The following is a 220,867-nucleotide window of genomic DNA, read 5'->3' as shown; positions in this document are numbered from 1 at the left end:
TCCTGCCAGGAGCCTCTGCATCTGAAGGTGATTATTAAGAACTGTTGTAATGCAGAGGTTACTTCATCCCTGGTAGTGAAAATGGAGGGAAATTCCCAGGACTATAACTGAGAAACAAACAGCTCAGTCAGGCAGCAGCGAGAACACGTGCTTCCCAATCCCTCTGATTAAAGCCACGGAGTAAAGAGGTCTGGGTGCCTGTCAGTCTGGATGGCTAAGGTCAGGCCCCTCCCTTAAGGCTTCAGTAGAGCAACTAAAAAAAAAAAAAAAAAGAAGAAGAAGAAGAAGAAGAAAAAAGAAAAGTGCCTTCTGAAAGTATTTACATTGTCTGAACTTCTGCATTCTTCACCGGCTTCTCTTTGGTGTGCAGGCTTCAAACTGCTGAGTTTTTAATTTCAAGATGCCTTTGTCAAAACTGAGAATCCTGTGGCCAGTTAGTTCTCTAGTCCCCACAGGGGTGACCAGTTTAATTCTCTGGTGTTGGTTAATGAGCCACAGGCTATGAGGCCTTCCTCAGAGCACCTGGAGCTGCACCTCCCAGGTCCCGGGTCCATAGCCAACCCCGTCCTGGTTCCACTTTGGCTTCCTGGTCAGCCCAGGGCCCACGTGATAAGGAGCTGAAGTCACCAACAGGAGCCTTTGGCTCCTTTCTTCTCCCATCTGTTCAGTCTGATTCTCTTTCCAGTTATTCACTTCTTTGAGGTAGAGTGAGGGCTCGGGTTAGGTTAGGGTTAGAGGTCACTCTCTCCTCTCCCTAATCCTAAGGATTGAAGTTTTCTACTCTTCTTCTATCTGCGTTGTTACTCAGTCTTTCTTTCACTTTGTTTGTCTGCCATTCCATTTCTCCTCTCTCTCTCTCTTTCACACACACACACACACACACACACACACACACACACACACACACCGCCAGTATTCATTGCCCTGTGCAGAACTTGGTCCCCTCCGTTCATGCCCAATAGCCACTGGCCCTCTTCCTAGGAGGCAGAAGCTGAGTCTCTAGCCTGGGCCAGGAGTCTTTAGGATGGAGGTAGGTGCCCCTTAGCCAGGAGAGCATAATGCCCAACAACTTCACTGATGTGAAGGCCTGTCTGCTGAATCTCTTTGAGGCCCCCTGGTCTCAGGCAACTCTCCTCTGCACACCGAGTGTTCTCTGAGCTCATATCAGCCCAGCATCAGGGCTGGGTGCTGGGCCAGCTGAGCTCCCTGAGCCATACCAGCTCCTCTCTGCAGGGCACCATCATCTTGTCCAACCTGGCCTCTGTGTTCTATGACCCTGAGTGTTGGGAGACCCCCAACAATTCAACCCTGGCCACTTCCTGGACAGGAAACTTCCTGGTCAGTGAGGCCTTCCTGCCATTCTCTGCAGGTACTGGACACAGCACTGGGTCATGGGTGGTGGGTGTGACAGGACAGGCACAGGGACAGCTGCCACCCTCTGACCTTTCCTTCACACAGGGCATCGGTGTGCCTAGGGGACCAGTTGGCTTGGATGGAGCTCTTCCTGATGTTTGCCACCCTCCTCGGGACCTTTTGGTTCCAACTGCCAGAGGGGAGCCCAGGGCTCAGGCGGGAGTACGTCTTTGGGGGCACTCGGCAGCCCCGGCCCCAGAAGATCTGTGCCGTGCCCCATCTGAACTGCCCCAACCCAGGTCCTGGAGAGGAGGGCGTGTAGCCAATGGCGGGGCGCGGGGGCGGTCTGGAGACTTGTCCCCCACAAAGACCTTCCTTAGTCTCTTTCGGCTCCTGAAAAGTTGAAGAAGGACAGAGGTTCACCAACTCAGCTGCCTGTGGTTCCCCCTAACACAGGCTCTGGTGAGTGACATTGGAGAGTAGACGTATTAAGGACTCTACAAAGGTGGCTCAGTTTGGGTAGCTCAGTTCTTAGGATTTTACAAGGTTGGTTAAGAGGTTTGGCCTTGAATCACTTCACAAGATTAATCTGGGGAGTCAAGCCTCACAAGGCGGCAGCTAAAGAGGTTCAGAGGGAGAGGCGTTTGAGAAAAACTATAAATACAGTAGTGCATCCAAGTATTATCCATGCTGGCCCCTGATAGTCCAAAAACTGGGAAGCTTATTTTCTGTCCTCTCCTGCCCTCTACTGACTGGATGCGAGAAGTGCAGGTCCCTGCCAACACGGGACAGGGAAAGATCTTCCCGACTCTCTGTATCAGGCAAAGCCAGCAAATTAGGATGCCCCAAGGTTTGAAACGCCGTGTCTCCAGACAAGTCTTGCTTATTAAAAAAGAATAACTTGTATTAAGAAAATTCAAATCAAAATGAGATACCACTACACACCTATTTGAATTTCTGAAAACAAAGCCCTGAGCCCAAGTACTGGAATTCTCACACAGTGCTGATGGGAATGTAAAATGGTACAACCACACTGGAAAACAGTTTGGGAATTCCTGGTACAATTAACATTATACTATACAACCCAGCTGTCTCACTCCTGGTATTTAACTAAAAAAGATGAAACTATATGTTCACAACAAACCATACTATCTGAATGCCATTTTCTGTGATATTCGAAAAGACAAAACTATAGGACATAAAACATAACTGGTGGCAAGGTCTAGGAGTAGGGTTATGGGTTGACTATAAAGGGACACAAGAGAACTTTCTGGGATGATGGAAATGTTCTGTATCTTGATTGTGGTGATGGTTACACAACTGTATGTGTTTGTCAAAAATCATTGAACTGTTACTTAAAAAGGTGAATGTTATTGTGTATAAATCATATCTCAGTAAATCTGACTTCTAAGAAAGAAATGTCTTACCTTTCTCCTTTGATTTATTTAAAAGATGTACCTGTGAATTGTAAACAAATAGAACAAAGCACAGATGTAGAAAACAAACTTATGGTTACCAGGGGATAAGGGCAGGGGAAGGGATGGGAGATTGGGATTGACATATACACAGTACTATATATAAAATAGATAACTAATAAGAACCTGCTGTATAGCACAGGGAACTCTACTCAGTACTTCGTAATGGCCTGTATGGGAAAAGAATCTAAAAAAAAAAGATATATGTGTATGTATAACTGATTCGCTTTCCTATACACCTGAAACTAACACAACATTGTAAATCAACTATACTCCAATAAAAATTAAAACAAACAAACAAAGGGTGTCACTCATCATCCCCTTATACAAAGGGTTAAGTTGCAACCCAGTTACCAGTGGTAGTGTAGTCACCCATGACAATGCACTCTGAGGGGAATTCAGGATGGAAAAAACAGGTTGAAGCATTCTGTATTTTGGGTATAAGGCCCCTTGATAGTTAAGATGCTTACCTCAGGAAGAATTTCAATGACCCCCAGATTCTTGCATTTTCCTATGCATAGATAGATAAGCACTAAAATCATTAACTTTGTGATTAGCAGTAACCTTTTTAATGCTTAACTACATGTATTTTCCACCAAAAAATTCATATACATACTGGCCCCTCCCCTCCCTCTTTGGAGCAGTTCCTCAGGGCTCTCTGAGAGGCTGTCTCCCGAGCTACAGTCCTCAGTACAGTCCCTGAATAAAACTGAAACTCACTGCTCTCGCTCTTAAGTTGTGTGTTTTTTCAGTGGACAGAATGAACCAACAGTTCTAATTAGTAGGACATCAGTCATCACTGTGATGAAATAAAATTCATATTTTATGGCAAGACAAGAACAAATTTAAAGAAAAGTTTTCTTTGCCGGTTTGGGCCTCCTCCCTCCCCTTTAGTGTGTGTCGTGCATCTGCGTTAACCAGACCTTCTTAGGAGATAACCTTCCTTCTTAACCTTGTAAGGGGCCATGATGACACATGACCCACTATTCGCTTTATACGTGCAGATCTGGATTGTGTAAATTGTCAATAATGCATCATTTGATGTATATTTGTCTCAAAAACATACATAACTGTGCTTTGACCTCTAATGGGTGGAACAGTCCTCAGAGCTTTCTGAAAGACTGTCTCCCAGGTTAGAATCCTCAGGTTGGTTCCAGTAAAATTTTCCATTTCTTTCTTAGATCGACTATTAATTTTTTCATCCACAACTGCTACACTGAGCTGGGAAAATTCCAGCCAGAAATGAGGAAACTTGTATTAGTTAGCCTCTGACCTTTTTGCAAGCAAATGTACAGTTCTTCTAGGCTTTTTTTTCTTCTTTTTTTAAATTGAAGTATCGTTGACATACAATGTTTCAGGTGTACAGCAAAATGATTCAGTTATATATGTGTGTGTGTGTATATATATATATATATATATTCTTTTTTAGATTCTTTTGTGAAAAAAGGTTATCACATTATAGGTTATCACAAGATATTGAATATAGTTCCCTGTGCTATACAGTAGGTCCTTGTTGTTTATCTACTTTATATATAGTTGTGTATATATGTTAATCCCAAACTCCTAATTTATCCCTTCCTCCCCCTTTCCCCTTTGGTAACCATGAGTTTGTTTTCTATATCTGTGAGTCTATTTCCATTTTGTAAATAAGTTCATTTGTATCATTTTTTAGATTCCACATATTAGTGATATCATATATTTGTCTTTCTCTATCTGACTTCGCTTAGTATGATAATCTCTAGGTCCATCCATGTTGCTGCAAATGGCAATATTTCATTCGTTTTTATGGCTGAGTAATATTCTCTTATAGGCTTTTAGAAATCTTGAAGCTTTCTCACAGACACCTCATTTTCTGTGTGGAACCATACCCAGGGCCTGGGGAGTCCAGAGTGGGGCCCTCTGGGCAAGCAGGGTCCCAGAAAGCAGCAGAAAGCCTAGGGTTCTCTTGCCTGGGTGATCCCCTCCCAGGGCTGGCAGCCTCTGGTGACCCAGGCAGGCTCTAGTGTGGAGAAAATAAAGTGGGCCCTGATACAACTACTTCTTGCCTCACTCTCCTAATCCTCTGTCAATTCTCTCCCTGTTAGAGCCCCTGTGGTATAATAAGAAATGCATCTGGTCTCTGTCCCTTGTTCCTGGCACAAAGCTCCTCAAACCCTTGGAATTTCCCAAGCAACAGGAGTGCCTATAGCCTGTTGGTCAGAGGCACGGGTGATACCCTGAATTTGTGACTGACATCACAATTGGGGAATGGGAGCAGTCCTGCGGGACTTAGCCCATAACCTGTGGAATCTCCAGGTAGATCATGTCAGAATTGCTTCGTGGTGTGAAAAACATGCATTGGAGCCACTGTCTCAAGCTTGCAGCACCCTCTAACACCCACCCCCACCCCCATCCAGCCTCCTGTCTTTGAGCCTGCCTGTCCCCCTGCATGTTACTCCTTTCAAAGGCCAACTTTTCCAGGAAGCTTTCTTTCACATGGGGTTCGACCCGGGTTGAAATCTCAGTTTTGCTATCAATAAAACTCTTGTGTGCCTCTATTTCCTCATCTGTCAAATGGGATGATAATAGGAGTTCTCCCTTAGGACTGTTGTGAATGCCAATGTTCAGCATAGAGCCTGGTACATGATAAGTGCTCAGCTGTTGTTGATGGAGATCTCTTTCCCCCATGCACACACACACATAAGCACTACATCTTCATTTATGGCCCTAAAATGAAAATGATGATGAGAGGCGCCCTTCCCCTGTGGATGGGCTTCCACTTCAGTTTCTAATATCTCACGATGATAGCTGCTATATGTTTATTTTGTTGTTGTTTTTGTTTTTGTTTTTTTAAATGGGCTTCTATCTTACAGGATGCAGTACAAGCTTTGAATCAGAGGACAATGTTGTGATATATCTCATAAGCCCAAGAGTCCAGAGGTTGTAGTGGGGAGAAAAGAAAAGTCTCCTGTTATTACACCTAGTAAACTGCTCCGATAGCTTTTTTTTGTTTTTGAATTTTTGAATTTTATTTAATTTACTTTTTTATACAACAGGTTTTATTAGTCATCAATTTTATACACTTCAGGGTATACATGTCAATCCCAATCGCCCAACTCATCACACCACCACCACCCCCCGCCACTTTCCCCCCTTGGTGTCCATACGTTTGTTCTCTACATCTGTGTCTCTATTTCTGCCCTGCAAACCAGTTCATCTTTACCATTTTTCTAGGTTCCACATATATGTGTTAATATACGATATTTGTTTTTCTCTTTCTGACTTACTTCACTCTGTATGACAGTCTCTAAATCCATCCATGTCTCTACAAATGACCCAACTTCGTTCAATTTTATAGCTGAGTAACATTCCATTGTATATATGTACCACGTCTTCTTTACCCATTTGCCTGTCAATGGGCATTTAGGTTGCTTCCATGACCTGGCTATTGTAAATAGTGCTGCAATGAACATTGGGGTGCATGTGTCTTTTTGAATTATGATTTTCTCAGGGTATATGCCCAGTAGTGGGATTGCTGGGTCATATGGTAGTTCTATTTTTAGTTTTTTAAGGAACCTCCATCTGTTCTCCATATTGGCTGTATCAATTTACATTCCCACCAACAGTGCAAGAGGGTTCCCTTTTCTCAACACCATCTCCAGCATTTGTAGATTTTCTGATGACGCCCATTCTAACTGGTGTGAGGTGATACTTCATTGTAGTTTTGATTTGCATTTCTCTAATAATTAGTGATGTTGAGCAGCTTTTCATGTGCTTCTTGGCCATCTGTGTGTCTTCTTTGGAGAAATGTCTATTTAGGTCTTCTGCCCATTTTTAGATTGGGTTGTTTGTTTTTTTAATATTGACCTGCAAGAGCTGTTTATATATTTAGGAGACTAATCCTTTGTCCATTGATTCGTTTGCAAATATTTTCTCCCATTCTGAGGGTTGTCTTTTCATCTTGTTTGTAGTTTCCTTTGCTGTGCAAAAGCTTTTGAGTGTCATTAGGTCCCATTTGTTTATTTTTGGTTTTATTTCCATTACTCTAGGAGGTGGATCAAAAAAGATCTTGCTGTGATTTATGTCAAAGAGTGTTCTTCCTATGCTTTCCTCTGAGATTTTTATAGTGTCCAGTCTTACATTTAGGTCTCTAAGCCATTTTGAGTTTGTTTTTGTGTATGGTGTTAGGGAGTGTTCTAATTTCATTCTTTTACATGTAGCTTTCCAGTTTTCCCAGCACCACTTATTGAAGAGGCTGTCTTTTCTCCATTGTATATCCTTGCCACCTTTGTCATAGATTAGTTGACCATAGGTGCGTGGGTTTATCTCTGGGCTTTCTATCCTGTTCCATTGATCTATATTTCTGTTTTTGTGCCAGTACAATATTGCCTTGATTACTGTAGCTTTGTAGTATAGTCTGAAGTCAAGAAGCCTGATTCCTCCAGCTCTGTTTTTTTCCCTCAAGACTGCTTTGGTTATTCGGGGTCTTTTGTGTCTCCATACAAATTTTAAGATTTTTTGTTCTAGTTCTGTAAAAAATGCCATTGGTAATTTGATAGGGATTGCATTGAATCTGTAGATTGCTTTGGGTAGTAGAGTCATTTTCACAATGTTGATTCTTCCAATCCAAGAACATGGTATATCTCTCCATCTGTTTGTATCATCTTTAATTTCTTTCATCAGTGTCTTATAGTTTTCTGTATACAGGTCTTTTTTCTCCTTAGGTAGGTTTATTCCTAGGTATTTTATTCTTTTTGTTGCAGTGGTAAATGGATTTCTCTTTCAGATTTTTCATCATTAGTGTATAGGAATGCAAGAGATTTCTGTGCATTAATTTTGTATCCTGCAACTTTACCAAATTCATTGATTAGCTCTAGTAGTTTTCTGGTGGCAACTTTAGGATTCTCATCTGCAAACAGTGACAGCTTTACTTCTTCTCTTCCGATTTGTATTCCTTTTGTTTCTTTTTCTTCTCTGATTCTGTGGCTAGGACTTCCAAAACTATGTTGAATAAAAGTGGTGAGAGTGGACATCCTTGTCTTGTTCCTGATCTTAGAGGAAATGCTTTCAGTTTTTCACCATTGAGAATGATGTTTGCTGTGGGTTTGTCGTATATGGCCTTTATTATGCTGAGGTAGCTTCCCTCTGTGCCCACTTTCTGGAGAGTTTTTATCATAAATGGGTGTTGAATTTTGTCAAAAGCTTTCTCTGCATCTATTGAAATGATCATATGGTTTTTCTTCTTCAATTTGTTACTATGGTGTATCACATTGATTGATTTGCATACATTGAAGAATCCTTGCATCCCTGGGATAAATCCCACTTGATCATGGTGTATGATCCTTTTAATGTGTTGTTGGATTCTGTTTGCTAGTATTTTGTTGAGGATTTTTGCATCTATATTCATGAGTGATATTGGTCTGTAATTTTCTTTTTTTGTAGTATCTTTATCTGGTTTTGGTATCAGGGTGATCGTGGCCTCATAGAATGAGTTTGAGAGTGTTCCTTCCTCTGCGATTTTTTGGAAGAGTTTGAGAAGATGGGTGTTACCTCTTCTCTAAATGTTTGATAGAATTCGCCTGTAAAGACATCTGGTCCTGGACTTTCGTTTTTTGGAAGACTTTTAATCACAGTTTCAATTTCATTACTTGTGATTGGTCTTTTCATATTTTCTATTTCTTCCTGGTTCAGTCTTGGAAGGTTATACCTTTCTAAGAATTTGTCCATTTCTTCCAGGTTGTCCATTTTATTGGCATAGAGTTGGTTGTAGTAGTCTCTTAGGATGCTTTGTATTTCTGCGGTGTCTACTGTAACTTCTCCTTTTTCACTTCTAATTTTATTGATTTGAGTCCTCTCCCTCTTTTTCTTGATGAGTCTGGCTAATGGTTTCTCAATTTTATCTTCTCAAAGAACCAGCTTTTAGTTTTATTGATCTTTGCTATTGTTTTCTTTGTTTCTATTTCATTTATTTCTGCTCTGATCTATATGATTTCTTTCCTTCTGCTAACTTTGGCTTTTGTTCATTCTTCTTTCTCTAACTCCTTTAGGTGTAAGGTTAGATTGTTTATTTGAGATTTTTTTGTTTCTTGAGGTAGGCTTGTATTGCTATAAACTTCCTTCTTAGAACTGCTTTTGCTGCATCCTATAGGTTTTGGATTATCGTGTTTTTGTTGTAATTTGTCTCTAGGTATTTTTTGATTTCCTCTTTGATTTCTTCAGCGATCTCTTGGTTATTTAGTAATGTATTGTTTAGCCTCCATGTGTTTGTGTTTTTTTCCCTGTAATTTATTTCTAATCTCATAGCATTATGGTCAGAAAAGATGCTTGATATGATTTCAGTTTTCTTAAATTTACTGAGGTTTGATTTGTGACCCAAGATGTGATCTATCCTGGAGAATGTTCCGTGTGCACTTGAGAAGAAAGTGTAATCTGCTGTTTTGGGATGGAATGTCCTATAAATATCAATTAAATCTATCTGGTCTATTGTGTCATTTAAAGCTTGTGTTTCCTTATTAATTTTCTGTTTGGATGATCTGTCCATTGGTGTAAGTGAGGTTTTAAAGTCCCCCACTATTATTGTGTTACTGTCGATTTCCTCTTTTATAGCTGTTAGCAGTTGCCTTATGTATTGAGGTGCTCTTATGTTAGGTGCATAAATATTTATAATTGTTATATCTTCTTGGATTGATCCCTTGATCATTATGTAGTGTCCTTCCTTGTCTCTTGTAACATTCTTTATTTTATTTATTTATTTATTATTATTATTATTTTTGCAGTACGAGGGCCTCTCACTGCTGTGGCCTCTCCCGTTGTGGAGCACAGGCTCTGGACGCGCAAGCTCAGCAGCCATGGCTCACGGGCCCAGCTGCTCCGCGGCATGTGGGATCTTCCCAGACCGGGGCACGAACCTGTGTCCCCTGCATCGGCAGGCGGACTCTCAACCACTGCACCACCAGGGAAGCCCTATGAGTTTGTTTTTGTAGTTCCTTTTCTTCTCTTGTGTTTCTCACTTAGAGACTTTCCTTTAGCATTTGTTGTAGGGCTGGTTTGGTGGTGGTGAATTCTCTTAGCTTTTGCCTGTCTGTAAAGCTTTGGATTTCTCCGTTGAATCTGAATGAGCTGCTTGCCGGGTAGAGTAATCTTGGTTGTAGGTTCTTCCCTTTCATCACTTTAAATATATCATGCCACTCCCTTCTGGTTTGTAGAGTGTCTGCTGAGAAATCAGCTGTTAACCTTATGGGAGTTCCCTTGTATGTTATAACAAATTGTTCCTTTCAATAATTTTTTCAATAATTTTTCTTTGTCTTTAATTTTTGTCAGTTTGATTACTATGTGTCTCAGCGTGTTTCTCCTTGGGTTTATCCTGCCTGGGACTGTCTGTGCTTCCTGGACTTGGGTGGCTATTTCCTTTCCCATGTTAGGGAAGTTTTCGACTATAATCTCTTCAAATATTTTCTCGGGTCCTTTCTCTCTCTCTTCTCCTTCTGGGACCCCTATAATGCGAATGTTGTTGCATTTAATGTTGTCCCAGAGGTCTCTTAGGCTGTCTTCATTTCTTTTCATTCTTTTTTCTTTATTCTGTTCCATGGCAGTGAATTCCACCATTCTGTCTTCCAGGTCACTAATCCGTTCTGCCTCAGTTATTCTGCCATTCCTTCTAGTGTAGTTTTCATTTCAGTTATTGTATTGTTCATCTCTGTTTGTTTGTTCTTTAATTCTTCTAGGTCTTTGTTAAACATTTCTTGCATCTTCTCAATCTTTGCCTCCATTCTTTTTCTGATGTCCTGTATCGTCTTCACTATCATTATTCTGAATTCTTTTTCTGGAAGGTTGCCTATCTCCACTTCATTTAGTTGTTTTTCTGGGGTTTTATCTTGTTCCTTCTTCTGGTACATAGCCCTTTGCCTTTTCCTCTTGTCTATCTTTCTGTGAATGTGGTTTTTGTTCCACAGGCTGCAGGATTGTAGTTCTTGCTTCTGCTGTCTCGCTACTATACGTTGAGTTTCAACAATGTGCACCTGGCCACCTGACACATACAAAGTCATTTAATCATCAAAATGACAAGGTAGAAGTTATCTGAATTCATAGAAATGAGTCAAAGTGTCAGATTATCAATAGCCTCAGTTTTCTCACGTGCAAAGTGGAGATAATAATGCTAACTCATTTGGTTGATATTAAGATTAAATTAAATATGACAATGTATGCAAAATACCCATCACAGTACCTGGTACATACTAAGTGCACAATAAATGGCAAATAATAATAAATACTCCTGTGCCTGGATTATAGTCACCACACCTCCATAGATCCTTCCCACTCATCCTGACTCCTGGCTGTCCCCTGAGGACCCTGCTTCTGCCGCAGACTTTGAGTTGAGGCTGCTTGTTCTTCCTCTGTCAGTTCAGGTTCTCACCAGAAATAGCAGCCTCACTCAAAGCAATGAGGAGAGCTTAAATAACAGAACACAGAGGCAACCCGTGTGGATCAAGGAGGAAGAGAGTGGATGGAGTAAGTGCCTTTCTCCTCCCATGCTCCAATCTCCTGTTGGTGCCTGCAATTGGCTGAGTCCAGCTGAAAGCCAGAGGGCAGGGGAGCCCATTGATCTGGTCCATAAAGGTTAGTCTTGAGGAGCCTGGAGCAGGATACAAGAGTGATCTGGAGGAGCAAGTAGAGAACATCCAGCACATCCCCACCTCAGAATCTCAGAGGAGGTGGACCACATCCTCCTCATGCCCTAATGATTCTTTCAGATCACTTGTCCACAGATCACCTGGAGCTTGTATTTATCCTCTGTTGACACTCTGTCCTCTATTTCTAGCCGTTCATCAGCACTATTAATCTTCTGGTCACTGCTTCTCTTTCACTGAAGCCTCAGGATTCCTCTCCAAGTCCTGCTGTCATCCTGGTGACACCAAGTTAATGTGAGTAGCCCAGTCAACATCCAGGACTCTCAGTTTCTAGGCTGCCTCATCTTTAGTGACTTCCAGCTTCCTTCCTCTTTAGCCATCAACCGTATGACCACACCCAAATTCTTGTTAGCAGCTAGAGGAGCTCCCCCTAGGAAATGACAAATTCACATATCCCTATCAAGAACTGTGAGGGCTCTGAACAAGTTAGCCTGACACAGTTTTATGGATGCTGGTAGAAAACACAGAATCTTGGGTCAAAGATGAAGTACAACTTATTAGAGCAATAGCATTAGCCAGAAATATCAACATTTTTGTGTTGATTCCCTGGGTTCCAATTCCCATGGGACAATGCAATGAAGGCTAAATGACACCTGCACACTGAGTGGGTTGCATTATAGGAGAGGAATGCTGAGTTTAGGGAACTGGAAACTTCTATAATGGGCAGTAAGCATGCCCTTGCTCTGTCAAGTGATACTAATCTCTATCTTCCAAGGTGTTACGGACCGAATTGTGACCCCCCTAAAATTTGTATGTCGAGGCTCTAATCCCCAGTGTGATGGTATTTGGAGATGGGGACTTTGGGAGATAATTAGGTGTAGATGAGGTCATGAGGTGGGGCCTCCATGATGGGATTAGTGCCCTTAAAAGAAGAGACACCAGGGAGCTTGCTGTCTCTCTCTGCCACGTGAAGGCAAAGCAGTAAGTCAGCCATCTGCAACCAGGAAGAGAACTCTCACCAGAACTTGACCACGCTAGTGCCTTGATCTCAAATTTCCAGCCTCCAGAACGGTGTGAGAGAAGTTTCTGTTGTTTAACCCACCCAGACTATTGTATTTTCTTATGGCAGCCCAAGTAGACTAAGATGCAAGGCTATAAGCAAATATGCCCCTTTGCTCTGGAAGAAAATGCCTTTATCTCAAGGTTGTTTGCTTGCTTACCACTTTTGTTCGGCTGAGTAAATTTGAAGATCTCAATTAGATCTTTATTTAATGATTCATGAATTGGACAGTATCCCATCTTAGCACTTAGAAAGGAGCTCTCAGGACCCGTCCGAAATGGAAGCTTATTATAGGCAGAAGGGGGAGGAAAAAGAAAGCTTCTAGCAAAAGAGTGGATTGTTTCAGGCAAGGTCACCTTCATTTGGGGGAAGCTGTGGGTCTATCAGGCAGATTACCCAACTAGTGCTGACCAGGTAATTCCAGATTGACTGGTTAAAAGACACATTCCTGGGAGAGGCTGAAAATGCAATTAGGTTACGTATTAAGTCTTGTTTTCCTGATGTGAGGCTTAGCACAGGTGACTCCATTTTGGCCTTGTTGTTTCTTTCTTAATGCTATTAAAATGGTAGATACCCCAAGCTCAGTGTTCTTCAGTTGAGATGCAAAACCACTGCATGTTCAGCATCCACCTGGCCCTGTAGGACTTGCAGAACAAGGGCAGCCCCTGCAAACACGATGCACATGATGCTTGTTGTGCTGTGGGTAATAAAGTCTTTTCTTTCTGACCCGGGAGTCTCCTGTTTTCTGCCACCATCTAAACTAATTAGCTTGCAAATAGGGTAAAATCAAATCTCATAGTTGACACCTATGACAGAGCCAAAGTTAATTTATTTTAGTTTCTCAAAGAAGTCATGCCCTGGAAGACATCACAAATGCTACTTTCTCTACCTAGAACATTTCATCCCTTCTCTTCTCCTGGTAACTACCAGCAGTTTCTCTGGGAAGCCTTCTCCCCTGCCTCCCGTTCCTTATCCCTTGACAGCATTATTTCCCCCTCCTCCAAACCCCCAGAGAGCCTTCTGCTTCTCTGACCATAGCACTTCTTCCAATGTATTGTAATTGCCTGTTTATTTACTTGGTCCCTTCTTCCCCTGTAGAGTAGGATCTCTGTGAGGACAGAGATGGTGTCTTCTAAAATATATCCCAGATCTAGTACATTGCTGGGCATAGTGTAGGTGTTTAATAAGTATTTATGGAACGAATGTGGTGTTATTATACTGATATGCATAAAGCAGTATTAAAACACAGATGAAGGTCATCTAAATCAGCGTGAAGGTCTAAGAGGAAAGCCTTAAAGGGAACCAAAATGTCACCCCCAAGTATGACTCTGACATAAAAGTTATTTTGAGCTGAAGGCAATCAAGAAGCAGTAAATGTGGAAAAAGCTCCCCCTTTTCTTTCTAAAGGCAGGAAATAAATGTTTCCTTTCATGGAGACAGTCATCAGCCCAAAGACTAGAGACCAGTGTAAAAGTAAACTCAAAATGGAGTCGGTGTTGCTAAGAGAGCCCTCTAAAATACAGCTGGGAGATCATTGAGGAAGTGTGACTTATGCACATCTCAGCCTGGATGGAATCTGACCTTTTGACCACTTATTGTCTTAACACCGGCATCCAGAATATCTATCCAGTGTTCCAGAAACTCAAGATAATTATTCGACTCACCCTAAAATTAGCTCATGACAGCCTACCTACTTATTTGACCCTTACCCTAGAATAACTAGTGAGAGCCTGTCCCTTAAGGAATATTGCCCTAAGGGATTGCCTGAGAGTCCAACATAATTCTTTTTTTTGGCCATGTGGCTTGTGGGATATCAGTTCCCTGACCAGGGATTGAACCCAGGCCATGGAAGTAAAAGCCCAGAATCCTAAACTCTAGGCCACCAGGGAACCCTCTAATTCTTGAACAACCTTGTGGCTTTTGCCTTTATAAGCCCCTGATTCCTTCTCTTCCCCGGAACACTCTTGGTTTTACCCTAATCTGTGTCTCTGAATTGCAGTTCTTGAGACCCTAAATAAAGGGTCTTTTCAGCTGCGATATTATTATGAATACTAATTATTAATATTATTATTGTTCAACAAGAGACACTGGTGTAATCTGCAAACAAGCTTTGTTAACCTCTCATCTTCCTACTTAAGGAAGATAAGCCCTAGTTGGACTACTCCTAGTCCAAGCCCCATTGTCTTGTCAATTCTTCACAAATTGTTTCTTTGTAGAAAAGGTATAAAAACTTTCTGCTCTGGTCACTTCTTCTGGTCTTCATTTTCTTTCGAAGACTCCCATGTACATGTAAAAAATCAATAAACTTTGTGTGCTGTTCTCCTGTTAATGTCTTTGTCACTACCTTTCAGACCTGGCCAGGGACCCTAAGAGGTTGGAGGAAAACTTTTTCCTACAGCTTCCTAGAGGAGGTGACGATTCAAGTTGGTCTGGAGGACAAATTTGTTAGTAGGCAGAGAAGGGAAAGGCGTTTCAGGCAGTGAGGATGGTATATGAACTCGGGAGAAGTAGGGACTGGAAAAGTAGTGCCTTTCAGAAACTGCGGGGACTTCCCTGGTGGCGTGGTGGTTGGGGGTCCGCCTGCCGATGCAGGGGACACGGGTTCGTGCCCCGGTCCGGGTAGATCCCACATGCCGCGGAGCGGCTGGGCCCGTGAGCCATGGTCGCTGAGCTTGCGGGGCCTGTGCTCCGCAGCGGGAGAGGCCGCAGAGGTGAGAGGCCCGCGTACCGCAAAAAAAAAAACAAAAAAACTGCGTATGTTTCAGTATGACTGCAGCTAGGGTCAGAGGGAGGGATGGAGTGGCAGGAAATAAAGCTGACGGGTAGGCAAGGGCTGATCATGAAGTTTGAATTTTATCTAGAATCTAGATTTTCATGTCACGCTTGGACTTTTTGTTAAATGCACATCCTCTTCAGTGTATCATAACGTGAAATGGTGGGCAGAAAAAAGAGTAGTAATTTAAGAAAACTTGGGTTGCAATATTGGTTCCTCCACTCACTTCTCTCTGGGCCTCAGAACCACGGTAAAAAAAAAAAAAGCAGTAATAACATCTATCTTAAGAGTTTTGCGAGGATTAAATGCAGTAACTTAGGTAAAGGTACATGGCATCATTCAATAAATTCGTTTTTCCCCCTCTTTTTCCTGTGGGTCGGTAGGGTGGAGGCCTGGCCGCTTTAGCACGCCCCTCCCAGGTCGAGGCTGGGCACTGCCGGGAGAACTGCTGCCGACCGGACTGCTGCCGACCGGCGTGTCCCTCTCCCTCAGGTTGGTCCGGCCTGGGATCGGCCGCACGGGGGCGCGCTAGGCTGCCCCTCGGCACTCTATGGTTCTGCCTTTCGACCCGGAAGTGGTTCCGGGCGGGGTTTGGTAAGGTCGGGCCATGGTGGGGCAGAGGTTGGGAAGATGGCGTGGCGAGGCTTGGCGCAGAGAGGCTGGGGCTGTGGTCAGGCGTGGGCTCCGCCGGCGGGCGGCCGCAGCTGCGAGGAGCTCACTGCAGCCCTGGGTCAGCCGCGGCTGCTCGGGCGCAGGTAATGGTCGCGTCTCGGGGCTTCTCGCCTCTCGTGCCCTCGGCTCCGGCAGCGCATCCTGAGGGGGCGGAGGCCGTGCGGTTCTCTTATGCTGCCCCCGGCTCACCCTCTCTCTTCACCAGCCCCTCCTCTCTCCCTCCCCCTTTACCCCTCGCCTGCGTCCAGTCCTCGCTTCTTGCCGCGCCACCCTGCCCGGGTGCACAGTGACCAGCCCCGGCCCAACTCTCCGTGAGCCCGCGGTGGCCCCTTTCCCATCCGGAGGGACGGGAAAAGTAATCTGTGAGGGCTGATTGCGCACCACGCCTCATAATCCTGCGAGCAAGAGTTAACACAGCTGGTAGAATGGCAGGGCTGAGATTTTATTCTGTCAGTCTTTATAAAACCTTTGTTTTACTACAAATTACCTTCTTTATCGTTTAGAGAACTCTGTAAGGGAAGGCGGAGTCAGAGGAGGGCATCACTTTGCCTCTTGCAGAGTTGTAGGAGAGGCTTTTCTGTTAAAGAAGTTGGGAAGTGGAGTATTTGGTTTCTAGATGACTTGGAAAGAAAAGTCAGTTTTTCCCGAGTAGAAGCTGTATGAAGAGTACGGTCTATCAGTATTTGCTGCTTTTGCATTAGAGTAATTCAACTCTAAATTGAGAGAAGAGAGAAATCCCTGAACTAATATTCTGATGTGTATTTGGCTCTGAAATTTCTTCCTGTTCTTTAACAGAATTTCAGCTCTGCCAGTTTCTGACTTGGTTAGATGTGTGCCTGGAATCCACCTGACTGATAGTAGCAAGGAACATGAAGTGTTTATCAACATGGGGATTAGCCAGTGGTAAATAATTGAGGCCCCAATATGGTGGAGCCATCCTTAATTTTAAAATCACCTGGAGTGTTTTTAGACTGTATTTCCCAGGCCCTATCCCAGTCCTTCCTGTCATCTTGCCCGGTGCTGGGGGGCGGGGAGTGAAAGAACCTGCAGTTCTAAACAAGCACTGCATGTGTGTAGGATCAGAGATTTGTGGAAAACTGGCTTATATTGTACCTTAACTTCATGATACACTGGAATATGGAGCCTCAGGCACTAATCTTAAACTCCTGAGGAGATGGAGAATGAGGTCAGGTGGAGGTGGTGGTTGATTTCAGTGGTCCTGATTCCATTTCCACTTTACTCCAAATCCCAGACGAAATTGCATGGTTTGAGGGGGAGGAAAAGTGAATACAGTTATTAGGAAGCAACAGGTGTTAAATATTCAAGATATGTGTTAGGAAGGGAAAGGAAAAGAACTAACTTGGTTAATGAGGCCATTTAAAAAAAAATCATGTGATGTTGAAGATTAGCATCACCATTTTTTAGTTTGTCATTTATGTGCAGAGTTTGAAATTGACATTTTTTGTGGTGACACTGAAAAATGTGCATTACAAGAGATTGTAGGTAAGCCTGAAATATAATAGAATATATGTCTACTTTCCTCTAGAAAGCATGAGTTTCCTTGTATATAACTTTATTAGGTCTGCTTTCACTTCTAGTGGTTCTAAAATTAGTATGTGGAGGAATGAAGTCATGGATACGGTTAAAAAGCAGAGGTCTGGGCTCAGTCCTTGTGATTTTGATGTAATGGGCCTGAAGTGTGGCTGAGAATTTGCATTTTTTTCTTACAAGAACTACAGGTGGTGATATTCCTCAAAATTTCTGCAAACAATAGCAGGCCCAAGGCAGCCCACCAGCCAAGAATGGTTTCAATGTCTTTAACGGGTTGCAAAACGAAACACTATGCCGCAGAGTTTTAAATTGTTCTTCACAAAGACTAAAATGTTTATTGTCTGGCTCTTTACAGAAAAAAGAGACTATTTCACTTAGGGTTTTCAGAAACTTTACCATGATCAAACTGTTGGCAGCACTGCTGAAAAATGGTTTGGGTCTGAAAGAAGTCTGCGTAATTTGTCAGTTGTATAGAACTAGCTAAGAGAAGAAAATAGTTGATTGTAGCACTTACACGGAGCTTAAATCTTTTAGATTAGGATAACAATCTTAAGATATCTTTAGGTTAAATACCTGACAAATTAGTAAATCAGGTATATTCAATTATTTTCCCTGTTTAATTCACCATGTATTAACTCAAGATGAGTTTTAAGAAAATAATTGTGGCATGCAAGAGTTTATGCCCCTTCCCCTAAATACAACTATTTTCTTTTAAGTGGGATGAGTCTGTTGTGTGTGTGTTTGGACACGTCTTGTCTCCATTTGCACAATAGGCCACTTCTACTCAGTTTATTCACACAAATCTATAGTAACATAGACATTAGTGCTGACTTGTACGATATCTAAGTGGCATTGTCTTTATCCTCACACTGTTGAAAACAATTCACTAGACTGTGTTATCTCACTCACCACTAAGGCAACAGATATATAGACATGACTTTTCAATTTAAAAGTTACGGGATGATACTAAAAAATGGAACCATAACAATTGTGTGGTTAGTGGTAACTCAAGCATTCATAAGATCTTCCCACTTTGAGCACGTTACATTGCTTTCACAAATCACTAGTTATTGGCAGAAGGACCAAAGCACAGAGCAAAAAGGCAGGCCTGTCCTCATGAGTTGGTATATACCTCTTGTGACTCTTTCTTCCCATCCCACCCCCATGCATTTTATTGTGTTGCTTCCTTTGTTTTCCAGACTTATTTCAGGTCATTTATTTTTCCATATTACCTACCCATATGAATGGTTAGAGCTTAAGAACCTAGGCCTTTAAATATGATATCAAACATTTGCAATTGGAGACATTTATTACACTTTTCCTGGTTGGTTTTACTTTTAAGAAATGTAAAACAAAAGCTCACTAAGGACAGAGAACGTACCTTGTCATATAATGTGTGGTGAAGTACTTATTACATCTAAAAACATCCTTGTACCAACAGCAAACCCAGCTCTAGCTGACCTTAATAATTAGGGGAATTTATTGGTTTATACCGTTAAAAAGTCCAGAGGTGAGCCTGGCTTCTGGGTGAGGCAAGATCGTGTTTCAGATTGTCACCAGGACTCCATTTTCCTCCATGGCTTGGCTCTGCTTCCTAAACGTTGGCTTTATGCTCTCAGTATGCTATCTCCTTGTTGTAAGATGGCTGTCAGCAGCTCTTGGGGCTATATACTTGTAGGTTCAAGTCCAGCAGAAAAGATTCTCTTCCCCAGTATTACAAACAAAATCTTGAAATTTGAATTTCACTGGACTGGATTGGCCTAACTTGGGATGCATGTTCATCTTTGAATTCCTTAAAGTTGCCAGGGATGTGGGACGTGTAGGTTCGCTTAAGCCAGTCAGGAGCTTGGTGTGCCTCCCCAAACCAAGTGGCTGGAAATTCCAGGGTACCCTTAGGTGCGGATGCTAGGATTGAGCCAAAAAAGCTCACTGTCAGTCCTAGTGAAACTTTTGTATTGGAATACTTTGGTTACAAATCCTAATTTTAAAATTCTAGTCAGATAGGATTAACCTGTAGATAACCATTGTAATTTAAGTAGAAATGTTGTTGGAAGGATGAGGGATTAGATTCTAGCTCCTGCTGTTCAAAGTGGTTCATGAACGAGCAGTTCAGGACAGGGTTTGCCAAACATATTTTGTAAATGGCTCGATAGAAAATAGGGCCACGTAGGTCACTGTCAGATATTCTTTTTCTTTTAAACAACTCTTAAGCAATAATAAATGAGACAACTGAGGAAGCTGCTACCAGATCAGGTTCTGCTAACCAAAGTAAGAACTATGCTGTCTCCACCGTTATTTTCACTAGCAGAAGTCATGCCTCGTGTGCTGCCTCTCACTCAACTCAGTTCTGACTTCAGGTGTTGTGCTGATGTATCTGATTAGCAGGCCCTGATCACATCTCGAATCCTAACCAAAAGGATACCTGGGAAATAGTTTTTAGCTTTCCAGTCCCTGCAGCATGTGAATGTACCATAGGTGAAAGGAATAGGTGTTCAGTGAGCCAAGTCATAGTACTTAATTCTATACAACAAGTTCTGTATGTCCAACTCTAATTCCCAGTGTATGTATTCCTAACATGTATTTTGCATCTGAACTGCATCTGGGGCCAATTTGTTCTTGGTGTCCTCAGTCCCACACTTAACTTCTGTTGAGATTCTCAAGGTAAATATTCTAGGCAAAAGGTCTGGCTTTGCGTCAAATCCAGATTCCCAACCTGGTGTATTTGTATTCCTTTTCAAGTATTGTGCTTCAGAATTGTAAATGAGTTGATGAGCTGTAGAAGAACTGATTGAGTACATATCCTGGAGTATTAAGCTGTTGGAGATATAAAGAAATCTCATCCTTCATATTTCTTGGTCTAAAAGGAAGAAAATGTGGCCTACTGGTTGGGATTCTGGGTTCTCACTGCCGTGACCCAGGTTCAATCTTGGTTGGGGAGCTGAGATCTTGTAAGCCACGAGACGTGGCCAAAAAAAAAAAGAATACCAGAAACCAACAACATTGGGTTACGATTTTTTTTTAACTTATTTATTTATTTTTGGCTGCATTGGGTCTTCGTTGCTGTGCGCAGGCTTTCTCTAGTTGCAGCAAGCGGGGGCTGCTTCATGGTGGTGTGCGGGCTTCTCATTGCGGTGGCTTCTCGTTGCGGAGCACGGTCTCTGGGCACATGGGCTTCACTAGTTGTGGCTCGCAGGCTCAGTAGTTATGGCTCCCCGGCTCTAGAGCGCAGGCTCAGTAGTTGCGGCACATGGGCTTAGTTGCTCCATGGCATGTGAGATCTTCCCGGACCAGGGCTCGAACCCGTGTCCCCCTGCATTGGCAGATGGATTCTTAACCACTGCTGCCACCAGGGAGGCCCTGGGTTACAATTTGTAACCATTTACAGGGAAACATTTAAAGGAAACATATTCCTATTACTTTATGTCACATCTTTGGGGTTTTTGGCCCAAAGTGGTGTTACTTGTAATTTATTTACTAGACCTAGCTCTAAATTACTTTGGAATATTTAATAAAAATCAAATCCAATTGCAAAGGATTAACATCTGCCACTTTTAAAGCTGTTATCAGTCAGGAATGCATTTGGCTATAAGTTAATTGTTGCTTAAAGAAACGAGAGGAGTATTTAGCATAAAATGATTGGAGGTAGGTGGCTATTGTCTTTGCTCAGTGGCTCAAAAAAATGTTAAGGTTAGTTTCTGAAGCCCTTGGCCTTTCTCTGGGCATTCAAGATGACTGCCTCATCTCTAGGAAATTGCGTCCTTTTTCAAGGCAAAAAGAAGTGGGAGGGATGTGACATTAGTGATACCTCCAATTTTATCAGATAAGCAAAACCTTTTCAAGAGGTTTCTAAACAGTTAAGTCTCATTTTGTCAGCACTCTGTAATATGGCCATCCCTAGCCATAGGAGAAACTGGTAAAGTGAAGATATTTATCTTTCCTAGGCTCTGCAGAAAAAGCAGGCAACAGAACAAGAACTAGAAATAGATTTGCAATTAGCCATTCAACAGTTACTTGCTAAAGGATATTCATAAGACTGGAAACAGGTTCTGAAGTTCAGAGCCATTCAGAGCAGCATTGGCATTGTTTGACTAAGTGTACTGCTTTCCAAAATAGATTTTGTTGAAAGAAGTAGCACTTATTTGTTAGTACAAATTCTAAATTATTAGAAGTTTTAAGGTGAATTACTTTATCATCATCACCCATCCTCACCATGTGATGTCTGAGAAGTTGAACTGTGGCGTAGACTCAGTGTTGAAGACAGAGCATTTTAGGTGAGTAATGGTAATAGTAGCTATACCATTTTTCTGAGTTTCATGTTTCCAAATGCCTGCTAGACATCACCTAGGTGTTCTACCAATGCTAAAAATACTTCATTGCAATATAATTTACATGTAGTAAAACATATAAATATTACGCATACAGCCCATTAGTTCTGACAAATGTATACACCTGTGCAACCATCACCTAAAAATAAAGATACTGCCCATTATTCCATCAAGTTCCCTCTTGCCCCTTTCCAGTCAAGTCCCACTTTATGCAACCACTATTAATTTTTTTAAAAAATTATTTATTTATTTATTTTTGGCTGTGTTGGGTCTTCATTGCTGTGCGCAGGCTTTCTCTAGTTGCAGCGAGCAGGGGCTACTCTTCGTTGCGATGCATGGGCTTCTCATTGAGGTGACTTCTCTTGTTGCAGAGCACGGGCTCTGGGTGCACGGGCTTCAGTATTTGTGGATGAGGGCTCAGTAGTTGTGGCTCACGGGCTCTAGAACGTGGGCCCAGTAGTTGTGGCGCATGGGCCTAGTTGCTCCACAGCATATGGGATTTTCCTGGACCAGGGCTCAAACCCGTGTCCCCTTCATTGGCAGGTGGATTCTTAACCACTGTACCACCAGGGAAGTCCACCACTATTGATTTTGGTCACCACAAATTATTTTTGCCTGTTCTTTAGCTTGATATGCATTAATGGAATCACACACATTATGTGCTCTTTTGTGTTTGACTTCTTTTACTCAGCAGTGTTTTTCAGATTCATCTGTGATGTGTGATCAGTAGTTTTTCACTGAGTGATACAGTTGGCCCTCTGTATCTCCAGGTTCCTCATCCACGTATTCAAACAACTGTGGATGGGGAATGTCACTGTATTACGTCATTTTATATAAGGGATTTCAGCATCCCGAATTTGGTATCCGCAGGGAGTCCTAGAACCGGTCTCCCGTGGATACTGAGGGACCACTGTATTCCATTGTATGAATATTACACAGTTCATCCTTTCCCCTGTTGATGGAAATTTAAGTTCCAATTTTTACCTGTTAGAACTGAGCTGCTGTGATTGCAGGCATTTTAAACAGTGCCCAAGATGGAATTATTCCTCTCTCATTTTCCAGTTTCCTATTTTGGTGCCTCTGATTTTCCTTGTCTTAGTGAGTAGTACCACCTTCCTTTCAGTTATTCAGAATAAAACCAATAATCATTCTTGACCCCTTCTTTCTTCTAACATAATTATTGACCCTTTCTTTATTAGGAACTGGCCTTGGTGGTGGAGATAAAATGAATACAGAAGTGATAATCTAGTTATGGTACAGGCAATAAATGAGACAAGTATAAGAGTACATACAGGATGCTTTAGAACTCTAGGAGTACAAAGGAGACACCCAGCCTGCGAGAGTTTAGGAAGGCTTCCTGGAGGAGGAAATAAATGAACTGAATTTTGAAGGGCACGAAAAAGTTAAAGGGAAGTAAGTACCGCAACAAAGGAGTAGCATTGCTGAATCTGGTGGGGTGATGAAAAATTTACTGTGGGATTTAAAGCAGGGGAATGATAATATATTTGTGCCTAATAAAATGTGAAGGATGAATTGGAGTAAGGCAGTATTAGAAGCAGTGAGATCTGTTAGGAAATGGTAGAGTATTCCAGGCCAAAAGGGATGAACTAAGGGATTGTGTGGGAATTAGGGAGAGAATGTTGGCCCTCTAAGAGGGCATTTGAGGAAGTGTTGAATGTTTGTGGAAGAGTGATATGAGGAAAGAAGAACATGCAACATGTTAAAATGTTTGAACTTAAGTCAGCTGTTGCTGTTGTTTAGGCATGGGGTACGGGACTAGATTAGGAGTGAAAAAAATATTTGACAGATTTGGTTTTAAATTAGATGGTAAGAATTAAGCAGAGAGAACTCCATAATGACTTCTAGATTTTTAATCTTAGTGATTAAGATAACTGTGGGCCCACTGAAAGAATAAAGAAGTCAGAAAATGGAGCTTGTAGAAGGGGATGAATTCCCTTCTGAATATATTGGTTTTAAAGTAATAGGGAGCATATCCAAGTAGAATTATTCAGTATATAGTTGGAAATACAAGACAAGAAAATTGAGGCTGGGACTAGAGACATATATTTGAATCATTTACTTGCTTAGAAGTCATCCGGGCCACAGAAATGAACTTTTTCTTTTATTCAACCAAAGTGTTTCAAGGCCCACGTTACAAAGGTGAGAAGACCTGTCTGACTGGCAGACAGGAGTTCTATGAGTCTGAAGGATATAGTGTGATTAGAGTACAATGAGAACAAACAGGAAGGGGCCTCTACATGGTCTACCTGGGGTTACCATTTTACAAAAGAAAAAAACGCTTCACAAATTTATATGGGTTCAGTTTGAATGGAGAATGTGTAAAGGAACTATTAGAGCCTTTAAGCATATCTGTCTTTATGGGATAGGAGAAAGGGGGAAGCCGTTAGGAAAGCAAGTTTGAAGAGCAGGGAGTGCAACCTTACAGGCGCTGACAGGTGTGATCAGTAGTGTCAGATGTTTTGAGGAGGTCAAGCTATAAGGACTCAAACAAGAAAACCCTTTATAGAACATCTAGTTGGGTGTCCCCCAAACTGGTAGTGAAGTAAATAGGGAGCAAGGTGGGGAAAATCCGCCAATTTGTAATGGTTAGTACTTATAAAAGGAAAATCATTATTTGATTTAAATGTTTGGCCAAACTTCAAAAAAAATAAAGCTATTCTGTGCTAATTCAAACCACAACTTGTAGTTCTCCAGCTTTTTACAGGATTGCAGACTGTGTGGGGGATGGATACAAATTATTCTGTTGATTGATGCACAGTAATGGCGCAAACAGATGCCCTGTAAAGCTGCTGTAGTTTATGTCTCTCCTTTTTCAGAAGGGCACAGTTCATTGTTTTGACTGAATCCTACCTGGGAGTAGGAGTGGCTTTGGGGCTGCATAGTGAGAATAAACTGAAATAAACTGAAATGGTGATGATGCACGTCAGTTGGGGAGGCTCGTAGAGGTTGATGTTTGCAAGATGCAGCTCTGTTTCTTCCTTCCTTCCCTCCTTCCTTCCTTCTTTCCTTCCTTCCTATTTATTTTCCTTATTTTTTTTGGCTGCATCGGGCCTTAGTTGCAGCACACGGGATCTTCGTTGAGGCACACAGGATCTTTAATTACCACACTTGGTCTCTGTTGCTGCGCTCAGGCTTCTTACTCGTTGCGGCGTGAGGGTTTTCTGTCTCTAGTTGTGGTGCGCGGGCTCCAGGGTGCATGGGCTCTATAGTTGTGTTGCGCGGGCTCCAGAGCACAAGGGCTCTGTAGTTTGCGGCACGCAGGCTCTCTCATTGAGGTGCGTGATCTCAGTAGTTGTGGCACGTGAGCTTAGTTGTCCCGAGGCATGTGGGATCTTAGTTCCCCAATCAAGGATCGAACCCACGTCCCTGCAGCTCTGTTTCTAATCTGTTATTTTCCCCTATAGGTTTAATGTTTTTATTCAGCAAAAATGTGGATTCAGAAAAGCACCCAGAAAGGTTGAACCTCGAAGATCAGACACAGGAACAAGTAGTGAAGCATACAAGAGAAGTGCTTTGATTCCTCCTGTAGAAGAAACAGCCTTTTATCCTTCTCCTTATCCTATAAGGACTCTTGTAAAGCCTTTGTTTTTTACTGTTGGGGTAAGAGCTCACGTCACTAGGAGTTACCTGCCTTGCTGCAGGTGTAGTGTTAAAGTATCAATACTACTTGTCCTATTTGGGCTCCCTTAAAGACAAGTGGAGTGGGATCAAAAGGATCTGGGGTCATGATTACAATAGAACATGAATTTAATAATTGCTGTTAGAGTATGGGTCATTTATGTAAGCCCTGGAGAAGAAACTCATGGGCCTCTTATTTGGTATAACAATGCAAGTGATACTGAGTTGATATTTTGAATTTTATTGGAAAAGTTCTAACTGTAAACAGGCCCCAGGGTACTGTAACGTTAATAAAATGGGAAACAATTAAGTGTTCTTTTCACCTAGTAAGTTTCAGTGGGCCAGATGTTCCTTATGTTTATAAAAAGCAATGAAAATGAAATATCATCCTTGGAACTATGTATAGATCTATTTAAAAAAATTTTTCTTTTGTAATATATTTATTTTATATAGTTTACAGGCTGTGCATTTGGATCAGCTGCCATTTGGCAATATGAATCACTGAAATCCAGGGTGCAGAGTTATTTTGATGGTATAAAAGCTGATTGGTTGGATAGCATAAGACCACAGAAGGAAGGAGACTTCAGAAAGGAGGTAAAGATAAACATGGCATTTTTTTTGTTCTAGTTGATCAGTTTTTGAAGTCTGGTTATTTATGAAGTGTTTTTAGTTAATGGCAACATTAGATCAGTAGATGTGAAGTCATTGCAGTTAATATTCTTCTTTAGAGTCATTTCATTGTAGTAAGTATTAATGTTTCGTATGTCTGGCAACGTTGTATTTAACAGTGTTCCAAGAAGTTTGTCCCTCTACCCACATATCAAGAATCACCACAGATAGTTGTTAAAAATTAATGTTTTGGAGCCTCTTCCAGCTCTACTAAGGGCCACTGTTTTACTTTTACAGTACCTATTAGAATCACAGGGAGTTTTATGCTTGAGGGGTAGAGATACTATGTGGGTTTTAAAAAGCTTCTCAGTGACATGATGTTTATATATCTCTGATAAATAACCACTGTTGATGTTTTTTCTAACTGTGCTCAGGGGATCAAGATGCAAGAAAAGGGTACAAATATAGAGCTTTTAGAACTTTTCATTATTTCATATGCAAGTTGATGGCCTTCCTTCCACCTAACTTATTTTCTTAAAATGTTGCCTTTTAGATAAAGCGTATATTTTATTTCATTTGCCAGTACTTATTGAGCAGAGACCATAGGCTAATTTGTGGATCCAGGTCCATTTATTTTTCAAGCACCTCCGTATTTTTTTATGACACACTGCTCTTCCAGTTTGGAGAGAGTGTTGATATCCTCTTCAGTTTTCTCCTTCCTAGGAACTTCTTATATCCTGGCTAGTGAGAGAGCAGCCTTGGGTTTTCTTTTTCCTAATGATAGTTGAAGGTTCCTCTAAGTAGGGAGAAGGATTCATTCCTCCTTGTTTCCCCATAGACACAAGAAGCATGAGCCCTACCAGTTCTAGAGAGGCTTTATGTCAGAAGAACAATGGATGTAATATTTGCAGGTAAAACCTGCAGTAATGAGCAGTGGTTTTTATTCAGTACAATATGTTTGAGAAGATAGTAACACTGACATATTCCACAGTCCTGGATCCCTTGAAAGCTACAGGCTTCTGCACTATAAAGTTTTGATACCCAAATTGTTCCTTGGAATGGTGAAAATGACACATGCAGTATACATAATCTTCATCCAAAGATGGATTTGTTTAAAGTAGTTAAATGATAAGAGATAAAATATAAAATCCATGTTAAAGAAAATTGAAATAACACAGAAATATATCATGGGAAGTGAAAGTCCTGGGAACCCGTGCCCCACTACTACATATGCAGTGAGTAAGGTCTGAGAGTTCACACGCATTTAAATTGTTGTTGACCTTGAACAACTCAGGGGTTGGAGAGCTGACCCTCCACGCAGTGGCACACGTGCCTGTAACTTTATAGTTGGACCTCTGTAACAGTGGTCCCACATCTGTGGATTCCACCAACTGCGAATGGTGTAGTATATTGTAGTACATATTTATTGAAAAAAATCTGCATATAAGTCCAGTGCAGTTCAAACCCCTGCTGTTCAAAGGTCAACTGAATTACAAAAATGGAATCATTGTTGTGCATGAATCAAATATATGTTGATCTGTAACTTTTTTTCTTTACCTTGGGTTTCTTTCTGTATTAGTATACAAAGTCTGGTTCAGTTCCATCGTTAGAACATAGTTTTTTTTTAATTAAAAAACTTTAATCATGGAAAATTTCAAAGGTAAAGTAAAAAGAGTGAAGAGAATAGTATAATGAACCCCTATCATCCAATGTCAACAATTATTGACACATAGCCAACTTTGTTTCCTCTAGTTCCCCTTCTTTCCCTTCCCTCCCCACCACTGATTACTATAAAGCAAATTCTAGGCATATATCATCTATAAAATTTCAAGGTGTGTCCCTAAAAGATTAGCATTCTGTCTTTTTCTAAACCTCAATCTAGTATTATACCTTTAAAAAAAAAAAAGGCAATTTTAGTAGAAAATATTCTTGGTTAGAATTTTAAAACTAGATTGGGTCTTGGTGAACAGTCACTTGATAGTGTGCTAGGTACTTTATGTTATTGATATTCCTCACAGTGGTATTGCTATATATCTGTTACTGTCTCCATTTTATATATAAGGAAACTGAAGTTTAGAAGTTATTTGAGGTCACAGAGCTTATCAGTGGCTTTGTGTAGAGAATGCAGGCTGTCTGACTATAAAACACCTGTGTTTTCCACTCTATCACATATTTGTTATGTCTGTTGTTCAGTAGAGATTTTTATAGATGAGGACTCTTTCATTTATGCACAAAGGATTTTCTTTCTTGCTTTTCATTTACATAGCCTGAAATTATTTACCATATGGTGATATGCAATTTTTCTTCTGTTTTAGATTAACAAGTGGTGGAATAACCTAAGTGATGGCCAGCGGACTGTGACAGGTTTGTGTTAGCTTACACGTTTTAGCCATTCAAGGGAAGAGAAATCAAACCAAAAGGTACAGTATGTCATAGTCAATGGCTTTTGTACCATGCTCATCAGTGGTTTAGAAGACAGAGTTTCTGTACCTTCAGGCTAATGTAATGGTTTGAAAGTAGTGTGGCATAAAGGTATACATGAGGCTCTGGGTCAGTTATTTTCTAATTTTGATCTAGTATGATACTGATCAAATGATCTGTCTTTGTTGTAAAATCCTAGCTTGTGAAATAGGTTATGAGTAATTATTACTTTCCCATTAAAGTAACTAAAGGGGACATTGATTAAGTACCTTCTTTATGCAGCATGCTTTATACATATTCTCTCTGTACCTCACAGGGTTGCTTACAGGGTAGTTATCTCCCTTTTTACAGATAAGGAAACTGGCTTTCAGAGAAGGAACTTTTCGAAGGTCACACTGCTAGTAAGTAAGAGCTGAGTTTCAAAACCCAGGTCTGTCTCATCCTAAAGCCGGTTTTCTCTTTTCTATACCATGCTGTTTATAAAATCCTCTTTAAATGTAAGCATAACATGTATATCACCATGATAATTTGTTTTTTTAAATTTTTATGGAAGACAGATCTGGCTCTTCAAGGTAACACGTGCAATATACTATGGACTTAGTTATTTTGAGAAATTTGGGGAAATGGATTTGTAAGTTCTTTAACAATTGTGCAGATAGGGAAAAAAATCTTCCTAGAGAAATAGCAAAATACTGCTTTTTCTTAAATATGGTTAGACTTAATGGTACTCTTAATTTTCTATACCTACTTAAGTGGAGAAAAGGTGCTTATGTTTCTTCATTCAGACTGTCCGGAAGGTTTAATTTTTCTCTCTCCTTGGTGGAACCTGATCCTGTCTTCAAGCTTATGGTTTAGACATTGCTTCCTGCAGGAAGTGCTTTTTTTCTGAACTCATTGCACTTTTTAATCACTTATAACACAGCCTGCCTTATATAATTGTACATGTATCATCTTTGAGGACAGTGATGAGATTCATTTTGCTATAGCTCCTAGCACATACCTGGCACACAGTAAAGGCATTCAATTAAAATCTATTGAGTGAATGAATGTCGATGAGATCTTGAATCAAAAGATTGAGATTTTTCAAAGTATATTGCCATACTGTATAATTGATTAGTTAGTGAGGTCTTAATAAATATGATAACTTCAAAAATAGCTATGTAATAACACATGTTTCCATTGGAATTAATTGGGATTTTTGGTTTGCTTGTTTTCTGAAAATTAATAGCCTTTCCTTAGGGTAGCAAAGTTTTGATTTTTTTTGATATTTTCGAAGTATCTCACAATTAGTTGATACTTAGTGTTCTTTGAAGATTGTGAAGATTTTGTCATTTAACATTAGAGGGAACCTGGGACCAGAATTTAAAACCTTTTTCATGCCAGGAAATGGTTTATCCAAAGAAGTTGGTATTTGGAGATAATTAAAAATCAGAATTCTTTCCCTTAGGTGACGTTGCAGTGTAACTAGCAGCTTGAGTATAAAGTACTTCGAACCACATAAATGTGAATGGTCATGCTAAAGACCTTAAATACTTATTGTCAGGTTAGCTAAGTGACTTTTAAAGGCTGAGGAAATGCTCTTTGATCTGTTCAGTGTCATCTCAAACTCCTTCAGGAAATAATTATTCTGGTAGCAGTGAATCTAGCCTCACTGTTGGTGGTGCTTTATAATCAGTTAGCTATGTACTGAAATTTCAATGGTTAATAAACTTGTGCTTTAGTTATATCTTGTCTCTTTTCAGAGGTGCCAGTTCATTCCACTGACCTTGCTTAGCCCCTCGATTGCTTCCTTTAGGCTGATTCTAAGTGAGGTTGGCTCAGCTCCTGGCTTTTATTGAGGATGGGGTGACAGATTCATTCTGTGCCATATTTTCCTTGGATTTTAGCTGTTCTCTTGAGTGTTTTTCTTTTTGTATTTTGAAAGAACTTGACAAGTCCTTAGGCCACTGACCTAGAAAGTTTCAAAGCTCTGTGAGACTAGTGTGCTTCTTTGCTCTGTAGTATTCACACCTAGACACTGGCAGCTTGAAAGCTGTAGCAGGTTAAAGATTTTGCAGTTTTACACCAAACATTTCATGTAAGAATTCCTTGCTATCTGAACCTAATGTGCTCATGGATTTGGATGGCAAGATTTTGGTTATAGCAAATTCAGACAGCAAAATGTTTTATCCAAATGCATTTGTTTCCTGAGCTTGAGGTGTAACAAGGGATATCTCAAATTTATCCGTATCTCTTTTGAGTCCTAGGTTTGGATAAGAACAGTTGAAATCATAAGGGATACCTGTAATTTACTTTATCTTTAAGGTGGAATCCAGTGGTGAGGTGAAAAACCTCCCTTAGAGCTGATAGCAGTTTTGGAGTCCCTAGTTTTTGACTCTTCTAGCTCAATCTGTCCCTGGAAATCACTTTGTCAAGGTCTACCAGAGAACTGGTCTTAATCCCTTAATCTTTTTTTTTTTCTTATCTGGTTTAGGGATTTTTTTTTTTTTGTCTTAATCGTTACACAGACATATCTCCCCAAACTTCACATTGCTCTGCAGAAGTTGTTACAAGTTCACTTGGTGTTTGTAGGATGAAGGGGGAGCAGCAAGTAGCATTCTTCAAAGTTAGGCTTGTCCCTGGTACTTTTATATTTCAGCTAGTCTCCTGTATTGTCTTGCTCTGCAAGGCTTTTTTTTTTTTTTTTTTTTTTTGCGGTACACGGGCCTCTCACTGTTGTGGCCTCTCCCGTTGCGGAGCACAGGCTCCAGACGTGCAGGCTCAGCGGCCATGGCTCACGGGCCCAGCCGCCCCGCGGCATGGGGGATCTTCCCGGACTGGGACACGAACCCGTGTCCCCTGCATTGGCAGGCGGACTCTCAACCACTGTGCCACCAGGGAAGCCCTCTGCAAGGCTTTTAAGCCTGTAGTAGAGGTCCCAGGCAACCCCCAAGAAGAGTATTTCCCCTACATTTCTAGCTTTTAGAGATGCCTATGAGGCACTCGTCATAGTTTTAGTTATTTCTGGGGAAAGGATAACAAAACTAATGCTTGAGTGCCAGCTAGGCTTCAAGTACTATGTTAGGTACTTTACGGACACACATATTATTGTTAATCCTTATTATTAATCTTCTTAAAAAATAAATTATTTATTTATTTTTGGCTGCGTTGGGTCTTTGTTGCTGCGCGTGGGCTTTCTCTACTTGTGGCGAGCGGGGGCCACTCTTCGTTGCGGTGCATGGGCTTCTTATTGCAGTGGCTTCTCTTTGCTGCAGAGCACGGGCTCTAGGCATGTGGGCTTCAGTAGTTGCAGCACGCGGGCTGAGTAGTTGTGGCTCGCTGGCTCTAGAGTGCAGGTTCAGTAGTTGTGGCGCATGGGCTTAGTTGTTCTGCGGCATGTGGGATCTTCCCGGACCAGGGCCGTGTCCCCTGCATTGGCAGGTGGATTCTTAACCACTGTGCCACCAGGGAAGTCCTTAAGAGCCCTGTTACTGGTATCCTCATTGTTCAGATGGGGTAAGTGAGGCTCAGAGAGGTTAAATAACTTGTCTGAGATCACACAGCTAGAAAGGCTGGAGATGGGAAACAAACTCCTTAGTTCAAATAATATGCGTTTTATTACGTCCATTCACTTTCTGCTATAGCAAACCACCACTAATTACCTTTCTGATAAACCACACTGCCTTTCCCCATCTCAGGTATCTGAGTGCTAATTCATAGACCAAATTGCAGCAAATTGTCCCAAGGCAGCAGGCTGGCATTCAGTGAAGAAAGAGGGACGTTTTTGGCTACTCGGTTTATAGTTTGTCATTGTAAAATGAATAAATGTGCATAGTAACATTAAAATAGAGAATATGTAAAATAAAAAATAAATCTCTCTCACTGTAGACGTCCAGTTCCACCCCCATAACCATTGCCTTTTTAGCTGCTTGTGTATTCTTCCAAAGCACCTGTTTATATATAGACATTTATATCTGTATCTAACTATGGTTTAAACACAAACGGTAGCATGTAATGCATACTCCTCTACACCTCCACACCTCCTCTACTCCTCTACACCTTTATTTTTTTTCACTTAGTATTTTAAAGGACATTCCATATCGATACAAGTAGGTCTATTGTATGCTTCCCCCCCCGCCCCATATGCGGGCCTCCCACTGTTGTGGCCTCTCCCGTTGCGGAGCACAGGCTCTGGACGCGCAGGCTCAGCGGCCATGGCTCACGGGCCCAGCAGCTCCGCGGCATGTGGGATCTTCCCGGACCGGGGCACGAACCTGCGTCCCCTGCATCGGCAGGTGGACTCTCAACCACTGCGCAACCAGGGAAGCCCCTGTGTGCTTTTTAGAAGTATTTTATTGAAGTATAATATACATAGAAGAACATGCACGTGTCAGATGTACAACTGATTTTCACAAACTGAGCACATCCACATAACTAGCACCCAGATCAAGAAATGGAAATTACCAGCACGCCAGGGTCATTCTTTTTAATGGCATTGCAGCAGTTCGTGCAAATGAATACTATTGTAACAAGTCTTCTATTAATGAATACTTAGGTTGTCTTTAGTCTTGCTTTCATAGGAGGATGGAAGATGGATAGTCTCTTTGGATTTCCTCTCGATTTCAGGAAGCTGTGGAACCAGTCCTTAACTTGTTTTGTGGATACTCCCCAGAAGGAGAAATTATAGCCACTGTGTGAGGCCGACAGAATGATCCCAGTGCTTGTAGTCCTGGCTCCCAGGGAACCTGAGGACCGCTTGAACTCAGTTGTTTGGCTGCTGTGGGTGTGTGTGCTTGTCATTGTCTGGACTAGCCAGGTTCATTCAGATAGAGGAGCAGTGGAGGGGTGAGCTGGCCCACCTCAAACAGAGGGGATGCTGTACTTAGCTGTTAGACTCCAACTGGGATAGTCTTTTTTTTTTTTCTTTTTTAGGAAAAGAGAGAAAGAGATTGTACCCCCTTCCTTGGAGGAAAATAGGCTGAAGTTACTGAACCCCCAGTAGTGCTTCCCAAATCAGTGTATTTTTTTTTTTTAAATCAAGGTATAATTCACATGTCCTAAAATTCATCATTTAAAAGCACAGTTGACCCTTGAACAATGCAGAGGTTAGGGTTGCTGACCCTCCACACAGTTGAAAATCTGTGTATAACTTTATAGTCAGCACTCTGTCCACTGTTACGCATCCGTGGATTCAACCAACCGTGGCTCATGTAGTACCGTAGCACTTTAAAAAAAAAAACTTTGTAAGGTGGACCTGTGCAGTTCAAACTCATGTTGTTCAAGGGTTAACTATACAATTCAGTGGTTTTTATTATATTTACAAGGTTGTGCTACTATCACCATCACCTACTCCCAGAACATTTTCATTACCCCAGAAAGAAACCCTATAGCCATTAGCAGTCACTCCCTATTCCCCTCCTCCCCTCAGCCCTAGACACCTACTTTCTTTCTCTGTGGATTTGTCTGTTCTAGACACTTCATAAAAATGGAATCACATAAATATGAGGCGTTTTGTGGCTGCTTCTTTCACTTAGCGTAATGTTTTCAGAGTTCATCCATAGTGGCACGTGTCAATACATATTTCTTTTTATGGCTAAATAATATTCCATTATATGGATACATCACATTTTATTTATTCATTCATCTGTTGGTGGACATTTGTTTCTACTTTTTGGCTTAATATTATGATAATGCTGCTATGAATTTTCATATATATGTTTTGTGTGGACATATGTTTTCATTTCTCTTGCTAATATACCTAGAAGTGGAATTGTTGGGTCATATGGTACTCTGTTTAACTTTTTAAGAACTGTGGTAAAAAAACACATAAAATGCACCATTTAAACCATTTTTAAGTGTATAGCTTAGTAGAGTTAATTATATTCACATTGTTATGAAACACCTCAAAAACTCTTTTCGTCTTGTAAAACTGAAACTCTATACCCATTATACAACAATTTCCTTTTTTTTCCCCTTCCCCAGCTCCTGGTAACTATCATGCCACTTTTTTTTTTTTTTTTTTGCGATATGTGGGCCTCTCACTGTTGTGGCCTCTTCCGTTGCGGAGAACAGACTCCGGACGCGCAGGCTCAGCGGCCATGGCTCACAGGCCCAGCCGCTCCGCGGCATGTGGGATCTTCCCAGACCGGGGCACGAACCCGTGTCCCCTGCATCGGCAGGCAGACTCTCAACCACTGCGCCACCAGGGAAGCCCTCATGCCACTTTTTGTTTCTATAAATTTCAGTACTTTAGATACCTCATATAAGTGGAATCACACGATACTTGTCTTTTTTGACTGGTTTATTTCACTTAACGTAATGTCCTCAAGGGTCATCCATGTTGTAACATGTGACAAGATTTCCTTCCTTTTTTAAGGCTGAATAATTAATTCCTTTGTGTGTATACACCACATTTTGTTTATCCTTTCATTCTTTGATGGCCATTTGGGTTGCTTCCACCTCTTGGCTATTGTGAGTAGTGCTGCTAGGAACATGGGTGTGCAAATCTCTTTGTGTCCCTGCTTTCAATTCTTTTGGATATATACCCAGAAGCAGGATTGCTGAACTATATGGTAGTTCTATTTTTAATTATTTGAGGAAGCTCCATACTGTTTTCTATAGTGTTTGCACCATTTTACAATCCTACAGCGGTTCTGATTTCTTTGCATCCTTGTCAGCACTTGATATTTTCTGTTTATGGTTTTTTAAAAAATGGGTGCCATCCTAATGGGTGTGAGGTGACACATTGTGATTTTGATTTGCATTTCTCTAATTAGCTGTGTTGCTCATCTTTTCATATGTTGGTTGGCCATTTGAATATCATCTTTGGATAAGTGTTCAAGTTCTTTGCTCACTTTAATCAGGTTGAATTTTGTTGTTGAGTTGTAGGAATTCTTTATATGTTCTGGATATTAACCCTTTATCAGATAGGTGACTTGCAAATATGTTCTCCTGTTCTGTAGGTTACCTTTCACTCTGTTGATTGTGTCCTTTGCACAAAAGCTTTTAGGTTTGATGTCCCATTTGTCTATTTTCGCTCTTTTGGTGTCATAGCCAAGAAATCATTGCCAAATCCAATGTTATGAGCCTTTTCCCCTGTGTTCTTCTAGGAGTTTTAAAGTTTTTGGTCTTACCTTTAGGCCTCTAATTAATTTTTAGTTAATTTTTGTGTAGGGTGTAAGGTAAGAGTCCAAGTTTATTCTTTTGAGTGTGAATATCCACTTTTCCCTGTTTTCTTTCTGAAGAACGCCAAATTGTTTTCTAAAGTGGCTGCACCATTTTATATTCCCTTAGGCAGTGTATGAGGATTCCATTTGTTATTGCTTGTCTTTTTCTAATATATCATCAACTACAATTTCTTTGGTATTTTTTTATTGTGGTAAAATATACATAACATAAAATCTATCATTTTAGCCATACCATAAAGTGTGCAATTCAGTGGCATCAAGTACATTCACAGTGTTGTGCAACCGTCATCACTGTCCATTTCTAGAACTTTTCAGCATCCCAAACAAACTCTATACCCATTAAACAATAACTTCCCATTTCCCCTGCCCCTTAGCCTTTGGTAACCACCATTCTACTTTCTGTTTCTGTGAGTTTGCCTGCACTTCATATAAGTGGAATTATAAATTATGTTTTTGTGTCTGGCTTCTGTTGTTCAGCATACTGTTTTCCAGGTTCATCCACATTTTAGCACATATCAGAATTTCATTCTTTTTTAAGGCTGAATAATATTGCATTGTTTTTTCAATTATTTTTAAAATTGAAGTATAGTTGATTTACAATGTTACGTTAATTTCTGCAATGCAGCAAAGTGATTCAGTTATATATATATATATACATTCCTTTTTTAAAATATTCTTTATTATGGTTTATGGTTTATCATAGAATATTGAATATAGCTCTTTGTGCTATACAATAGGACCTTGTTGTTTATCCATTCTATATATAAAAGCTCACATCTGCTAACCCCAACCTCCCACTCCATCCCTCCCCCAGCTTCCTCCCCCTTGGCAACCACAGGTCTGTTCTCTATGTCTGTGAGTCTGTTTCTGTTTCATAGATAGGTTCATTTGCGTCATATTTTAGATTCCACGTATAAGTGATATCATATATTTGTCTTTCTCTTTCTGACTGACTTCACTTAGTATGATAATCTCTAGTTGCATCCATGTTGCTGCAAATGGCATTATTTCATTCTTTTTTATGGCTGAGTAGTATTCCATTGTATATATGCACCACGTCTTCTTTATCCATTCATCCATTGATGGACATTCAGGTGTTTCCATGTGTTGGCTATTGTGAATAGTGCTGCTATGAACATAGGGGGTGCATGTATCTTTTTGAGTTATAGTTTTGTCTGGATATGTGCCCAGGAGTGGGATTGCTGGATCATATGGTAATTCTGTTTCTGGTTTTCTGAGGAACCTCCATACTGTTTTCCACAGTGGCTGCAAAATCTTACATTCCCACGAACAGTATAAGAGGGTTGCCTTATCTCCACACCCTCTCCAGCATTTGTTATTTGTAGACTTTATAATGATGGCCATTCTGACCAATGTGAGGTGGTACCTCATTGTAGTTTTAGTTTTTTATTTTTTATTTATTTATTTTTTTAAACATCTTTATTGGAGTATAATTGCTTTACAATGGTTTGTTAGTTTCTGCTTTATAACAAAGTGAATCAGTTATACATATACATATGTTCCCATATCTCTTCCCTCTTGCATCTCCCTCCCTCCCACCCTCCCTATCCCACCCCTCTAGGCGGTCACAAACCACCTAGCTGATCTCCCTGTGCTATGCGGCTGGTTCCCACTAGCTATCTATTTTATGTTTGGTAGTGTATATATGTCCATGCCACTCTCTCACTTTGTGACAGCTTACCCTTCCCCCTCCTCATATCCTCAAGTGCATTCTCTAGTAGGTCTGTGTCTTTATTCCCGTCTTACCCCTAGGTTCTTTTTTTTTTCTTTGCGGTACGCGGGCCTCTCACTGCTGTGGCCTCTCCTGCTGCGGAGCAAAGGCTCAGGACGCGCAGGCCCAGTGGCCACGGCCCACAGGCCCAGCCGCTCCGCAGCATGTGGGATCTTCCCGGACCGGGGAATGAACCCATGTCCCCTGCATCGGCAGGCAGACTCTCAACCACTGTGCCACCAGGGAAGTCCGCCTCTAGGTTCTTGATGACTTTTTTTTTTTTTTTTTGCTTAGATTCCATATATATGTGTTAGCATACGGTATTTGTTTTTCTCTTTCTGACTTACTTCACTCTGTATGACAGACTCTAGGTCCATCCGCCTCACTACAAATAACTCAATTTCGTTTCTTTTTATGGCTGAGTAATATTCCATTGTATATATGTGCCACATTTTCTTTATCCATTCATGTGTTGATGGACACTTAGGTTGCTCCCATGTCCTGGCTATTGTAAATAGAGCTGCAATGAACATTTTGGTACATGACTCTTTTTGAATTACGGTTTTCTCAGGGTATATGCCCAGTAGTGGGATTGCCTGGTTGTATGGTAGTTCTATTTTTAGTTTCTTAAGGAACCTCCATACTGTTCTCCATAGTGGCTGTATCAATTTACATTCCCACCAGCAGTGCAAGAGGGTTCCCTTTTGTCCACACCCTCTCCAGCATTTATTTATTTATTTTATTTATTTATTTATTTTGCGGTATTCGGTCCTCTCACTACTGTGGCCTCTCCCACTGAGGAGCACAGGCTCCGGACGCGCAGGCTCAGCAGCCATGGCTCACGGGCGCAGCCGCTTCGCGGCATGTGGGATCCTCACAGACCAGGTCACGAACCCGCGTCCCCTCCATTGGCAGGCTGACTCTCAACCACTGCGCCACCAGGGAAGCCCATCTCCAGCATCTATTGTTTGTAGATTTTTTGATGATGGCCATTCTGACTGGTGTGAGATGATACCTCATTGTAGTTTTGATTTGCATTTCTGTAATGATTAATGATGTTCAGCATTCTTTCATGTGTTTGTTGGCAATCTGTATATCTTCTTTGGAGAAATGTCTATTTAGGTCTTCTGCCCATTTTTGGATTGGGTTGTTTGTTTTCTTGTTATTGAGCTGCATGAGCTGCTTATAAAATTTGGAGATTAATCCTTTGTCAGTTGCTTCATTTGCAAATATTTTTTCCCATTCTGAGGGTTGTCTTTTGGTCTTGTTTATGGTTTCCTTTGCTGTGCAAAAGCTTTGAAATTTCATTAGGTCCCATTTGTTTATTTTTGTTTTTATTTCCATTTGTCTAGGAGATGGGTCAAAAAGGATCTTGCTGTGATTTATGTCATAGAGTGTTCTGCCTATGTTTTCCTCTAAGAGTTTGATAGTGTCTGGCCTTACATTTAGGTCTTTAATCCATATTGAGTTTATTTTTGTGTATGGTGTTAGGGAGTGTTCTAATTTCATACTTATACATATAGCTGTCCAGTTTTCCCAGCACCACTTATTGAAGACGCTGTCTTTTAACCACTGTATATTCTTGCCTCCTTTATCAAAGATAAGGTGACCATATGTGTGTGGGTTTATCTCTGGGCTTTCTATCCTGTTCCATTGATCTATATTTCTGTTTTTGTGCCACTACCATACTGTCTTGATTACTATAGGTTTGTAGTATAGTCTGAAGTCAGGGAGCCTGATCCCTCCAGTTCCGTTTTCCTTTCTCAAGATTGCTTTGGCTATTTGCGGTCTTTTGTGTTTCCATACAAATTGTGAAATTTTTTGTTCTAGTTCTGTGAAAAATGCCAGTGGTAATTTGATAGAGATTGCATTGAATCTGTAGATTGCTTCGGGTAGTAGAGTCATTTTCACAATGTTGATTCTTCCAATCCAAGAACATGGTATATCTCTCCATCTATTTGTATCATCTTTAATTTCTTTCATCAGTGTCTTATAATTTTCTGCATACAGGTCTTTTGTCTCCTTAGGTAGGTTTATTCCTAGATATTTTATTCTTTTTGTTGCAGTGGTAAATGGGAGTGTTTTCTTGATTTCACTTTCAGATTTTTCATCCTTAGTGTATAGGAATGCTGGAGATTTTTGTGCATTAATTTTGTATCCTGCTACTTTACCAAATTCATTGATTAGCTCTAGTAGTTTTCTGGTAGCATCTTTAGGATTCTCTATGTATAGTATCATGTCATCTCCAAACAGTGACAACTTTACTTCTTCTTTTCCGATTTGAATTCCTTTTATTTCTTTTTCTTCTCTGATTGCTGTGCCTAAAATTTCCAAAACTATGTTGAAAAAGAGTGGTGAGAGTGGGCAGCCTTGTCTTGTTTCTGATCTTAGTGGAAATGCTTTCAGTTTTTCACCATTGAGGACGATGTTGGCTGTGGGTTTGTCATATATGGCCTTTACTATGTTGAGGAAAGTTCCCTCTATGCCTACTTTTTGCAGGGTTTTTATCATAAATGGGTGTTGAATTTTGTCGAAAGCTTTCTCTGCATCTATTGAGATGATCATTTGGTTTTTCTCCTTCAGTTTGTTAATATGGTGTATCACATTGATTGATTTGCATATATTGAAGAATCCTTGCATTCCTGGAATAAACCCCACTTGATCATGGTGTATGATCCTTTTAATGTGCTGCTGGATTCTGTTTGCCAGTATTTTGTTGAGGATTTTTGCGTCTATGTTCATCAGTGATATTGGCCTGTAGTTTTCTTTCTTTGTGACATCTTTGGTTTTGGTATCAGGGTGATGGTGGCCTCTTAGAATGAGTTTGGGAGTGTTCCTCCCTCTGCTATATTTTGGAAGATTTTGAGAAGGATAGGTGTTAGATGTTCTCTAAATGTGTGATAGAATTCGCCTGTGAAACCATCTGGTCCTGGGCTTTTGTTTGTTGGAAGATTTCTAATCACAGTTTCAATTTCAGTGCTTGTGATTGGTCTGTTCATAGTTTCTGTTTCTTCCTGGTTCAGTCTTGGAAGCTTGTGCATTTCTAAGAATTTGTCCATTTCTTCCAGGTTGTCCATTTTATCGGCATAAAGTTGCTTGTAGTAATGTCTCCTGATACTTTGTATTTCTGCAGTGTCAGTTGTTACTTCTCCTTTTTCATTTCTAATTCTATTGATTTGAGTCTTCTCCCTTCTTTTTTTTTTAATTTATTTATTTATTTTTGGCTGTGTCTGGTCTTTTTTGCTACATGCGGGCTTTCTCTAGTTGTGGCGAGCGGGGGCTACTCTTCGTTGTGGTGTGCGGGCTTCTCATTGCAGTGGCTTCTCTTGTTGCAGAGCACAGGCTCTAGGGCACACAGGCTTCAGTAGTTGAGGCCCATGGGCTCAGAAGTTGGGGCTCGCGGACTCTAGAGTGCAGGCTCAGTATTTGTGGCTTCTGGGCTTAGTTGCTCCTCGGCATGTGGGATCTTCCTGGACCAGAGATCGAACCCGTGTCACCTGCATTGGCAGGCGGATTCTTAACCACTGCGCAACCAGGGAAGCCCTCCCTTTTTTTCTTGATGAGTCTGGCTAATGGTTTATCAATTTTGTTTATCTTCTCAAAGAACCAGCTTTTAGTTTTATTGATCTTTGCTATCGTTACCTTCATTTCTTTTTCATTTATTTCTGATCAGATCTTTATGATTTCTTTCCTTCTGCTAACTTGGGGTTTTTTGTTCTTCTTTCTCTAATTGCTTTAGGTGTAAGGTTAGGTTGTTTATTTGAGATGTTTCTTTTTTCTTGAGGTAGGATTGTATTGCTATAAACGACCCTCTTAGAACTGCTTTTGCTGCATCCCATAGGTTTTGGGTCATCGTGTTTTCATTGTCATTTGTTTCTAGGTATTTTTTGATTTCCTCTTTGATTTCCTCAGTGATCTCTTGGTTATTAAGTAGTGTATTGTTTAGCCTCCATGTGTTTGTATTTTTTACAGATTTTTTCCTGTAATTGATATCTAGTCTCATAGTGTTGTGGTCGGAAAAGATACCTGCTATGATTTCAATTTTCTTAAATTTACCAAGGCTTGATTTGTGACCCAAGATATGATCTATCCTGGAGAGTGTTCCATGAGCACTTGAGAAGAATGTGTATTCTGTTGTTTTTGGATGGAATGTCCTATAAATATCAATTAAGTCTACCTTGTTTAATGTATCATTTAAAGCTTGTGTTTCCTTATTTATTTTCATTTTGGATGCTCTGTCCATTGGTGAAAGTGGGGTGTTAAAGTCCCCTAATATGATAGTGTTGCTGTCAATTTCCCCTTTTATGGCTGTTAGTATTTGCCTTATGTATTGAGGTGTTCCTATGTTGGGTGCATAAATATTTACAATTGTTATGTCTTCTTCTTGGATTGATCCCTTGATCATTATGTAGTGTCCTTCTTTGTGTCTTGTAATAGTCTTTATTTTAAAGTCTGTTTTGTCTGACATGAGAATTGCTACTCCAGCTTTCTTTTTATTTCCATTTGCCTCGAATATCTTTTTCCATCCCCTCACTTTTAATCTGTATGTGTCCCTAGGTCTGAAGTGGGTCTCATGTAGACAGCATATACTTGGGTCTTATTTTTGTATACATTCAGCCAGTCTTATGTCTTCTGGTTGGAGTATTTAATCCATTTACATTTAAGGTAATTATCGATATGTATGTTTCTATTCACATTTTCTTAATTGTTTTGGGTTTGTTATTGTAGGTCTTTTCCTTCTCTTGTGTTTCCTGCCTAGAGAATTTCTTTTAGCATTTGTTGTAAAGCTGGTTTGGTAATGCTGAATTCTCTTAGCTTTTGCTTGTCTGTAAAGGTTTTAATTTCTCCATCAAATCTGAATGAGATCCTTGCTGGGTAGAGTAATCTTGGTTGCAGGTTTTTCTCCGTCATCACTTTAAATATGTCCTGCCACTCCATTCTGGCTTGCAGAGTTTCTGCTGAAAGATCAGCTGTTAACCTTATGGGGATTCCCTTGTGTGTTATTTGTTGTTTTTCCCTTGCTGCTTTTAATATGTTTTCTTTGTATTTAATTTTTGACAGTTTGATTAATACGTGTCTTGACGTATTTCTCCTTGGATTTATCCTATATGGGACTCTCTGTGCTTCCTGGACTTGATTAACTATTTCCTTTCCCATATTAAGGAAGTTTTCACCTATAATCTCTTCAAATATATTCTCAGTCCCTTTCTCTTCTTCTTCTGGGACCTCTATAATTCAAATTATGGTGCGTTTAGTGTTGTCCCAGAGGTCTCTGAGACTGTCCTCAGTTCTTTTCCTTCTTTTTCTTTATTCTGCTCTGCAGTAGTTATTTCTACTATTTTATCTTCTAGGTCACTTCTCCGTTCTTCTGCCTCAGTTATTCTGCTGTTGATTCCTTCTAGAGAATTTTTAATTTCATTTATTGTGTTGTTCATCGTTGTTTGTTTGCTCTTTAGTTCTTCTGGGTCCTTGTTAAACATTTCTTGTATTTTCTCTATTCTGTTTCCAAGATTTTGGATCATGTTTACTATCATTATTCTGAATACTTTTTCAGGTAGACTGCCTATTTTCTCTTCATTTGTTAGGTCTGATAGGTTTTTAACTTGCTCCTTCATCTGCTGTGTTTCTTTCTGTCTTCTCATTTTGCTTAACTTACTGTGTTTAAGGTCTCCTTTTCTCAGGCTGCAGGTTCGTTGTTCCTGTTGTTTTTGGTGTCTATCCCCAGTGGCTAAGGTTGGTTCCGTGGGTTGTGTACGTTTTCTGTTGGATGGGACTCGTGCCTGTGTTCTGGTGGATGATGCTGGATCTTGTCTTTCTGGTGGGCAGGTCCATGTCTGGTGGTGTGTTTTGGGGTGTCTGTGGCCTTATTATGATTTTAGGCAGCCTCTCTGCTAATGGATGGGGTTGTGTTCCTGTCTTGCTAGTTGTTTGGCATAGGGTGTCCAGCACTGTAGCTTGCTGATCATTGAGTGAAGCTGGGTCTTGGCATTGAGATGGAGATCTTTGGGAGATTTTTGCCGTTTGATCTTATGTGGAGCTGGGAGGTCTCTTGTGGACCAGTGTCCTGAAGTTGGCTCTCCCACCTCAGCGGCACAGCACTGACTCCTGGCTGGAGCACCAAGAGCCTTTCATCCACACTGCTCAGAATAAAATGGAGAAAAAATAGAAAGAAAGGTAAAATAAAATAAAATGAAGTTATTAAAATAAAAAATAATTATTAAGAAAAAAATTAAAAAAAAAAACAGACGGACAGAACCCTAGGACAAATGGTAAAAGCAAAGCTATACAGACAAAGTCACACACAGAAGCTTATACATACACACTCACAAAAAGAGAAAAAGGGGAAAAAAAATATATCTTTGGCTCCCAAAGTCCACCTCCTCAATTTGCGATGATTCGTTGTTTGTTCAGGTATTTCACAGATGCAGGGTACATCCAGTTCATTGTGGGGATTTAATTTGCTGCTCCTGAGGCTGCTGGGAGAAATTCCCTTACTCTTCTTTGTTGTCACAGCTCCCGGGTTCAGGTTTGGATTTGGCCCCGCCTCTGTGTGTAGGTCGCCTGAGGGCGTTGTTCTTTGCTCAGACAGGACGGGGTTAAAGGAGCAGCTGATTCGGGGGCTCTGGCTCACTCAGGCCGGGGGGAGGGAGGGGTACAGATGCAGGGAGAGCCTGCGGCGGCAGAGGCCAGCGTGACATTGCAATAGCCTGAGGCGCGCCGTGCGTTCTCCCGGGGAGGTTGTCCCTGATCACAGGACCCTGACAGTGGCGGGCTGCACAGGCTCCTGGGAGCGGGGGTGTGCAGAGTGACCTGTGCTTGCAACAGGCTTCTTGGTGGCGGCAGCATCAACCTTAGCGTCCCATGCCTACGCGCTGATTGCCGCGGCTCACGCCCGTCTCTGGAGTTAAGCGGTGCTTTTAATCCCCTCTCCTCACGCACCAGGAAACAAAGAGGGAAGAAAAAGTCTCTTGCCTCTTCAGGAGGTCCAGACTTTTTCCCGGACTCCCTACCGGCTAGCCGAGGCGCACTAGCCCCCTTCAGGCTGTGTTCACGCAGGCAACCCCAGTCTTCTCCCTGGGATCTGACCTGCCAAGCCCGAGCCTCAGCTCCCAGCCCCCCACCCGCCCCATTGGGTGAGCAGACAAGCCTCTCAGGCTGGTGAGTGCTGGTCGGCACCGATCCTGTGTGGGAACCTCTCCACTGTGCCTTCTGCACCCCCGTTGCTGCACTCTTCTCTGTGGCTCTGAAGCTCCCCTCCTCCGCCACCCGCAGTCTCCTCCTGCGAACAGGCTTCCTAGTGTGTGGAAACCTTTCCTCCTTCATAGCTCCCTCCCAGTGGTTGAGGTCCCGTCCCTATTCTTTTGTCTCTGTTTTTTCTTTTTTCTTTTGCCCTACCCAGGTACGTGGGGAGTTTCTTGCCTTTTGGGAGGTCTGAGGTCTTCTGCCAGAGTTCAGTAGGTGTTGTATAGGAGCTGTTCCATGTGTAGATGTATTTGTGGAGAGGAAGGTCATCTCCGCGTCTTACTTTTCCACCATCTTGAAGCTCCCGGTGTAGTTTTAGTTTTGATTTGCATATCTCTAATAATTAGCGATGTTGAGCATCCTTTCGTGGGTCTGTCGGCCACCTCTATGTCGTTTTTGGAGAGATGTCTATTTAGGTCTTCTGCTTTTTGTTTGTTTCTTTTTTTGGCTCTGCCATGTGGCTTGTGGGATCTTAGTTCCCTGATGAGCAATTAAACCCCAGCCCTCAGCAGTGAAACCACTAACCACTGTTTGTTTTCTTGTTGAGTTGTATGAACTGTTTGTATATTTTGAAAGTTAAGCTCTTGTCAGTTGCATTGTTTGCACATGTTTTCTCCCATTCTGTAGGTTGTCTTTTTGTTTTGTTCATGGTTTCCTTTGCTGTGCAAAAGCTTGTAAGTTTGATTAGGTCTTATTTGTTTATTTTTGTTTTTATTTCTATTGCCTTGGGAGACTGACCTGAGAAAACATTGGTATGATTTATGTCAGAGAATGTTTTGCCTGTGATCTCTTCTAGGAGTTTTATTGTGTCATGTCTTAACATTGAAGCCTTTAACCATTTTGAGTTTATTTTTGTGTGTGGTGAGAGTGTTCTGACTTCTTCAGTTTACACACGGCTGTCCCACTTTCCCAACACCACTTGCTGAAGAGACTGTCTTTTCCCCTTTGTATTAAGGCAGAATAATATTGCATTGTATGTATACACTGCATTTTGTTTATCCAGTCATCTGTTGATGGGCATTTGGTTTGTTTCACCTTTTGGCTATCGTGAATAATGCTGCTAAGAACATTCACTGTAAGTCTGTTTTTCTGTTTTAAGTCCCTACTTTCAAATCTCTGGAGTATATATTTAGAAATGGAATTGCTGCATCATATGGTAATTCTATGTTTAACTTTTTGAGAAACTGTTGAATTGTTTTTCACAGTAGTTGCACCATTTTACATTCCCACCAGCAGTGTATCAATACAGGAGTTCCAGTTTCTCCATATCCTTGCTAATACTTGTTATTTTCCTTTTCTTCTTTTTTTTAACAATAGCCATCCTAATGTGTGGCAAGTGGTATCTCATAGTTTTGCCTACGTTTCCCTAATGACTAGTAATGCTAAGCATCTTTTCATGTGCTATTTTCCATTTATTCTTTGGAGAAATGTCTGTTTAAATCCTTTGTTTATTTTATTTTATATTTTTGGCTGTGCCACATGTCAAGTGGGATCTTAGTTCCCTGACCAGGGGTTGAACCCACGCCCCCTGTAGTGGAAGTGCAGAGTCCTAACCACTGGACCACCCAGAAAGTCCCACTTTGTCCATTTTTTGAGTTGTCTTTTTGTTGAGTTGTAAGAGTTCTTTATATATTCTGGATACTAGACATTTATTAGATATATGATTTGCAAATATTTTTTCCTATTCTATGGGCTGTCATCACTTCAATAGTGTTCTTTGCAGCATGAACTTTTTAATGAAATCCATTTTATCTTTTTTATTTTATTGTGCTTTAAGTGTTATATATCAAGGAAACTGTGGCGTAATCCATGGTCACAAAAATTTACACCTATGTTTTTTCCTAAGATTTTATAGTTTTAGCTTTTACATTTAGGTCTTTGATTCATTTTGAATTAACGTTTGTATTCAGTTTGAGGAAGGTGTCCATATTCATTCTTTTGCTGGTGGATATCTACTCTGGCACCATTTGTTAAAAAGACTATTCTTTTCCCATTGAATTGTCTTGGGACCACAGTAAAAAAAAAAAAAAAACCAGCTGACATAGATGTATGGATGTACTTCTGAACTCTCAATTCTATTCCATTGGTCTATATGTGTATCCTTATGACATACTGTCTTGATTACTGTAGATTTGTACTTTTAAGTTTTCAAACTGGTAATTGTGAGTCTTCCAACTTTGTTAATATGGACTATTACATTGATTATTATATGTTGAACCAATTTTGCCTTTCTGAATAAATTCCACTTGGTCATTGTTTATAATTTCTTATATTCTGCTGGATTTGATTTGGTAGTATTTTCTTGAGGATTTTCCATCTGTGTTCATAAAGGATATTGGTCGTTTTCTTGTGATGTCTTTGTCTGGTTTTGATGTCAAGGTAATACTGGCTGCATAGAATGAGTTGAGAAATGTTTCTTTCTTTTCTGTTTTTTGGAAGAGTTTGAAAAGAATTGATGTTGATTCTCCTTTATGTTTGCTATAATTCATCAGTTGTAGTTAAGTTGAATAGTGTTCCCCAGAATTCATGTCCACCCAGAAACTCAGTGTTATTTGAAATAAGGTAACCCAGAAACTCAGTGTTATCTTAATTGAAATAGTGAGATCATACTAGATTAAGGTAGGCCCTAAATCCAAAGATTTGTGTCCTTATAACAAGAGAATAGGACAAAAAGGCACATGCCGAAAAGGAGGCCCTGTGAAGAGATGGAGGCAGAGACTGGAGTGATGCTGCTATAAGCCAAGCAATGCCGAGAGCTACCAGAATCTAGGAAGAAGGAAGGAAGGAGTCTTCCCTAGAGTCATAAGGAAGCATGACGTAGCTGACAATTTGATTTCAAATTTCTAACCTCGAGAACTGTAAGAGAATACATTTCTGTTCTTTTAAGCCACTGAGTTTGTGGTAATTTATTATAGCAGCTCTAGGGAAGTAGTATACTAATAAAGCTATCTGGTCTTGGGCTTTTCTTTATGGGAAGTTTTTTGATTATTAATTCAATCTCTTTACCTATAAAAAAGGCCTATTCAGGGCTTCCCTGGTGGCGCAGTGGTTGAGAGTACGCCTGCCGATGCAGGGGACATGGGTTCGTGGCCCGGTCCAGGAGGATCCCACATGCTGTGGAGCGGCTGGGCGCGTGAGCCGTGGCCGCTGGGCCTGCGCATCAGGAGCCTGTGCTCCGCAACGGGAGAGGCCACAGCAGTGAGGGTCACGCGTACGCCAAAAAAAAAAAAAGGCCTATTCAGATTCTGTATTCCTTCTTGAGTCGGTTTCAGTGCTTTGTGTCTTTCCAGAAATTTGTCAATTTCATCTATGTTGTTCTCATTTGTTGGTATATAATTGTTCATAGAATCCTTTTTTTTTTTTTTTTTTTGGTTTTTTAAAATTTTTCTTAGAATCCTTTTTATTTCTGTAAGGTAAGTGGTATCATTCTGCTTTCTTTCCTGATTTTAGTGATTTTGAGTCTTTTCTTCTTTTCTTTGTCAGTCTAGCTAAAGGTTTGTCAATTTTGTTGATCATTTCAAAGAACCAACTTTCAGTTTCATTGATTTTTCTCTGTTTTTCTATTCTCTACTTCCTTTATCCAGACTCTTTATTATTCCCTTCTGCTTGCTTTGGGTTTACTTTGCTCTTTTTTTCCTCCTAGTTTATTAAAGTGGAACCTTAGGTTATTGCTTAGAGATCTTTTTTTTTTTTTTACATCTTTATTGGAGTATAATTGCTTTACAATGGTGTGTTAGTTTCTGCTTGACAACAAAGTGAATCAGTTATACATATACATATGTTCCCATATCTCTTCCCTCTTGCGTCTCCCTCTCTCCCACCCTCCCTAGCCCACCCTTCCAGGAGGTCACAAAGCACCGAGCTGATCTCCCTGTGCTATGTGGCTGCTTCCCACTACCTATCTATTTCACGTTTGGTAGTGTATATATGTCCATGTCTCTCTCTTGCTTTGTCACGGCTTACCCTTCCCCCTCCCCATATCCTCAAGTCCATTCTCTAGTAGGTCTGTGTCTTTATTCCTGTCTTACGTTCTTCATGACGTTTTTTTCTTCTTAAATTCCATATATATGTGTTAGCGTACGGTATTTGTCTTTCTCTTTCTGACTTACTTCACTCTGTATGACAGACTCTAGGTCTATCCACCTCATTACAAATAGCTCAATTTCGTTTCTTTTTATGGCTGAGTAATACTCCGTTGTATATATGTGTCACATCTTCTTTATCCATTCATCCAATGATGGACACTTAGGTTGTTTCCATCTCCGGTCATTGTAAATAGAGTTGCAATGAACATTTTGGTACATGACTCTTTCTGAATTATGGTTTTCTCAGGGTATATGCCCAGTAGTGGGATTGCTGGGTTATATAGTAGTTCTATTTGTAGTTTTTTAAGGAACCTCCATACTGTTCTCCATAGTGGCTGTATCAATTTACATTCCCACCAACAGTTCAAGAGGGTTCCCTTTTGTCCACACCCTCTCCAGCATTTATTGTTTCTAGATTTTTTGATGATGGCCATTCTGACTGGTGTGAGATGATACCTCATTGTAGTTTTGATTTGCATTTATGTAATGATTAATGATGTTGAGCATTCTTTCATGTGTTTGTTGGCAGTCTGTATATCTTCTTTGGAGAAATGTCTATTTAGGTCTTCTGCCCATTTTTGGATTGGGTTGTTTGTTTTTTTGTTATTGAGCTGCATGAGCTGCTTATAAAATTTGGAGATTAATCCTTTGTCAGTTGCTTCATTTGCAAATATTTTTTCCCATTCTGAGGGTTGTCTTTTGGTCTTGTTTATGGTTTCCTTTGCTGTGCAAAAGCTTTGAAGTTTCATTAGGTCCCATTTGTTTATTTTTGTTTTTATTTCCATTTGTCTAGGAGATGGGTCAAAAAGGATCTTGCTGTGATTTATGTCATAGAGTGTTCTGCCTATGTTTTCCTCTAAGAGTTTGATAGTGTCTGGCCTTACATTTAGGTCTTAAATCCATTTTGAGCTTATTTTTGTGTATAGTGTTAGGGAGTGATCTAATCTCATACTTTTACATGTATCTGTCCAGTTTTCCCAGCACCACTTATTGAAGAGGCTGTCCTTTCTCCACTGTACATTCCTGCCTCCTTTATCAAAGATAAGGTGACCATATGTGCGTGGGTTTATCCCTGGGCTTTCTATCCTGTTCCATTGATCTATATTTCTGTTTTTGTGCCACTACCATACTGTCTTGATTACTATAGGTTTGTAGTATAGTCTGAAGTCAGGGAGCCTGATCCCTCCAGTTCCGTTTTTCTTTCTCAAGATTGCTTTGGCTATTTGCGGTCTTTTGTGTTTCCATACAAATTGTGAAATTTTTTGTTCTAGTTCTGTGAAAAATGCCAGTGGTAGTTCGATAGGGATTGCATTGAATGTGTAGATTGCTTTGGGTAGTAGAGTCATTTTCACAATGTTGATTCTTCCAATCCAAGAACATGGTATATCTCTCCATCTATTTGTATCATCTTTAATTTCTTTCATCAGTGTCTTATAATTTTCTGCATACAGGACTTTTGTCTCCTTAGGTAGGTTTATTCCTAGATATTTTATTCTGTTTTTTGCAATGGTAAATGGGAGTGTTTTCTTGATTTCACTTTCAGATTTTTCATCATTAGTGTATAGGAATGCTAGAGATTTCTGTGCATTAATTTTGTATCCTGCTACTTTACCAAATTCATCGATTAGCTCTAGTAGTTTTCTGGTAGCATCTTTAGGATTCTCTATGTATAGTATCATGTCATCTCCAAACAGTGACAGCTTTACTTCTTCTTTTCCAATTTGCATTCCTTTTATTTCCTTTTCTCTGATTACTGTGGCTAAAACTTCCAAAACTATGTTGAATGAGAGTGGTGAGAGTGGGCAACCTTGTCTTGTTCCTGATCTTAGTGGAAATGCTTTCAGCTTTTCACCATTGAGGACGATGTTGGCTGTGGGTTTGTCATATATGGCCTTTACTATGTTGAGGAAAGTTTCCTCTGTGCCTACTTTCTGCAGGGTTTTTATCATAAATAGGTGTTGAATTTTGTCGAAAGCTTTCTCTGCATCTGTTGAGATGATCATATGGTTTTTCTCCTTCAATTTGTTAATATGGTGTATCACCTTTATTGATTTGTATATGTTGAAGAATCCTTGCATTCCTGGAATAAACCCCACTTGATCATGGTGTATGATCCTTTTAATGTGCTGTTGGATTCTGTTTGCTAGTATTTTGTTGAGGATTTTTGCATCTTTGTTCATCAGTGATATTGGCCTGTAGTTTTCTTTCTTTGTGACATCCTTGTCTGGATTTGGTATCAGGGTGATGGTGGCCTCGTATAATGAGTTTGGGAGTGTTCCTCCCTCTGCTATATTTTGGAAGATTTTGAGAAGGATAGGTGTTAGATGTTCTCTAAATGTGTGATAGAATTCGCCTGTGAAGCCATCTGGTCCTGGGCTTTTGTTTGTTGGAAGATTTTTAATCACAGTTTCATTTTCAGTGCTTGTGATTGGTCTGTTCATATTTTCTATTTCTTCCTGATTCAGTCTTGGCAGGTGTGCCTTTCTAAGAATTTGTCCATTTCTTCCAGATTGTCCGTTTTATTGGCATAGAGTTGCTTGTAGTAATCTCTCATGATCTTTTGTATTTCTGCAGTGTCAGTTATTACTTCTCCTTTTTTTCTAATTCTATTGATTTGAGTCTTCTCCCTTTTTTTCTTGATGAGTCTGGCTAATGGTTTATCAATTTTGTTTATCTTCTCAAAGAACCAGGTTTTAGTTTTATTGATCTTTGCTATCGTTTCCTTCTTTTATTTTTCATTTCTTTCTTTTTTCTCTTTTTTTTTTTTTTTTTGCGGTATGTTGGCCTCTCACTATTGTGGCCTCTCCCGTTGCGGAGCACAGGTTCTGGACCCGCAGTCTCAGCGGCCATGGCTCACGGGCCCAGCCACTCCGCAGCATGTGGGATCTTCCCGGACCAGGGCAGGAACCCGTGTCCCCTGCATCGGCAGGCAGACTCTCAACCACTGTCCCACCGGTGAAGCCCCATTTATTTCTGATCTGATTTTTATGATTTCTTTCCTTCTGCTAACTTTGGGTGTTTTTTGTTCTTCTTTCTCTAATTGCTTTAGGTGCAAGGGTAGGTTGTTTATTCGAGATGTTTCCTGTTTCTTAAGGTAGGATTGTATTGCTGTAAACTTCCCTCTTATAACTGCTTTTGCTGCATCCCATAGATTTTGGGTCGTCGTGTCTCCATTGTCATTTATTTCTAGGTATTTTTTTATTTCCTCTTTGATTTCTTCAGTGAGCACGTCGTTATTAAGTAGTGTATTGTTTAGCCTCCATGTGTTTGTATTTTTTACAGATCTTTTCCTGTAATTGATATCTAGTCTCATAGCGTTGTGGTCAGAAAAGATACTTGATACAATTTCAATTTTCTTAAATTTACCAAGGCTTGATTTGTGACCCAAGATATGATCTATCCTGGAGAATGTTCCATGAGCACTTGAGAAAAATGTGTATTCTGTTGCTTTTTGATGGAATGTCCTATAAATATCAGTTAAGTTCATCTTGTTTAATGTATCATTTAAAGCTTGTGTTTCCTTATTTATTTTCATTTTGGATGATCTGTCCATTGGTGAAAGTGGGATGTTAAAGTCCCCTACTATGAATGTGTTACTGTCGATTTCCCCTTTTATGGCTGTTAGTATTTGCCTTATGTATTCAGGTGATCCTATGTTAGGTGCATAAATATTTACAATTGTTATATCTTCTTCTTGGATTGATCCCTTGATCATTATGTAGTGTCCTTCTTTGTCTCTTGTAATAGTCTTTATTTTAAAGTCTATTTTGTCTGGTGAGAATTGCTACTCCAGCTTTCTTTTGGTTTCCATTTGCATGGAATATCTTTTTCCATCTGCTTACTTTCAGTCTGTATGTGTCTCTAGGTCTGAAGTGGGTCTCTTGTAGACAGCAAATACATGGGTCTTGTTTTTGTATCCATTCAGCCAATCTGTGTCTTTTGGTGGGAGCATTTAGTCCATTTACATTTAAGGTAATTATCGATATGTATGTTTCTATTCACATTTTCTTAATTGTTTTGGGTTTGTTATTGTAGGTCTTTTCCTTCTCTTGTGTTTCTTGCCTAGAGAAGATCCTTTAGCAGTTGTTGTAGAGCTGGTTTGGTGGTGCTGAACTCTCTCAGCTTTTGCTTATCTGTAAAGGTTTTAATTTCTCCATCAAATCTGAATGAGATCCTTGCTGGGTAGAGTAATCTTGGTTGCAGGTTTTTCTCCGTCATCACTTTAAATATGTCCTGCCACTCCCTTCTGGCTTGCAGAGTTTCTGCTGAAAGATCAGCTGTTAACCTTATGGGGATTCCCTTGTGTGTTATTTGTTGTTTTTCCCTTGCTGCTTTTAATATGTTTTCTTTGTATTTAATTTTTGATAGTTTGATTAATATGTGTCTTGGCGTATTTCTCCTTGGATTTATCCTGTATGGGACTCTCTGTGCTTCCTGGACTTGATTAACTATTTCCTTTCCCATTTTAGGGAAGTTTTCAACTATAATCTCTTCAAATATTTTCTCAGTCCCTTTCTTTTTCTCTTCTTCTTCTGGAACCCCTATAATTCGAATGTTGGTGCATTTAATGTTGTCCCAGAAGTCTCTGAGACTGTCCTCAGTTCTTTTTATTCTTTTTTCTTTACTCTGCTCTGCAGTAGTTATTTCCACTATTTTATCTTCCAGGTTACTTATCCATTCTTCTGCCTCAGTTATTCTGCTATTGATCCCATCTAGAGTATTTTTAACTTCATTTATTGTGTTGTTCATCGTTGCTTGTTTCATCTTTAGTTCTTCTAGGTCCTTGTTAAATGTTTCTTGCATTTTGTCTATTCTATTTCCAAGATTTTGGATCATCTTTACTATCATTATTCTGAATTCTTTTTCAGGTAGACTGCCTATTTCCTCTTCATTTGTTAGGTCTGGTGGGTTTTTATCTTGCTCCTTCATCTGCTGTGTGTTTTTCTGTTTTCTCGTTTTGCTTAACTTACTGTGTTTGGGGTCTCCTTTTTGCAGGCTGCAGGTTCATAGTTTCCATTGTTTTTGGTGTCTGTCCCCAGTGGCTAAGGTTGGTTCAGTGGGTTGTGTAGGCTTCCTGGTGGAGGGGACTAGTTAGTGCCTGAATTCTGGTGGATGAGGCTGGATCTTGTCTTTCTGGTGGGCAGGTCCACGTCTGGTGGTGTGTTTTGGGATATCTGTGGACTTATTATGATTTTGGGCAGCCTCTCTGCTAATGGGTGGGTTTGTGTTCCTGCCTTGCTAGTTTTTTGGCGTAGGATGTCCAGCACTGTAGCTTGCTGGTGGTTGAGTGAAGCTGGGTGCTGGTGTTGAGATGGAGATCTCTGGGAGATTTTCGCCGTTTGATATTATGTGGAGCTGGGAGGTCTCTTGTGGAGCAGTGTCCAGAAGTTGGCTCTCCCACCTCAGAGGCACAGCACTGACTTCTGGCTGCAGCACCAAGAGCCTTTCATCCACAGGGCTCAGAATAAAAGGGAGGAAAAGTAGAAAGAAAGAATTGGTCGAAGAAGAAAGAAAGGAAGAAAGGAGGTCGGGAGGGAGGGAGGAAGGAAGGAGGGAAGGAAGGAAAAAGAGAAAGAAGATAAAGTAAAATAAAATAATATAAAATATGAAAAAGTTATTAAAATAAAAAATTAAGGATAAAAAACAAAAACGGACGGATAGAACCGTAGGACAAATGGTGGAAGCAAAGCTATACAGACAAAATCTCACAGAGAAGCATACACATACACATTCACAAAAAGAGGAAAAGGGGAAGAAATCATAAATCTTGCTCTCAAAGTCCACCTCCTCAATTTGGGATGATTCGTTGTGTATTCAGGTATTCCACAGATGCAGGGTACATCAGGTTGATTGTGGAGCTTTAATCCGCTGCTCCTGAGGCTGCTGGGAGAGATTTCCCTTTCTCTTCTTTGTTCTCACAGCTCCCAGGGTCTCAGCTTTGGATTTGGCCCCGGCTCTGCGTGTAGGTCGCCGGAGGGCGTGTGTTCTTTGCTCAGACAGGACGGGGTTAAAGGAGCTGCTGATTCGGGGATTCTGGCTCAGGCCGGGGTTGGTGGGGGGAGTGCGGGGCATGGAGTGCGGGGCAAGCCTGCGGCGGCAGAGGCCAGTGTGACGTTGCACCAGCCTGAGGCACGCCGTGCGTTCTCCCGGGGAAGTTGTCCCTGGATCCCGGGAACCTGGCAGTGGCGGGCTGCACAGGCTCCCCGGAAGGGGGGTGTGGATAGTGACCTGTGCTTGCACACAGGCTTCTTGGTGGCGGCAGCAGCAGCCTTAGCGTCTCATGCCCGTTTCTGCGGTCCGCGCTTTTAGCCGTGGCTCGCGCCCGTCTCTGGAGCTCCTTTAAGCAGCGCTCTTAATCCCCTCTTTTGGGAGGTCTGAGGTCTTCTGCCAGCGTTCAGTAGGTGTTCTGTAGGAGTTGTTCCACGTGTAGATGTATTTCTGGTGTATTTGTGGGGAGGAAGGTGATCTCCGTGTCTTACTCTTCTGCCATCTTCCCGGAAGCACCCGCTTAGAGATCTTTTTTAGTGTAGGCATTCACAGCCCTGTTTTTGCTGTATCCTGTAAGTTTTAGTGTTGTCTTAGTTAGCTTGATCTGCCAAAACAGAATCCCATACATCAGGTGGCTTAAACAACGGAAATTAATTTTCTCACAGTCTGGGGGCTAGAAGTTTAAGATCAACATGCCAGCATGGTCGGTTTTTGGTGAGAACTTTATTAGCTTGTAGACTGCCACCTTGCTGTGTCTTCATATGGCAGGTAGAGAGAGCAAGAGCAAGCTCTCTGATATCTGTTATGAGGACACTAATCCCATCATGAAGGCCCTACCTCAGCCTCCTCTAAATCTAATTACCTCCTAAGGCCCCATCCCCAAATACATCCCATTAGGGGTTAAGGCTTCAACATATGAATCTTCGGGGGACACAGTTCAGTTCATAGCAGGTATGTTATATTTTTGTCTTCATTCATCGCAAAGTACTTCCGAATTTTCCTTGCGATTTCTTCTTTGACCCATTGCTTATTTAGGAGTGTGTTAATTCCACATATTTGTGAATTTTACAAATGTATTATTGACTTGTAATTTTATTCCATTGTTGTCAGAACCTACTGTTTATAATTTCAGTTTTGAAATTTTCAGTTTGGAAATTTATTGAGACTTGTTTTGTGGCTGAACATATGGTCTATCCTGGATAATGTTCCACGTGCACTTGAGAAGACTGTATTCTGTTGAGTGGCATGTTCTGTAGGTGTCTGTTAGGTCTAGTTTGTTTATAGTATTCAGGTCTCTCCATCTTTGCTGGTAATCTAATTTTATCCATTATTACAAATGAGGTATTGAAGTCTCCCAGCTATTACTGAGTCATTTATTTTTCCCTTAAGTTCTGTCAATTTTTACTTCATATATTTTGGGTTTCTACTGTTAGAAGCATATATGTTTGTAATTGTTATATCTTCTTCATGGATATCAGGATTTTTTTTTGACCCTTTTTTCATTATATAATAGCATTCTTTGTCTCTAGTAACAAATACTGTCTTAAAGTCTACTTTGTCTTCTTGTGGCTTTCTAGATCCCAGAAATATGTTGGAGGTTTTGTAAGCCCCTATGGACATCTCACTCCTCATATTTTCCTTTTAAGATTTTTGTTTAGTCTCTATTATCCATCACCTCAGGCAGCTGCAAACTTAAACACTTGCCTGTAATTGCTTTTGACAAACGCCCCCTGGGGAAATGAATTTTGTACTTAAGCTCCCAGGCACGTCAAATACAGACATCCTTGCAACTGGGGTCTTCTAAGAAACTACTATCAGATAGGCCAGATGATGATAATTCTTTGGGAACAAGGCTTTGAAAGAGATTCAGCTCCATTCTGCTATCTCTGGTGGCTGCCAGGGAAAGTGTATTTTCATGGCTAACATATCTGGAAAGCGGGGGGGTGGCACTAGGGCAAGTCAGAATGCCTCAAAGCTCACTGTTCTTATCAAGATTTATCCATTTTTCTTAAAAAAAAAAAATGCTGGGGGCTTCCCTGGTGGCGCAGTGGTTGAGAGTCCGCCTGCCGATGCAGGGGACACGGGTTCGTGCCCCAGTCCGGGAAGATCCCACATGCCACGGAGCGGCTGGGCCCGTGAGCCATGGCCACTGAGCCTGCGCGTCCGGAGCCTGTGCTCCGCAACGGGAGAGGCCACAACAGTGAGAGGCCTGCGTACCGCCAAAAAAAAAAAAAAAAAAAAATGCTGGTTTGCAGCAAGCCTTTGGCTAGTTACCAGAGTTCTAAAAAAGTAGATTCTAACATTTTTTGCCAATTTTTTCATTGCTTTTATGAAGGACAGAACTTTTGGTGGTCTTTACTCCATTATCCTTGCTGATAGAATCCAGTGCATCACTTTTGGTAAAGGTAGGCACTGAGGCAGCAGCGACCTTCCCAAATCAGTAGTGCCAAGCTGGTCCAAGACATGATTGAGTCAGGAGGAGGCAAGTAACCCTCCTCCTAAATGGAGATACAAACAGAGATCCTAAGCAGTTCTACCTCTCAAAGGAGAAGGAAGGAGGGCAGGGAACCATTTTCTTTGAGCATCTACATACTAGGTGCATCTACTATCTATTTAAGCCTCACTACAACCTTTATGATGTATAGCAAGTATTATCCTCATTTTACAAATGAGGAAACTGAAATGAAGGCGGTGAAATGCCACATGCCACAAAGCTTCAAGTGACATACCTAGGATTCAGACCTGAAAAGGCCATTCCCTTTCTACCATATTTTTATTTATTGAGTTGTCTCTGTGTGACCACTACATGTAATCATGCTTTCTCATTTAATCATCACTCAACTCTTCGAGGTTGATTTTATTACCCTCATTTTACAGAAGAGGAAACAGGCTGAGAGATTAGGCCTCTTGCCCAGGTTATAGTGTAAATAGGACAGAGTCAGTCCTGTTGGGCTCCTTCACCCTTACCTTCAGAGTGTGCAGTGCTTCCTCAGTAGGCCTACGATTGTCACGCCTCCTGCTCACTCGCCTCTGGGGACCAACCTATGCTGTTCCCTATATAAGGAGCCCTTGTCTGGTATCTGAAGTCCTAGAGTGACCAAGGTCAAAAGAAATCCCCTTGGCTACCCATGTCGCTGTCTAGTAGAAAGAGCACTACATTAGGAATTCTGGCTTAACCACTGAATTTGGCTCTCTGAAAACTTGTGTCTCTTAGAGCCTCAGTTTTCTCATCTATAATTGGCCTTCAAAATGGGATAACCAGGGAAGAAAATATCTGCATTTTACTTTCTCTCTTCTTTTGTTAGTGTATCTCATAATGAATAATAGTTGTTCATGTATATAATTTGGGTATATACGTTCAGCTGTTTACTGATGGGTTGCCTAATCGTAGATCACTGGTCTATGAAGTGAGGGGTTTGACTGCAGTGTGTTCCAGTACCAATATTCTGTCAAATTTACCAAAAAGGCCTCTTAGGTTTCGGTTGAAAATTTGGCAATGTTAACTCTTTGGCTACTGTTAACCTTGATATCTTTGGTTATCTTTCCCTTCAAGTCTTTTCCCTGGTTGTAATTTCTTCAGCCAGAGATGCTCTCTACTTTTCTACAGTGGTGTAGTGCTTGTAGTTTTTGGAATTGAGTGCTGTGTGTCACCGGTTTCAGGAAGTGGCCTGTGGAACTGGCAGAATAGGCAGAGTAGTTGCCATTTTTCGGCAGGCAGGATGGGGCCCCATCTTGCTTTCTTTGCAGTGAACCATAACTGGAGCAAACTGCAAAGCCCTGACTTATCTTTATGACCATGGAAATCTGGGCCAAACTATTCTCAAGTCTTTTTTACCCTGAGATGCCAAACACTATGTACAACAATCTAGACCTAAGAGTCTCTGGGTTAGTAAAGATGTTTAACTCTGCAAAAGAAACTAAAGAACCCCAGGCAATACTCATCACTGCTCACTTCTTTTTATGATAAACACCTGAGATCTGTGTCTGCAGCTGAGGAGGCCCAGCCCACCTTCCCTGCCCAGGGTTCCAGATTCCTCATTGGGATGTACACACAGTGCTCTTACTTAACTTATTTATGATCCCTTTCCCCATTTTTTAAAAAATAAATACTGTTCCTCACACCATCTTGGAAAGAGTTGTAGTTATTTACTAAAGATGGTAAAATAGGGCTTCTCTGGTGGCGCAGTGGTTAAGAATCCACCTGCCAATGCAGGGTCACGGGTTCGAGCCCTGGTCTGGGAAGATCCCACATGCCACAGGGCAACTAAGCCCGTGTGCCACAACTACTGAGCCCGCATGTCACAACTACTGAAGCCGTATGCATAGAGCCCATGGTCCAGAACAAGAGAAGCCACCGCAATAAGAAGCCCGCGCACTGCAACGAAGAGTAGCCCCTGCTCGCCGCAACTAGAGAAAGCCAGTGCGTAGCAACGAAGACCCAACACAGTCAAAAATGAAAGAAATTTTTTTAAAAAGAAAGATAAAAAAAATTTTTTCTAAAGACAAATGGTAAAATAGCTGTCATAATCACAGTCACAGTCCTCACTAGTAGGGCATCTGATAAAATTGATAGGATCAGTTCAGTTAAATGCAGTAAAACACCATTCAGTGTGCTATGAAGAAAGGAAAGATACTACCAGTTCATTGGACACACTACCAATTGTAAAATGCATCCTGATTTCAGATATTAAAATGGGAAAAAATGTCTTTGGAAAGGAAACTACCATTTTTCATAGATTCTAACTCTTAAGTGGAAGAGCAAAAACTAGAGAGACTAGGAATACCAGTGGATGGCTGAGAGTCTTACAGAGTGCAGAAATATGGGAGCCAAAGGAAAACTCCAAGATGTAGCAGCTGGCAGGGTCTGTTACAGTGAATATCTTCTAAAATAAATTATTTTACCAGAATGTTGCTGGAATCAGTCCTTATTATCATTGAAGAAGTTGAAAGGGCTAGTTGCCTGTTGCCTAAAGAGACAGGATGAGTGAATACACGTTTAAATTTCTTTAATTCAAGTAGATAAGTGCCTACTATGTGTAAGGAGTTGTGGTACCTAAAATTAATGTATCTTTTTAAAATTTGTAGTTTTTAAGAATAACTTAATTTCTTCCCTAAAATTAACTATTTAGTCACATTTTAGCAGTAAATAAACTTACTCAATTTAGTGGTAGTTCTAGCAACATCAGTTCTTGCAGAAAAATAAAAGTCACCCAACTCCTACATGTAGACATATTTTCAAAAGCAGTTGCAAAAGTCTTCCAGACTATTACTGAATTCTTATCTAATGAGCATTTTTCTCAGACATGTGGATCTTCATCTTCACAGATGACTTTTTTGAAAAAGTTTTTTGGCCGTGCCGAGCAGCATGTGGGATCCTGGGATCCTAGTTCCCTGACCAGGGATTGAACCCGTGCCCCCTGCAGTGGAAGCACGAAGTCTTAACCGCTGGATCACCGGGGAAGTCCCTATATGGATGATCCATAGGTGTTTCCACAAGCTGTCCAGAAGTTAAAGAAACATACCATTCCCTGTGGAAAAAGAAGTGATGTTCTGTAGCTTTTTGACTCTTGGCCAAAGAACCTAGTTCTGTACATTACTTCTGTCTTTGCCTTGGCCATTTTCAAGCAATAATTATAGATCTGATTATTTATTGAGAAGAGTGAACTTGTTCTGAAGGAGTAAAATATGGATCTGAGTGAAGGAAGTTAGCTCCTAGAGCATTTTCCAGGAATTTTCTGACTTTACCAACCTGCGACAGTTTTGATACTCAGAAACATTGATTTCACTTACTTTTCTTAGCTTACTTCCCCCCAGCCCCCCCAAGTATATAATACTCTTAAATAATGTGGTAGAAAATCTTATTTGGGTGGACTTCTTTTTTTTTTTTTAAGTTTTTTTTTTTTTTTTTTTGATGTGGACCACTTTTAAAGTCTTTATTGAACTTGCTGCAACACTGCCTCTGTTTTATGTTTTTTGGTGTTTTGGCTGCGAGGCATGTGGCATCCCAGCTCCCCGACCAGGGATTGAACTCGCACCCCCCTGCATTGGAAGACGAATTCTCAACCACTGGACTGCCAGGGAAGTCCCTCGGGTGGACTTTTTTTTTTTTTTTTTTGAGGTACGCGGGCCTCTCACTATTGTGGCCTCCTGTTGCGGAGTACAGGCTCTGGACGCGTAGGCTTAGCGGCCATGGCTCACGGGCCCAGCCGCTCCGCAGCATGTGGGATCCTCCCGGAGCGGGGCACGAACCCATGTCCCCTGTATCGGCAGGCAGACTCTCAACCACTGCGCCACTAGGGAAGCCCCCTTGGGTGGACTTTTGATCAGACTTTCTTTGCTTTTATTTTTAACTTCCCTAAATTATAAATGTTTATTTTGTAGGTATCATAGCTGCAAATGTTTTTGTATTTTGTTTGTGGAGAGTACCTTCTCTACAGCGGACGATGATCAGATATTTCACATCCAGTCCAGCCTCAAGTAAGTCTAACTTGTGTGATTTTATTTTGAGGTAGAGGTAAAATGGAAGAAATATGCTTTATGGTAATTGAAGTGCTATAAAAAAGATGATTTACTTGTCAATAATTGTAAGCAAAATCCGGAGGATAGGCTGTAAACTCTTGGAGGACAGGAACCTCATTTCTCTTACAGCTGTGTTAAGGCACCTAAAATGTACTTTGCACATAATAGATAATCTAAATATTTTTTAGTGATTTAAGATCTGTGATCACTACAAGTTTACTCTTTGAAGAGACTATTATATACAATTTTATTTCTTTAATTGAAATAATTTACAAATTCTTTTTTCTAACTAACTTTTTCTATAGGACAAGTTGCTTTCATTGACCTGAGAATCTTTATTGGTTGCTTACTAAGTAGAAAATCTCTGAGATTTAAGATAGCATTTTTCAAGTGGTAAAAAGCTGTCTTAAACCATCTTATCCAATCTTTTAACTAGCTCTGGTTTGTTTCTCATGTTTGTGTCATAATAATAATGAAAAAATCTAAAATGGATCATTTTTACTGGCTGTGTGTTCCACAATTACAAGACTTTTTCTTTCTCTTGTAGAGGTCCTTTGTTCTCCAATGTTGCTGTCAACGTTCAGTCATTTCTCCTTGTTTCACATGGCAGCAAATATGTACGTCTTGTGGAGCTTCTCCTCCAGCATAGTGAACATTCTCGGTCAAGAGCAGTTCATGGCAGTGTACTTATCTGCAGGTAACAAGCTTTCATCTCAGGCCCTTTCAGAGTATAAGTGTTCTCCCCTATCTGGAGAAGGGACAAAGGGAATGATTATAGCCGTATTCTATATTCCGTAAGTGCTCAGTACATATTTGTTTCTCAGATTGTATATAGAGAAGGATACAAACTGGTGTAGTGTTTAAGCATGTCATTTTTATCTCCCTAGGCCTTGGTTTCTTCAGCTCAGGCCCATCATTTTATAGATTAGTGGTTCCCAGACTTTCGGGCTGCCTCAATCATCTGGATCTGTGTTAAATAACCTTAACGCTCATTTCCCAAGTGCGTTCAGTTTTCAGAAAACTTTCGATTAGCTATCCAATAAGATTGTCAAGAATTAGTTCATTCTTTGTTGCAAGCATATATTAGCATGGAACCACTCAAGTCATCCTGGAGGTAGCATCATTTCCTTATTTCACTAGTAAATGATAGTGCAGGATTCCCGGTTCCTAGATGCTGCTAAATTGGCAGTTAGTTGATTATATTTTACTTATCTCAAAAAAAATTTTTTTTACTTTGTTTGCAAAATGTACTTAATTCAAACCATAAAGTGTAAAAATTTATTCCTAAAATCCCTTCATTTAAAAACAGTATAGCTGGCAGATATATGTAGTGAAAAGACACTGAGCTTGGAGATGGAAGACCTAGATTCAGATTCTGTTTCTGCTTACCAGCTGTGTGATGTTGCAGAAAAGACTATATATACTCTCTGAGGATAAAACTGCTTACTCTCATGACATGGGGTTGTAGAAGGGATAAAATAAAAGCACCTACCACAAGGCCCAGAGTGGGTACTTAATCAGTGTTAATTAAATACTCACATGCATCTAGTCCTCAGAACAGAAGCTGAGCAGTATCTTTGGCCTAATAAGTTAAGTGTGTAGTTCTTTCCCCTAGCACTAATGTTGTAGGTACAAAGGGTCTGTTTCAAGTGCCATTAATTCCTGCTCTATAGAAAGTTGCTTTTTAAAGTTAGCCATACTCAGTTCAGATGACATTGGTGCCAAAGGGACCTGTAAAGGATCATCTAGTCTAGATCTGCAACACATTCATTTGGCAAGCTGGGTAAAATATAGACTCCCTGGTCCCACTCCAGAGGTTCTGATTTAGTGTTTAGAGTGCAGTCCAGAGAATTCCCAGACAGTTGGTGAGCTTGGGAACTAGTCTTTCTTCATACAGTGTAGTTGAGGAAAATGATAACTACAAGGTAAAGTGAATGACCTCTGTTACTCAGTAAGTGGTACAGTGGGTCAGACTTTGCTTTCCCTGTAATATATCTGAAGCAACAGGCAGGATAAGTATCTATGCCTGCACCTTGTAGTGACCTGGGTAGAAACCCAACATTGTTAGTCTCTGTGGGGTGGAGGTCAGAAATGGAAGCCATTTTTATACCTCACTAAAATTACTGAAATGTGATTTATTTCTTAGGTGTTATTTCCAATTTTGTTAGTTATGTGTGTAAAGTTGCCACAGGAAGATATGGACCATCACTTGGTGCAGTAAGTATTTCTAACTAAAATTTTTTGCTTCATTTTGAAATAATTTTAGAATTACAAGAAAGTTGCAAAATTAGTACAAAGGGTTCCTATATACCCTTAACCCTACTATTAACTACAGAACCACAGTACAACTATCAATGCCAAAATATTAATATTTAAACGATACTATTAACTAATCGACATCTAATTTAGAATTTATACATTTGTAAAGCCTTATAAATTTCAGGTTATAGCTTTTAACCATTGGTCATTTATATATACTTAACTGGCACAGCGTGTATATCATGAGGAGTACTCAAAATAGTGGGTATGCAATCCCCCCATAAACTGGAGAGCCTAATCTAGCATTGGAAAAGTCTAAGTAATTAGAGATTTGAATCTGATACTGTGTCCTCCTCTTTCGTCAATATTTGAGTGCTATGCAGATTAGACTACTAGGCACTGTACTTACTAGAGGCTGAGGATACATCCAGTGAGTAAGATGTCAAAATTCCTGCCCTCAGTTATTTCTGGATGATTTTTAAAAATTACAATTGTGTTTTCTTTTGAGTTTAATGACAGATTTCTAGGCACATGGAAATCTTTACATAATGTTTCTTTAAAAACTACACATTCAATTTTTGCATAGTTACATACACTTAAATGTATTCAATGCACTTAAATGTATTCAAATAGAGAATTTCACATTTAAAGAAACTATAATAAGTTTCAGTTTTGGAAAAGAATCCTTATGTAAAATAACCATTCCATAATTTGTGTGTTCCTCAGATTTGTGTCTACTTAATTTTCCCAATGAGGCCTGTATCTTGTCTTATGACCTTTATGCTTTCTTAACTTAATCCCGCCCCCCCTATTTTTTCTTCGTGGAATGTTTGTTTTCTATATAAAATTTGATGTCAATATAATTTATATATCTCAAATTCTACCTCATTTGCCAACTAAGCACCTGTTTTGTGAAGGCAGTGAAGACCACTAGGATGACTCAGAAATGGTCTCTGACTTTCAAGTTTAGTTTAGTTGGGGAGAAAACATTATACACATCTAATGTACCGTGAAAGGGCTCAGTAGTCTCTAGAGGACATTGGGGGTTCTGAGGGTGGGAAGACTTTTCTCATTACTTCGGAGGATCTGGGAAGGCATTTTGATGTGCCCTCAGACAAGTGGTATTCCCATTTTACAGATAGGAAACTGAAGTTCATGAATAGAGTGTGGCAGCATGGCATTTGGAATTAGACTGAGTTTGAATCCCAGCTCTGCCACTTACTCATGATTTCCAGGACTTATTACTTAACCTCTCTGAACCTGCTTCCCCATATGAAATGGGGGTAACGAACCTATTTCTCATTTGCAATGCAAGTGTGTTTAGAGTGCTTAGCATAGTAAGGAACATGTAGTAAGAAAGGTGGAAATGGTGGTTTCTATTCAGTCATCAAAATCCTATAGAGCCATGGCAGGATAAAATTATTAGCCCCAAATACTTTCATTCATTCTTGGTTAAAATGAAGGAAAACTAAATCACCAGGTATATGGTATTTTTAATGAGAAATCTGGAGAAAAAAATACTGTTGACAAAATTGTGATAGAAAATGTAAAGTATTGGTCTTATTGCCTTTGAAAGATGAAGATTGTTAAAGAATATTTGTCCATTAACAGTGGCACAAAGGAGCAAGAATACTGACTAGATTTTGGTAAGGGTTTTGTTTAGTTAGAGCTCTGCATATTCTGAATCTCATTTAAAAATGGAACTTCTTACTAGTTATTGGTTATTATTATATTCATTCCCTGTGCTATACAGTATGACCTTGTTGTTTATCCTATATATAATAGTTTGCCTCTGCTAATCCCCAAAGTCCCATTCCTTCCCTCCCCTCCCCTGCCTTCCCCTTGGCAACCACAAGTCTGTTCTCTGTATCTGTAAGTCTGTTTTTGTTTCATAGATATGTTGATCTGTATCATATTTTAGATTCCATATATAAGTTATATCATATGATATTTGTCTTTCTCCTTCTTAGTATGGTAATTGCTAGGTCCATCCATGTTGCTGCAAATGGCATTATTTCATTCTTTTTGATGGCTGAGTAATATTCCTGTGTGTGTGTGTGTGTGTGTGTGTGTGTGTGTATACACACCACATTTTTATCCATTCCCCTGTTGATGGACATTTAGGTTGTTTCCATGTCTTGACTGTTGTAAATAGTGCTGTTATGAACATAGTGGTGCATGTACCTTTTCGAATTAGTTTTGTCTGGGTGTGTGCCAAAGAGTGGGATTGCTGGATCACATGGCAACTCTATTTTTAGTTTTTTGAGGAACCTCCATACTGTTTTCCATAGTGACTGCACCAATCTACATTCTCACCAACAGTATAAGAGGATTCCCTTTTCTCCACACCCTCTCCGGCATTTGTTATTTGTAGACTTTTTAATGTTGGCCTTTATGACCGGTGTGAGGTGGTACCTCATTGTAGTTTTGATTTGCATTTCTCTAATAATTAGCAATGTTGAGCATCTTTTCATGTGTCTATTGGCCATTTGTATTTCTCCTTTGAAGAAAAGTCTATTTAGGTCTTCTGCCCATTTTTCAATTGGGTTTTTTTTTTGTTGTTATTGAATTGTATGAGCCGTTTGTATATTTTGGAAATTAAGCCCTCGTCGGTCGCATCATTTGCAAATATTTTCTCCCATTCCTTAGGTTGTCTTGTCATTTTGTTTATGGTTTCCTTTGCTGTGCAAAAGCTTGTAAGTTTGATTAGGTCCCATTTGTTTATTTTTGTTTTTATTTTTGTTGCCTTGGGAGCCTGACCTAAGAAAACATTGGTACAATTTATGTTAGAGAATGTTTTACCTATGATCTCTTCTAGGATTTTTATCGTATAATATCTTTTGTTTAAGTCTTTAAGTCATTTTGAGTTTATTTCTGTGCATGGTGTGAGGGTGTGTTCTAACTTTATTGATTTACGTGCAGCTGTCCAACTTGCCCAGCACCACTTGCTGAAGAGACTATCCTTTTCCCATGTTATATTCTTGCCTCCTTTGTTGAAGATTGACTGTAGGTGTGTGGGGTTTTTTCTGGGCTTCCTGTTTTGTTCCATTGAGCTGTATGTCTCTTTTTGTGCCAGTACTACACTGTTTTGATTTCTGTAGCTTTGTAGTACTGTCTGAAGTCTGGGAGGGTTATGCCTCCTGCTTTGTTCTTTTTCCTCAGGATTGCTTTGGCAATTCTGGGTCTTTTATGGTTGTATGTAAATTTTAGGATGATTTGTTCAAGTTCTGTGAAAAATGTCATGGGTAATTTGATAGGGATCGAATTAAATCTGTAGATTGTTTTGAGTAGTATTGCCATTTTAACAGTATTAATTCTTCCAATCCAAGAACATGGGATATCTTTCCATTTCTTTGAATCATCTTTAATTTCCTCTCTTAATGTTTTGTAGTTCTCAGTATGTAAGTCTTTCACCTCCTTGGTGAGGTTTATTCCTAAGTCCTTTATTTATTTTTTTATGTAATTTTAAAAGGGATTGTTTCCCTTTCTGATATTTCATTGTTATTGTAAAGAAATGCAACCAATTTCTGTATGTTAATCTTGTATCCTGCTACATTGCTGAATTCGTTTATCAGTTCTAGTAGTTTTTGTGTGGAGTCTTTAGGGTTTTCTATATATAGTATGTCATCTACATATAATGACAGTTTTACCTCTTCCCTGCCAATTTGAATACCTTTTATTTCTTGTCTGATTGCTGAGGCTAGGACTTCCAATACTATGTTGAAGAGAAGTGGTGAGAGTGGACATCCTTGTCTTGTTCCAGATTTTAGCAGGAATGCTTTCAGCTTTTCACCATTGAGTATTATATTGGCTGTGGGTTTGTCATAAATACCTTTTATTATGTTGAGATATGTTCCCTCTGTACTCATTTTTGTAAGGTTTTTTTTTATCACAAATGGGTGTTTAATTTTATCAAATGCTTTTTCTGCATCTATTGAGATAATAATGTGGTTTTTGTCCTTCCTTTTTTTGTGGTGGTGTAATCACATTGGTTGATTTGCGTATGTTAAACCATCCTTGTGACCCTAGGATGAATCCAGTTTGGTCATGGTGTATGACCTTTTTTATGTGTTGTTGGATTCAGTTTGCTAATATTTTGTTGAGAATTTTTGTGTCTGTATTCAGCAAAGATATTGGCCTTTAATTTTCTTTTTTGGTAGTGTCTTTGTCTGGTTTTGGTATCAGGGTGGCTTTATAGCATGTCTTTGGGAGTGTTCTTTCCTCTTAAGTCTTTTGGAAGAGGTTGAGAGGGAGCAGTACAAGTTCTTCTTTGTATGTTTAGTAGAATTACCCAGTGAAGCCATCTGGTCCTGGACTTCTCTCTGCAGGGAGTTTTCTTAGTTACAGATTCTATTTCATGTCTAGTGATCTGTTCAAGTTATCTATTTTTTCTTGATTCAGGTTAGGTGGGCTGTATGTTTCTAAAAAGTTGTCCATTTCTTCTGGATTGTCAAGTTTGTTGGCATATAATCATTCATAGTATTCTCTTATGGTTTTTTTGTATTTCTGTGGTATCAGTTGTGATTTCTCCTCTTTCATATTTTGTTTATTTTGGTCTTCTTTCCTTTCTTCTTGGTGAACCTGGCCAGAGGTTTGTCAATTGTTTACCCTTTAAAAGAACCAGCTCTTGATTTTATTGGGTTTTGTCCTATTTTTTTTTTAATCTTTGTTTTATTTCCTCTCTGATCTTTAATGTCTCCTTCCTTCTGCTGACTAGGTTTTTGTTCTTTTTCTAATTCTTTTAGGTGATGGGTTAGATTTGAGATTATTTGAGATTTTTCTTATATCTTAAAGAAGGCCTGGGGACTTCCCTGGTGGCGCAGTGGTTGAGAGTCCGCCTGCCGATACAGGGGACACGGGTTCGTGCCCTGGTCCGGGAAGATCCCACATGCTGTGGAGCGGCTGGGCCCGTGAGCCATGGCCACTGAGCCTGTGTGTCCGGAGCCTGTGCTCCACAACAGGAGAGGCCACAACAGTGAGAGGCCCGTGTACCGCAAAAAAAAAAAAAAGAAGAAGGCCTGTATTGCTATGAACTTCCCTCTAAGGACTGCTTTTACTGCATCCCATAGATTTTGTATGGTTATGTTTGTAAATAGTTTATCATAGGCTGAATTTGCTCACCAACGTTATGATAACCTGCTTGCTGTAACTTCATTGATTTAACTCATCACTGGTCTAACTTGTACATAAACTGAATTCTTGTGCTTAGGAAAGTATCTTCAGTCTCTTACAAGGTTGCAAGTGAAATAAAATGATCACTAGTGCAGATTCATTTGGAATTCCATTTTGATTTATCTATAGTGTTCTGGAGTGTTTCTCTTTGTGTAACTTTTTAGTGGCTGCTCTGGGTACTACAGTCTATATATCACTTACCACAGCCTACTGGTGGTATCATTTTACCAGTTTGAGTGAAGTGAGCCTTACCTTGCTTTTTGTCCGCATACCTTCCCCAAATTATAATCATCTTAAATATTTCCTCTACATACATTTAAAATATCACTGTTGTAATTTTTGCTTCAGCCATTAAACGTAAGTTAGAAAATTCCAAGAGAGAAGGACAGTCTATTGTATTTACACTCAATTTTTACTTTTTCCATTGTTCTTTCTTTCTGATGTTCCAAGATTTCCTTCTTATATCATTTCATTGTTTAGAAAACTTCTCTTAGCCATTCCTTTAGCCACTAGCCAGTTAGGTCTGCTGGTGACAGATTCTCAATTTTTTTTTCTTTTTTCATTTTTTTTCTACCCTTCATTTCTGAAGGATATTCTCATTGGATATAAAATTCCAGGCTGACAGTTCTTTCAGCAGTTGAAAAATGTGCCACTTTTTTTGGCCTCCATAGTCTCTGAAGAGAAATTCTTTGTTGTTCAAATAGCTTTTCCCCTATAGGTAAGGTGTCATTTCTCTTACTACTTTCTAGACTTTTTCCATTGTCTTTAGTTTCAGAAGTTTGACTATATGTCTTGTCATGGATATCTGTGTTTATCTTGTTTGTGGTTCACTTGGTTTCTTGAATCTATAGGTTTATGTCTTTTGGGAAATGTTCAGCCATTTCTTCAGATACTTTTTCAGCCTCACCCTTTTTCTTTTCTCCTTCTGGGACTCTGATGACATGATGTTAGATAGTTTGTTATTTCATGGGTCCCTGAAACTCCATTAACTTTTTTTAAAGTCTGTTTTTTCTCTGTTGTTCAGATTGGGTAATTGCTATTCTGTCTCAAGGTAACTGATTATTTTCTGTCCTTTCCATTCTGCTTGAGCCATTCAGTATTTTTATTTAGGTTATTGTATTTTTCATTCTAAAGTTTACATTGTTCTTGATATCTCCTATTTCTTTGAGCCTTTCTATTTCTTTGCTGTTTTTTACTTATTTCAAGCATGTTTGTAATTGCTTGTTGAACCACTTTTATGATGGCTGTTTTAAAATGCTTGTTAGATAATTCTAACATCTGTGTCATCTTGATGTTGGTATCTATTAATTGTCTTTTCTCATTCAAGTTGAGATTTTTCTGGTTCTTGGTATGATGAGTGGTTTTTATTTTATTTATTTATTTGGCCACGCCTCACAGCTTGCAGGATCTTAGTTCCCTGACTAGGGATCAAACCTCGGCCATGACATTGAAAGTGCCGAGTCCTAACCGCTGGACTACCAGGGAATTCCCTGACGAGTGATTTTTTAAATGAAACCTGGACATTTCAGACATTATGTTATGAGACTTTAATCTTAATTAAATCTACTGTTTAGCAGGCTGCCTCTGACAGTGCTGTGATTGCTACTGCCAGGTGAGTGAGGCAGTCCAGGTTCCCCAGTCTCCTTTGACACTGCGGGGGGAAGAGCTCTTGTTGCTGCAGGGCGGGGAGTTTGGGCTCCCCAGGAGACCTTTACTGATACAGCCCTGGCTAGGAGGAGGAAGAGTGCCTTATTACTGCTGCCTGTGTGACCCCCACTGACACCACCCTGTCAGGGACAGTGGGACACCTCATTACAGTCTGTAAGGCTGGAAGTCCAGGCTCTCCACTCAGCTTTTGCTGATGGAGATGGGGCCACCGTTGTTTCTGTGGTGTTTGGCTGGAGTAAAGTGGTTATTGTCTAAAAGTTTGTGTCTTGCTAGGCTATGCTTTCTTAGTCCTTTGGCTAGAGAGAGCATTTTTTGGTACAGGCCTATTATGTCCGAGTTCATTGGTGTTTCTAGGTTGTGAGCTTCTCCAGAGCCCAGTCTGAGCAGCATGAGGCCAAAAGAAAACCCAGGGAACTCACCACTGTGTCATTCCTTGGGTCCTAAGGTTCCTAGCTGGGCTGCTTTCCTTTCTCAGTCTTTTAGAGTCATCTTATATTTGTTTTACATACAATGCCCAGGGTTTTTAGCTGTATGTAGCTTGTAGAAGCAGAAGGCCTCTTAGAGCAAATTCATTTAAAATTCATAGTGTAAAAAAAAATTTTTTTATATGATAGATACATGAAGGTTATATATTAATAAAGAAAAGTACTTAATGAAAATTGTTTACTTATGAAATAAATAAAAATATATGTGCATATTGATTACAAGTTCATAACCAGTGTACATAAACAAATTATTAGTGGAGAATAAAAGATCTTTACCTCTAATCAAAGAAGCAGACCTCTAGGGTCTACATGGGTTTGGGTTCATGAGTCCCTGAAATTATATCTAAAATATGTATGAATTTTTCTGAGGAGGAAGGGTTCATTTTTATTATATTCTTAAAAGCCTCCTACTAGGAAGGGTGAAAATAATCATGGGGTATGCCAAACATTTGTCTAAAAAGCAAGTTGCAACTTATTCAGACACATAAATATATTTAAATCTATGTAGATATAGGGCACTTTGAGAAAACTTTAGAAGGATAATGGAACTGCCTCCTATCTTTAAAATAATATGATAAGTACAATAAATTATAGTCAAACAGAAACTGACTTTATATACACTACCAAATGTAAAATAGGTAGCTAGTGGGAAGGAGCTGCGTAGCACAGGGAGATCAGCTCAGTGCTTTGTGTCCACCTAGAGGGGTGGGATAGGGAGGGTGGGAGGGAGACGCAAGAGGGAGGAGATATGGGGATGTATGTATATGTATAGTGGATTCACTTTGTTATACAGCAGAAACTAACACACCATTGTAAAGCAATTATACTCTAATAAAGATGTTAAAAAATAAATAAAAATAAAGTCAGAGGAAAAATGAAATTAAAATAAAATTTAATAACAAAAAAACTGACTTTACATAGAAATGCACAGCTAATGAGAATTTTCTTTAATATTTAAATTTCTGTAATGAGTGCTTTAGATGGAGATAATAATCTATTTACCATATGATCTGGCCATTTCACTCCTAGGTGTTTACCCAAGAGAAATGAAAGAACACAAAGCGTTGTACACAAATGTTCACAGCTTTTTTTGTAACAGCCAAAACTAGAAAAAACTCAAATGTCCATCAGGTGAATGAATATACATATTATGGTATAACCATACAATGGAATATTATTCACCCATGTAAGGGAATAAATTATTGATACAACCACATGGGTGAATTACAAAATAACTATACAGAGTAAAGGAAGCCAGACAACAACAAAAAGGAGTATATGCTGTATTATTCCATTAATATAAAACTCAAAGTGAATCTATCTTAACAGAAAGTAGAGAAGTTGTAGCCTAGGAATGGGAGAGGAGCAGGAGGGACGCACTGCAGAGGAGCACCGGGGAACTTTTGGGGATGATGAACTTTTGGGCCACACTCATAATCTTGAGTGTGGCCATGGTTTCATAGGTATTTATGTGTCAAAACTTAATTATAAACTTTAAACGTGCAGTTTTTTGTGTGTCACTTATACTTCAGTAAACCCAACTTGCTTTTATTTTTTATGTTTAAAGATTTGGGAGTCCTTTGTACTATTCCTGCAAACTTTTCTGTAAGATTTAAATTATTTCAAAATAGGATGTTAAAAAAACACCTAAGAGAAAAATTTCTAAAAGATGCACCTATAATTGACTCTGATTGTCCCTATAATTAAAAGGAAAGGTCCCTACTTTTTTATATTAAAAAGGCTATTTCTGGAAAATAGCATCTACCTCTCTTAATTGCCAACTGTTTAGGGTCTTCTGTGTGAAGAGTTGCTTCAGAATAAAGGATTATCTTACATTTTAGGAATTACTAAAACTTTTAAGAGTTATGAGTCCCAGGCATCCCTGAAGTCCGCAACCCTTTAATATATAGTTGCCAGTCAGCCTAAACAGGGAAACCAGCTCACGCTGCATTCCTAGGAGTGGGTTGGGGAAGCTACACGGTGGAAGGACAGCATTAATATTCCTAAGGAGAACCTAAGACATGAGTTCAGGCAAGTGGACAAAGACAACCCAGGGCTTAGGCTAAAAAAATGAAAGAACAAGGAAACAAAGTCAACTACATATTAAAAGGGATAGGCTGGGTGTTGGAGATACATGTTAATTTTGCAGTGGAGGTCAGGAGTCAGAATTCTGTATTCTCTACTTAAGATCAACTGTCTGCTATTGTATATTTACCAAACTGGCTCCTATGTAAGTCTGCAATAGTAACACACGAGGTTCTTCAGAAATCCTGACTTCCCTTCACAGGGCCGTTGCTGCCTTGTGAAGACACACACACATGCACACACAGCCTCCGTAATTTGTTCACTCTTTCGCTGGTTCCCCACTCCACGTCCTTAATGTATCACAGCAGCTTTCAAGGAAGGATATCAGCACTACCTCAGAAGATGGGATTCCCCACAAAACTTGCTGGGTCATGGTTCCTCTAGGGTGCAACATGTTATACTGGCCAAATTTATATTTGTTCTGAAAGATTTGTTTTGGCTAGAACTTCAACATCTGCCACTATAATCTACCAGCATATACTGTATTTAAGCAGAGTGGATGTCAGTGTCACTGAGAATTTGAAAGTTAAAGAGTAACCCTTCACCTTTCAGGCTTTAAGATGTGCAACTTGAGTATCCTAGATTTTTAAATAAAACCTAAAAAAGTCAACTCAACAAAACCCAGAAGAAATCAAGTTGAGACCTTATTTTCTGAGAGAAAAAAACCAATAAAATTATACTTTTCCCCCAAATGAAACAAATATAATTTGGTTAGCTGAATTGAAAGAAGAGCACTGAAATCCTGTACCCTCTAAATTGCTTCTCCGTAGATGATTATATTCTCCATCTAAAGTCCTCATTACAGAAACTTAAATATTAAAGAAATTAGCTGTGCATTATTAGCTGTGCATTTCTCTGTAAAGCCAGTTTCTTTGTGACTATAACTTATTGTACTTATTATACATTAAACATATTTATGTGTCTGAATAAATTGCAACTTGCTTTTTTATTTTTTTAAATGACATTTTATTTTATTTATTTTTTGGTCGCACCATGTGGCTTGCGGGATCTTAGTTCCTCAGCCAGGGATTGAACCTGGGTCCCTGGCAGTGGAAGTGCAGAGTCCTAACCACTGGACCACCAGGGAATTCCCACAACTTGCTTTTTAAACAGATGTTTAGCCTACCCCATGCAGAGATTCTTTATTTTCACCTTTTTTAGTCAGAGGCTTTTAATGAAAATGGACCCCTTTTTTAAAAAAAGGCTGTGGAAATGGTCCAGCTTTTAGGAGACCAAGGAGACATGGCAACTAAATGCAATACGTGGGGAAAAACAGCTGCAAGTGCATTAGTGGAACAATTGATAAAACTGGAATATGTTTATAGATTAAATGAAAGTATAATATATCAGTATAAAATTTCTTGAAATTGAGAACTGTATTGTAGGATATATAAAGATATTCAAGTTCTTAGGAAATACACACTGAAGTATTTAGGGGTAAAAGGGTATGATATATGCAGCCTATGCTCAAATGGTTCAGGAAAAAAAGTATGGATATAAAGAAAAAATGATAAGTGAAATGTGGCAGAATGTTAAAAATTGGTGAATCTGGTTCAGGAGTATTTTGGAGTTTTTTTCAAAGTGAAACAGACCTAAATGTAAAACCTAAAATAAAAACTTACAGAAGAAAACAGGAAAAAACTCTTTGTGACCTTATTTTAGGCAAAGATTTCATAGTTGAGAGACCAAAAAGCACAAATTAATAAATCAGACTTCATGTAAGTTAAAAACTTATACTCTTCCAAAGACACTGTTAAAAGGCAAGATACATGCTAAAAGAAAATATTTGCATGTCAGAAGTCTGATATAGGACTTGTGTCTAGACTATATAAAGAAAAATTCAAGAAGAATGGGCAAAAGGTTTGAACAGACACTTCAAAGAAGATGTATGGATAGCAACTAAGCACATGAAAAGATGAACATCATTAGTTGTTAGGAAAATGAAAATAAAAACCACACTGAGATATCACTATAAACCTATATTACAGATTTAAAAGACTGACCATACCAAGTGTTGGTGAGGATGTGGAGGAACTGGAAATCTCATACACTGCTGGTAGGAAAGTAAAACACTAAAACCACTTTGGAAAACAGTTTGGCAGTTGCTGTGCTTCCCCATCATAACTGATTATTTTTTATTGTTTTTACTCATTTATGTCTTTCATGCCAGTCTGTAAGCTCCATTAAGGCAGGGACTGTCAATTTTGTTCCCCTTTGTATCCCCATCATCTAGCATAGTGCCTGGTAGGACTCAAGTATTTGAATGAATGATTATCATGAGATTTAATGTAAACAAGGGATTATGATCCAATTTCTCAAGTATTGTAGCATTTAGAGGAATTAGGAACATGTGTAACATTAAGAAAGTTTAGTTAAATTATCATAATTTATCCAGGAGATATTTCATAGCCATTATCAATTTAAATTATGAAGGTTATATAGCAATGTGGAAAAACACAATAGACGATAAAACTATACAGCAATTATAATTTCAATTATAACAAGAAATGGTTGACTTACTGGTCATAAGGTTTTTAAGTTTCAATTTTTATTCTCAAATACAAGGCTGTTGGGGAAAGTGCTTCTCAAGCAGGTGGATGCATGTGTATCCCTGGGAGGATGCTGTGATGGGGGGGGCGTGTCATGCAGAGCCATGGGATAAATTTGGCATGCTTTCCTGGAGCAGAACATTTGTCAAACGTTTTAAGGAAAATGTTTAGTGTTATAATGAAGCAGGATACAAATTTCACATGATTTATGGTAAAGCATTAAATTTGGGAGAAATTCCACACGTGTGGGTTTCTTTGGGCAAATTCATGCTCACTCTCTGGTTCGAGGAATTTTGTTTTTGTTTTTTTTAATTTTCTTTCTTTATTTGGTTGTGTTGGGTGTTCATTGCTGCACGTGGGCTTTCTCTAGTTGCAGCGACTGGGGGCTGCTCTTCATTGCGGTGCGCGGGCTTCTCATTGCGGTGGCTTCTCTTGTGGAGCACAGGCTCTAGGCGTGCGGGCTTCAGTAGTTGTGGCACGTGGGCTCAGTAGTTGTGGCTTACGGGCTCTAGAGCGCAGGCTCAGTAGTTACAGCGCACGGGCTTAGTTGCTCCGCGCACGTGGGATCTTCTGGACCAGGGCTAGAACCCATGTCCCCTGCATTGGCAGGCAGATTCTTAACAACTGCGCCACCAGGGAAGTCCCTCGAGGAGTTTTGTTGAAGTTTGAGAAGTCCTTTTTTAGTCATTAAATGAAATGATGCATGTGCCACACATAACACTGTCCCTGAAGTTCATTAACTGCTGACATGCTGGTTGTTACATCTTATTGCCTGTAGTTCAGTCCTTGCCAGGTGGTTACCATATCACGGACTTAGAGTCCCTTTGCCTGATATTTTGTACGTTAGTAACGGAAAGCTTTTTAACTTTGTGCTAACCTAGAAATGTGTGGCTTGTAAGCTTTCTGGAAAAAGTATTTCTACTTTAGACGTTATAGTCACTAAGCAGTTGCACATGAGAGTTTCATTTTTTCCCCAATGTGTTAATTTGCAGTCGGGCGCAATCATGACTGTCCTTGCAGCTGTCTGCACTAAGATCCCAGAAGGGAGGCTCGCCATTATCTTCCTTCCAATGTTCACGTTCACGGCAGGGAATGTGAGTATTTTTATGAAGTGAAGTGCTGGGGACAGTGGTGATATTTTTACATTGACTGAATTCTTGCCCTTAAATTAGAAATGTCAATGCTGGAGGAATCAAAGTTGTATCAGTTCTGTTCTCTTTTGCTGGCTTTCAGGCCCTAAAAGCCATTATTGCCGTGGATACAGCAGGAATGATCCTGGGATGGAAATTTTTTGATCATGCAGCACATCTTGGGGGAGCTCTCTTTGGAATGTAAGTTTGAGCATGACTGACTGTTACACTGCTTTCTCAGCTCATCTCCCTCCCCCCACCCCTAAGGAAGGCAGAATAAGGCAGTTACTTCTGTGATGGAAGCAGGGCAGGTGGGGTTGGGAGGGCAAGGAAATCGCAACATGGTTTGCTTTGATCTTGAGCAGCTTCACCATATGAGATGGGAACGTGAGACTGTTGGCCCTGCCCCTGCCTCGGTCATTTGTAGAGGGAGACCATCTGTGCCTTTACCCTCCCCTTAACCTCAAGTCACCTGAACTCATGACTGTCAAAATTCCTAGTCCTTCATGGAGACTGTTGCCCAGCCCCCTAGTCTGTGCTGTATTCCTTTCCCCACTCTCAAGCCACATCTCCCCTGCCCAGTCCCTACCCTGCTCCCCTACCTGGCTACCACTGACCTCACCAGTGCTGGGCAGACACCCTGAGTGGGTGGATCTGGTCCTCTGCTTGCGATGAGTGTGCAGGTGCCTGCTGCATGACTGGAGTAGAGGCCAGATGGCATAAACTCGTGCTGACTACTTATTGAGCATCTGTTATGTTGCAGGCACTGAGTTAGTTACCTTGCGTTACATAATTATTACCCCTGTTTCACTGATGGAAACTGAGGCTCAGAAGTGATCTTCCCCAGGTCAAACAGCTCTTAAGTAGCAGAGCAGAGATTTAATAAACCCAGATCCAGAGCCCTCCCAGCCTCTGTCACACCACAGTGATTACAGTTACATTGTGGTTACAAGATCTCCCACTTGTGCTTCAGGCAATGGACCCTTGCCTAAAACATAGTAGTGCTGTAGCGACGCTGTCATAGAACTTCCTCAGGGCTTCTGGAGTCCATCTGACCGTGAGAGGCCCTTCAGCAGAGCTGTTGTCTGTCTGATATGCTGCATCCCTGATGGCCTCTCTTTTCTTGCATAATGTTGCCTTTTACCCTTATTTGGTTTTTACTTTATTTCACAACAATGGGAAACCTTAGTTTTTTAATTAAAAAAAAAAAGTAGAAAAATCTATTCTAAGTGGAGCAGTTTTGCCCAGTAGGCGGTGGAACTAAATGCCATTATGCCATTTATAATTTTCAGTGATGATTAAAGAATAGCATGTGTGAGTTCGAGCTTTAACAGCAGCCCATTATAAATAGTAAAAACTGACCTGGTATTACAGTATGAGAAACATGAAGACTGATGAAAAGGGGTTTTGTTTTATGAACTCTAAATTTACCTGGCTCCTTCCATGTATACTTAAAGGATCTTTTCCCCAGCAGTTTTTTATTCCTCTCAACTATAATTAGATTACCTTTTTCTGTTCTGAAAACTGGATCAAATGTATTTTAAAGTCCAGAATCTGAAAGGCAGAGGAATCCTTTCTCTTTGCTGTTTCTAATTTCAACTCCTTTCATTTACTAGATCTTGGTCATATCTAGAATTCATCTTTTCTAACATCTTTAATGGTGAAGATTCCTCAGTCTAGATTAAAGATGTTAGAAAAGGTAAAGATCTGTTAGTAACCTCCTGCACATTGCTTTGACTTTATGTCCCTGACCACATTTTATGGTCTTCACCTTGTACTGCTGCAGTAATGATAGCTAATGTATATTGAGTATTTGCTGTGTGCCTACGCTAAGGAGTAATTTAATACTCTTAACATCCTGTGAGGTAGTCCAACTTACAGAAAGGAAACTGCTTAAAGAAAGGAGTTATCCAAGGTCACACAGTGAGTCATTGCAGAGCTGGAGTTTCAGACTGAGCACTAGACTGTGAGGCTGCTACCAAAAACAAACAGAAAAAAAGATACCTCAAAAATTAGTCAGTTTGAAATATTTTCCTAATTTTAATTTAACCAAATGACCAATTACATTTGAACTTACGAGTATAATCAAAACAAGTACCTGTAAGATTAAAGTGTTTGACTCTTTGCTTGAAATAAGTAGGTTAAAAAGATTTGAGAAGACACTTTACTAATGGAGAGTTCCCGATAAGTGTTTCATTTCTTGTAAGAGTTTTATAATTGCATTTGAATCATAGGATGATCCTTTTTCTCTTGTTTTAAGTTCACCAGAGAACGTCACTCTAAGCCCAAAAGAATTTTGTAAACATGCCTGTTAATTTGCATGTTTTTAAAATGCTTTTTTTCTTTCTGTAAATTTACTGATTATTTTTCAAAATTTTAATGGTGACTTTTTATGATTAAATGTTAACTATATTTAGTGAGAATTAGGATTCAGGTACAATTCAAGCCCTTTGTAATAAAAAAAAAATACATGCTCCAAACATTAAAAAAATGTTAAAACATTAAACTGCCATTCTGATATCAATTAAGTTGAATAGAGCATTTTTTCAGTCAGGTGTCTAAGATGAAAGATCAACAAAATCTAGTTTCTGCCTCAGGGAACATGAAATCTGTTTGGGGAAACCAGGGCAAAAATAAAAGTTTCAATAACAGAAGCTTTTTAAAATAGCGATTCCAAATGCCCCTCCTGCAGGGAAGCTCTCCGGGGAGGCAGGTGCCTTTGAGCTTCTCTCAGCCTGTGCTGCCCTCGGGTAGAGCTCCTGGTCGTGCAGATCCCAGGCCGTGGGCTTCTGATCTCACTCCCTGTGTGTTCCTCAGCTTAAGCAGATGCTCCCGAGAGGCTGAAGTGTAGCACCGCGGTTAGAGAGCACAGGTTACAGGGTCAGATTTGGGTTCTAGTCTCAGTTTGGTCATTCCTAGTTGTGCAGCCTGAGCAAGTTAAATTACTAAACCTCTCAGTGTTTCAGCTTCCTCGGCTTATTGCTTCAGGCTGCTTTTAGGCATTGTTTAGGCATTGTTTAACAGAGGATGGGGATTGGAGCTGTATTTTAAAAGGTGGGCAGAATTTGGATCCTTTTGTGTAGCCAGGCTGAAGGTGAGGAAGGAGAGACATTTAAATTAGTATAGCCATCATTATTAGTAAATTCTGATTCTGACATTTCTTACACTTGACATCATAAAAAGAGTCCAGGCTTAGAATCACTCTGACCTGCTAGTGAGTGCTTGATTGACCACTTAAAAGCTGTTAGCGCCTTGGGCAAATGACTTTCTTTCAGACTTGATTTCTTCATGTTTGTAAATGGGAAAAGTGATACTTGATTTGCAGGGTTGTGGTGAATTAAAAGTAGTGTGTGTGAAGTACTTACATTTTTGGAGCAGTCACACATGGTCCATCCTATTTCCATCTTTTATGTCTTCTGTATATTAAAGGTAAGTCATTGATCTACATTAAATAAATTAATCAGCTTTTTTAATATGCTGGATAGTAAATGACAGTGACATTCAGTTTTTAAAATGTCAGCTTGATATCATCATAGTACTTGGCATTTGTATGTCATACTGTTTGAATGTTGGACCTGGTTTGTTTTTCTTTTCCCCAGATGGTATATTACTTATGGTCATGAACTCATTTGGAAGAACAGGGAGCCTCTAGTGAAAATTTGGCATGAAATGAGGACTAACGGCCCCAAAAAAGGAGGTGGCTCTAAGTAAAACTGGGGTTGGACAATACTGGTACGACTGGTCCATGCTGCCTGAAGCCCTAGGAATGCATCGGCCCTGGAGTGACCACATCTTTGCTCCTGCCTGGAAGACACTGAGCATCTAGCTTTCCCAGTATTTTAAACTATGTCCCCAGTACATGTCTCATTAGAAAATGAATTATGACAAAGTTGTGAAATAAAGGTTTATATCTCTAGTTTGTAAAGAGCGGGTATATGTCTCTTTTGAAGAGCACTAATGCTGCCCTGGAATCTTGCTGTTCGTTGTTATATTTAACATAGTTTGAGTACATGGAAAGGTCTGATTGGAACTCAGAGGTGCTTGTTTTTTAATGTTGGCCTTCTAGCACCTCTGCTAAATATTTACTCTTACTTACCTACCCCTTTCCTTGCTTGGTTAACAGGTAAAAGTTAAGAGCATCTTCTCTCTGGCATGGGTCTGAAATAACAGCTGCAATATTTTCTAAATTTTCCCAAAAAGGTAGGTAACGTTTCGTGGCAGTGAGTGGCATATACAGAAAGACATTTTTAAGTTTTGCTTTCTAGGTTAAAATTGTAGCTAATTAAGAATTAGAAGGAAGTATCTTGGATAAATTCGGACTTGAATCTGAGCCTAATAGCATCTTATGTTGGAAAATGTACATTCTTTGAAGTGGAGCATCATACTGACATAGCAGACAGTGGTCGTCGTCATAGCTTCACTGTAGTGGAACTCGTCCTCGTGATTGAGAATTATTTCTAGGAAATGCGATTTGAGAATTTAAAAGTTTTTCTTGAAAGGATTTATAGGAGAGTTTTTGAGTCTTTTGGTTGATCTCAGAGAGTTACACCAAATTTTGCACCTTGTGCTGGAGAGGGCCGGGCTTGCGTGGTGGCGGGCACAGAGCGCCTGGCTTCATGACAAGGAAGGGAGTCGTGCTCACCTCACACGGTGTTGAGAGCTGAATGGCAGCATGTGCCCAGCACATAGGAATTATCCAGTTATGGTGGTTCTTCATCTTTTTCCCACCAAGCTGGACTCTCCTCTGCTGCAAAGTACCGGTCATTCTTGCCAGGCAGGGGACTCTGTTCTAGTTTAGAATAGTCTAAACTAATGTCACTTTAAGGAGAGAGAATTTTTGTTAACCCAGCCCTCATTTTGCCAGTAAGGAACCAGGGCGGTCGTGTGTGGGAACTGCCCAAGGTCACACTGCTGTGCTTTGACATTTCTGAATATGTAGTTATGCTAAGAACCCTGTGACTTACAGATGAGACAAGAAGTGTTTTTCAGAGATGGGATGGAAGGCTGAGATCACATGGACATTCCATATGGAGTCCAAAATGAAATTCATGTTGTCCGTGGGCAGATCTGGAAAACAGGCAACAAAGACACGTCTGCTCTCTCTGCTTTGTGATGTTTAGAGAAGGAACGTTTGGAAGGTCAAGTTACCTACCTGTGAGAGGCCTTGGGAGGTCAGCACCCAGCTCCAGAAGCATAAGCCTAACTGTCCATAGCTTTGGCAACTTTCCCTACTCTCCTGTTTGCCCACTGGGGTATCTTGCTTTCTCATCTTGGCTTCTCTGCTGGCATGTGAGCACCCCAAGGCTGTGCTCTGCCTGGCTAGCGTGCCTCTCAGCCTGTGCCACCTCCACTGTCCTCTGAAGTGTGGGGTCCCAGGAGTGCACTCTTAGCTGTCTCGTCTCTCTCCATTTCTGTGGCTTCAGTTATCTCTGTGAGGATGTCTTCTGAGCTCTGGACCCACTGAATATCTCTAAGCTGTCACTCAGTACATATGTCTACTTTGTAGACAGTATGGAACTATGTCCCAGGCATAGTTACAGATCCTCAGACCCCACTACAGAGGCACATCAAATATGACTCCTGGCTTAAGCCAGAAACCTGGGGCCATTCTAGATTTCCCTCTCTCACCTCTCATTTCTAGAATCCAGCCCCTTCTCTCCACTCCCAGTGCCTTAAGTTCAGTCCCTTGTCTCTAACCTGGACTGTTGTTAAGATTGTTCTCCAGCTGCTCTCTAAAATGTCCTGTACTTCTCCACAAGGCCACAGAGTGCTAAAAACACTTTAGTCATTTCCTGTTGTCGCCTATGAAAACTCCCTAGTGTGGCTACCAAGGCATTCCGTGGCCCAGCCTCTGCTGCCTGTGGCTGAACCCTTGGCCCCTGGACCCTGCATTCCCACCCGACCCCACTACCCTCCCTCACTATGGGCAGCGAGTCCAGGTCCCTGGCCCTCTCTCCACTGTTGGAAAGCTCTATTACACTGCTTTCCACATCTGTCACCCACTGCACTGTAAACGTCCTGAAGGCACCCAGCATTATTCCAGGCACATTGTAAGTCCTCTTTGACTGTTGTTTAGTGAATGAAGAAATCAAAACAAGAAGGGCTGCTCTTTTTTTTCTGCAGAACGGAGTGTTTTAGTCACCAGTCTCCCAGGTGGCTGACCCAGGGCCTGGCATACATAAGTCACACAAAGCCAGCGTACCCTGAGCAGGTGTGTAACCTCCCAGTGTCTTCACGGTACACAGGCTCCTCTGCTGCTGCCTCTTGGGCCATGGCCTGGCCAAGGCAGCTGAACTGCTGTCACTTGGGGCAGTCGTTGTGTCACTTTACTGTGCCTTCAAGCTAAGATAGGCAGTGGTTTGGGAGAGGAATCTGTATTCTGATGGCCAGGGCTGTACTGCAGTCCTCCCTCTGAGGTACAGGCTGGATGCTGTCCAAGTATATGCTTGAGATGGAGCACTGGGTAATCAGTGCTGTTTCAACAGTGTTACTAGTAATTGGTCTGCAGTGCATACTGAGGGCTAGTGTCAAATATTCAGGAAGCCGTTGCGTGTGGCCAGGGAGCTGTTTGATACCCTGTCCTGCATTAAACAGACTGATCTATGACCTGGAGGATTACCTTTATTTAGCTCTGCACAGGAGGGAGAGAAACTTTTATAGCATAGTGGCCAAAGATTTGTGGCAGCTTTATAAGCAAGCCTTTATGGCCATGCTTTAAAATTAGGGATTTTAGGCCTCAGGAAATATCAGTTGAGGGCTAATGCCAATTCTCAGTGGAAGCTGAATTGGATGTCCCAAATTTGGCATCATAACGGCTGATTCAAACCCGCGTTCTATGGGAAGCGCGGCCCCAAGTCTTCCCTGTGATCCCCTCATCGCGCGTCTCCCCCTGCGTGCCCACGAGCCCCGCGCTGCAGCCTCGCGCAAATCTGGCAGCCACGGCTTGTCCCCTGTCGGCGGGGTCCAACAGACCCTCCGGGAGGCGAGCTGCAGCCTGGGGGCTGGCGGAGGGCGATCGGCTAGGAATTGTCGCCATTCGGCCCTCGGCCTCTGCGAAGCCAGGTCTAAATTATAAGATAGCATTTAGGGAACTCTGGATTAAATTATGAGTCATTCTTCAAGTTGGACACTTGTGCCTCCGGGCGGTTTCAGTTCCTCCAACCCCAGCCCCGTTTCTGCACCCCGCCAGCCTTACCCTCTTCCTTCACCGGCGTCCAGCTCCAGCCCTGCACAGGCGGCCCTGGCCTCGCGGGGCTGTCGCCCAGCCCTCCCTCCGCTCCCTGGGTGGCCACCCCGAGGCCGGGGGGCGGGGCTGCGGCAGCGCCGGCAGGGCCGCGAGGGCGGGGCCGCGGGCGGGGGCGGCGCTGCCCGGAGCGCAGGGAGTCGAGCGAGCGCGAGCGCCAGGCGCCGGGGCCAGCATGGCGTGGCCCTGCATCAGCCGCCTCTGTTGCCTGGCGCGGCGCTGGAACCAGCTGGACCGCTCCGACGTGGCTGTGCCACTGACCCTGCACAGCTACTCCGAACTCGAGAGCGAGGAGCCGGGCCTGGGCGGTGCCACCTCACGCAGGGGCTCGTCCCCCGCAGGCTCGCGGGACCCCGGCCGGGACGTGCCGCTTACTCAGTACCAGCGGGACTTCGGCGTGTGGACGGCGCCCGCGAGGCCCAGAGATGCAACACTGGGGCGCGGGTCGGGAGCGGGCGGCCGCAGGATCAAGCCCCCCGCGCCCTACAGCCGGGGGGTCTACGTGCTCCCCGTCGGCGACGCAGATGCGGCTGCAGCGGCGACCACATCGTACAGGTATGAGGCTGGGGGCAGGGGAGCGCATTGTACGCAAACCACGTGGTCCCAGGAGACTGAGCTGGGGAGCCTGGAGGATCAGGGTGGGCGGGAGGGAGGAGGCGCCTGGAGCCCCCATCCCACACGACTTAGAGAGCCGTGGGTGGCCTCCGAGGTCATCCCCTTTGGTTCCTGGCACTGCCAGCGTCTCCTTCGATGCTCCCCGACCAGACTGGGAGTGAGTGAGCGAGCGAGCACCTCCGTGGCGGCGAGCTCACTACCTCACTCGGTGCTCTCTCGGGCAGTCCTGGCAGAAAGCCTGCCTTCGACCGAGTTAAAATCCTCTTCCCCTTAACTTCCACCAGGTGGGCCTAGCCATAGGAGGGGTGCTCGCAGGCCAACTGCCTGAGGATCGCCTTCTGTGGGGGCGTTGGTGGTGAGGACCAAATGCAGAGCTTCCAAGTGGGTGGTCCCCTAGAGATGCCACTGAGTGACTGAGGGCAGCTGACTTGGCTTTCACTGAGGACAGGCCTGTGTTCTGCCCCTGGACAGCTGAGGGCTTTCTGTCTTCTTATAACAAGTGATCAGAAAAATTGGAAATTACGGAAATTACAACATAGAAAATGAGTATGCCCTTAATCCTACCCCAAACTCGTAGTTCTTTCTAATCCTTAACATGCATTTGAGTGCGTATCTGTTTATAATTCTTGCATAGATTTGTAACTGTACACGTTTTTTTTTTCCTTTCACGTATCGTGGATGTCATTCCGTGTTACTAGATGCTCTCCTACAACATGAATTTTAATGGATGTGCAGTATTTTATCTTATGGATATACATTATCCATATATTGATATATATGTCCACATATTAACCTACTCTCATGTCGTTAAATATTTAGGGTGTTTCTAATTTGGGGCTATTAAAAACACTGTTCCTTTGATCTAGTTACTTCACTTGTAGAAATTTTCCCTACAGGTAACCTTGAACATGGGGTGGGAGCTAAGGAGTATAAGGTACGTGTCAACAACAGTACAGCAGAAAATGGAAACAGTTCCATTGTCCTACTGATGTAGGGGACTGGTTAATTATAGCTCTGCCATAGGATGGGCTACTGGGAAGCCCAGAATGTACTGATAATAGAAGATGTCAAAAAAGATGCAGAACGATACATCTGCTACTATTTGTGTTTTTAAAGGGGTTATTGATACATACATATCTGCTGAAATAAGCGTAGGATGTCTCTGCATGAATGTGTGAGAAAATGGTAACCTTTAGGGAGAGGAAGAAGGGGAAGGAGTTGTGGATGCTGCCAGGGGTGGAAGGAGACTGAGGGACTTTTCACTCTGCCCTTTTGAACCACTGCTTTGTTTTTTTCTTTTGGCTGTGCCACATGGTTTGCAGGATCTTAGTTCCCCGACTAGGGATGGAACCCATGCCCCCTGCAATAGAAGCACGGAATCCTAACCACTGGACCACCAGGGAATTCCCTGAACCACTGCTCTTAAAAAAAAAAAAAGTACATGTATTACCTTTAACAAAAAATTTTAGAGAAAAAAATATCTCTTTTGATCAGCATTCTTGTAGCTAAATCTTTGCTTATACAATAATTTCTTTAGTATGAATTCCTACCTGTGGAATTAAGGGCCAAAAGGTATGAACTTTCTCCTTCAATTTTATTACTTTTAAAATCAACTGTATTGAGGTATAATTTCCATATAGTAAAATTCATCCATTATAAGTGTACAGCTGGATGACTTTTGTATACACCTGGGCATCACCACCATAATTCAGACACGTGGAACATTTTGTCTCCCCAGAGGTTCCTTCACGGGCATGCAGGTTTTAAGGAACTCGATGGGGAGTGGCTGTTTCAGGATGGGTCTTGTGTTCAGGGACGTGTGCTCAAGCTGAGCTGCAGAAATGCAGCCAGGGGTGTCAGGGCAGGGCAGACACTGAGCCGCAGCACTGGGGCCCCAGCCACGCAGTGGACGGTGCCGACTGCTGCACGACGGGGCCCTGAACCAGCTGGAGGGGCCTTGAATGACAGGTCTGGAAGGCCAGAGGTCCTGGGTGTGCAGCGCCTTCAAATGGCTGATGTTCCAGGCACAGATGCGGGCGGAACTTGCAGGGAGATAGCTTCAGCTCAGGGAAGGAAGCACTTTCTAATAATTAGAACTGACTGGGATGGGTAAGGTCACGTGGTGCTGATCTCCTGTTCACTGGAAGTGTCCAAGCAAAGGCTGGACTTTTAGAAGCCATCCCTCACCCTTGCTGAGCAGATGGCAGGTTTGAATGTCCTGCTGGGTCCTTCCAGCTCCAGTGATACTAAAGGTACTAGTTATTACTCTCTGCTTGGCACGTACCAGGCACCAGGCTTAGGACTTCCCACAGATTATCTCCCCAAGACTTCACAAAAACGCCCTGGAATAAGTTCAGTTCTTGCTGTCCCCATTCTATAGATGAGGAACTTGAGTGGCTGGCACGAGGTCACGCAGAGCAGAGCAGAACCCAAGTGTGTCTTGCCTCAGAGACCAAATCTGTGCCCCTAATAGGTTATCATCTCCTAAGATGCTGCCTCCTCTGAATCAGGTAGTTGCTTGACCTGTGTCCGGCAGTGGTGGAAAAGTACCGAGTTGGGCAAGAGTTGGGACTCACTAGAGCTCTCCTTCCTGGTATATAAACTCGGTGGGTCACTTGGCCCCTCTGACCCTTTCCTCATCTGTGAAGCAGAAATAGCAAGAGCTTAGTTGCCTGGGTCACCTGGCAGAGACATAGGACCACTGCTGAACTTGGCTCCCCAGCACCGTGCGAGCCGACCTCGGGGACCCTCCATCTCCCAGCTGTACTACTGGAATGAGCAATTCCATCCCACCTGCCTTCTTGAAAGATGCACGTTACCTAAGCGAACTAGTTAAAGAAATTTACAAAGCAAAGGAAATGAACAGATCCAGAGAGCCCAGGGATACGAGTACTCGTGGCTACTCCTCTCCACCCCAGCAGGTCCTGCCTCACCTGGCCCTTGGTCTCCAGGTGAGAACTGACCTGCCTCTCACTCGGCCACAAGGGCAGCGGGTCCTGCCCACTGCCAGCCTGGGTCCTTCCTCCTGACCAGCTCCTCCCAGAGCCTTCCCTCCAGAGTTCGGTGTGTCAGCACCCCTGGCCCAGTCGTCTCCCTCTTTCCTTCCTGGGTGAGTCAGTTAAAGGGCCAACAGTCAAAGTGCCAGACTTGACTCCCACTTTTCCAAGTGCCCATCGGGAAGGCTTAGGGAAGTTCAGGGATTTGTTTGAAGCCATGTTGGCCTGAGAATCCAGGCCTCAGGACCCTCAGTCTGGTGCTCTGCAATGCCCTGGGTGGCTCCCTGCCCCTCAGCAGGAGGGACTGCGGCCCTCAAGGTCCAGCTGAGGCTCACATGAGGTGGACAGTGGTGGAAACTTCTTGGTGAGGGGAGGCACAGTTGACTCAGCTAGTCCTGTATTATCTCCTCGGCAGGCCATTAGCCTGCCCTCCTCATCTCCTGGGCAGTCACCAGGCCCTGCCGAGTCTGTCTTCAACGTCCCTTCTCCATCCCCACTGCAGGCCTCCCTCTCACCTGGGCTCCAGCACCAGGCCTGTCCCACAAGGAACCACAGGCACTGCTCTAGCCCCTGGCTCTGGTCACCTCCTGCTCTGGGACCCCTGCAGCCACCCTGGGGCAGCAGGCTTGGGCTGCCAGACCCAAGGCTCAGTTCAGTGTGGGAACAGAAGGGCACACCAAGGGGAGGACCTGCTTCCCCAGGAGAAACAGAGTAGCAGATGGCTCGGGCAGCTGGTCTTTGAAACCTTGCAGCTTTGGAAGCAAAAGTTATCCAATAGGGCCTTGGCCCAATTCGCCTCCTGGTACCCAAGTGCTGGCCACAGACAGACACAGCTGCTCCCTGCACACGTGTCATGCCCAGTGGTGCCCAGCTGTGCTGCTAAGGAGAAAAGGCTGCTTTGTTGATCTCAGGGCCTGAAACCTGGCCAGGGCTGTGGATGGGGTGAGATAGGCTGGGCTGGACCCAGCCCAAATATGGAGGCTGCCTCTGGCCATCTGGACCCTTTTCCTCAGAACATCACCTTGGCCAGCGGCTCCTGTGGGCACAGGAGGTCTCTGCCATTTAGTAGGGGAGTTGATAGAATTAAAATAGGTGTTTTTTTTTTTTTTTTTTTTTAAGAGGAACTGAGGAATTGAGTCTTTGTCAAAAGAATGCTACTCTGAGCACTTGGAGCTAGGCCGTGCCAGCCTTGTCACTTCCCTCCAGGTAGCCAACACTTACCCCCTGTGCAGACCACCGTCCCTCCCTGCTCCTGCACATCAGTGCCCGCGGGCACAGCGCCATACAAAAGCCACAGCGCCAGGCTGTCTTTAGTTTCTTGAGATGGTCACTACGACTTATACTCTTTTGTAGGAGTTAATAAGACAAGTTATTAAAAACTAAACACAACACTGAGCCTCATTTTCTTCCTCAGTTGTAACCAGGTATGGAGGACCGTGCAGTATGCTGTCCAGTCCGTCACCTCCTCTGGACATAAGGGCCACCAGCGACGTGGGCTGCAGGCGAGCGACTTTTGCTGGTTCTGGGCCTCTAGGGCCCCTTGAAGTGGCCCGGAGGCAAGATAGGGAGCCCTGGAGGGCAGGGCTGGAACGTGCTGTCTCTGAGGGCCAGCACACGCTGGGAACTTGCAGTTCGGGATGAGTAGGATCCAGTTGTTGACTGAGCTCTCTGCTTACTCCCCGTGCAGCCTGTGCCACTGCTCCCCAGCAGCGTGAGAGAAAATTCCCGCTGGAGCTGTCTGGGGTACACTTCGTCTGCTAGTTCTGCCTTTGTAAGGGGAGAAAGGAACATCTGCAGCCAAAGCAACATCTCAGCAGTGGACATTGGTCAGGAATATTCCAGAAGCACAGGGCAAGGGCCGAGGCCTCTGAGGGGTCAGGGGAAGGGACGGGAGACCCTGTGCAAGGTTGTGATGTGTTCTGTTCCAGACAGGAATTCCAGGCTTGGACTGGAGTGAAGCCATCGAGATCCACAAAGGTGAAACCCGCCACAGTCATCACAACCCACAGCTCTGGATGGGACAGCAGCCCCGGGGCTGGCTTCCAGGTCAGTCCGAAGCTGGTGCTGCAGGGCGAGGGGCTGGGTGCCTGGCTGCAGGGGGTGTGAGGACAGAGGCTTTTCTTCCAGGTTAGGGACTAGGAGTCAGGTTTGGGTGGTGTAGGATGGCATTATGCCAGGGACAGTGGTGTCTCAACACCCAATTGTCACTCGCGAACAGAAAGCCAAGGTGCTGCTTTGTCGTTAGCCACATGTGTGTCCCCCTAGTGCTGACTTCTCTGGGGAGAAGGGTGTCCCCTCCCTTCTAAATCCCGATCTTACCCTTGGCCACTGAGCCCTAGTGACAAGCTGTCCAGGCCCCGGTGTTCATGTACAGAGGAGCTGGAAGGGAGGTGGGGCCGTTCAGCTTCCTGACTCAACCCAAAAGAGGCTTCAGGGAGAAACGAAGGTCCATGTGCTCCATCTGGCCAATGTCCCCTAACGCAGGAACCCCGCGTTAACTGCAGACCCTTCAGGTTAGCAGTCCCAACTCTCAAGGACAAAGAGGGGATTTTTTTCCTGGAGCTGTGGGGAGGGGGAAAGTCGAGGGAAAGGCCCGCTGATCTGTGGCCACATTTCATTTTCCAGGTCCCTGAGGTGAGGAAGAAGTTCGCCCCTAACCCCTCAGCCATCTTTCAGGCCTCAGCTCCCCGGATCCTCAACGTGTGATTGCCCACGGAGAGGAGCGAGCAGCCACAGAGGATCAGAACCCACTGCCCGGGGACTGGGTGAGGTCTCAGGACCAGATGGCCCCTGCTGTCAGAGGGGGAGGGTCCTCCGTTCTCACCGTGGGGCACTACTTCCTCTCCAAGCTGCACGAGGCTGCGGGCAGAACAGAGGCACAGAGGGACACAGCACCACCCAGCTCAGCTCTGGGCCTCAGAGATGTGTGCGGAAGGCTTCAGATCTTTTTTAATTGCCTCTTTTGGCCACCCTTCATTTTTTAAATCTGAAGAACTTGATCAATTCTACTGTGAACTGAATTGGTCGTTGGGGGCTGAGGAATATGGACATAACAGGTCCTTGAAAGATCCAGTAATGTCCACGTTGTTGTTTTCGCAGGCTGCATGACAATTTTATAACCGATGGTAACCCAACGTGGTGTCCTTGGATAGTCCCACCAACGGCCCCACATGTTCAGGCTGTAGAAGAAATCTTAGGTTATCACCTGCATGTGACTCATGATGATGCTAAGTAACCAGGAAGAAGTTTCCCAAAGAAGCAGAATATCAATCATAGGGTTTCAGTTTTAAAGACAATTTCTTTATGGCCAAGACGACCCTGGTTTTAACAAAACATTTCTTGGGATGAGTGAAGTACTGAGTGAATGACATTTACCTTAGTATTACTGACTCCAGTTTTGTTCCCTTAATGTATTGATGACTAGATGGGAACTACTATACTAAGAACTGGGAGCTTCTTTGGGAGAAGGGTGGCATTAGCTTCATTCCCTGAAAGACCTGAAAACGTCATCTCATTACAGGGAGCTCACTAGCTGTTGAGGCAGCTCATTCTGTTTTTGGAAGGCCCTCTCCTTTCTTGACAAATTCCAGCCAGTGCAGCCACCTGGAACTAGCCTGGTCCCCTCTTTGCACAGCAGCCCTCGAAACATTTGAAGGAGTTTGTGTTCCTTTTAGAGATCAGAGGCACAAGCTAAGGACAGTTTCGGTAAGGAAGCTCAAGGATTTCCCTTTGGATCTTTACCTCTTTCCAGCCCTCAGGTGGCTTAGCCAGGTGAGCATTTACTTTCACCACAGGAGGTGGCATTCAGGTTTTAGAAGCAGCTCAGAGCGGAGGCGGAGCCCTGTTTCCAGCTCAGGCTGCGAGGGGCCATCAGTCCCCTCAGAGGTGCTAGCTCCCAGCTCTGGCACATTTCCAGCAAAGGAAATGTTGAGAGAATCATTTTAAAGGGAAAAGCAAAACCATATGCTTACACAAAGGGTCCTATTATTTCAGACTTCATTGGTTTGCATGTTAGATGCTTCTAAGGGAAAAGAGACTGCGTGCTGGGCATTCTGTGAGAAGCAAACAGATTAATGGTACAATCCCAGATTTTACTAAAACGCAAACATATTGTTTCAATTTAACATTTCTTTAAATTAATTATAAACACGAACACCTTCTCATGTCTTCCTTTATCTCCTCTTAGTAAGAGGACTTTAATGTGCCATGGCTACTGCTGCTCTCCCTTGGAGGCTTGTAGATTCTGAGAACGCTGACCCTGGGCTGCAGTCGCACTGCTGTCGTATGTAGTAATATTTAACAGAACCCACGAACTTCCTCTTTTACACTTACCCATTTCCCCCCAACCCCGCTAGGAGCCTAGGGTAAAAGGACTGTCTTTGAAGCTAGTCTTGGGCTCAAATCTTGGCTTTTCCATTCACTAGCTGGGAGCAGTTTAAGCTTCTGTTTCCTTATCTGCAAAGTATGGGTAATGCCACTCCCCTCCCCACCCCCCCTAGAGAATGTGTTTATGTGCAGCGTGCTTAGTACAGTAAATGGCCAACAAAGCACAGCTGCTGTACTTATTCTCTCCTGCCCAAGCACCCCTTCCCGGGAGCCTGCTTTACTCCCATCTGCAGCTTTGGTCCATCTGATGCCACTGACAGGCCCTCTCAGTAGCCCCTGCCTGTGTCACACCACATAGCCAGCCATGCCCATCCCTTCCCCAGAGCCTGGCCCAAGAGCCCATTCACTGAGCTGGGGGTAAAGCAGGCTGCCCCATGCTGGCAGTGTTGGCACTGCAGCAGCAGTGGGAGCACCACTGCCTGAGAGAGGCCTGACCTCTGGAAGGCATCCTGCACACCCAGGAACAAACAGCTTTTCAAAAACACCCCAACCCAACAGCCTTCCTTACTAGACTTCATTAATTATTAGATCTGGATTCTGAAACAGCAGCTTCCTCCCACTAGGTCTTCATAAGGCCTTAACACTGAGATAATAGCAGCCTCAGCCACGTGGTCCCAACTCACCTAGGTCATATGTATGATACAAACAGACGAAGACCGAAAGGAACGCACTGGAACACTGATGGTGGCTATCTTTGAGAAGGGGAACTATGGATAATTAAAAATTTTTTACACCTTACAGTATTTGCTAAAAGTTTCTATATAATTAGCATTTTTATATTAAATTAAAAAGCAGTTTAATCTGCTTGTTAGGTAATTTTAGCCAAAGGAAAGAGTTCAAATTAATTATTCCATGACCAAAGTTAACGCTGCAGTAGCAGCCTTGACCAGCCGTGAGGAGGCCCAACCACAGGGAGGCCCCTGGGTCCTGTCACCCACAGTCATTTAGACCGAGACTGACGGCTCCGTAGTGAGTCGAATTCAGAAAAACCCATTACAAACACTGATACTTTCATCCTTGTAATAACTCCAGGATTTTCGGCCAAACTCCAAAAAGCAGCTTTTGAGAGAACCTTGGCCATGCAGCCCACCCTGGGCCAACGGGGGACCCTTTGAGCAGGATCAGCTCCGCTGGCCTCACTCACACAGGCGCCTTCAGTCAGTTAAGAGGGAGTCCCCGATTAAGGTACTGTGACACTGTCCCGTGGCTCCTGTCAAAACCGTGGCTGACAAAAATAACATTCAAGAAGGGGGCCTAGTCAATGCCCCTATTCTCCTTCCTCCAGACCATCAACTTCGTAAAGGTTGACACTAAGTGAAGCCTGGTCCCAGGAAAGCTACATACTTGGATTGTATTACAGGGCCTCCTCCCCAAAGAACTTCTTACCTTTGAAGAACCAAAGCTTTCAAAGCTTTTAGTTCTTATTAAGGGTGGATATAAATAATAGTCATTTCTGAAATATTTCTGTACTTGCTGTAATTTTTTAGCCACTGTGATAGCAGATGGTCCCAGCAGGACTGGGTCACAGGAGTAACTTCTTTCTGGCTTCAGCACAGACCCATTCTTGCCAGACGAACCAGTGTGCTTCTTGATTGGACAACAGGAGCTGTTTTAATCTTTGCCTTGGCTTTGAGGTAGTTTTCCTTTGCTTCAAGCTGTCAGAAACCACTATGGCCAGGACCAACATGCATTTTTCCAAAACTTTTTCAGATTTTTATATAACTGTAATCCTTATTTTAAGTAGCTGCAAATTCTTTTTGGAAAGAAGTGGAAGAATTAATTCAAGTACACAAACACCTATACCTTTGCCTCATCCCAGCTCTTTTTGACCTAATGTAAGAAAAACCCTACCAAAGTGTAGTGCTCCAAACTCAGAAAAACCCATCACAAATACTGAAAGATTTATTGTAGATATTTTTGTTACACAATTATGTTACATATTATGATACAAATACATTTCATTGCAACATTAACATATATGGGGACTGTTAAATCGCTTACTATTTCTTTTGCAAAAAGATAATTTCTTGAGGCTTTCACACCTGTAATAACTGACTCTGTTCTCATTTGGAGCAAATCTTCATTCTTTAGATCTGAGACACAGTCCACTGCTGAATGAGTCTACACTTGCCCATTAACCTTGCTTGGAGTATTTTATGTATGGAATATCTGAGCCTTTACTACTGAACTGTTTTATTACTAAGCCAGGACATGCCCTATGCCTTACTGAGTAATTTCCCTCTGCAGCTGCTGTCCTCAGATGCTGAATAAAGGGCAGATTTCTTGTAGTTGCCTCCCTGCCTTCTCCTGACTCGAACATCTAAAGGATTCATGAAAACGTGAATTATGTTGCTTGGATAAGTTTCTTTGGCTCTGACTCACAGCTTTCACTTTTTCTTGGAGCAGATTCCTAACTGCTGAGAATAAATTCTTTACTTCTACAGACTGTCGGGAGGATTGGGGTAAAGTGTCTATAATGAAACTGGACATCATGCAGGGCGCGGCTAACTTTCCTTTTTCCGACCGCTTCTGCCTCCCACTGAGATGGCCTCTGCCTATGACACAATCTGTTCTCACTGCTTCTGAGCACTGACATCCCTGTGTCTTGCCTTTGACAGTCCTTTCTCTACCTTTAAGGCACTCACAAGTGTTTAAAACACTTTTCTTCTTGGGAAAAACTCCTGACAGAGAAGAACAAGACACCAAATCCACTGGATAGGTTGAACTGTCCAAGGGGCTGCTTCCCACTGGCCACTCAACGTGGATTCAGCAGCAGAAGCTCCAGCAGACCACGCCAATGGTGAGGAACCAGCTCTCTGCCCGGCACATACTCAAAGCTGGCCTGAGTCTGCCAAGTGCCCGGGCTTTGTGGGTGCTGTCTATGGCTAAGAGCTTCTCAGTTGTAGTCAAACCTTTTCCTGACTTATGCTGGGATCTGTCCATCCCTTGACAATGCTCTGTGACTGGTTGTAGTAATGCTCCTGTGTCCCATGAAAGAAGCATTCTCAGTCTGCAGCCTCCCAGGCTTGTGTGTCTTCCACACAGCATCACTGCTTCCTGAGCCGATGCTTGGGGTCTGAGTGCCGAAGCCCAGCCCTCCTCCAGATGTTATCAGGGTAACTAGAGGGTGGTGGTGGTGGTGCCTGTAACCCCAGCCCACAGAATGGGTGAAATCTCTAGCTTGCCAGACTCATTTTCTGCCTCCTGGAGGGAGACTCAGGCCCAAGGTGCCCACTGGAAAACACGCAGAGGACAGAAGGGCCTGATACATGGGGCCTGACCCTGCTCTGATGGAGACCCTGATGGAGCCTGCACAGAGAGGGAACAGACTCAAGCTGACAGAGCATGCAACCACTCATGGCTTCACTCTAGAATCGGGAAACAAACTTCTCTCCTAAAAGGATTTGACCTGGGACTGAACACTGGTGTTACGAAGTGGAGGCAATGGTTTAGTAGCCATCATACTCCGAGGCACACAGAAAACGACCTTCTCTCCCCAATAGAAGAATCATCACAGTTCAAGACTTCGAATCCTGCTTTCCTAGGGGCATCTTCATTCTGTTCACTGATCTTCATTCAATATCCCCATGTGTTTGTTTGTGAGGAAGTCCAGAAAAGGAGTGTTGCAAATGGCCTGGTGAATATTACTCACTGTAATTTCTTTGGGAATCCTGGTCCAAAAAACAAAGATGTTAGTGATTCTCTCAAATATCTAAATAATTTAACCAATTCAGTTACCGAAAGGACCATCCCATGCACAGGCTCCAGTAGGTGGGGATGATGATGAGTGATAGGCATGGTTCAGGGCCACTCTGGGGATGGGGAGTGGGCAGGTGCCTTCTCTCTCCCCCTCTTCTTTCCCACTAATTCCTTTGACTCTGGTGGAGATGTGGCCTACCCTCTTCCCGGTCAGCCCTATTTAGTGCTCAAATATGACTTCCTACCACAGGCATGAGATGGATTTCAATAAGGTGGTTGAATGATTAAGAAGAAGAAAAAAAAGACTGGGGATTGAGAAAAGAAAAAGGAAGTAAAGCAGAACAGAACGTTATTGCTGTAATTCAGTCTTGGCCGAATGAAAGCTGAGTCAATGCACCACAGAGCCCATCTCTTGGAAAGATGGGAGATGGAGTTATGGCAGGCCAAGTGTGACGTTCAATGTTCTTATCAAAAGCACTCAGGTCACTCTATGTCTTCACATTTGGGACCAGAGAGGCGAGCAGGGGCTGCAGAGGCACTCCGCCCACTCCTGGATCTCCAGCAGGACAAGCAGCAGCATTACTAGAACTCCTTTGTTCCTCATTTTTTGTAAAGACCTCTCTACACTGCCTGATGTGTTACATTCCTGTTAAGTCTGACCTAATCATATTCCTCTGATTTAGGTCTCTTCATGTCCTCAGGTATTCTGTTAAAGTTATATAAATTTATGACAGCCTTTAAGCACAACAGAATAAAATAAATTTGTTTCCTTTGAAAGGAATGCCTGTCTAATCATTCTTTCAGGGCCCAGGAAAAGAGCAAAATTCAGCGTCCCAATCAATGACAATTAGAGAGGCTGCAAAGAGCACTGGTGAGCCTGTGGGTATAGAGCCAGTGAGATCTAAGTTTAAATCTAGGTTCTATCATGTATTTGCTGGGAAAGCCAGGCAAGATTACCTTTCAGAGCCCGGTTTCCTGATTTCTAAAAAGGGAGCATGAGTTCTGAAATGAACAACAAATTAGGTAATATATGCAGTGCCTGGCCCTAAACCTGACACGAAAGAAACACTGCTTTTATCTTCAATGGCAACGAATTGGTATTTGTTCAACCCTGTAACATATGAGAGTCCTACTGAACAGGGTCTATGCAGTAGAGACGGGGAAGATACAGACCTCTCACAACCACGAGACTGTCTCAAAACAACCAAGTAGACCCCCAAGTCTGTCTGGCTCTGAGAATGTCCCAAGCACTGACACCTCCTACTGAACTGACTTAGGTCTAAAACATCATGATGGGCAACTAAACTGTGAGGAAATATCTGTCAGCCTGATACCACCAACTAAAGAGATAACGGTACCTGTTGTGAGATGCTGCCTGGTATCCAACCGCCAAAGCCTGTCTCAGGATGTCACTGACCAGCTGCTCTGTAGCCTACAACAGAAGATGCTGTTACTCTCAAAAGGGCCACCTGCTTGCTGGCAAGAAGGGATGCAGCTGACCCCATCCCATACCCTAAACTTGGCAACAGCTATATCTAAGGATCAAAAGTCCTTAAGGAAAAATTAAAGGTTCGAATAATAGACCACAAATAATAGCCCACAATTACAGAGGCTATGATTCTGAGAAATTATGAAGGGGGTAATTTTCATTAATCAGACATTATTTTTAAGGAGAACAGGTGAGGGCTATTTGTGAGGTATCCCTGCTCCCGGAGGAGATCTACCAGGAAAGGAACTGCTGAGCTAGGATCTGGCTGGGTAAGGAACCTGGTTTTGTCATCCTCTCACCGAGGGATGGGACAGTTGTGGCTACTGTTGTGACATGTGAGTCACCTCTTTAAGCACTGAGACCTATGACTCTCACCTCAGGCTACTTAAAAAGCACTTGAAATGGCACTGAAAGATATCATTAGAGTGACATCAGCACAGACACTCTTGTAGCACTACAATTTAATTCATTTAAAAATCAGAAGGAAAAAAAAGAGAAAACTTTAAGCCCGAATAAGCTGAGAAATTGTAAAGCCTGTCATCTCTGTTCCATTTCTGTCCTGCCTGGCTGGCCCCTCAGCGCTTCAGCCCCTGACGGCAGCTCACGGCCCCTCTGCTGCCCACAGGCACCCACCTTCAAAATCATATCTTCCACCACCGACGCATACACATTCCTATGCAGCGCCACAGGCTGCAGGGTGATCCCAATCTGGAAGAACAGAAGAAAGCCATTTGTTCCTATGTCTTCATGAAAAACAAGCACGCTTCTGACCCAAGATGATGTCCGGGTGGAAGAATAACTCCACAAACGTTCTGGACAAAACTCATGGAGAAGTAACACAGAATATAACAACCCGAAAATCTGTCATCCTACCACTCCATGTTTCTAAGGGATTGTTAAAAATGCTATTATAATCCTGCTCTTACCCCCAAATCTCCTTCATGAGAGAACGTAGGATTGGCCATGAATTCTGACAGTGGGAGCGACATACTGGAAAGCCTGGAATCAGACTCTCAGGCCCTACTTGCAATAGGTGATAAAGATATACTTGGAAACAGCCCCACTTGTCATCTCCTTCTGTAGGTGGAAAAAAAAACTAGTCTTTCATCACTTGGGTCCCAGGCAGCCGTGCAGCAGGCAGATGCTGAAGTGAGAGGCTGTGTTCCACTGGAGGTAGGTAGATAATTCTCTCCTGTACCATAAGGGCACTGAGTGCCACGTCCACACCCTGGCAGGGCACTTGGGAGCTGTTAGTGTCAGGGAGAGCTCATTATGACATGCCTCATGAGGGAAGGGTGCTTCTACTGAGGCAAATGAGAAAAGAGCAGATGAAAAGTAAAAAACTGCCTACATCTAGCTGCCTTTGCTTCAATTTCATGTTCAACGAGCAGCCTCTCTATACATGTAATTCATTTTCCTGCCCAAGGGCCCCGATGTAGGAAGGCAGGTGCCCAGAGAGCAGAGCCCAGGTTTACCAGGCAGAAGGAAATCATACACCTGCTTCACCAGAAAGTCTGGTGTCAGTTTCTAAGGCTGAACACCTTGCACCTTGCACCTGGTTAGGGATCCAGCAGCACAGGCCTTAGTCCCCTACCTTCTGTGTGATGTCACCAATAAATTCAGAGCCTGGTGTTGGTGGCAGGTAGAATTTCATTTCTTCCTGTTTCTCGTCCTGTTCTTTTTTGATGTTTATCTTTAACGGCTCTGAGAGGTTGAGGATGTCCACCTCCTCCTCATTCTCCGGCTCTCTTTTCTGAAACTGCTGCAGGTCCTCCAGTTTCCGGCAGAGGTTGTCAGCAGAGGAGAATGATGATGGGCACTCTAAATGAGAGGTAATCAGTCTTATGACAGCTGTGGTGACAAAAGAAAGGGACTGTCCATCTCCAAGGGACCGATAGCCTGAGACCCAGAGAAGAAGGGTAAGTATCAAGGGAGCTGACCTTCTTTCTGGTTCTAAAATTCTATGAATCTATAATTATGAGAACTAGTAATTCATAAGGGAGACAAGCACGAAGACAGGCATCTTGTGTTAAAACATATGTGCTGTTAAGGACAATCTAAGTCAAAACAGCACATAATTCATACTTATGCCACCAAAAACGAGGCCATCCTCCCACTCCACTAATTTGTTTTCAGATTTTAAATCTGGAGAATTTAGAAATGCACAATGAAGAAATTAAAAATCATCCATGCTCTGCTTAGAGATAAGTACTACTAACATTTTAGTGTATACCATGCATCCAGTCTTTAATAAGTTGATTTATACAAAACCCAACAAAGAGTATTAGAAGTTTAAAGCCAGCAGGCGCTCTGGGAATCTTCTAGTGCATCCCTTTCACTTTATAGATAAATAAGTGAGGTCCAGACTGGGATAAGATGGAGTTAAGGGCAGCCAGCAGGATGGAGGTAGAGCATCCAGCTCCTGGCTTTCTCTGTTTTATTGGCAGGATGCTCACAGATCAGTCAGTCATATTAACAGAAAGCCTAGTACAGGTAAAGTATTGTGCTTTACATACACTACCGGTGAAGCACAGAAGTAATCGACATGGTCTCTGCTCTCCAAAGAGCTTAGATATAAATCTGACAAACCCTCAAGGTTCTGATATTAAATACCACTGGAGATCAGAGAAAGGAGAGGCCACCCTGTGTTAGGGCTCTGGGGAAAGCTTCATGGAGAAAAATGGGACTTGTGCTAAGTCTTAAAGGAACCCCCCCAGACCCTCCCTGTGCTCCAGGTTCCCTCAGACTGGGAGGTGGAGCATCTGTTTTTCTACAGAAATGGGGCTGAGAGGAGAAAACACTCCTTATTCATTAAGGTGAAACTCAAAATATTTTCCCCATATGTCTTTTTTTTTTGTTTTTTTTTTTTGCGGTATGCGGGCCTCTCACTGTTGTGGCCTCTCCCGTTGCAGAGCACAGGCTCCGGACGCGCAGGCTCAGCGGCCATGGCTCACGGGCCTAGCCGCCCCGCGGCATGTGGGATCTTCCCGGACTGGGGCACGAACCCGTGTCCCCTGCATCGGCAGGCGGACTCTTAACCACTGCGCCACCAGGGAAGCCCTTCCCCATATGTCTTTTATACCCAGCTCCCCTGCACCCCTGCCCACATATAGCTCAGTTATTTGTGTCTTTATCATAAAACAATTCATTTTATCTGCAACATTATTAGTTGTTTAAACCTGTGTCTCCAGCACTGGGCAGTGCACTTCCAGGCTAGGTTTTGGAGATAAAGTAACAGATAAGACATCGTCCCCATCTTCAGGGAGAAGACTCGTCTGTGTGAGGGTGGCTATAAGGTCACCAAGGAAGAAGTCACTTCTACCACAAGGAAAGGAGTTAGATCAAGAAGGTCTTCAAAGGAGAAATGATGCTGAGGAAGGGGGCTCCTGAATGAACAGTGTGTTCCTGTTGCGTGTCACGGGCCAGAACATTCCTGGCTGGGGCACAACACTTGGGACACTTGGGCACAAATAGTTCTGTAGGGACCATCCTGGGGGGTGGGCGGGACACCCAGGGTGGGCTCCTGTTCTCTAAGGCAGCTCTTGGAGTCCTCAGGTCCCTTCACCTCAGCTGAAGGAAAGAGCATGGAAAACTGCTGGGGCTGACGTGGCCCGAAAACCATGGAGGCTGACAGGTGACCACGTGCTCCAAGGAAACACCTCTCGGCTGCTGATGGTGCCAGAGTCCCACCAGTGCTTACCTGGCTCGCTGTCAATCTGGGTCAGCACATCCTCGATCGAGTCCCCGTCGCTCCTCAGGCTTTCGGGGTCAGGTGGGGTGTAGCCATGGCAGCGACACCAGTGAGCAATGTGCTTGGTTTTAAGCGGGGTCAGGTGATGAAATCTTGGATTCTTTTCCAGTATTTCTTGTAAGACTTTTCGCATTGTCATCGCTCTTTGCCACTTAAAAAAATTGAGGGGGGAGGGGGAGAATTCTTCAACTTAGCGTGTTCAAATAAATCACCCAACTCTAAACTACCATGCTAACTTGTTAGAATCATTTTTTTCTAAGGAAAAAAAAATCTGATGGTGTTACTCCTCAGTTTTTAAAACAAGTAAAAACTCTTACCTAATGCTTATAAAATAAAACTGAAATTCCTAGGTTTGGCCTACAAGGTGTTTCACCTGGTCTTAACCTGTGATCTCCCACTTCCCCAGCCTTCCCAGCCTTCCCCAAACTCATCACACAGACTTTCTCAAAGCTTCCTAAGCATGCCTCTGTACCTGCTACTTCCCTCTTATAACCTTACTGTCTGGCACAGTTGCTACCACACTGAGTAATAAATACTTGACCTAATTTTAATATAATTCTTTAAAATTTTTTAGAAACTTTTACCAATGCAGGAAAAAGTAGATCTTTCAAAGGCTAGCTACATGTCTTTGGGGAATGAGATTTTTAACTAAGGAAAAAGTTCTACCATCAAATATTTAACGAGGGACTTCCCTGGTGGTCCAGTGGTAAAGCAATCTGCCTTCCAATGCAGGGGACGCAAGTTCGATCCCTGGTAGGGGAGCTAAGATCCCACATGCCACGGGGCAACTAAGCCCTCACGCCGCAACTACTGAGCTCGAGCACCACAAACTACAGAGCCTGCGCGCCACAACTAGAGAGAGAAAACCCACATGCCACAACTAGAGAGAAGCCTGGCACTGCAACGAAGAGCCAGTGTGCGGCAATGAAGACCCGGCACGGCCAAAAAATAAAGTTAAAAAAAAAAATTTAACGAAACATGCTGCAAAATTTATCATTGCTCCATGTGACGAGGTTTATGGAAGCAGCCAGAATGCACATGTGTTTTGGTTATTTTCTCTAATAGGCTCTCAGTGGTGGCCTGCAGCAAACATGGGATTACCTCAGCAGCTCTCCTTTTCCCAATGTTCCAGCCATAATACTGCTCCACAGATTTTGCAGAAAAACAGCTGGCATCTTCACCTAGAATGCACATATCCAGCAAACTCTGAATAAAGTTATGATTTAAATAAAATCTTATTTGCTGGAAGCATGTCCAAAAGTTTCTTTAGACCTCTTTATTGGCTATGTTCCTTAACAGGCAAGTTCAGATGCAACATAACACACTCATTCGTGTGTTCTCAAAACAACAGCCCTCCCTGGGAAATCAGCTTCTCTGGTAGAGAAAGTATCATGGCAGTAGACTACCTATTAAAATAAGTGGAAATGGCACTCCACTGGGAACAGGAGACCTGAGATATAGCCTTGGCCTTGCCATTCACTAAGCTGCCTTGGGCAACCTATATCATCTCTCTGGGCTTCAGTTTTCTTAACTGTAAAATGAGACCACTGGGAAAGACAGTTCCAGAACTGCCTTTCAGCTCTAATATTCTGTATTTGTATCTGAATTTTTTTAAAAATTTTTTTCTTGCTGGGCTAGAAAAATCACTGAGTTTACTTTGAGCTACCTCGAAATGACCCCTTTGAGGGGAAAAAAAATAGTTTCTTTGCTATTACAGCTGGAAAAAATAAACAAGGTAGTCTGTACTTGGCCTATTGTTTCCATATTCCCATGAATGTGAAATGATAATCTGCTTCATCCCTTCCCTCTAAATGTTCGCGGGTGATCTTGCCCGAGAGCCGAAGCTTAAGTATCCACAGGCTGTCGGTCATGCCCTTGGTGAGGGCTGTTGATTCTGTCAGAGCAATTGGGGCTGAGAAGCAAACTGTTCAGTCTTGCTGACAATGGGCAGGGATAGAGGAGACATCACTGCAGGAGGTCTTGACAGTTGTTTATTTCTACAGAGTGAGTGTTAGATGAAAGATAAAAAAATTCCTTCTGCAGATCAAACCGTGCAAATAGTAAGACTAACTGACCAAGATACTAATTCTAAAACCCTGCAAATGAGCTACAGCTGTAGCTAAAACCTCTGTGATAACTACCATGTCAGTATTAATTACAACACCAGGCGATTCAAGTTGACTTAATATCCCAAATACTTCACAGCTTTAAAAAAAATGCATCCATATATTCAGTATTGTCTTACTTTTTGCAGTGATTAAAGGGATCTTCTTTACTACTGCTGTTAAGAGTTGCTGGATAGTCTCTAAATGGTCTATCCTGAGAAGAACAAAGAAAAGAAAATTAAGGTAGGGAATACACAGAGCAGTTTCTAACTGTGTGTGTGTGTGCGCGCACATAACACATATGAATTTATGTATATATTTCTCCTTTCCAAGGGAATTAAAATTTAAACCAACTATATTGGTATGTCCTTCCTTCTATGCATAGCCTTCTTTATAAATGAAGAGCATTCAATGCTTAAAAAGTCAACACTAAGATGAAACCCCAAGAACGACAAATTATGCAAACCTGACATTTCATCTATATTTTAAAATTAAATAGCCACGTAATCTTTTTGCAATGTGATTGTCACTAGAGTAGGGGATTCTATCATACAATGCCTATCTTAGGGTTATTACAGTTCATGCTGTCACCTGTTATATGAAAGTGGCTAAGCTTCTACCATTCCCAGCAGTTTGAAATACTTCAAAATATGCAGTCAGAGATGGGTTCCCAATTCGGAAATTAGAAAATCTCTAGGAGTATTTTTAGAAGAAGCACTGATGGGCTTCCCTGGTGGTGCAGTGGTTGAGAGTCCGCCTGCCGATGCAGGGGACACGGGTTCGTGCCCCGGTCCGGGAAGATCCCACATGCCGCGGAGCGGCTAGGCCCGTGAGCCATGGCCGCTGAGCCTGCGCGTCCGGAGCCTATGCTCCACAACAGGAGAGGCCACAACAGTGGGAGGCCCGCGTACCGCAAAAAAAACCCCCAAAAAACGAAGCACTGAGTCTGTATGGGCCATGAAAAGGCAGCTGTTTAAGATTAGGCAGGTGTGTGGATACTCCGACACAAAATGTATACACACCTGAGTAATTACATCATGAAAAATTTCATACCCAAAGATTCAGCAAAGAAACTTTGTGTTGGTAAGCTCAAATGGAGGGAGATCTGTAATTGCAGCGGAGGCTTTTGAGGCAACAAATCAAGTGCTGCTCAGAGGTCACGTCAAGGGGTTAAATGAAGACTCCTGAGCTGTGCAGCAAATGGTAATACTTGTTCACCACACACAGACAGAAGGTTTCCACCCATCAAAGGGCTTAACTCATACACACAACTCTACACATATGCAGCTGTCTCGGGGATGGTTTTTTAAAAGTACCATAAACACACCGAAAGCACAACTCCCTTAGAGAGGACTGAAATAATTACTTAATGACATAGTTTCCCAGCTCAGAACTTTCTTCTGTTTTCACTGCTGTGTGACCATCCTGAGAGGGGCAGCTTGGCACAGGTGTTTCTGGTTCAGTCTTCACTACAAGGGAAGAGCAACAATGAGAGAACTGTTAGGGTTCAATGATGGAAGGACACGTGCGGGCAGAAACAAAAGCTCTTCCATGGAAACTCAGTGAGGACACAGCTGCTGCAGAGACATGGCCAGGGCGCTGAGACGGCGCCTATCATCACAGGATCAGCAGACAAGGGGAGAACTGTTAGCCTGGGTCTCATGACAAGGTGGGGCAATAAAGTGGCTTTTTAGATATTTCTTAGAGGGCCAACCACAGTGCTATGTGAGATCTCTCTCTCTCACACACACACACACACACACTTGAACAATGCCACATTAAAATACAATGCTGGCCTGTTCTAAGTTCTAATATCCTTTTGCTTATCATCTCTCCAGCTAAGTTTATCAACTTTTAGCATTATCTTAGTGTTCTAAGACACAGGGCAAAAAGCAAACATCAGATATGTTGTGCTTGGAAAAATCCAAGCTAATCACATGCAGCCTTTTAATATCACCAGATCTACTGATGGAAGAGAGCAATGTCTCAGGAGCATTGTCTTCCTTTACTTTCACAGCCTTCTTTGATCAAAATACTGTGAATACACACTCGCTGCTTCTGTATCAGCATCCCTGCCTTCAGTCTCTTCCCTAACAACCCATTTTGTACATGAGCACCAGAAAAATTTCCTAAAGGACCGTGTTAGTGTCATTTTCCTACTCAACATCCTTCAATAGTTTCATAAAAGCAAGGGTCTACAAATGAGATCTACTAGTGCATCTTTCCTTTTTTTTGATGTATAACATAACTTGCATAAAATGCACAAATACTAAGGGTACAGTTTGATAAATTTTACCTACGTATTCATCCATGTACCCATCACTCCAATCAAAATAGAGTATTTCCAGTCCTCAACCTGGCTCCCTTACGCTTTTGGCATTCTTTCCTGCCAAAGATAACCACCTTTTGTCCACTTTAAATTTCATATAACTGGAATCATACTGTGCTACCCTTTTGTGTCAGCATCTTTTTAGCTATTAAAAATAACAATGTAATGGACCTTTGGGTGGACATACACATGCGTTTCCTAGCAGTGTATCTGCTGATAGGGCAGATATATGTTTAACTTTATTAGAAACTGCCAAACTGATTTCCAAAGTAATTATATCCATTTGTAGTCCCATGAGCAGTGTATGTGAGTTCCAGTTGCTTCACATCTTTGCCAACACTTAGTAATGTCAGTTCTTTTCATTTTGGTGATAGAATAGTATCTCACTACGGTTTTAACTTGCATTCCCTTGATGACTGATGAGGTTGAACAACTTTTCATTTCCTTAAGAGATATTTCAATATCCTCTTCTGTGAAGTACCTGTTTACATTTCTTGCTCTTTAAAAAAAATCGGTGTCAGTCTTTTTCATATTGATTTTTAGGTCTGTGTATATTCTGAACAGAACTCCTTTGTCAAATATATCAATTGCAAATTATCTTCCAGGATGTGGCTTGACTTTCACTCTTAATTTTGTCCCTCTAATAAAATGAGGTTCCTAGTGTTAATAAAGTCTAATTTATCAATCTTTTCTTTTATGGCTAGCTTTCTTGTGTGCTCTTTGCCCAAGGTCATGAAGATATTCTCATATTCTTTTAGAAGCTTTATTGTTTTACCTTCACATTTAGTCTATGATCCAATTCAAATTAATTTCTGTTTATGGTGTAAGGCAGGGGCCAAGTTTTGTTTCCCCAAATGGATATATCCAATTAACTCAGCTCTATTTATTGAAAAGAACATCCTTTCCCTACTGAGTCTGCTGACTATATATGCATGAGTCTATTTCTGGGCTCTTTTTTCTGTTCAATTATTCTTTTTGTTTCTTTTAAAAAAATTTTTATTTTTAAACAATTTTAAAGGTTATTTTCCATTTGCAGTTATTACAAAATATTGGCTATATTCCCTGTGTTGTACAATACATCCTTTGAGCTTATCTTACAACCAATAGTTTGTACCTCCCACTACCCCACCCCATATTCTGTCTATTCTTGAACCAATACTACACTATCTCAATTACTGTAGCTTTACAGTATATATATATCTGGTGGCCCAAGTCCCCTGGCTTTTTGTTCTTCAAGACTGTCTTAGCTACTCTAGGCCTTGCATTCCCATATACATTTTAGATTTAGCTTGTCAATTTCTGCACAAGCACAAAAACAACAATGTAGGGATTCTGACTGGGACTGTATTGAATCTGTGTCATTTGGGGGGAGGATTAATAACATATCAGGTCTTTCAGTAATATAATTAAATAATATATTTATAATTTATTATATTTATAATGGTATATCCTTCCATTTATTTAGATCTTCTAAATTTCAGAAATGTTTAGTGGGTTGTTAGCAGTTAATTTCTATATAGAAATCAAAATGGCTTTTGTATGTATACAGACTTGTATTGAGTGACCTCGCTAATTTCACTGTTAGCAATACATCTTCCCCCAACCCCTAGTGATTCCAAGACTTCAAAAAACAAAAGGAAGGCCTCAGAAAAAGTTCAGATACTCCAGTTCTATAGGTGCAAGTATAGTCACTGTATTTACTTATTGTTTGGCCACACTGCATGGCTTGCAGGTTCCTAGTTTCCCAACCAGGGATTAAACCCAGGCCATGGCAGTGAAAGCGCCTAGCCCTAACCACTGGACCTCCAGGGAATTCCCGCAAGTATACTCACTTTAATCTGGCACGCAAACAATTACAAAATTATATAATCAGCATATTCAGGCTGGGATAGCTATTCTACTGGAGAAATGAAAACATATGCTGAGACTTACATATAATAGCCCCAAACTGAAAATAACCCTAATCTCCACTAACAGGAGAAAGGATAAACAAATTATGGTATATCCATCCATCCCTACAATGTGGAATACTACTCACCAACAACATGGTTGAATCTCAAAAACACTGCAGTGAGTGAATGAAATTGGACACAAAAGAACGTATGTTCTTCCATTCACATAAAGTTTAAAAATAGACACAAGTAATCTATCATAATAGAAATCAGAACAGTGGTTGCCTATACGGGATGGGAATTGACTGGAAGGGGGCACAAGGTGATGGAAATTTCTATAGCTTGAATGCAATATTGGTTACTTGGGTTTATGCATTTGTCAAAACTCATCAAATGGTATGCTTAGTATCTTTGCACTTTACACAAAATTTTCCTCAATTAAAATCAAAACAGAGATGCTCTGGCCCCAGTCCAAAATTAATTGAATCAGAATCTGTATGAGGAAGGCCTATGATATATACCTACTGCTGAGAAGAAACGCTGGTCTAGATTAGTATCAATTCTTCCATCAGGACTAGCTAACTTTTCCTATAAGGAACTAATCAGTAAATATTTTAGGTTTTGTGGGTCATATGATCTCAGCTAGAACTACTCAACTCTTGAGGTTGCAGTGCACCTATGGACAATATGTAAATGAATGGGCATGGCCATGTGCTCATTAAAAAACGAGCAGCAGACTGCAGTCAGCCAACCCTTGCTTTGGATGGTCATGCTCTAAGTTCCAAATCCATCTCTTCATAAGACTATTATGAGACATCCTGGCATGCCTGGAAAGTATTTCAAATTCTGACTGTACTGCTTTCTAGTTTTCTAGACTTGGGAAGTATGGACTTAGTATCTCCAAACTTCAGTTTCCTCATTTGCAAAATGGGCGTAATAGCTGTCCTAAAGTACTGTGATAATTAATGATATATATATAAAGCAGCTAGCACAGTGCCTAGTACACTTTAGGCTCTTACACATGGTAGCTATCATTATTGTAGATGTTACAAATGTCAAAATGTGTTAACCCACTGCACTATCTCCATCTACTCAACAGTCAGAAATGTCCCCACTGCCAGCTGCCAAGGTCTGGCCCTACCTACAGCTCCTTTACCGCAACTACATACCCCAGATGAGTCCCTTTAATTGGTCTACTCCCCCAAACAAACCCTCTGAGTCTTTGTCTCTACTGTTCCCTTAATCTGGCATGCCCCTTGACCCCTCCACAGCTAAAAATGCTTCACTCTAAAGTCCAGGTTATAATCCATGTCCCATACAAAGTGCTACACAAAAGTGCTACCCACCTAAACACCCCCAGCTTCCCTGACCAGACATCCTAGATTGAAATACTTCAGCATTCATTTTCCAGATCACTTACCCTGCATGTATCAATCACTGCTTGCTGTCTACTGCAACTCTCTTCAACCTGATTATAAGTTCTTGGAGGGCAGAAATGATGCTTTATACATCTCTGTATTTCCCTTAATGTCAAGTCTATATATAAACACTCTACATATTTTTGAAGTGACCGATTCATGGATGCTGAAATTCAAGGGAGTCATATTACAGTAATGTCTTGCACAAAACTTCTGGGCAAATATACTGTGGGAAACTACATACCTTTTGTAACAGTTGCTGGAGCAGAGCTGGGGACAACTGGAGTTGGGGCAGCTACAGGCAGAATGGCAGGTGATTTGTTGGTAGGAAATGACTGAACCACTAACAGGCAAAAAAGGAGGGGAGGATATAAGAAATATAGAAATTATTTTAATGAAAATGATCTAACTCCCAGGTGGTAGCCCCTCCTTAGGCTACTAGCACAAAAACAATTTCAGTACAACAGATATGGTCCTTTTTTAATACAGTGATTGACAAGGTGGCTGTTTCCTATTAGTACCAGGGTAAATGAGCTGGTATCTTCAACTGTGGAAATGGGAGCTTGTCACTAAACTCAGAAAATAAAAATCCAATTAACCTGCACTCATAAATGCTTAAAATGTAACCCCCCTACTCAACTTAAGAAATGGGCAGTTATTTAGAAGTCAGTGGATCATTTGGGTTTTACTTTCAGTCCTAGAGGTGGTGCCAGGGAGTATGGTGACAGCTCAAGGGCAGGCTAAAAAAGGGAGGAGCGGCCACCACGTGACGGAATACAGACTCTCCCACCAGACAGACCCAGAGACAACCACACCCACAGGTGAAGAACTCACCTTTATTCACAGGCATCAGTATAGTCTGCACACCTCCAGATGTGTTTACACTGAGTGGTTTGAGCTGGCTGGGGATTGTCAGAACAGCCTGCTGGGGATTGGACTGACTGGAATGAATCTTTAACAATCCTAAAATAAGTTGGAAGATAAAGCCAAGCTGAAGATCAGATGCTTCCTTGAAGTTCATGCCCTCTTCAGCATTCATATTTTCTCACAGGAGGACATTCTTAGGACATTTACCCTTTCAATAAAGAAAGAGCTGGAAGCATAAGCCAATGGATGCAGCTGATTTCTCAATGAAGCAATGAGGCAACAATAATGATTTATTTTTACCCTATCATAAAGTAATACAAAAACTTTTGGAAAAGTGGGAATAATAGCAAAGAGAAAAGTCACCCAGAGTCCTACTGCAGAGACAACCAGTATCATCATTTTGAGATAGTTCTTTTCCATGTTTGTTTTATATGACAATTTATTTGTTTTGTATATAGCTGTGATACGGACAAACTGGATGTAAAATTTTGTATTTTGATTTGGGTAACTGTCATTTTCCTACTTAAAAACCTTCTCTGGCTCTGGACTGCCTAGAGAATGTTTCCAAAATTAGTCAAAGCATTCAGAGTCCTTTTTTTTTTTTTTTTTTTTGTGGTACGTGGGCCTCTCACTGTTGTGGCCTCTCCCGTTGCGGAGCACAGGCTCCAGACGCGCAGGCTCAGCGGCCATGGCTCACGGACCCAGCTGCTCCGCAGCATGTGGGATCTTCCCGGACCGGGGCATGAACCCGTGTCCCCTGCATCGGCAGGTGGACTCTCAACCACTGCGCCACCAGGGAAGCCCCCAGAGTCCATTTTAATCTGGTCCTAATTTATCTGCATCTTCTTTACAACAATCTTTACATATCTAATACTTCAGTCTGTCTATTCACCATATCTTATAATTTCCTATCTCTGTGCAGCCTTTATTTTTCAAACCAGATATTCTCCACTTATTTTAGAAGGGGTCATCCTCTCCCACTTTGCTTTAAAAGAATTTCCATACTCCCATTTCCATTATAAAACTATTCTAGACATTCAGAGGGCCAGTAAAAAAAGTGACAAAAAGGAGTACACAAGATACAACACAAACACATATTATAACAACTACTTAAAAACAGCGACAGACAGGACTTCCCTGGTGGCGCAGTGGTTGAGATTCCAAGCTCCCAATGCAGGGGGTCCGGGTTCGATCCCTGGTTGGGGAGCTAGATCCCACATGTATGCTGCAGCTAGGATTTCGCATTATGCAACCAAGGAGCCTGCCTGCTGCAACTAAGACCTGATGCAGCCAAATAAATTAATTAATTAATTAATTAAATATTTTTTTAAAAAAACAGCGACAGAGGCTAAAGATACTTTAAGGCACTGGAATGCAGTTAGCTTGAGTTAAGAAAAGGAATAGTCTTGGGCTTCCCTGGTGGCGCAGTGGTTGAGAGTCCGCCTGCCGATGCAGGGGACACGGGGGCAGGGAAGATCCCACATGCCGCGGAGCGGCTGGGCCCGTGAGCCATGGCCGCTGAGCCTGCGCATCCAGAGCCTGTGCTCTGCAACAGGAGAGGCCACAGCAGAGAGAGGCCCGCATACCGCAAAAAAAAAAAAAAGAGAGAACAGGAATAGTCTTAAATACTTTCAAGAACAAAGCCTTAAATAAACAAGAAAATCGTTCTTTGGAATAGATGAGTGTTAGATCAGTCAAGTAGTAATTACTTAACTGAGATGTGCCCTCCAAGAGTACAACAATGACCTGGTTTCTTCGTATTTTTAAAATTCTTATTTCTATCAAAACATTACATGCTCATCAGTTGAAAAGTTAAAAAGTGCTAAAAGGCATATAACTAAAAATAGCCATCCTTTGCTCCAACTCCCTGTCTTCATCTGGTTCCCCAGTAGTATACACTTTTAACCTTTTGGTGTTTTAATATTTATCTCAGCATTTTTTAAAAGAATGTGTATATTGTAGGCCTTGATTCATTTTGATGTTACACACTGACTTACTATTAAGGTAGATAAGCACTGTAAGGCATTTTTACCCGCTCTTCCCTCTCCTCCAATATTGGTCTCTATCGATCCAAAGAATATCATGATGCTATGACTCGATCTCATTTTCTGGAGTTAATAATTTCCTTCTTTTTCATTTGCTTATTTAGTTCTCCTTCAACATCTTACTAAAGTCTTCCCATGTCCTTCAAAAATGCTATAAATCACCCTTTATACAGCTCTCCACATGGTCAAACCTCCTAAATAATTTACAGTTCCATTTTTAAAATAAGAGCTATCCTTCCTGGGACTCTCTGATATGCTCTAATTTGGACTGTTGCTTTCTAGGCCTGCTGCAAAGCCTTCATTCGGGGAGCGCCCTTTCACAGTTACCCTGGGAATTCCCTTTGCCTTCCTCTCTATTTTTGTCCTCTTTCTTGGTCTACACCTCTTCACTCTGGTGAAACATGTATTTTAGTTATGTTTTGAGACAAGGTCATAGAAAATACATTTGAAACACTGTCTGTCAGAAAATATTTCTACCCTCATACTCAGTAAAGATCTGGCCAATTACAGAATTCTAGACTACAAGAATTCCCCCCTAGAACTTTGAAAAGCAATATTCTAGCTTCCAGCACTGCTACTGAGAAGCCCAATGATAATGTAATTTCTGAACTTTTCTGTTTATTTTTCTGACAGCTTTTCAGATCTTCTCCTTGTCACTGGTGTTCTGATTTCATGAACAAACTGTCCCGTCTTGTGAGCCACCTTTCACTCATTGTGCTGGACACTGTGCCTCTTGAACCTGGAAGTTCATGCCCTTCAATTTGGGGATAAACTGTTTCATTTCTTAGATCATTTCTTTCCCATTATTTTCTGTTTTCTTTCTGGAATTCCGTTTAGTTTCATGTTGCCAGGGCTCCCTAATACATCATCAAAGTTTCTTTCTTAGTGTCTACTTCTTGGTCTATTCCCTGTTTCCACCTTGTGCCCCATAGTTTAGTCTAAATGCTGTAGCCAGTGACCTGTTAAAAGGAAAAGGCAGCTCGTGTTACTCCTGAGCTGAAGACCCCGCAATGGGTTCTCTTGAAGTAAAAATCAATGTTCTTACAGTGACCTACAAAGGCCCTATGTGATTTGGCCCCCACCACTCTGACTTTATCTCCTGGTTCTCTTTCCCTTGCTTACTCTGCTCTAGTCACAATGGCAATCTTGTTCAAAACAGTTTGTAATGCACACAAAAAATTTAATTGAAAAATTAAAGGTTATACCTCAATTAAAAAAAAAAGGATACACACACACACACACAAAATGGTCAGTAGAAAACAGTTTGATTCTCTTATGAAAATAATATAAAGTTTCATCAGCAGTATCTCAGGAAACTAGAACTTAAAGCAAGAGACTTCATTTAAAAATCAGAAAAAAGGAGGGCATTCATTTCTTAAACTAGTAATTCCTTCTATTTCTACAATTTCTACTCCAGTGCTAACCCAGTACCTCTAAACATTCAGTTAGCAGAGAACAAGCACTCCCCACATAAAAACTTGGTCGATTTTAACTGGGAGGTAGAAATCATGGGAAAAATAAACCAGCCTTAATCTTTTGGTCTCTGCCCAAAAAGCAAACAAAACATAGGGGCTTGATTTAGACTCATGTACGGAATCTAGTGATAATAAGAAGAACAACAAGAATATCCACAATCTTTTTTTTTTAATACCCAAGAGTCGTTAAGATGATTTATTTATAGACCAAAAAGCTCACAAGCCTATGCTTTTATTTTAGCAAACTACATGCAGTAACAGTGAAGAATACCCACAACTTTATGCAGAGATAGTAAGGTATGTGTGTGTATGTATTTATGTTTGTGTGTGTATATACATGTGTGTATGAATATATATCATATATATATTAGCAATACTCAGTTATTTTTCTGTATACCAGTGCCAGTTGGTAAACTATTATTAATCTGCAACAACGCAATACAGATACTGAGTGTTCAAAAGTTTTGTAACAGTTTGACTTTGTTGTGATATTTTTATTGTATTTTACAGAAGTATCTGTCTGTACTAGATTATAGTAAAACAAAGTTGACCTTTCAAGTTTGAGAAGTAATGCTGTATATTATATCAGCCCCTGGCATCTGGGACAGTACAATGTAGTCAAACACATTAATATTTGTGGCAAAAGATGAATATTCATATTAAGTAGTATAAACAGCCTGTCAATGGAGGTCAGATTTTGCCCTAAAATTCATTATGGGGAAAAACAACAATAAACAAACCTTTGGTTTTCACAGCTTTTTGGATTTCAGAATTGCAGATAAGGGAATGTGGACTAACAACAATGATGACACTAAAAATGATAACAGCAGCAATTATTTATATAATGGCAACTACATGTCAGACGGTATCCTAAGCATTTTTATATTAACTCATTTAATCGTCTCAACTTTATGAGGTAGGTATTAGGCAATCTGGCTCTAGGATTTGTGCTCTATGTTACCCAAAGAAGTAAAAGGCACACTCTTCCGGGGCCATTCAGGGTGGGCACAGAGAAATGATACATCTTACCAAAGCTCAAGCATGTCATTCTAACACTACCCAATATAATAACTACTGTTAAAAATAGTATCTTGGGGCTTCCCTGGTGGCACAGTGGTTGAGAATCCACCTGCCAATGCAGGGGACACGGGTTCGAGCCCTGGTCCAGGAAGATCCCACATGCCACGGAGCAACTAAGCCCGTGCACCACAACTACTGAGCCTGCGTGCCACAACTACTGAAGCACTCGCATCTAGAGCTCGTGCTCCGCAACAAGAGAAGCCACCGCAATGAGAAGCCTGCACACCACAACGAAGAGTAGCCCCCACTCGCCGCAACTAGAGAAAGCCCGTGCACAGCAACCAAGACGCAACACAGCCAAAAATAAAATTAATTTATTAAAAAAAAAATCATGTCTTGGAGTCAACAATGCTAATTTAATTTTATATACTTTGTTTATGAAAGCAAAAAGAGATGTATGTTTTACCATGAGTTCCATGCAAAACTGCTGATAAATACCCAGAAGAGTTCCAGATGGCTAATGTTTTATTATATCAGTTAAGAATTGTTATTCAATCCATAAGAACATTTCAGACTTGAAAATTTACACCTGGATTTTAAATAAGAGTAATTCATCTAAAAGGCAGCTATATGGAAAATGCTGCCGAATTAATGATTTTTAACAATTTATTATTAAAAACTGTTATTATGTAAGACCTTCCACAAATACTCTAGCCCAAAGAAGGGAGCGAGAAATAATATTATGGTACAACTGACCTGATACTGTGGCCTTTCCAGAGATGGGGTTTGGTGTGGACACCAGGGACGTAGCACTGATGACAGAGGAGGTAGCAGCCTTGCAGGGTCCCATGGTGGCTGGGCTCACACACACTTGTTGCTGCCCAGAAGTTTTCATTACAGAAGTCATAGCAGATGATGAACTGGGAGCTGTTCCTTCCGACTGCTAACCCACAGGACCAGAAATAATAGATATTAAGAAGAAAGTACTATAACTTAGAACAGTGACTGCCATGTAGCATACCCAATAAATATTAGCTATTAGCGGGCTTCCCTGGTGGCGCAGTGGTTGAGAGTCCGCCTGCCGATGCAGGGGACACGGGTTCAAGCCCTGGTTCGGGAAGATCCCACATGCCATGGAGCATCTAAGCCCGTGCACCACAACTACTGAGCCTGTGTTCTAGAGCCCATGGAGCCACAACTACTGGCCCGCATGCTGCAATTACTGAAGCCCAGTTGCCTAGAGCCCGTGCTCTGCAACAAGAGAAGCCACTGCAATGAGAAGCCCGTGCACCGCAACGAAGAGTAGCCCCCGCTCGCTGCAACTAGAGAAAGCCCAAGAGCAGCAACGAAGACACAATGCAGCCAAAAATAAATAACTTAAATAAATAAATTAAAATAAAATGGTGAGTTTTATGGTATGTGAATTATATTTGAATTTTTAAAAAAGTAATATGGCCCAATAGTGTGCCTGATGAATATCTTACATTTTTACTGCTTTTATGCTTCATTATGGTTTTCCACTATCATGCTACTTCTCACCTGTTGTGCAGGACCATTTGCTGAGAGGGCTACAGCTGGGGAACTGGCAGTTGTAATAACTCCTCCTGCTACCCTCAGCATCGTGGTTCCAGGCTTTGAGAGTTGTGAGGTGGCTGGCACAGACTTCAATGTGCTATCAGATATTTTCATTAGAGATGCCTGTGCCCCCGGGGCCGCCTGCAGAAATAAAATGGATTGGAGTAATAAGTTACCCTGGTTAATAGGCACAATTTAATCCTTACCTACATACACCCCCCCAAATACTGCATCCCCAAGAAAGTCTTGCTAATTAAAACTATATGAAGGGGACTTCCCCAGTGGAACAGTGGTTAAGAATCTGCCTGCTAATGCAGGGGACACGGGTTTGAGCCCTGGTCCGGGAAGATCCCACATGCCGCGGAGCAACTAAGCCCGTGCGCCACAACTACCAAGCCTACATGCCACAACTACTGAAACCCGCACACCTAGAGCCTGTGCTCTACAACGAGAAGCCACTGCAATGAGAAGCCCGTGCACCGCAAAAAAGAGTAGCCCCCGCCTGCTGCAACTAGAGAAAGCCCGCGCACAGCAACAAAGACCCAACACAGCCAAAAATAAAGAAAAATAACAAAAATCAAGAATAATCAATACACACATGGGTAAATCTCAGAAACATTCTGTTCAACAATAAAAGCTAACATAAAAGACTATATACTATATAATTTTGTTGATATGAAGTTCAAGAACAGGCAAAAGCTAATCTATGGGGCTTCCATGGTGGCACAGTGGTTGAGAATCCGCCTGCCAATGCAGGGGACACGGGTTCGATCCCTGGTCTGGAAAGATCCCACATACTGCGGAGCAACTAAGCCGGTGCGCCACAACTACTGAGGCTGTGTGCCGCAACTACTGAAGCCCGCGCACCTAGAGCCCGTGCTCCACAACAAGAGAAGCCACCGCAATAAGAAGCCTGCGCACCACAACGAAGAGTAGCCCCTGCTCACCACAACTAGAGAAAGCCCGCGTGCAGCCACGAAGACCCAACTCAGCCAAAAATAAATAAATAAAATAAATAGTTTTTTAAAACATCTAATCTATGGTGACAGAAAAATGGTGATAGAAAAAAACTGGAAAGAGAAATGAGGGTATGTTTTAGAGTAATGGAAATGCTCTATATCATGACTGGGATAGTGCTTGCAAGAGCATACCCATTTGTCCAAATTCCCTGAGCAGTATATTTGTGATCTGTGCATTATTCTATGTAAATTATACCTTAATAAAAGGCAACAGCAAACATCTTAGCTGTGGCAGAACAGAAAGAAAGTCACTGCACTGGCTGCAACATGAGCGGATTAGAAGAAATTAGCTAAGATTTTAAAGAATTCTGGGGCCTCATACCTGTTTAAAACAGCAAAGAGCATCTGACCAAAGGGAAGTTAGTACTCAAGGAAACCAAATGCTGGTAATTTGAAAAGATCAACAAAACTGATAAACCTTCTAGCTAGACTGATCAAGAAAAAAAGAGAAGATACATAACTATCAAAGTCAAGAATGAAAAAGGGGACATTACCAAAGATTCTACAGACATTAAAGGATAAGGGAAAATTATGAACAAGTTTGTTCCAAGAAATTCAACTACTTAGATATAATAAAAAAAATTCCTTTAAAGATATAAACTACCAAACCTCCTTAAGACAAAATAATGTGAATAGTCAGTCTTATCAATATATCTATTAAATAAATTGAAATTGTAGTTAAAAACCTTCCCAATTAGGAAAACTGCAAGCCATTACGGCTTCACTGGTGTATTCTGAACGGTTAAGGAAGAAATAATACCAAGTTGACATAAACTCTTCCCCAAAAAGTGAAGAGGAGGGAGAAGTTTCCAACTCATTTTATGAGGCCAGCATTACTCTGATACCAAAACCAGACAGAGGGCTTCCCTGGTGGTGCAGTGGTTGAGAATCCGCCTGCCGATGCAGGGGAAACGGGTTCGTGTCCCGGTCTGGGAAGATCCCACATGCCGCGGAGCGGCTGGGCCCATGAGCCATGGCCGCTGAGCCTGCGCTCCGCAATGGGAGAGGCCACAACAGTGAGAAGCTCGCGTACCACACACACACACAAAAAACCAAACCAGACAGAAATTACAATGAAAACTACTGACCAATATCCCTTGCAAAAATTCAAATTCAATTCAACAATACATTAAAAGAGGATAACATATCACAACCACGTAGGGTTTATTCTAGGAACGCAGGGTTGGTTTAACATTTGAACAATCAATGTAATTCACCTTATTAACAAACTAAAAAAGAAAAACCATAGGATCCTCTCAATAGACACAGTAAAAGCATTTGACAAAAATCCAATATCATTTCATGCTTTGAGAACTGCTGATCTACATTCAGTCATAAAAAGTGCATTATTTGTTGATATCCACACTGTCTATATCCTTCTACACTTTGTTTCATTTGGTAAGTTTTTGAGATTTAGCTATAGATGATTATGATATCCCTCGCCCAGTTAAAATTCCCTGTCATTATTCTTCCACCTATGCTAAAGACGCTGTAGAAACATACACCAAACTCCCTATAGCATTTACTTACGATATGGATATCGTGGCTGAAATCACCTATAACACTATTCAGAATCTCCTATATGAAGTCCCTCCAGAGAAATTTTAGAATGAAGTGTCTAGAAAATCTTTGTTTCTTCTAAGAAAATATTGTGTGGTTATTTTTTTTCCTCTCACAAATAGTGTGAATTTTATAACTTATCATTGTTCTCATTTTGCTTTGGCAAATTTTATTAAATATACAGGACATTACTGTTTGCATATCTAAACAACTCTCTGGTCTTATCTTCTCATTCTTATATTTTCCCAAATCTTATGATTTTATTCTTATTTTTCTATACTATTTTATTGCTTATTTTCTTAGGTAACAATAATTTCTTTGTGGAAAGAGACAAGCTGTAAATATTTTTGTGTGTGTGTGTGTGTGTGTGTGTGTGTGTATTTACCTGGGTAAACAAAGTGGTTTTTTGTCCAGAGATGACTTTTAACGTTTGCTGTCCTTGTGCAGAGGATGTGCTGACTCCCAGTGTTCCTTGAACCACTGACCCCGTAGTCAGCTGTTTTCCAGATGTCTGGGGTGATGGCTGGCCAACTAAAAACGTGCCCTAAATTACAAACAAATAAAGACCTGATCAGTAATTTGTTAAGTTCAAATGACTTGCTCTGATTCTTTAAATCACAAGGTCCCATATTATAAGCGACAGTGCTACCCTTCAATTCTACAACTCATCAAAATGATTAAAAAGAATAGCTCTGCTCTCAGTGTCACTACTAACAGTTATCCCCACTTCTCAAACTTTGCACTGGAGTTACAGAGCAGGCTGTTGGAAGCTCAAGTTTTACAATCTAGTCCCCTCATAGCTGGATTTAATCCTTCAGACTGATAACTATCTACTCTCACTAAGAACATCTAGAACCAAAATTCCATTCCCTTCCTTAGAGAGGAGCCAAGACCAGCGACAAGGGGAAAGAAAGGAGGCAGAAGCCTGTTCCTAATCTTGAATCCAATGGAACTCCAAACCATAACTTGATACTATCTCTCTGGTTACGTCTAGGAGAAAATTTTCAACTGCACATTAATACTATTCCAAATCCACGAGAGGCAACAGCATAGCAAAAATCTTTCAGAAAGATCTGGGTTTAAATCCAAACCCTACCACTAGGCTTAGCGGAGAGATCTTGGATAAGTTACGTAGGTCCTTCTGAATCTCCACTCGCTTTTCTCTCAAAACAAAGCAAACCCAAAATAATACAGATTTATAACATGACTAAAATGTTAGTATTGATGCCTGATTCCAGAGCCGTAAAGGTAAATCCACTATAATTAAAGGCAGTCATTAAATAACTGATTTAAAAGATACCAGTCACAAATGAGCAGACCTGAGGGGTTTGCTTGAGGATGTAAGATGTGTACGTCAGGTGCTGGGATATCCCTCCAGGGCCGGCAGGGCTCTGGGCTCCTCCAGTTCCTCCTCCACTGCCACTGCCACTGCCACCACCACCGCTACTGGCAGCTGAGCCAGACTGGAGGTCTGAAAACACAACCAATGACAAAGTATTAAGAGAAGGCTTAAGAGAAAAAACAGATGAGCCCAGAGAGATGTTTCCCTTAGGGCTCCACTCCTTCCCTTTCCTCCTTTCCTCCTTTTTTTTTGTAATATACAAGTTTGTGACAAGAGTGAGAACTTTCTAACGCTGAAGACTGAAATATATTTACGTTTGACTAAATGATGGTCGACTAGTTCAGCTCTGAGTACTGTACTACAATGAAGAACTTATCTTTGCAAGTGTTTTAGCTTAGTTGTGAGAGATCGAGAGTCAGATACATTTTCTAACCAAGTGTTTTTAACCAACACTTAAATGTGCTCAGAGAAGTGCTCCCAAACTTTCTGGCATCTGATTCAATTTCAGTGAAACTGCTGGAATTTAGTGTAATTTTGCAATACTCTCTCTTTTCCATCTCCCCCCCTGCTCTGGAAAAAACCAAGACTTTCTTCATATTTATAACGACGCCAGGTCTTTTTTGCTTTTCAAATTCCACTTTAAAGCCTTTGTACCCTTTTTACTTCCCTTTTGGTGACATTACATATGTAAACTACACTCTAAGTAGCTCTCTGGATGAATTTTGGAAGACTTACATTGTCTTTCTCTTACATATCTAAATTTTTGATACACCACTACTTAGGTATGAGGAAAAAACACCAGGGTAAGAGTGGAAATCGCCCATTAGAGTCAGTAAACAAAATGGCTGACTAGCTTTTGAAACTGAGTCCCCCTAAAACCAAATTCCCCTGCTGAGTTTATGATTAATCTCTCTATCCAAAACTTTATTCCCTTTCTTGTCCCCTCTGACCTCAATTCTGTGCTAACTGAACATTAATCAACCAGAGTCAGATGACTAAACCTGCCGTTGTTAACAACATCATTAATGTACTAAAAGTGCTGTTGTAGATAACATCGCTAAGGTAAAAACTCAGATTGTTTCCCTAGGGCAAGATGAGCTAATAGACCCCCAAGCCATGGACCACCTGGCCAGAGAAATGTAAACCAGAGACATCCTGACACCCAAAACTACGATTAAGAAACATCACAAGATGATGATTAACCCCAGCTTCTTTGTTCCTCCCCTTTAAATACCCTGAACTCAAAGACCAAGTTGGAGTGGATCTGAGACTTGTTTCCCACTCCCTTGCTTGGTGCCCTGCAATTAACACTAACTTTGCTGCAAACTCCCACTGTCAGAAATGGTTTTCTGTACCACGGGCACAGGAGCTCTTGCTTGATTACAATTACAACACTGCACTTTGGCAAGTGACTAATTTCAAATGAACCTAACTGCCGTACCAACTATACTTCTGACTCAGATGGAAATAATTCCTCTCACCCTTTCCTTTTCAACACTACCCAAATTGTTTTTCTCTATATGTCAAAGCAAAAGTTTATATAAGCCTAGATAAACCACCTAATTTCCTTGGGGCTTTACATCTTACACACTAAGGCTGAGCCTGTATTTCTCTTGCCATCTCCAAACCTAGCAAACTTAAGTCGCACATCTAAATAATGGCAAGCAGAGACACTTGATTCCAATCCTATTCCCATCCCCTTCAAAATAAAAACAGGCGTCCAGCAATCTTCTCAGGTGTCACCAGTTTTCAGATACCACTGACAGGAAGAAGTCTTCTTTATTTCCAGCTCACATATACAGCTTTCTCCCAACACAGGCTCAGTAGCCATACCTCTTCACTGTAATTTGTTCCCAAACCCAGACTCTGAGCAGATAAATCCAAGACAACAGTGTCACCTCCTAAGACTATGATTATTTAAACTCACTTCTAGTTAAAATGTGTGCATGTTTTAAATCCATTTGAGCAAACAGAGCTATGAAAATGCTTCCTGAAACAGGTAAGAACTGCCCCTCAGGTGGATGAGATGAACGTACCCAGAGACCCAAGAACCAAATGATTTAATGATGGACTAACTAGAATTGTTGGTAGCCCGCAGGATGGCTCCTTGAGGGATCAGCAGCAGTTTTCCTTTTCCTGAAGGGTTCTTGCTGTTCGTTGTAAGGTAGAGCTTAGTGCCAGGAGGCAAATTTGCCAAGTTGGCCAAATTAGTGGCTGGCAGCTGCAATGTCGCCATTACTAAAATGGTGAAGGGAATAGAGGGAAAAAAAGAAAGAGGAAAAACATTAAGATAAATTGGAACTGAGGGCAATGCTATCTCTAAAATTAAAACATACACAGAGTAATAAAATACTTATTCAAAAACACTAACAAACAATAAACTCTACAGTTTGCTTCCTAGATGCACAGTGCTTTAAAGGCTGACATTTTTCATTATGTTGCTAATTAAAATATTTACATACTAGAAGAGCTTTCTACAAACTATAAAGAAATTTATATCTGTATATAGAGTGACCATATGTCATGGTTTGCCCAAAGCCGTTACAATTTATACCTACGTCCCACTATAATTAATAGTGACTCTTAACTCTCAAAAGTACTGTTGTTTAGACAGTCAATAAAATAATCACCCTCTCTATGGATGAATACACATTTGCTTCTCATTTGTTTAAAGCCCCTTTATAGTCAATTTCTAGTAACGATGAATCTACTGATTTGAAACAAGACTTCTAGTCTCCCTCACTTTCTAAGAACTAAAAAATGCTACAGTCAACAACTGGCACATATACTATGAAACTATAATTCATCTTTTAAAAGTCTCACCTATGTCAAACAGCTTTCACTAACCCCTTAGAATTTACTTCTCGATGCACATCGCTGTGATACCTCTAAACATGAAAACTTTCTGCAGTTACTTTGTATTTGAATCTCCAGGAACTGAAGCCTACAGGACCATGTGAGTCCCACAGGGAAAGGACTCTCAGCCTCCTGCCACCTGCTAGAGTAGTCCCTCTCAGGACCACTTCACTGTGCAAAGCTTTGGGAGGCAGGAACCCTGGAAGCTGCACCCAATATCAGGGACTGATATTAAACTGAGGGCCATCCCTCTTCATTATGACCAGAACTAATCTCATCTTACACCACTGTGCATCGCAGCCACGCCAGGACTGCAGACCTCTCTGCCACCCGCACCCGGAGTCCCATCTCCACACGGCTCACGGTCCCTGATCTGAACCATCTCCTCATGCTTTCTTCCTTCCCTGACTCTTTCACCAGGCACCCCACTCCAGGAATTCCTGCTGTGATCACTACACCCTCTAGAACATCAACCTCCTTGAACATTATCTCTTTTTGTGGTAATTAAACTCATCAGTCCTCTGAAGATAAGACTTCCCCAGAAATCCGCTAGCTACGGGCTGTTTTCTGTCTTACCTCAATATCAGAGGGCTAGGACCAGGAAAGGAACATTTTTGCTCTCCAGTTAGACTTTCAGACCATTATCACGGCTCATGCCAGAGGGGGAGAAAAAAAAGCCCTGCCTCTTTTGAGGCTCCTACTTAGCTATTCCATCTCCCTCTCTTTTCTGCTCTAATTTACTGAACTCCCAAGTCACTTCCCCTCATTAGCTGAAGGCGGACTCCAGACTCAAAGTATTGTGCTCTGCGCTAAAGGCTCATTCTCAGTGACAACACTATAGATGACTTATTTAATTCTCTGCCTTCTCAGTGCTATATCTTCCAAACTCCAAAGGTCACTTCTTCTGGCCCATCTCAAACACTCATTTTTAATGCCACAAAAGAACTTTGTCATCAGCAGCAATTCTTCACCTCTGAAATCTTTATTTTGGACCTCCACTACCCTCCCAACTCACTGCTACCATTCTTTAGCCTCATCAAGACCTTTAAAAATTAGTAAATATCAAATACCTGAGATATATTTCTTCATGCACTCACAGAAACAAACACTAAGGACTAAAACACATTCAAAGTATTTAAACTTTTGTTTAGTAGAGAATGCCTTAGTCAAGTATCTCAAAATGCTGCTGGCAAATGACCATACCAAGACTGTACGTCTGAAATAGAACGCAACGTGGAAATAAGGACAAATGAGAATTATTCTTCAGACTTGAGAGCAGTATCAAGAAACACCCTCTATTTTTACTATTCTTGCTCATACCCACACATGCGCACACACAACTTAGAGCAAAAGCCTTACAGGCCTCTATGTAAAATGTTACATGAAAAAGATTAACATGTTTTTATATACTCCTTAAAACATCAACAACCTAGGTTTTTCTAGAGAGAACCAAATAGCAAATAAAATCACTAGCACAGAGCGTTTTGGAAGGGGCTGCTGCTGAAAGGGCCCCCGATTAGTATCAGTTACCTGAACCCTGGGATCCACTCTTCTGAGGGCCAGCAGCAGTGACCTGAGCCTTGGTTAAGGCTTGCATCGGCTGAGCGACAATGGTTCCTCCACCTCCACTCACAATTGCCTTGGCAACTCCTTGGGTCACAACTTGCTTTGGACCAACTGCTTTGGCGACAGACGAGCTGGCCTTGGCTACGAGGATCTGGCCACCACTGATTGCCACTGCCTGCTTCACTGCCGAAGGTAGGGTAGACCCAACTGGAACCCCAACAACCTGTTCAAAACAGAGGAGAACCCAGCAGTGCTTCTTCTCATAGTCCCGTGAGGGGTCTTAAAGCAGCACAGTCACTTCCAGCAAAGAACAAAAGCAAACCCCTAGATAACAACACATGGAGTCTAATTCAATCATCTAGGAATTCTACCTATGATGTGAACAGCAGTATTTCTCAGTCTGGATTTTATTACAATAAAATGTTACAGCTTTTGTCTTAACCCCAGCTACTATCTATAACCTATTTTAATTATAAAAAGTAATGTGTGTTTTTTTTTTAAAAAAAACACAGGAAATACAGAGATATAAAGAAAAAAACTCTACTCATCAGAAATAATCTCTTAATTTTTTTTTTTTTTTTTTGCGGTACGCAGGCCTCTCACTGTTGTGGCCTGTCCCGTTGCAGAGCACAGGCTCCAGACGCGCAGGCGAAGCGGCCATGGCTCACGGGCCCAGCCGCTCCGCGGCATGTGGGATCTTCCCGGACCGGGGCACGAACCCGTGTCCCCTGCATTGACAGGCAGACTCTCAACCACTGCGCCACCAGGGAAGCCCTCTTAATATTTTTAATGTAGTATTTACTTCTGATTCTTTTAAATGTACATTTTGAAACCAAGATTAGGATACATATAGTTTTATAATTTTTAAATTTAACATCATGTTACAACCATTTCCACTGTTATTTTCCAAAAACGTTTGAGATGACCAAAAAATAATGTATTAGACTAGATATACCATAATCTAAGTATTTCACTACTGTGTGACTATTTAGATAATTTTAAATTTCGCATTATGAAAAAACTGCAATAAACATTCTCATATATGAACTATGAACTCCACTACATACTTTTAAATATCACCTTTTCAGTAACCCCTTCTGTGTTATCCCCATCTCCATCACTAGAACATCTAACAATTCATGTCATTTATTATATGGTATAACATGTGACACCTCTTCCAACTTATTTTTTTTAAAAAGTTATCTTTTTCGGGCTTCCCTGGTGGCGCACTGGTTGAGAGTCCGCCTGCCGATGCAGGGGACACGGGTTCGTGCCCCGGTCTGGGAAGATCCCACATGCCGTGGAGCAGCTGGGCCCGTGAGCCATGGCCACTGGACCTGCGCATCCAGAGCCTGTGCTCCGCAACGGGAGAGGCCACAACAGTGAGAGGCCCGCGTACCGCCAAAAAAAAAAAAAAAAAAAGTTATCTTTTTCTATACTTTCTAATCTTTCCTTTTCTTAAAGGTAGACATTTCATTAAAAAAGAAAAAGTATAAGCTAGAAAAACATTTAATTCAATTAAAAAAAAAAATCCCAGCACCCAAAGAATGAAAGTTAGAAGTACCTAGTTCTAAAAATACCGTAAATTTTTTCAAGTAAAAGAATACTTCAGAGCTCTTTTAAAACAAGGTCAATAGTACAATGTTCAATTAGAAGAAACAACTTAATTAATGGAAAATTGGGGCAGTGTTTCACACTCCCTAATTCTTTATTTCATAAAAAGAACTTCTCACCAGAAGCTAGATAAAAAGACTTTTACATTCTTTTTTAAGAATGGAAAAGATCTGTCTTCTAAAGGCAAAAAAGATAAAGAAGAAAGTACTTTTCAACCATCAGATTGGAGGGGAAAATTTTAAAGCCTGATAATACCAAGAATTGGCTAGAGGATATGGGGAAACAGGAACTTTTGTTCACTGCTGGTAGAAAGGTAAATTTGTACAGCCACTCCAGAGAAGTACTAGGATATCTACTAAAATTGAAAATTCACCCTCTACTGGTAGGGATATATCCCAGAGAAATCTTAGACATGTGCTCAAGGGAACATACACAGAAAGTCCAAGGTAGCATTATTTGTAATTACAAAAAATTGTAAGTAATCTTAATGTCTACAAAATGAAATATGCTTCATGTCTATAGATAGAGGAATGGATAAAATGTGGTATAAGACAGACTGACGGAATAGCATTCGTTAGTTACAATGAATGAACTGGAACTATATATATATCAACATCAACAGACTTTGCAAGTACAAATATTGAGTGAAAGGGGAGTTGCAGAAAAATATGAGTATAAATATCTTTTATGTAAATCTTCAAAATTCACAACACTACATGTTACTTACGGCTATTACGTATGTAATAAAAAGTATGGACTGTCAAGCTACACATCCAAATTCATGACTGTTGTTTTGGGGAAGAACGAAGTGGACTGCAACTTTATCAGTCATATTTTATTTGGAGAAAAAAATGTTGAATTAAATATGAACATGTTAATTCACAGTGGAGGATATGTGGATATTGATATTATTCTCTGTATTTACTGAAATTTTAGAATCTTCCCAAATTAAAAAATAATAGCATTACCTAAGGTAGAACAAAATGTCAAACCATATAACAACTGATGAATGGGATTTTTAAGTTAAATAATCACTAAATCATACATGGTTCCTTTTCAAAGAACGTGAATATAGTAAAATACACTTGTCATGTGCTTGGACAATATGGCTGATGTAAAGAAAATGGTCCCCTAATCAATTGTTATAAACCAGTGTATCACAGAGGAAAGAGTATAGGTTTTTATAAGCAGTCAGACCTGCTTTCCCAGTTTTGTTCCATCAGTTAGTAGCTGCACAGTTATTTAACCTCTTTGAGTTTTAGCTTTAGATATCTCATCTATAAAATACCTCATAAGATCATGAGGCATAAATGAAAATAAGTTTATAAAGTGCCTAGCCAGCATGATGTACACAGTAAACGACAGCTGCAGCCAGCACAACACTTGTTACTATGAACTGAAGACTGGTGATCTATGAGACTACGTAGAGACTCAGGACAGAAAGCCAAAGGATAAACACCTGTCACTATCTTCAGCATTTGGCCAGGGCAGAGGACCTTGATCTTAAGGTTCAGTTAATCAAACAGAAATCAAAATATATAGATAACAGCTCGTATCTGCTTTAATATTCTAGGAGGAGAAGATCAGCAAAATGCTGGTAACTGCTGAAATGGAATAATGGACATGTAGGATTCATTAAAATAGCCTCTGCACTTTTACGTACGTTTAAGGAAGGAGGGAAAGAAAGGAAGAAACAAAACAATCAAAGAGGGCTTCCCTGGTGGCGCAGTGGTTGGGAGTCCGCCTGCCGATGCAGGGGACGCGGGTTCGTGCCCCGGTCTGGGAGGATCCCACATGCCACGGAGCGGCTGGGCCCATGAGCCATGGCTGCTGAGCCTGCGCGTCCGGAGCCTGTGCTCCGCAATGGGAGAGGCCACGGCAGTGAGAGGCCCGCGTACCGCAAAAAAAAAAAAAAAAAAAAAATCAAAGAACCAATGGGTTGGGGGGAGAAATAAGTTCATCTAGAATGGAGAAGAGAAAACTCCCAGCTATCCTGGCTTGGTTAAAACAATCCCTGATGATTATCCAAATCTCTTCATTCTGACTGTATGAGCCTCGTTATATAGGCAACATGGAGTGTTACTGTAGCTACAGAGCTGGGCACACTCATTCCCCCTAGAGATGTGGAGATATACAAACTCTTCTTACTAATCAAGAACTTTTCTCTGCATTGATAAAAAAAAAAAAGCTTCTTAATCCAGAAAATTATTTTTAAGGTATGGCAGAAACTGCCAGCTGAACCCCAATATGTATTCTTTGCTTCTCTCTCATAGTAACAGAACCCCCGATTTTCAGCTAGGGACATGGCCACACAGAATACCTACTATATTTCCCAACTCCTTCACACCTAGGTCTGACATCTCATTTCTGGCTAAAGGGACGTGAACAGAAGTGATGAGTGCAAATTTTTGGTTCGCTCTCCCCAAACCCTCTTCCCTTCCCTTTTCCTGCTGGCCAGAAATGTGAACACGGTGGCATGAGAGGAAGTGGCTATCATAGCCCACAAGCTGAAAACCAAATTTTGAAAATGACAGAGCAATGAGATGGAGTCTAGATTCTTGATGATTGTGGATCCAACACAGCAGGGCCGCTTACCAGACTTTCATGTGTGAGAGAAGTAAACTCATTTAAGCTCCTGGTTTGGGAATTTGTTATAGTAGTTGAACTTTTTTCTAAGACGTCTGTCTTTACATTTCCTAAATATATCACACTTAATAATCCCTTGTATAAGCTAAATTACACATAATCTATTTTCATGTTCCTAAATTAACAAAGAAAGCAAAGATCTTAAAGGAAAATAATATATACATGTGATATCACTTATATGTGGAATCTAAAAAAAAATACAACAAACTAGTGAATATAACAGAAAAGAAGCAGACTCACAGGTATAGAGAACAAACTAGTGGTTACCAGTGGGGAACAGAAAAGGGAGGAGGTGCAATATAGGGGTAGGGGATTAAGAGGTACAAACTATTAGGTATAAAATAAGCTACAAGGGTATACTGTACAACACAGGGAATACAGTCAATATTTTATAAGTAGAAATGGAATTTAACCTTTAAAAATTGTGAATCACTATACAGTACACTGGTAACATATAATATTATATACAAACTATACTTCAATTTAAAAAAAGGAAAATAATACATACATGTACCTATTTTAATTTCTTTCCTCCAATCCCATGCATCTGACTTGCTTTTCCCTCCTTGTGCCAACCTCTATCCTCACACTCAACTGCTTCAAAATGTCCAGAATATGACACACCTAATCCCTCCGAGAGCCAAATAAAACATAACCATGCTGGCCACAGGAGGGCAGTTTTTACTAGCAGAGCTTGTCCACCAAGAGCAAACTGCTCACAAGATAAACAACCCCCCCTTTATTCTAAAACACTGAGGAGAATGAGGAAGTCTGGCATTCTACTGGGGAAAACCCTATGCACAGCTGTCTATGACACCACAAGCAAGTCTCTTGAGTAGGACACTGTAACCCCAAATTAGTTTTTTTTTTTTAATACAACATTTGGCCTAGAACCTGAAATCACCTACCAACTGATTTCCTCTTCCCCTCCCACAGCACTGCTCTCCGAATTTCCTTAGTTTCACCTTTGTTCTGTACAGTTTTAAATACTTAATTTTGATTCATGCTTTGATTTGGTGTTTCTATTCCTGCCCTCCCTGTGCCCTGTACGGACCTTTGCAAGTCAGAATCTACTTTAGCAACCTGAAGGTGAGGATTCTCTATATGTGATTTTTCCCTGGATGCTGAAAAATACAGCCACTTACGATTTAGTTCTCAATGACAGTAACTATTACATGGTACTCACACATATATACATAGGACTCATCCTCACATAACTTTAGCTGCTATCACTTATTTAGCACCTGCTCTGTGCTAGGTCCTCTATATACAATGATCTCTAATTCTCCTACAGCACTGAAAGGCAAAGGGTATTATTTCCTTTTACTAGATGAAAAAACAAGGCTGAGAGAGATAAATTTGCCCAGCTCACACAAGTAATGAGTGGCTGAGATCTGAGATGTGTAACAAGCTCATGCTCTTTTAACTACACCACACTGCTTCCTTCCCATGTGAACCACCAATTCCTCAACTGTCTCTTTTCATGTCAAAAGCAGCACCGCTTTCTACTTTTATGAAAATGATAAACTGTGTTTCTATTGTGCCAAAGTTGTGTGGAAAGTGAAACAGTACCATTCTGTTCACCCTCCTGTTTTCTGGCATACTTTCTCTGACTACACCTCAGCAATAACCAGGGACACCCTGTACTTGCAGACAGCTCTTTATCTCAAGTCTAAGGCATGTACAAAATTTCTGGGATAGATGTCTTGTTTCATGTTCTGCTTCTCTGTAGTTTTTTCACACTCTTCTGTGGCTTTTCTTATCAGGTACCTTTACACTTAAGGCATTCTAGCACAAACCCAGCTATTTTCTCTTGGTCCTACCTTGCCATTAGGTAGGTGGGAATGTGACAAGAAAGCCAATACAGTTGTTCAGTATTACTGGGTGAGCAGATTTGCAAAATGCAAAAGTGGCAAAAAGCAGAAACTTTTCAGAGCTTCTGAGCATAAATAGCAATGCTATCATGATTCAAAAGCCTAAATCAGTAATACCATGTATTTCTAGGTGAAGCAAAATAGATTTTAAACAACATACAGGATGTGTCTGAGTACGAAGACTAGATGACAATAACCGATTCACGAAAGGACTTGAACAAAATGCTTATCCCTGAAGCCAAAACAACAGAGGGAGCATCAGGAAGTAGTTGGGGGTTGCCTGTTTTAGTGATTCTGGCTATGGAATCCCCAAAGTCAAATTTTTTTTTTTTGCAGTACACGGGCCTCTCACTGTTGTGGCCTCTCCCGTTGCGGAGCACAGGCTCCGGACGCGCAGGCTCAGCGGCCATGGCTCACGGGCCCAGCCGCTCCGCGGCATGTGGGATCTTCCTGGACCGGGGCACGAACCCGTGTCCCCTGCATCGGCAGGCGGACTCTCAACCATCTGCGCCACCAGGGAAGCCCCCCCAAAGTCAAATTTGATGCTGTAATTCCATGGTTCCTAAATTTACCTAATCATATGAGTCAGTAGCAGAGTTTGTAAAAAATCCACATTCCCAGGGTCACCAAGAAGTTCTGATATTTTTAATCATCAGTTGAGTCTTATGAGCAGAAAAGTTTGGGAAAGTGGTTAATGAACTCTTACAGATTTTAGAACCACCTATAAGACTATGAATTTTTAACTCAATCTATATGCAGCCATCTAGACTAACCAAAATATCTAAAACCTATTTTAAAGTTGAAAAGCAAGCGCTTCACATAGTACTCTTAATATCCTTAATAGCTTTAGGATATATCTGCCCTAAAAGTAAGATTATTTAACTCTGGATGTTCTAAAAGCATGCTTAGGTTACACACAATGGCTCACAAATTTTAACAGTTCTGGAATGGGGAATTTTGGAGTCAACCAGACCTGGGTTCAAATTCTCTGTCACTTATTAGCTGTATGCTCTCAAGGATGTTGCTTAACCTCTCAGAGCCACAATTTCCTCATTTGTAAAATAGCAGTGAAAATATCCACCTTGCAAGGTTGTCTGAGGTTTACAGATAATATGCAAATAAGAGCATGATATACTTTGGCACTCCTAAGTACAACGGATGCAGGGAAACATGTATCTGATTTAGAGTTCTCCCAATATGTAAATTCCCCAAACCTTCAAATTATAAAGAAAATAAACTCTCTAAAGAGCCAAGAATCATTTAACAGATCACACAGTCGAGACATCAGAGGTGCAAACTATAGCAGTCTCCTATCAGAAATAAACAGGTAAAACAGTGGACCTCGATCCTGTCAGTTAGACTTGAATCAAGTGTAAAGTTTGTGTCCATGATGTCAATCATCTTCACTGTCGGAGAGATAACACGGCATCCCTTCACCTCTTGAACTGTCCCTGGGCCCTCTATAAACCATGTCCCTGCTCTTGTTAATAACTATGAAAAGAACAGGTGGGTTAAACACCAACTTATCTGCTTTTCCTACAGGGCTTTCATCCACAGGTTTTCCCGGGACCATCAACACCGTCACCCTTTTCAGCACTTGTCCATTACTTAGGCAAACAACGTTCACTGACATGTTGACTTCCCCATCCTTACCCAACACAAACCTTAGAGGGCTGAATCTTTGGTGACTGGGCAGTCCCTTCTCCAGCAGTTAGGACTTGTTTTTGAGGGGACACAGCTATCATGTGACCCCCTTTCACAGTCACATACTGAGGGAGTGGTGACTGGCTGGCAGCTCCTGTTGTTGGTACATGAGAGGCTTCTCCAGGTTCCTGTTTGATGATTACCTTGCAACAAACATGATAATGACAATGAATAAGCAGCCCATGAAAAATGCTACTAATATTTGAATTTATTCTGTATGCAGGAATTAACGAAGCCCTGTATGTAAACAATGACTCCACTAGAAGGGTAAAAATACTGCTTAAGTATAGCCCATAATAGCTATTAAAGGGACCAAAAGTAGGATGTGGACTAGATCCAGTGTATCTGCAAACCAACCTCGTCATTTATTTTAGACATTGGTGGCAAAACGGCACCAGGGAGTTCCCATCTTGCTAGACTCCAAGGGCTGCCCTGCGAACACCACTAAACAAATGGAAGCATGTCTCAGAAGTAGGATCCAGTCTTAGAAATGAGACATACTAAAAAGTTCCATGATGTGGGGTAGTAGCATCAATCAACTCCAACATGCCACAAAAAGATTCTGTAACAAGAGCTTATCCACCTGTGGGATAATCCTCTCATGAATACTCACTTTTGTGAAAGCTCCAAGTCCTCCAGTTATAGGTTTGGGGCTTTGAACCTTAGGGTGACTCCCAATTGGGCAAAGAGGTGGCATAGATGCGAACAAAGAATCCTCCTGCTGTGTTTGTAAAAATACGTATTGTACAATTAGGATAAAGTGAGTGATTTCACTCTAGTCACATATTTAATACAAACCTGTGACATTCCCTAGCAACAAAAACAAACAAAAAGCCCAAAACTCTTTGGGGGCTTCTGAGTCCCTACACCTGCATTTTAATATTGCTTGAAAAGACAATTCAAAGTAAGGCTATAAATTGGCAAGAACCTACTCATCTGTGCCCACTGTAAACTGGAAAGACTCCTATCATACTACCTGTAATATTTGGCTGACTCATTGGTTTCATGTCCAGTCCCCTGCCAGATGCTACTAAAGGATAGGTACTGTATTCTATTTCTTTTCTATCCCTAAGGTCTACGCACTAAATAAATGAATGTAACAGGCAGTGACAGTGTTTCAGTATACCACACTGTTGTAACAGTACTTGCAACTTGATCTGTTACTCTGGAATAAATACCCAGGACGCAGGGGGAAATTTTTCACTAAAAATTTTAAAAACAATACAACAAAAAGAACTTGAACAATTAGCAAATACAAAGACAGCAAAGGTCAAAATTCAAAATTACTGTCATTTGTCTCTAATTCTCAAATACAAAAGGCAAGTCTCAGAGGCAATTTTCCATAAATAAATGTTGGGGGCAAGAAACAAAGTTAAGAACACTGTTTAACTATGTAATGCAAATATCATCAACAAACATGCAAAAATACACTGGTAGAAAATTAAGACCTTCAAGGAATTCTTACAATTCAGGCATTCATAGAACACAGTGCTCAAAGATTACACTGCATTAGAGAAAAACCTCGCCTTGGATCAGGAAACTATTCAATATCATCACAATTAAGTGCCTAGATATAAGAAATGCTGTGTTAGCACCAGTCATGTAAGAGATGATCTTTGAATTCTCAGGAATTCTCAAACAGGAGTTTATACCTCAGAGGCTCTAGCCTTAAGGTAGCCAAGACAATAACAAATAAGCTGAATAACTAAGTCAACAGCAGTGACTGTCTCTGCGGAACAGTGAGCAGATATCTAGCACTATGATCTGAACAAGTCAGATCATATTTGGAATTCTAAATTTCAAAGGACTTCTTATCCTGAAGAAGGTGGGGGAAGGGGAAAATACACTGTGGAAAGATACGAATTATTACTTTGTAAAGAAAAATGTATAACAAAGCTGTCAAAAAAAATCATAGGTAAGGTAGGGGAGTCTGAAGTACTTGATCTTTATGATACTTCTTAGCTTGAAGATTCTACTTTATGAAATCTGCATTATCACTTGCAAATTCTGGCTCAACTTGAATGTACCACGTTTAGAAACTAGCAAAGTGCAATAAGAGTGTTACCTTGACAGCAGATGTTACAAAACTACTTCCATGAATTTTAGGAATCGGGGAACCTGTTCCTTGGGAGGCCTGAGAGGCAGTAGAGAGCTTGCTGGTAGGACTTCCTGATAAGCAACGTAGATTTAAAAATAAAGTATAAACAAAGTAAAATTTACAAAATGGAATTTTAAAGCCATTTTCCACCACCCTCGTCTTCTCCCCACTATGTATTGTTCATTTTGAAGGGCTGAAAACTCACAACCATGATACTATTATAGAAAAAAACACTTAAGGATTCATCCTGTGAAGCTGACCGCTTCATCAACCTAAAAAGGGACAAGAAGCTAGTAAGGAAGTGTAGAAGAATAAGTAAAGTAAGCAGACATTATATATTCTGCACTCATATAGAAAGAGATACTGTAACATAATGGTGTTGGCTATTTCACAATGTGCCAAAATGCAGGCATTCAACTGAATGCTAGTTCCTTCAAAGTAGTTTCACTAGAAGGTTATACCTGCTCCAAATGCTGACATGAAACACTTTATACTCCATCAGTACAACTGGCTTTAGGGTCTGATCAAAATAAGTCACATTATCTACAGTCAACAGTAAGTCAAGACTAAAAATGGTACTTGGCCACCTCCTCCATTTACCAAACTTGCCTGCAGAGACTTTGGCTGATTCCTAAAACTAAACATCCTCAAAAGACACCTACTTGGCATCCTTAGGTGTACTCAAAAGGGAATCTCTGAAAGTAGCATTTTGTAAAGGAGTCCCACAATTATAATCATTGTTAAAGAACATAACTTTCTAAAAAAATAGTTGGAAAGGCCCAACACACATTAATCTGTGTTAAAATCAAACATGTTAGAAAAAAATCAGTCTCATTATTTTATAGCTATTTCTCTCATTTCTCTTTTCAATATTTCTATTAGAAGTGAAAGCTACAGGAAAGTTTACACAGAGGTGCACGTGTTTAAACAGTTTAATTGAAGGGAATAAATAAAATGTTAGTGAAAGTACCTCAAAGAAACCTGAAAAGCTCTCTGTATTTATATGAGGTTATGATGATAAACACGGGGAATCCAAAGACTTCTTATGCTTCCTATTAGAGTTGTTTTTTGTTTTAAATAACTACAGGGTTCAGCTTCCCTCCCACATGCAAGTTTTATCTTATTCACTGAAAAGTAAAGATCACTTTTTTATTTCACTGGGGAAAAATATGTATGGCTCACAAAGCTATTCTTGCTCTAAAGCTTAATTTTGAAAAGTTAATCACACATTGCCTAAAAAGAATGTCTAAATGAGAATAAAATCCACTCTTTTTTTTTCCTTTTTTAGAAAATTAATTATGGTTCACTATGAATCTTAAGAAATTAAAAAATAAAACTTAAGTAAATTCCTAAAAATATAACTTTTACAAGAAGTAAATCTTCCCTCAAATAGCACTGGAAAACAAAAAAGAATATATATATATAAATATATATATATATATATACACACTCTTATGTATTCCCTCCTCTTGTTCATGGTTGAAGATTTCATTCTCCTATTATATGGCTACTAAGTCACATTAGGATTCCACCTCTAAAAAAGATCAAATCTTGGGGATTGCATGAATATTGTTCCATTCAAACACACACCTGCAGTAGGAGTGGTGGCTCCAATAACCTGCCCTGGCTTGTCCACGATAACATAAGGATTATTAATAACAGAACTGGCAGTGCCTTGCTTCACATGGACTGGAGTGGAAGTTGGGGTTCGAGGCAATGGCGATGGACTTGGGGTTGATATAGGGGAACCTTTATTAATAAAAAGAGAAACAAAATAAACTAAACAAAATAGATATATTCAGCCCATCTAAGAGGACGCTAAAGAAAACGGAAGAGGGGCAGGGCCACCAGTACAAAGGCGACAAGTTGGGAAAAGAGAATGGGACTGTAAGTTTCAGGTACTGAGAGCAGCCGCAGCAGCTGAGGCCAGGGGTTAGTGCATTTTACTCTCTACATCCTTATCCACGTAGCAGCAGCAGCAGTCAGCCTGTTAGAAACAGATACTGAGGTCCTACCCCAGATCTACCAAATATATCAATAAACATTTAAACATAAAATAACATAAAATAAAAAGTATTTTAACAAGAGACTCCAGCAGGCATATTAAAGTTCAAAACACAGTGCTTTTACACAAGTGTGGAACTGCTGCATCCCCAGGTAACAACAACTTGGGCAGGTTGTTATAATACTGGTTATACTTGAAGAAACTGAAGTTAGGGAGGCAAGTGAACACCTAGACTTAGGAACCAAGTCTTGATTTGCAATGAATTTCCAATAGGAAAATATGAAATTCATCCACCAAAACAAAAGTCTCTCTCAATACCATATCACAGCCACAAGCCAGAGATTCGTGTTCCCATAGCTCTCAGAAGTTACCGACAGATACATCATTAAACATCCTCAACAGTTATTGATCAAATCTGTTATCCATGAATTTCTCTAAACTTCAAAACAATTTATATGTTCAGCCTATTCCACCTCTGAAGCAGCAAGCTCCAAAACGCTTCTAACTGGTGGGTAAAATTATACATTCTTTACCTTTTATCAATTTCAAGGACTTGGATCATATTTCTGCTTAGCTATTTTTAGCACTGAACACTCCCCCCACCCCCTTCATTTAAGAATTATATAGAAGTCTCCCACTGCCTACGTATTTCTATTGACTCACTTTCATGTCTTTTCTGAGGTGACACAGTCAAAACTATAAAGCATATTTCTACTAGAAGTTTACCTAACATAAACTGTTGTGCGGCAATGGACAACTCAACCTCAGTGAAAATGAAACCTCAGAATGACCTATCACAGGAATGAGTAAATTTCTAGTGTGGTTATAGAGTATAAAAGATATCTCAATCCCAAACCAACCCCTGAAGCTTAACTACAAACCAAAAGGCATCTAATTTTTTTCTATTACTAGTCACTCTGGTTTCCATATATAATTCCCACACTTAATTCCTACCTTAGTTTCCTCCATACATCCTAGCAAACAATTTACCTGTGCTGATTCTAGATGAAAATTTGGGTGCTTTGAATTTTATTTCTTTCCGCATTCAAAAATTGTTTCCATATGAATGACTTTTGTTTTTGTTTTGTGACACTTTTGCTTTGCTAATCAACAGTGATGAGCTTGCTTGTTAACTAAACAAAAACCCTGCTTAGAAAAGCTAAAAAAAAAAAAAACTAAAAAAAAAAAAGAAAAAAAAAAGCCATAGTACTTTATCATTCTAACGATTTTTACACACACCAAATTCATATATACCACGTATACCTGAGACAATCTTGCAGCTCATGGTGATAGGCTGGAAGGATTTTCCAGGTGACTCCGGATTAGGAACCTGACTTTGTGGAACAATTTTGCAACTTGATGCTATTGGCTGAAAAGCTGAATTGCCATGAGAACAAAAGGTGACTTTCTGGGATGTTGTCATTTTGGTGGGTGTTCGTTCCAATGAAGATGGCAAAGAATAAAATGTAGTGTGTCTCTCAGCTTCAGTGTTGGCTGGGAATCCTTCTTGAAATGAAACACGCAAATAAGTCATCAACCACTTTGAAATCCCTCACCATTTCAAGAACCATTTAAGCCATTTACCAGTAGTAAAATAAATACAGTTGACTGGTATTTAACACTGCTTTATGTATTTTCTGGTGAAATGTAAATATCATGCCTAGAATCATGTTTCATTAAAATGCTTCTTTCAAAAAATTAGAAAACATATTAGCTAACACTATATAATAAAATTTATAAGTTCATTATGTTCTCCCATTCTTTATATATGAATTGATAAACTGTATAGAGAAGAAAAACTCAAAAGAAAGCATTAGCTTAATCTACTGATGTCCTGTTTTATTAAATGCCCATAAAAAGGATGCAACTGAAACTTAAGAGAAATAAAGTTGAGATTTTTATAAAAGAACTAAAATATTAACATCACATTAAACGTAGACTTACAGATCATACTAACACCATTTAGAATCAATTTTATATCGTACTTGTATATGTTATATAAGTGAACACTTAAATACTTAACTATATACTTATATATTTACTAAATAAAAAGATGCCATAGTCAAAATACATTTGTTGATGATAAGTCTTATATTGTATTTTAAATAAGATTAGATACTAATATTTGAACTTCTTGTTCACACAATTATGGACCAAACAAGAAAGTCTTCCTGTAACGTATTAGAGGAAACCATTATATTCATCAAAGAATAAAAATGTAATGCTTTTCAGTGAGTTTTGTGTTCTATAAAATGTCGATAAAACTGCATTAAAAATTTTTTCTGAGAAGAGTAAGGGCTTGGCTATTTTCATAATAGGTCTGTGTAGAAGAGCAGCATGCCTACTTATGCAAAATTTATTTTCCATACACTCATAAGGCACTGAAAACAGCAGTTCAACATTAAGTGATGGAAAGGAACACGCCATAATGACTGCTCTATACAAGGTAAAAATGCATTTCCATACAAGGAAAAATATATACTACCTTTCTCCACAGAGGTATCAGGTACTGGCTCATGTGACTGCTTTACTGGTGAGGACGCTTTCACAGGGGCTGGAATGGTCAAAGGCAAGGATGGTGGGGCATCTGAGATGTCTGACTCGGAGGACTGAGGATAAACGGTGTCTTCTCCAAGAGAATGCCGATGGAGCTCAACATCCACTACCTACACGATCGGGCAACAACTGGGCTCATGAATCCATCATCAATGTCACAGAAAGCCCCAAACCTGTCTCAAAACATGGTGCTCTAACAGATGTTGCAAATGATTTCTATTCATACTTCAAAGGCAATTTCAATCTCAATAACTAAAGGATTTATCCCAGAATGTAATCTAATCTGGCTTAATAGATCACTCAATGAAACCAATCATAAAATTGGGGAACTTCCATTTAGTGTTTCTGCACCTTAGAACACTCTTTCCCCCAATCTCAGCATGACTGCCTCTTTCTCACCATTAGGTCTCAATCAAATGTCACCTTCCCAGAGAGGCCTTACCTAACCAACCTAGCTAAAGCACCCAACTTGTCCTCCGGCTACTCTCTTCTTTATAGCACTTATTTGTAAGTGAAATTATCTTATTTGCTTTTATATTTACCATATACCTTCTCCCTAGTCTCAATACAACCAAGAATAAAACTCCTTGAGAGTAGTAGCTACTCTCATTTGTTCATTTTTGTATCCTCAGTACCTGAACCAGTGCTTAGCATATAGTATGTGCTCAATAAATAACTTCTGGCATAACACAGCACATTTCCCTGAAGAGAGTAAGGTTTAACTTAGCTAATTCTAATCATAATGGCTACTGCTGATATATCATGAATACCAAAAAAGGAGGGGGAGGATGGGGTGGGAAAACAAAGTTGAAGGTCTAATACTTCCTGATTTCAAAATTTATTATTACAAAACTATAGTAATCAAAACAGTGTGGTACTAGCATAAAGACAGACAAATAGACCATCAGAATAGAATACACTCTCACATACATGGTCAAATTATTTTTGACAAGGGTGCCAAGACCACTGATTGGGAAAAGGACAATCTTTTCAACAAATAGTGCTGGGAAAACTGGAGATCCACATGCATTAGAATGAAAGTGGAAGTTTACTTTACACCATATACAAAAATTAACTCAAAATGGATCAAAGACCTAAACATAACACCTAAAACAATAAAACTTAGAAGAAAATATAGGGGCAAAGTGTCATAACACTGAATTTGGAAATGATTTCTTGGATATGATACAAAACGTACAGATAGAAAAAAAAACAGATAAATTAGACTACATCAACATTTAAAACTTCTGTGCATCAAAGGACACGATAATAGAGTGAAAAGGCAACCCACAGAATGGGAGAAAATATCTGCAAATCATATATCTGATAAGAGATTATCTCAAGAATATAGAGACACCTCCTAAAAATCAGCTACAAAAAAACAAACAACCCAATTCAAAAATGGACAAAGGATTTGAATTCACATTTCTCCAAAAAAGATATATAAATGGCTGATAAACACATGAAAAAATGCTCAACATCAATAATTATTACAGAAATGCATACCAAAACCACAAAGAAATACCACCTCACACTCCCTGGATAGTATCAAAAAAACAGAAAACAACAAGCACTGGCAAAGATGTGGAGAAATCGAAACCCTTACACACTGTTGGTGGGAATGTAAAATGATGCAGCTGCTATGGTAAACAGTGTGGTGGTTTCTCAAAAAATTAAAAATAGAATTAACTGTATGATCCAGCAATTCCACTTCTGGGTATACACCCAAAAGTACTGAACACAGGGACACGAACAGAGAGACCCACATTCTTAGCAGCATTATTCACCAATAGCCAAAAGATGGAAGCAACGCAAGTGCTCATTGACAGACAAGTGGTTGAACAAAATGTGATGTATACATACAACAGAATGTTACTCAGCCTTTAAAAAGGAAGGAAATTTTTATTCATGCTATAACATGGATGAATCTTGAGAACATTATGCTAAGTGAAATATGGCAGTCACACAAAAAAAAGAATACTGTATGATTCCACTTATGTGTTACCTAGAGTAGTCAAATTCATAGAGACAGAAAATAGAAGAGTGGTTTAGGGGTTGCGGGAAGAGGGTGAGTTATTATAAATGGGTAGTTTCAGTTTTCCAAGATGAAGAGTTCTCTGGAGATGAACGGTAGTGACAGCTGCGTGAAAATGTGAATATATTTAATACCACCTAACACTTTAAAATGATTAAAATGGTAAATTTTATGTGTATTTTATCACAATTTAAAAATAAATAAGTAAATAAGGGGGGAGAGAAACTTTTTATAAAATTAAGCGTTCATTTTTTTTCTAATTAAAAATGAAGATCAATTTTCATTCTACTTGTTCCCAAATAATACTGTAGGAAAATAACCTACCGTCTCTGCTCCAAGAGTCTGCAAGCCAGTATAAGTTCTGTCCAGCTATTGAAAGACAGAAGAGTATTAAGTTTCACTATGCTTACTTATAAAGCTTAGGATACAGTCTTATCTAAAACCCCTTTCACTGCAAGTCTTCATATCATAGGCTCTACTTTTTCATAACATATAAATTCATCATGTCAATAAAAACCCTCAATTTTCTGAGAGAAAAACTGAGTAAAATAAATAAAAACAACCTCAGACATATAGATAGTTATTATAAAAACAGGCTATAAAAATATACATGCAGTGTGATGACACAATTATATACTTAGGGTATATTTACTAAGCACTTGTGCAAAAAATGAATGAAAATTTAGGCAATATAGGCAATACTAGTAACTACCAGTATATTAACTTCATGGATGATTTATTTTAGAGGAGAGAAAGGAGTATAAATTGAGGGAATGTCAAAAATATAAATAAAAAAGTTTACAATTACATACAAAGAGGTTAGGTTCTTATTCTTATACTTTAATTTATATTTAAAATTAAAATTTAAAAAAAGGATTTGTGGCAGCTTACCATATAAATCTTATACAGGAAGATCAATAGGTAAAAATGGTTAAGTTGGGTAGAAAGGAAAGAAAAGGAAAGGAGAGATGGGGGAAAAAATGAAGCCAGGGATAGGTTAGTAAATAGAAAATTCTAAAGGCTTGCAAGAAGTAGATTTCAGTCTGGCTGAGTTCCTTAGCAGGGAACACAGAGAAGACAACTCAGTCATGAGACCTAGTGTTCATAATAGAAAAGGCAATAGAGGGTAGATTTATAGTAGCACCATGGAACACATCTGGAGTTTTAAACCTTCGCCAACAGGTTGACTGTTAAAAAGATACGAGCAATTTTAAGGCTACATCCATTCTGCATATTCTCCAGAGCACAGATATAATAGTCTCTGTAATCTGCACTGGCCGATGTTTTATTCTTGGGACCACATTTTGAGAGAGACACTGATAAAACAGAACTATTATCAAAATGACAAGAGAAACTGGAAAGAAAGCACAGCATACAAGAAACGTTACAAGAACAGGTTTTGGCTGAGGAAGAAATGATTTAAGGAGAGACACAAACGTTATCATTAAACATTTTTAGAGTTCTTACAAAAGAAAACAAAGTCCTGTTCTGTACTATTCCAGAAATCAAACTAGGATAAATGAGATCAAGGTTAGAAGGGGGGGCGGGGGAGAAACGGGTAACAGTTTTAGGTAAATTTATGAAAGAAGCTTCTAAAAGTTTATTTACTAAATGGATAAATGGATTGTTTTGGGAATTACTGTGCTCCAGTGATGGTTGAGGAGAGGTTAGATGACTACCTGTCAGGGATGCAGATATGTGAATTTCATCCCACAAACTTTAAATTTTATTGAACTCTTAACACTTAGAGTATTTAGTATATAATGTAATTATTACAGTATCAAATATAGATTGTTATGTACTACAGAATTTCAGAATACAGAGGGATTGCTATGGACTTTAATAGCCAGGAAAAGCTACATAGGAACGTGAAGAATGGAAAGAATACACACAGGCATTCGAGGAGGGAAGAGCATAAAAGACTTAAGAGCTGGCCTAAGGCATTTCTGGGACATGAACAGACTGACCTGGCGGGAGTAGGAAGTTCATGCAGGGGATTAGTGTGAGATAATTTAGGGCAAAGTATGTCAAGTCAAAATGTGAAGAGCCTGGAATAGTAGGCAGGGGAGTCTGAACCTGAATAACAGGAATTCAATCAAAGCTTGTCAGAGAGGAACAACATAATGGTTCTCCTGTTTTAGGAAGACTAATCTGATGGCGGTGTACAGAATGGACTGAGGGAAAAAAGACAGATTGGCATTAAAGAAGCTAATCAGGAGACAGAGTATAAGAACAGCCTAGTAAGAGTGGAAAGGGCGAAGGGTAGTCTAAAAGAAAAATTAATGGTCTGCAAGTGAACAAATATTTAGAACACAGAGGGAAAAATCAAAGATGGTTCTGAGAGTTACCAAAGAAATTGCAGGAAAAATGATACTCCAGAATAAATAAAGATCAGTGGTCACAACAGAGGTGCTTAAGTTCTCAAGGCCAATCAACATGTAATATATTGTAAAATTAAGGAAAATCTGGTAAAAAATACTTTAAAAACTGTCTCAATCATTCACCAGGAACTCTAAGGACAATAAAATATGTATAAAAACTATGTAAACAATTCCCTTTATTTTAGGGATTAGGGTTGGGCCCAGTGCAATATAAGATGGTATGTACAGTGCTTAAAATAAGTTAAGAGGAAAGCAAAACTATTTCAGACCTTCCTCTAAGTAAGTGGGAACATATCCTGCCCCTCCGAACCAAGTGGCTATATGTTCTTTATTTGGTTTCAGTTCTTCTCTGAGGTTATAAGGCAATCTTGTTTTACAGTAATCTCTAGAAAATAACTTAAACATGAAGTTAAGTAGTGCTGTTTACCAACAATGGAGGACAAATCTCAGGCGGCCTTAAGGTTGAAACGGGTACATTTGTGGAACAAAGGGAACAAAACAGGAATTATGAAAATGTACTCAGATTCACTTGGGGGCAATTAATGAGAATAATGTGGTAAATCACAAAGTAAGGGCATTTGGGGAGAAGTTCAATATTAGGATTATATTTTATGGAGAGAAAATGTACATGAGGTTACAACAGAGAGGGATGTGGGGCACTTTAAAAAAATGGTCTGTCTTCCAACTATGAAAGTTAAATGTTTATTATATAAAACTGGAAAAGAAAAACACACACATGCACACACAGAAAAAAGGGGCAGGAGAAACCTCGCACAATGTCATTACTTCAATTACTCCAACTTTTTAGGGTATTTCTTTTGTGTTTTTCCCACCTATTTAAAATCTTGGTTGACCTCATACTATATACATAGTTTTATACTCTATGCTTTTCATTTACTAAAATGGTAGTTTTTCCCATGTATAAAAAACACTTTTTAAAATAAAATTTTTAATGGTTACATAATAAACCATGTGGATATATCAGTTAAGGATTTCAAAAGTATTACAACCTTCCACAGTACTTAATATTTCCTAAAATATGTTCACTTCTATCTTTATCCTTAAAAGATAAATAGACAAGGCTTATTATTTGTGCCTCTTTTTACAGAAAATTAAAATGTAAAGAGTAAAATACAGATTAAAAAGAAAAAGATTTCATTTACTTGTTAGCCCCAGGTAGCACAGTACAAGTGAGCTCTGATCAGAGATTCAAGTCTTCTGATTATCTGACCAGTTCATCTTTTTAAAGAATATACATTCTGCTGTAAAGTGACCCCTTCCCCAACCTTCAGAAGGCAAGTGTTGTAGCAGTAAGCAAAACACACTCAAAAAGATTTATCCTGCTCCCACTATGCGTGGCCACTTCTCTCAGAGGGCTAACCCACCACTTTAAGTGGAGGTGAACAAAGATACTTCAGGGCTTCCCTGGTGGCACAGTGGTTGAGAGTCCACCTGCCGATGCAGGGGACACGGGTTCGTGCCCTGGTCCAGGAATCCCACGTGCCGTGGAGCGGCTGGGCCCGTGAGCCATGGCTGCTGAACCTGTGTGTCCGGAGCCTGTGCTCCGCAACGGGAGGCCACAACGGTGAGAGGCCCGTGTACCACACAAAAAAAAGATACTTCATTTCTGGGGAGCAATGTTTTGTTACAATACCTTCAGATTATGTATGATATCTATCCGCTTGTTCTGGCTGTCCTTAAAGTGTACTTGAACTCTGACAGGAAACTCACCCCAGCCTCTTCTGGTCAAGTGAAAAGGAGGTTCTCTAGGGAAAAGCAGATATTAATGTATTAGTCCATGTTCACTCTCTCATTCTAGAAAGAATAGTTTTCCCATAATGGCTAAGTTAGAACTTCACATGTTTCTAATAATTATTTAGATTTCCTCACTTGATGCTAAATCAATACGCTGAATTTTGCTAAAATGCTAAATCATAAAAAATTCAACTCAAACCTACATTAAGCTTTCAACTACTGAATACTTAGAGCTAAGACACTTATACCATACAATCCAATGTCATTATTTTCCCAGACAGGGAACTAAGGTGATTTGATGGATGTCGCAGTATTAAAGCCAGAATCCTTGATTGCTACTTGATAGACATAGGCTGGGAGGTATGTTCCCTACCCCAAGACAATCATTTATTCCTCCACTCTGGCAAAAACAAAATAAATCATGAATGCCCAATCTGAAAGTGACAATTTATTTGAAACTATCTACTAAGAAGACTTAAATTATATATGACTTTATATAATTTTAGTGAATAGAGAGGAATGTGTGTGAATGCTAATTGGACTAGAGAATTTTCAGCAGTCAAAATGTAATTTGTGAAGAGAATAAAAAGGAAGATTGATGAGAAAAAGACTGGCATGCTGTTGATAATTGGTGTTGGGTACGTGAGGATTCAATATACTCTACTTTGTACTGGGTGGGCCAAAAGGTACGTTCATTTTTTTCAGTAAGATGGCTCCTAGTAGCACTTAGTTGTCTTTAACTTCATTTGAAACAATTTTGTTAGACTGTATGATGACAGCTGTCATATCAGCGTGCGTTTAAAAAAGAACTTATCAAAATGGGTGAATTTTTGTGTAGCCATTTTAATATTGAAGATGGAAGAAAAAAGCAACATTTTTAGCATATTATGCTTTACTATTTCAAGAAAGATAAAAATGCAACTGAAATGCAAAAAAAGATTTGTGCAGTGTATGGAGAAGGTGCTATGACTGATCAAAATGTGTCAAAAGTGGTTTGCAAAAGTTTTACGCTGGAGATTTCTCGCTGGACGATGCTCCACGGTTGCGTAGACCAGTTGAAGTTGACAGGAATCAAATCGAGACATTAATTGAGAACAACCAATGTTATACCACGTGGGAGACAGCCAACATACTCAAAATATCCAAATCAAGCATTGAAAATCATTTGCACCAGCTAGGTTATGTTAATCGCTTTGATGTTTGGGTTCCACATAAGCAAAAAAACCTCTTGACCATATATTTCCCCATGCGATTCTCTACTAAAACATAATGAAAACAGTCTGTTTTTAAAACAAATTGTGACGGGCGATGAAAAGTGGATACTGTACAGTAATGTGGAATGGAAGCTTTGCCTGTGGGGCAAGTGAAATGAACCACCACCAACCACACCAAAGGCCGGTCTTCATCCAAAGAAGGTGATGTTGTGCACATGGCTGGACTAGAAGGGAGTCCTCTATTATGAGCACCTTCTGGAAAACAAAACGATTATTTCCAACAAGTACTGCTCACAATTAGACCAACTGAAAGCAGCACTCGACCAAAAGCGTCCGGAATTAGTCAAAAGAAAATGCATAACCTTCTTCCATCAGGATACCACAGGACCGCATGTTTCTTTGATGACCAGGCAAAAACTGTTACAGCTTGGCTGGGAAGTTCTGATTCATCTGCTGTATTCACGAGACATTGCACCTTTGGATTTCCATTTACTTCAGTCTTTACAGAATTCTCTTAAATGGAAAAAATTTCAATTCCCTGTAAGACTGTAAAAGGCACCTAGAACAGTTCTTTGCTCAAAAACATAAAAAGTTTTGGAAAGATGGAATTATGAAGTTGCCTGAAAACTGGCAGAAGGTAGTGGAACAAAACGGTGAATCCACTGTTCAATAAAGTTCTTGGTGAAAATGAAAAATGTGTCTTTTATTTTTACTTAAAAACCAAAGGACCTTTTTAGCCAACCCAATATATGTCTGGAATTTTTCAGAATAAAAAGTTTAAAAATTTAATTGAGACCTTCATGTACTCAAGAATAATATGGTTTAAGTTAATGGAGGAAAGAGAGAATGCTTTAAAATTAAAGTGTTCATTATGAATCAATGGCTTGGAATTCCTATAATGAGAGAGAATGCCAAGATTGCAGGGAGAAAGGAACTTTCAGTGGGATGTGCTTTTGGAAAACTAAGGAGGGACATGAATTCAGTAAGGGCAGAGTCCAAGAACACAACCTGAGAGGAGTCTAGGAACAGATATGAATCATCAGGCACAAAACCAGAGGCTACCAGGAGAGCCCAAAGCAGGAAAAATCCCTGAGTGTGAGAGAAGCCTGGAAAGTAGAGGAAGCAACAGCTGTATTATAAACTAGAGAAAAGAAAGCAAAGAAACACAGTGCCCTGGATGGAAGGAACCAGCTGAGTCAGTAAGAGAAGTAGCCATGATGTCAGCATAGGTTAAGACAGCAATAAAGACAGGCTTGGGGTCAAATGAGAATGCTGACTTGAGACAGCAGCTTGAAAAGGAATCCAAAGCCAGAGATACAGTGGGGCCTACAGACATGGTGGACTTAAGAAGAATAATTAAGGGAAATTCTATTGATGACAAGTTTAGTCATTTAAATTCCAGTAAAGCTAAGTGGAAGGCCCAAATTCACTTTGCAATATTCGTCAATCTCATGGTTCGTATGCTGAATTTCTCTTACAAAGGATATAGTAAATCAGCTGTGCTCCTCAGTTTGTGTACATAGGCTAAACTCTAGTGAATGGACAGGAAGGACTGCTGCCAGGGAAGACAGAAGACAGACAAATAAGGAAAAAGGAACAATGCTTTTTAATAGGAAATTCCTCCCTAACCGTATTTTTGGAAACAAAAAAGAAATCCAAGACCTACCAACAGATAAGACAGCTACAGAAATGTTATACTTCAAAAGACATATGTATTTCACACAAAAAGGGGACTGCTTCCCCTAAATAGACTTCTATATTTCTAGATTCCTCATAGAGGGTGAAATGTATCAATAACCAAGAAGACAACCCACAGAATACTAGGCTTTAAAAAACTAGGCTTTAAAATGTCCTAAAAATACAGAATGAAGCACAATTCCTCGCCCAAATAATTCAAATGGGCAACCAGTCTTTTAGGATCACTTCTAGTGACCCAGAATTCATTACTTTAGTAACACTCTGTATCACATTTCTAAAGAGTTCTGTTATAAAAATATTTCATCTTCCTCCTGCATGTTACTTCTAGTATGCCTTCTACAATCACAAATTCCTCCTCCACATGACCTTCAAAAAACTAAAACATTCCACTAAGTTCTCTTCTTTTCAGGGTAAACACATTCTGTTCCTTATAACAGCCGCAGAAGCAAACACTTATATTGTTTACTATGATCCTACCACTGTTCTAAGCCCTTTATATCTATTAACTTATCTAATTTTTAAATCACAATATGAGATATCCCCTCTGAGACACAGTGAGGCTAAATAGCCCAAGGTCATGCAGCAAATAAGTAGTGGATCTGAGATTTAAACTCCAGGGCCCATGCTTATTTTTTTTAATGATACAAATGTTTTGAAGAGGCTCACTAGGACATTCCCTTGGGGGCTGAGCACACTCTAGTCTCTCATGCACCAAGGGCAGGAATATTCTACTGACACAGTAACCAAGTGTTCTTCATCTCTGCTAACCCTGTATCAAGTCCCGAGCCTGGCATACACTTAGTGACTATCTTGTGCCTAAAAGCAAAGTTTACAGTCACAGCTTTTAAGAAGTTGGCTAAGGAATAACTGAACCAAATGGAAAACAGATGGTCTACAGGAACAGAATCTACTTATGCTCTTCATCAGGTAATGTGCTCTGACGAGCAGATTCAGAGTGCACGATGAAAATACATGTGCTTTGGTCCAGAGATAAAGATTATCCCCAAGTTTCAAGGCAGCTGAAAAGATCTCGCCTACTCATCACGTTCCTTTAGATACCTGACACAAGAACCACCTTAAAAGCCTTGTAAAGAACACAGATTTACAATTAAATCTACGACACATGCTAATGTTCTGTCCTACCTGAAATTTAAAGTTCAGCTCTAAGAAGAATATTTTAAGAATACAGACAGGGCTTCCCTGGTGGCGCAGTGGTTGACAGTCCGCCTGCTGATGCAGGGGACACGGGTTCGTGCCCCGGTCCGGGAGGATCCCACATGCCGCGGAGCGGCTGGGCCCGTGAGTTATGGCCGCTGAGCCTGCGCGTCCGGAGCCTGTGCTCCGCAACGGGAGAGGCCACAGCAGTGAGAGGCCCGCGTACCGCCAAAATAAAAAGAATACAGACAAACCAGAGTGTGTCAGAGAATATAACCTGGATGGCAGAGGAACAAAAAACAAAGTCACACGAATGACAACTGAAATGTGGATATTTGGCTTGGAGGAGAATAGAAGAGACCTACCAGTTGCTTTCAAAATATTTGAACAGCTACATGGAAAAGGGACTACACTGATTCTGTGTGGTGTTACAAAACTAACGGACGGAAAGTGTACTGTTTAGAAGTTAAAGGAAGTTAGGTCTCTGCTCAATATAATTAAAAACTTCCAAACAAACACAGCCACCTACAAATGGAATAGCTCACATCATGAATTCAATAATTCACTCAACAAGAAATGACATTTACTACATGCTGGACACTGTGCTAGATAGATCACAGGGAGAGAAAGAATTAAGAAAAGGTCCCAAACATCGAGAAGTTCTAAATCTACTAAGGGAGACATACATGTAAATTAATAAGTGTAATAATAAACTTATATACATTACTTGCTATAAAAACACAGAGATGTGGTTGATCATTAACAAATTATTTCTCAGGAGTTTTAAACACCAGAAGCACACAAGCAAGGATCTCTTTTAAAATACTATTTAAAAATCATAACCCAGTAGTTAATAAAGTATGGGAAAGTATGCTCTTGGGAAAGGTATGTAGTAATGGTGCAATTCACAAGCTGTGAAAAACTAACTGGTCAGATATACCACCACAGCCAGTTATGCAATACTGTCAAGAGTGGCATGGACTAGACAGAAAATAATTGTCAGAGGCTATTTCCATGATGTGAAGCCTCATAAATTTCAGAAAACAAAGTTCATTTACTATTAACAGAAGATACTACAGATGTATAAGATGAGAAAGAAATTTGAAGAGGACCTATATGTATGATCTTTTCCTTGGATTTCCTCAGACCGTTACAATACAACCTGATAAGTGATTTGCCACCTTTACCGGCAGATTAGTAAAGATTTCTTAATAAATACAACTTCATATATTACTGCATGATATATACTAAAACTTAAAGGAACTCAGTGTGTTTCACAAATTCCAATTCCTGGGATGAGAACTGAGAAATAAAATAGGCATTGATTTGCATCATTAAGTATTTAGGGTTTTATGTAATGAGTTTTTAATCCCATTTTTGATAAATCAGATGTTTATCATCAATACAAAATATGATTAATACATTTTAACTGATTCACATGCTTTATATCAAATAAAATGTTTTCCTAAAACAGTATTTTTGTTGCTGTTTTTACTATATAAAGGAATTTCTTGCTGGTCTGGACATTAAAACATATATATATGTGTATATATATATATATATTTTTTTTTTTTTTTGGGTACGCGGGCCTCTCACTGTTGTGGCCTCTCTCATTGCAGAGCATAGGCTCCAGACGCGCAGGCTCAGCGGCCATGGCTCACGGGCCCAACCGCTCTACGGCAATGTGGGATCTTCCCAGACTGGGGCACAAACCCGTGTCCCCTACATCGGCAGGCAGACTCTCAACCACTGCATCACCAGGGAAGCCCCCATAAATTCTTTTTATTATTTATATTTTTATAGACAAAGTACTTTTTAAACTCATCTACTATTTCTTACCAAACTCACTAAAATATGTGTATTAAAATACTGGACTTATCTGGAGTCAGTATATCTAAACTCAGAAAATACTGTTACTCTGTAAGCTATCTTAAACTATAAAATATTGTTACTATCCCAAGAATTCAAGTAAACAATCATTTACTGTATTTTAACCCCTGTAAGAAAGTAGAGCAAAGAAGGATTCACTGAGAAAGTAACCTGAGTTATGTCTTGAAGCACAAACAGCAGACCTTAAGAAAGACAGTGTGTGCATGTACATATGCATATGTGCATGTGTGTGTAAGTGAAGAAGACAGACAATAGGAAGATGGTATTCCTAGCAAAGAAAACAAGTCTAGGTCACCAGTGGAATTCCAGGTGAGGCTAGATGAGCTGTATCGGGTATTTCTGAAACAGTTCATGAATCAGGTATAGACTGAAACAAAATCACAGACAAGGCCTTCTCAATACTAATGTTTGAGAGCCTAAGAATGTAATTGCTCCTCTATCAAACTCTACCATTAGAAAAAAACAGACTATCAACACTTTTCTGAGGTTCTATCCAGTGAAATATGTCAAGAAAATACAGGAAGTTTTATAAACATTAAAAGGAAAAAATCTTGTTTACACTGATTGATTCTCCAGGATAGACAAGACAAAAAGATTCAATATCATAAAAAGTGTGAAAATTAATCATTAATTCAATGCAATTTCAATCCATAACTTGACAGAGATTCTAAACTAATCTGGAACAACATATATACTCAAGAATGACCAAGACAAAAACTGTAGAATAATAATAATCAGGGGAACATACTCTACCGGACATCAGAGTATACTATACAGCAAAACAATTAAAATAGTATAGGGACATCCCTGGTGGTGCAGTGGTTAAGAACCGCCTGCCAATGCAGGGGACACAGGTTTCAGCCCTGGTCCGGGAAGATCCCACATGCCGCAGAGCAACTAAGCCCATGCGTCACAACTACTAGCCTGCGCTCTAGAGCCCACGAGCCACAACTACGGAGCCCCCACGCCTAGAGCCCGTGCTCCGCGACAAGAGAAGCCACCGCAATGAGAAGCCCACACACCGTACCACAATGAAGAGTGGTCCCAGCTCACCACAACTAGAGAAAGCCCGCACACGGCAACAAAGACCCAACACAGCCCAAAATAAATAAATTAATTAATTTTAAAAAAATAGTAAAATACTAGTACAGGAATCAAAATCACTAATGGAATCTAGCATCAGATCCATGTTTATGCCAGAATTTAGTGTGTATTAAAGGACAGATCAGCTGGTAACTGATAAACGCATAACTAGCCATATGAAGAAGATAAATGTTCTGTATTAGCTACAAAAAAATCTCATTTCCAGGTATTTGACTTTCTGACCAACAACTCCTATCTTCTGACTCCATTCCTTTGACCCCCACAGAGATTTCCATTTCTTGCCCACACCAGTTTGCACTACCCATCACTGCTCTTATGTAATCTCCTTCTCTCCTTACTCAGCTTAGATTCTATGGTATATCACTACCATAACCTTATTATTAAAGTGAGGTTATCAATGAACTGGGAGACCAGGGTTTTGGATGAATTGTCTATCAGCATGTCAAAGCTCTTAAGAATGAGGGCAAGAGTACTGCTAGAGGGACTTCCCTGGTGGCGCAGTGCTTAAGAATCCGTCTGTCAACGCAGGGGACACGGGATCAAGCCCTGGTCCGGGAAGATCCCACATGCTGCGGAGCAGCTAAGCCCGTGCGCCACAACTACTGAGCCTGCGTGCTACAGCCCGCGAGCCACAACTACTGAAGACCACATGCCACAACTACTGAAGCCCATGCGTCTAGAGCCTGTGCTCCACAACAAGAGAAGCCACCGCAATGAGAAGCCTGCGCACCGCAATGAAGAGTAGCCCCACTCACCGCAACTAGAGAAAGCCCGTGAGCAGCAACGAAGACCCAACGCAGCCAAAAATAAATAAATATTTTTTTTAAAAAAAGAGCACTGCTAGACAGAAAATCAGTACACCAGGTGCTAAAACTGTTTCTGAAAGAGAGGATTGACTGGGAAATCAGTAGATGCCTGCGACAAGGAGGAGCAGCAGATCTTACGAAGCTTCTAAGGAGTTGAGGTTTTTAGAGAGAAAAAGGGAAAAGGTGGTCTAGAAGCCACAAATATGAGCAAGAAAGACATGCACCCCCTTTTTAGACCCAATGGTACATGCTGTGTGAGAGAAAAAAACAGCTGCCACTTGAAAGTTTTCTTGGGAGAAGTGGTGTTCTCAGGAGATAGCCATGTTTTACTTAAGAGTCAGGAGTGGAGGGAATGTTCTGAAGAAAGCTGAGGATACAGGAGATTTCACTGATAAAGACCCACAACCACTTCCACAATACAGTCATATAATGAATATATATGTGATATGTAACATCACATAAAGATGTAAAGAATACACCTAAATGAAACAAATTTCAGAACCATATATATATTATCATTCCATCTCTGTGAAATAATGACAACAAAGAACCTCAACAACTATACTAGGTTTATATATACAGAAAAAATATCATTAAGGGTTACTTCTGAGAAGGTGAGATCATGGAGAACTTTCAACATTAAATATTTCTGTAATTTCAGAAACTTTATTTAATTCTATTATATTCTGATAATCATAAAAAACAGTAACGTTGTATCTATATAAACAAGTTAAGCTATTTCCAGAGGAGAGGAGAATCAGCTAATATAATTCATACGGTAACAACCTGACAGAAGGGGATGGTACCTGTTCAGTGAGACAGAAATCTGCAAGAGGGAACCACAGCTAAAACTATACTGTGACTAAAAGCCGAAGCTGAGTAAATTATTAATGACACAAGAATTTCAAGGGAGTGTTCTCAAGTTAAATCACTTTCCTTTCACTTCAGTAAATCTGTACTTCTCAGGTTTAATAACTCAAGTGTGCTCACCTAATTTCCACAAGGTCATTTGGTTTATAGCTGGGATGAAGAAAGAACCAAACTTTCTTGACAAAATGATTAATGCTGGGTTCTCTACGAGACCCTCGGACATATACCATCCACTTGTGGGTTGACTGGTCGTTTTCTTCTCTCTTATCAGGAGGTATGTACCTAGAGTAGAGAAAAAAAAAAAAACTACTCGAATTCTTTTTTCCTAACAAACCAATTACCTACTACTTAAAACAAGATTAAAAATCAATTACAAGACGAAAATAGGAAAATTTACATATATGTGAAGATTAAGCAACATGCTACTTACCAACAAATAGGTGAAAAAAAAATCAAAAGAGAAATCAAAAAACATCTTGAGAGAACTGAAAATGGAAATAAAGCACACCAAAACCTAAGTGATGCAGCAAAAACAGTTCTAAGAAAGAAGTTTACAGTGATAAATGCCTACATTAAGAAAAAAGAAAGACTTCATATACACAATCTAACTTTACACTGTAAGGAACTAGAAAGAAAAAAACAGACTAAGCCCAAAGTTAGTAGAAGGAAGGAAATAACCAAGATCAGAGTGGAAATAAATTGAGACCAAAAACACAGTAGAAAAGATCAAAGAAACTAAGAGCTGGTTTTTTTAAAAGATAAACAACAAAATAGACAAAAACCTTTACCCAGACTTACCAAGAAAAGGGGGGGGGGTAATAAATAAATAAAATTATAAATGAAAGTGGAGATGTTACAATTCATACTACACAAATACAAAGGATCATAAGAGACAGAGAACAATTAAACACCAACGAACCAGACAACTTAGAAGTAGTGAATAAATCCTAAAAATACACAGCTCACCCAGACTGAATAGTGAAGAAATAGAAAATCTGAACAGAACAATTACTAATAAGGAGACTGAATTCGTAAAAACCTCCCAAAAAAGTACATTCCAGGACCAGATGGCTTTAAAGGGTGAATTCTACCAAACATTTAAAGAATTGGTACCAATCCGACTGAATTAGTAAAAACCTCCCAAAAAAGTACATTCCAGGACCAGATGGCTTTAAAGGGTAAATTCTACCAAACATTTAAAGAATTGGTACCAATCCTCAATCTCTTCCAAAAAACAGAAGGGGAGGGAACACTCAACAAACTTTTTTTTTTTTTTTTTTTTTTTTGTGGTAGGCGGGCCTCTCACTGTTGGGGCCTCTCCCGTTGCGGAGCACAGGCTCCGGACGCGCAGGCTCAGTGGCCATGGCTCACAGGCCTAGCCACTCCGCAGCATGTGGGATCTTCCCAGACCGGGGCACGAACCTGTGTCCCCTGCATCGGCAGGCGGACTCTCAACTGCTGCGCCACCAGGGAAGCCCAACAAACTCATTTAACAAAGCCAAAATTACCCTGATATCAAAGCCAAATAAGGATACTACATGGAAATTACAAGCCAGTATCCCTGATAAAAGTAGATGCAAAATTCTTCAACAAAACATTAGTAAACAGAATTCAACAGTACATTGACACATTACTGACCTGAGAGGTAATAATGCGTCTTTTGTTACCCGAGCGTTATTGACTGGAAACGTATCAATAGAGTGTGATACAATTAACATCACAGTGTGAAGTTGTTACAGCTTAAAATTGATCAAGGGTTCATTATACAACTTATGACTGTCATTATCATTCACATTTTGCTCTGTTAGGTTTTTGTCCCAATCTTGTGTATATTATAAATGCAAGTTTATTACCATAAAATTTTCAAAAATGACGCATCACAAATTTTGAGTGAAGAAGAATTTTTCGGTGAATTTTATACAGATACTTTCTCTGACTGTCCCAGCAACATATACACTAGTGCCTCAGAAGATGACAGTTCTTCAGAATATAGTTCTGATTCAGACGATGTGAATTATTAGACCAACAAAAAGACAAAAAACCTTAGTGATTGATTCTGATACGGAAAGTGAAAATGAAACTCACGGTGCTGGAGAATGCTCCTTTGCTTCTACGGAAGAGTGGATTGAAGACAACACTTCACGAAAATTAGAAGACTTTACAGGTGTATCAGGTGTAACTACTGAATGTAATAACCCGCAAAGTGTTATTGAAATAACAGAATTAATTTTTGGTAATGACTTTTTCAAGTTGGTCGGAGTATGATAAGGGGCTTCCCTGGTGGCGCAGTGGTTGAGAGTCCACCTGCCGATGCAGGGGACGTGGGTTCGTGCCCCGGTCCGGGAGGATCCCACATGCCGCGGAGCGGTTGGGCCCGTGAGCCATGGCCGCTGAGCCTGCGCATCCGGAGCCTGTCCTCCACAACAGGAGAGGCCACAACAGTGAGGGGCCCACGTACACAAAATAAATAAATAAAAAGTATGATAAGGCTTTAAAATGGACTGATGTAACCAATAGTGACATGAAGAAGTTTCTTGGATTAATAATTTTGATGGGGGCTTCCCTGGTGGCACAGTGGTTGAGAGTCCACCTGCCAATGCAGGGGACACGGGTTCACGCCCCGGTCCAGGAAGATCCCACATGCCACGGAGCGGCTGGGCCTGTGAGTCACGGCCGCTAAGCCTGTGTGTTCGTAGCCTGTGCTCCGCAACGGGAGAGGCCCCAACAGTGAGAGGTTCGCATACCGCAAAAATAAAATAAAATAAAATAAAAATAATTTTGATGGGACAATTAAGAAAGTCACACTGGAAAGAATACTGGTTGACTGATCCTGAAACACCAATCTTTCCAAAGATTATGATGAGAAGGTTTGAACAAATAATGGTATTTATTCACTTTACCGATAACTCAGAAACTCCACTTGCTACAGACAGAATTTCAAAAACCTCTTTTGGATTATTTTCTACCAAAATTTCAATCGATCTATATACCCAAACAAGAGCTATCACTTGAGGAGGCAATGATAAAGTGGAGGGGACAACTCAGATTCAAAACCTATAATCCAAAAAAAAAAGAAAACAAAACCTATAATCCCAGAAAACTTACAAAATATGGAATTTTGGTCAGGATGGTAAGTGAAAGTGAAACCGGATATATAGGCAACTTTGAGATTTACACGGGTGAAGGAAAGAAACTGCAAGAAACAATATTATTGGTCCTACAACCTTATCTCGGTTCATGGCACCATATTTACCAAGACAATTATTACAACAGTGTGCCCACATCTGAAATATTGTTGAAAAATAAAACCAGAGTTTGTGGGACTATAAGAGAGAATTGTGGTCTACCAAACCAATTAAAGGAGAAATCTAAAAATCTACAGAGGGGAGAAATGACATTCTTATGGAAAAGAGAAGTGACTCTTCTTCTATGGAAAGACAAGAGGCTAGTCCTCATGGTGACAACTATTCATGACACCTCCACAGCAACTACAGGAAAAGAAGATGGAGGACTGGCCATCAGATAACTAAGCCCACCTGTATATTAGAGTATAATAAATACATGAAGGGAGTTGATCGATCCAATCAATATCTGGCAAACTTCAATATCCTCCGGAGAACTCGAAAATGGTATAAGAAAGTAGGTTTACATTTGAGTAATTGCAGTTTTATTCAATGTGTTTAAAATTTATTGCAGCCTTAATGCACAGAATAAAGTGACTTACAAGCAATTTTTGTTAGCAGTAGCTAGAGAATGGGGAATTGACCATTCTGGTAATACAGCGGTAGTCCCACACCTGGTCCTTCTTGTGGCGTTTCTGGAACAGTGCGCCGCCAAGATCCACCTTGTCAACTATCAGGTAAAATAAAAGAATATATTCTAGAGGAAATAATACCCACAGGACCAAAAACAAATGCCACCAGAAAGTGTAGAGTCTGCTATTCCAGGGGAAAGTGCATTGAAACATGGTATGTTTGTAATAGATGTTCTGTTCCCCTGCACAGAGGTGCCTGCTATACTGCCTATCACACTCTAACGAAATATCAGAATGCTTTAGTAAGACATGTACAAAGTTTCAAATAAATACATTAAGTGCAAAAAACGTTGCTGATATTTACTCAAACGCAGGTGTTTCAATATTCACTTACATAACAAACCATCAGCCACAGGTGTTAGTTTCTGCAAAAATCCCCTGGTCAATAATGTGTTAAAAGTATCAACAACATGATCAAGTGGGATTTATTCCAGGCATGCAATGATGGTTTGACATCCACAAATCAACCAATGCAACACACCACATTAATAAAATGAAGGCTAAAAATCATATGATCATCTCAATAGATGCAGAAAAAGCATTTGACAAAATTCAATACCCATTCATGATAAAAACTCTCAACAAACTGGGTATAGAGGAAGCATAACTCAGCATAATAAAGGTCACATATGACAAGCCTACAGCTAACATCGTATTCAATGGTGAACGCTGGAAGCTTTTCCTCTAAGATCAGGAACAAGACAAGGATGTCCACTCTTGCCACGTCTTTCTACACAGTACTGTAAGTCCCAGCCAGAGCAATTAGACAAGAAAAAGAAATAAAAGGCAACCAAACTGGAAAGGAAGAAGTAAAATGGTCTCTATTTGCACACAACATAATATCATATAGAAAAACCTAAAGATTCCACCACAAAACTGTTAAAACTAATAAATGAATTCAGTAAAGTTACAGGATATAAAATCAACATAAAAAATCAGTTGTGTTTCTATACACTAACAACAAACTATCAGAAAGAGAAATTAAGACAATAATTTCATTTACAAGAGCATCAAATACAACAACATACTTAGCAATAAATTTAACCAAAGAGGTAAAAGACCTGTACACTGAAAACTATAAGACAATGATGAAAGAAACTGAACAAGGCACAAATAAATATATATTCTGTGCTCATGTATTGGAAGAATTAATAGTTAAGATGTTCATACTATCCAAAGCAATTTAGATTCAATACAATCCCTATAAAATTCCAATGGCATTTTTCACAGAAATAGAAAAACAATCCTAAAATCTGTATGGAACCAGAGAAGATTCTGAATACCCAGAGCAGTCTTGAGAAAGAAGAACAAAGCTGCAGGCATCATCACATTTCCTGATTTCAAAGTATATTACAAAGCTGCAGTAATCAAAAGTGTTGTTTTGGCATAAAAACACATAAATCAATGAAACAGAATAGAGAGGCCAGAAATAAACCCACACTTACTGGTCAATTAGTTTCCGACAAAGGAGATAAGATATACAATGGGGGAAGGATAGTTTCTTCAATAAATGGTATTGGGAAAACTGTAAAGCCATGTGCAAAAGAATGAAACTGAACCTCTATCCACACCACACACAAAAATAAACTCAAAACGGATTAACAAGTTAAATTTAAGACCTGAAACCATAAAACTCCTAAAAGAAAGTATAAGGGGGTAAGCTTTTTGATATTGGTCTGGGCAATGATTTTTTGGATTTGACACCAAAAACAGAGGCAACAAAAGCAAGAATAAACAAGTGGAACTACAACAAACTAAAAAGCTTTTGCACAGGATAGGAAACCACCAACAAAATGAAAAGGCAACGTATGGAATGGGAAAAAATATTTGCAAATCATAAACCAGATAAAGGGTTAATATTCAAAACATATGAGGAACTCACATAATAGCAAAAAAACAAAACAAAAACCTGACTTGGAAATAGGCAGAGGAAGTAAATATTTTTCCAAGGAAGACGTACAAATGGTCAAAAGGTACATGAAAAGGTGATCAACATCACTAATCATCAGGCAAATGCAAATCAAAACCACAATGAGTTATCATCTCACATCTGTTAGAATGGCTATCATCAAAAATATAAGAGATAACAAGTGTTGGTGAGAATATGGAGAAAAGGGAACCCTTATACACTGTTGGTGGGAATGTAAATGCAGCCACTATGGAAAACAGTATGGAGGGTCCACAAAAAATTAAAAACTACCCCATTTCTGTGTATATAGGCAAAGACAATAAAAAAGGATATCAAAGAGATATCTGTACTCCCATGTTCACTGCAGCATTATTTACAATAGCTAAGACAAGGAAACAAGTGTCTGTCAAGAGATGAATGGATATACACTATAAAGCTACAGTTATCAAAACAGTATGGTACTGACATAAAAATAGACACATAGAGTAACGGAACAGAACAGAGAGCCCAGAAACAAACCCACACTTATTGGTCCATTAACCTACAACAAAGGAGGCAAGAATATACAATGGGTAAAAAATAGCATCTTCAATAAATGGTGTTGGGAAAACCAGACAGTAACATGCAAAAGAATCAAACTGGACTACTTTCTCAAACCATATACAAAAATAAACTCAAAATGGATTAAAGACTTAAATGTAAGACCTGAAACCATAAAAATCTTAGAAGAAAACATAGGCAGTATGCTCTTTGACATTAGTCTTAGCAATATCTTTTTGAATATGTCTTCTCAGGCAAGAGCAATAAAAGCCAAAATAAACAAATGGGACCACATTAAACTAAAAAGCTCTTACACATTGATGGGAACTATGAACAAAACAAATAAGCAGCCTAATAAATGGGAGAAGATATTTGCAAATGACATATCTGTGATAAGGGGTTAATATCCAAAATATACCAAGAACTCACAGAACTCAACATCAAAAAAACAAACAACCCGATTAAAAAATGGGCAGAGAGGGCTTCCCTGGTGGCACAGTGGTTGAGAGTCCGCCTGCCAATGCAGGGGATACAGGTTCATGCCCTGGTCCAGGAAGATCCCACATGCCGCAGAGCGGCTAGGCCCATGAGCCATGGCCGCTGAGCCTGTGTGTCTGGAGCCTGTGCTCTGCAACGGGAGAGGCCACAACAGTGAAAGGCCCGCGTACCGCAAAAAAAAAAAAAAAAAAAAAATGGGCAGAGGACCTGAATAGACATTTTTCCAAAGAAGACATAGAGAGACGGTCAACAGACACATGAAATGATGCTCAACATCACTAATCATCAGGGAAATTCAAATCAAAACCACAATAAGATATCACCTCACAACTGTCAGAATGGCTATCATGATCCAGCAGTTCCACTTCTGGAAATTCCAACCATATTCAAAACACTAATTCAAAAAGATAAATATACCCTTATGTTCACTGCAGCATTATTTACAATAGCCAAGATATGAAAGCAACCTAAGCATATATCAACAGATGAATGGAATCAAGATGCGGTATATATATATACAATAGAATATTATTCAGCCATAAAAAAGAATGAAATCTCACCATTTGTGAGAATATGGATGGACCTAGAGGGTATTTTGCTAAGTGAAATAAGTCAGAGAAAAACAAACACTATGGGCTTCCCTGGTGGCGCAGTGGTTGAGAATCTGCCTGCCAATGCAGCAGACACGGGTTTGAGCCCTGGTCTGGGAAGATCCCACATGCCGCGGAGCAACTAGGCCTGTGAGCCACAACCACTGAGCCTGCGCATCTGGAGCTTGTGCTCCGCAACAAGAGAGGCCGCGACAGTGAGAGGCCCGCGCACCGCGATGAAGAGTGGCCCCCTCTCGCCGTAACTAGAGAAAGCCCTCGCACAGAAACGAAGACCCAACACAGCCAAAAATAAGTAAATTAAAAAAAAAAAAAAAAAACCCACTATGATTTCACTTTTTTGTGGAATCTAAACAAAACTAACATAACAAAACAGAAACAGATTGATAGATACAGAGAATAAACTGCTGTTTGCCAGAGGGAGGGGGTTGGTGGATGAAGGAAATAGATGAGGGAGATAAAGAGACATAAACTTCCAGTTATAAAATAAATAAGTCATGTAATATAAAGATAATGTATAGCTATGGTGACAGATGGTAACTAGACTTATCGTGGTGATCATTTTGCAATGTATAAAAATATCAAATCACTATGTTGCATACCTAAAACTAATATAATGTTGTTAGGTCAATTATACTTCAGTTTAAAAAAATGTTTTAAAAGGGATGGATAAAGATATGACCACATACACACACCATACACACTACACACACTACACACACACACACACACACACACGGGAATATTCAGTTCTGAGATAAAAGGTAAATCCTGCCATTTGTGACAAAATGGATGGAGTTTGAAGGCATTATGCTAAGTGACATAAGTCAGACAAAGACAAATACTGCTTGGTATCACTTTGATGTGGAATCTAAAAAAAAGTCGAACTCATAGAAGCAGAGTGGAAAAATGGTTGCCAGGGGATAAGGGTGGGAGAAACTTTTCAATTTAAAAAACCCCTGAAATTCATTCAATATTTAACAGCTATATCCGCTAACCAAAGTGAATCTTTGCAGTTAACCCTTTTCTTTTAAACTTTTTTTTTGGCCTAAGGGGCATTCCGTTAAAGTTTGTTTTGTTTTCTGATTATCACCATGCAATTAAAAAAAATCAATCTTGCTTTTCCTGCTAAGTGGGTACATTAGGTAGAAATAAACTGGCATACTTTACTCCTGGGTTAGGAAACCTCTAGCCTTTGGGTTGATTTCATTCAGGTTTCAAAGTGCTAGAACTTTGAACTCTTCTGTTTCCTACCCATTGCTGCCAAGAAGGATGCAACTGGTCTCTTGCCTTTTAAAAGCCAAAACAAGCCATTCCCTGAAGTCCTGACCATGGTAAAACTAGAATCCTTAGCCCTCCCTTTTGAAGCTGTCTTTATTTCACAAGGCCCCCTTATTACATTTTGTTGTAAAATATGGTCATGGACTTCTATACTTTCATCTATGTCTATGGTTATCCTTAGCAATGCAGTGGGCCAAGTTGCCTAACCTAGTTTTTCTTTAGGAGTATTCATGTCCCACCTTGACCCTTTGGTTTTTCACAAATAAAAGCCAGCCTGTGAATTTCCTGAACGCTACTGGGATTTTAATCAGAATATTTACATATCAACTTAGGGGGAAGTGGTATCTTTTACAATATTGAGCCTTCCTGTCCTGAACATGGTATAGTGATCTATTTATTTATTTATTGATCACACCCTGTGGCATGTGGGACCCTAGTTCCCTGACCAGGAATTGAACCTGTGCCCCCTGCACTGAGAACATGGAGTCTTAACAACTGGACCACCAGAGAAGTTCCTAATTACTTAGTTCTTTCATGCGTTTTAATAAAATTTTACTCAATTTCATGAAAGGCTAGCATATCTTTTGTTTGATTTATTATGTTGTATTTTTTATTGCTATAGTAAATGTATCTTTTCTCCCGTTGCGGAGCACAGGCTCCGGATGCGCAGGATCAGCGGCCATAGCTTACGGGCCCAACCACTCCGCGGCATGTGGGATCTTCCCGGACCGGGGCACGAACCCGTGTCCTCTGCATCAGCAGGCGGACTCTCAACCACTGCGCCACCAGGGAAACCCGTAAATGCATCTTTTTAGAACTGTTTTCTAAGTCTGTCATACAGAAACACAATCAACTTCTGTGTATTGATACTGTAATTCAATAGTCTTGCCAAGCTCTCTTAGTAACTCTAAAACTATCAAAAATTGTTTTAGATTTTTCTGTGTAGACAATTATATCATCTATTAATAATGACACTTTGTTTCTTCTTTTCTAATCCTCATATTTACTAATGCATTATGACTCTATTAGTATCTCCAAGTGCTGTGGTGAATAGGAGTAGTAATACTGAGCATCTCTTGTTTTGTTCTGAACCTAAAGGGGAAGGTGTTTGTTTACCATTGAGTATATTTGTTGAAGGTGTTTTGAGATAATCTTTATCTGATTAACTGAATTCCAAGTCTGCCATGAGGATTCACCACAGACTTGAATTTTGTCAAATGTTTCTGCATCTTTTGAGGTGGTCATGTTTTATGTCCTTTATCATATTTATTAATTTCTAATGTTAATCCAAACTTGCATTTCCTGGTCATGAAGTACTATCATTTCTATAGTTACTGACTTCAGTTTGCTAACGATTTTGTTCAGCCCTTTCACCTCTATATTTATGAGTGTCAATGTCCTATAATTTTCCTTTTCTTATGAACTCCGTGTTTGGCTCTGTTAACAAACTTATGCTATCTTCATAATGTAAACTGACAAATGTTCTCTTTTTCCCCATAAGATTTTCTACACAATTGGAATTAGCTGTTCACTCAGCCTTTAAAGCAATCTAAGCCTCATGGTTTAATTTGGTTTTATGAAGAAAACGTTTTAAAAATCAATAATTAAACTTACTTAGTAGTTCTAAAACTATTCAAGGTTTTTCCTTTTTTGAGTCATTTTAAGTTGTGTTTTTCTAGGAATTCTCTATTTCATCTAAATTTTCAAATGCATTAGCATAAAGATGTTATTTTATCTCAGTATAACTATTTCTTTTCATTAGATAATTAAATCCATATGCATTTTTTATGATTGTTGATACATTTAGATTTATTGCTACTAAATTATTTTATACTATTTGTCCTTTTCTTTTTTTCTTCTTTTCCACATCCCTTCTCCTGCTCCTGCTTGCCTTCCTTTGGAATCAGGGGGGTTTTCCCCTTTTCTTCATTCAATTCTCCTCACACCTTACTACATTTTTCTTTTTGGCTACGTTGGGTCTTCATTGCTGCACGCGGGCTTTCTCTAGCTGCAGCAAGCAGGAGCTACTCTTCGTTGCGGTGCGCAGGCTTCTCATTGTGGTGGCTTCTCCTGTTGCGGAGCATGCACTCTAGGCACGCAGGCTTCAGTAGTTGTGGCTTGTGGGCGGCTCACGGACTCTAGAGCACAGGCTCTGTAGTTGTGGCACACAGTATGTGGGATGTTCCCGGACCAGGGCTCGAACCCCTGTCCCCTGATTTGGCAAGGGAATTCTTTTTTTTTTTTTTTTTTTTTTTTTGCAGTACGCGGGCCTCTCACTGTTGTGGCCTCTCCCATTGCGGAGCACAGGCTCTGGACACGCAGGCTCAGCGGCCATGGCTCACGGGCCCAGCTGCTCTATGGCATGTTGGATCCTCCCGGACCGGGGCACGAACCCATGTCCCCTGCATCAGCAGGCAGATTCTTAACCACTGAACCACCAGGGAAGTCCAACCCCTTACTACCTTTAAAGTTTAAATCTCTATGTCTGTTCTTTTCACTGTTATCTTAGATATGCTAATGAGCATTCTTAACAAAGTCCAAAGTAAATCGATATTTTTATCCTCTTCCAGAACAAACAAGGACTTTATAATTCTCATGCCAATCATTCCTCTCTACTTAAAATCCATGGTTAACCAGTATTTTAAGTTCTAGCTGGTCTTAAACCCCAAAACCTACAAATCAGACATAATTGTTTGAAAATGTCAGTAACTGTTTCTCCCCAGTCTTCTGGTGGCCTGGTGAGTCTTCATGAATTTCTAGTTTTGGCCTTTTCTGGGCTGACCTGTCTTGTACTATAGTTGAGACCTCAACACTTCATATTAGTCCCCTTAGCTGAATGCATGCTAATTCTAAAATAATCCATGAGGGGCTTCCCTGGTGGTGCAGTGGTTGAGAGTCCACCTGCCGATGCAGGGGACACGGGTTCCCCAGTCCGGGAAGATCCCACATGCCACGGAGCGGCTGGGCCCGTGAGCCATGGCTGCTGAGCCTGTGCGTTCGGAGCCTGTGCTCCGCAACGGGAGAGGCCACAACAGTGAGAGGCCCACGTACCGCAAAACAAATAAAAATAAAAATAAAATAAAATAAAATAATCCATGAAACAGAAACCTAATTGCCTTAGTCATATTTCATGCTTCTGTTTAAATACTACGACACAGACCATTGAGAATCTTTGTTTTTATTATCCTGAGATTTTTAATATACTTCTTATTTGTTATCAGTGGTCCATCAACTGGGACTTGGAAGACTCCCCCGAGATCTGATTCCCCCTCCCCAGATATTTACTATAATTCTGAATCCTTTATTTTCAGTAATTGAATCTAATTACAATTTTCATAAATATACTGATTCATTCATCAGTCAAATATTTACTGAACACCAACTACTGCAAGATACAAAAACAAACAAGATATACTGCCTACCCAAAAGAGATTCAGCCTGATTTGAAAAAATATATGAAAATAGGAAATAACTATATAATATGATAAAAATGACAAGAGAGCATAGAGGAAATAAATATGCCTAGTGAGGAGAAGGGCAAATAAGGCTTTGTGAAGAAATAACATTCTTATGCTGTTTGAAGATTTATGATGTCTTTATCCATTCCTAGATACTCGGCAAAAATGATGATGTTACCACAAGACAGCATGAAATCATACTGTTAAAGAGATAGCCCTTTAGCTTGAAGGAATTCTGTCTTCAAGACCTGCACTACAACCTTTTGTTATATATTTAAAACATTTCAATTTGGGCAACCAAATAAACATTTTTAGGAATAGGTAAGGCCCCTAAGGATAGAACTAGGTCAGAAGAAGTCAAAAGTTCCTCCAAAGTTATCCACAGTTACATGCTTAATAAAACACACCATTTGCATAAAAGTTCACATCTACAAAATTTTTACCAAGCACAATTTTATCCTACATCAAAGATTAGCAGACACACTGGAGCAGTCTCAAGTCTCTGGACTTTCATTCACTTTTAAAACAACTAAGAGTTTGGGAAAAAGAATCCTTGAGGTCTATACTTACTGTAATACTGTGATAATAAGAGTATGCCAGAGTATTACCAAAAATGGATGACTGAAAATGAGACAATTCAACTGAATACTCACTTGGACACATTGCCCACTACTATTGTTTTCTTTACAAAAAGTCGTGAAGTCTCATCTCCTGTAAGATCAGTATTCCGCTGCTCTGTTTTATGGGAGCCAGTAATACCAGAAGTGTCCTAGAAAAAATCATAATCAAGTTTCATTTTCAATTTAGACAATTTTCAATAGGCAGAAACCACAAAATCATAAAAGGTATGGATGGACTAACTCAATTTTTTTTTTAATTACAAAATTCTCTGGCTTTGTGGCTGCTCTCAGAGCATGAAAGAATAATTTTACTATAATTTTTGCATTAGTTTATAGAAAAAGTTTGTACACTGTAATTCCACATATGTGTGTGTTTTTAACAGTCATAAACAGCTGCTTTGTATATGCAAATAGGATGTGGAAGGATACACCAGAAACTACTACAACAGTTATCTCTGGGATATGGAAATGGGGGAAGGGGTCAAAGGAATTTACTTTCTTTTCAATCTTCTGTACTATTACAAATTTTTCAATAAGACATAACATAAACATAATGATTAATTTAAAGTTTGACTATGGAGATAGACAGCCAGTGTTTAAGCCTTGGCCCTTACATTTACTAGATGTGTCAGCTTGGGTAATTACTTAACTTTTCTGTCTCTATTTCCTCATCTATAATATAAGGATGATAATAGTATCTATCTCAGATGATGGTTTTGTACAGTTTTTAGAAAAATGCTTGGTACACAGTAAACACTAAATATGTGTTACATAAACATGAGCATGCATATTACATAAAAGATAGTAGGTTTCTAAATCCTATGACTAGTGTGACCTAAATTCATTTTAATTAAAAAAAGAAAAACATATGCAGTATTTCCCCAGAAAGTACACGAGAAGGAGACAACTAAATCCAAACACTAAGAGTTCTGATTTTGGGTGATGGCATTATGAATGACTTTTCTACTCTCTCTTATTTTTCTGTAGTTTAATTTTCAAAAATGAACATATATGAATTTATAATCAGAAACATTTTTAATTTTATCAAAATAATCAAATCCTTGATGTCTGAGTATGTGGAAAGCAGCCTGGGAATTTCCTCTATCACAGAACATCTGGCTGAGAAAAACCACTGGTCTTATCCAGTAAGGATTCTATAGCCAAGTATTACACCAAGAAGATCAGAGCAGCTTGAGATGGGAATTCAGATTACAAACTGACAGGATCAAAGAGCGATAAACAGTTTTCAATTCTACTTATTGTTTTTCAAATTTCCTCCAGTTATTAAAGCATCTTAGAACATAAAATTTCAAAGAGGAAACTGAAGAAGAGCCACTGCTCTTGAGAGAATAAACATGATAGAGTGGACACAGTACTGCCAACTCCTCTAAGTTTCTTTCATATCTACATGAATGGTATCTAGGAGTTGTGTGGTACACAGGAGCCTTGAACTGTAAAATCAAAAAGACACAGGTTTGATTCTCAGTTCTGATACTGTGGACAAATATAAAAAGACAAAAGTTTAATTCTCAGTTCTGATACCTGTGAACAAATATAACTTAAACCTCATAGAGACTCAGTTTCTCCATCTCTAAAAGGGCTATAATTAACTTATATCCTATGGTTCCTATGAAGGTTAAATGAAATAATATGTGCATTCTTAATAAATACTGGTCCCCTTCTCTTTTGGCTCCCTCCCATCCATCCAACTATACCCTTCCAGTATTTCGGCTTGGTCTCTGCTCTGTGTTGCTTGAGAGTCTTTCCTCTATGTCCACATTGCTGTTAGTGTCTTTGTCAGATAAGAAGTCATTGTGTTGAGATAAAGAATCACTTTCTGAATGATTGGCTGATGGTGTTTCTGATCTCTGATTGGCAGGAGATGATGACCTAGACGGTGATTCCAAAAATTTCTTGACAGCAGGATGATTAAAAACCATTGTATCACATGTCTTTGATCCCTGCAAAAATGAGGGTAAGCAAAACAAACTTTTAATCATATCCACCAAAAGTAGGCAAAAGTTTGATCTTCCCAAAAACCCTTATCTATTTCCAGTCATGCTTAAAATCCTTCAAAATCACCCCACTCCCATAAAATGAAGTCCAAACTCCTTAATATGGCCCAAATCAACAAAACAAAAACTAGAGAATGATAAATAATTATGCAAACGTCCTAACTCTAAAAGCTAAAGATGCAAGTCCTCAGAAGGTAAATGAAAAGTAAAGATAAATATATAGGGACTTCCCTGGTGGCACAGTGGTTAAGAATCCGCCTGCCAATGCAGGGGACATGGGTTCGAGCCCTGGTCCAGGAAGATCCCACATGCCACGGAACAACTAAGCCCATGTGCCACAACTACTGAGCCTGCGCTCTAGAGCCCGTGAGCCACAACTACTGAGCCCATGTGCCACAACTACTGAAGCCCACATGCCTAGAGCCCATGCTCCGCAACAAGAGAAGCCACTGAGATAAGAAGCCCATGCACCACAACGAAGAGTAGCCTCCACTCGCTGCAACTAGAGAAAGCCCGTGGGAGCAACGAAGACCCAACACAGCCAAAAATAAATAAATTTAAAAATTAAAAAAATATATATATATAGAGAGTAACACATGGAAAGTCAGATTTGACTTAAAAAAAATAAACCTCACATTGCTTGATACAAATACATCAACTGCTCTAAATAAAACATTCCTGTAAGAAATATAAAGATTTTTTAAAATGTGTATGTAAAATAGCTCCCACGTAGGAATAAAATGTAGCATAGAATGGTTTAAAATGATTAATAATGATATATAGTTTGCCCTCAGTCCAGTACTGAAGCCTGCCTAGGGTATTTTTCTGTGTTTTGTTACTTGCATATAAAATAGTGTGTTGTTATAATGTAGTTACTTCCTAGGAAGCCCAGCTTTAGAAATTGCTTAATTGAAATTAAAAATAATTGTTTTAGCAAGTAAAAGGGAGCCAGAGACTAGTGTTTCAGAGTCAAAGCAAGAGAGCTGTTGTATTTCAATAATAAAGGTTTATTTTAGAGCTATAAATGTATTTTGTTAGAGCAAACTAAAAATAATTAATTGGCAGATCCTAAAAGATAAAAATATACCTAAATATCCTTAAATAAATCCCAATCAGAATATACAAGATAAAAATCAGTACATTTCTAGACTATCAAATAGCACAGTTCAGTACTGCTAATGGTTTTAAAAAAAAAAGGCATCAAAACATTAAATGAATAACCAGCTCTTCAGCGTAGCTACAGTCCTATGTCAGGCAGCTGCTAGCTCACAATGTCCATCTTGTTGAGTCTAATATCAAGCCATACGACAGATGACTTTAGAATCTGCCCTGGGTTAACACTGTCTCCCAAAAATTCATGTCCACCTAGACCTATGAATGTGGCTACTTGAAAATACAGTCTTTTCAGATGTAATCAAGTTAAGATGATGTCATACTGGATTTGGGTAGGCCTTACTTCAATGACTAGTATTCTTAAAAGAGGTAAAGTTGCATACAGAAAGAAACAGAGAAGACACACAAAGGGAAAAGTCCATGTGAAGTTAAAGGCAGAAATTGGAGCGATACAGCTACAAGCCAAGGAATGCCAAGTACTACTAGCAACCACCAGAAGCTAGGAGAAGACAAGGAAGAATTCTTCCCTAGAGTCTTCAGAGGGAGCATGGCCTAGCCACCAACATACTTGGTTTTGGACTGCTAGCCTCTAGAATCATGAAATAATACATTCCTGCTTTGTTTTGTTTTGTTTTGTTTTGTTTTGTTTGCGGTACGCGGGCCTCTCACTGCTGTGGCCTCTCCCGTCGCGGAGCACAGGCTCCGGACGCGCAGGCTCAGCAGCCATGGCTCACGGGTCCAGCCGCTCCGCGGCATGTGGGATCCTCCTGGACCGGGGCACGAACCCATGTCCCCTGCATCGGCAGGCGGACTCTCAACCACTGCGCCACCAGGGAAGCCCTGTTTTGTTTTGTTTTTAAAGTCTGGTTCCTTTATTTATTTTTAAAATTTATTTGGTTGCGCAGGGTCTTAGTTGCGGCAGGTGGGCTCCTTAGTTGAGGCTCTCCAGCTCCTTAGTTGCAGAACACGGGCTCCTTAGTTGTGGCTCATGGGCTCCTTAGTTGTGGCATGCGCGAACTCTTAGTTGCATCATGCATGTGGGATATAGTTCCCTGACCAGGGATCGAACCTGGGCCCCCTGCATTGGGAGCGCAGAGTCTTATCCACTGCGCCACCAAGAAGTCCCAAATTCCTGTTGTTTTAAGCCACCAAGCTTGTGGTAATTTGTTATGGTAGCTCGAGCAAAGTAATTCAGACTCTAAAATGTAATATGGAAACTCCTGCAGTAGAAGAAACAACTATCTACCATCTAAGATTAAACTCAAATAATGCTTCAGATTTCTCTAAGATAACATCAGGAGTATCACCAATATCTAATACCTTAAAGCTCCACAGGATAACACAAAAGCCTATACATGGCAGGTACCTCTTATCTGTAAAAACCACAGGGAATGATGCAAAGCAGCATGCTACTATGCTCCCTGCAGCCCTTCCACTATTCTCATTGAGCCAGTACTGTCCAAGAGGAGAATTATCTAATTCTAACTGGAAAAAACTTAAGAAAAAACGAAACTTACGCAGAAATTATCAAAACGTCAAACAAGAAGAAATACTTCTGTATCAGTTCAATCCTATCCCCATCCTTTATAACTGGAGCAATCTAGTGGTAATCACATTAACCATGACTAAACTTAGTATCACTAACAGTAGCACAACCTGATACTATGTCTCCTAATGTGATACAATATGAAGTATACAGCATTACCTATGAAGTACTATCTCCAAAAAGACTCAACCTTAATCTAATCAAATCTTTAGACTTGACTCTTATTTTACAGAAAAATAGAAGGAATGAAGGAACAAGCCAAGGGGAAAAAAGTCCAAAATGTGGGACATTCTACAACATAAATGGCCTGGTCTCTTCAAATAAGTCAATATCACAGGGGAAAAAAAGGTGGGAGAACTGTTCTAGATAAAAAGAGACAAGAGAAACAAAACAGCCAAATGTAACCCATGAACCCTGATTGGATCCTGTCCAAAAAAAAACCAAAAAAAACCCCAACTTTAAAGATATTTTGGGGACAACTGGGAAAATCTGAATATGGACTAGTTATCAAATAATATTAGGAACTCATTCTCTTAGGTATTGTGACTACACAGAAGACGAACGTTTAGGATTAAGTATTTAGGGATGAAGCGTCACGATGCTTGGAACTTAACTTTTTAATGTTTTAGACAAAAGTAAGATAGATAAAGCAAACATGGAAAATGTTAAAACTGTTGAAGCAAAGTGATGCATAAACAAGTGCTTATTTCACCTTCTCTATATATTTGAAAATTTTCACAAAAAGTAGGGGGAAATATCAGGGCTTCTTGAATAGAATAAATCTACTGAAACTAACAATTGCCATTCATTAGCAGTAAAAGGTCAGAGAAAAATCAATCGATCTATAATTTATTCCAAAGCCATCCATAATCAAATGAAGAGGAATAAGGCAAGTTAGAACAGGGTCACACTCATCTTTGTATCTACAAAGCCTAGCAACAGTGATAACAATTAGTTACAGAACAATTAAGTAAAAAGAAAAAAAGTTACTTAACGATTAATGACAATGTAGAGAGGTATAATTAAAGTATATGGTTGAACACAATGATAAATTTATGTATATTCCCAGGAAGGCAGGCTAGGCTTCTTGAATTCGAAAGGTCAATATAAGAAATGTTTTGAAGGCAGGGATTTCACATCAAGACTAATTTCTCTTCACACAACAATATGGGTGGCCAGAAATGACTGCATATGAGGAAAACTTACCTCAGAAACTTTCAGAAGTCCTGCAGAAGCATAGTAGTTTGCGACAATGCAGGCACGAAGTTTATCCATCATCCTTCTTGCCTCAATTAGTCGCTAAAATAAATATTACTTAATTACTTAAAAAAATGGAAATGACAGAAGAGATATACAATTTATAAGAAATGTAAATGAACCCAAAGGTTCAACTTGTCTAATAATCAAAGAAAGACAAATAGAAATGACCATTTTCCACCTATCAGATTGGCAAAATATTTAAAAAAATGACAAAATACGATGTTTGCAAGAGTATATAGACATATTAATATGTATTTGTATGTATATATGCATATTCATTGAGAAATGTCCACAAAGATATTGAGCACAAAAGCAAAGAAGAATTATCTTTTGGGATGGAATTTCAAGTGATTTTTTTCTTTATCTTTTTCTGCAATGTCATTTAAAGAAAAAAAAAAAGGCGCAGGTCTTTTTTTCCAAAAACGAGAAAGCTACTTTTAAAAGAACAGCAAAGGGGAAAAATATACCATAATTCCATCTCAACAGATTTTAAAAAATTCATCATAGTTTTTTTCAATAGTTCTGTTCCTTTATTTTTAATTTAACATCATTATACCTGGTCAATGACCTCAATTTCATGTTCCTTATTCTTCATTTCAAGTGCAAATTGTTCCTTGATAATAGTCTCAATCTTCTGCACAGCAGCATCTCGAGCTGCACAAAGAACATACAATAATCCAACGTCTAATTAATCAGTTGCCGCCTTGATTCAAGTCAGCAAGCAACAAAAGAAACCCAGGAACAGTAACTCTGAAGTGGAGAAACCTAATGGTCATCACCTTAATCAATAATGAAAAGTTAACATCACCAAATATTCAAGCAAACTGACCTCGCATGTTTTCTGATATGATGTACTGATAAGACTCCACCACTCTGTGGCATTCCTGCTAAAAATGCAAACCTAAATTGAAGGACACTGTACAAAATAACTGGCCTATACATTCAAATACTAAAATCAAGAAAGACAAAGAAAAGTTGAGGAGATTAAAAGAGACTAAAGAGATATAACAACTAAATGCATTGTGTGATCCTGGAGAGGGGGAATAGTTATAAAATACTGGGACAACTGGTAAAACTTGAATATGGACAGCAGATTAGATAATGTAATGTAACATGTTAAAATTTCCTCCTTCTGATAATTGTACTGTGGTTACATAAGAAATTTGTCCTTAGGAAATACACGTGTTTACAAGTGTCTAATGTATCTTCTGATGATTCTGAAAAAATGATGTGCATATATACCTGCATGCATACATGCATTTGTGTAGTATGTGTGTGTATGGATTGGGGATGGGGGAAAAGAATGATAAACCAAATGAGGCAAAATGTAAACAATCGGTGAATTAATCTGGACAAAAGACATACAAATTCTCCTTGCAATTTTTCTGTTTGAAATCACATCAAAATAAAATTACCAAAAAAGAAAAAGAAACCCATGAAGATTCCGAGAGAAATATGTGGTGACTTCTGAAAAACCATAACCCCAAGGAAAAAGAAAGTAAAGAATTAGCTAGAGGAAGAGGTAGTCTGTGACACAAGAGCAGTTCATAAGAAGGCAGGAAGTTAGGATCTAGCATGCAATTCAGCAGTTTCTGATTACAACTACCTGAAGGAACCAGCAAAGAAAGAATTCAAAAGGACAGAAAATGTCTCTGAAGGCAATTCAATTCAGATAATGACTACTCAAAGTAATATGCAATTCAAAGAGTTAAAAACATCAGATATGAAATGTAGTTTGATTACAAGAGAATAAAAAAAGAAGAGTCGAATGACTGCTTGAAAAACCTGGGATTTTGCATAATGATCCTGTGTTTGTAATATGAAAAAATCACCACCCATGCTTTGGGGTGTAAAAAAAATTGCAGACAAAATTTGGACCCTTAATCACCCATGTCATTTTCTCCCCGTAAAATATGCCACTAGACTGCCAATTTAAAACTAGTGCTGACATATGGTCACCTTATTTTTGATAATGGAGGCAAGAATATACAATGGAGAAAAAACAGCCTCTTCAATAAATGGTGATGGGAAAACTGGACAGCTACACGTAAAAGAATAAAATTAGAACACTCCCTAACACCATACACAAAAATAAACTCAAAATGGATTAAAGACCTAAATGTGAGGCCAGACACTATAAAACTCTTAGAGGAAAACATAGGCAGAACACTCTACGACATAAATCGCAGCAACATCCTTTTTGACCCACCTCCTAGAGAAATGGAAATAAAAACAAAAATAAACAAATGGGACCTAATGAAACTTCAAAGCTTTTGCACAGCAAAGGAAAACATAAACAAGACAAAAAGACAACCCTCAGAATGGGAGAAAATATTTGCAAATGAAGCAATTTACAAAGGGTTAATCTCCAAAATTTACAAGCAGCTCATGCAGCTCAATATCAAAAAAACAAACAACCCAGTCCAAGAATGGGCAGAAGACCTAAACAGACATTTCTCCAAAGAAGATATACAGGTTGCCAACAAACACATGAAACGGATGCTCAACGTCACTAATCATTAGAGAAATGCAAATCAAAACCACAATGAGGTATCACCTCACACCACCAGAATGGCCATCATCAAAAAATCTAGAAACAATAAATGCTGGAGAGGGTGTGGAGAAAAGGGAACCCTCTTACACTGTTGGTGGGAATGTAATTAATACAGCCACTATGGAGAACAGTATAGTGGTTCCTTAAAAACCTAAAAAGAGAACTACCATATGACCCAGCAATACCAATACTGGATATATACTCTGAGAAAGCCATAATTCAAAAAGAGACATGTACCACAATGTTCACTGCAGCTCTATTTACAATAGTCAGGACATGGAAGCAACCTAAGTGTCCATCGACAGATGAATGGATAAAGAAGATGTGGCACATATATACAATGGAATATTACTCAGCCATAGAAAGAAACAAAACTGAGTTATTTGCAGTGAGGTGGATGGACAAATAAATTTATATTTTAAAAAAAAGGGAAGCATCCTACCAAACCTACTTTGAGAAAAATTCTGAAGAATAAAAATAAAATCTTTATTAGAAATTAGGTTGAGAATGGACACCAAGAAGAACAGCAAATTGGCACTTAGTAACAAAAAGCTGTCCCTGCTTAGGCTACGTATTTGCGAACTTACATTAGATTTAAATTGAAATTACGATGTTTCCTAAAACAATAAGTTTTCCCTATTCTTATTTTTATTACAAAAAAGATATGCCATGTGATGCATTTGAATAATGAATTTAAGTTTCATGATACTTTCATATTTATCTGGCTTGTTATTGAAAGCAAATGACATATCCTTGTAAATAAAATTACAACTGAATGGAGAGAAAAGTTGCAGTGAAATGTTTATATTGTTTGGAACTGCATTTAATCACTTCCGGTACACAGAGACTTTTGTGGGGTACATATGACTTGACTGCACTGACACAGACAGGAATTTCCTTCACCACTTAACCTTGGAGGCCTGATCTCTGTGGAGCTGCAGCACCTTATCTATGACTTTGAGACCTTCTTCATCTAGCTGTAATAACTTACATAGATTTATTTTTTAAATAAACAGTAATGAATTTTAGCAGTATTTTGATTTAGAAACTCAAATATAGCCACTTTTTTTGAGACAGCTTAAAACATTCTGGGTAACTACAGATGATCTGGTCTTCAACTAATTAAATGACCTTGGGCAAGTAATTTAATGCCTCTGAGCCTTAACTAAGCCACCACCAGCTAAGTGCAGAGATCAGTGTTTCCCAAATTTCCATCATTCATATACCACCTTCAAGTTACCTACCACATCTGAGAACCATGTGAAACATCTAATTAACGCCATTAAATAGTATTTTTAAAAAGTGTTAGCCCTTGGGGGGAGGGATAAATAAGGAGCTTGGGATGAAGATACACACACTTGGGATGAAGATACACACACTACTATACATAAGATAGATAACCAACAAGGACATATATGTATAGCACAGGGAACTCTACTCGACATTCTGTGATAACCTATATGAGAAAAGAATCTAAAAAAGAATGAATATATGTATGTGTATAACTGAATCACTTTGCTGTACACCTGAAACTAACACAACATTGTAAATCAACTATACTCCAATAGAATTAAAATTAAAAAAAAAAGTTAGCCTTATCCTAAGCAGTAGCCATGAAACTGCAAGTCTGATAAGACCATTCTTTTCTATAGACATTAACATTAACGATTAAAATAAAAAACCTTAATTCATGTACCACCTATAATCATCTCACATGATACCACATTGTAGTACACACATTGCTAAGACTTTATGATTACACCTAACACACAATGATAGCTAAAACTTAGAGCCTGTCTCATTACTGACGCTTTCACAGTCTACCTGATTATGTTCCAGCCTTTTATGCCACACATGGTATATTACTATTAAACAGAGCACTTAGCTAATCCCTCTCACAAACCTCTTCAAAATATACACAATAGTGGACATGCATTTCATTTTAGTTCCTATAAATCTTATAGGGAGGCATATGTCAACAAAGAAATAATTTCCTAAGGCAAGTGAATTTCTACCTGAATTCTCAATTGCTTTATGCCGCTTATTTGGAAGGGCCACAGATACATCCTCATAATCAGGGTCAGTTTCTTTGACTGTTCGCTTGATTCCAGACATGATGACATTCGTTCTTCACTGTGAAGCAATAATACATTAATTAATAACACTGCTTGATATCAATACATATATGTGTACACACATACAAAAGGAATATTACATAATACTGATGTTTATAAGTCTGTGTAAATACACACACACATCCCCTTTAAAGCTAAAAACATAACTAACTTCAAAAGTTCACTGAAAAAAAAATCATCATCTGTTACAAAGCATGCGTTTCCCTTTCAAAAGAAAATCCTTTAACAAGGCAGCACATTGTTCAGACCTTCCAAAAGGAGCCAGGCTTTCACAGAAGGGACCTCATATAGAAAGAAAAGAAACCAGATTTTCATGAAAACATGGTAAGCCCACAATATCCTGGAAACCACAATGCATCAAATATATTACCGAATATAGCTCAGTAAATAATTTATTATAGAAATCCTCAGTAAATAATTTATTATACAAATCCTCCCTCTGGTACTTACATAGTACATGCTATATAACAAGTACTTAATAAATATTATTGTTACTGATCATTTATTATTATTCATAATAAACAGAAACTGTATAGACTTATATTAAACTAACAAGCTTGCAATATGGTAAACACGTCCTAGGTATACAAGTCTTTAAATAAAACCGTCCCATAAATCTTTAGATCTGCACTGTCCCAATACATTAGCCACTAGCCATATGTGGCTCCTTAAAGTTAATTAAAATTAAATAATATTCAAAATTCAGTTCCTTTTCCTACATTTCAGAACACTAGCCATATTTCAAGTGCTCAATAGCCATCAGGGCCAGTAGCTACTAAATTGGACAACAGAGATGCAGACCATTTTATCACTGCAGAAAGTTCCACTGGACACCGCTCCTCTTCCAAACTGTGTTTCACTGAGCACTTATTATTTCATGAGTCAGTTTAGGAAATGCTGTACAGATCAGCACTATCCAGAAGAAACATAATGTGAGCCACAAACAGAAATAAACATTTTCTAGTGCCCACATTTAAAAAAGGAAAAAGAAATGGGTGAAATTAATTTTAATAATATATTTTATTTAACCAATGTACTCAAAATATTATCATTCCAATGATATAATCAATATAAGCGTATTAACAATAAGATATTCTACATTCTTACCTTTGTACTAAGTCTTTTACACCTAGAGTACACCTTAATTTGGACTAGCCACATTACAAAGGTTCAATAACAACCTGTGGCTGGTGGGTCCCTTACTGGGCAGCGAGGGTCTACTGACAGATAAGAGAACAGGTCCAGGGAGGATAGATGAGTTGCCCCTTAGAAGACTGATCTATGACAGAAAAGACAAGAGTTCCCTAATTTCCAAACCTCTCCTCTACCACTGATGGAGATTATTTACCTAACCAAAGGCAAAAATACACAAAATGTATTTATTGAGGTAATAAACAGTTTTAAAATAAAATTAATGAAAATAAAATATAACCCAAAAATAATTATTTTTTTATTCACTCAAAGTTAAGACAGAAATAACAATTTAAAAGCCTCTCAGCTCTTAGTCCAGTTCTTTCACCAATCTCTGAGGTAGACTCACTTGATTCAGCTGGGAGAGACTCATCATGTAATGATATGTACGTAAATCCTGGATCTAGAACATTTTTCCTATAATTGTTATTTTGTATAATGGCCCTAAACTTTAAAATGTCCTACCTGCCCACCCCCCCCCAGCATTTATAAACATCCTAAATCAAGCCATTTAATGTTTGTTCACAATCATTACCTACCTGCTCTAATTTAGAATATAAATGAATCTTTTTGGAGAAGTCCTGAATCCAACTATTATTTTCTGTTTTTAAAGCTTATAAAAAGTGAGAGTAGGGTATTGTTCTTTTAGCCTTCTCCATTTGGTCAGCAACTAGTTATAGACAACCTGAAAAGATCTTGGGCAATTACATAAATAATACTTTCTTAAAAATCAATAAACCTCACTCCTTTTTCCCTAATGCAGATAGGAAAAGAACAACAACAAAACCTCCTACTATCAAGATAAACCTGGTATCAGAAGTAGATACATCATAGCAGATCTCCAATCTGTTTTGCACCATACCATTTCCTCAGTGACTACCTGTCTTCTACAGTTTACCAAGTCTTACTGGCTTATCTGTAAAAATGAGTGAGTCCAGCATCATCTTCACTCATCCATTCAGCGGACTTCATAATCTCCATATTCTCCTCCCACACCCCCTCTCTCCCCAAGTACTCTCAGGAGTAATGGTGGCTCCTCCCCCAAAACGTTGGGGATTCTTGAAGAAAACAGTATTTTGTTTTACCCTCACTTAAGGGATAAAGCAAAATTCTCTTTTGACTTCTGCTCTAAAACTGAGAGAATAGAAGGGAAAAAAGAGAAGATTTTGGAGGTGCAAGGGGGTGGGGTGGGTAAGGAAGAAACCACCAATGAATTAACTTATGCTGCCAAGGTTATTCACATTTTCATGCAGCCCCTGTAATAAAGCCTTTCCTGTCATCTTTGGGCATAGGTTTGAGCTCCCCCCGATAAACATGTTGAGGAAGATTTAGGTCTGTACTGAGCATTTTTAGTAATTGAGGTCTGCTTCTGTTCTACCAAGAACAATACTAAAGGACATACATGCCACATTCAAGTATATGCTACCTAAGGCTAGACACATCTGCCAAGGCATGCTCTCACCATGATGTAAGAAGTAAGTATGTGGAATGTGTAACAAATGAACTCATAGTAAGTTTTGGATTCTTCTTGTCTTTGAGATTTATGAAAAGGAAATACGAACAGTTGTTAGATATTGTCAGGTTCAACTTTGAAACAAAATGTCCTACTAATCCTCTTAAGGGTTTGAATCAAATGAAATTGAAAAGAATACTGATGTGGTAAACTGTTAAAAAAGAAAATCAGTTACTATTCATAATTTGTCTGTGAGAAAGGATTTTCTCCATACCATGGGACCAAATCCAAATACAGAAATGTATGTAATGCTGATTCCTCTAATTTAAAATTTTTCTCTCATTGAAATAGCTTCTTTATAAAAAGTAAACACTGGCAATTTGAACTTTAAAAAGACACATTCTCCTCCCCCCATGTACTGTAATACAATGTAAGAAAGCAAAACCACCCTGTATCACACCCATTCAAATAACATAAACAAGTCTAAGTTTCTGAGAAAGGTTAAATACCAAAAACAAAACAAAACTTTTTAATGCTCTACACTTTGAAAAGAAAAATAATTTTTAAAGGAAAATTGTACAATTTAAACCAAAAATTATGTAATATAGAGTCACTAGAAATTATTAGTAAAAGGTCTTAGTTCTCATGTTAGAGAAGACCTAAATTCTCTAGAATCTAGTCCTGGAACCCTGTCTTGCAAACACCACATCATACAAGATATGGCCAACTCTTGGGTAAAGGAATAAAATCTGATAAATAAGGTTCCTGGAAACTTTACTAAGTGAGGTACCTTCTCAATATATAAAATTCTGTGATCCTCATGGCATTTGAATCTCACCAGAACCACTGTATTTCGTGCTTTCACTCAAGATGACTTTTCCTATCTGATTTAAGAAGGGGGATGGGGAGCAACAGTACAATCATTTTCCATCTGCTTCCATACAGACAGATGCTCCTAACATGTTAATAATGATTTTATAATTCTTTAGCCCTGTCCTTTCTGTAATTTTCATTTCAAACAAAGTATTTTCCCCTCTGTAAATAAGACAACTAGTGCTCCTTTATTAAACATGTGAAAGAGAGAACCCATTCTCCTCTATTAGCCAGATAGACATTTCAAAAATGTCTACAAAAAACAAAACAGGAGAACGGGTAAACAAATTGTAGTATAACCAATGAACTCCCGATCCAACCAACAACAGGAATAAATCTTCATTATGGTAAGTAAAAGAAGCCAGACACATAATAGGAGCACATACTGAATGATCCTATTTACATGAAGTTCAAGAACACACAAATTAATCTATGATGAAAGAAAACAGAATAGTAGTTGGGGTGCTGGTAGTGGAGACGGACTGAGAAGAGGAATAAAGACTCTTTCTGGGGTGAAATATTTTATATCTTTTTTCCCCCTATTTATTTGTACAAATAGCACAGGAGGACACCAGTCCCATGCAGACAGCAGCCCAGGGGTCACACCAGTCCTTCTGTCCTCACATTGGTAGATAATGGCCTCTACTCTGGAGCCTTTGTGGGGGCCTAGGCAGCTTTGGGAGCCTGAGCTGGACTAGAGTTGGAGCTGCAGCTGTACCTGCAACTGCGGCCTTGGCCTTGGCCTTTGGCCAGCAGAGCCTTAAAGCTTTAGACCCTTAGCGATACGGGCACGAGCCTGTTTCCCAAACTCGAGGTGAGCGATGTAGGCAAGCTGACTGAGGTTGTGGCTGCTGCCCTTTGGGATCTTGGGCTTGACCTCCTTGGGCTTTACGAGGGCCTTGATAGCCTCAGCATGTGCACTCATGACCTTGGTGTTGTTGGCATGCATCTTCTTTAGGCCCTTCTTGTGCTTCTTGGCAAAACACATATTTCTCAGGAGCTTGGGGTCCACCCCCTTAAGAGATTCATATCATTGTGATTGGGGTTTCTTGATGCCATTTCTGTGCCATTTTCGGGACTGGTTGTGCATGGTGTGGTTCTCAGACTTGGCCATGTCTGCACCGGGGCCCACCAAATTTTTTTTTTTTTTTTTTGGTTGTGTTGGGTCTTCGTTGCTGTGCGCGGCCTTTCTCTAATTGCGGTGAGCGGGGGCTACTCTTTGTTGTAGTGTGCAGGCTTCTCATTTTCGTGGCTTCTCTTGTTGCAGAGCACGGGCTCTAGGCATGCAGGCTTCAGTAGTTGTGGCATGCAGGCTCAGTAGTTGTGGCTTGCGGGCTCTAGAGCTCAGGCTCAGTACTTGTGGCACAGGGGCTTAGTTGCTCCACGGCATGTGGGATCTTCCCGGGCCAGGGCCTGAACCCATGTCCCCTGCATTGGCAGGCGGATTCTTAACCACTGAGCCACCAGGGAAGCCCCGAAATATTTTTTATCTTAAAGGTGTGGGTTACACGGGTACATGCAATCGTTAAAAACTCATTCCAACTGTACACTTAAAATCTGTGTATATTTCACTGTATGTAAACTGTAGCTCAGCTCAGAAAAGGACTATACAAACATATCTGAACATGCCCTCTCCTGCTTGAAATCTTCCAGTGGCTTCCCATAACTCTTAGAATAAAATCATACTCCCTAACATGACCTACAAAATGTTACATGAATTGGGCCCTGCCTGCTTCTCCATCCTTAATCATTAAGATCCAGACACACTGATTTTCTTTCTTTTTTTTAAAATGTTTTTTATTTTTGTTCTTTTTAAAATTTATTTATTTCATTTATTTATTTTTGGCTGCATTGGGTCTTTGTTGCTGTGTGTGGGCTTTCTCTAGCTGCTGTGAGCGGGGGCTACTCTTCGTTGCGGTGCGCGGGCTTCTCATTACAGTGGCTTCTCTTGTTGCAGAGCACGGGCTCTAGGCGTGCTGGCTTCAGTAGCTGTGGCACGTGGGCTCAGTAGTTGTGGCTCGCGGGCTCTAGAGTGCAGGCTCAGTAACTATGGCGCACGCGCCTCGATGCTCTGCAGCATAGGGGATCTTCCCAGACCAGGGCTCGAACCCGTATCCCCTGCATTGGCAGGCAGATTCTTAACTACTGCACCACCAAGTAAGCCTTGGTTTTCCTTCTATTCCTCAAAAACACCTCAATCATTCCCTAGGGTTTTTGGACTTATGGTTCCTTCTGCCTGGAATGCTCTTCCCCCAGGTTAGCTTTACCAGATGCTAGCTCAAATGCCCGCCTATGATCAGAGAAGGCCTTCCCTGATCATACTACCGAACACAGCTCTCCCCATATTCCCTCTCCAAAGTTCCTGGAAGGTCTCAATAAATTATTTACTGAATAAATAAGTGAAGGGATAACTAAAATACATGCCAAAATATAAATACCCACAGGGAACAAACTACTAGCTTTCATCATTCTTCCTATAATACTTACAAATCTATTTGTTGATACTGCTATACCTTCAAAGGTATTATAGCTAAATGTTTAAGATAAAGGGATATGCAAAGAAATTACACACAGACACATGCAAACAAAAAGCACACATGGCAAGATTACTGGCAGAGAGAATAATTTAAGGCAAAAACCATTTAATACAAAAAAGATTGTTACTATTAAAAGACACAATCATAAAGATATGTCATAAACTATAAATCAAACAGCATCATGTCAAGACATACAAAACACAAAACCAGAACTACAAGAATTTAAGAAAATCATAAGAGAAGAATTTGAACACATGTCTCTCAGAAATTTAAAAGATCAAGAAGACAACAGATGAAAATACAGATGATATAGATAATACAATTTACAAGCCAGATTTAATATATACATACAACTCTGAACCCAATAAAAAATATTTTAAATAGCTAGAAAAATTCATTAAATTAAATTATATAAGTTATATGAAGAAAGTCTCAATTACTGCAAAATTAGGAAATGTTACAGCTTTATTCTCTGATTTTGATAAAATTAAATATGAAATTATTAACAAAAACTCACTATGATATGAAAGAAGGAAATTTCAATAAGACTATTTAAAAATTATCAGCAGGGCTTCCCTGGTGGCACAGTGGTAGGGAGTCCGCCTGCCGATGCAGGGGACACGGGTTCATGCCCCGGTCCGGCAAGATCCCACATGCCGCGGAGCGGCTGGGCCCGTGAGCCATGGCCGCTGAGCCTGCGTGTCCGGAGCCTGTGCTCCGCAACGGGAGAGGCCACAACAGTGAGAGGCCCGCGTACCACAAAAAAAAAAAAAAAATCAGCAAAAAGGAAACAATATATCTAAACCTATGGAGATGTGGTCAAAAGGCATCCTCAGAGGAAAACGAGAGACCAGTTTTCATTTGTGAATATAAGCAGATACAAATCCAGTCCAGCAGGGTATTAAAAGAACTGTGCATCGTGACTAGAGGTTTTATTACCAGCAATAAATAAAGCATTGGGGAGCTCCAGAAGCAAGGTGATTTGAACTGCATAGGTCTAACATTGGACCTTTAGAAATACATAAATGCAACTGACTTTCAGTAATCCAAATACATATGATCCATTTCATGAATTATACCTTACCTTGCAAACTAAAGATAGCAGCAGCTTTTACTCCAACAACATCCAGGCTTCTCAAAGACTGCCCAATGTGCATGCTGAGAAAGAATAACCATTTTAATATCATACTGACAAAAATCATTAGGCATGAAGAAGTCCTTTCAAAAAAATCAAAATATATATTTCAGTGTCAATTTAAATTTTTCCTCTATTTGAAGATTACTCATAGAGCTGTCATCTCCCATTGATACTGATAACTGAAAATCTTCTTCCCAGAATTATGCTTATTTTTCACAATACAAGCAATCTGAAGTAGCCTATTTATAGGAAAGACTCAGATCAAGGGAAATCTAAAAGGGAGAAGAGAAGATTTTGTTCTGATTTTCATTTAAGTTGGTAGCAACAAAAACTCTATCCTAAATGAAACTGAGTTATTTGTAGTGAGGTGGATGGACCTAGACTCTGTCATACAGAGTGAAGTAAGTCAGAAAGAGAAAAACAAATACCGTATGCTAACACATATATAAGGAATCTAAAAAAAAAAAAAAAAAAAAAAAGTGGTCCTGAAGAACCTAGGGGCAGGCAGGAATAAAGACACAGACGTAGAGAATGGACTTGAAGACATGGGGAGGGGAAAGGGTAAGCTGGGACTAAGTGAGAGAGTGGCATGGACATATATACACTACCAAATGTAAAATAGAAAGCTAGTGGGAAGCAGCCGCATAGCACAGGGAGATCAGCTCGGTGCTTTGTGACCGCCTAGAGGGGTGGGATAGGGAGGGTGGGAGACGCAGGAGGGAAGAGATATGGGGATGTATGTATAGCTGATTCACTTTGTTATGAAGCAGAAACTAACACACCATTGTAAAGCAATTATACTCCAATAAAGATGTTAAAAAAAAAAAAAAAAACTCCATCCTGGTTATTCTAAGCCAGGTCTTATACACAAAACCCAGTCTACCATAGTCCCCCCCTTATCTGTGGGGGATACGTTCCAAGACCCCAGTGGATGCCTGAAACAAAGAACAGTAATGAACCCTGTCTTCTATTCATCTCTTTCACCACAAATTTAACGCCTTTTCCATCTTAACTAGGTACTCTTCACACACTGTAGCCATAAATTTTGCAATATGAGGTGTGAAAAAAAAAAACTAGCACGAATTTGTTTTTCCTTCTTGACAATTTCACAGATGGAAGATTCGTTTGTAAGGCAGATCTTAGCAAACTCAGCATACAACTTTTTTCTTTCCTTATTAACTTTCACCTTTTCACCTAAAGGAAGCACTTTACAGCTTCTCTTTGTCATATCTGAATTGCCAGCATAACCACTCTTTCACTGTGGTGCCATTATTAAGTAAAATAAGGATGACTTGAACATGAGCACTGATACCTCAACAGTTGATGTGATACCAAGATGGCTACTAAGTGACTAACGGGCGGAATACACAGGACAAAGGGATGATTCACATCCCACGTGGGACAGAACTGGGATGGCACGAGATTTCATCATGTTAACTCAGAATGGTGAGAAATTTAAAACTTCTGTCTGGATAAACAACAAGGTCCTACTGTATAGCACAGCGAACTATATTCAATATCCTGTGATAAACCATAACAGAAAAGAATATGAAAAAGAAGAATGTATACATACGTATAACTGAATCAATTTACTGTACAGCAGAAATTAACACAACTTGCAAATCAATTAAACTTCAATAAAATAAATTTTAAAAAAGAGATCAGGAGAGGTGGAGTCAAGATGGCGTACTAGGAGGACGCAGAATGCCTGCCTTCTCACAACTAGGGCACCTACCAGGCACCAGTGGGGGACCACAGACACTGAAGGGGACAGGAAGAACCCCCAGCAACCAGGTAGGACATGCGGCATGGGGGGGAGTGAAGGGGGAGGAGAAATGGAGGCAGGAGGGGACTGGCTCCCCAGAGGGGAGGCTAGGGGAGGGGAAGGGATCCCACGCCAGAAGGGGGAAATTGGGGAAGTACTGGGAGGGCAGAGGATCAAAAGGGAGTGTGGCCAGGTTTCCCCTGTCCACTTGGACCCCCAGGAACCTGTTGAGATCCTGGGCCTGATCCTCTGCCCACCTAGGCCCCCTCCAGCCGTGCGGGTCCTGAGGGAGTGGGAGGGATGGAAAGGGGAGCAAAGGTAAGGCCGGACCTCCGGGACCAGCATCCCTGAGAGGCGGCTGGGATAGGGGAGGAGTTCCTACACCCAGCAGGACCCACCCACGGTTAGGGGGCCAGCGGTGACGGGGGAGGCCCTGGGGGAGAGGGTTGGGGAGGGGCACGGAGTAACAGAAGGGAACGGGGCCAGTGCTTTCCCTGTCCACTTAGGCACCAGGAAGCCTGTTGGGCTCCTGCGCCTAATCCTCTGTCCTCAGAGCCTCCTTCCTGCTGTGCAGAACCCAAGCCCCACCCCACACCCCCACCCTGGGCCCCACCTCTACACTCGGAGTCCCCCTCCAACACTCGGGGCCTAAACCCCACCCACACACCCTCACTCAGTGCCCTACCTCCAAACTCCAGGGAACTCCACATTCCAGAGGCCCTCCTTTCCACGTGCTGCCTCTCCCCTTCTGCACAGGTCCTGAGCAGAGAACCGGACCCAGGCTTGAACAGTGCCTCGCCTAGGCCCCGCCCCATGCTCAAATGTCACCGCCCCCACTGGCCTAGGTCCCGCCCCACCCTAAACCCCGCCCCTGCCTAAGTTCCACCCCCACCTAAATTCCGCCCCCAAAGCCAAGGCTTTTCTTCTTTTTTTTTTTGTTTTCTTTTCTGTTTTCCTCTTTTAGATTGGGTTTCTGTTTTACCTTGTTGATTCATGGTTCTTGATTCTTTTATATTTTTATTTTTCCTAATAAATCTTTTATTTCTCTAACTTTATTTTATTCTTTATATTTTGTTAGTGATCCCTCCTTTTGACTTGTTCCCCCCCCTTTTCTTTCCTTTTTTCTGTTGTGGTTTTCTTTTACCTTGTTGCAGTTGTCTCAATTATAGTTTTATTTCTACTAATACATTTTTTATCTTTCGAATTTTATTTTGTTTTTTATTCTTGATATTGTACTGCTCCTCTTCTTCTTTCCTTCTTCCCTTTTTTTTTTTAACCATGCCACGAAGCTTGTGGGATCTTGGTTCCCAGTCTGGAGGTTGGGCCCAAGCTCCTGTGGTGGGAGTTCTGAGTCCAAACCGCTGGACTAAGAGAGAACCTCAGACCCCAGGGAATATCAATCGGAGTGAGCCCTCCCAGAGGTCCTCACCTCAGCACCAAGACCCAGCTCTATCCAGCTGCCTGCAAATTCCAGGGCTGGACATCTCAGGCCAAATGACCAGTAGACAGGAATACAGCACCACCCAACAAAAAAAAAAAACATGAAACAAAAAAATACATTACAGACGAAGAAGATAAAAACCTACAAGAGCAAATAAATGAAGACAAAATAGGCAACACACCCGAAAAAGAATTCAAAGTAATGACAGTAAAGATGATTCAAAATCTCGGAAACAGAACAGAGAAAATGCAAGAAACATTTAACAAGGATCTAGAAGAACTAAAGAGCAAACAGTGATGAACAACACAATTACCGAAATTAAAAATACTCTAGAAAGAATAACAGAATAACTGGGGCAGAAGAACAGATAAGTGAGCTGGAAGATAAAATGGTGGAAATAACTGCCAGGGAGCAGAATAAAGAAAAACAAATGAAAAGAATTGAGGACAGTCTCAGAGACCTCTGGGACAACATTAAATGCACCAACATTCGAATTATAGGGGTCCCAGAAGAAGAGAAAAAGAAGGGGTCTGAGAAAATATTTGAAGAGATTACAGTTGAAAACTTCCCTAACATGGGAAAGGAAACAGTCAGTCAAGACCAGAAAACACAGAGAGTCCCATACAGGATAAACTCAAAGAGAAACACACCAAGACACATATTAATCAAGCTATCAAAAATTAAATACAAAGAAAAAATATTAAAAGCAGCAAAGGAAAAGCAACAAATAACATGTAAGGGAATATCCATAAGGTTCACAGCTGATTTTTCAGCAGAAACTCTGCAAGCCAGAAGGGAGTGGCAGGACATATTTAAAGTGCTGAATGGGAAAAACCTACAAAGATTACTCTACCCAGCAAGGATCTCATTCAGATCTGATGGAGAAATTAAAACCTTTACAGATAAGCAAAAGTTAAGAGAATTCAGCACCACCAAACCAGCTTTACAGCAAATGCTAAAGGAACTTCTCTAGGTAGGAAACACATGAGAAGGAAAAGATCTACAAAAACAAACCAAAAGCAATTAGAAAACAGTAACAGGAACACATATATCAATAATTTCCTTAAATGTAAATGGATTAAATGCTCCAACCAAAAGACGTAGACTGGCTGAATAGATACAAAAACAAGACCAATACACATGCTGTCTACAAGAGACCCACTTCAGACCTAGCTAGGGACACATACAGATTGAAAGTGAGGGGATGGAAAAAGATATTCCATGCAAATAGAAATCAAAAGAAAGCTGGAGTAGCAATTCTAATATCAGACAAAATAGACTTTAAAATAAAGACTATTATAAGAGACAAAGAAGGACACTATGTAATGATCAAGCGATCAATACAAGAAGGAGATAAAACAATTGTAAATATTTAGGCACCCAACATAGGAGCACCTCAATACATAAGGCAAATGCTAACAGCCATAAAAGGGGAAATCGACAGTAACACAATAATAGTAGGTAACTTTAACACCCCACTTTCACCAAAGGACAGATCATCCAAAATGAATATAAATAAGGAAACACAAGCTTTAAATGACACACTAAACAGATGGACTTAATTGATATTTATAGGACATTCTATCCAAAAACAACAGAATACACTTTCTTCTCAAGTGCTCATGGAACATTTTCTAGGACAGACCATATCTTGGGTCACAAATCAAGGCTTGGTAAATTTAAGAAAACTGAAATCATATCAAGTATCTTTTCTGACCAAAACGCTGTGAGACTAGATATCAATTACAGGAAAAAAACGGTAAAAAATACAAATACATGGAGGCTAGATAATACGCTACTAAATAACTAAGAGATCACTGAAGAAATCAAAGAGGAAAGCAAAAAATACCTAGAAACAAATGACAAGGAAAACACGATGACCCAAAACCTATGGGATGCAGCAAAAGCAGTTCTAAGAGGGAAGTTTATAGCAATACAATCCTACCTCAAGAAACAAGAAACATCTCAAATAAACAACCTAACCTTACACCTAAAGCAATTAGAGAAAGAACAAAAAAAACCCCAAAGTTAGCAGAAGGTAAGAAATCATAAAGATAGATCAGAAATAAATGAAAAAGAAATGAAAGAAACAATAGCAAAGATCAATAAAACTAAAAGCTGGTTCTTTGAGAAGATAAACAAAATTGATAAACCATTAGCCAGACTCATCAAGAGAAAAAGGGAGAAGACGTAAATCAACAGAATTAAAAATGAAAAAGAAGTAAACTGACACTGCAGAAGTACAAAGGACCATGAGAGATTACTACAAGCAACTCTATGCCAATAAAATGGACAACCTGGAAGAAATGGACAAACTCTTAGAAAAGCACAACCTTCCAAGACTGAACCAGGAAAAAATAGAAAATATAAACAGACCAATCACAAGCACTGAAATTGAAACTGTGATTAAAAATCTTCCAACAAACAAAAGCCCAGGACCAGATGGCTTCACAGGCGAATTCTATCAAACATTCAGAGAAGAGCTAACACCCATCCTTCTCAAACTCTTCCAAAATACAGCAGAGGGAGGAATACTCCCAAACTCATTCTACGAGGCCACCATCATCCTGATACCAAAACCAGACAAAGATGTCACAAAAAAACTACAGGCCAATATCTCTGATGAATATAGATGCAAAAATCCTCAACAAAATACTAGCAAACAGAATCCAACAGCACATTAAAAGGATCATACACCACGATGAAGTGGGATTTATCCCAGGAATGCAAGATTCTTCAATATATGCAAATCAATCAATGTGATACACCATATTAACATATTGAAGGATAAAAACCATATGATAATCTCAATAGATGCAGAAAAAGCTTTTGACAAAATTCAATACCCATTTATGATAAAATCTCTCCAGAAAGTAGGCATAGAGGGAAACTACCTCAACATAATAAAGGCCATATATGACAAACCCACAGCTAACATCATTCTCAATGGTGAAAACATGAAACCATTTCTTCTAAGATCAGGAACAAGACAAGGTTGCCCACTCTCACCGCTATTATTCAACATAGTTTTGGAAGTTTTAGCCACAGCAATCAGAGAAGAAAAAGAAATAAGAAGAATCCAAATAGGAAAGGAAAGAAAACTGTCACTGTTTGCAGATGACATGATACTATACATAGAGAATCCTAAAGATGCTACCAGAAAACTGCTAGAGCTAATCAATGAATTTGGTAGAGTAGCAGGATACAAAATTAATGCACAGAAATCTCTTGCATTCCTATACACTAATGATGACAAATCTGAAAGGGAAATTAAGGAAACACTCCCATTTACCACTGCAGCAAAAAGAATAAAATATCTAGGAATAAACCTACTTTAGGAGACAAAAGACCTGTATGCGGAAAACTATAGGACACTGATGAAAAAACTTAAAGATGATACAAACTGATGGAGAGAGCTACTATGTTCTTGGATTGAAAAAATCAACATTGTGAAAATGACTCTACTACCCAAAGCAATCTACAAATTCAATGTAACCCCCAACAAACTACCAATGGCATTTTTCACGGAACTAGAACAAAAAATTTCACAATTTGTATGGAAACACAAAAGACCCCAAATAGCCAAAACAACCTTGAGAAAGAAAAACGGAGCTGGAGGAATCAGGCTCTCGGACTTCAGACTATACTACAAACCTACAGTAATCAAGACAGTATGGTACTGGCACAAAAACAGAAATATAGATCAATGGAACAGGATGGAGAGCCCAAAGATAAACCCACCCACATATGGTCACCTTATCTTTAATAAAGGAGGCAAGAATATACAATGGTGGAAAGACAGCCTCTTCAATAAGTGGGGCTGGGAAAACTGGACAGCTACATGTAAAAGAACACTCCCTAACACCATACACAAAAATAAACTCAAAATGGATTAAAGACCAGACACTATAAGTGTAAGGCCAGACACTATAAAACTCTTAGAGGAAAACATAGGCAGAACACTCTACAACATAAATCACAGAAACATCCTTTTTGACCCACCTCCTAGAGAAATGGAAATAAAAACAAACAAATGAGACCTAATGAAACTTAAAAGCTTTTGCACAGCAAAGGAAACCATAAACAAGACCAAAAGACAACCCTCAGAATGGGAGAAAATATTTGCAAATGAAGCAACTGACAAATGATTAATCTCCAAAATTTACAAGCAGCTCATGCAGCTCAATACCAGAAAAACAACCCAATCCAAAAATGGGCAGCATTTCTCCAAAGAAGATACACAGATTGCCAACAAACACATGAAAAGATGCTCAATGTCACTAATCATTAGAGAAATGCAAATCGAAACTACAATGAGGTATCACCTCTCAGTGGTCAGAAAATGGCCATCATCAAAAAATTTACAAACAATAAATGCTAGAGAGGGTGTGAAGAAAAGAGAACCCTCTTGCACTGTTGGTGGGAATGTAAATTGATACAGCCATTATGAAGAACAGTATGGAGGTTCCTTAAAAAACTAAAAATAGAACTACCATATGACCCAGCAATCCCACTACTGGGCATATACCCTGAGAAAACCATAATTCAAAAAGAGACATGTACAATGTTCACTGCAGCACTATTTACAATAGTCAGGACATGGAAGCAACCTAAGTGTCCATCGACAGATGAATGGATAAAGAAGATGTGGCACATATATACAAGGGAGTATTACTCAGCCATAAAAAGAAACGAAGTTGAGTTATTTGTAGTGAGGTGCACAGAGCTAGAGTCTGTCATACAGAGTGAAGTAAGTCAGAAAGAGAAAAACAAATACTGTATGCTGGGACTTCCCTGGCGGCGCAGTGGCTAAGAATCCGCCTGCCAATGCAGGGGACACAGGTTTGAGCCCTGTGTCGGCCAACATAATCACTGTTTCTTCAACCCACCTGGTATGGGAAAAAATAGGTCTTTTAAATAAAAATAGCCACAATTTTACACTGGACCAGAATGGTGGGAAGCTGATAGACGTTGGTCATTTGCATCAAACTGATGTGATCCACTCGGTTGATGTAGCCGTCCCCAGTGTGACATGTAAAGAGGTGAGCAAAATGGGACAGTTAGACAGCTGAGCTCAAAAAAACTGTTTCATTATTTAAGTATTATATATTTCCAGGTCAAAAACACCTACTTTCCTATTATAAATAAAACTGCTTAAGACTACAAAAGTTGCTATATAAGGTCTGTCCCAGGATCCATTCAGGACAGTATTCTGTCTCCAGTCTTACAAAGTAACAAGAAAAAGAGTTTAGGATCAAACAGCTATACTAAATTATGAACGCCCTGCTTCTATCCATTAGTGCAACAACTGGAGAGCTGGCTTTAGGTAGGTTTACCCTTCCTTTACCCGACTTCTTAAACATACTCTTTGTAGACAGACTGAGCTATCTGGGAAGTTTACAGGTTTTGATATATTTACGGTAAATTCTTCTTAAGTTGACAGAAGGTAGGCCATATAACATTCCAGTAACTTCCTTAGAGCCACTTTCAGACAAAAATCACTGGAATTATCTAAAGTGATAATTCTGACTCATATGACAATCTTGTTGTTTCAGTTGTGAAGCCATAAAAGTTTTCTTTCCAAGAGAAGCAAAAAGAGGAAAAAAAAAAAGACTTGTCTACAAATAAGGGCTGAAAAGGAAAGAAAGGAACTGGACCAGATCAAGACTGTGTCAAACTCTTGGCCACAGTCACTGAGAATATATAAATTAAGCCAAATTTTGCACACTTCACTAAATAGGGATTTTTTCACTGGAGCTTTCAAACTGACAGTCAATCTTATGGGGATAAGTCTCATGCCTTTCTATCAAGAGCTGAGATTCTAGAAAGAAAACAAGTACCTTAAAACATAAGACATTTTTCAGAAATTTGGTTTTTCTTTAGCAACACTGCCTAATCTAGAAAATCTACCTATTTACAAAAACCTACCTATTGATGAAATTTTTCTGGAATTAGATACAGTGATGGTTGTGCAACTTTGTAAATATACTAAAAACAACAAACCAAAAAACCCCCCAAGTATTACACTTTAAAGGAGTGAATTGGTTTTTTACATTGTTTACTCTATTTATTTATTTTTTAACATCTTTATTGGAATATAATTGCTTTACAATGGTGTGTTAGTTTCTGCTGTATAACAAAGTGAATCAGCTATACATATACATATATCCCCATATCTCCTCCCTCTTGCGTCTCCCTTCCACCCTCCCTATCCCACCCCTCTAGGTGGTCACAAAGCACTGAGCTGACCTCCATGTGCTATGCAGCTGCTTCCCACTAGCTATCTATTTAATATTTGGTAGTGTATATATGTCCACGCCACTCTCTCACTTCGTCCCAGCTTACCCTTCCCCCTCCCCGTGTCCTCAAGTCTGTTCTCTACATCTGTGTCTTTATTCCTGTCCTGCCCCTAGGTTCTGCAGAACCTTTTTTTTTTTTAGATTCCATACATATGTGTTAGCATACAGTATTTGTTTTTCTCTTTCTAACTTACTTCACTCTATGACAGACTCTAGCTCCATGCACCTCACTACAAATAAATCAATTTTCTTTCTATGGCTGAGTAATCTTCCATTGTACATATGTGCCACATCTTCTTTAACCATTCATCTGTTGATGGACACTTCGGTTGCTACCATGTCCTGGCTATTGTATATAGTGCTGCAATGAACATTGTGGTACATGACTCTTTTTGAATTATGGTTTTCTCAGGGTATATGCCCAGTAGTGGGATTGCTGGGTCATATGGTAGTTCCATTTTTAGTTTTTTAAGGAACCTTCATCTGTTCTCCATATTGGCTGCATCAACTTACATTCCCACCAACAGTGCAAGAGGGTTCCCTTTTCTCCACACCCTCTCCAGCATTTGTTGTTTGTAGAGTTTTTGATGATGGCCATTCTGACTGGTGTGCGGTGATACCTCATTGTAGTTTTGATTTGCATTTCTCTAGTAATTATTGATGTTGAGCATCTTTTCACATGCCTCTTGGCCATATGTATATCTTCTTTGGAGAAATGTCTATTTAGGTGTTCTGCCCATGTTTGGATTGGGTTGTTTGTTTTTTTGATATTGAGCTGCATGAGCTTAAAGGAGTGAATTTTATGGTATGTGAATTAGAACTCAATAAAGGCATTATAAATAATAACAATGACAAACCCACTATACATTAACCTTAAACAGAAATCTATTTACAGATTATCCTTCCCCAAGTGTGCGTGTACATGCTATGTGTACACTTGCAGGAGGGCAAGGCAGTCACCTGGGGAATCAACCTTAGGAAGACCAGTTCCTAATCAACATTTGGAAGACCAGAGGCACGGACTGTTAACACTTTCAAATTTAGTTTTTTAATCAAATGTTTCAGATATTCAAAAAAGGTATAAAATGATCAGCGAGAGGAACACAAGGAGGTTCAAAAGTATTAGTGATTTCCTATGTTTTTTATTCATTCATTCATTCATTCATTTATTTATGGCTGTGTTGTGTCTTCGTTGCTGTGCACAGGCTTTCTCTAGTTGTGGAGAGCGGGGTCTACACTTCATTGTGACGCACGGGCTTAGTTGCTCGGCAACATGTGGGATATTCCCGGACCAGGACCTGTGTCGGCAGGCGGATTCTTAACCACTGTGCCACCAGCAAAGTCCGACTGATCTATTTCTTAAGCTGGGTGATAGCTAAGTAGGTATTTGTTACTTTATTATTATTCTTTAAAACATACCTCCTTATTATATGTGCTCTTTAATATACATATGATGTATTTCATAATTTTTAAAAACAAAACTTAAAAGAAATTATGTACATTCATACTATGGAATAAATCAGTTCCACTGTAATGTGACATATGCATTTCTAAAAATCACCACGCTGTATAAAATTGCATAACAAAAACCACAAGGCTTATAGGAAAAATGGGTTTGGGCCCAACACTCAAAAATTTTATCAGTGACATTAAGAAAAAAAGGGAATCAAATAAAAAAAGGAATCTAATATTGTAAAAATGGCAGCACAGTTCTACACATTAAATGGTTAAGAAAGACCTACGTGTGACAATAAACTTGGAAGTTTGCCTTGAAAAAGACCTCAAGTTTGCTTGTGGAAGTGGGCATTGAAAAGTTACAGCTTGCTGAGTTACCTTGAAGTGGTAATGAGGCTAATCTGAAATCAACAGAAAAGTGTAACACCAGATGTGGATGGGTGTGGCTCATAACACAGCAAACTGAGGTTGCTGGAGGATGTCTGAGGTGTGTGCCTGCGTGTGGCTTGTGTATTTTTGCCATGGCTCAATTCAGCAGGTGCCGTTTTCTGCATTCACCTAGCATTTCTTGCAGATGAAATCACGCATGAGCGAATGTGAAATTCACGTTATACTCAAAATAGTTCCCTATTATATCAATTGCACTGGAACATATTCATGTTTTCATATAGCAAAAATGTTCTGCAATGTAGCCATTAAAAAGAATGTGTTGATATGGAAATACCTCTAAAATAAATTGTAAAGTGAACAAAAGCCAAGGTGCAGATGGTGTGTATACTTTGATTCTTTCTGTGTAAACTAGGGGAAAGAGCAGAGAAACCCAAAAATATGCGGGTAGATGCCTGTGTAGGTTTTTCTGGAAGAAAGGATAAAAAATGATTTAACAACAGTTGCCTCTGGGTAGTGGCTTTGCATTTCATTTTATTCCTGACTACAATGTTTGAATTTTCTAACCATGTACATGCATTATTTGGGGGAGGAAAATGCCAAAAGGGTTTATGTCTCTTTCTGTTTTCTTCTTACTTCTCTATATGTTTAAAAGACACAACTACAGAGAATGTGAAACAACTGGAACTTTCATGCATTGGTGGTGGGAATGCAAAATGGTAAACCACTTTGGAAAACAGCTTGGGAATTTCTTAAAAAAAATTTAAAATTCCCTACCATATGACCCAGCCATTCCACTCCTAGGTATTTCCCAAGAGAAATAAAAGCCTATGTCCATACAAAAACACAAATGTTCACAGCAATGTTATTTGTAATAGTCAAAAACTAAAAACAACCCAAATGTCCATTAGTAGGCAAATGGGTAAACAAATTGCGATATATCCATACAATAGAACATAGTCTTCAATAAAAAAGAATTAACCAGGGACTTCCCTGGTGGCACAGTGGTTAAGAATCTGCCTGCCAATGCAGGGGAGACGGGTTCAAGCCCTGGTGCGGGAAGATCTCACATGCCACGGAGTAACAAAGCCCGTGAGCCACAACTACTGAGCCTGTGCTCTAGAGCCTGTGAGCCACAACTACTGAAGCCTGTGTGCCACAACTACTGACCCCACATGCCACAACTACTGAAGCCCGTGCTCCACAACAAGAGAAGCCACCGCATTAAGAAGCCCGCGCACCGCAGCAAAGAGTAGCCCCCGCTCAACGCAATTAGAGAAAGCCCGCGCGTAGCAACAAAGACCCAAGGCAGCCGTAAATAAATAAATAAATAAACTTTAAAAATAAAATAAAAAAGAATTAACCAATACATGCAGCAACATGAATTAATTTCAAAATGATGCTGAGTGAAAGAAGCCAGCTTAAGAAAAAAGTATATACTACAATGGTAACATTTATACAAAATGCAAACTAGTCTATAGTGACAGAAACCTGATCAGTGGTTGTTGTGGTATGGGGCAATGATGGGGAAGGGAGAGAGAAGGATCACAAAGGGGCATTAGAAAAATTGGGGGGATGATGCATATGTTTACTATCTTGATTGTGGTGATGTTTTCACAGATGCATAAATATGTCAAAACTTATCACATTATACACTTTATATATGTGCAGATTGTGGTATGCCAATTGTACCTCAATGAAGCAATCTAAACACACACACAGCTATTATATATAGACTGTCAAAAAACGTATAAAGAATACACAATGGTGGGCTTCCCTGGTGGCGCTGTGATTAAGAATCTGCCTGCCAATGCAGGGCACACGGGTTTGAGCCCTCATCTGGGAAGCTCCCACATGCCACGGAGCAACTAAGCCAGTGCGCCACAACTACTGAGCCTGTGCTCTAGAGACCGCGAGCCACAACTACTGAGCCTGTAGGCCTAGAGCCCTTGCTCCGCAACAAGAGAAGCCACCACGATGAGAAGCCCAGGTACCACAATGAAGAGTAGCCCCCGCTCATCCCAACTAGAGAAAGCCCGCGCGCAGCAACGAAGACCCAATGCAGCCAAAAATATATAAATAAAATACATTTTAAAATATAAAAAGAATACACAATGGGAGCCCTCATACATTGTTGGTGGAAATGTAAAATGGTGCAAATGCTGTGGAAAACGGTTTGGCAGTTCCTCAAAAAGTTAAACACAGAATTACTATGTGACCTAGCAATTCCACACCCAGGTATACATTCAAAAGAACTAAAAACATATGTCCACAAAAAAACTTGTATGTATGTGAATGTTCATAACAACATTATTCACAATAGTGAAAAAAATGGAAGCAACTCAAATGTCAATTGATGACTGGATAAACAAAATGTGATATAATCATACAACGTATTATTAAGCAATAAAAAAGAATAAAGTACCAACACATGCTACAACACCAATCAACTTTATATCATGCTAATTAAGTGAAAGAAGCCAGACACAAAAGGCCACATGTTACATGATTATATTTCTATGAAATGTCCAGAAACAGGCAAATCCATAGACACAGAAAGTGGCTGCCAGGGGGTGAGGGGAGGAGGGAACTGGGACTGACTGCAAATATGTATGGGGTTTCTTTCTGGAATCATGAAAATGTTATGGAATTAGATGGTAGTAATGGTTGTACAACCTTGTGAATATACTAAAAAAAAACCACTGAATTATACACTTTAAAATGGTGAATTCTATCTTATGTGAATTATGTCTCGACGAATAAGTATACACTCAAATAAACTAAATTAGTTTAAAAAAACAACATAAATAACAATCACCAACATATCCACAACTCTGTAAGTAAAAACATTATGAATGAAGTTGAAGCTCCTGCTCCTTGGCATTCTGGTCACCGCCAGCCTTCATTACCACCACATAACAGGTCTTTCCCCACACTTACCCCAAGCTCACTCTTCAGATAAACAGAATAAACAATCCTTGGTTAGGAGAACTAGTTCTTCTACCTCTCCCTGCCTAAAGTCATCAAAGTTCACATGCTTGAACTTCTCCTAATTACCTTCCAACGGGTTCACATTTCATTCCTAACTTCTCTCTGCTTACTGAAATGCTATTCAACCTTCAAGAATCAAAATAAATTCCAATTCATCCATGAAGTGCACCCCAGCCTTCAAAAATTTTTTTTCTAACTCCCACAGAACAGATGCTATAGAAACAATCTGCTTCATAAGTCTTGTTTTCTATGAGGGAAAAGTGCACCAATGCTGACCCTCACCCTCCATTCAGTGGCAGTGTAGAAAACAGACTGAAAGGGGGGCAGGTTTAGTTAAAAGCAAGGAGGTGGGGGCCACTTTAAGGAGATGGCAATGAAGAATTCTATTCTGCATGAGCAAATGAGAAGAGAGGAGGATCAAGTATTTCTTGGAATCTATACTAAGGAAATACTCTCAAGACTGGTGATATACATCACACATGGGCTGTACTTAACAGATCTACAACTTAAATATTAGTTCTCCACTTTCTGTATATTTAGAATATAATAAAAAACTTCATAATAAAAAACTGGAAATAGTCCATAGCAAATTACAGTGTATCCACTGAATGACTATAAAGGAATTTTAATATGGGAAGATATGTAGAAAACCCTAAAGATTCCACCAAAAAACTGATAGAATAAATTAATTCAGCAAAGTAGCAGGATACCAAGTCATCACATAAAAATCAGTTACATTTCTATACACAAACAATGAACAATCTGAAAAGGATATTACAAAAATATTTCCATTTATAATAGCATCAAAAAGAATAAAATACTTAGGAACTAACCAAGAAGGTAAAAGATATATACAATGAAAACTACAAAATATTAATGAAAGAAATTAAAGAAGACAAATAAATGGTAACACATCCCATTTTCATGGACTGGAAGACCTAATACTGTTAAAAAGTCAATAGTACCCGAAGCCATCTACAAAGTCAATGCAATACCTACTGAAATCTCAATGACAAACCCATCCCAAAATTCATATGGAATCTCAAGGGACCCTGAATAACCAAAACAATCTTGAAAAAGAACAAAACTGGAGGACTCACACTTCCTGATTTCAAAACTTACTAGAAGCTACAGTAATCAAAACAGCGTGGTACTGGCATAACACAGATATATAGACCAATGGAATAAAATAGCCCAAAAATTAACTCTTGCATATATGCTCAAGTGATCTTTGGCAAGGGTGCCAAGACCATTTAATGGGGAAAAATCAGTCTTTTCAACAAATAGTGCTAGGAAAACTGGATATCTATGTGCAAAAAAAATGAATTTGGACCCTTAACTAATGCCAGGTACAAAAATTAACTCAAAATGGATCAAAGACCTAAACACAAAACTTAGAACTCGATTCAAAATGGGCAAAGGATTTGAATTGATATTTCTCCAAAGATATACAAATGGTCAATAAGCACATGAAAAGATATTAAACATCACTAATATTAGGGAAGTACAAATCAAAAACACAATGAAATATCATCTCACAGCCATTAGCATGGCTACTTTAGAAAAACAAAACAAAAAGCAGAAAAGTGTAAGCAAGGACGTGAAGAAACTGGAACCCTCGTGCATTGGTGGTGGGACTATAAAATGGTGCAGCCACTATGGAAAACAGTGTGGCACTTCCTCAAAAAATTAAAAATAGAATTACTGTATGATCCAGCAATTCCACTTCTGTGTAAATACCCCCAAAGAACTGAAAGCAGGGACTCAAACCGGTATCTGGGCACCCACATTCCTAGGAGCATTATTCACATGAGCCAAAAGATGGAAACAACTCAATTGTTCATCAACAGATGAATGAAAAGATAAAATGTGATATATACATATACTGGAATATTATCCAGCCTTTAAAAAGGAAGGAAACTGAGACATATGCTACAACATGGATGAACCTTCAGTACATTATGCTAAGTAAAATAAGCCAGTCACAAAAAGACAACTGCTGACTGAATCCACTTATATGAGGTACTCAAACTAGTCAAAATCATAGAGACAGAAAGCAGAATGGTGATTGCCAATAGCTGTGGGTAAGGGAAAATGAGAAGTTTAGAGTTTCTGTTTTACAAGATGAAAAGAGTTGTGGAGACGGATCGTGGTGATGGCTGCACGATGATATAAATGTATTTAATACCACTGAACTGTACACTTAAAAATGGTTACAGTGGTAAATTTTACATTATGTGTATTTTACTACACCTGAAAAAAAGTATATGTAGGAGTTAAACGGTAAGTATGCTTTTTCCATTATTAACCATGCCCTTCCTGATGGAGCACAGGTAATAAACTCAATTTATTCCCAGGGGGTGGGGAATGGCGACACACATAAGGGGGGAAATTCTGTAAGCTCTGTATCAGGCTACATATTTTTAGTATCTAGATAATTCTTGACAATTAGAAAGTCAATCAGGAAAAGACAAACACAAATAAAAAGACGCACAAAGGGCAGGAACAGAAATTCACAAATGGCCAATAAATGTGAAAAAATGTTCAAACATACTAGTAATCAAGGAATGAAACATTAAAGACACAATTTTTCATCTATTAAATTTAGTTTGGGGGGAGATGAAAATAAGGCGTCTTGAACAAGGGGCACTTGTTTCTAATTCACACTCATTGTCTTCACTTCCCCACTCCCATTCAATTACTCCCATCTGTTTCTACCTCCTACTTCTAGTACTCTGGATAATAATACCAATGACCAAACTAATAACCTCTGCGTTGCCAAATCCAAGTAAGCAACTCATTAAACATCTCAGAAGCACTGACGGACCAAGCCTCCATCATCCAGAAACTTCTCTCTTGTGGTTTCCATGACACCAGTCTCCTGCTTTTTTCTCTTACTTCGCTGGCTGTTTCTTCTGTCCTGTGCCCATCTTTTTCCTCTATAAGATTTCCAAGCATTATAATGCCTGAGGCTCACTCAATTTTCACTTCTCTACACTCTTTCCCTAAGTGATCACAAGTAGTCCTATAACTTTGAATATCATCTACATACTGAGTACTCCCAAATTTTTATCTCCAGCTCTAGGTTCTCTTCTGGAAGCTCCAAACCTGTACATCCAACTGCTTCCTCAACATACCAACTTCATATCTAATATACATTTCAAATTTAATACACCCAAAACAGAACTCATGATTTCTCCCACCTCAAATTTCTCTCTTCCATTCTTCTCAGCGAATGCTGCCATCTACTCAAAGTTGTTCAAAACAAGTATCAAAAAGCAAAGAGTTCTCCCTTTCACCAATCTATTTCCAAGTCTTGTTCATTCTACCTCCAAAATATTTGTTAATCTTTCTACTTACTCTTCTCCATCCCCACAATCATGGACCTAGTCCAAGGTACTGTAAACTAACCGATCTTCTAGCTTCCGCTCTTGCCCTCTTCCTCCGCCCAGCAGATTATGCTACTTTCCTTCTTACAGCCTTCAAAAGAGTTCTCATAAAAACTAAATTCCGGGCTTCCCTGGTGGCGCAGTGGTTGAGAGTCCGCCTGACGATGCAGGGGACACGGGTTCGTGCCCTGGCCCGGGAAGATCCCACATGCCGCGGAGCGGCTGGGCCCGTGAGCCATGGCCACTGAGCCTGCGCGTCCCGAGCCTGTGCCCGCAACGGGAGAGGCCACAACAGTGAGAGGCCCGCGTACCGCCAAAAAAAAAAAAAAAAAACACTAAATTCCTAAGAATGGCTTCACCTGCTCCTATCTTTGAAAGAACATACAAAACCAAAAATATACACTCCATGATAATATCTCTGGACAGTAAAACTATGGGTACTTTTCCTCATTTTTCTTGTATTTTTAAATTTTTCTATGATGAATACCTACTACTTGCTTATTAAGAAAGAGGAAATTATATTGCTGAATACTACATAATATTATATTCTTACATGTTAAGGAGAAAAGGGAATGGAAAATTGTAGTTACAACTCCGTAACTGTTACAAGCTTAAAAGAAAACAGTAGCAAACAAATATCAAAATTCTAAGAATGAGGTGTCAGGGCTGTAGAATTACTGGTGATATTTTCCCTCAACATAATTACATTCACAATAGAAAAAAAAAAGTTATGAGATAAACCTCATTGTCTTCTGCAATCTGACCGCAACCCACCAAAGCAGCCTTTCACTCCCACCCCGCACTGTCTCACACCTCTGGTGCTTTAACTCGGGCACCATCTCTAGAGTATCCTCCAACCTTTCTAAATCCTACTCATCCTTCACGGTGGAAGGAGACGATAGGGAAGCCGACAGGTTGGAGAAAGATTCCAGGATTCTTGCTGATAAATCCACAACTTGCCGGTGCTGGGGCCAAATCTCGTCTCCAATCCCATCGCAGGCCACCAGGTTTAACGTGCTAAAAGCTCCCGCCAGTGGGGCCCAGGGGACCCCCATCCCCTCAGAGAGCGCGGTGTCCCTTAAAAAATGACACCCCTCACACACCCAAATTCCGGGTTCCCGCTGCGGAGATTCCCCCGGCACACACACTCACCCCGGACCCAGCCTCCTCCTTCGGATCCTCTCCTCTCGTCAGTCACCCGCCCCCTCCCTCCCTCCCCTCAGCCAGGGTGCCAGCGCGTCCGGCGGGGTGGGGGAAGGGCGCGCACGTGCCCGCGCCGCCCCCGCCCAGACAATGCCCGGGAGAACGGAGCGCGCGCCCGGCGGTCCCATCCCGCTCCCGCCAACACTCACCCTTTTTCCGGGTCTCCGGCTGAAGCACAGGCCCCGCCGGGCGCCGCGAGAGGGTACGGGGGAGGGGAGGCAACGGGCCAAGCCCCGCGGAGCCGCCCCGCCACGAGGCCCCAGCGACCCCGGAGCCCGCGGAAGCACACTGCTCAGCAGAGCCCGCCCGACCCGTCCGGCCCGGACGTCACCAGCAAGGGCGGTGGCGACGCGCGCGGTTCCGGGGGCGGAGTTCGCAAGGTTGTGGGCGGGGCCGGGGCGGGGTTGAGGCTGTCCTAGACTCTCACCCCGGGCCGGGACGCGCTGGCCCACACTGCCCAGCCCTGCCCCGCTACCTGGGGAGCATGGGCGCCGGTTCTGGTAAAGGCACCATCATATATTATTTTCCTCCTTAGAGAAAGATGGCGAGTTCCAGCCCAAAGACAGAATATTCATTCTGCCGGCATTTATGAAGCTTCTACAGCAAGGACCACAGTAGCTATGATTTTTGTATGTGTCATCTTGTACCAAGCTTTGTGCTCTGTGCTAGGGATACAAATAACTATAGTTATTACTAACCTATTTTACAGATGCAGAAACTGAGGCTCGGAAAGGTTATCTAGGTCATACAACTAGTGAGTAACAATCCATCAAGTACTGTTTTCCACCTAAATATCTCTTGAGCCCAACCTTCCCTTTCCTTCTCCCTGTACCACCCTAGAGTAGACCCCATCATCTCTCTGCCCAAGGCCACCGTAGCCTCCCATGTGGTCTCCAGGTATCTATTTCTGTCCCCCTCCAATCTGTTTTCCTCACTACGTAAAGATTTACCATTGGAATGACCAAGGTCTAGAGGGGTTCACTTTATAATTTGTTTTTCACTTTACGTATATGTTATCAATTTTTTGGATGTGTTTAATAAAAATGTTTTAAAGGATTTACTCGTATATCTCCAATTGCAAGCCCAGTGCATTGCACATAGTATGCACTCAAGAAGTATTTGTTGAATAAATGAATAGTAGGGCCAGGAACTTACTCCAAAGCCCTGCATGATAAGGAAATAGAGGGATTTATAAAATGTCACTGTTGGCCTCCTGACCTTAATGTCTATTAAGGGTAAAGGCAGATTAACAATATTTGTTCAACAAATTTTTTGTGTGTTTCTATTCTATGTCCTGGCACTGTGTGCCCAGCACTATGTTAGATACTGAGGATCAGAAATGAACAAAACAGTTTCTGCCCTTGTGAAATTTACCGTCAATCTAATCTGAAAGGCCAGGAAAGGACTCTCTTAGCTTTAAGCTAAAACCCAAAGAGAGAATGAGAATCAGGGAGATAAAAATAAATTTCATGGAGAAAGAGGTAGGGTAAGTGGTCAGCATGGGCATGTCTGTATTCTCCTACTTTGGGGGTCTAACCCTGAGGCAGGGGCTTAGAAATATCCAGCTGAGTGTGGAGGAGGCTAGAAGCCCACTTCTCCTGGCTCAGCTTGGAAGGCTGCCCAATTCTGGCAGAAGTCTCATGTTGAGCAGGGCTTAGGAGCAGACAGTAGCATTAGTGAGAAAGAGGAATCTGAGATAGTGCTGCTGGGTGTCCACAATTTGCAGATGGTGTGCCAGAAACCCAGACTTCTCTTATGCCTTCTGCCAGGCAAGCAGAAAGTAGCATGGGTGAGAGCCATGGACAGGCCAATGGGCACTGTGCCAGGGGCCAGGTGATCCTTAACCAGAGGCTTTATGGTGGACTAATTGGCAGGTAATGATGTGGCTAAGACCCCAAGGATGGGCAGAGCTAAAAACCCCAGCAAGAGCTGAAGTGCTCCCAGGTCAGCTGGTGAGAGGAGCAGGGATGAAGGAGTCGGGGTGGGAAGGTGAGACATCAGACTCTCAAGGTGCTGAAGCAACAGATCATGAGCTTGACAGCCAACAACCTCAGCAGTTGATGCCAGTAGGGCCCTGGTGACCAGGTGTGACTAGGCACATGGCTGCAAAGGCCAGTGAGGACCCAAGCTATGGCTCACATCTCTGCACACAGATCTGAGACCCATCTGGCCACTCCCTCGAAGCTTCCCTTTGATCCCACAGGCCATCTTGGGAAGTCAAGAGTGGGGAGGGGGGCTTCCCTGGTGGCGCAGTGGTTGAGAGTCCGCCTGCCGATGCAGGGCACACGGGTTCGTGCCCTGGTCTGGGAAGATCCCACATGCCGCGGAGCGGCTGGGCCCGTGAGCCATGGCCGCTGAGCCTGCGCGTCCGGAGCCTGTGCTCCACAACGGGAGAGGCCACAACAGTGAGAGGCCCGCGTACCACAAAAAAAAAAAAAATGATTAAAAAAAAAAAAAAAAGTGGGGAGGGTAAGTTCTGATAGGACTACAACTTTCAATTGACTGAATATTTACCCAAAATGAGATGGTTTAAGACCATATAACTTTCACTGGCAAGTTGTTTTTGTTTGTTTCTCCAGAGTATTTTTTTTAATCGAATGAAAGATTCTTGAAATGCTATAGTGCTTTACGATTTTCAAAAGTTTCACACACGTGATTTCATGTAATTCCATAATAACCCTTTTTCCCCCCTACCCCTATATTGCCTCTCCCCCTTCCCTCTCCCCACTGGTAACCACTAGTTTGTTCTCTATATATGTGAGTCTGCTTCTTTCTTATTTTATTCACTAGTTTGTTGTATTTTTAAGATTCCACATATAAATGATATCATACAGTATTTGCCTTTCTCTGTGTGACTTATCTTACTTAGCATAATGCCCTCCAAGTCCATCCATGTTGCTGCAAATGGCAAAATTTCATGGCTGAGTGAAATTTTATGGCTGAGTAGTATGGCAAGCTTAAATTTAGCCCACTCCCCAACAGGAATGAAAACCCACCAGAAAGTTTTCATCATTTAAAGAGAAATAACAGCTACGGATTTGTATACATACGCACACAGTGTGTACATTTCAGTAACAGAAATAAGCTCTATGAAGCAAATGGGCAGGGTGCTAAGAGAGCACAGCACAGGGGGACCAAATTTAATATGGAGGTAGAAAAAGCCTCCCTGAAAACATATTAAGTGAAACTGAAAGCAGTAGGAGCTGTCGGGTCACGATAAAGCCTAAGACAAAGTGAGAGAAGTTCAGGGTAACTTAAGAGCAGAGTGGCTGGGTTTGGGGCTGAGTCAGGCAAGAACAAGATGGTGCAGGTAGGTGGTGTTAAGATTTTTATCTTTACCTTAAGAACAACAGGAAGTCATCAAAGTATTTTAAGCAAGGGAGTAATGTACTCAACTTGCCCTTTTAAGGTAATATATTCGACCTAGCAAATGGGTGGGGAATGACTGGAGGGGTGTGTGAACAAAGAAGCAGCCACACAGTTGGAAAGCAATTTGATCATCCAGGTGAAAAATGAGGGTACCTTACAGTGGGCAGCGGAGATGGAGGGAAGCTACCGAGAGACTTGGTAATGAACGGGGAGAAGACCAGGGAAGTGAGAAAAAGCAGCCCCAGCCTTCAAGCAGATGGTGCCCTGCAGTGGAGCCCACGGCTGGAGATTGGATTTCAGGCCCCTCCTTGGCCAGGCCTCCTGCACTGGAGGGGGGCCTGGAAGGAGAAGATTAGGAGAAGAACCGAGGGGGACTGGTTTCTGGAGTTGGCAGATGGTGGACGGTGATGCCATTTACTGAGAGGAGACAGACTGAAGGGAGAACAGATTTTCTATGTTGGGGGTAGTGGTAAGTGAATCAAGAATTCTTGGGACATTTTAAGTTTAAGACATCTACCTGAAGACATTAAACAGGCATCTGTGCACACAATTCTGGGGCTCAGAGAACTGGTGGGTAGCACTGTCAATGTACCCTTGTCAGCAGGTAGTTCTGAGAGCTGATGAGATTGGAGAAAAGACAGCACAGTTCAGAGGGGTTGCACAGTCACAGCCCATAATGTCACACTTTGCTTTATACAAGACAACATTCCAAATGTTGAGAAATATCACATAATAACCTGGATTTCCCCTTCTATGAAAAATCAAGGGACTTCCCTGGTGGCACAGTGATTAAGAATCCGCCTGCCAGTGCAGGGGACACGGGTTCGAACCGTGGTCTGGGAAGATCCCACATGCCGCAGAGCAACTAAGTCCGCGCGCCACAACTACTGAGCCTACGCTCTAGAGCCCGTGCACCAAAACTACTGAAGCCCGTGTGCCTAGAGCCCGCGCTCCGCAACAGGGAAGCCACCGCAATGAGAAGCTCGTGCACCACAACGAAGAGTAGCCCCCGCTTGCCGCAACTAGAGAAAGCCCGCACGCGGCAGCAGACCCAATGCAGCCAAAAATAAATAAATAAAATTTAAAAAAAGGAAAAATCAAGCTGTGGTAACCTGGGCCCACATTGCTATAATTAGATACTAGCTAACACTATGAACCAGGCAGTGTTCCAGGCACTTCACAAATTTAATCTTAGTAACAACTTGATTTTTATGGTTCATACTTCGTAAGAGAAAACGGAAGCACAGAAAGGTTGAGTAACTTATCAGAGAGCTAAGAAGTTGTGGAGCTGGGTTGCAGCTGGGAGCAGACCCAGGCTATCTGGCACCAGGGCCTGAGGGCTTAGACACCTTGGGTGCAGCTGGGAAGCTGCAATCCCATTTAGAAAAGCCCTGTTGCCTGCAGGGCATGGTCCCACCACTTCCTATTGTTTTCCTGTCCCCGGCAAACCCCATCCCAGTCTGAGCATCGGTTGCCATTTATTGTTTTATTTGCACTGCTGTTTTCTGATATTGGAGAATTATTTATCTATACTAAGTAGAATATTAAAAATATTAAAGGCATCTAACTTCCATGGGTAAGAATTTTAAAATTGCTTATGTGTGAAATTTGTTTGTATGTTATCCGGTCAGATAGAATTGATAAAAACAGGTTAGTATTTAGGTTAAATATGTATGAGAAACTCATAACTATGTTTCCGTGCTTCTGAAACAGTCACGCTTCTGATACATACTTGGGATCTATCATTCCCAAGTATAAAAGATGAAAATGACACAGAGCGAAGGCAACATAATATTAAATAACTAACTTTTCAATTTCAGACAGTTTTATTTAGATAAGGTTGATCTGAGACTGAGGTCTTGGGAGACTTTGACAGTATGCTTAAACTTAGTTTCAAGTCTTGGGGGAAAAATACGGTTTATGTCAGTTTGGGGTCTTACAGTCTCTCAAGTGGAAGAGGGGGTGGGGTGACTTCGATCGCTCACCAGTCCCTTCCTTAGTAAAAGTGTGAGAGGAGGGAGGTGGGGGTGAATGTTAAACGTACAGTATTAATGAAAGGAAAAGCAACAATTATTAAAGTTAGTCAAGAAGGTTCTAGGAATGATGGCACTGACCCAGGAGAAGGAGCTGCTATTTGGAAGGGAGGCTCACTCTGGGAGCTGCAGCCCCCAGCTTCTTGCAGGGCTCCACTGGAGGGGAGGGGTGGGGCAGACTGAAAGCAGCAATCAGATAACCAAGGAAAGCCTGGGAAGTGTGGTGAGGCTCAGGCTCTGTCTGAGAGTGGGAGGGGAATCTGGCTCAGATGGACAATTTTGCTAAGCTCTGCCCCAGAGGTCCCCAGGCTGGAAGTATCCTCCTGGCCTCCACCCTGGGAAGACCAACCACCCTTCTGAAGATTAACAGGGACCCCTGGAGCCCTTGTGGTCATGAGGTTCCCCTACCAGAATGCGGTCACTAATTAGACTTCTAAAATGAGAACCTCACACGTACAGTGCCAAGCAAACTGTTAAAGTAGTTAGTGCCTGGGAATTATGCTCGGGTTGTTAAAAATAAATGATTGTCCACAACCAAGTCCAAACAAGAAACCAAACGTCTGGTTGGCCTTTTTGGATTTTGACAAAACTATATCTCACCCTTGAAGATCTTACTGGACCCCATCCTAACCCACAAAGAATCCATGCACTGTGCTTCTCCTCTGTGTGGATTGGGCAGTCACCACAAATGCAGACTTGGGGAATGGGGAAGATGATGCAAAACATTTTCACTGGTGTAAAAAAAAAAATGGGTATTTGCCCTGAAAGGAAACTTTCTATGGTTGGAAGTGGTTGGGTTCTCTGTATTTGTTTCATATGAAAGTGAAGATGAGGAGAACTTGGAACTCTCGTACATTACTGATGCAAATGGAAAAGGGTGCAGCCGCTTTGGCAAACAGCTTGGCAGTTTCTCACAATGTTAAACACAGAGTTATCATGTGTCCCTGCAGTTACACTCCTAGGCAAATACCCAGGAGAAATGAAGCATATGTCCACACTGTATTTGTACAGGAATGTTCATAGCAAAAGCATGTATCTCAATAAGGTTGTTTAAATAAAAAATTAAAAAAAAGAAGTCATCTCTGGGCACAGGCTAAAAATATCTGAAAATTACTTGTAAAGTTAACATAAATATACAATTTCAGCTGTAATATGATTTGATTGTGGTGGAATCTAGACAATGTAAAAAGGGGAATGTACAAAAGTAGTCCTGCTTAAACTTCTGGGTCAAGCTTTAAAGACCGAAGACTTCTGATTTTAATTTGGTTACATTGCCTTATATCTTTCATCAGCTGTTAGGTGTCTAGTTAATACAATACTGTGATATTTTCATTTATTGTTTATTGTTTTTAAAGTGGTTTTCTACACTACAGCCCTCTGTTATTAAAGGTAAATAATGACACTAGTGCTAAGCTTATTAATTTGTTGACAGAATTTTTTATATACTTTAATTTTCTTGATGGTATCTACTTATATTATCCTCTGGTAGCTTTTATCATGATCTTTTCCTGGCTTCCTATTTTATGGCTCATCTGCTCTAGAAATGCTCCGCAAATGCCCTCAGTCAAGAGGTATAGTCCTGGCTGTAAACAGCCCTCATTCCCAAATATAATAAGAGGCCTCTGGTGGCCTAGATGAAGCCAAAACAAATAATATTGCATATACATCAGGTTTCGAAAAGCAGTTACTGCCCAGAGTGCTATCCTGTTGACCCTGATATTGGGAGGCTTATTTGGCCTGTACCATGGGGCACCCAATGGTAGATTGTGGGATGTTGCCCCTGTAGTCAGATCTTGGATTCTTAAAATGCAAGTGAACAGGGGATTTTAGTTGGGAAGGGTAATCGTCTACAAATTGACCTTGGCAGTGAGACATACCACCTGCATAATAACTATTATTCTCCAAACACTTATACTTTTTTTTTTTTTTTTTGTAGCAGTACGCAGGCCTCTCACTGTTGTGGCCTCTCCCATTGCAGAGCACAGGCTCCGGACGTGCAGGCTCAGCGGCCATGGCTCATGGGCCCAGCCACTCCGCGGCATGTGGGATCTTCTCAGACCAGGGCACGAACCCACGTCCCCTGCATCGGCAGGAGGACTCTCAACCACTGCGCCACCAGGGAAGCTCTAAACTCATACTTTATATGGCCATTATGTTTCTCCTTCTGTGCTTACAAAATGCCTTATTCATATGTTCAGAGTAAACTCATCCGGGTTTGGTGTCCCCAGCTGAGCGTCAGATAATGTCAGAACAGTCATAAATGTGCCTAGAGAAGAATTGTTCACATTATAAAAGGAACAAAAGGAGGGGAAACTGTCAGTTTTCTGAGCTGCTTTGTATTCTATTCACTATAGAAAACACTAACTGGAGAATTTCAGTAGTCAGAGTTTGTGTATAGAATGAGTTTGGATCTTCATAGCCCAAAATGCAGGCAGTCTGTTGTAAAGATAAAAAAAAAAAAACCATAATATTGGGAATGATAGCTGGGAAAGCTCCTTTTTGTTTTGTTTTGCTTTGTTTTTTGACTCAATTTTATATGGCTTGTACAGCGTTGACATTTATATTTTGTGTAAAAGATTTATTTATGCAACAGCACAGGGCTGAGAAGCTGTGCCTCTCCTTGGCCCCCTTCGTCACTGTGTCTCTCTCCTTGGAACTCTCCTTTTAGATGTGGCATACATGACAGCTTGGCAGATGTCACATCCACTCCCAACCCTTTTTCCCTTGCCTTCTTCTATAGAAGCCAGAAAGTTAAACACTCAATTTCCTACCCTCCCTTGAAGCCAGGAGAGACCATGTGACTCAGTTGTAGCCAAGAAGATGAAACCGCAAGTTCAGTGAATAAAAAGAGAGACTCCCAAAGAAAGGGGAGAGTTGTAGCTAGTCCTGCCTCAGCCTCTCTGTCCCCTTCTTCCTGCCTTGAGTTTGGATGTGATGCCTGAAAGAACGGCAGCCATCTTTCAACCATGGAGTTTCAAGCCAACACCTTAAAAACGGGACAGAAAGAAAGCTGGAGCCTGGGTCTTTTATGATGGTACCAGGCCTGGGCTGCCAACTTGCTATGTAAGAAAAACATCATTTGTTTGTTTAAACAACTTGTGGCCAGACTTTCTGTTATTTTCAGCCAACCACATTCCTTTATGACACACGAGATTTCTTCAATGTGCTTCTTTCCTATTCTCAACTTCTCAGATGGCTCTTTCTCAGTCTCCACCCCCAGCTCCTCTTTCTCTGCCTATGCCTGAATACTGAGATTTCTGTGTCTTCTCTGCTTGTTCTATTATCATTTCTTGAATAATTTTATCCATGGGCACAGCTTCAACAGCCCCTTACATACCAACAAGTTCCAAATCTAGATCATAAATTTGGGCCTCCAACCTGAACCTGGACCATTATTTTCAAGTGCATTTAAGACATTTCCCTTTGTATGGCCCGGAAGCAAATTCCACCTATCCATAATTAAACTCATTTTTTTCCCCAGCCAAGGCTTACTTTTCTCCCTTCTCTTACTATTTTGATTAGTTTCACCACCCACTCAGTTATCTGAGATAGAAACTTTGGAATCATCCACTCCTTGTTTACCTTCACAAGTCACATCCAGTTAGTCTCCAGGTGTTACTGAATCCATCTCTTAAATTCTTCTTAGGTCTCTCTCTCTCCTTTATTCCCTCACCATTGCCCTGGTCCAGGTGCCCACCCTCTCCACCTGGACTTCTACCCTCTCCTCCTAATTGGTTGTGCTGCCTTCCTACTCTCCCTATCTAGTGTGTTTCAACCACTGGGGTCAACTTTCTAGAACACATCTGATCACTTCACTCTACTATTTAAAACACCTCAGTGCCTTGGCCCCATTACCTAGGGCCAGTGGTTCTCAAATTTTACTGTGTACCCGCATAACCTGAAGGACTCGTTTAAACATAGATTGCTGGGCCACTCCTCCGGAGTTTCTGATCCAGTAGGTCTGGGGTGGGTCCTAAAACGTATATTCCTAACAAGTTTGAGTATGGTGCTGATCAGGGACCACATTTTGAGAACCACTGGTCTAGGCTAAAATTAAAACTCTTTAACATCAGGTTTAAATCATTTACAACCTACCTTCCCAGTTTCTGGCCGCTGCTCACCACGTTCCATAAGTTTTTTTGGGTTTTTTTTGGCTGCACAGCATGCAGGATCTTAGTTCCCCGACCGGGGATCGAACCCTATCCCCCTGCAGTGGAAACATGGAGTCTTAACAACTGGACCACCAGGGAAGTCCCCGTAAGTTATTTCTGAGGTCACCTGCCACCCTTATGTCAAGGTCTCAAATCATTCTCTTCCCCGTGTCTGGAATGCACATCCCCCTTCTCATTCCTGGCAAACTCCCTACCAGTTCTTCAAGGAAAGTCCAGCTCCGGCTTCCCTACTGAAGAATTAATTTACTGCTTCCTCCTCTACACTCTTTTGGCACTTCATACACAGGGTACTTTAGAGTCTTGCTACTTAACTGGTGGTCCTCAACCAACACTAGGGCCATCACCTGGGAGCTTGTTAGAAAAGCAGAGTTTCAGGCTCCACCCCAGACCTATTGAATCAGAATCTGCAATTTAACAGGATCCCCAGATGATTCCCATGCCAGCTGAAGTGTGAGAAGCACTGCTGTGCAGGGCCTTGTGATTGATAGATGCTCTGATGACAGTATTTCCTTTAGTTCCTCCAGCATTCCCATGGCTCGTTATTATTGTCCACGATTTAAAAAGAGGAAACAGAGGCTGGTAGTAGCAGAGCTGCGATTCAAACCCAGGGCCGTCAGGCTTCAAAAATCTGTGCTTGCTCTCCATACTATACCCATCATCTGCCTATTACTGGTCTTCACACATAGTATTGTAATTATCTATCCATAAGTCAGCTCCCTGTCCAGGTAAGGAGATGCTGAGCGGGGCAAAGTCCTATTGTCTCTAGAAATCAAGGAAGAAAACTGCACTGGAAACAAGGAAGAACCTTTGTTCTTTCTCACTGTCAACTACAGTTCTAATAGCAACTTTGGGTAGGATGAGGTTCCTGAAAGAGTTTATACAAATTTTAAAAATATAGAAGCCTTATTGAGATATAATTCATAAATCATATAATTAACTCAAAGTATACAATTCAATGGTTTGTAGTAAATATATTCACAGAAGTGTGCAATCACTACCCCAAAACAAACCACATGCCAATTAGCAGTCGCTCTCCATTTCCCCCAGACCCTCCATCTCTAGGCAGCCACCAACCAACCTCTGTCTCTATAGATTTGCCTATTCTGGGTGTTTCATATGAATGGAATTGTACAATAGGTGGCCTTTTGTGACTGGCTTCTTCCACTTAGCATAATGCTTTTAAAATTCAGTCATGCTGTAGCATGTATCAGTTCTCTTTTCCTTTTTATTGATGAATGAAATTCCACTTTTTATTTATCCATTCATCAGTTGATAGACCTCTGAGTCGCTTCCACCTTTTGGCTGTTACAAATAAATAATGCTGCTGTTGAAGTTTTGGTGTGGATATATGTTTTTATTTCTCTTGGATACTCACCTAGGAGCTTGGTTATGTGGTAACTCTATGTTTGACTTTCTGAGGAGCAGCAAGACTGTTTTCCAAGGTGCTGTACCATTTTACATACTCAGCAGCAGTGTATGAGGATTCCATTTTTCCTACATCCTTGTCAACATTTGTTATTATCTGTCTTTTTAAAAAATTCAATTTATTTAAACTAAAAAAAAAAAAAACCACCCCAAAGCCTGTGTTTTTTATTATAGTCATTTTAGTGGGTATGAAGTGGTAGCTCATTGTGGTTTTGATTTGCATTTCCCTAATAACTAATGATATTGAGCATCTTTGCTTATTGGCCATTTGTATATCTTCTTTGAAGAAATGTCTACTCTGATCTTTTGCCCATTTTGAAGTTGGGTTTTTTTATTTTATTGAGTGGTAAGAGTTCTCTATATGTTGTGGGTTGAATGTGTCTCCTCCAAAAGATATGTTGGAGTCCTTGCCCTCGACACCTCAGAATATGACTTTATTTGGAGATAGAGTCTTTACAGATGTAACCAAGTTAAAATGAGGTTTCATGGTGGGGTTAATCTAATATGGTGGGTGTCCTTATAAAAAGGGGAAAATTTGGACACAGAGAGACATGCATACAAGTAGAACATCATGTGAAGATGAAGGCAGAGAACAGGGTGATGTAGCAGAAGCTAAGGAATGCCAGAGATTGACAGAAAATACCAAGAAACTAGATGAGTGGCATGGAACATTTTCTTCCTCGCAGTCCCCAGAAGAAATCGAGATACCTTGATCTCAGACTTCTATCTTCCAAAACTGTGAAGCAATAAATTTCTGTTGCTTAAGCCACCCAGCCTGTGATACTTTGTTATGGCAGTCTCAGGAAACTAGTACACTATATATTCTAGATACAAGTCCCTTAACAGATTATATGATTTGCAAATATTTTCTCCCATTCTGTGGATTGTCTTTTCAGTTTCTCAATGGTATGCTTTGAAGCACAGAAGTTTTAAACTTTTATGAAGTTCAATTTAATTTTGACTCCTCTGCAGGGTTAGTTTTTAAGGGCAGCCTTTGAGATTTATTCTGATCCCAGGAGGGGTCTTCTTAGCGGTTTCTTTCCCTAGTTCTCACTGGTAAACTAGCTGACCTGTGTTTGTTGACCTCTTGGAGCTACCAGCCTTCTCTTAACTGTCTACCACCATTGTGGTGGACAGTTTGAACATCTCCACACTCTGTTAGAAATAAAGTTAGTCAGCTTTACAAGCAGGGTGCTATGCTGGGGTCGTAGGCTCTGGTCTTCTTGACCTGCCTTTTTTGGTGTGGAACATCTGCCAACCAAGTAGGGGCTGGCTGGAGGAAAGGTGCCTCTACCTCTCAGCAATACTCACCTGGAAATTAGCCTAGGCAACATGGAGTCGTGGGGGGATGCGAAATGCTGGTGGCCTGCCCTTCCCACGGAGACCTCTTTGCCTGGGAGCAGGGGAGTCCCATCTTCTTGACCACATCCACTTGGAGTGTAGCTTCTCTCACGTTGACTTGGGAGGGAAAGTGAGGTAGAGCGTGCATAGTGGTTTAAGTGCTACAGACTCTGTTCTTACCAAGTTTCAGCAGATTTTTTTGAATAAATGTTTCTTTACTTATTATACGCCCTTAGGATAATTTCTAGAGACGTTAAGTGTTGTTATTTTTAAAATAATTTTCACCAATTACAGTTGTTTTGCTGAGGTGGGGGTCTGTGAAACTCTTTACACCACTATTCCAGAAGTAATTTATATACTTTTGATAAAAAATGGGATCATAGCAGTTGTGGAGGTAGGGGTAGGGGTGGGGTTAGGGATAGCAGTAGCAGAGTAAGTCAGGAATAAAAGATTGGGTAACAACCCATCAGGACTTCCAGTTAGCGAACAAGAGAGAAGCAGTAGGTGTGAACAAAACCAGGAATCACTAAAGAAATTTGGAGGCTTTATAACTTCCCCATTCCTCTATTTTTCAACATATCCCTTCTGCCTCCCATACTGATAATCAGTCAGATAAATATTCATTACCTACTCTGTGCCAGGCACTTTGCCTGGTCCTAGGGATAGAGTTAGGTTAACAAGATAGACTTGGTCCTTGCCTTCAAGGAGTGAAAAATAAATCCATTTGGGGAATCAGGAAAGGCATCATAGATGAGGTAGCATTTGATCTGGACTCAGAAGCAAGGAGAGGGTTATTGCTGAACCTAGATTTAGACAGAAACCCAAAAGCTAATGATAAGATCAGGGAAAGTCACTGTTATGTAAGATGCCAGGAGATCATTAAAAATATGATTTAACACATTTTGATGAAATTTTTCAGGTCTAGGCAAATTCAAAACAGGCCATTTGTCATTGGCACCCTACGTTCTAGCCACTTTCTCTCTCCTTTCACTTTCAAGTGACCTTGGGCCTTCCAAAACTACCCACTAAGGCATCTTACCCCAGCTGGTCCTCTCCTCTGGGCTGGATTCTTGGCTAGATTCTTGGACCTCACCAAATAAGGGATGGTATCTAATTTTGAAGAGTCCATAATCTGGGAGAGGGAGGTAAAGAGTCAAGTAAACAGTAAAGTACTCTCACAGAGGTATATCAAGGAGGTAATGGGGGCACACAAGAGCCCATCTAACTCAGACTGGGCTTATTACCAAACCAAACTTGGGTCCACTTGCCCGCACGCAGTAAAGCCACTCTACTGACACCTGGTTGTGGTGAAGGATAGTACAGCGTTCATTGCAGGGCCAAGCAAGGAGTCCAGGGCAGCTAGTGCTTGAAAGACCAGAATTCCCCAAATGGTTTCAGGAAAAGGTTTTTAAAGATAGGGTGAGGTGTGTGATCAACTCGTGGACATTCTTCTGATTGGTTGGTGGTGATGATCAGAAGTCAACATCATCAACCCGGTTCCAACCGGTCTAGGGTCTACATGTTGTGGGCAGCATAGAGTTAATTTCTTCCACCTGGTGGGGGTTTCAGTATCTGCAAAACAGCTCAGAGGACATGGCTCAGAATATTATCCATAGCCCTTGAGAAGGAACCAAAGGTCTTTGACTTTGTTTAACGGCTACAACTATTATTTTGTCTTGCTTGACTGTTTTCCTTTCTGCATTTTCTCACTTCTCTGACTAAATTTATTCTTTGACTAAAGTTTATCTATAGACAAAAGGCAGGCCAAGGATATGAGGGAGGGGATCCTGTTCTGGGAAGGCCCCATAGGGCTCTGCTTGGTTACAGGATGGGAAGAGGGTGATCACGGAAGCTCCCCTGAGGAAGTGAATCCTAGCTCTTTCAGAGAATGTAGGGGAGATAGCTGGAGGCCAGGCATTCCAGGAGAAGGAAACCAAGGCACAGAGATGGGTAAGCCCAGGAAGCATTCCTCCTCTCTCCCCCACCCCACCCAAGATTTGGGGAATTCCAAATTGTATTGATTTTGACAAGAAACAAACCTTCCCTCTCCCTAAGAAATTCAGATCTTTCTCTCTCCCTCTCTCTCTCCACTAGCCCTTAGCAGCCAGTCAGGTACATGAACTGGTGTCAGCTGAGTGTTTCCACCGCAGATTTCAATCAAGGAGTCAGTGAGGTAAAGATAAATTTATTAGCATGGTGGCTGGGTAGGGATGTTCTATCCAGATTATTTTTGCTTAAAGATAATTGTGTGTGTCCTGCTTCATAGCTCTCTAGAGCTGCCCCAGTTTATGCCTATTTTCTAGGTAGGATACTTGGCTGCCTCATCAACTCTGTGAGCCTCTGCTACCTTCCAAAAAATTTCCTATTCAGATAGTGTTTCAGTCACATGCCAACAAGGAATTTTGATCTTAGGCAAACCACTTAGAAGGCTCTTCCATAGAGATAATGAAGACCTGAACTAAGGCATTGGTAGGGAGGAGGGAAAGTAAGATGGATGGATAGACAGACAGATAGATCGATTTAGATATAAAGAGGAAGAGTTCCTGGCACAAGGTATGTACTCAATATTTGAATGCATGATTGAATAATAGGAAAAATTACTCTTAGGTTTCAGTCAATTTTGTTGCTATTAACCAGAAAGGAAAATACAAGATGAATCTTTTTGGAGAAAGCTGCTTTTGAGTTTCAGGTTCTAGTAGTCCCATATTGAGGACTCATACAGAAATTTCTAGAAGACATTTGGATATAAGTATCTTGTCTGAACATTTAGATTTAGGATCCATCAAATATAGTCATAACTGGGACCATAGTGGTGGATAAAATTACCCAGGATAATTATCTGCAGGGTAAGAAGAAAGCCTGATGATTGAGGATTTAGGGCAGAGGCAGAGGAAGAGCCCATGAAAGAGAAGGAAAAGGAAAAGGAAAAGTATGGCTATAGACAAGATAGGAAAATGTCATCAGGAGCATCAAATTTGTTAAATAAGATAGGGACTTAGAATTTAACAACAAAGATGTAATTGGAGCTCTTGGCAAATGTGATTTCTGTAGTGGTGTGAGTATGTGAGCCAGATTGCGGTATATGAAGAAGTGAAGCAAAGGAGAGACTTTTAAAAAACAGGGTTTAGCCAGAAAGGAACTTGGGGCTGCAGAAAGGATTTTAAAGATGGGAGAGGCTAGAGTATGTTTAAATGCTATGGGAGGCTTCCCTGGTGGCGCAGTGGTTGAGAGTCCGCCTGCCGATGCAGGGGACGCGGGTTCGTGCCCCGGTCTGGGAAGATCCCACATGCCGCGGAGCGGCTGGGCCCATGAGCCGTGGCCGCTGAGCCTGCGCGTCCGGAGCCTGTGCTCCGCAACGGGAGAAGCCACAACACAAACTCACAACAGTGAGAGGCCCGCGTACCGCAAAAAAAAAAAAAAAAAAAATGCTATGGGAAAGTGCTCATAGAGAGGTTGAAAATCAGAGAAGGATGTAGGGGGAAGTCCCTAAGATGCTGGTTGAGTGGGATTCAGAGTTCAGGTGGAGGAGGGACACCTAAATCCTGAAGAAGAGAGACGATAGGAAAGAAGTATAGGAGGAGAGATTCTACTTCATGTCCTTTAAGTCTCTGAAGGAGAAAGCAAGATCAACTGCTGAGAAGAGCGTGGAGTACGCCAGGAGAGTGGCGAGTGAGTTGAAGCCTTGCCAAGAGTATCTTGCCCAATTGAAGTTGGAGATCACACAATTTTAGAGGTATAAATTAGCTGATTTTCTCTACCTGTGTTCAATAGCTTGGGAGTAGGAGCAGAGAAGGGCCAACCACTGGGATGATACACATGGAGGCAGTAGGAGAATAAGTGGAACGGGAGATCAAAAGGGTGAGCAAATTTTGAGTGCTGGTGAGTGTTGGAATGACACTGTGATGATGGAGTGCAGGCTGGAAAGGGATAATGGGTAACCCAGGGGCCTGCATGAAGAGGTGTTAGAAGACTGGAGATCTAGATAAACTCACAAGGAAAATCACAGAATGAGAGAGATGGAAGGAAAGGAAGGCTGTGGCAAAAGACAGAAAGGCTTTGGAGTTTAAGGTTTCATAGGAAAAATAATTCTGGGTGATGAAATGATCCGAGGAATGGCCTTCTGTGTTACTTGGGAGTGAGTGAGAGTGAAGGTCTGTTGACTAGAGGTCAAAACAACGTGAGGCTAGAGCAAAGGGATGGGTCCTATACGCTTAAATGACCCAGGATAATGGCAGAAATCAAAATTAAAGACTATGAGTCAGAGGTCAAAATTTGCTAACAAACAATTTTATGAATGGTAGGTATATGGAAACCACAAGTTGAGAAGTGGAAAATGCAACAAACTAGGACATTAGTGTAATGTTATTTCCATGTGTCAGTAAGCAGCCCTTCCCTGATTGCTATGTATTTCCTCACTCGACAGAAAGCTCTGGAGGGCAGGGCCTGTCTTATTAATCCCATAGCATCTTACCCAGTTCTTGGCAGCAGTCGGAAAGAAGAGACCATACAATCTCTTTACTCTAGAAAGTGCTGATTCTTTATTCTCATTTACACAGTTCTCAGTCCCTGGAATCCTGTAAGTTCCTCTATCATACTATATGTAGAATTTATCTATTCATATGTCTGCTTCTCCCATCATTCTATAAACTTTGAGAACAGGAACTGTCACATTCATTACTGTAATCCCAGAGGAAACATTCTGTCTGATCCACATTAAGGACGCCAGTGTTTTGTCAAATAAATAAATGAATACATAAACGAATGAACCTCTCAGCTGTTAAGAACTACCATTCCTGATTAAGCACCACTGCCAAGTACTGGGCTTTGGTCTCTTCCTTCCCGTTGATGCCAAGCACTGAGTAAGAGTGGAATTAATCTAATAAAACAGGCCCTGCCCACCAGCAGCTTTCTGTCAAGTGAAGGAGCAAGTGAAGGAGAGGGAAAGAAGCAAGTGAAGGAGAGGGAAAGAAGGTTGGATAGAAGCATCTTACATTGCCACGTAGTCTAATGAAGGTTGCACAAAGCAGAAGGGGAGTCCTGGAGCCCAAATCCACCATCAGAAGGAACATGTGTGCCTTAGTATCCCTGTTACAAGTCACTGGCTGAAAGCAGCTGGTAGGAGGTGTGTGGGCTCAGCACAAATGCAACATGGATTTCAAAGCCAGCAGCTGGGGCATCATTTGGTCAATTATGCTCTCTGTGGTTGGAGGCTAGTCAGGCCCATTTCCATAGCTGTCACACCATGCTAGAAAGCTTCTTGGAGTGTTGCTTTCTGTTTTGTTTCACCTCCTCTGTTCACTCACCTGCAGACACTGAATTCCTATAAAGCCTTACTATCTTTGGTATCATCCACCACATCTCAGTAGGAGTGTGTTGAGAAAGTAAATATGATCTTTTAAAAATCCTCTTTCCTCCTTTATCACACAACCGTGTTTTTCTCTAAATAAAAAGATATGAGTATTCAAAGCCTTGACTCTTTGGACCGATTGGCACTTTGGTTGTACTACATATGCATTGATTATTGTTTATCAAACTATGACTCAAAAATCCTGTTTTGGGGCTTCCCTGGTGGCGCAGTGGTTGAGAGTCCGCCTGCCGATGCAGGGGACACGGGTTCGTGCCCCGGTCCGGTTAGATCCCACATGCCGTGGAGCGGCTGGGCCCGTGAGCCATGGCCGCTGAGCCTGTGCGTCCGGAGCCTGTGCTCCGCAGCGGGAGAGGCCACAACAGTGAGAGGCCCGCGTATCGCAAAAAAAAAAAAAAAAATCCTGTTTTAAGATATATAGCCTCTTGTATAAAAAACAGAATTGGTGGTTTTATTCACTAAAACATTAAGC

At 40.5% G+C, this 220,867-nt stretch overlaps 3 protein-coding genes and 1 pseudogene across 17 annotated transcripts; 2 read left to right on the top strand and 2 right to left on the bottom strand.

Moving 5' to 3' along the window:
* The first annotated feature begins 15,857 nt into the window (after positions 1–15,857).
* PARL (presenilin associated rhomboid like) lies at positions 15,858–89,358 on the top strand. Of its 6 annotated transcripts, XR_007477434.1 has the most exons (12): positions 15,858–16,022; positions 25,241–25,436; positions 25,908–26,048; positions 28,379–28,427; positions 61,079–61,174; positions 61,764–61,913; positions 63,363–63,433; positions 76,427–76,528; positions 76,668–76,765; positions 80,688–80,764; positions 84,149–84,362; positions 88,833–89,358. XR_007477434.1 is itself a non-coding variant. In XM_033403137.2 (10 exons), the coding sequence occupies exons 1-10, from the start codon at positions 15,898–15,900 to the stop codon at positions 80,689–80,691; spliced, it is 1,032 nt and encodes a 343-aa protein (XP_033259028.1). In that variant the 5' UTR covers positions 15,858–15,897; the 3' UTR covers positions 80,692–82,348. The 6 variants fall into 6 exon arrangements, 3 of the variants coding, with proteins under 3 accessions (XP_033259028.1, XP_004278457.1, XP_033259029.1); XR_007477433.1 differs by having other exon boundaries at positions 84,149–89,358; XM_033403137.2 differs by lacking the exons at positions 84,149–84,362; positions 88,833–89,358 and having other exon boundaries at positions 80,688–82,348.
* Positions 82,487–100,972, top strand: MAP6D1 (MAP6 domain containing 1). 2 transcript variants are annotated; one of them, XM_049709938.1, is made up of 7 exons: positions 82,487–84,362; positions 89,347–89,464; positions 90,044–90,183; positions 91,605–91,700; positions 92,837–92,989; positions 98,761–99,848; positions 100,079–100,972. In XM_049709938.1, the coding sequence occupies exons 1-3, from the start codon at positions 83,983–83,985 to the stop codon at positions 90,122–90,124; spliced, it is 579 nt and encodes a 192-aa protein (XP_049565895.1). In that variant the 5' UTR covers positions 82,487–83,982; the 3' UTR covers positions 90,125–90,183; positions 91,605–91,700; positions 92,837–92,989; positions 98,761–99,848; positions 100,079–100,972. The 2 variants fall into 2 exon arrangements, with proteins under 2 accessions (XP_049565895.1, XP_033259032.1); XM_033403141.2 differs by having other exon boundaries at positions 91,605–92,989; positions 98,761–98,911; positions 100,255–100,972.
* Positions 93,694–203,031, bottom strand: YEATS2 (YEATS domain containing 2). 9 transcript variants are annotated; one of them, XM_033403128.2, is made up of 32 exons: positions 202,840–203,030; positions 183,707–183,780; positions 176,449–176,566; positions 172,436–172,533; positions 171,826–171,918; positions 167,661–167,906; positions 165,979–166,094; positions 153,338–153,499; positions 144,380–144,491; positions 140,669–140,713; positions 138,239–138,419; positions 137,017–137,259; positions 135,339–135,497; positions 133,716–133,819; positions 132,264–132,371; positions 131,611–131,793; positions 123,777–124,035; positions 121,467–121,628; positions 119,368–119,519; positions 118,434–118,592; positions 115,434–115,610; positions 114,651–114,837; positions 109,322–109,450; positions 108,732–108,830; positions 104,215–104,317; positions 102,989–103,062; positions 101,845–101,924; positions 100,693–100,894; positions 98,587–98,813; positions 97,626–97,700; positions 96,862–96,935; positions 93,694–95,475 (listed from the first exon to the last, which is right to left on the bottom strand). In XM_033403128.2, the coding sequence occupies exons 3-32, from the start codon at positions 176,546–176,548 to the stop codon at positions 95,367–95,369; spliced, it is 4,218 nt and encodes a 1,405-aa protein (XP_033259019.1). In that variant the 5' UTR covers positions 176,549–176,566; positions 183,707–183,780; positions 202,840–203,030; the 3' UTR covers positions 93,694–95,366. The 9 variants fall into 9 exon arrangements, with proteins under 9 accessions (XP_033259019.1, XP_033259022.1, XP_033259018.1 ...); XM_033403131.2 differs by lacking the exon at positions 172,436–172,533; XM_033403127.2 differs by lacking the exon at positions 183,707–183,780.
* On the bottom strand, positions 176,587–181,249 carry LOC125964440 (60S ribosomal protein L29-like; annotated as a pseudogene).
* Positions 203,032–220,867: the final 17,836 nt, after the last annotated feature.

The sequence above is a fragment of the Orcinus orca genome, chromosome 5, assembly GCF_937001465.1.
Source record: "Orcinus orca chromosome 5, mOrcOrc1.1, whole genome shotgun sequence".
In the NCBI taxonomy this organism is placed as follows: Eukaryota; Metazoa; Chordata; class Mammalia; order Artiodactyla; family Delphinidae; genus Orcinus; species Orcinus orca.
Note: the sequence above shows the minus strand (reverse complement) of the source record. Positions and strands in the feature narration are given on the sequence as shown.

Coding starts and splice junctions, on each gene's coding strand:
- PARL (XM_004278409.4), top strand. CDS start 15,898: ATGGCGTGGCGAGGCTTGGCGCAGAGAGGCTGGGGCTGTGGTCAGGCG. Junction 26,049..28,378: donor AAGGAGACTTCAGAAAGGAG/GTAAAGATAAAC, acceptor CTTCTGTTTTAG/ATTAACAAGTGGTGGAATAA. Junction 63,434..76,426: donor ATGGACCATCACTTGGTGCA/GTAAGTATTTCT, acceptor GTTAATTTGCAG/TCGGGCGCAATCATGACTGT.
- MAP6D1 (XM_049709938.1), top strand. CDS start 83,983: ATGGCGTGGCCCTGCATCAGCCGCCTCTGTTGCCTGGCGCGGCGCTGG. Junction 84,363..89,346: donor GCGGCGACCACATCGTACAG/GTATGAGGCTGG, acceptor GTTCTGTTCCAG/ACAGGAATTCCAGGCTTGGA. Junction 89,465..90,043: donor GCCCCGGGGCTGGCTTCCAG/GTCAGTCCGAAG, acceptor TTCATTTTCCAG/GTCCCTGAGGTGAGGAAGAA.
- YEATS2 (XM_033403128.2), bottom strand. CDS start 176,548: ATGTCTGGAATCAAGCGAACAGTCAAAGAAACTGACCCTGATTATGAG. Junction 96,936..97,625: donor TGGAAGATATGATTTTGAAG/GTGGGTGCCTGT, acceptor CTTCTGTTGTAG/GCTACAGAGCAGCTGGTCAG. Junction 95,476..96,861: donor CAGGCAGCATCTCACAACAG/GTACCGTTATCT, acceptor TTTTTGGACCAG/GATTCCCAAAGAAATTACAG.